This window comes from Cetorhinus maximus, chromosome 7 (genome assembly GCF_964194155.1).
Source record: "Cetorhinus maximus chromosome 7, sCetMax3.hap1.1, whole genome shotgun sequence".
Lineage (NCBI taxonomy): Eukaryota > Metazoa > Chordata > Chondrichthyes > Lamniformes > Cetorhinidae > Cetorhinus > Cetorhinus maximus.
In genome coordinates this window covers 9,702,447-9,990,804 of record NC_135885.1, presented here as the reverse complement: position 1 = coordinate 9,990,804, position 288,358 = coordinate 9,702,447, and the positions used below count along the sequence as shown (strand labels likewise).

The 288,358-nt window shown below is 46.3% G+C and overlaps 1 protein-coding gene across 1 annotated transcript; it reads right to left on the bottom strand.

Annotated features, from left to right (window-relative positions):
- Window positions 1-48,899: 48,899 nt before the first annotated feature.
- On the bottom strand, window positions 48,900-285,385 carry nlgn4xa (neuroligin 4 X-linked a). The gene is made up of 5 exons (XM_078545058.1): window positions 284,643-285,385; window positions 195,596-195,745; window positions 78,147-78,332; window positions 50,822-51,611; window positions 48,900-49,886 (listed from the first exon to the last, which is right to left on the bottom strand). Exons 1-5 carry the CDS (start codon window positions 285,100-285,102, stop codon window positions 49,034-49,036), a joined length of 2,439 nt encoding a protein of 812 aa, XP_078401184.1. The 5' UTR covers window positions 285,103-285,385; the 3' UTR covers window positions 48,900-49,033.
- Between the last annotated feature and the right edge of the window lie 2,973 nt (window positions 285,386-288,358).

Sequence of the window (288,358 nt, the reverse complement as noted above, 5' to 3'; positions counted from 1 at the left end):
GTGTGCGTGTGTGTGTGCGCGCGCGCTCTGCTCAAAGCAAAAATGAAACTATGACTGTAACGCATGACACATTTCCCTTCTAATGGTGTCTTGCTGCTATCCCTTAAAGGCACATTAGAATATTGAAAGCCAGTCTCAGTAATGGTGATCATGAAAAAATCATCGGTTTTTATAGAAACCCATCTGGTTCACTAATGTCCTTTAGGAACGGAAATCAGCCGTCCTTATCCGATCTGGCCTACATGTGACTCCAGATGCACAACAATGTGATTGACTCTTAACTGCCCTCTGAACTGGCCTAGCAAGCCACTCAGTTCAAGGGCAGTTAGGAATGGGCAACAAATGCTGGCCTTGGCAGTGACACCTGCATTCATTACACAAATTTTAAAAAGAAATATCCATTGATATCTAGCCATAGGTAAGCCAGATTATTCCAGCAATCATAACAGGCAAGAGTGAAGTAAACTCACTAGCTACAACACTGGCAACTACCCAGAAATGTGGAAAACTGCCCTGTCCACAATAAACAGAACAAAGGCAATCCCATCAATTCCCATTCCATCAGACTACCCTCGATCATCAGCAAAATGATGGAAAGTGTTGTTGACAGTGCTATCAAGCGGCACTTGCTCAGCAATAACCTGCTCACTGACGCTCAGTTTGGATTCTGCCCAGGCCACTCAGCTCCTGACCTCATTACAGCCTTGGTGCAAACACAGAGAATAGAGATGAACTCCTGAGGTGAGTGAGAGTGACTGCCCTTGACATCAAGGCAACATTTGACCGAGTGTGACATCAAGGAGCCCTAGCAAAGCTGGAGTCAATGGGAATCGGGGGAAAGCTTTACATTGGTTGGAGTCATATCTAACACAAAGGGAGATGGTTGTGGTTGTTGGAGGTCAGTCATCTCAGTCCCAGGACATCACTTCAGGAGTTCCTCAGGGTAGTGTCCTAGGCCCAACCATCTTCAGCTGCTTCATCAATGACCTTCCTTCCATCATAAGGTCAGAAGTGGGGATGTTCGCTGATGATTGCACAATGTTCAGCACCATTCATGATTTCTCAGGTACTGAAGAAATCTATGTCCAAATGCAGCAAGACCTGGACAATATTCAGGCTTCAGCGAATAAGTGGCAAGTAACATTCACGTCACAAAAGTGCCAGGCAATGACCATCTCCAACAAGAAAGAATCCAACTATCTTTCCTTGACATTCAATGGCATTACCATCGCTGAATCCATCACTATCAAGATCCTGGGGATTACCATTGAAGAGCAGTTCAGAGGCTGGGAATTCTGCGGCGAATAACTCACCTCCTGACTCCCCAGCACCTGTCCACAAGGCACAAGTCAGGAGTGTGATGGAATACTCTCCACTTGCCTGGATGAGTGCAGCTCCAACTGCACTCGACACCATGCAGGACAAAGCAACCCATTTAATTGGCACCCCATCCACCACTTTCAACATCCACTCCATCCACTACTGACGCACAGTAGCAGCAGTGTGTACCACCTACAAGGTGCACTGCAGCAACTCACCAAGGCTCCTTTGACAGCACCTTCCAAAGTGAGAGCCCTGTTGGTGTACCTGAGCCACATGGACTGCAGCGGCTCAGGAGGCAGCTCACCACCACCTTCTCCAGGGCAATTATCAATTGGCAATAAATGCTGACCTAGCCAGCAGTGCCCACATCCAGGAGCTCAGCATCTGAAGTCCTAAGTTCTAAATTTTTCAGCTAGCAGAAGTACTTTCTCTCTATCCACCATATCAGTTTGTCTTAATATCTTGAAAACTTTCATCAAAAGAACCCAACCCAATCAATTCCTTCGACAGCACCTTCCAAACTCGTGACCTTTACCACCTAAAGGGGCAAGGGCAACAGACACATGGGAACACCACAACCTGCAAATTTCCCTCCAAGCCATTCACCATCCTGATTTGGAAATATATCGGCCGTTCCTTCACTGTCGCTGGGTCAAAATCCTGGAACTCCCTTCCTAACAGCACTGTGGGTGTACCTACACCACATGGACTGCAGCGGTTCAAGAAGGCAGCTCACCACCACCTTCTCAAGGGCAACCAGGGATGGAGAATAAATGCTGGCCTAGCCAACAATACCCGTATCCCATGAACGAATTTTTAAAAAAATCAACTTGTAAATTCCAAGGAGGACAATCCTCGTTTATATAATCCCGGCTTGTAATTTAACCTTTGGAGCCCAGGTGCGATTCTATTAAATCTATGCTGCACTCTCTTAAAGGTGTTGTGCTCAAACCGAACACAGTGCTCCTCATCCCTAATTTAGAGTTGAGATTTCTCCCCGCTGTTGCTGATATACATCAGCTGACAACACAGACCAGGTGGGAATGTGAGGCGTGAGGAGGATGTCAAGAGGCTTCAAGACGATTTAGACAAGTTGAGTGAATGGGCAAATATATGGCAGATGCACTATAATGTGGATAAGTGTGAAGTTATCCAATTTGGTAGGAAAAACAGAATAGCAGAGTATTATTTAAATAGTGATAGATTGGGAAATGTTGAGATACAAAGGGACCTGGGTGTCATTGTACGCCAATCACAGGTAATTTTAAAGGTCCAACCATGTTTAAAGGTCTTTGACAAGAAAGGGAAAAGTTAAGTGTATAAGGTAAGTGGGCAGGAAATGCGGGGGGTGCAATGGGGGGTTGGGGGGGGGGGCTCAATTCAGATCGGGCCTTGGCGGGGTCGGGGGAAGGGGTTGGGTTGGGCCTCGGTGGCAGGAAGGGGGTGGGGGGGGCAGCAGACCCTGGAGCGGGGTAGGTTGGGCCTTGCTGGGGATTGGGCCTTGGCAGGTGGAGGGGGGAGCGGTGGGGGGCGGCGGGGGAGGAGGGGTCAGTTTGAGCCTTGTCAGGAACATGGGGATGGGAGTAAGAGTCGGGAGTCGGGCATGGCTGGGGTGTGGGGTGGGGGAGAGTCGGGCCTTGGGCATGCGGGGAGTCCCCATGCAGGGCCTCCCCACGGCAGAGGGGAAGAGTCCCAGTTGGGGGGGGGGAGATAGTCAAGGAGTGGGGGAAGTCCCATGGAGTGGGGTTAGTCCCATAAGGGTTGGTAGTTGGTGGAGTGGTGGGGGGGGGGTCCCATGGGGGTTTGGGGGTGGTGGGGGGGAGTTCCTGTGGGTGGGTGGGGGGGGGTGGGGGTTAGTCTTGGTTTGTACAATAGTTACCCAGAGGTTATAAGTGGTTTTATTTCTTCTAACCTTTTCTGGATAATTATTGATGTAACATAGTCAGAACCATCTGAAGTTTGCGATTTAAGACGCATTATCGGATGGTTCCCAGTGCAGGGCAATTGCCCACAGGAAGTTTGCACTTCCCAGACAATTGTCATGCTGACTTTGCCTGGGAATTTCCAGGAGGGGATCCCCGAACCCATCTTTGGCGTACCCACCACCCCCCGCCCCCCCACCCCACCCCCCACCATTACAGTGCCCTGGAACTCATAAGTTATGGCCTATTATGGTCTGAGTTGGTTAAGTACAATCAGTACTCCACCCATTGCAAACAGCCAAAGGCAGGTGATACAATACAAGACAATTGTTTCAATCTACCAGCCTTGGAGAGCTCTTTCAGGGGCGTGTTCTGATTTTCATGGGAGCACATGGGCTGCATGCTCTGTCTGGGGCAGGCCAGCAGAAAGGAGGTGGGCACACAGCAGGGAGCCTGTCAAAGCCGCTCCATAAAACAGTGAAATGTGCAGAGAGGGGCCTGACCATTGGGAGTCAAGTGTCGCCAGGCCAGTGCAGGGAGCAGGGAGAGTGGGCAGTAAGCCCTTGGGCAGTGCAGGAGGTCATCACCCCACTGGCATCATGGGGGCATGAGGAGGGGAGAAAGGCCACCAAACACAGTTGGTGGACTACCTGATCAGAAGGAAGGCTGCAGCTGGCAAAGGGGGAACGACTCTCAGATATTGGGTCCAGGGGAGATGAGGGGCAACGGCTGCCAGAGGAAGGCCTGAGCCCCAGGCATCAGGAGGGTAGGCAAGAGGGGCAAGGGGCAGGAAGAAGACAGAGGGCACACTTTCAACATAGGACCTACCAGCAAAGATGGAACTTTCTTGAAATGACCAAGAGCCAGTGCTACAAGAGACTGTGACTCTCCTGGGAGATGGTCACAGAGACCTTTACCCCTGTCACTGAAAATCTGACAGTGCTGTTCGCCATGCCCTGCCAGTCACTGTGACCTTGAACTTCTTTGCTTCTGGCTCCTTACAATCATCAGCTGCAGAGTTTGATGGTGCCATGCAAAACAGCTGCACAGCACTGCAACCTGCAGGTCACTGAGGCCCTATTTGCCCGAGCTGAACAGTGCATTCAGTTTCAGACAGGTACTGCTTCACAGGCACAGAGGGCAGTGGATATCGGCTCTATTGCTGGATTCTCCCAGATGGATGCCACCATTGATTGCGCCCATCAAGGAACCCAGTGACCAGTCAGTGAGGTCAATCAACAGAAGGGCTTCCACTTGCTCAACCTTCAGCTGATCTGTGACTTAAACAAGAGCTTCAATCATGTCTGCACTCACTTCGCTGGCAGCTGCTATGACTCCTTCATTTTCTGCTAGTCCAGACTGCTGCAGCTCCACTCACCCAAACTCTGCGAATAGATTCTAGGGAGCAGGATAGACCCCTTGAAGAGATGACTACTCGCTCTTCTAAGAGATCTTGAGACAGAGGCACAGAGGTGGTACAGTCAAAGCCATCTGCTCATCAGGACAACCGTTGAGCAGGCCACTGGGCTTCTGATGATGCAGCTCTGGTGTCTGGACAAGTCAGGTGCTGCCCTGCAGTACACTCCTGCAAGTGTCTCGCTCATTGTGGTGGCCCACTGCATTCTCCCCCATCGTGGCTGTCCCAAGAGGTGCGGACCTTGAAGAGTGTGAGGCCCCGGATGGACAGAGCTCAATGGAGGAAGAGGAGGAGAGAGACTTGGAAGAGGAAGATGAGGCGAAAGGTGAACAGGGGGAGATGGTGATGTAGTGGTAATGTCAATGAACTAGTAATCCAGAGGGCAACCTGGGACCTGGGTTCAAATCAAGAATAAAATTGGTTTAAATTTAATAATAAAAAACCTGGAATTGAAAGCTAGTGTCAGTAATTGGGACCATGGCAACTATCATCAACACTAATGCCCTTTAAGGAAGGAAATTTGCTGTCCTTACCCAGTCTGGCCTACATGTGACTCCAGACCCACAGCAATGTGGTTGACTCTTAGTCGCCCTCTGAAATGGCCCAGGAAATCATTCAGTTCAAGAGCAATTACGAATGGGTCACGAATGCTGACCTTGGCAGTGATGCCCACATCCAATGAAAGAATAAACAAAAAGGCAGAACACTGATGTGCCCCGGCTGCACAAGGAGCTGGTCAGTTCGGTGTAGGGCTCATGACAGGATTCCATTAACTCAAGGATCATCTCATCCAGTTTGAGTGAGCATGTGTGACCCAGGAGGAACGACGTGGTCAAGAACTCGCTCGGAGCTGCCTGTGCTAACACTTCCATTGCAGCTTTGAACATGTAAAGCCTTACCATCAATGATGGGTGCACATCTGCCCAGAGGCTTCAACATCACTGTAGACGGAGTCTTTCTCTCCTTTGCCGCTTCCCTCTTCTTTTCTTGTCCTGCAATTGATAAAAGGAGGCTCACATATTTGGCTTCATGTGTCATTATTTACATGGTGCTCTTAAAGGACAAGGGTGCAAATTTACAAGCAGAAGAAGCCCCAGTGACTCACTCAGTGACTCACTCTGCCCAATGTGTTAGCCTCTGCGCTCTGCCATTTCTACGTAGTGCTTCCCCTCTGGCCGCGGAGGAGGTGGAGGCCCATTGCTTGCTTGTCTCTGCCTATGACTGAGGTGCACCTGGTGCTTGTCCCCATCATGGAGGTGCCTGTGGGGGCATCTCCAGAGGCTGCTGCACCTGAATGAGCATAGAGATAACCTCTGCCACTGGGCCCTGCTTCACTGGTACTCCCTCAGGGGCCAAGAGAAGCCGAAAATGATGATGGCACCCCATGAGGGGGTGGTCCCCTCAACCTCCTTGATGGCACCCCCAGCTCTTGGCTGGTGCTCCGGATGGCTCGAGGGGAGCACCAGTTGGGTCGCAGCTGGCATCACTCCAGACATCGTTGCCAAATGAGGGCCACTGACCAGTTCATGTTAGACATCAGTGGGCATTTCTTGCACGCACTCCAAGTGCTGCTGAATATGGTTCTCCATTAGGGTTGGCCACTCTCTCAATGGAGGAGCTCATACACATGAGCCATTGTAGCGCATGTGAGTTGGAAGGACTCTGCCATTCTCTGCCCATGATCCCACACTGCCTCAAGGAACTCTGACCTGCAGGAGAACATCAGCTGCTGCTAATCTATGTCGAGCCTAAATTCCTGACACTCCTGGGATTCTGCATCTGTTCCCAATTGAGCAGGGATGTGCCTGTCCTGACCTCACCGAGGGGTAATTGCTCATGGCTGCCTCTACCTCTGGCACCTCCTCTTGTGCCCTGGTGCCTTGCTCCACACCAGCGCCACCTTACGTAAAGGCACACGTGGGCCCAATGCCATCTGCACTGATGGAGTGTGTGCTTGTAAGGTGTGACAGTGCTTCTTCTGAGCTCTGCTGCTTGGCCCAGGGATGCTGAGGGAGTTGGTCTCCATGCCTTGATACCTGTACCGGTGGGAGAAACAAGACATCATGAGAACTAGCCTCGAAGAGCAGAAGCCATTGCAGTGCTTTGAGGCTTCCTAATGTGATTAGAATGCTGTTGGACGGGGTGCAGTGCAATGTTAATAAACACATTCCACTCTCTAATCACCATAACGACCATATGACCCTTGCCCACCTTCCTCATGGTTGCTGACCCTGGTGATGTCCATGGCTGTGATCGCATAAAGACAGGGAACCGTTCCTCCTGCCTGGGTCCTCTCTCAGGCATAATGGGCCCATTTCTCTTGCAGGGGCAAAGGAGAGGAAGATAAAGCACTGCTTTCCTCTGCATCCAATGCCAACTGCACCCAAGCAGCACGTTCTCAGTAGCACCATGGCTCTGAGCATTGCTGAGGGCACACATGCCTCTCATGTTCAAGAGCAGCAAACGCCACAACACTCCTCAGCTGATGTGCCTGATGGAGGCTAAATAGCCAAAGACTTGTCCTTAGGTTTGGAGGTAACACTCGCCTTGCCAGACCATATCAGGTCACTGAACCTCTTCCGACACTGGATCCAAATTCTGCAGACCTCCTGCTGACCGTGTCAGCCATGTCCACCAAGGCCTGCTTGATCTGTGGGTGTGGGCGGGTGGGGGTGGTCTGCTCCTGGGAAGAAGACCTGCCTCCTCTCTCTCTATGGCCTCCAGGACTACCTCCAGATCTACATTAGAGAGCAGAGGTGCTTCCCCGCTATGGGTTCAATGTCCCTGGGTCTCCTTAGACATTCTAGGTTCCTTTGACTCTATGATCTTGCAAACGGATGGTAGAGCAGTAAAATGGCAGCCACAGTAATGGCTGCTATGATCATTCCTGCCTATTAGCCCATTAATTGGGCCGCCAACCCCCATCTCTGTGCCAATTAAGGGGGCAACTCCGTAAAACTCAGGGAAAATGACTATCCTCCTGGACGTCGGGGTGGGGGTGGGGTGGGGGTGGTAAGCTCGGGAGCCAGAAACAACCTTTCACTTATGTTGTAGGGTAGGTGAGTTGTGCTATTAATGATAGAGTTGATCTGCAGACTCTTCTTGGGTGGAAACATTAAGTTTATTTACAATATACTCAGCAGCAATTACACGTGTGCTTTCAACTCTGACTCTATCTCTACACTAACTGCTGAGGTAGCCCACACTATTGGTTACTGCAGATCATGTGATCTTCCTTAACAGGATCATTCTTAAAGGTACATAACACACTCATTAAAACCATAATTACTACAACTGACCTGAAAAGCTAACTCTGGACAGGGTTTAACAGATATGCCATGGGATCGATGGATTTCGGGGTTCAAGACCTAGCTGCTCACTACAGGGATGGACAGCCTAGATGTAGCAACGATGTGGCAAGAAGGCAATAATTGTACATTGTCTCGGAGCATAAGGCCAGTGAATATTCAAGCAGCTCACAGGCGACATGTTTACATTTGATACGATGGAACTCAAGTGATTATCCCAAAAGCGCTACAGCAGCATGCATTGCATCTTGCTCATGAAGGACATCCAGGTGTTGTTACGATGAAACAATGATCCCATGAAGCCGTCTGGAGTCCAGCAGCAGATCGCTGTGTAGAGGAGTTCATTAGAAACTGCGTAGCTTGTACTCTCAGTGAGAAATCAATTAAACCATATCCCACACCTCTACAGCCGACCTCATGGTCAACAAAACCATGGCAACAACTCAAAGTAGATATTTTTGGAGAAGTCCAAAGAGCCCCTGGGAATCGATGTTTTTCACTTGTTGTTCATGATTTACATAACAAATGGCCGGAAACGGTCCAAATTCCATAAGTACCATTTCGGTCATTGACATTCTCGACAAGTTGTTTACCAAATAGAGTTGGCTGGAAACCATCACAACAGACAATGGAGTGCAGTTTTTTTTCCTGTCAGTTCACAGAGTTCCCTAACAAGCCACAGAATTCACCACAATCTGACATTGCCATACAACTGCCATTTGAATGGTGCGCCAAACAATTCAACAGGAGGACCGAACGCTTAAGCAATCCATCCATATCCTACTGCACGCATATCAATCCACCCCACACTGAGCAGAAAGGCACTGGCCAAACTTATGATTGGTCAGAACTTTTGCATGCTGCTGGCCATCCCTAAGCCATCACCACCATTCAACGAGAAGGTCAGAATGAAAGCAGGAGAAATCACAAAGTGATAACGTAAAGCAAAAGCATATTTCGACAAGTGAGCACAAGGATAAACCATGATTTATAGTTGGTGATGGGTTCATATCAAACGGCCAAATCAGAACCACAAACTTGAATCATCTCTATCAGAGCCAAAACAGATCAAGGGTTGCTCAATGCCAGCGCTTATCTGTTGAATAACAACACTAAGTAGAACACAAGATAGTAACCAGACCATGATATTTCAAGGACAATAATTTTAAGGGTACATTTCCTTTTCCGATAAGCGCCTGTGATGTTGATCAGTCAACTGGGCTGATCAGTCAGAACCACAACCTCCAATTCAAAGATTTCACTGCTGTCATCAGAGACCTTTATATCTGAAGTGTTATTTTTGTACTTAGAGAAATCTGACAAGCTGAACTCTAAGAAATGACTCAATGCACATAGGTTTGTTGTTTAGAATGGTTTAATTTTATTTTTTAGTTCATGGGATGTGGGGGTCACTGGCTAGGCCAGCATTTATTGCCCATCCCTAATTACCCTTCTTCAGAAAAGGGTAAGTGTACAATCGTTCAATTATTTATTGTTTGATTATATGAGTTTGTTTACTATTGATGCTCAATGTGCTTGATTAGTTAAGACTGGGTATTGATTGACAGCAAAGTAAACAAAGCTGGAAAAAGCTGCTAGAAGCATGAGAGAGCAGACATTTTAAAGCATTGGGAATAAATTCCTGTTACACACGTAGAAGCTGGTGTGTCATCTCTGTAAAGTTCCATGATATAAAATATACAACACTTCTGCTAATTTCGCAGGCAACAGGGTGAGGTGGAGTTTTCCCCTCAGGTGGACTTTACACTCTACATTACAATACTTACAAGCAGTAATAGATGGTCTAAAAATATGCTTTGGCCTCAGCTGGAGCATTTTGTCCACCTTAGGAAGGATGTCAAGGTCTTGCAGAAGGATTTCAGCAATGTGGAGAGACTGTTCTCCTTATAGCAAAGAAGGTTAAGGGGAAATTGAATAGAGGTATTCAGAGTTACGAAACGGTTTTCATAGAATAATTAAGGAGAAGCTGTTTCCACTGACAGACAGTCAGTAACCAGATGTCACAGATTTAATATAATTGGCAAAAGAACCAGATGGGTGCTGAAGAGATTGTTTTTATGCAATGAGTTGTTATGATCTGGAATACACTGCTTGAAAGGGTGCTGGAAGCAGATCCAATTGTAAAAGGGAATTGAATAAATAATTGAAAAGGAAAAAAAATTACAGGGCTACAGAGAAAGAGCAGGGCTTGGAGAGGAAGGGGCAATGAGACTAATTGAATAGCCCTTGAGATGGCACAAGTGCAATGGGCCAAATGACCTCCTTTGGTGCTGCAACATTCTATGAATGGTAGGAACATGGTGCAATAAAAGCTCAGATACAACCCCTTTGTTTTCAATTTATATAATTAACATTATTCATTCATCAACACTGTTGATAACACTCAATTTCATGTCCATTAAAAAGTACAACTTAATTTAAAACAGAGCAACACTAGCCCTGTGAGGATGCAGATGAGTCAAGGATGTGAAATGTACTTCACAACTTGCCTTGCTATTAGTGACAGGCTGTAGGTGTTTGTGTTTATTGTGCTGCATAGTAATGAACACTCTTCAGCTTCTCAATCACAGTGTCAAGGGCAAAATGTAATCAATATATTTCTTAATAGCTCATATCAGGAGGAAACTATATTTTCAGCCATCTATATAGAGCAAGGACTGTTACCCACAGGGTCAACAATCAATGGCAAAGGGACTTATATTCATCTCACTAATTAAGAGAATAAACACACAGGCAGATGTCCCCTGTTTTCTTCATTAAAACAACAGGTTGACGAGTCTCCTCCAGCAGTTTAAATCTGCTTCAGTGGATCTCAGCTCTGTGGATGTTTCAATTCCTCATCCAGCCATGTTAGAAATGATCAAATATCTACCTATGGAAGTGACATTGGAGCTTCCTCAATGACCTGATTGTTATATAGCATGTTAAATATGCGCGGTAATGTTATGCAACTCGAACACAAAATCTCATCTGACAATCCCAACGCAACGCTGGGGGAGTGCTGCACTGTCAGGGCTACCATCTCTCAGATGAGGTGTTAAACCAAGACCCAGATGGCTCTGTTCACACTATTAACAATTGGAAAGGGCAGTCAGAAGCGGAGGTCTGGGACTGCTTCACTCAGGCAGTTTTAGCATCCACCCCATATAGCAGGAAAACCACATTAGCACGAATGTGCCCATTGTAAGGATTGGGGACTGTTTCTCAATCTCCATTGGCATTGCTCATCTAAGAACCAAGATCCAGTGGAATGAAGTGAAGTAGGTTTGGAGAGTGAACAAAAATTAAATCAGGCATTCAGCCCCACTAATAGTCCTTTATTTTTAATTCATCCTTTGGGTTAATGCAATTATGTAGAGCAAAACAGCAAAGCATAGGGCAAATTGAGAAGCAGAGGAGTGGAGTAGCTTGGAGCAAAGGAGTTTCTTTGTTGTACAGACTGGAAACTCCACTACTGGGATATTATAGTATCACCCCAAGTGGGAGGCTGAAATTACAGCATGATACACTCAGACAGGAAGGTATCATTATAAATGTAGATGAATAAAGAAAGAAGTTGCATTCATATCACGTTGTTCATAACCTCAGCAAATCCCAATGCACCTTGCAGCCAATGAAGTGCTTTTGAACTATAGTCGTGGTTGCGATGTAGAAACACGGCAGCCAATTCACACAGAGCAAGACCCCACAACAATAATGAGATAATGACCAGACGTTCTGTTTTAGCGCTACTGGTTGAGTGATGAATACTGGCCAGGGTAATGGGGAGAACTGCCCTGCTCTTCTTCAAAATGACACCACGGAATCTTACACATCCACCTGAGAGAGCAGGCAGGGCTGGATTTTAACGTGTCATTCAGAAAATGGCACTTCCGACGAAAGCAGCACTCCCTCAGTAACGCCCTGCACGGATCTGTCCAGTGGTTGTGCTCAAGTCTCTGGAGTTGGCCTGGAACTCCCAGCCATACTGACTCAAAGTGGGGGAAGAGCTTCCACTGAGACATGGTCGATACCTGAAGTTTGGTAAATAGGAAAAGTGAGAAAGATTTGAGCCGTGAAGCTTCTGTCATCAGGAAATGCAGATGTATAAGCTTTTCTTAAATATATTGGAGACATTTTTTTACAGGGCTGTGATACATTGCTCCCTCCTTGTATAAGAGTAAACAATAAGTACATTGACAACTTTTGTGCTGAACTAATTATAATCAGTCAGCTGATTCGCAATTATCTTCCCTCTCCCTTCAACAATAGGACATGGCGACAACCTTCAACTAAATCCCTCCAGGAGACTCCAGGTGAGACATTTTGTTTTGAAGGGGTCCAGGCTAATAAATAACCATGAGACAGTGTTCCAAGCTTCATCAAATTCAAACCACTGCCTGTTAATTTAAAAGGAGCAGCCCATTTGTGTTTGAGTTGTGTGCCCCTTAAGCAAATAATCTTGAGGCAACCGACACATCATTGAGACAGTGTATTGAATTAAACTGTGGCATGATTTCCATGAGCGAAGTTGGTTGCTAATTCCCTATGTAGCCTGACTGGATTAAACAAGTCAAATACCGAGTTACAAATTAGATCATTTTTGTTCCTTCATGGGACGTGGGTGTTGCTGACAAGGCCAGCATTTGTCGCCCGCCCCTAATTGCCCTCAAACTGAGTGACTTGCCAGGTCACAGCAAGTGGGCCTGGAGTCACATGTAGGCCCAACCAGAGTATTAGTGCACCAGATGGGTATTTACAACAATCAATAATAGCTTCATGGTCACCATTACCGGGATTGGCTTTATATTCCAGATTTATTAATTGAATTCAAATTCTATCATGGTGGGATTTGAACCCATGCCCCCAGAGTGTTAGCCAGACCTCTGGATTCCTAGGCCATTGACATTACCTCTGCATCGCTGTCTCCCTAGTGATACCAACACTGCGTTTTCACTTTAAAGCCTATGACTCCTGTCCCCAAATGGATAATGCACAAGGCATTCAGCACTCAGGATCCCCATTATCATCAAACCAGAGAGCAGCAGATACTGAATGGAAGACCCCAGGCAACTCTGTAGGGAAGGGGCCTTGAGGTATGTCCTGAAAGGGACCCTGAAAGGGGTCAGATCAGCAGAGGGTTGACCAGGAATGGGGGAACAACTGGGAGGGGAAGTGGATTTGTCGAGGAAAGAGGGTGATTGGGAAACAAATAGGAAGCAGGCATAAATCCAGCTGCAGGATAGCAAGTGTGGCAATCAGGAGAGTGAAGGGAGGTTGGATGCAAGGCCGGTAATGGCGAACGAGGGAGGGTCATCATCTCAATCCAAGAGACGGCGAGTGGTGGTTGACAGACGGCCTTTATTAGCCTCTCATTTCTCCCTGCTCTACATTCAGATAAGCAATGTCGTTTTGCTGATGATCCTTTAAGCTGTGAACTAGGCACATTTCTGAACCATCTCATAGCATGTTTGTCATTAAATTGAGTGGCTTGGCTTCTCCCTCATACAGGCTTCTCGGTTAAGTTTGAACACCATTTCTGTGAATGACTCTTCTTCTATCTTGGCAAAGTTAAAGGAACCAAAAAGCATCGAGCCAAAAGTGTTTGATTTTTGTAACACGGACATTCTTCTATCACAATCTCCCTTTTCAGAGGCAAGTCCATTGGAACAAAAAAACTTAAATGCTGGAAATGAATAGCAAATGAATGAGAAAGATAGATTTTTTATTTCAACTGAGATCTTTCACTGGAGCATGAGAACATGGTTAGTGGAGAAAGTTTGCCATATGTGCACCCAATGCAAATTAAAGAAGTAAATGCATTGATTTAAACAAAATGGTCAATACTGAGTAACATAACATTTGTTTTTAACATAATACAGTATTTTCAAAATGGCAGAGAAACATTTATCTTTAATTACTCTGCAGCTAAAAGAGAATTAATTAATGGGATTTGCAAAGCAGCGACCAATAATCTGAAATAATACACTTGTCTATGAAAATGTGAAAAAATAAGGTATTAAATAATCCATTAATAGGGCACGGAGAAACAGCGTAAAGCCTGGATAAGGAACCAATTACAGGATATCCTGGGTTTAATACCTTCTGGCTGTTAGGTTTAATGCACCCTTTAACACAAACTTATAAATTCCTGTCTCCAGACAATAACCCATTCGCTTCAACCAGTAGAAATGGGAGTTTAAGTGAATGGATGCGGTGGAGGGCTATATAAGGGGGATTAAACTCATTAATGTATGAAAACTGTGGGTGAAATAGTGGATGGAGTAAAGCAAACAAATATGGTGGCCCTGTTCTTAACCAGTTTGACTGGTTATGACATAGGCTGAAGCATATAATCTAAGTTGTATGATTACTGTAGTGGATGATGAACCATTTTCTCATTATTCTGGCTATTAGGTTTCTCTCTGCATGCATGGAATATATATTCCAACTGATGCTATTTGCATGATTACTCATTACTCTTGTTCTAAACTGTTTTGTTTGCTTTTTGTGACATGGGCATTATCCCATGTAAATTATGTGAGTTAACAATTGCACTGAAGAAACAAGCAGATTAGTTGACAACAATTCATGGAATCACACAGCACATCATGTTTGTGCCAACTCTTTGAAAAAGCCATCTAATTCATTTTTGTTCTTTCCCCATAGCCCTGCAAATATTTCCTTTTTGCGTGTATGTTTGATTCCCTTCTTAAAGTTATGTTTGAATCTGCTTCCACCATCCTTTCAGGCAGAGCATTTCAGATCGTAACAGTGCACTGCTCAAAACAAAAACTCTACTCACCTCTCCTTTCTTTTGCCAAATGTCTCAAATCTTTGTGTTCTCTGGTTACTGATCCTCCAGCCAGTAAAAACAATTTCTCTTGATTTACTGTATCAAGTGCCATCATAATCTTGAACACCTCTATGTAATCTCCCCTTGAAGCCTCTGCTCTAAGGAGGGCAACTCTATTTCTCTGGTCTCGCCATGTAACTGCAATCTCTTCCATGGCACTATTCTAGCGAATTTCCTCTGCCCTTACCTTCCACCCCTCCAAGGTCTTGAATCCTTCCTAAAGTTCCACTAATGCATTGGAATAGCAATTTGGTTTCGAATCGCATGACATGTATTCAAGAAAGCATTGGGAGTGGGGGTTACAAGTGGGTCGTATCCTACCTAGAATTCTTTTCGATGAGGTGAATATCCGCCTCCAACACTCTCTGAATCCCGATTACCAAAGAAAGTTTGCCCCCCCTCCAATGCTTTAAACATGGTTGGCCAATCTCTTTGTGAGAACAAATAGACCATTTGCTCCCAAGACAGACCTGAATTGGAGATTAAACCACGGCATTACAAGGCAGTGGTAAGCTTTGTAGCGCTGGTCAACGAGACTTAAAGCCGGATTAGTTCAGGATGTGAGCTATGTAGGGAAATTCGGGGGCAGTTATCAATCCCGCTAATACATCCATCTATATATTAGCATCTATATATTAGTCAAAGGGGAGGAAGTTATGCTTCAAATGTTTAGAACCTTGGCCAGACTTCCATGGAGGACTTGGCTGTGTTCCTGGCATCACATCTCAGGAAGGATATGTGGCCGTGGAGATGGTGCAGCACAGATCCACTAGAATTATAGAGGGGCTTAGATCTAGGATAAATTGCATAAACTTGGTTTGCATTCTGTTGAGTTTAGAAGATTGAGGGGTGATCTGTTCCAACTGCTTAAATTGTTAAAAGGTTTTGAGAGGGTATATATAGAAAATCTAAAGCCCCTGTTAAGGCAATCGGGGCAAAGGGACATAATCTTAAAACTAGAGCTAGGTCATTTAAGAGCATTATCGGGATATACTCTTTCACACAAAAAAGTAATCGATATCTGAACTCCCTCCCCCAAAAAGGCCGTCGGGGCTGGGACTAGTGGAGCTTTCGAAACTGGGAGAGTTAGAGTTTTTTTCGTCAAGGGTAGAAGTCACTTTGTCAAACCAAGTTCCCCTCAGATATTTTTTTCCCAGTTTTCAGGCAGTTCCTCTATTTCTTCCCTGTCCATTCACAGGATTATCCTCTTCAGCCTGTCAGTCAGTCGACACTCTCTTCATTCTGTGTCTTGTAGGAACAGGCGGAGCCCATTCAGCCCCTCGAGCCAGCTCCACCATTCAGTTGGATCAACTCCATAGATCCACTTGAGCCCCTTTCCCTTTGATTTCCTTACCCAACAACAATGTATTGATCGATCTTCAAAGCGCCAAACTGTGCCATATTTCAGGTGCGGCTGCTGCAAAAATTGAAGTATTTATCTGTTATTTTGAAGTGATGTAACTAAACTGGGATCTGTCCATTAATACATGATAACATCATTTGTAAACCTTGCAGGAACAACTTTTCCAGAAGCCTACTTTGGGTGCAAGCCTAGGGATTTGGTAGCTTTCTGCTAATTGGTGTTGTAACTATATATAGTATATTTGTCAGTCTCTGACTGTAACTATGATAGCAGAGGAAAGAGACTAACACCACATCGCGTGGCACGACACATGATGCATATTCATATTGGCACAATCTCTGTGTTCCTTGACATTAAGACAGGGGTGAAGTGGACTCCGGCTTCAAGATTCACGGAATAAGTTTGCAACTTGAAGCATTGAGGAAAGCGATTGGCTTCTCCACTCACTCGCTCGGTGGTGTTAACCACAGTTTGGCTCAAGCAAGAGGATATTCAGAGTCACACAAGTCAAAACTGCTTGTCACCCAGTGCTTGTTTCCCACACTCACCAGCAAATCTTACTGCCAATTTATGGTCGTCAGTGCTTTCTCCAAGCACAGACAGTTCCAATTAAGTACATCGATATTGTGGCATTTTTGTTTAAAGGGGAACCTGTTCTGATGAGGTGTATTTATTTCAGGTTTCAGACTTTGCAGAATTGTTTCCCCCCATTCCTTTGCACCCCTCCCCCTCCCACTCTATGAACTGTTCATCTGTATACTACAGACCAGCCAGTGTTAGCCACCCAGACATCTCTTTACACAGTATTGAAATGTCACGTTGCCAGTATGGGACTCAAATGCTCTGATTAGCTCATTAAAATCTCCAGAAATAGGAACGAGAAGGCAGGGGTTCAATGGCTATTATTCATAATTCACAGCCAGACTAAATGGATGCAATTTGCCCACAGGCAGATCCCAGGCTACCCACCTTCCCCTTTTCCTTCCTGGCTTTCTCTCCTTATCTGCTTCTCAGGCCTGTGTTACTTGCTGGGGATGCAGCAGCCTGAGCATCAGCAATTCTCCAGCGTGCCTCCAAGCGCCAGTTATTTGTGGACAGATAAGGAAAAGCCGAGAAAGATTTGCATTTATAGGGCACCTTTCGCAACCTCAGGTTGTCCCAAAGTGCTCGACAGCCAAAGAAGTGCTCCTGACGTGTAATCGCTGTTGCAATGTCATAAGTGTGGCAGCTAGCTTCCTCACTGTAAGCCTTCACAAACAGCAATGGTGGGCCATGGCTTCTGATGGGGTGGCAATTGAGTCGGGTTGCCACTCCGCTCAAAAGTTCTCACCTTGAAATCCAGACGGCCCTTCGTCGCCCGACTCAGGCCGGCCGAGATCGGGGGCAGTGCAGCGCATCCCTGGGCCCTAGCATGGAGAGCCACAGGGTCAAAGGTAAGTGAGCCACGCCCCCTTTTTTTTACAGCACTAGTTGCCATGAACCAGGTCCAGCGAGGTTTAAAGGCCTTTGGCAACATGAGCGTATGAGGTAAGTGGGTAGGATCTGTGGGGGTGGGGAGGTGGGGTGGGGTCGGGCCTTCGGGGCTGGGGAGGTTGGGTCGGACCTTGGGGCGTGGTGGGGGTTGGGGGGTGGAGCCTTGGAAGGTGGAGGGGAGTCGGGACAGGCATTGGGGTGGTCAGGTCCGATCGGGCCTTGGGTGGTGTGGGGTAGGATTGCGTTGGGCCTAGGAGGGCGGCTTGGATCAGGTTGGGCCATGGGGGTGGGGATCCAGTCGGGTTGAATCAGGCCATGGCAGGGTGATGGGGTGCCGGATTGTGCCTCGGCGAGCAGGGGGTTGGTAGTGGGGTTGGGTCGGGCCTTAGTTGGGATCAGGTTGGGCCGGGCCTTGTTGGGTAGATGCCATAGGTGGACTGGTCACACTGCTCCGTTTTCTTTAAAATCAACTGAAAGCATGATTTGGTGATGTGGTGATAAGTTGCATAGGCCAGGAGACTCTTTGTGCTGTTAACTGATCTTAGCTGGGCAGTCATTGAGATGCTCAGATTGGAACTAAAGGGAGGGATACATCAGTCAAGGTTTCCAATCATAATTGTCATCTAGTTGCCATTTGAATGTCACATTGATACTGAACTTGGATGAAATATCTCTCACAGCATTTAGCACTCAAGCTCTCTCGGATCAGTGTGCTCTGAGACACTAGGTCATTGGCTCAAGACCCACTTCAGGAACTTGAGTACAAATTCTGGAGCATCAACATAGAATTTGTGCTCAAGTAAATGGAGCAGTGTGACCAGTCCACCTATGGCAATCTTCCAGCCAGGCAGCAATTTGAAAGCATACAACTTATTTTTTATTCGTTTAAGGGATGTGGGTGTTGCTGGTTAGACCAGCATTTAATGCCTCGTTCAAAGGACAATTTTAGGAGTCAACCACGTTACCGGAGTCACATGTAGGTCAGGCCAGGTAAGGGCGGCAGATTTCCAACCCTAAAGGACATTAGTGAAACAGGTAGGTTTTAACAACAATCGGCAATGGTTTCACAGCTAGACCACACTTAGGTAAACAGTTCTGGTCTCCATTTTATAAAATGGATATAGAGCCATTGGAAAAGGTGCAAAAAAGATTTACTAGAACGACCCCACATTGTCACTAATAAATCCAATAGGGAGAAACTTTTAATTCCAGGCTTTAATTGAATTCAAATTTCACCATCCACCATGTTGGGATGTGACCCCAGGTCCCCAGAGCATTATGCTGAGTCTCTGGAATACTAATCCAGTGTTAATACCACTATACCACCATCTTAAATGGAAGAGCCTTTATTTTGAAAATTTTCCCCCTAGTTCTAGATTCCCTCCATGATGGGAAAAATCCTCTCAGCACCTACCCTATCAGGCCCCCTCAGAATCTCATTCTTCTAAACTCCAGTAAGTATAGGCCCCAAGAATCAGTCCAGTGAACCTTCTCTGAATTGCCTCCAATGCAAGTCTCCCCTGCTTAAATAATGAGATCAAACTGTACACAATACTATAAGTGTGGTCTCACCAATGCCCTGTACGGTTGTAGCAAGACTTCCCTACTTTTATACTCCATTCCTTTGCAATAAAGCCCAAATCCCATTTGGCTTCCACTTGTTGTACCTGCATGCTAACTTTTTGTGATTGATGTACGAGGACACCCAGATCCAAGACTGAATTTTCAACTCCTATTTGATGTGGTTTTTTTTATCGGAAACAAAATAAATTGTTCAAAACAAGCTGTTTAATCTCAAAATAATTCGGTGGCAACAAATTTTCCCATCTTGCTTTGCAGTTCATCTTAAATAAACCAACAACTCATCCTGGCCACGAGGGAGATGTCAACAGTCCAACACAGTGCCTAAGTAATCCTTCTTCACAGGGAATTTGAATAATGAGTGCTAGAAGGAGCAAGAGGGGGAGGCAATGGTGTAATGGTATTGTCACTGGACTAATAATCCAGAAACCCAGGGTAATGCTCTGGGGACCTGGGTTCAAATCCCACCACAGCAGATGGTGGAATTGAATTCAATAAAAAATCTGGAATTAAAAGTCTAATGAGAACCATGGAACCGTTGTTGTACAAGCCCATCTGGTTCACTAATGCCCTTTAGGGAAGGAAATCTGCTGTCCTACATGTGACTCTTAAATGCCCTCTGATCAGGGGCAGTTAGGGATGGGCAATAAATACTGGCCTAGCCAGTGATGAATTTTTCCTTAAAAAGAAGGGTTCTGCCAAGTCATCTACTCTGCTCAGGGACAAGTGTCAGCATCAAGTAAATAGGACGCAGAAGTTCAGTTGATTGTTCCATTGCTCAGACTAGAGAAACTCAAGTGACTGGTCTTCACATGTGAAAAGAGGAAGGCTGTGTCAGTATGCTGCGTGAGGAATCACAATTGATGCTATTCTTCTCCTTACCTGACTTCCACTTGTGTATTTGCCAGCAGAACTTGAGGATGGGTAAAGGGGAACCTGTAGGTGTGGTGCACTTGGATTGCCAGAAGGCATTTGACAAGGTACCACAGCAAAGATTACGACACAAAATAAGAACTCATGGTGTAGGGTAACATATTAGCATGGATAGAGGATTGGTTAGCTAACAGGAAACAGAGAATATTCATAAATAGGTCATTTTCGGGTTGGCAAGATGTAATGAGTGGAATGCCACAGGAATCAACGTTAGGGCCTCAACTATTTACAGCCTATATCAATGACTTGGATGAAAATACCAAATGTATTGTTGCTAAATTTGCTAACGATACAAATATTGGTAGGACAGCAATGTGTGAAGGAGTCTGCAAAGGGATATGGTTAGGTTAAGCAAGTGGGCAAAAATTTGGTAAATGGAGTATAATGTAGGAAAATGCAAACCTGTCCATTTTGGCAGGAAGAATAGAAAAGCAGAATGTTATTTAAAAGGAGCAAGATTGCAGAGCTCTGCGGTACTGAGGGATCTGGGTGTCCTAGTGCATGAATCACATGGAGTGTAGCGGTTCAAGAAGGCAGCACATCACCACCTTCTCAAGGGCAATTAGGGATGGGCAATAAATGCTGGGCTAGCCAGTGATGCCCACATCCCATGAATGTACAAAAAAAAGTTAGTATGCAGGTACAGCAAGTAATTAGGGAGGAAAATGGAATATTGTTCTTTGGTGCAAAGGAAATGGAACATAAAAGTAGGATTTTTGCCACAGTTATACAGGGCATTGGTGAAGCCACATCTGGAATACTGTGTACAGTTTTGGTCTCCTTATTTAAGAAAGGACACAACTGCATTAGAAGTAGTTCAGAGAAGGTTCACTTGACTGATTCCTGGGGTGAGGGGATTATCTTATGAGGAAAGGTCGGAAAGGTTGATCCATTGGGGTTTAGAAGGATGAGAGGTGATTTTATTGAAACCTTTATGATCCTGAGGGGACTGGACATGGTGGATGCTGAAACAATGTTTCCTCTTGTGGGAGGGTCTAGAACAAGAGGACACAGTTCAAAAATAAGGGCTCTCCCACTTAAGACTGAGATGAGAAGAATTTATTTCTCCCATAGGGTCATGAGCCTGTGGCATTCTCTTCCCCAGGGAGCAGTGGAGGCTAGGTCATTGAATATATTTAAGGCAGAGAGGCAGATAGGTTCATATTAACAAGGGAGTCAAAGGTATTGGGGGTTGGCGGGAAAGTGGAGTTGAGGTCACAGTCAGATCAGCCATGATCTTATCGAATGGCAGAGCAGGCTCAAGGAGATGAATGGTTCATTCCTGCTCCTAATTCATATGTTCATATGTTTGTGTGAAGGAAGATGGCAGGAACAGGGGAGGCGATGGCGTAGTGGTATTATTGTTGGACTAATAATTCAGAAACCCAGGGTAATGCTCTTGGGGCCTGTGTTTGAATCCCACCACGGCAGATGGTGGAATTTGAAATTAATAAAAATCTGGTGTTAAAAGTCTAATGATGACTATGAAACCATTGTTGATGTAAAAACCCATCTGGTTCACTAATGTCATTAGGGAAGAAAGGCTGGCCAACATGTGACTCCAGGCCCCACAGCGATGCGGTTGACTCTTAACTGCCCTCTGAGCAAGGGCAATAAATGCTGGCCTAGCCAGTGACGCCCACATCCCATGAATGAATAAAAAGAAAGTGAGTCTTAGCCTTTCCCTCCTTGCGAGCTCAGGAATTGAGAAGGCAATCATGCATTCCCAATTTCCAGCTTGTTAGAAACAAACTGACTGGGGATCTTGTATGTTGCTCAGTTTCACGCTCTGCTCTCATCGACTTAATGGAGGATTGAGCTTTGCTTTATTCAATGTAACGTGTTAGTTTTGCTGAAAAGAGAGACACGTTGCTGAAGCTTTTCAAAGTTTTGTAAGTTCGAAATTCCCCACTGCTTTTGGCAGCATGTATCTCTTTACAGCATTATTCACATTCTGCAATGCCAAGCAACTGTATGTTAGTTTTGCGAAGATTTGGTTAAGGTTTTCAGATTTCAATAATCCACGAACAGACTGATTGCGCACCGCGCCACGGTTTATTTAACAGAAAAACTCATCAATCACAGAACCAGATAAAATTAATTATCGGAGGGACACTGATGCAGATAGATGGGTCTACTGCAGTTTACACACATATTGAATGCCCGAACGTTAAATTAAGTTGGCAATGATAGAAATGGGATGTTTTCCTTTGCAGTCAATAGAAGGCTTGAGTGAAAGAAAACTGAGATTTGCAGGCCAGATCAGTTATAACTTCTAATAAGCTTCGTGTGAATCAATGGGACCAAGAGAATTAATTGTTAAGAATAATGACTGTGCATTTAACAATATTGCTTGAGTGTGCATTTACTTTAACTGAGTTGAGCATTTTCATCTACGATCAAAGGAGAAAAGAGCTGCAAATTTTGGAACTCAGAGGTGAAAACTAAAAAAAATTAGAAATACATACATCTTTGTACATCAACAACAACAACTTATATTTATACAGCACCTTTAACATAATAAAATGTCCCGAAGAGCTTCACAGATTTTGTTTCATAATGCTGTGGTATACTTGGGACCAAATACCCTCCCCTTTTAAAAATATTCATGCTCAGGGATCATTTGCAGGTCCTAAGCCAGCTCAGGGGCAGTCGCCAAGAGGGGGAATTTTCAGGGATGCATCCAATTAAAAGACTGTCTCTGGAGTCCAGTCCAGTTAATGTTGGTGGCCAGATCCCAGCATGAGGTCCCATCAGCTACGTAAGTTCAAAGCCTCCCATTCTTGAGCAACATTTGTCCATGAATTTTGACCTTCATCCTAAAGGTGGCCTCTTGAGATGTTAATTCCATTTTCTTCTTAATTTTGACACATCCATGTCAGGTTAAAACCACCCAGAATGTGACTTTTACATTCAGAGTTTGTCACATTATTCTCCCAGTGGGGGAAACTGAGCAACGCGGCCAAGGGGAAATGATCCTCAGTCAGTACATCTCAAACAAGCTGGAAATTGGGAATGCGTGATTGGCTTCTGTGTCCCTGAGCCGGGAAGAAGGAATGGTTGGGATTTGCTTTCCTGATTTCCCATTATGAATAGTATGAAAATTATACAAGGGTAAATTTTACAGTCTCTGAGCTTTGTACATAGCTAACGTCGGGTAATGCCCTGTCATCAGGATCCGAAACATTGGGGAGAATCTCACAAGTCTCATGGAGACAGATCTGGAGGCAGGAGTAGGAGCGAAATGAGAAAACAGTGGGTTGGATTGGCTCCACAGGAGCACAGGTCCAACAATCTTTCTGGGGGCAGGGTTAGACTAGCAGCAGCTACATACCTGGCGGTTAGGAGTGACCAATCAGGGTGATTAAGAGCCCACCTGAGAGTAGCCTGCACGAAGCCACCAGCATCTTCCTGTTGTTGGATGGGCCCCCACCCCTGCTGAGGCTAAAGCCTACAAGTGCCTGAAGACAGCCTCCCAACAGTAGGCCAGAGGTCCATCAATGCTCCTGTACATACCCCCATCACAAAGCAGCGGGAATCAGACCTCAGCCACAGGCTACTCAATGGAGGGATTCTAGTTCAGCTACAACACTGGCATCTACCCGCCAATGTGGAAAATTTCCCAGATACGTCTTATCCACAAGAAGCAGGACAAATCCAATCTGGCTAATCACCAGAAAAGTGATGGAAGGTGCTGCTATCAAGCAACACTTACTCAGCAAGAAGCTGCTCACTGACACTCAGTTTGGGTTCCGGCAGGGCCAAACAGCTCCAGGCCTCATTACAGCCTTGGTTCAAATATGGCAAAAAGAGCTAAATTCCAGAAGTGAAGTGGGAGTGACTGCCCCTGACATCAAGCGTGGCATCAAGGGGCCCTGGTAAAATTTAAGTTAATGGGAATCAGGGGTGAAAATTTCCACTAGTTGGAGTCATGCCCATCAGAAAGGAAAATGGCTATGGTTGTGGGAAGCCAGTCATCTCAACCCCAGGACATTGTTGTAGGAGCTACTCAGGGTCGTGTCCTCGGCCCAACCATCTTCAGCTGCTTCATCAATGACCTTCCTTCCATCATAAGGTCAGAAGCGGGGATGTTTGCTGATAGCTGCACATTGTTCAGTACCGTTCATAACTCCTTAGATACTGAAGCAGCCCTTGCCCATATGCAGCAAGACCTGGACTGGGCTGATAAATGCAAGTAGAACTTGTGCCACACAAGTGCCAGGCAATGACCATCCCCAACAAGAGAGAATCTATTTCTTGATTCTCTAAGAGAACAATAATCTGATTATCTCAGCCTTAAATATACTCAATGATGCAGCATCCACAACTATCTGAGGTAGAGTATTCCAAAGATTTGCAACCTTCTGAGTGAAGAAATTTCTCCTGATCTCAGTCCTAAATCATCGACCCCTTATCCTGAGACTGTGCCCCCAGGTGCTAGATTCCTCAGCCAGGGGAAACAGCCTCTCAATGTCTAAAATAAAAGCAAAATACTGCAGATGCTGGAAATCTGAAACCAAAACAAAAAATGCTGGGAAAATTCATCAAGTGTGACAGCGTCTGTGGAGAGGAAGACAGAGTTGATGTTTCGAGTCCGTGTGATTCTTCTTCAGATCTAAGGGGAGGTAGGAATGTGCTGAAATATATACTGATTAAGGGGTTGGAACAAGTGAAGCTGGATAGAAGACCAGCGATAGGTGGAGGCAAAGGAGAGATTACAAAAGATGTCATAAACAAAAGGGTTGTTCATAGTGGTAGTACTACTATGTAGCCAGTACCACCACTATTAACAATCCTTTGACCTTATGTTTATGACACCTTTTGCAATCTCTCCTTTGCCTCCACCTATCGCTGGTCTTCTATCCAGCTTCACTTGTCCCACCCCCTTAATCAGTATATATTTCACCACATTCCTACCTCCCTTTAGATCTGAAGAAGTGTCATAAGGACTCGAAACGTTAACTCTGTCTCTCTCTCCACAGATGCTGTCAGACCTGCTGAGTTTTTCCAGCATTTTTTGTTTTTCTCTCAATGTCTAACCCTGGCAAAGCCCTTCAGAATCTTGTATGTCTCAATGAGATCAACTCTCATTCTTCTAAACCGCAGGGAATATAGACCTAATTTACTCAGCCACTCATCACAGGACAGACCTTTCATCCCAGGGACTAAACTGGTGAAACTTCACTGTATCAAGGGAAGTATATCCGTTTTTTAGAGATGGAGGTCAAAACTGCACACAATATTCCAGGTGTGGGCTCACCAGAGCCCTGTACAATTGTAGCAAGACTTCCTTATACCTGCACTCTAATCCGCTTGCAATGATGGCCAACGTGCCCTTTGCCTTCCAAATTGTTTTATGTACCTGCAGGCTACCTTACTGTGTTTGTTGTACGAGTGCACCCAAATGTCTGTAAGCGTCAACATTTCAAATATTGAAGCGCTCCTCAAGGGTTTCAGCAAAAGGAGTTAGGCAGCCTAACCTGCCTGGCATTCCAACGTGTACGCCCTCTTCAAAACACCACAGCTCAGGGGCTTCCTTCTGGAAAAGCCATTGGCTGGCAAAGGGAGCTAGGAACAGGAAAAATAAATTGCAGGCTGAAAAATAGGTCAAGGTCCACTCACAGCTCTTTTTAACCTGGTACTGGGTTTCCACCTGCTTTTGGGCAGCTCGGGCTAGCCTGGAAACTTAGGCTGTTCCAAAAGTAGGCCGCAACCCATTTTCCCCTCCTTTGCATTTTTGGAAGCAACAAGTCATGCCAGATATTAAAATCCCGCTCATTGCATGTGACATCACTTCCACTGCATAGGTTGATCTCACAGGAAGGAGCAGAGAGCTTCTAGCTGAAAAAAAGGCAGAAATAGCTTCGCGAGATGGTCAGTCCAGGTCTGGATTGCTTGGCCATGTCAGTTATCGCCAGTCACTGATCCACAGATTTGACGGAATGAAGGGAGCTATTGCATGAGGAAGGACGAAAGACGTGTTGTTGTGCTGATGTCGAGAGAGGCAGCCAGGGCATGGAAAATGAAGGGGAAGCAATGTAGCAGTCGGTCAACAACACTATTGACATTGTCACATGTGACAGGCCAGTGGAGAGTGGAGTTCCAAACAGCCCTTGAGAAGGAGTTGAGGGCCGATATTTTGTTTTCCACGGGGCAGAAGGTAATAGCAGAGGGGTTTAAGCTGGGTGGGGATGGAGAGATCAGTAGGAGGAAAGGAGATGCAAAAAATAGATGAAGAGAACATTAACCTTGAAAGCTTTCACATTTAACAAAACTGGGAATATCTGATATGATTAAAGTAGCTATGGGCAGATATATATTTTTAAAATATGGGCAGGATTTTAACCATGAGAGTAAAATGGCAATATATAAATGACTGCACATTGTACAGTTCATCTGATTTCCAATTCCATTGAAAAAAGATTTGCATTTATATTCTTCCTTTCATGACTACCTGACATCTCAGAGTGTTTTGCAGCCAGTGACATACTTCTGAAGTTTAGTCACTGTTGTGATGTGGGAAACATGAAGGCCAATTTGTGCACAGCAAGCTCCCACAAACAGCAATGTGATAATGACCAGATAATCTGTTTTTGTGATTATGTTTGAGGGATAAATATTGGCTGGGACATCAGGGAGAAGCCTCCCTGCTCTTCTCCAAAAAGGTACCACAGGATCTTTCACATCCACCTGAGAGAGCAGAAGGGGCCTGGATTTAACATCTCGCCCAAAAGATAGCACCTTTTACAGCGCAGCACTGGCTCAGTATTACACTAGGAGTGACAGCATAGATTTTTGTGCTTAAGTGCCATAATGGGATTTGAACTCACAACCATCTGACTCCATGGTCCAGTGCTGCCAACTGAACCATAGGTGACACATTAAGTTCAATGCAAAGGGCATGGTGTACAAAAGTTTGCAATTACTTAGAAACCTTTAATGTAATCAGGCGGAGTCAACATAGTCAACATATGAGCTTGGATCAAGGATTAGTTAGCTAACAGGAAGCAGAGATTAGGAATAAATGGGTCTTTTTCGGTCAGCAAGTTGTAACTAGTGAAGTTCCACTGGGTTCGATGCAGGGGCCTCAACTATTTACAATCTATATTAACGACTTGGTTGCAGGGGCTAAATGTATGGTAACTAAATTCGCCAATGAAACCAAGATAAGTAGGAAACTGAGCTGTCAAGGGGATGTAGGGAGCCTGCAGAGCGATGTGGGCAGGTTCAGTGAGTGGGCAAAGTGGGTAAATGTGGGAAAATGTGAAGTTGTTCACATTGGCAGGAAGAATAGAAAAGCGAAATATTATTTAAATGAAGAGAGACTGCAGAACTCAGTGGTAGGGAGGGATCTAGGCGTCCTGCTATAGGAATCACAAAAAGTTAGTAAGTGATTAGGAAGGCAGATGGGATGTTGGGATTTATTGCAAGGGAAAAGGAGTAAAAAATAGGGAAGTTTTGGTGAGGTCATATCTGGAGTATTAGGAACAGCTTTGGCCTCATTTGAGAAAGGGTATAATTGCTTCAGGAGCAGTTCAAAGAAAGTTCACTTGACTAATTCCTGGGATCAAGTGTTTATGTTACAAAGAAAGGTTGAACAGGTTAGGCCTATACCCACTGGAATTTAGAAGAACGAGAGGTGATCTTACTGAAACATATAAGATTCCGGGGGGACTTGATAGGGTTAACACCAGGTGGATGTTTCCTCTTGTGGGACATTTTAAGAGTTAGAGATCTCCCTTTTAAGACAGAGATGAGGGGAATTTTTTCTCTCAGAGGGTCTTCCTCAGAGAAAAGTGGAGGCTGGGTCAATGAATTTATTCAAGGTAGTTAGACAGGTTTTTGATAGACAAGGGAGTCAAGGGTTTTGGGAGGTAGGCAGTAGCCATGATCTTATTGAATGACAGAGCAGGCTCAAAGAGCTGAAAGCTTACTCCTGCTCCTAGGTCCTATGTTCCTATGTGTAAAGGGTGAGGCCCACCAGGTCTTACTGTCCTCCAGACAGTGAAGTGCATCTAGAACATTTATTCCTGCAGGAGTCAAGATTACCAATATAATTCATATCATGAGCTCTGGTGTAAGGTCACAGGCCTGAAACGTTCCCTGTTAGTGTCTCTCCATAGATGGCGCTTGACCTGCTGAGTATTTCCAGCTTTTTCAGGTTTGATTTCAGATTTCCAGCATCCACAGTATAATCAATTGCATCGAGCCCATTTCAATGAGAAACACCCTGATCCTGTTTGAAAGTAACAAGCTTAAGGACATCGTTTCTGTCCCAGTTAATTTGGATTAATGTAGCAACAGCAAGCCGTAAGCATCTGCTTCTTCTGCAATTTACAGGCCAAAAAGCCTCCAGGCTTATCACACAGCACACAAGAATCTAATTATGGGATCAGCACAGAAGGAGGCTTCTAATCTGAATCAAAGCTTTGTGAATTTGTGAAGTTGAGTCAGTTGTCTACCTCTTGTTTAAGTTTTTCAAGCCAAGAATCTCATTCATCTTTGCCTGTCCAGAGCAATGGAAGTATTATTGTTACAGAAGAACTCCCATCACAGATAATGGTTTTGAGCTATGAGGAAAGATTGGACAGGCTGGGGTTGTTTTCCTTGGAGCAACAAAGGTTGAGAGGGGACCTGATTAGAGGTGTATAAGATTATGAGGGGCATAGGTAGGTTGGATAGGGAGGCACTTTTTCCATTAGTAGAGGGGTCAATAACCAGGGTGCATAGATTTAAGGTATGATGTAGAAGGCTAAGAGGGGAGCTAAGGAGAAATATTTTCATCCAGAGGGTGGTGGGAGTCACTCACTGCCTGAAAGGGTGGTTGAGTCAGAAACTCTCAAAACATTAAAGAAGTCTTTAGATATTCACTTGCATTGTCATAGCATCCAGGGCTATGGGCCAAGCGCTGGAAAATGGGATTAGAGTAGTCAGATCTTTGTTGGCTGGCATGGACACAATGGGCCGAATGGCCTCCTTCTGTGCTGGAGACATCTTTGAGTCTATGAAATCAAATTTAATGTCCAATATTTTATTCAATGATCAAAAAGTGTTCAACTGAGATCAGATGTAGAGTTTCCCAATAAAATGGGGTAAATGTGGAGAGAATTTTTCCACTTGTGATTCTGAAACTAGGGACAATGAATGCTAGATAGTTACTAATAAAGCCAGTAGGGGAATAAAGAGAAATCAGAGAGTGGTTAGAAAGTGGAACTTACTGCCAGAGGAAGTAATTAAGGTTTAGACACTTTCAACAGGAAATTAGACAAGTACACAAGAGGGAAGGGAGTAGAAAGGTGTGCTGAAAGGTGGAGATGAGGTGGATGGAATGTCCAATATAAATAATGGTACAGACCAGTTGGGCAGAATGACCTGTTTCTGTACTGTTTCTAAGTACGGACAGCACTGATCTAATTGAACAGGTGAGCAATTCCAGCAAAAATTGAATTCTCTGTCACTGGGGCATGCTGTGGTAGCACCATTGGATACTTTGTGGTCCATTTCTGGAGAATGGCCAACTGAACTTGAACATTTCCTCTACATTGGAGAGACCAGACGCAGACTGGGTGACCGCTTTGCGGAACACCTTCGGTCTGTCCGCAAGCATGACCCAGACCTCCCTGTCACTTGCCATTTCAACACACCACCCTGCTCTCATGTCTACATGTCCATCCTTGGCCTGCTGCAATGTTCCAGTGAAGCTCAACGCAAACTGGAGGAACAGCACCTCATCTTCCGATTAGGCACTTTACAGCCTTCCGGACTTAACACTGAGTTCAACAACTTCAGATCATGAACTCTCTCCCCCATCCCCACCCCCTTTCCAATCCCCCTTTTCTCTAATTTTTTTTTTATGTATATGTGAATTTTTATTATATATTTTTCTTTTCCCACCTATTTCTATTATTTTTAAATTTATTTCCATCCATTGTTTTATTTCCACCTTTTAACCTATTTTAATCCCTTCCCCCTACCCCCACTAGGGCTATCTGTCACTTGCTCGTCCTGCTTTCTACCCTTAATGTCACCATTAACACATTCCTTAGCTAATATCACCACCGTCAACACCCTTTTGTCCTTTTGTCTATGACATCTTTGGCAATCTCTTCTTTGCCTCCACGAATCGCTGGCCCTCTATCCAGCTCTACCTATCCCACCCCCCTCAACCAGCTTATATTGCACCTCATTTCTATTTTTCCTTAGTTCTGATGAAGAGTCATATGGACTCGAAACGTTAACTGTGTTCCTCTCCGCAGATGCTATCAGACCTGCTGAGTTTTCCCAGCTGTTTTTGTTTTTGTTTCAGGTTTCCAGCATCCGCAGTATTTTGCTTTTATGTGGTTGAAGGAAGAAGAACTGGTTTAAGTGGGCACATTTTGATAGACATCAGAATTAACCTTCATTAAGCATTTATCAGACTGCCGTGTTTTATACAAGTTTAACATAACTTTCTTGCTTTAGACATGGAAAGAGACATTAACAAGAAATCCTCATTGTGTGTAGCTTTAACCATGGGCACCAGGACGCAATAATGGCACAATTAAGTTGCCAACCCATTTGTTTAGAGGAGGAATGGGAAGGCATAACACATTGAATCACAAACATTGTGCTTTGATAACATGTATCTCCTGGGGATAGGTCAAATCAATATATTCTTTGAGGAGATTTTTTATTATCTGATTGGATGGTTCAGAGCTTTCATGCTGAGAGAGAAATTTTTGAGGGATGACAATGATAGGTAAAAGATTGATTGAGTTTTTCAAGCAGAGAAAGATCAGAGTGGAAAAAAAGGAAGAAAAGTCACAGGTGATAGATCATCCGAAATAGGTTGATGCAGAAGTATGTATTGCAGCGGATACTGAACAAGGAAGTCCATTATAACACTCAAGAAGTTCGACACCATCCAGGACAAAGCAGCCCCCTTGATTGACACCCCATCCACCGCCTTAAATATGCACTCCCTCCACCACCGATGCACAGTTGCAGCAGTGTGTACCATCTACAAGATGCACTGCAGCAACTCGCCAAAGCTCCTTCAACAACACCTTCCAAACCCACGACATATACCAGAAGGACAAGAGCAGCAGATGCACGGGAACACCACCACCTGTAAGTTCCCCTCCGAGCCACATGCCATCCTGGCTTGGAACTATATCGCCGTTCCTTCACTGTCGCTTGGTCAGAATCCTGGAGCTCCCTCTCTAGCAGCACTGTGGGTGTACCTACACCACATGGACTGCAGCGTTTCAAAAGGCAACTCAGCACCAGCTTCTCAAGGGCAGCTAGGGATTGGCAACAGATGCTGGCCTAGGCAGCGAAACCAACATCCTGGGAAAAAAAATTACTTCCACAGGACATTGGAAAAATATTCATTGAGACAACTTAAGTTGATTCAAAGGCATTTGAATACCACACATAATAGTTTATTTCTGGAGCCAAGCATTTGTTCCTACTCCTCGCAATCTCCCCGCTCTTTTCACACAACCCCCGTCTCACATTACTTCACACTGAGGACAGTCCAACATCCCAGAATATTCATCACACATGCATCATCAGCAAATGTTGCATAGATCTCCAGTTTCTTCTCTCTTCCCTCAAATTAATCCTTACATTACTAGGCCATATCTTTCCACTGTTCCGTCATTTCATCCCTGGGGGTGGTGTATATGTGGTCATTTTTCCTTTGGGCGCCAGTGCGAGAGAGACGATATTGGATCATAGGTCCCTTATACATCGCTCCCAATTTTCGTTTTCATTCCAGTTCTACATCGTCACTCGAAAGTATAATTACGCATCGAATTTGTAAAGGAGCAGAGTGGTTGGAGAGGGCAGGAGGTCCACTGGAATCAAGAAAAATCCCTCATGAAACACAAGAGAAAAAGAAGGGAAACAGTCCATCCCTTGGCCTTTTAACTGATTCACTGAAGTTAGAAAAGAGAGCAAAGGAAAAATTCCCTTGAGAAGAACTCTGGACCTCTGCTTCCCAAAGCTCTCCACCAATGGGATTTCCTCACTTCTGGCAGGATTTTTATTCCTACAGGAGTTCCTACAGTTCCCCGATCCTGACATTGGGATGGGTTGGGAACCCAGAAATGCTGCCGGCGGGACCCCGAGGAAGATTTTGGAGGAGGTGAGCAATTAAGTGGCTGCCTCCCGGAATCCTGTCCAATTGAAGATGCCGGCCGGGCTCTTGAATCTGGAGGGCCAATCGGAGACTCACCAGCACTGAAAGGTCGACAGCCCCATCCTCAGCGATGGGCAATGCTAAAGGTTGTAGGGAGGTGCGAGGGCCTCAAATGGATTGTCGGTCACGAATGGGGGATATAAGAAGGATCAAAGTGATAGGACCATCGGCAAAGCCCCCCCCACAGTAACAGGCGCTGCCACGGTTGCAGCTGTTTATTGGCCTGGCGCCTTTCCCATTGAATGTAGCCCCGGGCTCCAATGGCTGCCCGGCCTGTCTCGGGGAGGCCACCATTGATTCATGAGAACCCAGGCAGCATTGGGAGAGTGCCCTTAATAAAGCACTTAAGGGGCTTAATTGGCCAACTGTCATAGCCAGTCGGCTAAATCGTCCCACCAGTCACCCAGCCTCCCACGGCGGTGTGTACATGTCGTGGAGTCGGCACAACAGGATTTCCCTCCTGCTTTCGGCACCCCCCCCACCCACCCACCCCCCTCACTTCCCTGACTCCTGACCCTCTCCCATGGACCCTTGAAAATTCTGCCCCTTATGCCTGGCCTGTTGTAGATAGAGGTTGGCTACTGTCATTAGTCTACAAGTCTATATTTATTGCAACATGTGGGTACCAAGATGGTCGAGGCAAACTATATAGACCTCGGTTCTTTCTAACACCCAGCGATGTTCTTATGATTGGAATGAGGGAGGGGATTTCCCATTCCTGCACATGAGCGCAGAAAATACATCGAATTTCATGTTATGCTTTCTGAAAAATAACTTGATTGCAAGCTTATTGCAAAGGTTTCTCCCGCTTTATGAGGTGGCTTTTTTCTTCTCAAGTACAAAGCTGAGATTGCTGTGGAGCTGGGAAGACTAGATAATCACGTGTACAAGATGCCTCGCTGTACAATCTTGCACGTCTTACAGGCGGATGACTGTAGTTGGAATGCCTGAATATGTTGGGACAAAATGGACTGAACTATCGGGCGGGATTTCCCGGTCCCGCCTGGCGCCAGGATCGTCCGGTTTTTGGCTGGGCTGCCAAATCTCCCACAGCGGGTCCCGCCACAACGGGGCCGGAAAATCCTGGCCATCATCCCAATTGGCCTATGCTGTTCACGGAATAATCGCAGCACAGAAGGAGGCCATTCAGCCCATTGTGTCATAGGACATAGGGCCTGGGAGCAAGAGTAGACTACTCGGGCCTTTGAGCCAGCTCCATCATTCAGCATGATCATGGCTGACCTAATTGTGGTCTCAATTCCACTTTCCTGCCTGCTCCCACATAACCCTTGCCCCCCTGGTCTATCAAAATTCTATCCAACCCAGCCTTGAATAAGTCCAATGACCCAGCCCCCAGTAGGAAAGGGAATTCCAGACTAATGACCCTCTGAGAGAAAACGTTTCTCCTCATCTCCATCTTAAAAGGGAGACCTCTTATTTTTAAATTGTGTCCCTCGTTCTACTCTCACGCACAGGAGGGAACATCTGCCCGGTGTCCACCCTCTCAAGTCCCCTCAGAATCTTTTATGTTTCGTGTCACGATAAAGATCTACGGCTTCACCAACTACCTACAGGCATATTGAGGAAAACTTAAGGAAAACTGAGTTTTAAAAAATATAAGAAAAGGCACTGACGGCTGATACTGTAAAGCGACCACTATGAGGATTACACTGACAGACCTCTCCTGAGAATGTGGAATGTAGCACCTGAAGAGGTGTCAAGGCCCACTTCGTACAGAGACACTTGAAAGGAAGGCGTAGAAAATGCAATAGGCTGGGATTTAATCTCCTGTCTTTGTGAAGACAATGGAGACCGTTTCCTACATCTCACCAGACATCCAAGAACCTCATCCCCTGTTGATGTATATCTCAGAATACGTATAAGGGTTTCTGAAATGAAATGGACTGCGGATGCAAGACATGCCCACTCCCCCCTCCCGGGAATACATGGAGAAAATGGGTTAAAACTGGCTGAAGGCCAGTGATTGGCAGCGGCAGAAGCAGGAAGAGCAACAACAGGCCATCTGTCCCCCTCTCTCTTTCTTCACTCTTGCTGGAGGCAAGTTGCTTAGCAGAGACAGACACCAAAGCAAGAAACAGGGCAGCCTCTTCAGTCACTCCTGCAGAGACAAGCAGGTCATCTCTTCCAGTGGAAACAAGCCAGCAAGTGCCCCCAACAGACTGCAAAACTGCCAAAGTCAGCTCTGCCGAAATCACCCAACTAACGGCCACAGTGTACCACCATCTATGCCTCACGGACAAGCCAAAGACTTACTCGTGTATCATTTTTAACTTTTATTTGGGCTCTTACCTTTCTTATTTCTGATCTGTGGGTGTTTGTGTGTCATGTCTTTTGTTATTTTCTTCGGGTTTTAGTCATTACTGAACTTACTCTTTCTTCTTTGACTCAAGAAAGCCTGATCTGATTGACTCATTATTAAAAAGTAAACAGGTTGGGATTGGGTTAAGGCATCAAGGGGGAAAGAATTTTAAACAAACCTTTTGTTGTGACCAACCAAGTGGGATGATTAAAGAAGGGAGCCAACTCATTCCTCCCCATCTGGTTGTAACATTCAATATGATCGCCTTTCACTCATCTAAACTCCAATTGATGTCGGCATAACCTGTTCGACCTTTCTTCATAGGGTAAGCCCTTCATCACAGGAATGAGCCAAGTGAACCTTCTCTGCACTGCATCTAATGCAAGGGACCCTTCCAGGTTCTAAGGAATTTTTTGAAGATTATAACCAATGCACCCACCATCTCTGCAGCCACCTTTTTTTAAGACCCTATGGGCAGAATTTTTAGCTCGGCATGTGGGCATGCGCCTGATCCGCTCGCACGTAAAACAGCGCATGATGTCATCAGGCAAACGTCCCGACGTCATCCCACGCTCACGCGATATTTCGGTCGGCGGGGGCCCGCGAAAGTTGGAAATGCACCCTCCGACAATTAAGAGGGTGATTAAGCCCATTAAAGTTCCAATTGCCCCAATTTTTCATGGTCCATCCGGACGGGCAAATCCACCGGGCGGGCTTTGCATATTTGACGAAACCTCATCCAAGGGCAGGATGAGGTTTCCGTTATTAAATTTAAAAAAAACATTTGGATAGAGTTTTCATTATTTATATGTTCAGGTGACTGATTCTGAAGAGTGGACATTTCTTTCTGGATTTTAAAACCTTTATTAAATTCTTCAGCGCCCTGAGGCAGCTCTCTGCCTTCAGGGGGCTTTCATTCAGCGCTCGCCCATGCTTACATCAGCGTCCGCTCTCCTCCCGCCCCCACCCCGGCAGCGCTGAGCATCTCAGGGCGCATTTCACGCCGGCTGGCCGTTAATTGGGGGGGCCGGTCGTGATTGGTGATCCGCTCCCAGGCCCGCCAATCGTGCGCACCCGCCGAACTAAAAATCCTGCCCTATGATACAGGCCATCTGGCCCTGGGGACTTGTCAGCCTTTAGGTTTCCCAATAGTTTTCCCAGCACCATTTCCCTAATGCTGATGACTGCTTAAGCTCCTATCTCCCGTTCACCTCTTGATTTTCAAGCATTTTAGGAAGTTTTCTGAGTTCCCTACAGTGAAGACAGATGCAAAATAACTGTTCAACACCTCTGCCATTTCCTTGTTTTCCACTATCAAGTCCTCAGGCTCACCCTCCAGAGGACCAACACTGGCTTTAGTTATTCTTTTCCTATTTCATTACTTGTAGAAACTCTTATTACCTGTTTTTATTTTACTAGCGAGCTTTCTCTCATACTCAGCTTTCTCCCTCTTGATTTATTTTTAGTCATTCTTTGCTGATTCTTAAAAACTGACCAGACTGCTGACCTACAGTGTTTCTTTCAATTTGATACAATCTTTAACTCCTTTATTCAACCATGGATGATGCATCCTTCTCAAAGAGTCTTTCTTTCTGGGATAAATCTTTGCTGACAGTTATTAGATATCTCCTTAAAAGTCTGCTACTGCATCGCTGCTGTCTAACCTTTTAACCTAGTTTCCCAGTTCACTTTAGCTAGCTCTGCTTTCAGGCCCTTACCATTTCCTTTATTCAGGTTTAAAACACTAGTCTTAGACCCACATTTCACCCCTTCCAACTGAACATCAAATTCTATCATGTTATGATTGCTGTCACCCAAAAGCTCCTTTACCACGAGGTTATTGATTAATCCCGTCACATTGCTTATTTCCATGACTGGAATAGCCTGCTCTCTGGTTGGCTCTAGAACATGCTGCTCTAAGAAGTTGTCCCACATGCATTCCACGAACTCATTTTCCAGGCTGCCTTTGCCAATCTGATTCATCCAACCTACGTGTGAGTTAAAGTATTTGATTATTGCGAGACCTTTCCTACACATCCCATTTATTTCTTCCTGAATGCTCTGTCCTACAGTGTCAACTTATTAATAGGAATTGAACTATGAACAAGGAGGGGCATGCTAAAGAACCCTTGATATTGGTTATGTATTAGTTATTAGGGATTTCCTGAAGCAATTTAAGTCTATACTGTAGCCCACTTTATTCCCTTCTCTCCTCTTTGCTTGTGAGCCCTCTCCTCAGAAGTCAGCAAAAACCCATTGAATTGAACCTTCTACAGTTCATAGAGTTTACTTAAAGGTCTCTGCAAACTTCATGAGTGAGATGTTGCAGACGCACTGGAGATCCCATTGTCGGGGGGGTTTTTGGCTGGCTGGCAGTCCGAAGCTGCGGGTGGGACTTGGCCTGTGACACTGTCAGGAGGAGGTAATTAAGAAGTGGTCAGGCAGGGGAGACGGCCAGTTAAAGATGGCAGGCGGGCGGGCGTTGCAACAGAGGAGCCTCAACAGCACCACTGGGAGAGGCGGCCGTGAGGAGAATGTCAGCGCAGCCTGCGTTTTGAGGTGCCCTCGGGAGAGTGAGCATTAACTAAATTTTCACGTGGGTCAAGCAGGCAGGGCCTGGAGAATGGAGAGGGTCGGCTATGTCTGTACCCTGCCTATTAAAATTCACTGGAAGAACATGGGGCATGATGTGCGGGCTCAGTGGGGGCGGGTGGGGGTAGCTGGACAGCTGACCGCTGCCCGTGATGGGGCCCGGAAGGCAATTTCATGCTGGCAGGCCAATTAAAACGCAAGCAGCGGCCCTCAGCGCTGCCTGTGCGGGCGGGGGGGGGAGGGGAGTGCGAGCTGGGCAAGTGAGCGCTACATAATCTCCCTGAGGCACAGAGCTGCCTCGGGGGTGGGGGGTGAAGATATACAAAAAAAAAACTAAAAATAATAAAAATGTAATGAAACATGCCCCCTCGTGTGACTCTGTCACATGAGCGGGGACATGTTACTTATGAAAAATTAAAGTTTTGATTTTCTTTTAGAACCCTCATCCCGCCCGCGGATGAGGTTTCCAAAAAAATGCAAAGGCTGCTTGGCGTGCAGCGAAAAATTTATTTCAATTAACTTTTTGATGGATTTAATGACGGCTGCCAATTCTGGTGCGCCCCCGCCGATTGAAAAATCGGGCGAGGGCGCGGTGACAATGGGACGCTCGCCCGACATCATCCCGATTCATTTTACGTTCGGTTGCGTCCGGCACACGCCCACTCGTCGAGTGAGAAACTTTACCCATGTTGTTTGGTTCAATCAGCAAATCAATGGGGCATACATCCTACATACCTGGTATGACACTGGCACTGAAGTTCATACATGACACTGCTCAGTTGTGTGGTAGGCTGAACATCTTCCTGGATTGACGGCAGCATTCCGTTTGCGGGAAATACCACTTGCGTAGCCGCTGTACAGGAGAAGCCTGAAATGGCTTGCCTAACCTGTTGTTCAAGTTTTTTTTAAGATATTTTGCCTTTCAAGAGTAATTGGAGGGAAATGGGGCAATTTTCAGGTGCAAAAGTGGCAGCCTTTGGTATTTTTGTGAGTTTGCATCACACACAGTGAGCAATGGTCTGATTGGGATCGGGATAGCCATTCTCTAAATCTGCATTGAGCTTGCAAGATGAGCAAATGGCTAGGTCCCTATTTACAAGGTTGCTAATAAGGCCAATTGTATTATGCACGGAGCTTTATGAATCTCAACTTGTTTATTTATCAATTTTGGTCTTAAAATTAACAATTGTACTAGTACCAATTGCTGTTTGTGGCAGAGAGTTGCAAACTTCTACTGCCCTTTGAGTGAAGAAGTGTTTCCTAATTTCACTCGTGAAGGGTCTGGTTCCAATTTTCAAACTATTCCCCCTGATCCAGGAGCTCCAGGGGAGATGGTGGCATAGTGGTCATGTCACTGGGCCAATAATCCAGAGGTCTAGGCTAATGCTCTGGGGACAATGGTTCAAATCCCACCACGGCAGCTGGTGGTATTTAAATTCAGTTAATAAAATCCAGAATTGAAAGCTAATCTCAGTAATGGTGACTGTGAAACTATCATTGATTGTCATAAAAACACATCTGGTTCACTAATGCCCTCTAGGGAGTAAAATCTGCTGTCCTTACCTGGTCTGGCCTACTTGTGGCTCCAGACCCTCAGCAATGTGCTTCAGTCTTAAATGGCTTAGCAAGCTGCCAAGTTCAAGGGCAACAAATGCTAACCTTGCCAGCAACGTCCACATCCCGTGGAAGAACAAATTTTTAAAATCTAGGGGAAATGCCTTCTCCCAATTTAACCTATCATTCCCTTTAATATCTTTAAAGCTTCAGCTTCACCCTTTACTTTTCTAAATTCCATGGAAATCAACTCTAGTTTGTGTAATTTCTCCTTATAACTTAACCTTTGGAATCCAATTATCATTCTAGTAAATCGACAGTGCAACCCAAGGCCAATATATCCTTCTTAAGGTGTGGTACCCAGAATAGCTCACGGTACTCCATGTGTGGTCTATCCAAGATTTTGTATACCTGAAGCACGATTTCTGCCCCCTTTTGTTCCAGTCTTCCAGATATAAAGGCCGGCATTCCATCAGCCATTTTTGATCATTTTCTGTACCTGCTCATGCCCACAGCTTTTGGCAGCATTTGTATTGATCGTCAGCTAGAGTTTCCCCCTTGTCGTGATTGATGTTGGGGGTTCTCATGTCTCTTTTGACAAAATCCTTGAATCAGAGCTTTGGGTGGGTGCCCTGCTGGTCCATTGGCATGGGCTACCTCCCTGTGTGGCGTATCATTCAGAATGCGGCCATATTCCATCCTGTACATGTGCCCAAGCCAGTGAAGCCTTCATTGCTTGATCAGCACTAACAAGCTTGGCATGTTTGCCCTGGAAAAGACAGCTCCACTGGCGATTTTCCTTCCCAGTTGATGTCAAGGATGCACTGTAGACACCCATTGGATTCACTTGAATAAGATCCAAGTGTTGGAATGGGAAGACTATATGGTGCTCATTCCTCATGGACAAGATTGAGAAGATTCAGGGCCTTCTTCACTGGATCTTCTGAGGTGTTCCCATACAACAGTGAAATTTCTGTGTTGATGGCTCAGAAATAATGTCACCTCTGGATAGCAAGTGGCTAGTGTTGAATATGAAGATGAGCATTCAAAGGGAAACAGCAGTTTTCCTTGATTACATTTGGGCATCAGGGAACACATCTACAGAGGAAGATGAGGTCAATGTCTAGGATACCATGTCTCTACAAAAGACAAATGTTTTTCAGCTTGCATGCTTTTGTCCTTAAGAATGAAAAGCAGGGAATTATTTTATGACGAAGCCCAATTTCTCAACTTTGCTGGGGGAGGTGGGGTTTCAGCATGTAACTGGGTGGCCTCTGTAGCTATGTAATAAAAAGAATTTGCATTCATATTGTTTCGTTCACAGAAGACTTATTAACAAACCCTGCCTTTGATGTGTAGTCACCATTACTTTACAGGCTGCAGCCAGTTTGCTCACAGTAAGATCCCACAAACGGAATTGAGTTGAATGACGGATTAATCTTTTTTAGTGATATTTGTTGAGGGGCACATGTCTGATATATTACCCAAAAGTCATGTTGAGGTGATTGTGTATTGCTATGGTCACGCCAGGATAATTGTGCATATAATTGCTGTGCTAAGCCACAGATTATTAGCCACTAGTGGCTATACAGAAAAGGGCAGCAAAACTAACTTCAGGTATTATTCTGCAGCAAAAAACTCACCTCATGACTCAACAGAGGCTTACCACCATCTAAAGGCATAAGTCAGGAGTGTTTTTTTAATTCAAGGGATGTGGGCTTCGCTGGCTAAGCCAGCATTATTGCCCATTCCTAATTGCCCTTGATAAGGTGCTCATGAGCTGCCTTCTTGAATCGCTGCAGTCCATTGTGGTGCAGATACACCCACAGTACTGTTAGAGACGGAGTTCCAGGATTTTGACCCAGCGACAGTGAAGGAACGGCGATATATTTCCAAGTCAGGATGGTGAGTGGCTTGGAGGGGCACTTCCAGTTGGTGGTGTTCCCATGTGAATGCTGCCCTTGTCCTTCTAGATGGTAATGATCATGGATTTGGAAGGTGCTGTCTAAGGAGCCTTGGTGAATTCCTGCAGTGCATCTTGTAGATGGCACACACTGCTGCTACTCTGTGTTGGTGGTGGAGGGAATGAATGAGTGGGCTGCTTTGTCCTGGATAGTGTCAAGCTTCTTGAGTGTTGTTGGAGCTGCACTCATCCAGGCAAGTGGAGATTATTCCATCGCACTCCTGACTTGTGCGTTGTAGACTGCGGACAGGATGTGGTGAGTCAGGAGGTGAGTTACTCATCGAAGGATTCCTAGCCTCTGACCTGCCCTTGAAGCCACGGTATTTATATGGCTAGTCCAGTTCAGTTTCTGGTCAACGGTAACCCCCAGGATGTTGATAGTGGGGGATTCAGCGATGGTAATGCCATTGAACATCAAGGGGCTATGGTTAGATTCTCTCTTGTTGGAGATGGTCATTGCCTGGCACTTGTGTGGCACAAATGTCAGCCCAAGTCTGGATGTTGTCCAGGTCTTGCTGCGTTTGGAGATAGACTGCTTCAGTGTCTGAGGAGTTGTGAATGGTGCTGAACATTGTGCAATCATCAGTGAACATCCCCACTTCTGACTTTATGCTGGAAGGAAGGTCATTGATGAAGCAGCTGAAGATGGTTGGGCTGAGGACACTACCCTGATGAGCTCCTGCAGTGATGCCCTGGAGCTGAGATGACTGACCTCCAACAACCACAACCATCTTCCTTTGTGCTAGGTATGACTCCAGTTTTTCCCTGATTCCCATTGACTCCAGTTTTGCTAGGGCTCCTTGATGCCACACTCGGTCAAATGCAGCCATGATGGAATGCCCTTCACTTGCCTGGTTGAGTGCAGCTCCAACACTTAAGAAGTTCAAAACTATCAAAGGCAAAATCAGGCCCGCTTAATTGGCACCCCATCGACCACCTTAAACATTCACTCCCACCACCGGGTGCACACTGTGCCAGTAGTGTGTACCACCTACAAGATACACAGCAAAAACTCACCAAATCCTCTTCAACAGCACCTTTCAAACCTGTGACCTCAACCATTTAGAAGGACAAAGGTGCAAGCTCCCCTTCAAGTCGCACACCATCTTGATATGGACAGTTATCACCATTCCTTCATCGTTACTGAGTCAACATCTTGGGACTCCCTTCCGATCAGCACTGCAGGCGCACCTACAGACTGCAGCAGGGGCCTCACCACCACATTCTCAAGGGCAATTAGGTATGGATAAAAAATGTGATATTGCCCATGATGCCCACAATCCATGAATGAACAAAAGCTATGAGAAGAAAGGGCTCAGGGGTGATATTATTCAAGTATTCAAGATTATTAACAGAATAGACCAGTCAAATAGTGATCATATATTCAATATTAACACAAACTCAAGATTGAGAGGATATAGTCTCAAGCTTAGGGGATAGAAGGTGCAAAGAGAGTTTAAATTTAGATGCTTTCAAGGGAGGGTCGGAAAATCCCCAATGCTGCGAGTCCCAACCCCAACCAGGCATCCACCATTTTTGCTGGGGAGGGTGGGGAAATGGGGACAGGTTGTAGTTTGCACATCTGTGGATCACAGAGGCAGCTGCACAGGTGAAAGTGAAACTGCCTTCAAACAGATCCAATTTTCATTAATGGGATGTCCAAAGCATGACTTGTGGGCTTTACACTTTTCAAGAGGTCTAAACTTACCAGAGTTCCTTGGACAGTTAAGATGCTCTCTTGGATAAGCCCAAGAACAACTTTGGGAGAGAAAAAGTGCCCTTTAGGGGAGGTCAAATGCCATTTGGGAGAGGTCAAGTACACTTATGGATTATTAGAGGTAGACATGAGTATGCATAAAAAGTGGATAAACTCTTTGGAAATGTCAAGCTGTCAAGGCACTTAAATTCCATCTTTTAAATTTAAGGAAGAACAGTTAAAGAAAAAAAGTGCTTCCCATTTCATTCTGTTTGTTGATATAAATCTGAGGGCTCTCATTATTGGATCTGTGCCAACAAACTATACTTATCCCAGTGGGGTGCCTGTCAGTTCACAGTTGACTGATCGCTCCAAGCAGTTATAAAGTCTTTGATTTGGTGTAATGAATATAAATTCTTGTTTTACAAGGGATTAAGTACTTGAAGGAAATGTTTTTAAAAGGATTAAGTAGCTGAAGGAATTTCAGTGTGGTGAATTGGTTTTTAACAGAGAGGGTTTTGTTTGGTGAAGTCATCAATTAGACACTTAGAACTTTATTTTATTTCATCTCAGTATGGGTCCTGAGATCTGTTCATGGCAGATACTGGGTGAATTGGCATGAGGGGTTTAAAGGAAATGGGTGGTGGGTGGGGTGCATGGGTTTCTATGACACTAAGTCAGCATAGGGGCTAAATAGAGTGGGTAGAGTGGCATAGGTTGACATGGAATGTATGAGGGGCCATTGAGAGTGGGCGAGGGGCATGGTGTGACATGAGTTGGCTTTGGTAGTAAGAATACAAAAGCAGAATATTTATTAAAAGGTGTGAAAATTGTAAATGTTGATTTTCAGAGGTACGTGGGCACACTCTTACAAGGAACACAGAAAGTTAGCATGCAGGTACAACAAGCAATTAGGAAGGCATATGGAATTTTGACCTTTACTGCATGGGGATTGGAGTGCAAAAATTATTACGATTGTACAGGGCTCTGCTGAGACCACACCTGGAATACTATGTGCTGTTTTGGTCTCCTTATTTAAGGAAAGGTACACTTGCCTTAGAGGAGGTGTAGCGAAGGTTCACTCGATTGTTCCCTGGCATAAGAGAGTAGTCCTATGATGAGATGCTGAATAAATTGGGCCTATATTCTCTGGAGTTCAGAAAAATGAGAGGCAATCTCTTTGAAACATATAAGATTCTGAAAGGTTGTGGCAGGGCAGATACTGAGAGGTTGTTTCCACTTGGTTGGGGAATCTAGAACTCAATGGTATGGTGTCAGGATAAGGGACTGATCATTTAAGACTGGGATGAGGAGAAATTTCTTCACTCAAAACGTTGATAAGAATCTTTGGAATTCTCTAGGGTTATGAAAGGTCTAGTGTTGATCATATTTAAGGATCTTAGGGAATCAAGGGATATGATGAGAGGGTGGGCAAGTGGAGTTGAAGTCGAAGATCACCCATGATAACACTGAATGGCAGAGCAGGCTCAAAGGGCCATTAAGTCTACTCCTGCTCCTATCTCTGATGTTCTTATGTGAGATGAAAGGCTTATTGGCGGAGATCAGTGGTGCAAATTCTTACCAACCTGTTCAATGAAATGGGGCAGCAATTACCATTATCCTGTGAATAAAGTAAGAAAATTTCAGTGTACTGCATTGATCTAAATCAATGTTATTTATTGGCAATTACACAGAGCAAAGTCTCACAGTAGTGACTGCTGATTTGCTAAATTCCTGGCTAGGGAGGGAATTATCTCATACGATAGGCACTGTATAACACTCACCAGGGCCAGAGTTGGCCCATGCACTAGTTTCGATCGCATAAGGTGCTTTGAGAGACATTCTCTCCCCCCTGACTAACCTTGGATTTTATCTGAAGTAAAAAAAACAGAAAATGCCGGGAATACTCAGCAGATTTGGCAGCATCTGTGGAGAGGGACAGAGTTAACATTCCAGACTGAAGATCTTTCATCATACCTGTTCTAACTGTTCGGCCTGAAACACTGGGTGAGATTTTAGCTCACTCAAAACCCGTTAGCATTAAAATCGGGTCCATTAATCCTGCTCCTCTCACCACAGATGCTGCCCAGACCTGCTGGGTATTTCCAGCATTTTCCGCTTTCATTTCAGATTCCCAGCCTTGGCATGATTTTGTCCCTGTCCGGATTTTGTTAATCTGTCCTTTCACCTTTCCGAAGGGATTAACCGGTTCCAGGGTTGAATGGCGAGTGTCTGCTTTAGGCATCACAACTGTAGGTGACAAATCAAGCGGGCAGGTGGATATTTTCCTGCCCATCATTTTTCATCTATTCCATACGTATCAGTTCACGGGCAGAATGTTTCTCTCATCCTGCGGGAACACGCCCACCCCAAACGGGAGATAAATAGCACGCGATATTTCGTTCGGCGGGCATGCGTGGGAGCCGACAATTAACAGGCCTGTTGAGGCTATTGAAGTAATAATTAAATGCAAAATTGCAAATCGGCCAGGCAACTTCTGGATTTTTAATGAAACCTCATCCACGGGCGGGATGGGGTTCCCAACAGGCATTAAAAATTAAATTAAAATGTTTAAATCTCATTTATAACATGTCCCTGCGAGGGGGCACGCGCCTTTAACATTTTTAAATTCTTTATTTATGTTTTTTTTTAATTCTTCAGCTCCCCGGGGCAGCCCTGTGCCTTCAGGGAGCTTCTAGCCCACGCACCCGCGCGCAGGGGCAAACCTCCACCCTCGCCCTCGTCCTGCTCCCACCCCAGCTGTGCTGAAGCAGGGCAGAGCGTGATTTGCGCTGGCCGAGCGGCAACCGGCCGGCCAGCCTGAAATCACGGTCGGTTTCCTGACCGCTCCCGGGCCCGCCTGACGGGGTAAAAATCCTGCCCCGTGAAATCCTCTGCTGATTCCTGTTGGCAAAGGATCAAACGTGAATATGAAGCAGGTTTCCATTGCCACGAGAAAGAGGTTCTCCTGCCTCATTAAAGAAAGAAATATTTGCATTTTCTGTAACACTTTTTATCACCGTAGGATTGCCTAAAGCGCTTTACAGTCAATTTACCACATATTGGAACACCTTAATGCTTTACTGTCATGTGCAATGTGACAACCAATTTACCTGCAACAAATAAGTCAGGGACCAGGAGATGGTAAGAAGGTGAGATCTGACGTCAATGATATTATACTTTTATATGTGCACTTTATTTCAATGTAATTTTGATAAACCTCTAGTTCTGACTTTATGTTGTTTTGACTATCATAAAAGAAAGAAAAACTAAAAAAACGAAAGACTTTTTATAGCACTTTTCATGACCCCTGCATGTCTCAAAGCACTTTACATCCACTCAAATGCTTTTTAAAGTGTAGTCACTGTTGTAATGTGAGAAACATAGCAGCCAATTTGCACACAGCAAACTCCCACAAACAACAATGTGGTAATGGCAGGATAATATGTTTTTTTATGATGTCGATTGAGTGATAAATATCGGCCAGAACACCGGGGAGAACGCCCCTGCTCTTGTTCGAAATAGTGGCCATTCAATCCTTTACACCCACCCGAGCAGGCTGATGGGTCCTCGGTTTAACCTCTCATCTGGCAGACGGGACTTCCAACAATGCAGCACTCCCTCAGTCAAGGAGCTAGTTTTGATGGGCACAAATATAAATTATTACAGGTGTATGAATTGTAACAATAGCCCCAATTTGGTGTATTTTACTGAGCAGATTCACACAAGCCAATAGTGAAAATGGCAGAGAGGCATCAATCTGTTCTGGTCTTGGAATGGATTAGGAAGTCACTAAGTGACATGATCCTCTGATTTACGTTGTCATCTTGCACCACAGCACCCATGTAATAAGATCAAACCATTTCAGCTGGTGGCCTTTGACTCCTACATTGCATTGCCTCTGTTGGCAGTGACCCTGTTACTGGACATATTTTTGTGAGTTTTGTTAGAATTTTGTCTGTCCAAGATTTGCTCCCTCACACACAAATCTATAAAACTAGCAAAACACTAACACAGTATCACCTCGTCCTTCCCAAATAATAGCTGACAACTTAAAGATGCCATGAAGATAGAATTAATAAAATATGTGGCTTTTCCTTTATCCCACTCTCAAATTTTTCTTTATTATGTCCCGTGAAGCCCCTTGGGATGTTTTACTACATTAAAGGTGCCAAATAAACGCAAGTTGTTGCTGTTGTTTAACTCCCTTATTCTAAATGATACCATCCTTCAAGTAAGTTAAGGTTACTAGACGAATAATCCAGAGAACATACATTCAAACCCTACCATGGCTTGAATTCAGTTTTTTCCTTTAAATCTAGAAAATAGGAATCGGCAGAAATGATCCATGAAACTAGTGGATTGTCGCAAAAACACGATTAATTTGGTAACATCCTTTGGAAAAGGGAACCTGCCGTCCTTAGGCAGTCCTGTCTATATGTGGCTCAGTCCCAAGCCAACACGGTCGATATTGACTGGCCTCAGAAATGGTGTAAAAAGGCACTCCATTGGCCACGAGGAGAAGGTCTGCCACTTTCTCAGGGCAACTATGGACGGGCAACATATGTCGAACTTGCCAGCGATGCCCGTATCCCGAGAATGAATTTTTTAAAATTCCAATTTAAAACAGAGAGAGGGGGGTGGGGGGAATGTCGCACAAGCACATCCAAACTTTCAGGATGTTGAGGTAGCTGGGATGGCGTGGGGGCCATTCTGGGTTTGCGAGCGATTTAATCACACATAACAAAAGTACGATAAATTAGAAAATAGTGTGATCATTTTATTTAAAAAAGCTGCTGAAAATTTTATATATATATATATATGTCCAGCCAAAAGGTCATTGTCTATTATCACTTAAGGCAAACAAAAGTGGAACGAAAACATATACATCGATATACTACATTTAAAGACCCTTCGTGCTTTAAAATGTATAGGACATAATGAGGGAAAGAATGCACACATTTAACAAGATTCAAATGAAAGTCTATTACTTGTATTCTAGGTTTGTGTCCTTATGAGGCGTGTTACTTCCAATGGCGAATCCATTTCTCAATCTGTGTGTTATTCCCAAAAGTGGATGTCATCCCTTAACCTTTGTAGCACAGCTTGTGGTGCAAAGAAGTTTTACACAGACCTTCCAGGACTGCTACAAACCTCTCACAAATCCGACTAAGCCACTTGTCCCTCGTTATGCCTCCACATCGCCTGGACCTGTTATCCAAGTTGAGTCAGTGATCAGGTTGTCTCTCCCCCCACCCTCCCCCGAAGGCAAATAACAAAAAAGCATTGTACTGAAGAAGTGACATAAAATGGCTGATGAGAGAAAACTATTTTTGTCGGCTTTTAATATTAACATTATCGTTTACTTGTAAACCCTCCCCATCCCACCCAACCGTCTGCTAGTCCTCATGAATCCCACTTCGCCTCATGACCCATTTTTTTTTTCCTTTCTGAAAACGTACCAAAAGAAAATATAGATTCACAGTCGCTCGCTACGATACTTAAACATGCACCTAACATAATCTAAAACAGAGATAAGCTAAGTTACATAGAAGAAATGTTTCGGGCAGTAAGCATAAGCGAGCACCAATATCTTCTACAGAGGTTGATGTTACGAATTCCCAAGACTCAAAAGTACTCCAAGAACCATATTATCCATGTAAAGTAATTGGCGTAGAACGGAGATGGTTTATCTTATGTATATACAGAAAGAACATGATATAAAGCACAAGCTGTCTAAAAGCTGATCCTTTTAAACTTAAAAAGAACAATAAAAGCTTTTTTTTTTTAACCCACAGCTATTTACAAATGTTTACAAAGTTTCATAAATACAGTTCAGAAGGACAAGTCGGTCTTACTTCATACAGACGTGGGATCCGCACGACTGAAGTGTCCTTTCATTGATGAAATGCCATATTCATCGAGTGGAGTACATCACACATTTCAAAGCGAGAGGAAAAAAAAACCTTTGTTCAGTCATCAATCCTGGCAACAAGAGTGTAACACAACATGGCACATTGAAGATACTGTACAATCACTTACTTCGAAACTAGAGCTATCCTTTGTTGAATACACTGTCCTGTAGTTTATATTTCCCACTGTCTCTGCCAGATGATCATAAAGAGTCCATTCCCTGCACTGTTGGACTAAGCTGTCAGTTATTGAGAGATCCATCTGATACAGTGGAATAGTTAATTAATTTTCAAATGTTCATCACTTATAAAAGACTGACGCTGTCTGTACCGATTGTAGAATGCACCGTTTCTTTTGTCTTTTCCCTCGTCTATTTTCATTTCCCAGTATTGAAACAATTCAACTGTGAAGTGAATATATGAACTCCCATGCCGCCAAAACCCACCCACCCCCACCCCACCCCCCACCCCCACCCCAAACCCCAAAAAATAGTTACTCGATATTTGTCTTCTACTTATAGGATCCGAATGGTTTTCTGACAAGTTCTGCTTCAACTCTTGTTAAAATCATTTCAAAAATGAACTTTCTACCCAGCTAAGGAGCCACAAATGGGGGGAAACCCGCTCCTAAGGGAGCTATACTCTAGTCGTCGAATGTGCATGGGGCAAATTTGTACTGTTTTGGCCTCCGGTGAAAGTGTTGAAGGTGTGCAAAGGCTGCATTCCAGCCAACGTGTTTGGGATCATAGTGATGGTATTGGGCGTCATGAGCGGGATATCGTCGGGAGACCTCCTGAGGGTGAGCGCGTAGTCGGGCGGGCAGGTGAGCCTCAGGGTGTCATGGGTCTGCATTGACTCGCACTCGTGCTCGTGGTCCATCTGCTTCATCTGCAGCGACATGATCTCCTCGTTCTGCAGGTGGGCCAGGTCGTTGGTGGTGCCGCGCTGCGGGCTCTGCCGCCGATGCGTCTCGTGGCGCCGCTTGTCCTTCTTGTAGTACAGGGCGGCGAAGGCCAGGATGTTCAGGAAGAGCAAGGAGGCCCCCACCGCGATGGTGACGCTCAGCTCGGTGGAGTAGTCCCGCTTGTCCTCGATCAAGACCGTCGTCTCCTCGGGGCTCGACTTGCGGGTTTCTTTCGCTTGCTTGGGGTTGTGGGAGGGGGTCAAAGGCGGGCGTTTGGTAGTCGAGGACCATAACTTGCCTGGGGCCCGTCGGGTCACATACGGGAACGGAGTGGAGTCGGTTTGCGGGACTTTTGTGGTCGTTGACACGTACTGGAAGATCTCGTTCAGGTTATGCAAGTGGGGGACAAGTTCCAGCCAGAAGGCTACTTTGGTAGCTCGGTAGTGTTCCCGCACCCTTGGCTTCAGGCCAATGTGAAGGTATAGTTGATCCTTCGGGTTGTACTTTGACCAGGCGACCTCCTCAAACCGATTTGGTTTTGTGTGGATGAACTTGGTGTCTTGTGGAACTGGCTGATTTGGGTCACTGAAAGAAAAACGGAGAGAAATCAGAGAAGAGTTTTAACAGCACAAAAAATTCCAAATGGTCTCCACGAGCAGGTCTGTGGTAGGATCATTTTGTCGGAGGGGTGGGTGGGGTAGATTTCAGCTGGGTTTCAGTGGCTGAGGGTTGAGGTGCATGGCAAATGTCAGAATGCCAATCCCTCCCCTACTGCTCCTTCTTAGTAGCATGAATTTGAGGCCCAGCCTGTTCAAACTCCTGGACCTCAATTACAATCTCCCTTATTGAGACATGCACAAAAACAAGATTAAGCGGGGGCAGCTGCTTTGAGCCTGGAGGCCACAATGGAAACCAGTGGAATGAAAACTGAGTCAAGTTCTATTAAGCGGAGGTGATTCCACCCCATCACATTAACACCCAGGCCTTGGAGGTCAAAATTTACCCTACCATCTTTCAGACACCCGGACTCCCGAGGTTTGTGCAAATACTCGCAGGAAATACACTGCCCAATTTTGTATAACAAGCTCCCTCAAACAGCAGTGAGATAATGATCAGATAATCGATTTTAGTGAGGTTGGCCATGGCACAGTGAGAGCTCCTCTATCCTTCTTCAAACAGTACTCCAAATCTTTTACACATTGAGCCTAGATTTCATGTCTCACCTGAAAGACAGCACCTCCTCCAACAGTGCAGCATCCCTTCAGTGCTGCACTGGGAGCGTCAGCCTGGGTTTTGCACTCAAGTCTCTGGAGTGAAACTTGAACCCATGACCTTCCGATCGAGAGGCACGAGTGCTACCAACTGAGCCACAGCTGACACCATATCCCCTTGTGTGATCATACAACCCTTGTGCAGTGGTTTTAGACCTACAAGCCCTGTATCATTTGAAGTAAAACCATAGCGTTTTCAATCTGAAAACAAAATAAAAGTCTTGAAGCTTCTTTGTAGAGTCTGCTTACCCTGTTTTGGCAAAATTGGTCCAATAGGTCATGACCACGGCGCTGAGCATAACATCGTTCTTTGAGAAGTTGCAGGGGAAAAGCTCAGTGGGCCCAATCATGGGGACACCGAAGACGTAGGGGACCTCATCGCCATGGGCAGCATCAGACCAGCCTGGCTTCATATCGCTCTGGCAGTGGTGGTAGAAGGCGTAGAAATACGTAGGCGAGCCGTACTGCGCGTGCAGGTCTGCCGTGGCCACTGCCGGAGCCACCCACTGGTGGTCGGTGAACAGCGCCACCAGGGTTTTGCGACGCGTCTCGGGGTTCTCCTTGTCGGCCCAGTCGGTGTACATAAACTTGATGGTCTCCCTCAGGGTGTCCTTCCCTTCCGGGTAGCCGTAGAGATTGTCAACAAAGTTGGAGACTGCAAAGTCGAAGTCGCTGGCCGAGATGCCGTCCTCGTTGTCCACCATGTTCTCCACGAATTTCAGCCCCTCCCCCTGGTTGACACCCAGCATGATGTCGTAGTTGAGGAACTCGCCCTGCTCCATCAGGATCTGGGGGTCGTCGGGAATGACGTCACCATCGATCACCGGCCCGAAGGCGATGTGGTAACGGGCGGGCATGATGTCCTGCTCGATCAGCTCCTTGTAGGTCTTCATTCGCAGGCACTCCACCAGGTCAATGGTGTCCAGCATGCTGCAGCCAACCTTCTCAGCCAACAGCCGGGTATACTTGGCAGGCTGGTAGTTGACAGCCCAGCTGGATAAGGCTGTTCCACTCTGGATGATTGCCTTCTGGAACAGACCTGTTGGGTCAATAAGAGATTAAGGGAAACAAGTTAATCAGGACAAGAAACCGAGGAGCAGGAGAATATGCAGGTAGGTGAAATAGGAGTGGAAGAAGGTTCGTGTGGAGCATAAGAACATAAAAAAAAGGACCAGGAGTAGACAACATGGCCCATCAAGCCTGCTCCTACCATTCAATCTGATGATCTTGGGCTTCAACTCAATTTCCCACCCCATTCCCCATACCCCTTAATTTCCTGAGAGACCAAAAATCTGTCTATCTAGCCTTAAATGTATTCAGTGATGGAGCATCCACAATCCTCTGGGTTTAAGTGAAGGAGTTTCTCCTCATCTCAGTCCTAAGTGATCGGCCCCTTATCCTGGTACTGTACCCCCGTGTTTTAGATTCGTGGAACCAGTAGAAACAATCTCTCAGCATCTCTCCTATCCGGCCCTTTCAGGATCTAGTAGGTTTCAATGAGATTGCCTCTCATTCTTCTAAACTCCTGAGAGTATAAGCCCAATTCACTGAACAACAAAGACCAGATGGGCCGAATGGCCTATTTCTACACTGCAAAATTCCATGTAATTCTATTACAGTGTCCACGATTTAAAACTTCCCCATTCAAAACAGACACTTTTCAAACCATTTGCATTAATGCCAATTTCATAGCTGTGGGATGCAGCCTCTTGAAAGGGCTGCACTTATTCTGCCTGAAACCCTTACTCACGAATAAAGCACTTGTTTCACTTTACGTTGATGCTGCCTGATCTACTGTACATTTCCAGCATTTTCAGCCTTTGTTGCTGCCTCATTAGTTCACGAGTTAATAACTCCTTGTCAATCTTCAATGTGTACTTAATCCCCTTTAAGTGGTGTGGGCTTTACGGTTCACTCCAAACACTGACTGCAGTCTTGCAAATGACTAAGTGCTTACAGCACAGAAATGGGTCATTCACCCCAACTGACTCATGTCGGTATTCATGCTCCCACATGAGCCTCCTCTCACACTTCATCTTTCTCCATCAGCTGTCTTTTTATTTCCTTTTCCCCCTTGTGTTTTTCTAGCTTCCCCTTGAAGGTATCTATGCTGTTCACCTCACCTACTCCCTCTGGTACTAAGTTCCACTGTCTAACCATTCATGAAGTTCCTCCTGAGTTCCCGATTGGACCTATTATTGTTGTAGTAGTGATCTGCCTAAGGGTAGGCCCTCTTCTCATTTCTCCATGCCTCACGGCCTCACGCTTACCCCTTCAGTGGCTCTTAGGAGCCTCCCATTTTGAGTTTCAGTGAACAATATGATGAGGGAAATGTTTACATGAGGTGGTTTCCCATTGCCTTCCCCATGTGTACTTAAAGGAAACACAAATCCTCATCCCGAAGGATCCTCCGCTGTAAATAGTTGTGGTCCCTCAAGCTCCTCCAACATCACCACCAAAACCTTTCTGGTTCTGGCATTGGCCATGGCTCATAACCCTGAACATGGGAGGTGTACCTGGGTCTGGGGCAACACGCAAAAGGGCAGGGGCCACCAACCCCCTGAGGTCTCAAATGACCCTGCTACCCCTTGTGACTATCTGATCATTATGGTTAGTCTTGTCTGCAAGTGAAAACATCTTCTCTACAACTATATTAATAAACCCAAATGTAATTTAATGAATGGTGGTCCGCAACATACTGGCTAATCACAGCACACTAATAGCGTTCACACATTGTATAAGCCTTTGCACATCGCAGGTAAATTACAATCACACAAACAGAGCCAGTGTAAGCCACAGTTATTGTATTATTGTGAAGGTTTCATATTTGCAGTTTTTAGTTGACTTTCCCCTATTCATTGCCAGCCTACACAATGATCATTAGCAGGCCATTCACCAGCGTGCAGGATTAGACTGATTCCTGCGGAGAGAGGATTGTTCTGAGAGGAGATATTGGGCAGAGTTTTTAGCTCAATGGACAGGTGCGCGCCCAACCCGACCGAGCATGAAATGACGCATGATGATGTCAGCCAAGCGGGCCGACATCAACGCTCAGTCGCGCGATAGTTCGGTTGGCGGGTGTGCGCTGGAGCCAGCAGTGCGCCGGTCGACAATTTAAAGGCCATTAAGTTGTCAATTGTCAAATTTTTCATTGCCCGTTCAACCTAATGGTCGGCGGACAGGCGAAAAGGACAAGTGGCCTTAGCTTTTTTTTTGGAAGCCTCATCCACAGGTGGGATGAGGTTTCCAGAAGCAAATACAAACGATATAAAAACTTTATTTTTTTAATTAAAAACATGTCCTTGCTCACGTGGCTCTGTCATATGAGCGGGGAACATGTTTCATTGCATTTTTTCTGCGGTTTATTAATTTTTTTCAATATCTTCTTCATCTCCCTGAGGCAGCTCCGTGCCTCAGGGAGATTATTCAGCGCTTTCTCACGCTTGGCCTGCTCTCCCTCCTCCCCCCACCCGCACAGGCAATGCTCAGTGCTGCCGCTCGCGTATCACGCTGGGCGGGCCTTAATCGTCTCGCCAACGTGAAATTGCTGTTGATCGCAGGCTTCCCGACCACCGCCACCCACCCCCCACCCCGAGCGCGCACACCAAGGGTAAAATTCTGCCTATTGAGTAGAATGCACCAACATTCCTTTGAGTTTGGTAGAAGGAGAGGTGATCTCATTGAAGGGCAAAACATTCTGAGTGGCCTTGACAGGGTAGATGCAGTGGGAGGCAGATTCCCCTGACTGGGGAGCCCAGAATTAGAGGGCAGTGCCTCAGCGTAGGGGAATTGGCCGTCTCAGACTGATATGAGGAGAAATGTCTTCACTCAGAAGGTTATGAACATTTGGAGTTCTCCAGCCCAGAGAGCCTTTGATGCTCTGACGTTGAGGGATTCAAGCCCGTGTTGGATAGATTTTTTGGGTGCTAGGGGAATCAAGGGATATGGGAATCAGACAAGAAAGCGGAGGTGAAGGGCCAGGGGAGGGCGGCATGAGCAAAGTCACCTCCGCCGCTTGTAAATCGCAGTGGGGGGGATTTGCAGGCTGGCAGTAGGCACGGCACCTGATTTCCACCAGCCTGTTTCCCAACCCAAAAAGCGGTGAGAATGTGAAACTTGCTGCCAAGTGGAACGATTTGAGGTGAACATCATAGACGTGCTTAAGGGGAAGTTGCATAAGCCACACGAGTTAAGAAAGGGATAGAAGGATCCTGCTAATAGGGTTAGATGAACGGCGGGATTTTCCGCGCCCGCCCGCCGCTGCGATTTTCCGGTCCTGCCGCAAGTCAATGGGCTTCTGGCCGGGGCACCGCCTCTCCCGCAGCCGGTCCCACCCGCAACGGAACCGGAAAATCCCGGCCGAAGTAGTGTGAGCGATGGCTTATGTCGAGCATAAACACTGGCATTGTCCAGTTGGACCCCATGACCTGATTCTGTGCTGAACCTTCTATGTAAACAAATCAAAAAAAAGCTCTTCTAGTTTTCCCCTCTTGCAAAGTTTGTCTAACTTTTTCTAAATGGACAGTGCTTGTTTCACAATGTTTGTCTCTTCTGGCGAGCATAAATCAGCCACGTTATAAGCTCGACTGATTTATCTTAAACCGGTTGTTAGTGTAGATAATAGCACACTCAGGAGTGTTCAACAAGTGCTGTCCAATCATAGAATCACATCTAACAGTAGATTTTCATAGGTAGGGAATCAATCTCTGCAAACAAAATAATATGTTCAAGATTTGCAGCTTTTTTGAATTACCCGGGAGCTTGGGGAAACTATGGTTCTCTGTGCAACTCCTGAATTACACAGATTTTTAAACTTTACCTACTGTCATTTGGTATTATGGAACTCGAATATCGCTGAAAAGAGAGGCATGTTGCCAAAGCTTTTTGTCTTGCACTCATCAGGACAAATGCAAGAACGGCAAATTTCAAACGATCACTAGTTTATGCTACAAGAAAAAAGAGTGTTGATTGGTCAGCAAGTCAATTCTGATTGGCTGAGGCATTTCCATTGAGAAAGCAACAGAGAACTATAATTTCCTCATGCCCCAGGGTAATTGTGTGGCGACCAGAACTGCACACACTACTCTTACCTTCTTGACTAGTCTCCCATCCAAGACCTTGTCAAAAGCCTTAGTGAAGTCCATGTAGACTACATCAAAAGCACGACCCTCATCTACACACCTAGTTGCCTCCTCAAAAAATCAATCAAATTTGTTAGACATGGGTCAGCATTTTCTGTTCGGCGTGCAGGGGCGGGTTCCGCGCCCGCTCGCGCCCACTCCCGGCCGGCTGGCCCGACAGGGAGGAAATCTCCCCATGATCTCCCCCTTGACAAAGCCATGCTGACCATCCTTGATTAATCCCTGCCTCTCCAAGCAGGAGATTAATTCTGTCTCTCAGATTGTTTTCCAAAAGTTTCCCCTACTACTGATGTTAGACTCACTGGCCTAAAGTTCCCTGGTTTATCCCTACCAGCCTTCTTGAATAATGGTACCGTATTCGTTGTCCTCCAGTCCTCTGGCACCTCTCCTATGGCCAGAAAGGATTTAAAAATTAATGTCAGGGCCCCTGCAAACTCCTCCCTTGCCTCACACAGAAATCTGGGATACATCTCACCTGGGCCTGAGGATTTATCCACTTTTAAGGCCATTAAAACTGCTAATATCTCCTCCCTCTCAATACTAATTTGTTCAAATATATCACAGTCCCCCTCCCTGATTTTTATACCTACACCATCCTTCTCTGTAGTGAAAGTACTCATTTAAAACCTCAACTACATCTTCCGGCTCCTCACACAGATTGCCACTTTAATCCCTAATGGGTCCTTCTCTTTCTCTGGTTATCCTCTTGCCCCAAATATACTTATAAAATACCTTTGGATTTTCCTTTATTTTACCTGCCAGTGTTGTTTCATGCCCCCTCTTCGCTCTTGTAATTTATTTTTTAAGTAACCCCCTGCAGTTTCTATATTCTTCTAGGGCTTCTGCTGTTTTGGGCCCTCGGTATCTACCATACCCTTTTCTCCTTATCCAATCCTGTATATTCCTCAACATCCAGGGTTCTCTAGGATTGTTGGTCCTACCCTTCACCTTTACGGGAACATGTTGGCCCTGCACTCTCACTATTTCCTTTTTGAATGACTCCCACTGCTGTGATGTAGATTTTTCTACAAGTAGCTGCTCCCAGTCCACTTTGGCCAGATCCTGCCTTATCATATTGAAATTGGGCTTACCCCAATTCAGAACCTTTATTTCCGGTCTATCTTTGCCCTTTTCCATAACTATGATAAATCTTACTGAGTTATGGTCACTATCACTGAAATGCTCCCCCACTAACACTTCTAAACTTGCCCGGCTTTGTTCCCTAAAATTAGGTCCAGAACCGCCCCTTCTCTTATTGGACTTTCTACGTGTTGGCTTAAAAAGCTCTCCTGGACATATTTTAAGAATTCTGCCCCCTCTAAATCTTTCACACCTTGTCTATCCCAGTTAATATTGTGAAACTTGAAATCCCCTACTATTATTATCCTATGATTTTTGCACTTCTTTGAGATTTGCCTACATATCTGCCCTTCTATCTCCCCCTGGCTGTTTGGGGGTCTATAGTGCACTCCCAGCAATGTGATTGCCCCCTTTTTACTTTTAAGTTCTACCCACATGGCCTCATTTGAGGAACCTTCTAAGATATCATCCTTCCTTATTGCAGTAATTGACCCCTTGATCAATATTGCGACACCACCTTTACAACCGCACCCACCCCCCCTCCCATCTCACCTGAAGATTCTATACCCCGGAATATTGAGCTGTCAGTCCTGCCCCTCCTTCAACCATGTCTCCATGATCGCAATGTTAATGTGTTAATCAACACCCTCAACTCATCTGCCTTACTCACAAGGCTCCTGGCATTAAAATAAATGCCATCCAGCCTTGCCATGCTCGCTTGTGCTTTAACTTGACTATAAATATGCTCTGCCTTCCAGATTGACTTGGTTTTTCTTCTATACTTGTCTGTGCATCACCTCCTACTATACATCCACTCTGTATCCCATCCCCCTGCCAAATGTAATGTCCCAGTTCTAGAATATCTCAAATTTAAATGTTGCTTTCCTGCTACGAAATCCTCTTATGTTGTCATGTTTTTCTCCTTTATCTCAGGAGATCTCCTCCTCCTAGCAGTGGCACTCAAAATCTTGCCAGATGTTAAGACACAAGTCTGGTTCCTGTTACATATAACGCAATGCGCTGAAGCTCCCACATCTGCAAATGGACCGGAATAACTTCAAAATGCCTCAGAATGTAATACTAGTCTAGGCTTCAAAAGGTGAATATAAACTGATGTCAGTTTGCTTCAGCAGGAAAAAGTTGAGGGTTTTCTCCAGTGAAGTGTCTATCAGTTGTCAGTTCAGGTTATGTTTGAACTGTGGCAATACATGGCTTCATATTTTACAGATTAAACAGCAAATCACTTAAGATCAATTTACTCACACATATCAAATTGGAATGGTGAAAAGTGACATCCTGATAGCACAACTACTGTTGGAAGAAATGATTGCCAGTTTACAAGAGAAGCTGACCCAACATGACTGCTGTTCACTAACCAACACAACACTTACCAGTATAGAGTCGAGAATGAACCCACCATTACAGAGCCATAGAATAAGCCCATCATTATGGAGCCATAGGGCTGAATTTTGCCATCAGCGAGCAGGGGGCGGGGCCTACTCGCTGACACGTAAAATGACGCGGGGTCATGTCGGGGAGGAACCCCCGATGTCATCCCGCCCCATTAAAATTTTCAGGAAGGCGGGGGCGCAGCAAAATCAGCTGCGGGCCCGCCGACCTGTCAATGGCCAATTGAGGCCATTGACAGGATCATTGAAACAATAAAAGGACCTGCCCGTCCAACCTTAAGGTTGGCGGACAGGCAAGGAGCCCCGGCGGGGAATAGAAAAAACATGAAACCTCATCCACCAGCGGAATGAGGTTTCATGTAGGGATTTTAAAAGTTTAATAAAGTTTCAGTGTAATTTATGAACATGTCCCATCTCATGAGGGGGACATGTTAAGGATTTTTTTTTTCTATTTTTAACGTTTTTAAAACTGTCAGCGATCTCCCTGAGGCAGCACTTAGCCTCAGGAAGATGTGCGCTCTTTTGTGTGCATGCGTGAAAGAGCGCACTCTCGCTTTTGGGGAATCCCCCCCTGCCCGCACAGGGAGCGCACAGCGCTTCCCGCTGGACGTCACGCTGGGTGGGCTTTAATTGGCCCCCCCACGTAAAATGGCAGCAGGGCCCGTTTCTCCGGCGGGGATCGGCTCCTAGCCTACTCTCTAGTTGACTTCAGAACGTGCTATTCTAAGAAACTATCCTGAAAACATTCTATGCACTCTTCGTTTAGGCTACCTTTGCCCATCTGACTTTTCCAGTCAATGTGTAATTAAAACACCCCATGATTATTGCCATACATTTCTGACAAGTTCCATGATTTCTTCCCTTATACTCGGCCTACTAAGTGGGTACAGTTAGGGGGCCAGCACACCACTCCCACAAGTGACTTCTTGTCTTTAAAATTTCTCATCTCTACCCAAACTGCTTCTACATCCTGGTTTCTTGAGCTTAGGTCATCCCTCTCTACTGTGCTAATACCATCATTAATTAACAGGGTCACCCCTCCACCTTTTCCTAGTTTCCTGTCCTTCCTAAATGTCATGTATGCACCATTCAATATTCAGGTCTCTATAGTGACTATCAGATCACACTGTTATAATTCTATTTGAGCTATCAGTTCATCTGTTTTATTTGAATGCTATGTGCATTCAGATACAGAGCCTTTAGCTTTATCCTTTTATTAATTTTGTAAGCTCTAGCTTTATTTGCTGATTTACTCTTCGATTTGTAATCTCTATCCCTCCCTGTCACGGTCTATTTATCATTTCCTATATTAGTACCTTTCTCGCTTGCCTTGTCTCTACTCTTTGATTTACTGCATCTTCCCAAATTTGAGCTCTTACCCTGACTATTTTGTTTAAAATCCTCTCCGCTTCCTCTAAAACCGGGGTCATAATCTCAGTATAAGCAGTAGGCCATTTAAGACTGAGATGAGGAGGCATTTCTTCGCTCAGACGGTGGGTGAATCTTTGGAATTCTCTAGCTCGGCAGGCTGTGGAAGCTCAATCATTGGGCATGTTCCAGGCAGAAATCGATACATTTCTGGAGACCAATGACATAAAGGGATATGGAGATAGTGTGGGAAAGTGGCATTGGGGTGGATGATCAGCCATGATCTAATTGAATGGCAGAGCAGGTTTGACAGGCCGAATGGCCTACTCCTGTTCCTATGTCCTTACATTCCTAGTTGTGCGGCTCGCTAGAACACAGGTCCCAGCCTGGTTCAGGTGGAGACCATCCCAGCAGTACAGGTCCCACTTTCCGCAGAACTGGCGACAGTGCCTCACAAACTGGAAGCCACTTCTACCACACCAGTCTTTGAGCCACAAAATCATTTCTCTAATCTTATCTGCCCTATGCCAATCTTCATGTGGCTCAGGTAATAATCCAGAGTTTATTACCTTTGATATTGTGCTTCTTAATTTGGTGCCTAGCTCCTCATACTGACTACGCAGAGCTTCTTTCCTTGTCCTGCCTATGTCGTTGGTCCCTACATGGACCATGATGACTGGATCTTCCCCCTCCTGCGCAAGTTCCTCTCTAGCCCTGAGCAGGTGTCCCGAACCCTGGCACCAGGCAGGCAACACAGCTGTCTGGACTCTCGCTCTTTGCTGCAGGGAACAGAGTCAATCCCCTTCACTATACTGTCCCCTGCTACCACTTAATTCCTTTCTGCTCCCTGCACTTGAATGACTTCCTGTAGCAAGGTACCATGGCTCATCCACCCTGCAACCTCCACTCTCATCCAAACAAGCTGAAAGAACTTAAAACCCGCTGGACAATTGCAAAGTTTGGGGCTCCTGCACTCCTGCCCCCTGGGTCCCCTTACCTGCCCCACTCGCAGTCACACCATCCTGTCCCTGACCACTGACAAAACCTGAATACCCTATCTTAAGGGGTGTGACCGCCTCTCGGTACAAAGTGTCCAGGTAACTCTCCCCCTCCATGGTGCATCGCAGTGTCTGCAGCTCAGCCTCCAGCTGACTCTGAGCCAAAGCTCCTCGAGCCACAAACACTTATTGCAGACGTGTTTGCCCTGGATCACAATGGCACTCAGGAGATCCCACATGCTGCAACCATGACACACTGCCTGTTCTGTGATCCTTAATTAATTAACTACTTAATTATTTTATTCAATTAATTATTTTTCTTTATTACACATTTTATTAACCTTACCACAAATTTGTGCACCATTTTGTACTTTTCTATTTGAAGATTTTCTATTGTTCTTCTGTTGACCTGCTTCCTAACTAGTTTGCATAGAACCTCCATTAGCTCACTGAACATAGCTAATTCTCCCTCATTTATATCATATTATATTATATTGTGATTGCTATTTCTCAATTGTTCCCCAACTGAAACAGAGGTTGTTTGGCCTATTTCTATTTCCAGACTGAAGTTAAGTAGTGCATTCTTCAATGCAAAGTCAAGATAGAGTAACACAGCTTTCTGCTATACTCTTTACAGCTTTCCAACCTCAACAATGAGTTCAACAACTTGAGATCATAACCACTGCTCTGATTCGCTGATACCTAAGAATCAGAAAAGTCCTGCCAATAAAATGTTGATGGCTATTGATGTGGATAGATGTGACATGAATAAGCACGTACCAAGGTTTTCTGAAATTCAGCAGGGGTTTACCATATAATGCAATGCCAGGGTCTGACAAGAATAATGGTGTGTCAGGATAGGCATTTTTCCTGAGTTTGACAGACACAAGAAGGTATACGTGTCTATGTTCAAGTGTGTCCTACCTGAAAATACTCTGCTTGTAAATTGCTTTTCCTGCTGAAGTTAAATAATAAAATGATTGTAATCACTGTCGGACATTATTATAGCTCAAGTCAACAACGCAAAATTTACTGTTTTAATGACACCGTTTTCTCAATGAGCAGGTGCTGGCAATGGTTCTGCTGTAACTATTTGCATCTCCTTTGGATCCATCTTTTGTTGCGTTACTTGTTACCATCTGCTTTTGCCTTGCACTATTATCCTTTTAGTCATTCAATCACTCCTGATCTCAACCCTATTACAGACCTTCCCTTTGGTTCTTCCTCCCCATCCCTATTTTTCCCTCTCACTGCACTTGCTTAAGAGCTGTTAAATCTCTAAGCTCTTCCAATTCTGATGGCCGTCCATTGACCTGAAATGATAACTCTCCGCTTATGCAGCCTGACCTGCTGAGTGTTTTCTGTGTTTGCTTCCAAGACATCTTTCCTTGTTGGATTAAAGCATGCGGCTACATGAGTCAACCCTGGATGCATCCTAAAAAGCCTTCCTTGCATTAACTGTACGTATTGCATGTAGTGCCTTGACTGCGGTCTCTGAGTCCAAGAATTGGCTTTCCAGTGGGCGGGAGCTTCAATTATCAATATCTAAATGAGGTCAGGGTCTTGTTATCGCAATTCCTGGAGATAAGGATGAAATGCAAAACAATTTTGTATTATTTTGTTATAGGCTGAATTTTGGTAAGGTGGTTATCATCCCGATGGTGGGCTGAAAAACTAGAGGAAGAGGTGGGGCAACCCCGCCTCAGCCATTTCTGGGACCTCCGCCCGGATTCTGCGGCCATCAGGCAGCTGATAAGCTGCTGTCGGAGCTCCCACCCTTTAAGGGACAAGATTCCCCCTGAGTCAGAGGGTTGGCAGCTCCTAAGTCCCAGCAGCGCCACCGGAAGCAATGGTTATTGCTGGGACTGCACCCAGCACAGAGCATCGCCATGGAGGCCACCCTCAGGCCAAAGTAAGTGGAATTGGGGCTGCAGGGGCCAGTCAGGCAATTCCCCGCAGAGGTGGGCGGGGGTAGTTGGTGAGGGCGGGGTGATGTTTCTGCGAGGGTGGCCTTTGGCGCTTGGAGGGGCCTCCGTGGCTAACAGGTTGCCCGATCAGGAGGGGCCCCTCCCAATCCGAGCCCACAGGGAGGCCCGCAGGTTTTACTAGGGCAGTTTCCCCAGGCGGCACCAGCCAGGAAGCTGGCAAAATGCCAGTGGTAGCAGGAAGAAGCTGTGGGGGAAACAATGGCATCGCGTCAATGTCACTGGGCTAATAATCCAAAGGCCAAGGCTATTGCCCTGCACACATGGATTTACATCCCACCATGGGGGCTGGGTGGAATTTAGATTCAATGAATAATCCTGGAGGCCAGCAATCACTCATTTCTGCAATTTTTATATTTTTGTATTTTATTTCTACTTTGCTCCTGATTTTAAGGGAACTTGTATTAAGCCCGTATTGAATTTTTGTAAGTTACTTTGTAGACTTTGATTTAAAACTAAGTGTGATTGTACTTTCATTAAGTCAAGCAATTAATCAATTATGTAGTCAATAGTAATCAGTAGTGAGATTATTAACTGTGGATTTGCTTTTTCCACTCTTTCACCTTGTTTTCATACTGGTCAGATCATATTCGCAGCTGTTATTTCAACTAAACTACTGTTTTTCTCTCTTCTGGCTAGATAAACATTGTTTTCTATTGTTTAACAGGAGTCAGTCCTTAGCATTCAACGACCCTTGGGCTACAAGCCAGGACAATGTATAACCTTGCACCTGACCATGGTGTGGAATCAGGAGATGGGAGTTTGATTGATGGACAATGTAACCTGATTGATGGGAGGTGGGAAACACCATCAAAGAGATGTGTAAACAGCTTGAATATTACGAAGCCTGAAAGCCTTGCAGTGCCTTTGAGAAGAATTTGATAAGGGCTAATAGCTGCCAGGCTCTTTGAGAAAGTCTGGATGGTGGCCTCAGAAGGCTGGAATGGAGCCAGAAATTGGGCTTACAGGGACCCAGCATCCGACGCTCGAGGCTGCAGCCAGATTAGTCAACCATTGAAACCTACGGAGGAAGGGATGTCAATGGAGTGACTGACCAGAGAGTCCAGCCCCATGCAAGGCTATTCGGAGATGTGGTGATGTATGAACCAAGGGGAAGTTTACCATTTTAGAGAACTGTCTTGAACAGACTTATTTGGGGTTGTCTAACCATTTTGGGGAGCTGTTGTGAACAGACCAACTTGGGTATTTTTTTTACCATTTTGGGGAGCTGTTTTTACCAAGTTGGGGTGACCATTTGTGCCATTATAAAGATGTCTTTCTTCCTTTCTTTTAGTATACGTCTATGATGTACCTACAGTGTTTTTTTCTTCCTTCCTTTCTTCTTAATAAAGTCATCTTTTTTGCCTTTTTTAATCATTCATAATTGTTTAAAAAAGTTGTTGTTTTCACACTTTATTTGGTATTTAGTCACTCATCCCTGTTATGTCTAGATTACGGCTCCGAGCTAAGTGAGACTCTGCAAGGGACTCTCATGCCCCTGCAGATTTGGAATTGGAAGCTGGTCTCAGTAAAGATGACCATGAAACTACCATCAATTGTTGTAAAAACCCATCTGGTTCACTAATGTCCTTTAGGGAAGGAAATCTGCCATCCTTACCTGGTTTGGCTTGCATGTGACTCCAGATCCATAGTAATGTGGTTGTCTCTTTAACTGCCCTCTGAAATGGCCTCGCAAGCTACTCAGCTCAAGGGCAATTAGGGATGGGCAACAAACGCTGGACTTGCCTACATGCCATGAAAGAATAAAGAAAATAAAAGGGGCCCTTAATTGGCTTCTTAGCAGCCTTAATTGGGGGCTTCTGAGCAGGGGTGCCATCTCAGAGGGTTGTGGGTTCATGTCCCACTCCCGGAAACCAAGAACTGTGATTGTACTTGAAAAGAGTTGCAATCTGTGACTGTTGATAACTCGAAAGAGTATCCTCCACCTTTCCCACTGCTGATATAATTCCATGGCGTCAGGAAGGTGATGGACACTTCACCTTCAGTCTTCCTTCCCGACTGTCCGGGCCCCCTACCTCCCAACCAGCCCCTGAGGCTCCACTTAAATTCTCAAGACAGCTGTGCCCATTTTTATCCAATACGCTGTGGTAATCTGGTGTGTAATATACCTTTAAGAAGAATGTTATAATGGAAGATCACATGATCTTAGTATCCAATAGAGGAGTAGCGCCGGCTACTTCAGTAGTCAGTAATCTATAGTTAGAGTCAGTAGTGTAGAGACAGCGTTTGAGTTGAAAGCACACAAGTGTAACTGCTGAATACCTTTGTAAATAAACTGAATGTGTTCCACCTAAGAACTGTCTGCTGACTTACTCTGTCTCCTGTGCCAACTCGGCCATTCCAAAACAAACATGAAACCCGGATCCATTAGTCCCAACAAACTAGTGACCAGGATCCAACATACGCTTATCCCCAAAATAAGTCTGCTGCTAAGTTTCCAGAATTAATTCATCATTTCCACATTCCGGAGTGAACCAACTATCACCAGGCTTTAGAATATATCAACCATTACAGAGCCCCATTAAAGAATCCTAGAGTGAATCCACCATTACAAAAACCTAGCACAAATCTATCATTACTGGGTCATAGAATAAATTGACCATAGAATCATTGAATGATACATAGCACAGAAGGCTATTCACCCCATCATTCCTATGCTAGCCCTTTTAAAGTGTAACGTGATTAATCCCACTCCACTGTCCTTTCCCCATAGCTCTGTGAGTTTTTTCCCTTTTCAATTATTTATCTAATTCCCTTTTGAAAGCCACCATTGAACCTGCTTCTATCCTTACAGGCAATTCCAGATCAAAACAACTCTCCGCCCGGGAATAAACGTTCTCATATCTCTTCTGTTTCTTTTGCCAATTAAATCTGATATTAAAACCATGCACAACATCCCAGGTCCTCTCCTTTACACAGCAATGAAACCAGCCAGCCATGAGTTGGCTGATCTGCTGCACTAATGATCAAACTAGTCAGCTGGACAATCTGTTGTTTCACAATACCAACGTATTAGTGAAGGATTGACAGGTGACTACGCTTACAAAGATTGCTGTACGTGAGTGAAATGAATACTGAGAAGCTGGTAAGTGTTCATGGAAGTTTGTCCAATTAGCACTGCGCATGGCAGCAACACTGTGAAAGCAGAACACTCACATCCATAAGATACCTTCCATGAACTCAGGACATCCCAAAGCACTTTGCAGCCAATATAGAACCCTGGAATAAGTCTACCATTACAGGGTCCTAAAATGAGCGGAACATTCATGCTATATATTGTATGCTTTATAAACCAACCATTGCCAGAGACCACGGCCTGGGCTTTACCGGTCCACTAAGGATGGGCCAGTAAATAGCAAAGGAAGGCGGGTTAGAATGTCCATCACCATGGCATTTTACCAGGGGAAAGTGGAAGATGGCCCACCCACTCAGAGGCCAACTGATCCATGCCAGTGGCAAATTAAGGGCCTCTTCCCGCAACTGCTGGCATTTGCCCAGTGAAATGTGGGCTCTCTGCCACATGGGGAGACCACCTGGTGGCCTCCCTGCGGTCTGGAAGGGGAGGGCTACTAATTGGGCACTCTGTGGCCCATGGAGGTATGCCATGGAAACCACACCATACCCTCCAACCTCACCATCGCTGCTGCCCACCCCTCACCTGGACCTGCCTGACTTACCAGGTGCAAATGCAGACTCTTTTGACATGTGTTTCGATAAGCTGGTGTTATGTTTTTCTTCGTAGCCTATAACTCATGCCTCACAACCCTGCCCCCACCCCTCACCCAATTGCAGCAGTTTTCCCCACCACACCACCCCCCCAATCTGGAGCAGGTTTCTCTACCACCAATTGCGCCCCCCCCAACCCAGAACAGCTTTCTGCCCCATTAACACCCCCCCAAGCAATTTTCTTCCAGCCTCCCCATCGCCCCCCCCACAAATCGCAGCAGTTCTCGTGCCCTCCCTCTTCCCCCTCCTCCCTCTCCCCCTCCTCCATCTCTTCCCCATCTCCATCACTTCCCCATCTCTTACACCCTCCCCCTCTCTCCCCCTACCCTTTTACTCACCCCTCTCCCATCAATTACCCCCCATCTCTTACCCCGCCATCAGCACTCTCTCCCCATTGTCCTCCCCTCCCTCATCACTTAACCCCTCCCCTCACTCTCTCCCACCCCCCCACTCTCACCCCTCCCTCCCTCGCCTCTTACCCCCACTCCCCACTCTCTCCCTCTCCCCCACCTAACTCACCCTCTCTTTCTCCCTCATTCCCTCTGTCTCTCTTGCTTTCTCTCTCTCTCTCTCTCTCTCTCTCATTATTACCCACTCCCGTCTCTCTCCCTCCCCCACCACTTCTCTGCCTTCAGTCCCCTCCCCACCCCCTCAGCTCAGTTTGAGTGGCAGTAGGAAATCGGAACTGGGAGCAGCAATGGGCCAGCATCATGGTGAGTATTCAGGGAGTTGGCCGGGGGACAGGGAGGGGGGGTGGCAGAGGAGGGTTGGAGGGAGTCACATGGCGAAGGTGGAAAGAGTCAAGAGTCATGGTTGGGGCCCGGGGTTCGGGAAAGCCCGGAGACTGGAGGGGGTGGGGGTGGGGGTGGGGGTGGGGGCGAGAGAGTTTGAAGACTGGAGGGGGCGAGGGGTGGAGGAAAGAGTTTGGATACTGGAGGGGGCAAAGGGTGGGGGAAAGAGTTTGGAGACTGGAGTGGGTGAAGGGTGGGGGAAAGAGTTTGGACAGTGGAGTGCGGGGAAGAATTTTGACCCTGAGACTGGAGGGAAGGATTCGGAGGGGGGGTCAGCATTTAGACCCTGATCTTGGCTATGGAGGGAGGGAGAGAGAGAGATAGAGAGAGGGAGAAAGAGAGAGTTATGACCTTTAGACCCTGAGGCTTTTGGGTGGCGGAGGAGGGGGTGGTGGCAAAAGAGGTTAGAGCCTGAGGCTGCAGGGAAAGAGAGAGAGAGCGAGAGAGTTTAGACCTGAGGCTGGATTGATGGTGGGGAGGTGGTGAGAGAGTTCAGACCCTGAGACTGGGGGAGGTGGGAGATTTTAGACCATGAGACTGGAAGGGGAGGGATATCAGGGGGAGAGAAATTTGACCCTGAGACTTGGGGGGGTTAGGTGGGTGGAAAGTATAGACCTTGAGACTAAAATAAATTAAGAACTGCTGGGGACCTGGTGGGTGCTCTCATGTACTGTATAGTGGAAAGATTTTTTGGTCTAAAGGAAAAAGAACTGAATAAATACAGATATTAGTTAAGTAATTAATTTCCCTGTATTTTTCAATGCAGGTTGCTGGGCACATTAGATAGCTTTGAGGGTGTCAGCCAGCTTTGAGCGTCCTTGATGTCTTCGAGCGTCTTTTGCCATTTAATTGCGTTTGATGTCAAAGACGTCAAAATGCTGCTGATCTGTGACCAAACTCATTCGAAATTAGAACATTTTATATCAAATAATCGCTGATAGTTTTTGAGCACACTGAACGCAAAAATGATGTCAAATTTTCCGGTAGGGAAAGCACCATAAATGGCAGTGATTTGCAGACTAACACACGAACTGATGGCTGGAGAGGAAGCTAATCATGATGTTAGTTTGTGGCACGACACAATTATTTTGAGGCACTTCCAATCTGTTTCCCTGGAGTTTATTCTCCACAAAATTAGCAATTAGGTCAGTGATGGCTCGTGTGAAAAATGGGAAAAATTCTGGGAATGAGATAACGAAGTGAGGACATAGGGTTAGGAACAGGAATAGGCAACATGGTTCCTGAAACCTACTCCGCCATTCAATACAATCATCGCTGATCTTCTACCTCAACTTTACCTTCCCTGCCTGATCTGCACATTCCCTCTATTTCCTTAGTGCCCAAAAATCTATTGATCTCGGCCATAAATATGCTCAACAACGGAGCTTCCCCAGCCCTCTGTGGCAGAGAATGCCAAAGATTCACAACCCTCTGAGTGAAGACGTTTCTCAGTCCTGATTGCCTGACCCCTTATGCTGAGCCTGTGACCCCCCCCCGAGCTCCAGTCAATGAAACAACCTATCGGCACAGATAACAAATAACTGGATACAGAGCAGAGACATTCACGCGCCAAGTGGCTAAGATCTAGAATGCGCTGCCTGAGTGTTGGCGGAGGCAGGTACAATCAAGGCATTCAAAAGGGAATTGGATTATTATCTGAAAATGACGGATGTGCAACGTTACAGGGGGAAGGTGGGGTAATAGCACTCGGTGCATTGCTCATTCAGACAGCTGGTGCAGACATGATGGGCCAAAAGGCCTCCCTCTGTGCCGTAACAATTCTGTGATTCTTAGCATCTGGCCATACCTGACCTGGAAGTACTTGATCCTCACCCTCCATGCCCCAAACTGAAAGATCTTCCATTCTTCACATTGATGAGAATCCAAAACACATATACATTTTTAATTAAGTTACTTCATATTTTAGCACAGTTAATACATTTTCTGACTGGACTATTAAAAGTTTAATATTTGCATCTTCATAATGTACATTAATTAAAGTGTTATAAAATGTATCTCGTTTGTACCTGTCTCCAATGACCTCCCTGACCAGTATTCAAAGCTGAACCTGACTGTTTGCGAACCCGATGTCCGATTTGACCTTTGGCTGAGCATCCTCTCTATATCTTATCACTATAGATACCATATCCTCTCTGTTGCCAAGACTGCTCATTTGCACATCCTTCGTATCCAGTCTCATCCTTAATATCCACTACCTTTGCTCCTGTCTCAGCCCATCTACTGCTGAAACCCTCATCTATGCTTTTGTTACCTCTAGTCTTGACTATGACAATACTCTCCTTGCCAGCTTCTCACCTTACTCTTTCCATAAATTTCAGCTGATCCCATAACAACTTGTAATTTTTTAGCATCTTTAATGTAGTAAAATGTCCCAAGGGTCTGCACAGAAGTGTTATCAAACACAAATTGACACCATTCAACATGATTATGGCTAATCTTCTAACTCAACATAAGGAAAAATTGGGGCAGGTGGTCAAATATTTGGTGATGGAGGTAGTTTTTAAGGAGACTCTTAACGGTGGAGAGAAAGAGGCAGAGGGGTCTAAGGAGGGAATTTCAGAGTTTAGGACTCAGTCAGCTGAAGGCACAGCCGCCAATGTTGGAGTGGTTACAATCTGGGATATGCAAGAGGCCAGGATTAGAGGATGGTAGGTATCTCGGAGGGTTGTGTGACTGGAGGAGGTCACAGAGATGGGGAAGGGCGAGACCATGGAGGGAATTAAAAACTGGGCTGAGAATTTTAAAATGGAGGCTTTGCTGGACCGGGAGCGTATACACAAACACATTGTTTGCAGTTAGATTAAAAAATGTTCTTAATCACCATGTGAACCATTAGTCTGGGCTTCCTGCTGTGTTAATTAGCAAAGCTGAGGAACTGAGTCATTACTAGTCCTACTGATAGGATTAAACATTAGGGCCAAACTGAAGGATTTAACTGAAGCCATTAACTTGGTGTATGTTTTATTTGCTCTTAAGTGTTATCTGTTGCACAGGAGACACATTTATTATGTATCCTAACCCTGTGCAGTTCAGAAAACAAATAAAATGAAGTCTCCTTTTGAATGGTGGCCCTTTTTTAAAAACTCTCCTTCATCCATCCGCTCTGTCTCAGCCCCTTCATTATTCTCTTGAACCCCACCCCCCACCCTGTACTCTTTATGTCTTTGACACCACAGAGCTTGGCATCAGAGAATTACCAGGTCCTGATTTACCTCAGCGTCCCCCTTAAGCCTTGCTGCCTTGGTGGCATTCCAAACATTGACCCTCGACCCTTCACCTAGATTTCTCCACTTCTAAAAAAAAAGGATAGATAATAATTTGAACAGACAAAGCGATTTGGCCTTTCAAGGAGGAGAAATGATAGGCACTGCTTAGATCATTACATAAGGCCCCACAGATTTCATAATTCAGGGCATTATTTGGGAAATTCGGCACAAAAGCATCTATGTACTGCTCAGTGTGATAGGCCACATTACTAAGTCATGAATAGATGACTGAACAGTCTTTGTTCACTCTACTCAAGCCATGTCACTTGCGAAGAAAGGAATTCAAACTGAGAACAGACTTCATTCTTAGAGCACAGCACTGCCAGAGAAAACACTGGGGGAGTATACAGTGGGAATGAAGTATTGGATTTAAAAAAAAAAATCTTCAAACAAGCGCTCGGAGCCAACAAGGAGGGTTCGGTCCGTCAAGCTGGCATTCAGTGCTGTTCCGTCCATTCAATCGCAGTCCAAGGGGAACAGTGAGATGCCTATGCAGCATAATTTGTTGCTGAATTGAAAAAGAGAGAGGGGCACTGTGTTCTCCGAGGCGCTCTTGCTGCCAGAAGTGAGTGCTGGGCACTGTGCGCGGCCGCAGGTTTACTCCCCGGTCCCGGGTCACGGGGGCTGAGGAAGTCAGCGAAATGAAATGGGAGGAATGCACATTGTGGTCTTAATGGAGTCGGAGTGGGTGAGGTGGGGGGGGTTGGAGGGAGAGGGGTGGCGGGAGGGGGTGGGGGGAAGGAGCTTGCAGGGATAGCCTACATCCTAAGCCTAATAATCAAGGGGCTTCCATCGTCACAAAATGTCCATCAAGGATTAGATGACTTTTAAGATAAACTACAGAATTATTGATGAAGTGTGCAGCCACCTGAAAATAAAGGGATATAGGATCATAAGATGATACATGTAGAAGAAGGCCATTCAGCCCATTGTGCCTGTGCCAACTCTCTGGTAGAGTTATTTAATGAGTCCCACTCCCTTGCTCTTTTCTAATATCCCTGTATGTTTATACAATTCCCTTTGAACATTCCTGTTGAATCAGTTTTCACCATTCTTTCAGGCAGTGCAATTTACAGTGGGGGGAGAGAGAAATGGAGTTACTATTTCATCAGAACTGGAAGTTGTTAGAGATAGCCTGCTTTTAGGTCAGGTGTAGTGTTCAACTGTTCTGTATTTGATTATGTGCATCTGTTTACTATTGATGCTGACTGGGCTTGATTGGTTAAGCCTGGGTGTGGACTCAGGGAAAGAAACAAACTGTAGAAAGAGCTGGAAGCCAGAGCTGAAACATGGAGCAGACATTTTAAAGCATTGTAAATAAAAGCCCTGTTACACACATAGAAACTAGTGCCATCCCTGCATCGATCTAAAATTTAAATATACAACACAAAGTACAAAGAAAGGGGAAAAAGAAGGGAGCAGAACGAAAAGGGTCAAGCATCTCTTTTTATTCTTTCACTGACCACCTTTCCATGGCTCCTGACTTGTTAATAAGTTGTGCTGCTCTAACATCTCCCAGTTCCGACGAAAGTTCATCGAACCAAAATGCTAACTTGGTTTTTTTCTCTCTGAGGGTGCTGCCTGACCAGCAATTTCTGTTTCTGTTTCACTTTTCCAGCAGTCTGCTTTCATCACAGCCATTTCACTGTTGTTTAAAATGGCATTACTGCTCAACGACTGATGCCAGCAGTGACCATACAAAGTCATGGCTCTAGGGAGTTGGGGGAAACCACCTGCTTGTGGAGGTATCGCCATCACCCAGTGATACAGGTGAATTCTGCCCCACGTACCAATTTGAGATGAATACACTTCTCCAGTGCCAAGGGGTGCATGATCTTGGTGGACACAGGACCTCATCATCACGAAATTGGACATCGGCTGCTCCCAGCCCTGGCCTGTCAAATAAATGAATCATGAGCAGCTGACAGTTGACCTTACGGTGAAGATGACTGCCCTGGCAGCACCTTGCGCCCTGGCACTGAAAAGGAATTTCTAATCCTAAACTACGTCAGGGCTCAACTATTCCAAGTCTCTCCTGGCTGGCTTCCCACTTTTCACCCTCCATACATTTCGCCCAGAACTTTGCTGCCTGCATCCTATCTCAAACAAAGTCCCATTCACCTATCATCCCTACACTGGATCCCAGATGGGCACCGCTTCAATTTTAAAATGTTCATCTTGTTTTCAAACCTCTCCAAGGCCTCGCCCCCTCCCTATCTCTATAATCTCCTCCAGCCTGAACGCCCTCTGAGATCTCTAATCTCCTCCGAGTCTGGCCTCCTATGCATCTCCAATTTTAATCACTTTGCCATTGGCTGTCTTGGCCTTAAGCTCTGGAATTCCCTCTCTAAACTCTCCGCCTCTCTCCTTTCCTATAAAACACTCCTTCAAACTACCTCTTGGTCTAAGCTTTTGGTCATCTGTGCTCGTATCTCACTCTGTGGCTCGGTGTCAGGTTTTTATTGATGACACAACTCGTGAAGTGCCTTGACATGATTTGCTACATCAAAGGTGTTAAATAACTACAGGCGGTGGGTGTTGGATTCTAGCAAGCCACTCAGCTCAGCATTAATGTCCTATGAAGCCCTTCAGTACATGGGCTGTTGGTGGATCGAGAAGGAGATTGAGCACCACCTCCTCGAGGCACATTTGGGCGGGCAACAAATGCCAGCCTTGCCAACAACGCCCAGCAACACTGAGAATGAATAAAATGAAAGGGTATGGAATAAAACAGTACATAACGCAGGGACAGGAGTTAGCCCTGCAAGCCTGCTCCGCCAGTCGATGAGACCATGCCTGACCTGTATCCTAACTGCAGCCACCTGCCATGCCTCCATACCCTTGTGTACCCTTAGAACCAGGCACTGATTAGCATCACAGTTGGCAGGATGATTGGCGTAGGAGCCATAAGGCGTTGTTCCGAGGTTATGGACATGGAGGGTTAGTGAATCTCTGGCCAAGACTGAAAAAAAAACCTGGCAGCCTCTGGTGCTGTTACTGACAGCAAGAATAAGATGGGAAAAGAAATCGCATTACTCAGCACTGAAGTCTGTCAACTCAAAGCACAAAAATACATTGCTGGAAATTATAAATCATTAAAAAAAAAATTGTTGAACTTGGCAAGCCGCGTCTGAGGCATCTATTGCTTTATTCCACAAAAGATTCGCAATCAATCGCTGAGTGAAGCTTGCTGAGTTCGACAATTGATGTCACACTCGTTCCTGTGCTTTTTCCCTGGAGCAGCAATGGATATTTCTTTTATCTCCTTCGCTCATTGGGCTTGCTGACTGTGCCAATGATGGGATCAAAAATCCACTGTTGACATCCATCAACCTAATTGAGAAACCCATGCAATCTCATCAGCCGCAGGCACCACTCAGCTACTCATATAGAAATGGCCCAGGCTGCACATGCAATGATTTGTCATAACCTACCGTGCTGTCTAAGGTGTCAGCTTTGGTTCGTCGGGTAGCAGTCTTTACTCCGAGCCAGAAGGGTGCGGGTCCAAGTCTCAGCCAAGGCACTTGAGCACAATCTAAGCTGAACAGTGAAGGAAGTGCTACACTGTTGAAGGCACACTTGTGCAAGTGAGATGGCAAACCTAAGGGCATTCGTGACATCCCAACGCACCTTACAGCCAGTGAAGTGCAGTCACTTTTGTCATCCAGGAAATGCTACATCCAATTTGTGCACAGCAAGATCCCACAAACAACAATGAGACAGGCGACTGGGTAATCTGTTTTTTTTTTAATGTTGATTGAGGGATAAATATCGGCAGAGGAGAACTAGTGTGCTGTTCATCCACATAGTGCCATGGGACATTTTTACATCACCAGGGAGGGCAGACAGGGCCTCGGGGTTTAACATCTCACATGAAATATAGCATTTGCAGCAGTGCAGCACTCCCTCAGTATTGCACAGGAGTGTCAATCTAGATTTGTGTTCGAATCTTTGGAATGGTACTTGAACTCATAACCCAACTGACTGAGAAACAAGACTGCTACCCACTGAGTCATTGCTGAATTGCATTTGATTGGAGCTTTCTCAGGAGAACAGGTTCCATACTTGGGTTCCCAGGGCTGGGTACAAAGGCGTAGGCTGAGAGTCCATTCCTCCACACCCCGTTCCCCCCCCCTCCTCTCCAATGCTCCCCTACACCTAGGATCACATGAGTGCTGAAAAGGAACATCTACCCCACTCGTTTTATAGATTTTAAGGCATGGGCATGGCCTTCAGCTGTGGGGCAATGAAAATCAGAAACGCACATGAGGGCAGAATTGGAGGGGCACAGGGATCATTGGAGGGTTGTAGGGCTGGAATAGTTTACAAAGCGGTTCAAGGAGACAGCTCACCACCGCCTTCTCAAGGGCAACCAGTGATGGGCAATAAATGCTGGCCCAGCCAGTAAAGCCCACATCCTGTGAAAGGATTTAAAAAAATTCTCACCCCAACTTCTTGGGAATCATCCAGACATTGGAGGCAGCAGCATAAGTAATTGGAAAATTCTGTCCAGTGATCTTTAGGATTGAGTTAAGTATCTCTGCTTGAGTGTTTCAAAGGTCCTTTGGTGAGTTCCAATATTCACAAATGGCACCTGGCAAAAGGACATTTTGACCAAATGGATATCCCCTAAAGGACGATGAAAATAAGTGGACCAAAGTTTAAAAGGGCTGACACTATCCATCAAGCTGACAGGAAACGCTCACATAACAATGAGGCATATTACATTGGGAATTATATTTAAGGAGAATTGGATAAATATGTAAGGGAGTGGGTGATTGAAGATTAATTCTCAGGATAGGCTGTGGATTGTTTTCTGATCGTATGTTTTCCTATGTTCCTATGTCCCCACAGGATAGACAGCTTCACCTTCTCAAGCAAATGACAGCCCTGATTATGTAACCCACATTGGACCATAATGGGTTTCTTTCCTCCAACTTTGTTAACTGTGAACTTGACTGTTCCAACACATTCCTGGCTGACCTCCCACATTCTACCCACCATAACATGAGGACATTCAGAATTCCGCTGCCCGTATCTGAACATGCACTAAGGTCCAAGTCACCCAAACCCCTCCGTGCTCGCTGACCTACAGTGCCTTCTGGTCAAGCAACACCTTGGAGTTTAAAATTCTTACCCAGGTTTTCGAATCTCTCCTCAACCCCACCCCTCCCTATCTCTGCATTCTGCCAGTTCCGGCCTCCTCATTCCACGACTGCCTTCAGCTGCCAAGGCCCTTAGTTCTCCATCTCTTTCTTCCTTTGAGACACACCTTAAAATCTCTTTCTTTAAGCAAGATTCTGGTTGCCTGGCTTAGTGTCTTCTTAGGTGGCTTGGTATCAAATTATGTTGGCTGACGTTCCTGTAGAGCACCTTGGGATATTTTATTATGTTATAGGTGCTATATAAGTGCAAGTTGTGGCTTTTTAAAAAAAAAATTGGATCCAATTCTGCAGATTTCAGGATTGATCTCAAAGACACATCATTTGCTTTTCCCCAAGAGCCAGAGCATCCAATTTTTAAAGGAGAATTTGATCTTTTCATCTTTCACATTGGAAGCCTTACGAGACCCTTGGATGACCCATTACTTGTGGGGTGGAATGGAATAGAGGATTATTGAACCACGTGAAATTTACCTTCTTATGTTTAATTTGATCTTCATTGAAGCCTTAACTCCAACCGTGATGGATGCTAACGGCGGACTGAGGAGGTGGCATGTACTGGGTGGGTGATAGTTCATAATTCCTTGTGCCTTCAATGCTGGTTAGGCAATTCAATCCTGTTGCATCTCAAAGAGGCACGGCCAGTGTCACCTCAGCCACGAGGGCTGGGCCATCAATGTTGGCTTTGTCAGCGACCCCACATCCCAAGACTAAATTTTTTTAAAAGCTGCATAAACATTCTATAGTGTAGAAGTCAAAGCGGTTTTCTGCTTTTTTGTGACCTACATTTTCGCAGAGTCTTGCAAAATCTGTGGTGTACCCAAAATGGTGCTGGGAATCCAGATCGGGAAATGCCGCCCCCATTTCCGACAAACCCTATTTTCACCAGCAGGGGAACAGGGTGGGGGCATGAATCACACAGGGGGAAAAGCCCAACTCTGTAGGGACAGTTGAACTCAGTGCTGAGCTCAAACAGACCCCATTTTCACTGGAGAAAGGGCCTTATCCTGCAGTGTGTGTTATATGATTTTTAGGGTGGACGGAAATGCACATCAATGGTGGGTAAAGTCTGTGTAATTGTCAAGCTGTCTCGCTATTTTAATCCCCTGCTCTTTAATTTAAAAAAAACAGGCTGCTTGTATCTGTGCAGAAAATCTGTTCATGGGATGTGAGCAATGCTGGCTAGGCCAGCATTTATTGCCCATCCTTAATTGCCCTTGAGAAGGTGGTAGTGAGCTGCCTTCTTGAACCGCTGCAGTCCCTGTGGTGTAGGTACACCCACAGTGCTGTTAGGGAGGGAGCTCCAGGATTTTTGACCCAGCGACAGTGAAGGAACGGCGATATATTCCCAAGTCAGGATGGTGAGTGGCTTGGAGGGGAACTTCCACGTGGTGGTGTTCCCAACTGTCTGCTGCCCTTGTCCTTCTAGATAGTAGTGGTTGTGGGTTTGGAAGGTGCTATCTAAGGAGACTTGGTGAGTCCCTGCAGTGCATCTTGTAGATGGTACACACTGCTGCCAATGTGCGTCAGTGGTGGAGGGGGTGAATGTTTGTGGATGGAGTGCCTGCATTGTCCTGGATGGTGTCAAGCTTCTTGAGTATTGCTAGAGCTGCACTTATTTAGGTAAGTGGAGAGTATTCCATCACACTCCTGACTTGTGCCTTGTTGATGATAGTTTCAATAGTTGTTTGTTGATATAACCTTAAATGTTATCATTACAGTATTATTACTGCTTGACTTTACAACCTATCATTATCACAGTGAGGGGGTGCTGTGGGTTCAGTTTGATTGACAGCTCTAAGAGGTTATTAGAGGATTGGCTGCCTTTGATGTACTGTTATGAATACAAATGTTTATTTTTATAAAGGAATAAGTACTTGAGGAGATTTAAATGCATTGAAGGGGCTTTCATGAATGAGAGAGACGTTTTACAAAGTGAAGTGTGTAACAGATATTTGGAACTTTATTTCATTTCTTTTCAGCATGGCTCCTAAGGTCATCCTATAGTGGATACTGGGTGAGTTGGCATAGAAGGTGTAAAGGCAAAGTGTGATGAGTGGGGATCGTGGGTTGGCATGAGTTGGCACTAAGTTGACATAGGAGCTATAAGGGGACATGTGGGTGATTGGGATTTCATAGGTTGGCATGAGTTGGCAGGTATGGGATTAGGGAGTGGGTCAGAGGTGAGGGGGATGAGGGGCGAGGCCTAGAGGGCCCAATATTTAACAAAACAACCGGGATGAACTCCCAGAGGTCCAAAGCAGGCCTTTTAACCAGCCCATCTCGGCACTTGGCGGCCTCAGATCTACATTCGGGGTGGGAGGGACAAGCAGAGGGTGGGACAAGCGGAGGGTGGGCCCAACTCTATCCTGCACCCGTTCCCCTGGATCGAAGATCCTGCCATTTGGGGCACATTTACCCAAAGTGGATGTGGTGAGCCAGGAGATTTTCTGACTCTGCGCACTGGTCTCAGGAGCAAAAATCCTGGCCGGTAGTTCCTTTTGCAATCGTCTAAAATCAATCATACTGGCCATCCGGTTCCTTGAATAAATGGGCGGGAAGCTGTGGCCAGTTTGCTTTCTTCCTATCCTTCCTCCCGTTCTTACCTTCTGAATAGTGGGAGAGTGTTAGCAAGCTGACACAGGATGCTCCAGCGCCAGACCCAAAGACCGTAATCCGCATAGAGTCTCCTCCAAACGCTCCGATGTTTTCGCTAATCCACCTTAAGGCTTGGATTTGGTCAAGCAATCCATAATTCCCTTTGGCAGCTTGGTCACCTGTGCTTAGGAAGCCTGCGGATAGGAAAAAAAAGGAATGGATTTAGTGTGGGACACCAGCCAGTGACCACAAAGCATGCCATTGTATGACAGTGGAGCTTTAGCTTTTTATCTGGAAGGTTTGACATGATCAGATGGTTGTATGTTTTACGTCTCGGATCTATGCAGAGATGACACACCAGCTTAGACGCGGGTAGGAATTTTGTTTGCAGTGATTTAAAATGTCTACCACGTCCAGCTCTTTCTACAGCTTTGTTTACTTTTTTCCGAGCCCACACCCAGGTTTAACTAAGCAAGCACAGTGAGCATCAATCGCAAACAGACTCACATAATCAAACACAAAACAGCTGGACCACTGAGCACAACATAGACCCCCTTGTGTCTTCGGAGCTATCCCCTTTACCTCTGAGAATTGGACTCGCATGCCACCAAGATAAAAAGACTAAAGTCCCTTTAATTGCTGCTTGTTTGGACGTGACCAACATCAGCATAACTCCCTCAGCACTAAAGCAGCCATAGCTCATAGAATCATAGAAATATACGGCATAGAAGGAGGTAATTCAACCCATTGTGTCAGTGCTGGCTACTCTAATCTTCATCTGTAGCCCTGTACATGAGGGCACTTCGAATGCATGTTCAAGTATCTTTTAAATGTGCCTCTGCCAACTTTTCAGGCAGTGAATTCCAGACCCCCACCACACTCAGGGTGAAAAAAAATTCTCCTCATCTCCCCTGTAATCTTTCTGGCAATTACTTTAATCTACACCCTTGATTATTAAACCTTTTACTAAGAGGAAAATGTCCTTCCTACCCACTCTATCTCGGCCCCTCGTCATTTTACACGCCTCAATTAAATCTCCCCTCGGCCTCTGCTGTTCCAAAGGAAACAGCCCCAGCCTATCTAAGCTTTTCTGCTAGCTAAAATTTTCTAGTCCTGTCAAATTCTGATAAATCTCCTTTGTACGCTCTCTAGTGCAATCCCAGGAATATGATGACCAGGGCTGTGTGCAGCACTCTAGCTGTGGTCAAAGTAATGTTTCATGCAGTTGTAGCATGACCTCCCTAGTCTTTAAATTCAATGCCTTGGCTAATAGAGAAAAGTATGCCTTCTTAACCACCTCATCTACCTGTCAGCACTCTCACATCTGAGTCAGGAGGTTGGAGGTTCAAGTCCCACTCCAGACACTTGAACACAAAAATCTAGTTTGTTACTCAAGTGCAGTACTGAGGGAGCGCTACCCTATTGTGTCATCTTTCGGATGATTGGATAGGTTGGGGTTATTTTCCTTAGAACAACGAAGGCTGAGAGGTGACTTGATTGAGGTGTACAAAATTATGAGGGGAATAGATAGAGTGGACAGGATAAAATTGTTTCCCTTGGTGGAGAATTCTAGAACCAAGGGAGATAGATTCAAGATAAGTGGCAGAAGGTGTAGGGGGGACATGAGGAAGAACTTTTTTACACAGAGGGTAGTGGGTGTCTGGAATTCGCTGCCCAAGTTGGTGGTAGAGGCAGGAACTTAAAACTCTTTTAAAAAGTATCTGGATCTGCACCTAAAGTGCTGTAAGCTGCAGGGTTATGGGCTGGGTGTAGGAAGTTGGGATTAGAAAGGGCACCAGGGTGTCCTCGTGCTGGCATGGACAAGATGGGTCGAATGGCCTCCTTCTGTGCTGTAACTTTTCTATGGTTCTATGGATGAGAAATTTAGACTACTTCTGTCCTCTTAGTGGATGTAAAAGATCCCATGGCACTAATTCAAATAAAAGCAGGGGAGTTCTCTCTGATGCCAGGATAATATTTATAACTTAAATGATACATTCACCTGATTATCTGGTTGCGTAGTATTAGGGTGTTCGGGACTGTAAGGGTTAATGTGGGAAAGAGTACCACCCACATTATGATGTAGAGGGTCACATGGGAGCAGTAGAGCGTAATGGGGAGTTTGGTAGAAGTTGGCAGGAAGATATCACCTAGTCAGGACTGTATCCTATATATATGTATATAGTTATCAGCTACTAATAACCAGTTATTGTTCAAACATACAAGCCTCTAGACCTCTTCATGAGACAACATACAACCTTACAACAATTATCACCCTGTTGTTTGTGAGTGCTTGCTATACAAAAGTTGGCTGCCGTGTTCCCTACAATACAACAGTCTCTACACTTCAAAAATACTTCACTGCATATAAAGCGTTATCAGGATACCTTCAGGGATTGAAAGGCACTATATAAATGCAAGTTCCATCTCCATCTAAATTGCCCTCACTTGAAAAATCACTCTAAAGAGCCATGCCAGGTTGGTCCTGTTGGAACTAAAGGAAGTGAGACGGGTTCAGTAGAGGCAGCCCTTCTGAAGGTAATGTCGAGTTACACGACCAGGGGAGTCCTGAAGTTGCAGAATAGAGACTTTCCTGCAGCCTGCACAATGTTCCCCACTCCGGAATCGCGGCTAGGCACTTGGTTCAAAGAGGAAACGGAAGAAGTTCTCTCGCGCTTCCCATTAACCAAAAACAAATTAAATAGTGAGGGCTTATTTTGATTAGTAGAGTCTTGGATGAGCTCAAGGTTATCAAGGTGAACACATATAAACGTGCACAAGTGAAAAACACACTGGAAACAATTTGCCATAACAGGAACAGGAACAAATGCTGGCCTTGCCAGTGATGCCCACGTCCCAAGAACAAATAAAGGGGGAAAAAAAGACCATTCAGCCCATTCAGTCTGTGCCAGCTCTTTCAAAGAACAATCCAGTTAGTCCCACTCGCCTGTGCTTTCTATATATTCCGAATCTTTTTTCTCCTTCAAATACTTTCTAATTGCTTTTTGAAGTTTACTATTGAACCTGTTTCTGCCACTTTGTCAGACAGTACATTCTAAATCTTAATCACTTGTTGTGTAGATAAAATTTTTCTTATATTATGGTTCCTTTGCCTTAATTTTGTGCTCTCTGGTTATTGACCCTTCAACCATCGGAAACAGTTTCTTCTTTGTTAGACGTGACTCCAAGATGGTATGTTGCCTCCCTGGTGCCAGGGTCGAGGATATCACTGAGCGGCTGCAGGATATTATTTGGGGGAGGGTGAACAGCCAGAGGTCATGGTCCACATTGGGACCGATGATATAGGTAGGAAAAGGCATGAGGTCCTGAAATCAGAGTTTAGGGATTTAGGAAGGGAATTAAAAAGCAGGACCTCAAGAGCGGTAATCTCGGGATTACTCCCAGCGCCACATGCTAGCGAACATAAGAATAGGAAGATTGAACAGTCAAACACATGGCTGGAGAATTGGAGTAACAGGGAGGGCTTTAGATTCCTGAGACATTGGGATTGGTCCACGTGTAGGTAGGGTTTGTACAAGAAGGACGGGTTACACATTAACAGGCCTGGGGTTAGTGTCCTCGCGGGGAGATTTGCTAGTGCTATTGGGGAGGGATTAGACTAGATTGGCAGGGGGATGGGCACCTGGGGGGAAATTCAGAGAGTGCAGAGGAGAAAAACTGGCAGTGGGAAGTAGAGAAGTATCAGCTGATAATGGATATATCAGAGAGTGGTATCAAGGTAGATAGAATACTTGGAGAGTTTGATAGAATTAGATTAGGTAATAGTAAACCACTAGATGGGGTCAGAATAAGCGGGGAAGTGAAAAAGCCTAAATCAGGCTAATGTGCATGTATGTGAATGCACACAGTGTGGTTAATAAGATTGGTGAACTGCAGGCACAGGTTGACAAGTGGAATTATGATATTATTGCCATAACAGAGACCTGGCTCAATGTAGGGCAGGACTGGGCATTAAATATTCCTGGGAACAAGGTGTTTAGGAGAGACAGGAAAGGAAGAAAAAAGTGTGTGTGGTTGGTGGGGGCTGCTGGAGTGGCAATATTGTTTAAAGGTGGCATTACAGTGCTGGAGAGAGAGGATGTTCCAGAGGCGTCAAGGTTGGAATCTCTCTGGCTAGAGGTAAGGAATGGGAAAGTTGCAATAACATTGATTGGTGTAGTATATAGACCACCAACTATTGGAAGAGATGTGGAGAAACAAATTTGCAAAGAAATTGAGGAGAGGTGCAAGAGTTATAGAGTAATCATAATGGGGGACTTCAATTATCCAAATATAGACTGGGATGGGAGTAATACAAATGGAAGTGCAGGCAGTGATTCCTAAAGTCCAATGTTAGTGATGTGGGAGTAACCACACTCCTGAATCTTGTCGATTTAAGGAGGCTGAGTGCCAATATTGTGGAAAAAAGGATACCTGAGGAGACAGTGCAGAGCTCGGTCCAGGCAGCCAAATAGCCAATCCAACAAGATGTTACAAGTACACAATGTAGAAGACCCGGGTACCAGTAAGTCTGATATTTACTCACTTTTCAACCTCAAGGATGTTAAGGTTGACCCAATCACTGTAACACTCTGTGTAAATGGGAAGCTGCTAAATATGGAACTAGATACAGGTACATCAGTCACTGTGATGGGTGAGCAGACATTCCTGTATTTGAGAGGGGGGTGCCCAGCCTTTAAATTTACAGAGCACTTCAGCTCAGCTGAAAACATACACCAGAGAAGAAGTAAAGGTGAGGAGTATCGCCATTGTACCAGTAAGCTATGGACAGCAGTCTGCCCAGCTGCCTAACATAGTAGCAATGGGTGAAGGACCGAGCCTTCTGGGCTGCGATTGACTCAAGAAAATAAAGCTAAATTGGGCTGACATTTTCCAGATGAGGACAGGGGGATTGTCAGAATTGTTAAGAAGATATGACAGTGTCTTCCTGGACAAGCTAGGCAACATTAAGGGCTGACAAGCCAAAATCTACGTGGATCCGGAAGGCACTCCCCGATTTTTCAGTGCTGGACTGGTACCACATGCCCTGCATCAGAAAATGGATGCTGAACTAAAGAGGTTAGAGGAACTAGGAATTATCCAGCCGGTTCAGTTTTCGGAATGGACTGTATCCATCATCCCCATCTTGAAGCCCGACGAGATTTGCGGTGATCACAAACAAACCGTCAATCAGGCCGTAAAGCTGGACAAGTACCCTCTTCACGAATCGAAGATCTTTATGCAAAACTGGCCAGGAACCAGTCATATACGATGCTGGACAAGAGTCACGCCTACCAACAGCTTGAGTTGGATGACAGTTCCTGAGGATAAACACCCACAAAGGGCTTTTTCAGTACCCACACCTGCCTTTTGGAGCCTGGACAGCACGCGCAATATTCCAACGCACCGTGGATAGCTTACTACAGGAGCTGCCACGGGCTGTGGTGCACCTTGACGATATAATCATCACGGGGGCCACGGAGGCCGAACATCTGGCAAATTTAGAAAAGGTGTTAAAAAAGTTTCAGGAGGCTGGAGATCGCCTCAAAAAAGAAAAGTGCACTTTTCAATCCCGGGGAGTGATTTACCTGGGACACAGGGTCAATGCTCAAGGACTACACCCTGTTGAGGAGAAAGGTGGGGCCATAAAAGAAATGCCTTCCCCCACGAATGTGTCTGAACTTAAGTCGTTGCTAGGAATAGTCAATTATTATGGGTGGTTTTTTGCCAAATCTATCCACTGTGTTGACCCCCTTACACACCCTACTAAAGAAACACCACCGCTGGTCTTGGGGAACTCCTCAGGAAACGGCTTTCAACAAGGTGACGCAATTTCTGTAGTCTTCAAGCCTACTTGTACACTTAGACCCATCAAAGGAACTAATATTGACATGTGACGCCTCTCCATAAGGCGTTGGGGCAGTGTTGTTCCATGAGATGGCTGACGGCTCAGAAAGACCGGTAAGATGTGTGTCAAGAGCACTATCAGTAGCTATTCACAAATCGAGAAAGAGGGCCTATCGACAGTTTTCAGTGTCAAAAGGTTCCATCAATATCTACATGGGAGACACTTCGCCATCGTTTCAAACCACAAGCTACTGTTGGGCCTTTTTAAGGAGAACAAGGCTATTCCACCAATATCCTCGGTGAGGATTCAGAGGTGGGCATTGACCCTCGCCGCATGTGAATATACCTTCAAACACTGACCAGGGGGTACATATTGCGAATGCGGATGCCCTGAGCCGCCTGCCCATGAGAGAAAGTGTTACATGTACGCCTACTCCTCAAGAAATTGTCTTGGCCTTAATTTTTTTTTGGATACGCTACCAGGCTGCGTGAAACAAATCAAAACCTGGACTAGTTGGAATCTACTGTTATCCGGAGTGCCAGATAAAATCCTTGCGGGATGGGGAAATGAGGCCGCTTCAAAGGATAAGAAACCCTACTCCGTCGGTAAACGTGAAGTTAGTTGTCAAGATGGTATTGTGCGATGGGGAGCACGAGTGGTCACTCCTGTGCCAGACAGGGAGCTACTTTTGATGGAGCTATACAGTGCCCACCTGGTATCTCGAAAATGAAAATGTTAGCCAGGAGCTATATACGGTGGCCTGGAATTGACACTGATACTGAAAACCTGGTAAGGCATTGCCAACAGTGCCAGGTGCAGCAAAACCTGCCAGTCACAGACCCACTGCACCCTTGGGAATGGCCTGGCCAACCCATGTCGATTATGTGGGGCCATTTAAGGGTGCGATGTTTCTCCTTGTGATTGACGCGCATTCTGAGTGGATAAAAATTTTTGAGGCGAAGACACTGACATCAATGGCGACCATCGAAAAGCTGCGACATTGTTTTGCACCTCATGGTTTGCCTGAAGTGATCATGTCCGATAACGGAGCAGCATTCACGAGTACGGAGCTTCCAATCTTCACCACTCTGAATGGTATAAAACACATAAAGACAATGCCCTACCGCCCAGCATCAAACGGCTTAGTCACGAGAGCTGTCTAAACTTTTAAATCTGGCCTGAAAAAAGACTATCAGGTGGATCTTAAAGTGACAGCCACCACAGCCTTAACAAAGGAAGAACTTGCTACCCAGGTCGAGGTGAGAGATGGGGTAACTGGTACACTAGAAGGTTTTACACTCGAGAAGGAGGAGGTGTTGTAAAGGCTATCTTTACTTAAAATAGATAAGGTACCAGGGCCAGATGAGATGCATCCAAGGGTACTATGGGAAGTGAGAGTGGAAATTGCAGTGATAAATCTAGTGATACTCTTCTAATCTTCCATAGGCACAGGGAAGGTGCCAGAGGACTAGAGAACTGTGAATGTTACACCTTTGTTCAAAAAGGGGTGTAAGGATAAAGCTGGCAGCTATGGGCAAGTCAGTTTGACCTCAGTCGCAGGGAAACTTCTGGAAACTATAATACGGGATAAAATCAATAATCACTTAGACAAGTGCAGGGTAATTAAGGAAAGCCAGCAAGGATTCATTAAGGGAAAATGATGTATAACTAACTTGCTGAAATTTTTTGAGGAGGTAACAAAAAGCTTGATAAGGGAAACACTGTTGATGTGATGTATATGGATTTCCGAAAGGCATTTGATACAGTGCCACACAACAGACTTGTGAGCGAAATTCTAGCTCATGGAATAGAAAGGGAAAGTAGACACTTGGATAAAAAATTGGCTGAGTGACAGGAAACAGAGAGTAGTGATAAATGGTTATTTTTCAGATTGGAAGAAGGTTTGTAGTGGAGTTCCTCAGGGGTCAATGTTGGGACCCTTGCTCTTCCTGATTATATATTAATGGCCGAGACTGTGGTGTGCAGGGCAAGATTTCAAAATTTGCAGATGATACAAAGATTAGAAATGTTGTCAACTGTGATGGGGATAGCCTTGAACTTCAAAAGGACATGGACATGTTGGTGGATTAGGCAGACAAGTGGCAGATGAAGTTCAATGCAGAGAAGTGTGGGGTGATTCGTTTTGGCAGGAAAGATATGGTGAGACAGTATAAAATAAAGGGAGAGCCTCTAAAGGAGGTGCAGGAACAGAGGGACCACAGTGTATATGTACATAGGTCATTGAAGATGACAGGGCATGTTGAGAGAGCAGTTAATAAAGCATATAGTATCTTAGGCTTTATTAATAGGGGCATTGCATACAAGAGTACGGAGATCATGTTGAACTTGTGTAAGACACTAGTTAGGCCTCATCTGGAGCGCTGCATCCAGTTCTGGGTGCCGTACTTGAGGAATGATGTGAAGGCATTGGAGAGAGTACGGAGGAGATTCACAAGAATCATTCCCGGGATGAAGAACTGTAGCTATGCGAATAGATTGGAGAGATTGGGATTGTTTTCCTTGGAGAAAAGAAGGCTGAGAGGAGACTTGATAGAGGTATTCAAGATTCCAAGGGGTATGGACAAGGTAAATAGTGAGAAACAGTTCCAACTCAAGACAACATCAAGAACTAGAGGGTACAGATTCAAAGTAAATGGCAAAAGGAGTAAATCTGACGAGAGGGAAATTTTTTCCATGCGGAGGGTGGTTGGAGTCTGGAACAAGCTTCCTGGACTGGTAGTGGAAGCAGGTTTCATCGAGGTATTCAACAGGAAATTGGATTGCTACCTGAAAAGAGAGAAATGTGCAAGGTTATGGGGATAAGGCGGGGGGGGGGGGGGGGGTGGGGGTGGTGGTGGGGCTAGATGGGATGCTCTTTCAGAGAGCCAGTGCAGACTAAGTGGGCAGAATGGCCTCCTTCTGCACTGTAAAGATACTGCGATACTATTCACTCTATCTAAACACTTCATGTTTCAGTTCCACACTGGAGTGTGGAGTTTACAACAAACAACTAAAGTTATCGAAACAAAAGCTGTGACTTTCGAAAAATGACTAAGGTTAATGGAAAATAAAAAAAATAGACTATTAAAAAAACACAATTGGGATGATTAGAAAACATTGAGGCTTTTAAAAAGAACAACTGGAGATATTTAAAAAAAACCTGGGTTATTTAAATTAAAAAGAAAACAACTGGGACTATTATAAACCATGTGGCTTTTAAAAAAGTGCTTAAAATAATAAATGGGCTATTAAAACAATTGGAGCTATTGAAAAAACAATGGGGTTATAAAACCAGTTAGGTTCACATTTTATTAAAAGAAGGACTGGAGCTAGTTAATGAGAAAACTGGGGCTAGTTAATAAAAGGTGGTGTTTTAAAGGAGATAAAGGGATACTCAACTTAGGCTACTTAAGTATTGCTGAGAAAAGAGGCATGTCTAAGCTTTTTGTAGCAACACGAATGGAATTCGCCACTAACACGAAGCTGCCCTCAAGCCAAAAAAAAGTTCTGCCAATCACACGAATGAGAAATGTGGTATATGAATTTCAGTGCCAGTGTGATGCTAGGTGTGTAGGCCGTATGTCCCAAAGGCTGGTGGATCATATCAAACAGCATGTCCCAGCCGCTATTTACAAAGGGCAGGGTACAAACCGTACCCAACCAGCCCATTCTCGCAAAACTCAAAACACAGTGTCGAACATTTGTTCGATTCCGCGATTGGACCAACACTTGCTAAATAATCCTCGGTGTGCTAAGAATTACGCTGACAACCAATTTAAGATTGTCAGTCGGGCTCACAGTGAGGCACATTTACGTGTCCTGGCAGCTGCATCTATTAATACACAGGGCCCTGTTCTTTGCAGACCCCAAAGATCATCTACACATATCGCGCCTGTTTCAGCTAAACAAAATAAGTGACAGCCATTCGCTGCCTCATTCCCTAGGGCAATGCCTTGACCAATCAGAGTCAAGCTGCCTGGTTTAAATTGCTTGGCAGTTAACTGTCAGTCACCAATAAGTGGTGCATTCTCCATAGCAATGCCAATTGCCAACCATTCGGCACTCTCTTCACATACAGTATAAATTGTTGTTTTCCCCTTATATTGGTATTCTTGCGTGTGTCCTTGATGAGTGCAAGATGAAAATCTTAGACATGTCTCTTTTTTCAGCTTAAGCATGCCTCTTTTCTGTACTATCAAACGACTATTAGGTTACTTAACAAAAAAAAGCAAAACAGTGGTATATAGAAAAATGAGGAGAACATGGTCTTGCTGTACAATGTTAACTTGCTGCTGCTGTTGGGGTGTGTGTGTGTGTGTGTGTGTGGGTGTATGTGCGTATGTGTGTCTGTGTGTGTGTGTGTGTGTCTGTGTGTGTGTGTGTGTGAGAACTTGCTGCTGAATGGTTCCAGGAATTACTGTACGCGGTTAGACTGGAAAAGCTGGAGTTGTTCTTATCGGCGCAGGCAGGGTGAAGATAAGATTTGACAGAAGTGTTTAAGATCATGAAGTGTTTACATTGAGTGAACAAAGAGAAACCTTTTCCGATGGATGAAGGGTCAATATCCAGAGGGCACAAAATTAAGGCAAAGGAACGAGGGGGGCAATATAAAACGAATCTTATCTACACAACGAGTGATTAGGATTTGGAATGCACTGCCTGACAGGGCAGGTGACACGTATTCAATAGTAACCTCCAAAAATTGAGAAGTATTTAAGGAGAAAAAGATTAGTAATGTATGGAAAGCACAGCTGAGTTAGACTAACTGGATTGTTCTTTGAAGTAGCTGGCACAGACACAATGGGCTGAATGGTCTTCTTTTCTTCCTTTATTTGTTCTTGGGATGTGCGCATCACTGGCAAGGCCAGCATTTGTTGCCCATCCCTAATAGTTCTTGAACTGATTGGCTTGCAGGCAGTGGAGAGTCAACCACATTAATGCAGGTCTGGCGTCACAAGTAGGCCAGGCAAGGAAGGAAGATCTCCTTCCATGAAGTGCATTAATGAACTAGATGAGTTTTTACAACAGTTAATAATATCTTCATGGTCACCAGTGGTTTTATTGATTAAATTTAGATTCCACCAGCTGCTGTGGTGGGATTTGAACCTATATCCCGATGGCAATAGCCTTGGCCTCTCGATTACTAATCCAGTGACAATACTAGTACTCCACCATCTCCCCTTATGCTGTGCTGTGCTAACATTTTTTTCAAAATCCGTTTCTTTGTAGGCTTCTTAAGTAGGATTATTAATTCATTTGGGATGATGTTAATCGTATTGTACCGTTGCAATGCTGCAATGTCCTGAGTTGGGGAGGCGGGGGAGGATAAAAAAGAAGAAAGATTTGCATTTATATAGAACCTTTCAACACCTCAGGGCATCCCAAAGAGCTTAACAACAAATTAAGAACTTGTGAAGTGTAGTCACTGTTGTAATGTGGGCAAGCTGAGCAATTTGCACAGCAAGCTCCCACAAACAACAATGTTACAGTGAATAGATCATCTGCCTTGAATGGTGTTGGCTAAGGGCACCCTGCTGTCCTTCGAAAATAGTGCCTTGGAATCTTCTACATCCACCTGAGGGGGCAGACGCTTTAATGGCTCATCCGAAAGACGGCATCCCTGACAGCGCAGCACTCCCCCAGTACTGCACTGGAGTGCCAGACATGATACTGTCTCTGGAGTGAGGCTCGAGCCCTCAAACGTATGACTCAGAGGCGAATGGGTTACACGCTGACGCAAGGCTGACCCAGTGGGGAAAGATAATGGCATTTCCGCAGCGACGGTGCCCCTTTAAGGCCAAAGAAAGAAATGAAGACCAATGCAAAACAAGTGCAGGATTTGACACAAGGAACATGGCTGCTGATTCCTGGGTCTTGAACTCCACATGTGCTTTAAACTGTGTAGCGCGGTCAAATTAATTGCCACGCATTGTAGTATTAATGGAGGCACACAGTGTTAATCTTCCCCCAGCAGGTGTACCAATAACCTCAACACCGAACTAGCAACAGAAACCAGGCTGACTGTCAGTCCCGCAGATATCTTCATTTTGACAGATGCAGACTTCTAAGCTCGGAGTTATTGATTAAAGTTGTCAGATTATCATGGCAGGGAAAGGCTCAGGGCTATCTGAGTGCTGTTGGTGGCTGCGCTGTCGTAGACTCAGGCAGCTTTTGCTGAAACAAGTCTCGCTCTCTGAAAGGCAGTGCAAGAACTTAGCAGCTGGATCAGACAGCCTCGAATGCTTGGAAGCATTCACCAAGTGTCCAATCCCTGAACCACGCCACAGGACCCCAACTGAGAGGAGACGCTCGCTTGCTGACAGCTTCAGCTGGTGACAGGTTTATAGCAAGGCGCAAGCGACTTGTCAGATGTGCCTCTTGTGGATTTCATGGTCCGTTGGGCGCATTGGATGAATAATCCAGAAAACATGGGTTCAAATCCCACAACAGCTTGAAAAGTTGAATTCAATTTCTTTTCATGTAAATAAAAAGCTGCTTTTGGTACAAGTGATGGTGAAGCTGTGGGGTTGTCATAAAAACCCCAACTGGTTTCACTGAGTGTCCTGTGGGGAAGGAAACCTGCTGTCCTTCATCCACTCTGAGCCTATATTTGACTCCAGTCCTACACCTCAAATGTTAACCGCGCTGTAACGTGAGCCACTTGGTGTAGCAAACCTCCACAAAGGTTCAATGCTTCAAGAAGAAGGCTCACCAACGCTAAGGGCAGGATCGTTCCAGATTCGCACAAAGTGCGGTAGCGGGTGGGAAAATGTCTTTTTACCTGCCGGCCATAATGGCGGGTTTTTGCACCGTATCATCCCATCCCTGCCTCATTAATTATACAGCCACAGGGGCACGCCGTCTCGCTGGCGGGCAGCCTGCTACTTGCCCACCACGCGGTTACCTCACCACTTCCTTACACAGGGCGCCGAATTTAAACTGCAGTTTAACACTTCTCGATGCCTGCAGCCCAGGTCTGCTCCGGTGAAGACATGGCCCCAAAAGCCAAGAGGCGTGCAGCCCCCTGATTCAGTGACGCATCCCTGGGACGCCTTCTGGACGCCGTGGAGGCCCACCGCGATGCCCTCTAACCCCGCTCTGGCCACAGGAGGCCCAACTGTCTCACTACTCTGGCTTGGGAGGCGGTGGCAGTCAGTGTATATGCTGAACACAAGAAGTCGATCATCCAGTGTAGAAAATGGATGAACAATCTCATCCGTGCTGCCAGGGTAAGGCAACCATCTCATCATTCCAAACTCACACACTCACAAGGGCGTCACACATTCACTGGCATCTCACTCACTGCCAGCTCAAGGGACATCACCACTCACTCTCTCACACACACCCTCACATCTCCATCTGGCCTCATCTCCTCTGGAGGCTGCCTCCTCAGCCCTCACCATCTTGAGGCCACTTGCACTGATCAACATGTGTCCCCCCACACACACAGCCTGGGATACCCACCTTCCCCAGTACAGCCCTCGGCCTGCAGCCTCTTCCCTTGCCTGAGGCCACTCCTCCCCCTTCCCCAAGCAAGCCCTCGCCCTGCAGCTGTTGAAAAGCCGCCCCCACCCTTGTAGGTAGGTAGAGACCTGCCCGTGAGACTCCCTAAAAGTGATGTGGTGCTGCCTGTGAAGCCTGGCGCTGATGACTGCGAGTGCTGCCCGAAGCAAGGCGGGCAAACAAACCTCGAAGTCCCGAGTGACGGGCAGCTCAGCAGGTACACGTCACCTATGTTCAGTTGTGAAACACGTGGGTATGCAATCACGCCAACGTGTCTGGATGGTCCAGTGTGGGGGGCATGATTCTGCCGAGCAGAGCTTACAGTTAGATGCAGGTGTATTAAAACGGCATTCCCGAGGTGCGGAGGTGGGAAAGGTAGCCCGCCCTCCGTGGATGGGTAGAGCGGACAATCGCAAACTAGTTTCCCGAAACACCTTTTGGACCTCCGCCATATTGCCCGCTCATGCCCGCCACGATGGCCCACGCCAACAGGGATGGAAAATTCTGCCCTAAGTCCTCATGGAATCTCAGGATGGGCAGTAAATGCCAGCCTTTGCCAACAATGTCTCAGGAATGAATTGAGGGAAACAAAAAAAAATTAGAATTGCCCCCGCACAAGGATCACCAGGAAATAGGGCAAGGCATTCGTCTCATCTTTGTTCAAAATATCATGTAGATGAGAGAGTTGGAGCCGTGTGAACAGCCCTGTCTTCCTGTGAGTGAAAGGCCCTGCCCAGCCTGCTGGTGATCGCGAGGCTTGTCTGAGCCAATTCACCTTGTCCAGGATGAAGATTGAGCAGCTACGAACGGCCTCAGTGGGCTGAATTCCCCTGCAGGCATTGGGAAGCTTGACATCGGGACTCGTTCTGGGTCCAAGGCTCGGTCGGTGTCTGACGTCCTCCCTTGGCGAAATCTTATGGGTGGCGGTAGCCAATGAAGAGGCCATCTCTGTGTTTGCCACTCCATTAAGGATGGCAGGCGGTACGGAGACACAGAAGGTCTAATCGGATGGTCCACAGCACTGGACAGCCAGCAGAAAGCTAAGGGCAGGACACTTCCCAATGGAGCTCCCCTCAGAGGCCTGGAGAGAATTTAAAAATAAAAAAAGGCTCACAGCAATTGGGGGCAGCGGCCCCTGTTATATATTTTATATCTCAGAGCTATGCAGAAATGATACGAGTTTCTACGTGTAACAGGTTATATTCGCAGTGCTTTAAAATGTCTGCTCCATGCTTTAACTCTAGCTTCCAAGCCTTGGTACAGCTTTGTTCCTCTTTTTTATGAGTCCACACACAGGTTTAACCAATCAAGCACAGTGAGTATCAGACGTAAACAGCCTCGCATAATCAAACACAGAACTGAACGCCACAGTCTCCCCATCTTTATGGCTCCTTCACTGAGTCAATGAGGGGAGACTTTGATGGTCCTCCCCTACTTTCCGTTGGGAGGCCGCCTCCAAGCTGCTGCTGGGCTCAAGACTGAACTGGAGGATGGTCGGATGCCAGGAAAATGCCATTGGCATCTGGAAAACTCACCGGGGATGGGACAGCGCCGTGGAGGGGCCTAGGCAATGCCACGCTGTGAATCTCCAGGCTCCTCCATCGCCAAACCCCACCTTTGTGGGGCTGGGAAGATTCTGCCAACTAGTTTTGGGTTAGAGGGGGCAACCATGAAAGACTCTGTACAGAGGCATATAGGTGTAGGTTTTCCTTTCTTTCGATCACTCTGAGATTTTTATTTCAATAGCAATGTGCTCTATACACCAGGCACTGTGGTCAAGCCTTATAAAGTAGGAATAATTGAAACTGATTGTTCTTTCTCGTTTGATTGACACTTTTTGTTATATTTAAATAACAAGGAGTCGTTTGGTAGTACAGAACTTAAGTATTGCTGAAAAAAGAGGCATGTTGAAGCTTTTCGTCTTACACTAATCAGGACACTTGGCAAGAATACCAATATAAGGGACCCGGGGGATGAATATGCACAATTCATTGAATGTGGCAGGACAGGTTAAGAAATTGGCTATTTTTTTTTCTTTCATGGGACATGAGCGTCCCATCCTTGATTGCCCTTAAGTGGCTTATTCAGCCATTTCAGGAGGCAGTTAAGAGTCAACCACTTGCTGTAGATCTGGTGTTCTTATGTTCAAAGGGAGAAAATCTAGGTACCTAACAGTAATTAGACATGAAGAAATATAGAGGTCAGTATCCTTTACTAAGGAAGGAGTAATTAGTAAGAACATAGGGGTTTGAGGAGGCCTCTCAGCACCTTGAGCCTGTTCTCACCATTAAATTCGATCATGGCTGATCTAGGAACATAGGAACAGGAGTGGGCCATTTAGCCTGTTGAACCTGTTCCACCATTCAAACAGATCATGACTGATTATCTACCTCTATGCCATTTTCCCCGCACTATCTCCATAACCCTTGGTGTCGTTAGTCCCCAGAAATCTATCGATTTCTGTCTTGAACGTGCTCAATAATTGAACTTCCTCTGGGGTAGAGAATTCCAAAGATTCATCACCGTCTGAGTGAAGAAATTCCTCCTCATCTCAGTCTTAGATGACCAATCCCTTATCCTGAGGTCATGTCCCCTGGTTTTAGACTCACCAACTAGGGGAAACAGCTTATCTACATCCAGTCTGTAAGGATTTTTGGAGGTTTCAATGAGATCATCCCTATTCTTCAAAGTTCCAGGGAATACAGACCCAGTCTCCCCAATCTCTCCTCATACGACAATCCCCCCATCCCAGGGATTAATCTGGTGAACCTTGGTTGCACTCCCTCTGTGGCAAGTATATCCCTCCTTAGATAAGGAGACCAAAGCTGTACACAATACTCCAGGTGAGATCTCACCAAGGCTCTAAATAATTACAGCAAGACATTACTCTAAATCCCCCCGCAATGATGGCCAACATTCATTTTGCCTTCCTAATTGCTTGCTACACCTGCATGCTAGCTTTTAGTGATTCATGGACAGGGACATCCAGGTCCCTTTGTACACCTGCAGTTCCCAACCTCTCAACGTTTAATAAATACTCTGCCTTTCTGTTTTTTCTACAAAAGTGAATAGCGTCACACTTATTTTCCACCTGCCATTTTCTAGCCCATTCACTTAGCTTGTCTAAGTCCTCTTGAAGCCTCCTTGCATCATCCTCACAACTCATATTCACACCCAGTTTGGTGTCATCAGCAAATTTGAAAATATTACAATTGGTCCCCACATCCAAATTATTTATATAGACTGTGAACAGCTGTGGACCCAACACTGATCGTCGTGGTACCCCACTAGTAACAGCCTGCCATCCTGAGAATGACCCGTCTATTCCGCTTTGTGGAACACCTTCGCTCAGTCCGCAAGCATGACCCTGACCTTCCTGTCACTTGCCATTTCAATTCACCATCTTGCTCTCATGCCCACATTTCTATCCTTGGTCTACTACTTTGTTATAGTGAAGCCCAACACAAACTGGAGGAACAGCACCTTGTCTTCCATTTAGGCACTTTACAGCCTTCTGGACTTAACATTGAGTTCAACAACTTCAGACCATGAACTCTTTCCTCCATTATGATATTTTTTTTCCCAACCCCATCTCTCAACAAGGCCAGTCTGTAACTTGTTCTTATGTTTCTCTTTCAGAGAGTGCTGACTCTTGTTCTGCTATTATCACATTCTATTATCTGACCTTAATGCCATTATTAGCACCTGACTCAGTCTTTAACACTATCCTTATCACTCCCTTTGTCTTGTGTCCATCTTTCTTAAATCTCTCCTGAGCTCCTACCTATTTCTGACCACCTATTTTGCTCCACCCCCTCTCTTCAACAGTTTAAAAGCCATCACATTTCTACCTCTCTTCAATTCTGAAGAAGAGTCATACGGACTCGAAATGTTAACTCTACTTCTCTGTCCACAGATGCAGCCAGACCTGCTGAGTTTTTCCAGCATTTTCTGTTTTTATTCAGTTTATTCCTACTCTCTGCTTTCTGTCTGTTAACCAATTCTCAATCCATATTAGTATATTTTCCCCAATCTCATGCACTCTAATTTTACCTTATCAAAAGCCTTCTAAAATCCAAATACACAGCATCCGCTGGTTATGCTTTATCTATGCTACAAATAATATCCTCAAGAAACTCCAACAAATTTTTCAAACATGATTTCCCTTTTATAAATCCATGTTGACTCCACCCAATTTTACCATTATTTTCTAAATGTCCAGTTATCACAACCTTCATAATAGATTCTAACATTTCCCTACTATTGACATCAAACTAACAGGTCTGCAATTCTCCATTCTCCCTCTTCCTCCCTTCTTAAACAGTGGGGTTACATTTGCTACTTTTCAGTCCACAGGAACATTTTCAGAATCTATATGATCTTGAAAGGTAACCATCCATTATCTCTATAGCCACCTCCTTCAACACTCCAGGATGAAGCTCATCTGGTCCAGGGGATTTATCAACCTTCAATCCAGTTAACTTTTTAAGTACCACCTCTTTACAAATGTTATCTTCTTTTAGTTCCTCAGTTTCACAAGTCCCCCTTGGTCACCTAGTGTTTCTGGGAGATTTTCTGTATCTTCTTCCGTGAAGACAGACACAAGGTAATTGTTCAGTTTCTCCGCCATTTCCCGGTTTTCCACTATAAATTCTCTTGTCTCCACCTGTAATGGACCCACATTGGTCCTGTCTAATTTTTACCTTTTCACATACCTAAAGAAGCTTTTACAGTCCGCCTCTATGTTCCTCACTAGTTCACATTCATATTCTCTTTTCCCTTTATTCATCAGTTTCTTGGTCCTCCTTTTTTGGGTTCTTAATTGACCACAATCCTCAGGCTTACTACTTTTTCTGGCATCCTTATAAGCCACTTCCTTCGATCTAATGCAATCTTTAAGTTCTTTCTTTAACCATGCTTGATTTACCTTTTCCTTTGGGTATTTGTACCTTGGAGGAATGTATATCTGTTGCAGACCATGTAGTATTTCTTTAAATATTAGCCATCGCCTGTCTGCCATCAAATCTTTTAGTGTATTTTCCCATTCCCCTATAGCCAACTTGCCCCTCGTACTTTCATAATTTCCTTTCTTCAGATTTATGACCCCAGTTTCAAAATGAACTATGTCGCATTCAAACTTAACGCAAAATTCTATCATATTATGGTCACTTTTTCCCACAGGCTCCTTTACAGCAAGATTATTAATAAGCTCTTTCTCATTACACAATACTAAAGCCAAAACAACCCTATCCCCAGTTGGCTCCAGAAACCCATCTCGTACACACTCCAGGAATTCATCCTCCACAGTATTAGTGCTGATTTGGTTGACCCAGTCTATGTGTAAATTGAAGTTGCCCATTATTACTGTATTATCCATGTTACATGCATCTCTAATTTCCTGATTTACACTGTACCCAACGTTAACACAACAATTTGGTGGCCTATCAACAACACCAACCAACGCTTGCTGCTCCTTGCTTTTGCTTAGCTCTACCCAAACTGATTCTACATCTTTGAGTCTGTATGACCTTTCTTCAGAGCTGGTCATATAGACTTGAAACATTAACTCTGTTTCTCTCTCCACAGATGCTGTCAGACCTGTTCAGTTCTTCCAGCATTTTCTGTTTTTATTTCAGATTTCCAGCATCCGCAGCATTTTGCTTTTATCTTATATAACTCTACATCTTGATCCTTCGATCTAAGATCCCCTCTTACTAATGTACTAACCTCGTCCCTGATTAAGAGTGCTACCCCAACTCCTTTTCCTATTTACGTATCCTTCCTAAATACCGAATGTCCTTGGATATTCTGTTCCCCATCTTGGTCACCCTGTAGCCATGTCTCCGTAATAGCAATTAAGTCATACCCATTTACATCAATTTGTCCATTCAAAGCATCAACCTTTTTATGAATGCTACATGGATTCAGGTAGAGTGCCCTTAATTCAGTAAATCAGGAAGTGGAAGGGAGGGAGGAACTTGAGGAAAAGTACAATCACCAGGGAAGTGGTATTGAGCAAATTGTTGGGGCTGCGGGCTGACAAATCCCCACGTCCAGATGGGCATCACCCTAAGATCTTGAAAGAAGTGGCTAGTGAGATAGTTGATGCATTGGTTTTAATTTTACAAAATTCCCTCGATTCAGGGAAGTTTCCATTAGATTGGAAAATAGCAAATGTAACTCCTTTATTCAAGAAAGGGAGGGAGACAGAAAGCAGGAAACTAGAGACCAGCCTAACATCTGTCATTGGGAAAATGTTAGAAGCTATTATTAAAAATGTTATAGCAGGGCACTTAGAAAAATTCAAGGCAATCAGGCAGAGTCAACGTGGTTTTGGGAAAGGGAAATCATGTTTAATCAATTTATTGGAGTTCTTTGAAGGAGTCACGTGTGCTGTAGATAAAGGGGAACCAGTGGATGTACTGTACTTAGATTTCCAGAAGGCATCTGATAAAGTGCCATGTCGAAGGTTATCGCGGAATATAAAAGCACATGGTGTAGGGGGTAGCATATTGGCATGGATAGAAGGTTGGCTAGCTAACAGGAAACGGAGAGTTGTCATAAATGGGTCTTTTTCTGTTTGGCAGGATGTGATGGTCAGTGCTGGGGCCTCAACTTTTTACAATTTGTATAAATGATTTGGATGAAGGGACTGAAGAAATGGTGGCTAAATTTGCTGACGACACAAAAATAGGAAGGGTAGTAAATTGTGAAGAGGACATAAGGAGGCTACAGAATGACATAGATAGGTTAAGTGAGGGGCAAAGATCTGTCAAATGGACTATGATGTGGGCAAATGTGAAATTGTCCATTTTGGCAGGAAGAATAAAAAAGAAGCTTATTATCTAAATGGTGAGAGATTGCAGAGCTCTGAGATTCAGAGGGATCTACCTGTCCTACTGCATGAATCATAAAAGGTTAGTATGCAGGTACAGCAGGTAATTAGGAAAGCTAATAGAATGTTATCATTTATTGTGACGCGAATTGATTACAAAAGTAGGGATCTTATGCTTCAGTTGTGCAGAACACTGGTGAGACCACATTTCTAACTGTCCATTCCTAACTTATCTTGAGAAGGTGGTGGTGAGCCGCCTTCTTGAACCACTGCAGTCCGAGTGGTGTAGGTACACCCACAGTGTTGTTAGAAAGGGAGTTCCATTGTTTTGACCCAGCGACAGTGAAGGTATAGCAATGTAGTTCCAAGTCAGGGTGGTGTGTGCCTTGGAATTAAGGAACTAGCAGATACTGGGGTTTTAACCCTTTTAGCCCTGGCATTTATAGTAATTATCTCTAAAGTTGTTTTAAGGGGTACATTTTCAACCGCAGGATGTAAGTGTGCTCCCTTCATGATTTACCTTACGTTAATTTTGATGCATAGACAGTGGTGGAGAGGATACACACTCCCTAATCCAGTCTGGTAAGTCCTGCTTCAGGAGGGTTAACAGTGAAAATTCTCCTAAGCGACTGGTGGTGGGGCACAAGTGCTGATTATCGGCCAAAGTTACGGAGAGGATTTTCATCGGCCGGAGGGACACGAATGGGAGTCGGCAGGCAGAGAATTCCGCACCGCTGGCTGGGGCCCCCCAGGTTTCCAGGGCCATCCTGCCATTTTCCCAGAGGCCGTATCAGCGGCTGAACTGCTGCCCACCGCAAGCAGCAGGTAACCCAACTGAGGTAAGCTAAAGGCCGATTATTAGTGGCCAGATTGCCTATGGCCCTCCCCTCTCCGTACCATCAGGAGCACAGCAGCTGACTGTGGAGTCGGCTATCCAATGGCAGACCGGTGGGCCAGTGAGGCCAGGCTGCCCTGTGGAAGGGTCCCTCATAGTCACTCTGGCCCCCCCTGGCAGTGGTGGCCATTTTTCAAGTTTTAAGAGTGCTGAGAAGGTGCCTCTGGGTGGAGGCGCCTTCCCTCTTCCTCACCTGCAACTGCCGGCTCCAGCACTTTCCGTGCTTCTATTAGCCCTCAAGCTTCAAGAGTCCTCCTGCCTTCCCTAGTTGGGCGGTGAGCATGCCCTCTAGCCACTAATTGGCCAGTTCGGGTGCAACCACTGCCGGGTAATTCTTCCTGACACAGCGCGGGGTCAGAACCCGCATTTGACCCCGACAGCGGGGTCCTGACCCAAAACGCAAAACCCTATCCATTCCGTCTTCAGCCTTCAGCGAAAGCACGTCTCGGGATTAAGAGGAAGCACAGTGATGCTGCAGCAGCAACTTGCGGTAGAGTGAAAAACGAGCTTTCATTAAAAGATTTAGGTCATTTGACCCTATGAAAGAAAGGCTGTTGCTAATCCTTTTAGCCGCCTTTGAAAAACATGTTTCACACAATATTTGGCAGATATGAAGGGGAGTAGTTGGAACAGGGCAAACCTTAGCCTTTTTATTAAATTGTATCATGGTCACAGTCAGATAAGGGAGTAATCTATTCTGTCTGCTCAGCAGAGCAATGAGGGACGAACACTGTAGTTTTTTGGGCTTGGTCCAAACAAATGCTATCAGATTGTGACATCGCCTTCCTGTTTGTAGATCTATATAAAGAATTGCTTCCAAATGACAGGAGGAATTTGAAAGATGAACAACATAAACAACCATAATTTGTATTTGTATAGTGCCTTCAACATATTAAAGCATCCCAAGGTGTTTCACAGGAGCATTATCAAACAAAGTTTGACATTGCACCTCCTTGGGTGGATGTGAAAGCCTGGCCAAGCCCTAGCAACATCCTAGGGGTTACCATTGACCAGAAACTGAACTGGACTAGCCATATAAATACTGTGGCTACAAGAGCAGGTCAGAGGCTAGGAATCCTGCGGCGAGTAGCTCACCTCCTGACTCCCCAAAGCCTGTCCACCATCCACCAGACACAAGTCAGGAGTGTGATGGTGTACTCCCCACTTGCCTTAATGAGTGCAGCTCCAATAACACTCAAGAATCTTGACACCACACAGGACAAAGCAGCCCGCTTGATTGGCACCACACCCACAAACATTCACTCCCTCCACCACCGACGCACAGTGGCAGCAGTGTGTACCATCTACAAGATGCACTGCAGCAACTCACCAAGTCTCCTTAGGCAGCACCTTCTAAACCCATGGCCACTATCATCTAGAAGGCCAAGGGCAGCAGGCACATGGGAATACCACGTTCCCCTCCAAGTCACTCACCACCCTGACTTGGAAATATATCTCTGTTCCTTCACTGTCGCTGGGTCAAAATCCTGGAACTCCCTCCCTAACAGCACTGTGGGTGTACCTGCACCACATGGACTGCAGCGGTTCAAGAAGGCAGCTTGCCACCACCTTCTCAAGGACAATTAGGATGGGCAATAAATGCTGGTCTAGCCAGGGACCTAGCCCACATCCCATAAATGAATAACAAAAATGTAAAAGAGATGACCAAAAGCCTGGCCGACTAAGTCAATTTTAAAGCGCGTCTTAAAGGGAGTGAGAGCAGTAGAGAGGCAGAGAGGTTCAGGCAGAGTATTGCAGAGTTCAAGGACTGGGCAACTAAAGGTGCAGCCGTCAATAATGCAACGCCGAAAATCAGGGGTGCATCAGAGGCCAATCTTGGGAGGAGCACAAAAAGCTCGGAGTGTTGTGGGGCTGGAAAGGGAAGGGAAAAAAATCATTGTGGTTTTTGAAAACATGGATTATAATTTTATATTTGAGGCTTTGCCAAACCGGGAGCCAATGTAGATCGAAGGGCACAGATGTGATGGGCGGATGGAACTTGGTGCATGTTAGAAACATAGGAACATAGAAAATAGGAACAGGAGTAGGTCATCCTGCCCCCTGGGGCAGCAGAGCTTAAGTTCATGAATAAATGGGTGGAGGTAGGTTTTTAACTTGTCCACTTGATGTAAAACTGGTGGTTGCAGAATTGGCATCCAGAATAGAAACCACTCGATTTTCCTTCCCCATTCTCAACTCAACAGCAATGAAAATTCAACACTTCTTTTCTTTGGTAACAGGACAGCCATTTTACACACAGCCAGGTTCCACAAACGGCAAGGCGACGATGACCAGGTAAACTCTTTTTGTGACCTTGGTTGAGGGATGAACATTCCCCAGGACAGTGGGGAGAAGCCCCCCCCTTTGCTCTTTTCCCAAGTAGTGACATGAACCTTTTTACATCCACCTGAGAGGGCAGACGGGGCCTCAGGTAACATCGCATCCCGAGAGACCACCCCCCTGACGGTGCAGTTCTCCTTTAGTACCGCACTGGGGGGTCCGCCTAGATGATGTGGAGTGGAACTATGAGCCCATAACCTTCTGACTCAGAGGTAAGAGCAACTTAGACACAGCCAACGCCTGACTTTGTATTGAACCAATATTAAGAGATCACTTGACTATATTTCCCTTCCTGGTTGAAACATTGGCAACAGGTCTTTTCTCATAATTTGTGACGCTGTAATAAAATGGCAGGACTGCAGCTATTTTCAAATGTGTAGCTTGTCAGAATATGATTTCATAAGCAGTAATAAAAACAAGCAAGCAATTAGGATGCAGCTGTAACAAGGAAACTTTAATGTTTCTGAAGCAGCTGTGAAACATTTAACTGATTTAATTGCTGACAAATCCATTAATCCAGCTATGAACCGCACAACTTCTGTAAATGGCCCAAGGAAAATTGACATAATCCCAATTTACAAAGTATTTTTACAGCCCAGAAACAGGTCATTCAGCACAACTGGCCTATCCTGGAGTTGATGCTCCACACCAGCTTTCGCCCGCCCCTTTTCATCTCCCCCAGCAACGTATCCTTCTCTGCTTTTCTCCCTCATGCATTTACCTGGCTTCTCCTTAAATGTCTGAATGCTAGGCATCTGAACCACCTGCGACAGCAAGTTTCACATTCCAGCCAGTCTCTGGGTAAAGAAATATCTCCTGAATTCCCTATTGGATTTACTAGTTTCTTGGTCGTCCAGGACTTGAACGTTGCTGAAAAGAGGGAGACATTACAGAAGCGTTTCATCTTGCACTCATCAGGACAAATGCAAGAATGCCAAATTTCAAAACCATCACAACAATTTATACTGCAGGAGAAAAAGGGCGCTGATCGGTTGGCAAGTCAACTCTGATTGGCCGAGGTGTTGCCATGGAGAAAGCAACAGGGAATTATAGGCTCCCCAAGCTTCTGGGTAACTCAAATAAAGGTGCAAGGCTTGAACATATTCCTTTTGTTTGCAGGGAACGAGTCCCAGCAGGTGAATATATGTCACTTCCAGCAACTGTAAATGAGCCATATTATGAGCTGGAATGATTATCTTAAATTGAGTTAGTGCCTTGATCAGTGCAAGGTGATAAACTTCGGCAATGTGTTTCTCTTTTCAGCAAAATTTCTTCGTTTATTATTTAAAAATGTATCATGACATGGCAGGTGAGTAAAGCTTTCAAAGGGAACTTGGAAGTTGATCAGAAGTAAGCCTCAGCTGTGCAGCCCTCTGTGTTCAGTCACTCAGATCTGTATTTGCTAGGATTTTGACATTTACGTTAACATTTGTGCTGCTTGTCCAGTATTTGTTAGTATTATGTGCTCAGCTCCTTAGTGAGCGCTGAAAAGCTGCTGGCTTTTCCGCTCTTTAGATGGGGATAAGAGTGAAAAAGTTTCAGGGATACGAAACAATAGTCAAATCCGCATCCTTAGCTCTGTGCAAAGCAGAAGTAGAGATGCTTCGGTGCGATGTGGAACACGCTAGTTGCTGAGCTAATGGGTCCATCGGAAAGTCAGGTCAGAAAAAAAAAAGGGCCATTGATGAAGGACGTAAGGTTAGTTACATTTTATGGCGATTTCTTGCTTTCCCTTTGGGATGCAGCGTTTAAACTTTGTATACCAGCTAAGTCTCCATTTAGGAATATAGGGCAGAATTTTCTGGATGGCGGAGGGAGGCGGAGAGGGAGCGGGTGCAGGTGGGCGCGGACACGATCGCCGCTCGCGATCGGGTCCACGCCGCCATTTTACGTGGGTGGGCCAATTAAGGCCCCCCCCCCGCCAGGGTACTTCATGACTCTTGTGCAAAGCAGGAGTGGGCGGGCGGCAGTGGGTGCAATAATCCCGCTGGGTCCAATGGCGGCCCGGCGACCTGTTTAAAGGAAGACCCTGGCAGCCTAGGAAAGGCTGCTCACAATGGCTGGGCGAAGGGTTCTGCAGAGGGGCAGTGGAGGTTATGCAAGTCCGGAGGGTAGGACATCGGGGCAGGCCAGGCTGGAGGGTAGGCCATCGGGGCAGGCCAGGCTGGAGGGTAGGCCATTGGGGCAGGCCAGGCCGGAGGCCAGTGTGCCCCTCGTTTTTCTGATGAGTGCTTTGCAGCCCTCCTTGAGGAGGTGGCAGCACAACGGGAGGTGCTGGTTTCCCAGGATGAGAGGAGGAGGCCCCAACACATGATGAAACGTGCCTGGGAGGAGGTGGCGGAGGTGGTGAGCTCCCGTGGTGCACCTGGATCCGGTATCGCAATTGCTTCGACGACTTGTTGCGCTCTGGAAGGGTGAGGACAATGTTGGCATTGGTCACTTAACCCAGCCGGTCAGCTTACCCTCCTGCTGCCCCTCCCCACCCCCCCCAAGTCTGAGTGTAGTGACTGCATTGAACCATTGACCACATGTGTCCTTTGCTGGGTGGGCCAGCAGATATTGCCCATGCCGAGGTCACCCTGAGAGGGTGGTGAAGAGATGTGTTCTGCACCCGCAGCATGTGTTACACTGAGACACACATGACTGGTTTGGGGGCAACCTGGAGGAGCTGCACCTAGACGCTGTGTTTGAACTGCAGGACATGTCCAAGTCAGGGTGATGAGATGCTGGGAGGGAAGCTTCAAGGTGGCGTGGCAATGAACCATCTGCTGTCCTCTGCGCTCCACGTGCTTGTGCCTCCTTGTTATGGAAGGATATACCGTGTGGGGCCTAATGTGATGTAGGCAGCATGTGTCCAAGTGGGGGGGTGGGAATGTGGGGAACAGGCCTAGCATCTTTGTGTGAGTGTTCGGCAGCAGCGGGGTGAGGAGGCTCTGGAGCCCTGATATGTCCCACTCTGGTTGGGGTGGGCCGTGTGCGAAGAGAGTCCATGTACAATTTACACTAATCAACGCTTATCTCTCATTTTCAGGAGAAGAATGTTCATAACGCGGCAGAGCGTGTGAGGACTGGCGGCGGCCAGGCGCAGATCGCCATTCTTAGCCACTTCGAGCAGGAGGCCCTGGATCTGGAGAGGTGCCATGTGCCAAGGTCCACTGGTGTCGGTGAGGCTGGAGTGCCACGGGCAGGTATTTATGCCCAACAGTGAGGTCAGCATTGTTCTCCCAACAGCCACAGCGCTGCTGAATGTTCAGTGATTTAATTTTGCAACGTGGCTTGACCATTGCTTATGGAAGGATGAGTGCATAATGATCCGGGGGACAGGGATGCACATTGTCATTGTCTCCACGTTAACTGACCCACTGTCCTTGTTCTTCCTTTCAGCATCAGCGGAGCAGGGCCGGGAGGAGGAGCAGCAGAGGCCCCCTGAAGTCTCACCAGCGTCGCACCATCTCTGCCGGGCAGGCACCAGCACAGATACTAGCACCTCGGTGGGAGTTAGAGCATCAGCTAGTGTCCTGGGGCACAGCGGTGAGGGCACTTCACAGTTGCTGGAGGAGCTGGCAGAGACAGAGAGTGCCCATGGTGCCAGGAGTCAGAGGACTGCAGGGAACCAGGCACATGCTCAGTCGGTGCCTGATGATGAGCCTCTGGAGTCATCTGCAACGCAGCAGATGCAAGAAATGCGGCCGTGTGTGTGGGAGCATCTGGGGGAGATACATGAGGCTATGCTTGGCTTGATCTCCGTGGTGGAGGAGTCTACACAGGCGATTGCTGAAGCAATGAGCCACATGTGCGAGCACCAAGCATCCTCCATGGAGAGAGTGGCGACTCTCGTGGAGAGACTCTTCCAGGAGACCCATCAGGGCTTCCTGGGGATGCGCTGTGACCAGCAAACCCTCACATCGGCATTGACCTCAGCTGGTCAGTGTCAGTGTGGGAGATGGTCTGGGCACCAACTTTCCCAGCTCAGTGCCCATCCATCCATGTTGAGCAGAGAGGTCCGAAGCGACCTCACATTGGCGCAGCAGCTGCTTGGCTCCTCTGCCCCCCTCTCAGTGACTGTAGCATCCGGTGAGGCTGCGGTGACTGGGGAGATGGCAGCTGTGGAACTGGCAGCTCCCTCCCAGGCGGGGCCAGCACAGGCTCCACAGGCCAGAGGACGATCACCAAGGTCATCGAGGCCAACAGGACAGCAGAGTCAGCAGGCTGTCTCAGATGCCAGTCCCAGCGATGGGGCAGCACCAAGACGTAGCACCCGGAAACAGAAACATTAGGCACCTTAGGCACACCACGGGATTTTCACTGGTGCTTTTGTGTTGGCCCGAGATGCAGTCCATGTGGTGTGGGTACACCCACAGTGCCATTAGGGAGGGAGTTGCAGGATTTTGACTCAGGAACAGCGAAGGAACGGTGATATATTCCCAAGCCAGGATGGTGCGTGGATTGGGAGGGAACTTCCAGGTGGTGGTGTTCCCAACTATCTGCTGCCCTTGTCCTTCTAGATGGTAGAGATCATGGGTTTGGAAGGTACTTGGAAGGTAAATGTTAACAAGCTCAATTGACCTTTAATTCTTAATTTACTGACGATTTTGGCGCCCGCTGACCCCGGCTGTATTATGGGGGACAGCTCGGGGACGGGCGAGAAGGTGTTGGGCTTGCCCTCCTAATATTTTACCTGCCCTCCCACTGAAATCACATCCAGCATGGTGGGTGGGTGGGGGGGGCAGGTGAGGGCAGTGGGGGGGTGTGGGAGTCCGTAAACTCCAGCCCAGTGTCTCAAAACCAGCAACCTCGGGTCTGAGTCCGTGCCAGGCTTCGGACCTTGCCTGGTTTTCGGGTCGAGAGGTTCGGGTGGGGTCGGGCAGGTAGAGTGTCGGGGGCGTGTTTTCCAAGTAAGGGTTGCAAACGGCTATTTCGAAAGGAATAGAGACCGAGCTGCAGGATGAGCCAGGAAATTCTTCGGAACTGCTTCAGATCTGTCAATCGGGAGTGTGTCAGAAGCTCTGTGTATGGACACGGAGTTCCCGCTGCACTTCAGTGAAGTGTTGGTGCTGGAGCAGGACCAGTTCCAAGTCATTCCCCAGCCCTATAGGTGGACCAAAGATGTTGGTGAGGAGGGAAAGTCAGCTGCCCACAGCTTAAAAAAAATGTTTGTGGGCCTAACACTGAGATCTGGCCCTGCCAGGATGACAATATCCTGAGGTAACTTGACAGAGTGGATGGGTGAAAGGATGCTTCCCCTTATGGGAGAGACTAAAACTAGGGGACACCGTTCAAAAATAAGGGGTCTCCCATTTAAGATGGAAATGAGAAAAAAATGGCACCCGTCCGCAAACATTCACTCCCTCCATCACCGGCGAGTTCCCACCGCACCTCAGTGAAGTTTTGGTGCTGGAATGGGAGCAGTTCCGAGGAATTCCCCAGCCCCCACGTAGCTGGACCAAAGGTGTCGGTGAGGAGGGGAAAGTCAGGTGAGGGCAGCTTAAGAAAATGTTCGGTTTTCGGGTATCCGGATTTGAGACACTGCACCTGTGAGATACGTAACTCTCGTCTGGGCGACCTTGTTTGGCACGTGGCTCTTTCCCATTTGTTGCTTTTCTTATGTTCTTAAGGGATTTGTATAACGTCTCAGACTGTTTGTGACGTACTTGTTAAATTAATAAACCTAGCATTAGGCCAAAGGCCATTGGGTTGGACATGATCAAGGTTGAAAAGGGAGTCATAAATTGTTGACTAGGTGACCACGGTGCATACGTTGTAGGTGGTGCTGAGGGTTGAGAGACATGAGGTTTCACAAATATCAGTCCCTGGAAAAAAAATGAAGGGATATATTTTTGTCTGTTTGCTAATTTTAGAGATGTTACCTGAGTGTGACACTAATGAGGTTATTAAATGTGACATAAAGCCAGTCCAGGTAAGCATGGCTGGTTTCCTTTTCTAAGTGACATTAATGAACTGGTAGTGGTTTTTTTGATAACCTGACAGCTTCAAAGTCATTTTTACTGAAGGCAGCTCTTTGAACCAAAAAAAAATTAGCTTTTGTTTTGAAACAGAATTCAAATCCTCTGAGAAGTATCATGGGATGTGAACTTGCCTCCCGTGGACTGATGAGTCGAGGGGCTGTATTTTCAAATCCGGGGTTGGGAACCCGACACCTGGACCACTTCCGGGTCAGCATCGCTCATGTGACACGATGTTAATACACGAGGCCCCATCCCCCCACCATGGGGCTGGAGGCAGGGAATACAAGAGGAGAGGAGCAGCACTAGGCCCATTGAGCTTGCTCCGCCCGCCATTCCGCCGATCTTGGGTTTCAACTCCACTTTCCTGCCCTTGTCCCTTGATGCCATGAGAGACCAAAAGTCTGCCCAGAAGGAAAAAAACAAACAGTTCAGACCAGTAATCCCATTTCCCAGTTTTTCCCGGTGTTCCATTTTAAGGTATACAAGACCAGTTCGACAGTATTCTTATTTCCCATCTTTTACTGTTTTTCCGTTCTGCGTGTCTATCCCAGGCTTAAATTATTCAACAATGGAGCATCCACAACCCTCTGGGGCACAAAATTCCAAAGATTCACAACCCTTTGGGTGAAGTAATTCTCCTCACCTCAGTCCTAAATGATTGGCCCCCCCCTTATCCTGAGACTGTGCCCCTGTGTTTTAGATTCCCCGACCAGCGGAAACAATCTCTCAGCATCTACCTTGTCAAGCACCTTCATGATACTTGTAGGTTTCAATGAGATCGCCTCTCTTGCTTCTAACTTCCAGAGAATATAAGCCCAATTTACTTAGCCTCTCACCATAGGAAGACCACTCGAGGCGCTGGGCCCTGCCTGGAGGCAGGAGCTAGCTCCAGAGTACAATCATCAAAGACAGATGGCAGCCATGACAGATCTTGCAAAATAGAGGAGGGGGGAATCAGAGGGCAAGCAGCGCCACGGTGCAGGCAAGTGGCCAATGTTTAGTCAGAAGGTACTTCAAACAATGGCAACTTTGCACTGCCGCTTGAGCACCTCAGTTTCAACAACCCTTTCCTGTCAACACTTTAATTCATCACATTGTGGCTCCCCGCAGCACTCCCAATGCTAATATACCTCAGACAATTCACTCTTCCTGTTCGCTGCTCCTTCTGGCCCCTCTCCAGCCATTAACAAACTCTTCAACGAGCTTAGCGTGCAGTTAATTAGAGGTGTGTGTCTTGTGCATTGCCACCTCTAGCCATTAACAAACTCTGCTAAAGCCTGAGTCTATGTGCAGTGTCAAATTTTCCTCCTTCTTACCAAGTACAAGGAATTGACTCCAAAGTACTGGGCAAAATGAGGACCTGAAATAAACTGAGGTGGATTTCTTGTTCAATCCCTGGGAATACTCCAAATCGATTTAGGCTTCTGAGCAAGGGAAAGCACTTATCCTGGACATAGGGAGCAAGGGACCACCTGCAAGAGTTGCTCGCAACATGGAAAGCTAAGATTACCCGAGTGAAACGGAGTAAAACGAGAACAAAAATATCACAAAAGGATTTATCTGTTTTGGGCTCACATTGCATTTTTCTTCAGGAACATATTGAGGGGCTGAACTTCCCTGGACAGTTCCACCAGAAAAAAGGTTGGAAACTAGGATACGCTGGGAAATCCCGGTCAACCTTGTGAGGGCTGGAGTTTGTGTTTTTACAAGGTGAGAACGGTGAGAGAGGGAGTTGGGTCCAGGACAAAACTGGGGGCAGTGGATAGGGCAGAGGAAGCAGTGGAGCCCGGAGAGGATGGTACGATAGGAATTTGGGTCAGGATTTGGGCTGCAGTGTTCTGGTTCAATTGCGCATTGTAGAAGGTTAAGGCCCGAGGTCAACTGGAAGAGAGTTGGAGACTTTGAGCCTTGAGGTTTCAAATTAAGGCACGGTCTAAGGTTTTGGCAGCAAGGGAGGGAGGTGGCGGGGAAGGAATGTGTGGAATCATCGCAGAGGTGGAAGAAAGTGGTGGAGGGTGATGGAGATGATGAGCTCGTCATTGAGTAATGCATCTAACGTTCTGCACTTGGCGTGGCAGTCAGAGATAACAGACTGGCAAAGTCAAAGCTGGAGGTGTGTAAATGCTGGTTGAAATCGTGATGGATAGTTTCAACATGGTCAGTATTAAGCTGGACGAACGCTTGGCTCACCCAGGTTTGGAGCTTGGACACTTGACCAAAATATGGGGCAGAACTTTATGTCCCATGGGCGGGCGGGCGCGCGCATGACCCGATCAGGTGCAAAATGGCGCGAGATGACGTCAGGCAAGCGTCCAGACATTGTCGGGCACTCGCGCGATATTTCGCTCGGCGGGCGCACGCAAAAGCCGGAAGCGCGCCGGCCGACAACTGAGAAGCGATTAGACCAATTAACGGCACAATTGTCTGCGATTTATCGTGGCCCGTCCTACCTTACGGTTGGCGGATGGGCGAGTCGGCCAGGCGGCCTTTACATTTTTCATCAAACCTCATCCCTAAGGGCAGGACGAAGACGCCGTTGTGAAATAAAATAAAAATATCTGTGGACAGGTGATCGATTGTGATGCGTGGACATTTCTCTGCAGCTTTTTAAACGTTTGTTCCATCATTGGCAGGTCTGCAGCTCCCTGAGGCAGCCGTCCGCCTCCGGGGATGCTCTCTCGCGGCGCTCACCCTTGCCCGTGGTGACATCATCGCCCGCCCTCTTCCCGCCCTCCCACCCCAGCAGCGCCGAGCTTTTCAGCGCGCGCACTTCACGCTGGCTGGCCATTAATTGTCTAGCCAGTGTGAAACCGCGTTCGGTGGAGGGGGAGTGCCGATCGCGGTCGGGGGTCTGTTTCCTGTCTGCTCCCGCGCCCGCCAATCGCACGTGCCCTCCAAAGGTAAAATTCAGACCATGTACTTTATATACCCCCCCCTCCCCAACAGGTAAATAACAAGATGGGAAGAAAGATAGAAAGGCTTGCACTGAAATTTTTTGTTTAGTCTTCCACGGAATGTGGGTGTCACTGGTGAGGCCAGCATTTATTGCCCATCCCTAGTTGCCCTTGAGAAGGTGGTGGTGAGCCGCCTTCTTGAACCGCTGCAGTCCATGATGTAGGTATACCCACAGTGCTGTTAGGAAGGGAGTTCCAGGATTTTCCTGGGACAGCGACAGAGAAGGAACAGTAATATATTTCCAAGTCAGGATGGTGAGCCCCTTGGAGAGGAACTTCCAGGTGGTGGTGTTCCCATCTGTCTGCTGCCCTTGTCCTTCTAGATGGAAGTGGCTGTGGGTTTGGAAGATGCTGTGAAAGGAGCCTTGGTGAGTTGCTGCAGTGCATCTTGTACACGCTGCTGGTACTGTGTGGAGGAGGGAGTGAATGTTTGTGGGTGGGGTGCTAATCATGCAGGCTGCCTTGTCCTGGATGGTGTCAAGCTTCTTGAGTGTTGTTGGAGCTGCACTCACCCAGGCAAGTGGATCGTATTCCATCACACTCCTGACTTGTTCCTCGTAGCTGGTGGACAAGCTCTAGGGAATCAGGAGGTGAGTGACTTGCCACATAATTCTGAGCCTGTTCTTGTAACCAGAGTGTGTATATGGTAAGTCCAGTTCAGTTTCTGGAGAATGGCAACCCCCAGGGCGTTGATAGTGGGGGATTCAGTGATGGTAATGCCACTGAATGCCAAGGTGCGATGGTTGGATTCTGTCTTGTTGGAGATGGTCATTGCCTGATACTTGAGTGGCGTGAATGTTACTTGCCACTTGTCAGCCCAATTCTGGATATTAACCAGGTCTTGCTGCATTTGGACATGGACTTACTCAGTATCTGAGGAGCCATGAATGGTGCTGAACATTGTGCAATCATCAGCGAACATCCCCACTTCTGACCTTATGATGGAGGGAAGGTCATTGATGAAGCAGCTGAAGGTGGTTGGGTCTAGGACAATACCCTGGGGGACTCCTGCAATAATGTCCTGGGACTGAGATAATTGGCCTCCAACAACCACAACCATCTTCCTTTGTACAAGGTATGACTACAATCAATGGAGAGTTTTCCCCTGATTCCCATCCCACTGGCTCCAGTTTTGCTAGGGCTTCTTGATGCCACACTCGGTCAAATGCAGCCTTGATGTCAAGGGCAGTCACTCTCACCTCACCTCGGGAGTTCAGCTCTTTTGTTCATGTTTCAACCAAGGCTGGAATGAGGTCATGAGCCGAATGGCCCTGGCAGAACCCAAATTGGGCATCAGTCAGCAGGTTATTGCTAAGCAAGTGCTGCTTGATAGCACTGTTGATGACCTCTTCCATTACTTTACTGATGATTGAGAGTAGACTGATGGGGCGGTAATTGGCCTGGTTGGACTTGTCCTGCATTTTGTGTACAAGACATACCTGGGCAATTGTCCACATTCCCAGATAGATGCAAGTGTTGTAGCTGTACTGGAGCAGCTTGTCTAGGGGCGCGGCAAGTTCTGGAGCATAAGTTTTCAATACTACTGATGGAATATTGTCAGGACCCATCGCCTTTGCAGTATCTAGTGCCTTCAGCTGTTTGCTTATTACGTGGAGTGAATCGAATTGCCTGAAGATTGGCATCTGTGATGCTGGGGACATCAGGAGGAGGCCAAGATGGATTATCCACTCGGTACTTCTGGCTGAAGATTGTTGCAAATGCTTCAGCCTTATCTTTTGCACTGATGTGCTCAGCTCCCCAATCATCGAGGATGGGATTATTTGTGGAGTCTCCTACTCCAGTTAGTTGTATAATTGTCTACCACTAATCACGACTGAATGTGGCAGGACTGCAGAGCTTAGATCTGATCCATTGGTTGTTGAATCGCTTAGCTCTTTCTATCACTTACTGCTTATGCTGTTTGGCACGCAAGTAGTCCTATGTTATAGCTTCACCAGGTTGACACCTCATTTTTAGGTGTGCCTGGTGCTGCACCTGGCATGCCCTCCTGCACTCTTCATTGAACCAGCATTGATCCCCTGGCTTGATGGTAATGGTGGAGTGGAGGATATACCGGGCCATGAGGTTACAGGTTGTGTTTGAGTACAATTCTGCTGCTGCTGATGGCCCACAGCGCCCCATGGATTCCCAGTCTTGAGTTGCTAGATCTGTTCGAAATCTATCCCATTTAGCATGGTGGTAGTGCCACACAACACGATGGAGGGTATCCTCAATGTGAAGGCGGAACTTCATCTCCACAAGGACTGTGCAGTGGTCATGCCTACAACTACTGTCATGGACAGATGCATCTGTGGCAGGCAGGTTGGTGAGGATGAGGTCAAGTATGTTTTTCCCTCTTGTTGATTCCCTCACCACCTGCCGCAGACCCAGTCTAGCAGCTATGTCATTTGGGACTTGACCAGCTCGGTCAGTAGTGGTACTACCGAGCCACTCTTGGTGATGGACATTGAAGTCCCCCACCCATAGTACATTCTGCGCCCTTGCCACCCTCAGTGCTTCCTCCAAGTGGTGTTCAACGTGGAGAAGTATAATGAGGTCAGGAGCTGAGTGGTCCTGGTGGAACCCACACTGAGCGTGGCATTACCTCACTCAGCCCGCTGCCAGGATTGTCCAGTCCCACCAATGGGCTTTTGGCTGTGCCACTGCATTGGCCCGCAGCAGCTCCTGCCTTGGCTGGGCCGGAAAGTCCGGGCCTGTGTGTCAGTGAGCAGGTTATTGCTGAGTAGGTGCCGTTTGATAGCACCGCTGATGAACACTTTCCATCACTTTGCTGATAAAAATGACGAAAGTGCCTTTAATGACGGCTCAAAACTCTTTCGTCGGTGAGGCATTTTTTGAAGTGCAGTCATTTCTGTGACGTAGGAAACGCGGCAGCCAATTTGTGCACAGCAAGCTCCCACAAACAGAAATGTGGTAATGGCCAAGTCATCTGTTGGGTCGAGGGATAAATATTGGCCAGGACGCTGCCCTGCTCTTCTTCGAAATAGTGCCACAGGATTATTTGCATCTACCCAAGGGGGCAGACGTGACCTCAGTCTAACACCTCATCCAAAAGACAGCTCCTGCAGGAGTGCAGCACTCCCATGGTACTGCACTGGAGTGTCAGCCTTGATTTTTGTGCTCGGGTCCTGAGATGGAACTTGAACCCAGAACTTTCTGAGTCAGAGGTGAGTGTGCCATCGCTTGAGTGATGGCTAATGCACAATGTAGGATTGTGGACAAATGGGAACCCCTGTTTTCAGTTGAAAACATCATTGCTCAGGGCTGAGATTGGTATCGGGTCTTCTGGCAACAAAAACGTTTAGATGGCAAAGACTCCAAAATCAACTGTTCAGTTTACTCTACTGGAAGAAACAACCCTCGTTCTCTCCACAGTCCAGCTAAGAACTTGCTATTTTGCTGGAATCCTGTTGACCTTTTCACTATATAAGCAGCCATTAAGGGATTCAAGGGCTGGGGATTGGAATATGCTACTTAAGGCAACCTTATTAGCACAAAGCGCTGCCAGGCAAGCCCCAGAACAGCCTGCTGCAAAGGAAACATCTCTCTCATCTTCCTGTGTGCGCCTTAACCCTGAACTCAGATGAGTACTAGTGTAGCGTCTCTTTTTCCCATACCAGCCTCTTTGAGTGATGTTGCTAATGTGCTGCTCTAATAGGGTCAGTTTCTCGCTGTGCGTGCTTAGGACAGCACGGCAACTCTACATTTCAAGGCCGGATTCATGCAGCTGACAGAGACTTCCATCCTACTAATCTGATTGCCTTCAAATAGGAGTCCCAGCGGAAAGCTAACCTGCTGCAAATCCCGATCCCCTCACTCTGTCCTTGGCATGCATTTCTGTACAGTTATTATCCGCCCACCTCACCTTCCCCTCAGGAAATCGGCTTTAGCATGAAGTTCTGCTGTTTATAAGTCCTCACAATCAGATACAGAGGTGACCTGCACTTCAAAGCTACGCTTATCTATACTTCTGTTGCCTCCAGGCTTAACTATAATGCTCTCCTGCCTGGCCTCCCATCTTCCGCCCTCTGTAAACTTAAGCTCATCCAAACACCAATCCCCTGTTCCTCGCACCACCCCGCCCCCATCTCTGTAACTGTACAATCCTCCAAGAGCTCTGTATGCCTCCAATTCTTGCTTATCTCTGATTCCCTTTGCCCCAGCCAATGGCAGGTGTACGTTCAGCTTTCTCAGGCCCAAACCCTAGAATTCCACCCCTCCCCCTACCCCCCCAAAAACCTCTCCCTCTCTCATCCTCCTGCTTTGTCTTTGAAACACTTCTCATCTGTCCAAATATTGGCATTGATCACTCAGTGTCATACTTCTGCCTGATAACGCCCCTCCAAAACACGCCGGGACACTTGGATGTTCTACGAATGTAGGGTCATTGTTGTTTTAATGATCTAAACACAAAATAACAGCCAGTTGAAGGTCATGTGGAACACAATGCCCTCTAGGAGTGCTCCGGCTAACTCTCCATTGCCTAGGTGGAGAAAGAGGAGGGAAATTGGGAAGGAGAAGAAATAAGATTGGAAGATAAAATGAGGCAACAATTAAGCAGACTGCACAGCAGTAAATAGCCACAGGAGACTTTCTCAGAGGCAAGATGAACAGCTTTTATTTGCTCTCATTGGGTTGTTGCCACAATAGAAAGTGACGCTTTTGCATTGTGTGATTTGCTATTTGCCTCCCAAGCTCGAAGACAAGCGACTCATTCATGTCCATATTGCACATCACTGGCTACTTTGTTAGTGTGCAGTGAATTAGCCCACACAGCATTTCTGTTTGGCGTACTGTAACATGGCATGTCGGTTTACGAGGCTGTATAGCTGCAGTTAGCCATCTGTCTGTGTGTCACTGTATCTGACACACATTTTCAATGTTAAGCCTACAAGTTGGAAGTATTCTTGAATGAAGGTATCTCTAGTTCATTTACCAAAATGGCTGCAAGAGTTGAAATATAATGTGTCAGAGAGATATAGATACATAAAACATTACAGTGCGGCAGGGTAATGGTCTGGGGACCAGGGTTCGAATCCCACCACGGCAGATGGCAAAATTTGAATTCAGTAAAAACCTGGAATTAAAAATGCCTGGTGATGACTATGAAACCATTGCCGATTGTTGTAAAAACTCACCTGGTTCACTCACCTTTCAGGAAGGGAAATCTGTTGTCCTTACCCAAACTGGCCTACACGTGACTCCAGACCCACAGCAATGCAGTTGACTCTTAACTGCAATAAGGATGGGCAATAAATGTTGGCCTACCAGCGATGCCCACATCCCATAAAAACAAATCTTTAAAAAGAGTCATTGGTCCCATCCTGATTGTGCTGGCTCTTGAAAGAGCAATCTCATTAGTTCCATTCCTCCGCTCTTTCCCCATAGATGTGAACGTTTTCTCTATCCTGTTTTCAGTTATTATGTCTTTTCTGTTGGCTCGGAGTTGCCAGTTTTCAATTAGTTTCTGTTAACTCCTGCCTACATTGGGCATTTGCGTATGTGTTTTGACGAAGTATTCATAACTCTGTTTGGAAACACCACAGATCAACGTCAAATTTAATGTCATTTCTATTGACTGTTTTCTGAAGGGAATTTTCATCATCATTAGGTATGTTTATATGAGGAAGGCCAAATACACAGACCTGTCTGGAATATGATGATGGATTCTCCTGTCACTTCAACAGATGAGTGTTCAGGAAGGAAAAAAAAGATTTACAGTCTACTCTAATGTCGTCTCATGCGCGACGTTAGGAGAAGCCTCGATTTGCATGGCCGATTGCAAACGCTGCCTACGGGACGGGATTTTGACCTCGTCGGGCGGGCCCCGGGCGGGGGTGGTCACGAAGCTGACTGCCGCCCGCGATCGGGCCCCGACGTCACTGGCCAATTAGTGGCCAGTCGGCGTGGAAACCCGAGCCGTGACGCTGAGCGTTGCTGGGGTGGGGGGAGGGGGTGGCGGGACGAGGGCGGTCGTGGACGTTTGCACGTGTGTGCGCGGGAGCGCCGCACTGAAAGCTCCCCTGAGGCACACAGCCCCCTCAGGCGGCTGAAGGGTTTTAAAATCAGAAATAGAGAATTGACAAATGTTAAAAATATGTCCCCCCCGTGACTCTGTCACATAAGCAGGGACATGTTTATAAACGACATTTCAAAATGGTTATTTTATTTTGAATTCCTGTTGGAAACCTCATCCCGCCCGCAGATGAGGTTTCATTAAAAATTCCAGACGTCGCTTGGCCTTTTCGCCTGTCCCAAGAGCAGCTTAAAATCGCATTCCATTAACACTTTAATGGCCTTAACAGGCCTGTTCATTGTCGGTGGGCGTGCTGACGACTCCCGCGTGCGCCCACCCACCAAAATATTGAGCGAGTGCGCTATGACGTTGGGATGCTCGCCCGCCCGCCCGCCCGCTCAGCCAAAAATTCAGCCCATGAAGCCAGTATTGAAAGGGTGGATGGAGGCATTGGCTTTGCACCACTCTCGCCTGTCCTGAAGGCTCTTGACTCTGTCCTCCTCAAATATCGAAACCTCTGGGTGACAGAGACTCCTCCGTTTGGGTCCGTCCAAGGTTGTTTTGCCCGTGTATCGGGATCCAGCTTACAAGCCCGGAGGTTGGCTTTCAGATTGTCTTTATCTCTAAGTTTGGGGCGTACTGCGGTGCGGGTTCCTGGTCTCAGCTGCTTGTAGCATTCCGCCTTTGGATGCCGGAAGCCTCCGGGTGAACCTCATGGACTGATCCAGTGAAGCTGAGCTCTCTGATGAGCCTGCTCTCGACGCCAGGTACGCAGCGCTTTACAGGAACCTCGAAGTTGGGGATTGTGTCCTGCTGCCTGATGTCGAAAATAGACCTCAGACAGCGAAGCCGGAACGCTCCTAGTCACTTTCTGCGATGCTGGAAGGGTTGTCGGAAGAAATGAGGTCAGAACCTGCCTGGTAGACTTTGATCTTTGTTCTGAGACAAACTCCATGCTCTTTCCAAGTCTGTGGATCAGCCTGCCGAACACTGAGCTTGTTTTTTGCCAGGCAACCAGTTGATTTTGTCATTCAGCATAGTGATATTGGGCAGGATATTCCCAAGATAGCAAAACTGTGATTGTGAGGGTTTCGGAGCACCACAGGCGGGTTGACACAAGATCTCCGGCTTCCTCAGACTTGCTGTCAGGCCAAAGTGCTCTTGAGGCTTAGGCAAAGCCATCAACAAAAGAGCCAAATGTCCTACAGAGTATGTGCTATAAGAGTGCATCTGTAAACAAGAGTTCACTCAGTAGCTGTTCAGTAACCTTTGTGCAAGCCATGAACCTTTGCAAGTTGAAGACTGAGGTTGTCGTACATGCTGAATTGAATGTATACAGCTGTGTTCAGATGTCTGAGTGCCCACTGGACCAAGAGGTATATGGCAAACAAAGCTGGAGCCTTGCTTGGTGCCATTGGTGACAGGAAAGGCACCCGATGATGTACCTTTTTGTTTCATGCTGGCCATCATGTCATTGTGACATGAACAAATGACACTGATCATGACTGATCAATGACACTGAATATACCAATGTAGGAACAGGAGGAGGCCATTCAGACCCCTGTTCTGCTGTTCCGTTAGATCATGGCTGTATCTTCACTCCATCTTTGTTCTGCAACCCTTAATATCCAGGCCTAACAAATCTCAGCGATTGAAATTTTCAACTGACCCCCAACATTGACAAGTTCTTCCAGAATTCCACTGCACTTTGTGGGAGGACGTGCTTCCTGACATCACCCCTGAACAGCCCAGCTCCCATTTTAAGGTTGTGCCCTCCTGTTCTGGACTCTACCCAACACAGGAAATAATTTCTCTCTAATTCTTTATTCAGCTTTCATGAACAGTCTTGTCACTAGTGGAAACGTTGCAACCACTGAGCTCAAGAGCGATCCTGAAAATGCCGGGGGAACTTTGACGAAAATAAGGCTTGCAGGATGGTGGAAATGAAAATTCATCGCTGCCTCTTTGATTTTATTACTGGATTATTCCACTCATTTCCCATTGATTCCTCATTCATACTGGAGCTCTGCCTAACTTAGTCTTTTTAATGCAGATAGGCCACCCTTTTATTAGGGCTCTGCCAACACCTCCAAACTGATGGAAAGTGTAGTAGTCACTTACTAGTGTAGTAAATCACTATTTATTTAGCGTGTAATGTACCTTTAAGAATAATACTTGTTAGGAAAGATCGCATGATCTGCACTAACCAATAGGAGAGTAGTGCGGGCTACCTCAGCAGCCAGTGTAGAGATAGAGTTGGAGTTGAAAGCCCACGTGTGGTTGCTGCTGAGTATATTGTAAATAAACTTAATGTTTCCACCCAAGAAGTGTCTGCAGATCAACTCTATCATTAATAGTACAACTCGGCCACCCTACAACAGAGGACAAGTGTGATTTCCTAACTCTAGAACCTAATCTCACACCCATTTTGATTGCACTGATATTTCGCAAATCTCTTTTGTTTTCTATCACTGATAAACAAGACAACATAAGAACATAAGAAATGGGAGCAGGAGTAGGCCATCCAACCCTTCAGGCCCGCTCCACCATTCAACAAGATCACAGTTGATCTTCTACCTCAACACCAGTTTTCTGCACTATCCCCGAATCCCTCGATGTGTTTAATATGTAGAAACCTATCAGCCTCTGCTTTAAACATACTCAAAGGCTGAGCTTCCCCAGCCCTCCGGGGTAATGAGTTCCAAAGATTCGCCACCCTCTGAGTGAAGAAGTTCCTCCTCATCTCATTCCTAAATGGTCTGCCCCTAATTCTGAGGCTGCGTCCCCTGGTTCTAGGCCTCCCAGCCAGGAGAAACATCCTTCCGGCATCTAACCTGTCGAGCCCTGCAAGAATTTTGTATGTGCGAATGAGATCACCTCCCATTCTTCTCTGGGCCATAAAGAATAAGAAAGAATTTGTTTTTACACTGCACCTTCTGACAAGTTCAGGACATTCCAAAGTAGTCAGTAGCCAATGAAATACTTTTTGAGGTCTAGTCAGTGTCGTAATGTTCGGTAAACATGATGAAATTAGCACACAGCAGCATGCTCCCTAAACGGCTATGAGGTAATAGCCATATATTCAGCGATGCTGCTTGAGGGATAAAGATTTGACAGGACATCAGAGGAAGCTCCCCTGCTCTTCTGTAAAATAGTGCCATAGGAACACTTACATAAGAAGGCAGACAGGCATTCTGCTTATCATCTCACTTGAGAAACAGAATCTCCAACAGTGATTCCTTCACAACTGCGTTGAAATAGCAATCTGCATTTTATGGTCATGTCCCTAGTGTGGGATTTGAACCACTAGTCATCTAGCTCAGCAGACAAGAGTGCCCAGGGCCCACGCCAATTTATGGGCTTCTAAATTGCACTGTGGACTCTTATCATCCTCTGATGTAGCCCTGTGTGCGAGGTAGTTATGTAACAATCACTTCAAGGCAAAGACCCAACACTGTCTTCTCAAGGCAACTGTTGAGATGCACAACATTTACCAGTGGTACCAACCTCTCTAAACAAATAAAACAATTTATTCCACAGGGTTAGTGAACACCTTTTATTAAACCTGTAAAAAACCTTAAGATTTAGTGCAGCATGATGAATGTTGAGATAGATTAGCAAGTACCACCATGAGTAAGGCACCCACGAGACAACTTCAGAAAAAGGATGAGAAAAAAGAGAAAGAAGGAGTACAAGGTGATGAACAATGGGGAAATAAAGAACGAAAGAGATTAGAAGCAGAATCCATTTAAGCTACTTGGCTGCCCTTGCCATATTTAGCTGTGATTTTGTTCTATGGTTTTTAGCACCTCAGGTACAAAAGTCACAAAGAGTTCACACCCTGGATTTGTCCAGTCTTGACAGCTTCTATCTTTATATGCCAGCTACCATTTTACACCTTCCCAGAAAGGTTGTTCCAACCCGTTAAATACGCTTTCACCACATCTTTAGGGAAGTAATCAGCATATAGCTGAACTCTTGGAGGTTGAGTTTCCCGTGGCAGCCCTCCCAATCATCCACCATAACTTCAGCAACAGCTTCTTAGAATATTCGGGGGTTTCCCCATACATTCCAGAAAAGTTACGATGCACCATCGGGGATTCGACCCTTTGATCAGTAAGGGAAGAATTTTCCCGTCGGCCAGCGGGGGCGGGGCCCGCCCGCTGACACGTAAAATGACCCGGGATGACATCAGGTGGAATTCCCGACGTCACCACGCGTCAGTTCCATTTTCAGGTGGGCGGGGGCGCAGCCGAGTCAGCTGTGCGCCCGCCGACCTGTCAACGGCCTATTGAGGCCATTGAGAAACTAATTAAAATCATTAATGGACCTGCCCGTCTAACCTTAAGGTTGGCGGGCAGGCCGGGAGCCCTTGCGGGCTCCAGAAAAAGTATGAAACCTCATCCACGGGCGGGATGAGGTTTCATGAGGGTATTTAAATTTTTAATAAAGGTTTCAAAAAACGTTATGAACACGTCCCAACTCATGTGACAGTGTCACATGAGGGCACATGTCAGGGAAATTTTTCTATCATTCATATTAAAATTTTTAATTCGGAGCCGATCTCCCTGAGGCAGCACTTAGCCTCAGGGAGAGGAATGCGCTTTTTCGCACGCATGCGCGAAAGAGTACACTCTCGGCTGAGGGAATCCCTCCCCCCACCATAGCACTTCCTGGCAGATGTCACGCTGGGTGGGTCTTACTTGGCCCGTCCACGTAAAATGGCGGCGCACCCCCAATCGGTGGCGCCGATCGGAAGCACGCCCGCCCACAACCGCCATTCCCCCCGCAATGGGGGAAAATTTTTTCCCTAAGCCTTTACTCCCATTTTGTATCAGCCAGTTTTCTGTACTCCATCCTTTGACCACATCACTTCTGTTAGAAGGTCCCTGTGGAAACATCAGCATGCCTCTCGCTGTTATAAATGTTGATTTAATTGCTCTATCTTTCCAGCATTTTCAACTTTGTTCTATCTACATATCCAGGCCTTAAATGGTGCATTAGTCATAGATTGTCCAGGAGTCTTGCAGAATTGGTGACTGATCCCCTAGATACTGCTATGTGCAGGGCACAAGTAAGAGCTCCTGGTCTGTGGTTTGCCCCTATGTGCTTTTATCCCCTCCCTTCCGTGTTGGAGCTCTGTTCCACTTGGTCAGTTTAATACCAATTGACATAACCTTTTCACAGTCACGCCAACTCTCCCACACTGAGGGGAGATGAGTGTCAGGAATGCAATAGGAGGCCTGCTTTGGCGGCGCTGCTAATTCTCAACATCTCTCTTGTTGTCTCTTACTTCAAAGCAAGGGAACATTGTGGAGTTCCAAACTCCTTTCAAACCTTTCTGAAAGGTGTTACGGACTGGGGAGGGAGGCAAAACTGAACTCTATTTTTCTCACCGTCTGTCCCTAGGGAGAGATTTTAAAAAATTTTTGAAATAGGCTCTGGAATGTTTCCCCAAGTCCTCTGTTTGTGAGGTCAGTGTTTAAAGTGACTCAGCACACTCTCTTTAGGATTAAATCAGAATTAGAATTTATTCACACATTCAAACCCGGGGAATGGTCGCAACTTCATACATGCACACAAGCACACAATAAGAAAATAGGGAGGAGGAGTTTTTACAACTATGAATAACTTAAAAGAAAAAGCACCACAGGTGTGGATATCAGTTCATGTGATTGCCTGAGTCTAGAAAGTCAGAGTCCAGTGAGAGTTCCTTCACAGAGGAGCTACAGTTCAGCTAGCCGAAGCAGGATTTTGCAGAATTCTTTTGAAATTGATGATGACGCAGTGAGATGAGGTCGGTATCCCGAGACTTGGTCTGCTCGGTGGGCGATGGCAGGAATCTTCCCAAGAAACAGGGTTCAAGGAGGCTTAGCCTTGATGCAGACTGTTGATCAGCCAGGAGCCAGTTTGCAGGCTGGAGTTTAAACAGCAGACTGAGTTGTGAGTCTGGAAATGTAACATTTAAACTTTCCAAAGGCCAGAAGTTTAGGTCATGTGATGTCGCCACCCATCAATGAGTCAGTTGCAGGCTAGCAAGTAGTTTCTATGTCTATGGTCAAAATCCATTGTTCACCTTGGGAGACAAATGGTGGTTTTTAGTGCCTCTGCAGGCATAATGAGTTTCTATGGCTACCCCTTTGTTATTATTGGATCAGGCGGGGGAGACGGATTGTCTGCCGGCCCCTGGTTTCATTGATTGTAATGTGTCCTCACAATGAGAGGTGTGAGATCCCACAAGGGTGAGGGTAGAGCTCCTGTCCTGTAACTTCTGTTGGAAATTTCCAGAAACTGTAGCCAACTTATGAATCATGTGACCTGTAGCAGCCATCTTTTGATTCAGCAAAATCCATTTTTTTAAATAAGCAAAAAGATAAGGTTTGATTTAACAGTTTATGATCTCCTTCATGTCTTAGGGACATGAGAAATGGATTAGCAAGCTGTTTAGTTGTGAACTTATCACTTCAAGGAGAAGGTCCACAATAATCTTCTCAAGGCAGTTAGGGATAGACGAGTTAATTTGGCCTCACTAGTGGCAGCTACAAGCCAAAGTAAATAAATCAGGTAAGACCACTGCATGGGGGCTAGAGAATAGCCTTTGTTAAAGTCCAAAAGCCTCAATACTTAGTGCAACATATTTGGTACTATGATGAGCACTTGGATAGCTATTCCTTCACTTCTGAGTGAGAGAAAGCAAGAGGAAACAAAAGCAAATATCACCACAAGGCTGGCATCAAAAAGAAAGATGTAGAGAAAGAAAAGGAAGAGGGGATAAAATGTGTAAAAGCTAAAGAACGAAAAGGGAACAAAAGGGGTTAGAAGCAGAATCCATTTAAGTAACATTGAGCTATTTTGCAGTATTTGTGTCTCTGCAAGGGTTACAATGTGTTCACATCGTGGATTTCACCAATCTTGACAACTCCTGTCTTTGTATGCCATTTAGCTTTTTACACCTTTTCCAGCTTTTTTTAACAACTGTTTCCAAGCTGTTAAATCCATTCAACTCTCAGGTGAACACGACTCTATTCTGAACGAGAGTGGGGGCGTTCTCCCTGTCATCGTGACCAACATTCACCCCTCAATCAACATCACTAAAACAGATTATCTGTCCGTGGGAGATTGCTGTCCGCACAAATTGGCTGCCAGGTTTCCTACATTACAGCAATGACTGAACATTGAAAGTGCTTCTTTGGCTGTAAAGCACATTGCAGCACGATGAGGTCATGAAAGGTGCTATAGCAATGAAAGGTCATTCTTTCTCGACCGAGTTTAACTGTTGCAATTGCGTTGGAAGGAGGGCGGAGGTTACATTGTGGAGCCTCAGAACTCCCTGCTTCAGGGCTGTAGAAGGCCAGCTCACGTAGGGATCGTGTCAGCAATTCCCTTCAGCTTGCACACGCACGAAGGAGTTAAGAGTCATCTGGTCGCTGCGTGTTAACACAGCAAGAAAAAAAGATTGCATCTGGTTGCTACTTCTGATAATGGAACCACGTACTTTTGCAATTCTTACACGATCTTAGAACGCGTCGAGGTGTTTGCTGATATGTCACTTCAAACGTTTTTGACATTTTGACTCGGTTGTATGGAGCTTCAAAGAGCTTCCACAAGACCAGCCTGAAATGTATCCACATCTGAGACCTCCTTTGATATCAAGCAGTTAATTGAAATTCTGACCAAATCAATCACTTCTAACTACCTGAAGCCGAGTCTCCAGAGAATTCTTTCCTTCTTACCCAGGCTGATAAAAAATTATCACTAGTTTTGTTCAACCACACAGATTAAAATCCACAAAGGCCCCATTACCTGTCAGACGTCTGCCTGCAAATGTGTTGTCAACTCGACTTACACAAAGGGAAGATTAAATTAGTCAATTAAGCAAGAAACTCATTTACAACCTAAGGCTTGCATTTTAAATAGCACCTTTCATGACCTTAGGATATCCTAAAGCTCCTTGCAGCCAATGAATGATTTTTGAATTGTAGTCACTGTTGCAATGAAGGGAACAAGGCAGCCAATTTGCTCACAGCAAGCTCCCATAAACAACAAGATAATCTGTTCTACTGATTTTTTTAAAAAATTCGTTCATGGGATGTGGGCGTCGCTGCCTTTAGACCATAAGATGTAGGAGCAGAAGTAGGCCATTTGGCCCATCGAGTCTGCTCTGCCTTTCAATGAGATCATGGCTGACCTGATAATCCTCAACTCCACTTTCCTGCCTTTTCCCCATAACCCTTGATTCCCTTACAGATTAAAAATCTGTCTATCTCACCCTTGAATATACTTAATGACCCAGCCTCTACAGCCCTCTGTGATAAAGAATTCCACAGATTAACTACCCTCTGAGAGAAGAAATTCCTCCTCATCTCTGTCTTAAATGGACGTCCGCTTACTCTGAGATTATGCCCGCTGGTCCTAGACTCTCCCACAAGGGGAAACAACCTCTCAGCATCTACCCTGTCAAGCCCCCTAAGAATCTTATATGTTTCAATAAGGTTGCCTCTAAGTCTTCTAAATTCCATTAAGTACAGGCCCAACTGATTCAACTTTTCCTCATAAGAAAATCCCTCCATCCCCGGGATCAACCTAGTGAACCTTCTTCTCAGGACTGCCTCCAATGCCAGTATATCTTTCCTTAGATTTACTGCCCATCCTCAACTGCCCTTGTTCAGAGGGCATTTAAGAGTCAACCACATTGCTGTGCGTCTGGAGTCACATGTGGGCTAGACCAGGTAAGGGCGGCAGATTTCCTTCCCTATCTGGTCTGGCCTACATGTGACTCCATAGGTGAAAGCGCTAACACTGAGCCACAGCTGACATTAAATACATGAATTTTGCTCGGCCTTTTATTTTCCTTACTCTTTCATGGGACGTGGGCATCTCTGGCAAGGCCAGCATTTGTTGCCCATCCCTGATTGCCCTTGAACTGAGGGCAGTTAAGAGTCAACCACATTGCTGTGGGTCGGGAGTTACATGTAGGCCAGACCAGGTAAGGACGGCAGATTTCCTTCTCTAAAGGACATTAGCGAACCAGATGGGTTTTTACAACAATCGATGCTAGTTGTCATGGTCACCATTACTGAGACGAGCTATCGATTCCAAATTTATTAACTGAATTCAAATTCCACCAGCTGCAGTGGTGGGATTTGAACCCTTGTTCCCAGAGTCCCCAGGATCTCTGTATTTACTAGTCCAGTGATACTAGGCCTTGATTATTAGGCCTGTATTGGATCCTTCCATAAAACAGAAAAAAGGTGCTTGTTTAATCAGTTTGATCTGGATTAAAAGATGGTGAAAAATGGTGCGTTAGCTCATTGTGCCACCAGGTCTCCAATTGGCTTTGCCTCAACTCAAGATTCATCCAAGAAGCTATTGACCGAGCAAAGATGATAAGGGGCCTATAATGCCTGTTTTAGGGTTTCTCTCCCAAAAACTGAATATTGCAGAGCAGGCACCGGAATGCTATGCTCCAGAACCTTCAGCAACCAATGCAGCCTGGGTAGTGCCTGACGACAATAGCTAATTTAAAAATATATATATTTGAAAAGGCTGCTACGGAGCCAGTAGAAGCAGGAGCAGCCGCTGCCTCCACAATGTCCCAGCTAACTTTGAACGATAACTGTAAGATGAGCTCATATAAAATTGGCGATCTATAATACACTCTCTTCATTTCACTTCAGTTATAAAGGAAAATCAGTCATGGTGTACAGTGGGCGGTTAATTCGACAATGGCCAATTATACACCAACGGCCAGAGTTAAAACTACCTCTTTGTAATGGATTGTGGACCTGTAACAGGGGCTGATATAATCCACTTGCAGAGAGGCTGAGAAGAATGATTATGAAACCCTGAGAGCAGAGTGGATACATGGGGGTGGGAGTGGGTAGCAGAGTGAGAGAGAGAGAGAGAGATTGCTTCGTTTTTGTAACCGGCTGGCAAACAGGTTGGGTTTGGATTTTCAACCCCCCCACCCCTGCCAGGATCGGAGGTGAACGGGAGCCAGCAGCAGGCCCCACCGGCCGGCATACCCGTTCTCCAATACCATCCTCGTCTCCGGGCTATTTTTGCAGGGGCAGGATCGGGAGGCCCTGTAGTGCAACGTGGCCACATGTGGTAGGGTAGCCAATCAGGTTCATTGAGGCCCAATGAAGGAAGCCAACTTGAAACATTGGATGGAAGGAGGGGCAGTGCTCCAGGCAGGTCTGGAGGCTCTTCCTGCCCACCCCCCACCACCCCTTGGGTGCAGAAGCAACCACAGGTTGCCCTGTAGAAGGTTTCCCCTTCCCCGCAACCCCCAAGAGTAGGGGCTGCAGAATGCAAATTTTTATTAAAGGTTTTAAAAAGTGGGCGGTAGGGGCCTCCATCTTGAAGCCCCCCTCTCTTTATTGCCCATCCCTAGCTGCCCCCTGAGAAGGGGGTGGTGATCTGCCTTCTTGAACCGCTACAGTCCATGCGGTGTAGGTACACCCATGGTGCTGTTAGGGAGGGAGTTCCAGGATTTTGACCTAAGGGTCTCTGAATTTTGACCTGGAGGGTCTCCGATTGGCCCTCAGGGTTCCGGCAGTTAATTGGCCACCCTGGGGAAAATGCAGGTGAGTGACTGTTTCACCCACCCCCCCACAAGGGTGTGCTTGGGACCTGGAAACAGTCCTAACCTTTGTTTTGCATCCCCCAGGGAACATCCAGCCTATTCCATCATCTGAACTCACTCTTTATTGCCAACCGTTGTGTACTTAACCCGCTTGCGGGTTTTTCCCCATTGTTTTTGCTTGTGACCCGTTCGTCGCGGCGCACGTTAATTCCTGATGTGCCCCCACGTACGAGTTTGTTCCGTCTGTACACGTTTCGACCTCCGAGTCCGTCGAAGGGTGTGGCCATTCAGGGTGAGCCTCTCCTCACTTCAACATTCCGCCACTCGGAACTGGGAGCTTGGCAACCCCGCGTGAATCGTCACATCGGCGGGCCTTCGATTGGCCTGGAAAACAGGCCTTCGACGCTGGGCGTCAGCTGGTGGGAGCCCGACGTATTTTTTGACAGCGGGAGGCTTGGAGGCGGGGGAGGGCGACGATGGCAGGCAACCGGCTTTGAAGCGGCTTTTCAAGTTAGGAGAGGGTCAGGGTGGGTAGGTCAGTCTGAAGGAAAGTAAAACTTAAAAGTGGAAAACCGTAAAGCTTCCACCTCGGATCTCCCAGAGGATGACAGAGGCTCACAGCGAAACTGTCACAAAAAATGCCATGATTTTCCACCTCTTTTTAACGGCAAAGTATGAAAGAAGGTACCAGAAGGAAAGGCATTATAAGTTAAAAACCACAAAGAGACTGCAGGATGAGCAGAACTGAAATATTTACTTTGTTTTTTTTTAGGTTGTGCTGTTTAGTTTGACGTTTGGGGTTAATATTACAACAACAACAACTTGCATTTAGATAACACCTTTAACATAAGTTTCAAAAAAATATCCCAAAGCCCCTCACAGGGGGCACAATTGGCCAATGTGACCGAGAACCATTTACAGAGACACCATGTAAAGAGATATTGGGACCCATAGCCAAAAGCTTCTTCAAAGAGATAGGTTTTAAGGAGCATCTTAAAGGAGGAAAGAGGGGTGGAGAGGCAGAGAGGCACAGGGAGGGTATTCCACAGCTTAGGGCCTAGGCAGCTGAAGGCACGCCACAAAATTGGGATGATAAGTTCATTGTGACATTCGAGTAGTTTCATTAGCACAATATTAGCGTGTGCTCCAATGTGACATAGTGAGTCAGCTGGAAAAGACGGGTCGGGCCTGGTTAACCAGGTCCTCCCCTGCCCTGAGGACAAACTGGCTGAAAATAATTGGATGTGACAGAAAACTTCCAGTGGCTCTTAGGCATAAGTTGACGTCAGTGTGACACATAACATGTGACCCATTCCCCGGGTTATTCCTTTAAGTGATTACAACTGTTTTCATTTTTCTTGCAGATTGAAATAATTGGAACACCCTTCTCGGGAGAGGCTTTTAACATGATTTTAATGGAACTGAAATGCAGACACTTTCTATATAACAGGCAGTCAATTCACAATCAAAGTTTTAAGCCTGAGTGACAATGTTTAAACCCTCATCTGCCATGTCCTTTAGGTATCTACCATACATAGAAACATAGGGACATAGAAACTAGGAGCAGGAGTAGGCCATTCGGCCCTTCGAGCCTGCTCCGCCATTCATTATGATCATGGCTGATCATCCAACTCAATAGCCTGCTCCCGCTTTCTCCCCATATCCTTTGATCCCTTTTGTCCCAAGAGCTATTTCTAACTTCTTCTTGAAAACATACAATCTTTTGGTCTCAAATACTTTCTGTGGTAGCGAATTCCACAGGCTCATCACTCTCTGGATGAAGAAATTTCTCCTCGTCTCAGTCCTAAATGGTCTACCCCGTATCCTCAGACTGTGACCCCTGGTTCTAGGCTCCCCCACCATCGGGAACATCCTTCTTGCATCTACCCTGTCTAGATCTGTTAGAATTTTATAGGTTTCTATGAGATCCCCCCTCATTCTTCTGAACTCCAGTGAATATAATCCTAACTGACTCAATCTCTCCTCATACGTCAGTCCCGCCATCCCAGGAATCAGCCTGGTAAACCTTCGCTGCACTCCCTCTATAGCAAGAACATCCTTCCTCAGATAAGGAGACCAAAACTGCACACAATATTCCAGGTGTGGTCTCACCAAGGCCCTGTATAATTGCAGCAAGGCATCCCTGTTTCTGTACTCGAATCCTCTGGCTATGAAGGCCAACATACCATTTGCCTTCTTTACCGCCTGCTGCACCTGCATGCTTACCTTCAGCGACTGGTGTACGAGGACACCTAGGTCTCGTTGCACATTTCCCTCTCTCAATTTATAGCCATTCAGTTAATAATCTGCCTTCCTGTTTTTGCTACCAAAGTGGATAACCCCACATTTATCCACATTATATTGCATCTGCCATGCATTTGCCCCCTCACTCAGCTTGTCCAAATCACACTGAAGCATCTCTGCATCCTCCTCACAGCTTATCCTCCCACCCAGCTTTGTGTCATCTGCAAATTTGGAGATATTACATTTAGTTCCCTCATCTAAATCATTAATATATGTTGTGAATAACTGGGGTCCCAGCACCGATCCCTGCGGTACCCCACCAGTCACTGTCTGCCATTCAGAAAAAGACCCATTTGTTTATTCCTTCTCTTTGTTTCCTGTCTGCCAACCAGTTTTCTATCCATCTTAATACATTACCCCCAATCTGATGTGCTTTAATTTTACACATTAATCTCTTATGTGGGACTTTGTCGAAAGCCTTCTGAAAGTCCAAATAAATCACATCCACTGGCTCCCCCTCATCAACTCTACTAGTTACAGCCTCAAAAAATTCCAGTAGATTTGTCAAGCATGATTTCCCTTTCATAAATCAATGCTGACTCTGTCCGGTTCTGCCACTGTTTTCCAAGTGCTCAGCTATTAAATCTTTTATAATGGACTCTAGAATTTTCCCCACTACCGACGTCAGGCTGACAATGTCTATAATTCCTTGTTTTCTCTCTACCTCCCTTTTTAAATAGTGGAGTTACATTAGCTCCCTCCAATCTGCAGGAACTGTTCCAGGGTCTATAGAATCTCGGAAGATGACCACCAATACAGCTCAAACTCAGGAATATTAATTATATTGTTATGATCACGGACGAGACTAGTAACTTTTTTCAAAAGAAAATCCGAAATCCCAGCTACTTACTAAAAGAATGAAGCCACAAGATTACATGGCTTAAAACAAAAGAAATTTTATTATACAAGAGTCAAACAAAGCAAATAAAATATTATCTTGGGTAACCACCTAGACTCTAAAACCCAGAATCAGCATAAATTAAACATGAATTAATTGGCAAATTAACATTGAATGGCAGATAAAACTAAGCTTAGACAAATCTTACAAATTGGTTCACCAGTCCACTCAGCCGTTATGTCATCAGTCTCAGTCACAACATCCATCAAAACAACATCCTCGCAAAGAATTTCAGCTCCTCTTCTAGGATTTAGCCTGATCCCCAGCTGACAGCAGAGCACACCAACCCGTGTTCCACAGGCCCATCATGAAGATACTAATGTATATAATGTTACTGGAAATTATTTTACATTGGGTTTGTAGTGGGGTCTGTGTCTGTGGGTGTGAGTGTGTGTGTCTTAATTGGATTAACCCAGCTGGCCCAGGTGCTTTGATGTATAGTAGTTTTGAGATGTAAACAGTAAGGTAGAGAGTACATTTGCATTTTGTTGAATAAACCATTCAAAGACTGGGAGTGAAATCTTGAAAGGGGTTTTATTGTTAGAAGAGGTGGAGTTCAAAGGGCCTGGTGATGCAATGAGAATTTACATTCAAAGGGAAGGCTAGGTATATACAGAAAAAGAGTTTTGTGTGTGATTCATAGGCATGTAATATCTAAGCAACCTGTAAGCCCGACCACTGTCTGCGAAGGAACAAGTTGAAAGGAACCTCATTTTGAAGTCGTAAGGTAAAATGTGCTTTGCCTAGTTTCTGTTTAAGTCAATGGGTTGTTTTTGCCTTGTTGAAGATTTTGGGAGTGATTAATTTGGGGATTTGTTTAATAGTTATTATAGTAGTAATTTGTAGACATGTGTAGGTGTTTAATACCTCGTTAGATTAATAAATGTTTAATTTATATAAAAAACCTCTCGAGGCCTGTTGGATTTATTCTTGAATTCCGAGCTGCATCTCAAACATACCAATTGAAAATATAGGTTATGACAGTTGTTTAAAGTTTCCTTCTGGGATTTTAAATAGCTCAGTCATTACCAACTGCTGTGTCATAACACTGGCCTTCACCAGAAATGACACACGTCTGCATAACCTCCTCCACTCTGCTTATGATGGTCTGGATGGTGTAGATCCACCAACATTACTTTCAAGTAACAGGCACAGCTGCAGCAACTGTATATTTGCCTATTCTCAGCTCCTGGATTGAGCCACCATATTCTTCAGCCTGCCTGTACTGCACCACTGGAATCATCATTATGTTCTTGCACATTTAATAATTGAGGTGCAACCATGTTTCACATCAATAAAAACTTATAGCGCCTTTCATGTAAAAAATTCACAGGAGCATGATAAAACAAAGTGAGGCACATAAAAAGATCTAAGGGTCAGATGACAAAGACTTGATCAAGGAGGTTGGTTTTAAGGAGGTTCTTAAAGGAAGAAAGCGAAGTAGAGAGGTGTATGGAGGGAATTCCAGAGCTTGGGTCCCAGGCAACTGAAGGCACAACCACCAATGGTGGAGCAATTGAAATTGAGGATTGCCATTCATGCATTAGATATGGAAAATAGTTCATCTTCAAGGGCTAAGAACATTCTGGAAGAATTTGTGTTTTAAAAGACACTGTCCCTCAAAGGGTTAGTGCAAGGATTCTGGTTGCTGCTGTTCCTGGAAAAGACAGCATTTTACAAGAAAAGGTAATTAAGCAGTTTTAAGGAAGCTGGAAACCTCTTGGCTCTGGTGGACTGTTTACAAGAGGGTCACATGGTGGTTTATGGCATTGGGGGAAAAAAACCCGATTCTTTGAAAAACTACGTTTTAAAAGTTGGGAGGCTGGTTTTGCTTTGGAGGGAAACAAGAAGGATCAACTGCTTGGGTAAAGAAGGCAACAGCTCTTGAAGCTCCAGACCCAGTCAAAAGCAAAATGTGAATGGAAATTACTCTGAAGTCGCTCTACTTTCTGAAATTGACCGACTGCAAGTTTTCCCTGAATCCCGCCTGAAAAGTAGTGCAAGAGTCATCGATTGTTTCACAGGATAGTGCCTGAGAGACCAATCACATGACAGGGACATCATTTCAAGGACCCCACCATCTATCCTTTTCCCTTGAACCATTGACTTTGAATCTTTTGGCAGAATTGCTCTATTTTATCTTATTACTTTTTTGTGTGTGAGTTAGGGTGTTTAGGAAGCGTCATCATTATAATTTCATATTTCATACTGCAATTTAATAATCTTTGCTTTTCTACTTGGCAAGTCTGGTTTTATCATAAACTAATAATTTTGTTGTTTATTGAAAAAGCCTGGGCATCTGTGATTCATAGGTAAAGCCTACACTTGACCATATAGCTAGCTGGAGAAATCATTTAAATGTAGGTTTTGGCCCGTAGAGTAGTGGAAATAGAGACAGACAATGCACTCCTTCCATCCCGGTTGTAACAGGGTGCACAAGAAGCCAGATTTACAGGAATGCAAATATCTTGGAGGGTTGTGGAGCCGGGGGGGCAGGTGGGGTGCAGATGACAGAGATAGGGACATGGGACATGGTCACAGTGTGTGAACTGAAAACTGAAGCGAGCATCAAATCTGGGCCAACATTCATTGCCGAGGTATTTCAGTAGCGACGAAGCCCACTGTGCACCATGTTGATGCCAACTCTGCATCAGGTTTATCTATTTTAACCCCATTGCCTTGTTCTTCCTCGTACTCAAGTGCTTATCTAACTTTCTCTTAAACATAATGATTGAAACAGTTTCAAAAACCACTTGTGATGATGTATTCCCTCATGCTAATGACTTTTTCCGGATTTGTTCCACAATGGGTGATTAGAATGAGGGAATACATAATCAGTTTTTAATAAAAAACATCAATGATAGAGGGCACAAAACAAGAACATTCCAGAAGCATTCAACCCATGGTTTGGGGTGCTCATATCTTCACCCGCCTCTCTGGAGGCCTGTTCCCAAGCCTGACTCATTGTTCTCCTGACAGTCGCTAGAAGGAGGCCTACCTGTTTGGGCAACTTCACCTGTTTATAAGAAATCAGCAAGATCCCATTGTCCGATCTTACCAAGTTCCTCTAAGGCTTGGACACGAGAGTTATGAGCAATAGCGAGACAACACTCAAAACTACCAACAAAACGCTAATGTCTGTGCTCGGTTGGTCAGACAGCCAAAGTAGCAACGCTCTGCCCAAACTATGCAATACAATTCCTTGATTAATTATGAACTCGTTTGCCCTGCATTGCAATGCACTGCAACACAATGACCAATATGTTATGACCACCCAGGAGCAGTCACTTCATGTCGATTGTCATTTCTTCACTGAGTGACCAGGTCACCCTTCCTTCTGACTGCAGCTACAATGTTCCTTCAACAACAACTTTTATATCGGTCTTTCAACAGTGGATGGGATGTTACACTGACAGGACCTCAGTGCTCTATCAAAATGCATCTTAGGCTACAGTGCCGAAGGTGAGTCGAGTTCTTTGTTTAAACCATGGAGTAAAAATGCATCTTTGTGTTATTCGTCCACTACCGCCTTTTAGAGCTCTCTCACTTGCCTTTTGCCTTTGACCAACCAAGCTTTTGCATTTTCTTCTCTTAATTCATCCTAAGCTGTATTCCGCAACTCTCTCTAAACATCTCATCTCCAATTTGTAAATTAACTTTCAGAGCTTCTCATTCTTACTGAGATCCTGTGCACTGATTAACTTTGCATTCCAGCAAGCATAGAGACTTAACACAGCTTCAAAATAAGGTTGCCTGTTGTTTTCTTTAGTTTGTTATTTTTTGACAGTGGACCTCACAGCCACACGTTCCATGGACAATCTTGGTTTCCCTTATCTGTGAAAAGGCAGAGTCTTTTGGTCTTGCAAAGCATGTTGGTAAAATTTGCTCAATTTTTGACTTATACCACACTTGTATTCTTATATGCTCTGTCTCCAAACTTCAGTTGCCAAATCGACACATTCTTGCCTGAGATGCATTGAAGCCCCAAGAATGGGATTATCCAGCCCCAGCCACCGCTGGGAACATTTGGTCCCACCGAAAGTCAGTGGACTTTTGGCTGGGCCGTCGGATCTCCCGCGGCAGGTCCCACCACGATGGGGCCGGAAAATCTTGGCCCAAGTCTCCCAACAGCAGCTAAAATATCTGAGATCTGAAGGACAACTTGCCTAAGGAGAGGCCTTAAGACTTTTAAATGGGCATTGGGAAGCCCAGCATCTTGTTGGGTGGCTGCTCACTGCTGCTGGAATCTTATGAATTACCTGCCAATCAAACTTAAAATAAGCATCGAGACAAGTCTGGGCCTCTTGCTCATGAAGTTAGGTGGTGGATTGGCCTTAAGACTCTATCCACCGTCTGCCCATTAAGCACCTCCGGAGAAAAATCAATTTTCATGTGTCAAGCTCCAACATTTCACTGAAATCTAAGAGACAGCAGTGTAAAAGCCAACTTGGCCAACTTGGGTTCAATCAGGAGGTTCTACTTAAAGGGGCTGCGCCATAACGACTTCCCTGATCACCGGACACCAGAGTCCAATTCAGATGTAGATTATACAGAATCATCAGATGGTGCAGTACAAAACGAGGCCATTCGTTGCATCGTGCTTGTACTGGCTCTCTAAAAAAGCTATCCAAGTAGTTCCCCTACCCTGCCATTTCCTCATAGCCCTGCAAATATTTTCCCCTTCAAATATTTATCCAGTTACCTTATGAAAGCCATTATCATCTTGGACTGGCATTGCGATTTGTTCGTTGGCCATGTGGCCATAACTTCTGGTCTTAAACAAAATCCGGTGGTGGTTTCCACCTTTGGAGCTCAACAGCTCAATCGATAGAATTGAAAAACGCACTTTTGATCTCCTAAACCCACCTCTACACCACAATGAGCTGAGAGATGAAACATGAAGTTTCCACCAATTCCCTAAATAGGGATAAGGAAAATCGAACTGGGCCACCCTACCTGGTTAATTGGAGGCCTTGTGGCACAGTGACTGCATCCCTACTTCTGAGCCAGAAGTTTCGGGTTCAAGTCCCACCCCAAGACTTGAAGGTGAAGGAAGGTGCATTCACACCGCGCCCAAACAGGTTGAGTATCAACCTGTAAGTCCTTCCAAGACACGCTAATGGCAGGTGGGTAAGAGCGGGAGAAATTCCCGGTCAGCCACATGTGATGGAAAGAAAGTTGGACCCTGTACCATCACCATCCACAGCTCCAGACCGCAACTTGCATGGAAAAGCGCATGTTGCCACAGCAACTCGGACTCCCTGAGTGCTCTGGAACACACCACCGTTACCTGGTTAAACACCCTTGGAGGATAATGCGCGGTGTGGTAGGCCTTGCAGGCAAAGAAAACCCAAGGCGCCACACTTGGCCTACACTGAGCTAAGTGAGCTCGGGTCCGGTTAGGGACCGACCTGAGGCTTGATTTTTCAATCCGGCTTTGAGAAGACGATGCCCTGATAAACTTACGGGACCCGATCCCGCTCACGTGATGCAGTCTTCCAATACGGATGCCCCGGATGGGTAGGCGGTGAGCTCCGCGAGGAGGTGGGAGCCGGGTGCCAGAGCAAGATCGTCAAAGGTAGGTGGCAGCCTTGACGGGGGCCTGCCGCGAAACAGAGAGGAGACTGGAACACAGGGCGCCAGGAGCCACAGTGCGCCGAGAGTTGGCCAAACTGTACCGCGGCTGATATTGCAGCGAAACCCTGATGGCAAAATGTTTTCCCAGTTTTTTTTTTAAAAAAAGCACCTCGCAGCTCCCCGCATTGAATCCGACAGCTTTTATCTTGATTGGTAAGGGGATGAAAGGTTACGGGGAGAAGGCGGGAGAATGGGGTTGAGAAACTTATCAGCCATGATTGAATGGCGGAGCAGACTCGATGGGCCGAATGGCCTAACTTCTGCTCCTATGTCCTATGGTCTTATGATCTGTGCACTAAAACGCACCTGACTTTTTTGGGTTTGGCGACTTCTGATTTGAAAATTGCCTCCTGGCCCTCCCCAGGCCCATTAACAAACTCCTCAAAGAAATTGCTGACCGTCAATTGGAGAAAAGTGCGTTCTAGCTCCCCTCTTCACCCCCCCCCCAACCCCACCACCCCCAATGCCCTCCATCTGAAAATTCCACCCTGTTCCGGAGGCACTGGGGTCCAGTGACACTCTCTGGGAACACAATGTTCATCGCTCACCCCGCCTTGGCAATTGAACATTCAGCCCTGGGATTTTAAAAAAATGAGGAAAATAAGAGGGTAAATTAGCCAGTTGGAATAAAAATAGCGCTTAAAAGATAACATTTGTTCAATTTGCTATTTTTTCCTCTCTTTATTTATCTTTTCCTGGTCCAGTTAAAAAGTCTTTTTAAAACACAGGAGACATTGGAACATCAAATGGAGGCAAAAAAATGGAACAAGAGATAAATACAATACAACAGACGTGATATCCTAAATAAAGTCCCTCCCCAAAGAGTTTCTGGTTCTCTGCCAGCATATTAAAGCTTACATATTTGTTTTAGTGCAGGATGGCATTCATTTATCAATGCCTCTCTTAATCCTGTAGCACCGTGTATCCCTCTAGATAAGAAGTCATTGCTTCAGAATGTTCAAAACTGTCCTCATTTATAATTGGCAAGGGAATGCTATCATTACATAATGTTGCATAGTATTTATCGCACAGAAACTGACCATTCAGCCCGTCATGTCCGTGCTGGTTTTTATGAGCCTCCTTCTACCCTTCTTCAACATCATCTTATTAGCAGGTTCTTTTATTCCTTTCTCCCTCATGTGTTTATCTAGCTTCTGCTTAAATGTGTCTGTGCCATTTGACTCCACATTCTCACCACTTTCTGGGTAAAGAGGTTTCTCCTGAATGCCCTATTTGAATTCATTAGACATTATCTTAAATGTATTGCCCCCTGGTCTATCCTGCAAGTAAAAACATGGGACAAAATCTTTTGGAGGTGACAGGGCCTAGCCTCCGCCCTTGCCAGACCACCACCCCTTCCCCCTCACTGCTGAGCCTCGCGTCAAGTCTATTCAGGGAGGCCTGACTCATTGTGTGTCACTCAGGCACTTGGCAGGCCAGCAGTGGGCCTTCCCCCGGGATCAAGGACCCCACAGGGCAGAGGTCCGGCCTGCCGAGAGCTGCCAGCCAATCAAAGGCTGGCAGCTCTTCTGTACTCAGCAGCACCATCGGAGAGGCGGTGACTTCTGCCAGTAGGACACCCCGCCTGAGGCCTTGGATTGAGGCGGGACCTCGGCACAGTCGAGTGATGGCGAAAAGAGGTTCATGGGGTGGGGTGGGGGGGGTGGAGATGTGTCGGCAACAGTGACAGGGGATGGCCCCCCTTTACCAATGGCCAGGTTCTTCGACCAAGCACTGAGTGCCTTTGAATCCTCCGCCCACCGATGGGTTGATACCAGCGGCAGTGGGATGAGGCCCTTAACTGGGCATTAATTGCCCAACTTAAGAGCCTCAATTGGTGGAGGGATGGGACATCCGTCCATGGGCCTTCCTGACCCGGGCTTAATCAGGGTGAAGGCTGAAAGGCGGTGGCACCATTCCACCCAATTAAATGCACCCCCCCAACCCACCCCCCCACCAAACTCACCACGGAGGAGGGCACAAGATTCCAGCCATTATCCCTACATCTTCCCTATCAAACACTTTCATTATTTTACAGATATCTATTAGCTTATCCCTCAGTCTTCACTTTTCTAGAGAAATGAGCCGCCAGTCAGTTCAGCCTCTCCATACAGGTATGACCTCTCAGTTCTGGTAGCCTTCTGATGAATCCTTTTTGCATCTTCTCCAGTGCCTCTACATCCTTTTAATAACCAACGAGCATTTCCTTTTTTTTGATTTCTGATTTTCAGCATCTGCAATTTGTTTTTTGTCTCCTTGCAAGGCAAGAACGCTTTTCTTCCAAGGTGCCGTTCACTAAACAAACCACAACAAGGCCAGAAAACTACCAAGGACAATTAAACTTTGATTGAGAGATAGAGAATTTGTACTTCTACAGGGCCTTTCATGACCTCAGGAGCATCCCGAAGCGTTTGCAGCCAATTAAGTGCTCTTGACGTGTACCTACTGTTGCAACGCTGAAGAGATATCAAAACCTACCCTCTGTGCTGCCACTCAGAATTATTTGAAAGAAACCAAGAAAAAAGCATTTAGAACTGAAGCTGTTTCAGCATTCTTGCTATTTGCCTCTCTTCAACAGCTCACTTCATTAGATTGTCTGTATGTACATACTCGTGTTCGTAGATTCTGTGCTACAATGGAATAAACTACACACAAACAAAATTCTTCCCCCGCCTTTGTTGGGGGGGAAGTGTGGGGGCAGGCATGGGCGGGCAGCCCTCTGATCGGGGGTGCTGCCATTTTTAGTGGGCGGGCCTTTATTGGAGCAGCCCTATATGCTTCCTGTGCGGGTGGGGGTGGGGGGAATTCCTAAAATCAGAGGTACGCTCCGATCTCCCTGAGACTAAGTGCTACCTCGGGGAGATCGGTCCCCAAAGTAAAAAAGTTACTTCAGTGAAAATTTCATTCGCCATCCACGTCCCCTCATGTGACAATGTCACGTGAGCTGGGACATGGACACTACGTTAATTAAAAGTGTCTCTTAACTTTTTGATTCAGCGATGAAACCTCATCCCGCCCGACCTGCCAACCTTAAGGTTGGACGGACGGGTCCACTAATGAGCTTGATTGTTTTTGGAATGGCCTAAATAGGCTGTTGACAAGTCAGCGGGTGCACAGGTGACTCGGCTGCCACCTCCCCCCCCCCGCTTACCTGAGAATGCAAGTGACGCGGGATGACATCGGGAGTTCCGCCCGAAGTCATTTTACGCGTCGACGAGCAGGCCCTGCACCCGCTCGCCGATGGGAAATTTCAGATTTTTTTTTTTCTATTTTGCCTTCAGTTTATTTTCATTCCCTTTGTTAACTAATTCTACAACAACAACTTGCATTTATATACGACTATACGAATTAGGAGCAGGAGTAGGCCACTCAGCCCTTCGAGTCTGCTCCACCCTTCAATAGGATCAGGGCTGATCTGATTGTAACCTCAACCCCACATTCCTGCCTACCCCCCGATAACCTTTCACCCCCTTGCTTATCAAGAATCTATTTAGCTCTGACTTAAAAATATTCAAAGGCTCTGCTTCCAATGCCTTTTGAGGAAGGGATTCCAAAGACTCACAACCCTCTGAGAGAATTTTTTTTTCTCCTCATCTCTGTCTTAAATGGCCAAGCCCTTATTTTTAAACAGTAACCCTTAGGTCTAGATTCTCCCACAAGTGGAAACATCCTCTCCACATTCACCCTGTTAAGTGCCCTCAGGATCTGATATGTTTCAATCGAGTCACCTCTTACGCTCCTAAACTCCAGCGGATACCAGCCCAGCCTGTCTAACCCTTCCTCATATCGCACCATTAATGTCATAAAACATCCCATGATGCTTCTCAGAAGCATTATCAAACAAAATTTGACACTGAGCCACATTGGGAGATATTAGGGCAGATAAGACCATAAGACCATAAGACATAGGAGCAGAAATTAGGCCATTCGGCCCATCGAGTCTGCTCCGCCATTCAATCGTGGCTGATAAGTTTCTCAACCCCATTCTCCCGCCTTCTCCCCATAACCTTTGATCCCCTTACCAATCAAGAACCTATCTATCTCGGTCTTGAATACACTCAATGACCTGGCCTCCACAGCCTTCTGTGGCAATGAATTCCATAGATTCACCGCTCTCTGGCTAAAGAGGTTTCTCCTCATCTCTGTTCTAAAAGGTCTTCCCTTTACTCTGAGGCTGTGCCCTCGGGTCCTAGTCTCTCCTACTAATGGAAACATCTTCCCCACGTCCACTCTATCCAGGCCTTTCAGTATTCTGTAAGTTTCAATCAGATCCCCCCTCATCCTTCTAAACTCCATCGAGTATAGACCCAGAGTCCTCAAACAGATGGCCAAACGTTTGGTCAAAGAGGTACATTTTGAGAAGCGTCATAAAAGAGGCAAGTGAGGAAGAAAGGTGGAAAGGTGTAAGGAGTGGATTCCAGAGTTTAGGGCCTAGGCAACTAAAGGCACTGCCGTCAATGAAAGGGCAAAGGGATACAGAGGCCTAGAGATAGGGCGGCATTTAAATTGAGCAGGGACGGTGCCCGGTGGGGCCTCGCTGCCCTCCCACCGCCAACTGATTAAACCCAGGGCGGAAGACTGGTAGGCGGCCTTCCTGGACAGATGTTAACTGAGGCACTCAATTGTGCATTCAAACAGCGGTGGGCAGGGGAGTTGTCAAGCAGGAAGCCTGAAAAACAAACATTTATCGGGTTTGCCTGCAGGCTCCCAAGGGGGTTACTCGTTCAAAGGCACTCATTGCCTGACTGAGGGACCCAATAGTGGGAAGGGTTGGCCACTGAAAGCCACCCTCCTCATCTTGCCTCCGACCCTCCTTCAACCCACCTTGGCAACCCCCAACCTGTGACCCCCATCCCACCCTCACTCACCTCTGACCTGGGGCCCCTCGACGATCCTGGGCCTTTGGTGGGTGCATTACTGGGAGCAACCACCACTCCCAGTGGCGCTGCCTGCAATGGAGAGCTGCCATCTTCTGACTGGGGCTCCCACCCCTGGGGTCCTTAATCCTGGGGAAGGCCCAAAGGTAGCCACTCAAGTGTCTGATAGGCATTTAACGTGGTGAGCCTTCCCTAATGATGGACAAGACCCCCGTCGCCCGGATTAAATAATGGCCATTGTCTCTGTTTAACTATAATCAAAAGTTAAATAGAAGCCTCGAAGGATTAAGTTATTCTGAATCAGGAAAATGTTTGAGATGTATGTAAATCAGGCTGGAGTGAGTGCTTTCTTTAAAGAGACTTAAATGAGAAGGCAAGGCACAAAATATGTAGATAGGGTTGACTCTTCACTTCCCTGTGAAGTAGCCTAGCAAGCCACTCAGCTGTGTCCAGGGTAACTAGATATGGACAATAAATGGCATCCTAGCCAGCAGTGCCCATGTAGTGCACAAAGCAACCTCCCACAGAATAACATGAGGACCCACCTGCCGATTCAATGTGGCCAACTTAATTTTTCACTCTGAATTCATTACCCATTCTTGACATTTCGGCCTGCGCCTGATTAACTCAGCTTGCTGTAAGCCAACGTTTTATTTACCGTCTTAATGGACGAGCACTTTTCATTTATTTTTATTTTATTCTGCTATTTCTTTATTTATTCTTTAATTGCTTTACTTCTTTTATGTTGATTAATGTAGACTGGTTGTGGTGTAACCCTGTGTGTGGAGTCTGTCTCATGGAACATCGAGGTAAAAGAAGGACACAGACTGAAGATATTTAAAGGACTGCACTGTGGGCTCAAAACACAAAGCATGATGGTAAATTTAGTCAAGTGGAAGCCTTGCTGGAGTCAGCAAGTTCTGCAAAATGATTGGAACTGTAGGAGGGCTCGTACCAGGAAGATAAACAGACTGACCTTCGTTAAGGGGCAATAAATGTACCGACTTCCCCCAGATGTGGAGATTGATAACGATGTTTGAGAGATAACAAAGCGGGGTCATGCTGGCTATGGCACCTCAAGTGTGACCTTCAAAGGGAACATCTGGAGAAGTCTTGGAGATGTCCAGTGATGTAATTAAAAACCAATTAAAAGGACTAAAAGCAAACTTTACCTCCTATGGCAGAGGGTCTCAGCAAAGAAAAGTATCAAGAAAGACTCCACAGAACCATCTCTACTGCAGTGTTTAGAGCAGTTTGGTCAGTGGTTCGGAAGATGCACACGGGTTGACCACCAAGATGGACTGAGGCTCGGAGGGAAGCTAAGCAATCAGTATTATCGTGAGTATGTACTATTGCTTAGTGGTTTAATAAAGGTGTATCACCAAGTTGCTGTGTGCTGTAAAGACAAGAACCTTTAGACCAGGTAGAGGGTCTTAGGCCATGTGCTACATTTCCCGCTTGCAGAGTCTTCATTAAAGTCTGCCCCATAACTCTTCAACCCAATCAGATCTTGACTGTTGACACAATTTTTACCTCAATTATCAAGTGAATTCAAGAATCTCACAACTCATTCTGATTTTTTTTTTTCTGCCTTTAGCTTGCTTGTACCTTTTTTTATTCATTCCTGGGTTACAAGCCTCACTGCCAAGGCCAGCATTTGTTGCCCATCCCTAATTGCCCTCAAAATGAATGCCTTGCTAGGCTGTTTCTGGGGGCAGTTATGAATTACCACATTGCTGTGGGTCCAGAGTCACACGTAGGCCAGGCCAGGTGAGGATGGCATATTTCCTTTCCTAAAGGGCATCAGTGAAGCAAATGGGATTTTACGACCATCAATGATAGCTTCTTAGGAGAGAATTTCCCCCCCCCCTCCCCGTTGGAGGGGATTGTGCGGGGGCAGGCAGGAGCGAGCACGAACCTGATCGGCGCCCCCGATTTTAAAACACTTCATGAAACCCCACCCCGCCCGTGGATGAGGTTTCATGAAAAATGCGAAGGCCGCCTTGGCTCTTCGCCTGCCCACCGCCCATCTTAAGGTTGGACGGGCAGCATTCGTAACAGCTTTAATGACTTTCTTAAGGGCCTTACTAGGCCTTTGACGGTTCGGCGGGGGTGCAGCTGATGTGGCCCCTGCGTCGGCGAGCGGGCCCCACCCCCCGTTCACCGACGGGAAAATTCTTCCCATAGTCACCATTACTGAGACTGGCTTTCAATTCCAGAATTATTAATTGAATTTTAAATTCCACCAGCTGCTGTGGTGAGATTTGAACCCCTGTCCCCAGAGCAATAGCCTGGGCTATCAATAGTCCAGTGACATTACCACTAAGCCGCCATAGCTCCCTTAGTAAGGTATGGGTGGAGGGGGTATTTTAACCTTATGCCCAATAGAAATAAGAAGAAAGCAGCTGGGACCTGGAGTAGTCTCCGGGAGATAGTTTCCGCTGGTTGGGGCTCTGGAACATGGGGGCACAGTCCCCGGATGGGGGGGGGAGCTAATCCGGAGGAGATATTGCTTCGATTGGGGAGCTGTGGATCTTTGGAATTCTCTACCCCAGAGGGTTGTGGATGCTCCACCATTGAATATATTTAATGATGAGATAGACAGATTTTTGGTCTCTCAGGGAATCAAGGGATATGGGGAGCTGGCAGGAAAATGGAGTTGAAGCCTAAGATCAACCATGATCGCATTGAATGGCAGAGCAGCTGTATGATCTACTCCCGCTCCTATTTCTTGTGTTAATATGTTCATTCAAGCCTGCAAGCCTACACTGCCATTAAATAATTAGGCTAGATCTGTTACCTCAGCTCTGCCTTTCCACACTATCCCCAATTCCCTTGATTTCCTTAGTATCCAAAAATTTATTGATTTCGGTTTTGGAAACTGGAAACTGGATAAAGAGGGGGGGGGAGCTAAAGTCCCCTGAGCCACTAAGTCACTAGAGAGCCACCAAGAACTCATCTGCCGGGATTTCAATCATATTGAGCGGTGAAATAAGGAAGCAATTTTTCGGACAAAGGGTCGTAGAAATTTGGCATTGCCTGCCCAAAGGACTGCTCATGTTTTTGGGACAATTGGAGCTTTCAAGACTGAGATTGATAGATTTTTGTTGGCTAAGAGTATCAGGGCATTTGGAGATAAGGAGGGTAAATGGAATCGAGGTGCTAATCAGCCGTGATTGAATTGACTGGTGGAGCAGGTCGGAAGAGTTAAATGGGCCTCTTTTTTTTTTATTCATTCATGGGACATGGGTGTCACTGGCTAGGCCAGAATTCTTTGCCCACCCCTAATTGCCCTTGAGAAGGTGCTGATGGTGAGCTGCCTTCTTGAACTGCTAGAGTCCATGTGCTGTAGGTACACTCACCGTGCTGTTAGGGATGGAGTTCGAGGATTTTGACCCAGTGACAGTGAAGGAACGGCGATATATTTCCAAGTCAGGATGGTGAGTGACTTGGAGGGTAACTTCCCATGCATCTGCTGCCCTTGCCCTTCCAGGTGGTAGAGGTTGCGCGTTTGGAAGGCGCTGTCTAAGGAGTCTTTGTGACTGCTGCAGTGCATCTTGTGGATGGTGCACACTGTGCGTCGCTGGTGGAGGGAGTCAATATTTGTTCTTGAATGTTCCTTTTTTTATTAATTCACAGGATGTGGGCTTCGCTGGCTGGGCCAGCATTTATTGCCCATCCCTAGTTGCCCTTGAGAAGGTGGTGGTGAGCTGCCTTCTTGAACCGCTGCAGTCCATGTGGTGTAGGTACACCCACAGTGCTGTTAGGAAGGGAGTTCCAGGATTTTGACCCAGCGACAGTGAAGGAACGGCCGATATATTTCCAAGTCAGGATGGTGAGTTGCTTGGAGGGGAACCTCCAGGTGGTGGCATTCCCATTTACCTGCTGCCCTTGTCCTTCGTCCTGGTTGATGCACGAGTTAAATGCTTGAAGATGGCGGAGGTATGACAAGAGACTCGTTGAGCCAACTGCCCTGAATGTCAGGGAGTCATGTAAGAAGACGCATCTCAGGAGAGAAAGAAATGTCAGAGAAGAATCTCCATTATTTTGCCTTCAGGTTGAAAAATTCCCAGAGCAGCATATGGGATTGACTCATTTAGCAGCGCAGGCTTCTGTTTAATTTCCCTAACCCACCATTTACTAAGATTTGAAAGTGTCTCCTCGGTAGAGTAGGCAATAGTTAGGATTTTTCTTAACATTGCCCCAGTAAAGAAACATGAAGCAGCTACAACCGTGTTTTACAACCCCACGAGATGCAAAACACAGCATATTGGAGCAATTTGCTGCTGGCCTTGGGGGTAGCTTCCTGTTACATTTAGAGGGAGCCTTAAAGCTGAGCCCCTGAGAAAATGAAACTGGTTTAAAAAGTGTTCATGCTTAGCTTCAGGCCTGCAGACAACTTCAGGGAAACTCTTTCCTGGGATGCCTGTTTTTTTTTTTGTTTTCCGCTAACGCACTGTTGACATTGAATAAGAACGCTCACGTTACAGTGGAAGAAATAAAGAGAGGCTTACAACAAAGGTTGCCAACTCTCCAGGATTGGCCTGGAGTCTTCAGGAATTTAAGATCAACCTCCTGGACGTTGTCACAAGCCAGCCCAAAGGAAAACCATAAGGTTATATAAAAAGAAAAGCGTTTTTTTCTAATTTTCTTTGAATACTTTTATTTATGCGTGATAAAAATATTGGAGGTGGGGAAGAAGGCTGACAGCCAATTGGATAACGACGAGTCCTGGTCATTCCCCTATTGGCATGGGAAGGCCAGGCTACACGAGGATGGACATTTCGAATGATCAATGCAGACCGTATGGGGGGCAGGGCAATTGAAGGCAGGATGCTATGTGGTGGGGAAATTCATTCAACCAGAGTTGGGAACCATACCACAAGTATAAAAATAGAAATTTTCAAGCTCTTCACTTCAATTGAGTTTGAATCCCAAGGGAGAGCCCATTAATATGTCAACACACTATGCCACCTAGTCACTGGAAGTAATTTTAACTTAGGGATGGTGCAAAATGGGGCCTTATCGAATCGCTCACTCGCCATAGGCAAGTGAATGAAAAGAGAATTTGGGTTGGATGGAAAATGGGTGCCCAATGTGATTTATGCTACACCATTGCCCAGTGTTAAAATTACCCCCATTGTCTCAAAGAATCCAAATAGAACCAGAAGCATGGGGGTCAATTTTGGCTTTTGGGTGATGCGACAGAATGCGACAGCTTTCAACTTTTCCAATCTCAACCCTCTTGTGTCGTATATACGTAAGCTACATTTACAATGCCAACAGGTACATAGAATTACATAGTATTTTCAGCGCAATAACAGACCATTCAGCCCAAATGGACTATCCCTCCTCCCACCATGCTTCACGTCACCCTATCAGCAGATCTTTTTTGATCCCTTACTCCCTCGTGTGTTTCAGTTAAAAGTGTCTAGGCTAATTGGGATGTCCTGAGGTTGCGGAAAGGGGTAAAAATGCAAGTCTTTTCCTTTAAACTAATGCAGCGACTTAAATAATGAGTTGTTTTAGCTCTTCATAAATTACACTGCAGACCAATGTATAAGTGTAGGCACCAGAGTAATGGTAATTGCCTACTTCGCCCCCTTCCGAATAGCAATTAGATCTCACAGCTCCTAGAGTGAGTGGTTGCAGCATTAGAGTTGCACAGACAATATGTGCAGTGCTAACCAAGCAGCAGACGTGACAAGCTCCAAATAAAACTCCTTTCTAAGGAGCTCTGGTCTCGGTGCCAGTTTGCTGCGTTTGACATGTTTGTTTTAGCAAACTATGGCTATCATTTATCAACGCCACTTGTAATCCTTTAGCGCTGTATTGCTTCAGACGGGATGATTACTTCTGGTTGAGTGACCTGACACATCAGAATCTCTGCAATAGTACTGGTTATGATAGGCACTCATACCATTAATGTGCGATGGTTACGCAAGCTGGAAATATGTAAATCAAATCTGCATCGTGCTAAAGCCGTGTAAGATGGAAGGTAGCACACAGAGACACGGTCCAGTGATCATCTTGATGGCCAGATGGCAGTATCGATTAAAGCTGCCATTGGTTGGGCCATCTTGAAGCAAGTTACTAGGTGTCTCCAGCTAGCTTTCTTTCTGATCCTAAGAAAAGATTTAATTGCAATAGAAGCAGTCCAAAGAACGTTCACTCAACTGACTCCTAGGATGAGGGGCTTGTCTTATGAGGAAACGTTGAGCAGGTTGGGCCGATACCGATTGGAATTTAGAAGAAGGAGAGGTGATCTCAGTGAAACATGTGAGATCCGGGCGGGACTTGACAGGATGGATGTCAAGAGGATGTTTCATCTCGTGGGAGAGACTAGAACTAGGGGACACGGTTTAAAAATTATAATTCTGAGATGAGGGGGAGTTTTTTTTCTCTCAGAGGGGTCATTAGCCTTTGGAATTCCCTTCCACAGAAAGCAGTGGAGGCTGGGTCATTGAATTAATTCAAGTCAGAGAGTTAGGCAGATGTTTGATAGACAAGGAAGTCAAGGGTTATGGAGGGCAGGCAGGAAAATGGAGTTGAGGCCACAGCCAGATCAGCCATGATCTTATTGAATGGTGAAGCAGGTTCGAGGGGCTGAATGGCCTACTCCTGCTCCTAATCCTTGTGTTCTTCTGTTCATGCAAGCAGTTAACTCATCTCTCTGTTACTTTAATGGGGGCGTCTACTCGTCTATTTTAGTTAGCAGGCCTCCCTACAGACTTGAGCTAGACTGACACTTCAATGCTGTACTAACTGAGTGCTTCATTGGCAGAGGCATTGTCACAGAGATCTAACGTTGAACAGAGTTAGGCAGACAGAATGGGGGTGATATTCAGCTTAAGGCGACAGTGCAAAATGTACTATAGCAAATTGGCAGCCCGCTTTACACTAAGCCTCAGGATGATATGAGATATGCGCGGGTGTACATAACAGGAAAGGTTTGATGAGCTGGGTCTCTTCTCTGTGGGAAAAAGGCTGAGGGGTGACCCAGTAGAGGTCTCTAAGATTGTGAAAGGTTTTGGTAGTGGATACAGAGAGAATGTTTCCCCTTGTGGAAAGAGCGCAACTAGAGGCCATCAATACAAGATAGTCGCCAAGAAATCCAATACGGAATTCAGAAGAAACTTCTTTACCCAAAGAATGGTGAGAATGTGGAACTCGCTACCACAGGGAGTGGTTGAAGTGAATAGTATAGATGCATTTAAGGGGAAGCAAGACAAGCATGTGAGGGAGCAGGAAGTAGAGGTTTAGGACGATAGGCTTCGATGAGGAGAGATGGGAGGAGGCTTGAGTGGAGCATAAACACTCGCATGGACTGATATGGTTGAATGGCCTGTTTCTGTGCCTTATGTCCTGTGTAATCCTATCTCCTTTTCATTGGGCTCCAGTAGATGGCATGGCAGTATTCAAAAGTATTTGTCCTTGGAAACTTTTCTCTCTCAACCAACACCACAGGACCAGATCATCTGCTTATCATACTCATGGGTATCGGTGGGACCTTTGCTGTGTGCCGATTAATTGCCGCGTTTGCCCACAGGACAACAGCGAATGTCTCTCAAGGTATTATGGGAAGGAAAATGGCTGGGTTTTCTTCCGCTCTGCAGGCCAACATTAGGCAGTAAAGCAATCAGAAACAAGGAGGAAAATGAGTTAAGGAGTCCTAACCCTGCCAGTGCCTCTGCTAAATTCCTTTGTTTTAATCCCCAGGTCAGAATTACTCAATCATGGATAATATGGGAATGGGAGAGCGACCAAAACAAAACAGCCAACTTATCTGCTTCTCGCCTGTGGTGCTAACTAGCTAAATGTGCTCAGTTTTAGGGAACACAGCTCAGAAAGGATATCTTTCCCTTTTCTCCATTGCTTCAACTATCCAATTTCCCTTTAAAGAGCGAATGGGATGTTGGCCTCTATCTCAAGGAACCAGGGTTTCAAAGGAGAGAAAGTGATCCTTCAGCGATACAGAGTCTTCCTTGGATCCCATCTGGAGTAACTGTTTAGTTTTAGGCACCACGCCTCAGGGAAAATGGAACAGATGCTGTACAGCTTCATCAGAATAATACAGGGATAATTATGAGGACACTGTGCCTAGGCCAGGCTTGGATTCGCTTGAGTATAGAAGACTCACGAGTGAATCAATAAGCTAGGGCGCAGATTGTTAAAATCATTCAGGGGTGAAGTCAAAATGATAATAATAGGAATTTTGAATTTTCTCCCAAAAAAGGTTGTGGATGTTGGGGGACACAACTGGAGATTTCAAGACGGAGACAGAGTTTTGTTTGGTAAGGGTTTCGAAGAGCAAATGCATGCAATAAATGAAGAGAGGAGCAGCTTATGGGCCTACTCTTTTTCCTAAGCCACCATGATAAGAGGGGTAATAGCACAGCCTTCAGTAATATCTGAAAGATGTATCTTTGACAGTGCAGCACTCCCTCAGCACTGCCCTGAAGCGTCAGCCTACATTACCTGCTCAAGTCAATGGAGTGTGACTTGAACTCGTGAACTATCGCGACTCTGCGGGGGGTTGTGGGGGGGTTGGAGCGCTACCCACTGAGCCTTCCCTGGCATTGAACAAGACTCAAATAACAAAGTTATAAGTGGTATGTAGCAACGTCAACATTCAACGTTTACGATGTGAAACGCAATTGGAGCCAGCCTTCCCTCAATTTCCCGGAACACTTGTAACTGCTTCTGGAGATTGCATAGAGACACAGATCAGCAAACCAACCAAGTGCTTCAACAATTGCCTTCTTTCAGATTGCATTCCAAACAGCCATCAGCCCTGAGGCACTCAATGCCTAGTTCCAGCAACAGAGAAAGATTGTAATGAGGCCCTCTAGGCCACTAATGACCATGATGTCTGAGTGAAACGATGTTAATGTTACGCTATTATCAATCTGAGGCCTATTTCTGTGCTACCCTGCGCTGTGATGTGTGAGTGCTTTGTCATGCTGAGCACGGTGCAGAGTCTGAAGTGCGAGAGCACTGTAGATTTATAAATTTTACAGCCCAGATCACCAATCTCAGGCTTTGCTCATCTGCAGACAGCTGCTATGTTTGCGAGTACATTTATACGGGCAGGGTGACATTGCAGTAAATGTCTTTGATTGCCTGTTGGCTTTGGGTCGAGCAGGCGATTAAAGGGACCGATTTCTGCTCTCCCTGTGCTTGGCTGCATCAAACCTGCATGGCACAGAGGCAAGCAGGGCAAATCTTCCAAATTTAAATAGGCAGAAAATCGGGAACACTATTAACTGCTACATATGCCGCCTAATTCTCCTCAGTGAACTAGTCCTTGACAATCCGGTACAGGAAAGTCTTACATTTCCATCTGAAAAATAAAAACTGTTTCAGGCTTTTCCTCAGCAGCTTAGCTTATTGAGGCAGGGACTAGTTGAGCTGTAGCAATCAGAGAGGTTTTAGGTTCGATCCCCTGTCGGTTCGATCCCCAGTCTCCGTTCAGTTACACAGTTGAAGTCTGGACATTGCAGGACACTACGAATGGACTTAGTAACACTGGGTTAGGTGGGAGAAAGTCTGCTTCTGATGGGTTTTTTTTGCCTTCATGGGATATGTGCGTCACTGGGAAGGTCAACATTTATTGCCCATCCCTACTTGCCCGGAGCATCATGATTGGGAATTACCCATGCCCAGCTGCCATATAACCTTCTGGGAGAAGCAAACAAAATCACAAAAAGAAACCTCTAGGACAAAACAGGGGGGAAACATTCAGAGAATTCCCCTTTGACCCATCACACGGAATAAAAGCCAACACAGGAGATTATATTGACCAAACCATGCCTTACGTTAACTGTCAAACCGCTCACCCCCTATTCAATGTGACCTCTGTCTGAGCTAATTCTGGTCCACCTCCCTTCTGAAGACATGCAGAGAGTCAGCACCCACTGCACAAGCTGGCAAAACACACCAAAAATCCACGACTCACTGGGGACAGAAGAAACGCCTAACATTGCTATGAACTGTCCAACACCAGCATGATCTCATGGAATGGCAAAACAGTCTCAAGGAGCTAGGGAACTCCTCCTGTTTCTCTGTTCCGAGCACCAAGCCTATTCCTACTCATGTGAGGTTCAAATGCATGAACACTGGTACTCGCCAATCTGTCAACATGATATAACCTATCAGTCCTCACATTATCAGGACACCTGTAAGCCTGCGCTGTTCTAAAGTAAATAGTACCATCTCTTCAAGCCCATCTGACCAACTTAAGCTGAGAATCAATTTTGTACCCCTTCACTGAAACCTTTTCCAGGCCACCATGTGAGTGGACCACAGTTGGATGCAGTACTCTTCCTGCCTCAGAAGTAATGGTGCTGGCCAACTGTATTTATTCTGGAATTTTTCAGGAGATGAGGAGAGTTTCTTTTACAGAGCGTGTTGTTGTGATCCGGAACACGCTGTCTTAAAAGGTAGCACTAACATACTCCATTGTAAGTTTCAGAAGGGAATTGACTATATTATTGACAAGGTTTGTAGGGTTATGATGAACAAACCTGGGAAGTGGGTCATGGGTGGCACAGTCAAGTGGGTACACTTGGATAGCTCTTTCAAAGTGCCAGAATAGGCAAGATGGGCCAAATGATCTCCTTCTGTGTTGTAAAATTCTATGACTCAGCCAAGAAGTATGTCGTAGAATTGGGACACAGCAGGAGGGGGTGAGTAAGAGGCCAGCTCGTGGACAGCCTTGCGGTAAGCACATTATCCCTCCGTTACCCGGCAAGCCAGCCTTACATCAGGCTTGGATTTTTTCTCATCACTGGATTTAGCTTCCGTTAAACACATCGGTGGGAAAAGAAAATTTTTCGCAGAGTTATTAATGTAACTCATCACATTGGCCGATCGAGTGAACGTTATTCTTGGTGAAACATTGAGCATTTTGGTGATTGAAAAGAGCAGGTTAAAGTGATGCCATGGGAGTACACTGGGGGCTTGTAGAACTTTAAGAATTAATTTGACATTCGCCCTCATGGTTCAACTGAAGATTCCAAAAGTGTTTTTATACTGTGATACTCAGCTCCGATTCGAGCCTGATTCACATTGGAAATGTTCATTCAAACCATAATGACAGGCAGATCAAGTCATTGCAGGAAAGAATCATTTTTAATCATAAGCCGCCAATAATATCATTTCTTAATCGATTACTGTTCCTGTCTTCCAATGACTCAGATCCATTAAGTCACAATTAAACTTTCACTTCAATTATCAGTTTGACATGTTGCCACTGACAGGAACACATGACTGCAGAGGCATAAATGGTTAATAAGAGACCCTGGCTCACTGTCATTAAGCCTTGCCCTCAGTTTGCAATCGTTTAAACAGTAAAATCTTTACTATCCGGCATGCGCGGAGAATGGGTGGTGCCGGGTAATCAAAAATGCCAGTTACCTAAGAGTTCTGTTTTCAACCAATCCTGGGTGATCTCGGGGCATGCAATGCTGCAGAACATCCATCCTTGTAGGCAGAGCGGGGAAACAGCTGTTCTGTCGTTGGAATTGAACGTCCCAGGGCATGTGAGGAATGAACATCAACATCCTGGGGGTTACCATTGAGCATAAACTGAACTGGACCACCCATATAAATACTATGTCTACAAGAGCAGGTCAGAGGCTAGGAATCGTGTGGTGAGTAACTCACCTCCTGACTCCCCAAGGCCTGTCCACCATCTACAAGGTACAAGTCAGGAGTGTGATGGAATACTCTCCACTTGCCTGGGTGAGTGCAGCTCCCACAATGCTCAAGAAGCTGGACATCATTCAGGACAAAGCAGCCCACTTGATTGGCACCACATCCACAAACATTCACTCCCTCCACCACCGACGCACAGTAGCATCAGTGTGTACCATCTACAAGATGCACTGCAGGAATTTATCAAGGCTCCTTTGACAGCACCTTCCAACCCCACAACCAATACTAACTAGAAGGACAAGGGCAGCAGATAGATGGGAACACCACCACCTGGAAGTTCCTCTCCAAGTCACTCGCCATCCTGACATGGAAATATATCGCCATTTCTTCACTGTCGCTGGGACAAAAATCCTGGAACTCCCTTCCTAACAGCACTGTAGGTGTACCTATAACACAAGGACTACAGTGGTTCAAGAAGACAGCTCACCACCACCTTCTCAAGGGCAACTAGGGATGGGCAATAAATGCTGGCCCAGCCAGCGAAGCCCACATCCCGTGAATGAATAAAGTAAATAAATAAATAAAAACCAGGGGTGGTCAGCATTTCCGTGGCTACATTAGCCTGTGGCTAAGCCTCTCACTATATCCGTAGATATGTTAACTTTTGACCTGGCTTGCTGTCATCCCCAGGGACGCCAACCCTCAAGGGACTGATGGCGCGAGAAACAAATGGCCGGGATTTTCCGGCCCCGCCATTGACTTTGGGCGGGAGCGGAAGATCCCGGCAGCAGGCTGGCCTGGAAAATCCTAGCCGAAACTTCGCAGCCGAGCCCAGTTTCACTCACGCTCTCGCTGTGGGGGGGGGGAGGGGGGGTGGGTGGGGGGGCTGTGATTTTCCTGATCAGGCTGCTGACTGGAGTCGGGAATGCCGACGCTGCCTCTTTTTTCTCTCAGCCCCGGTGTCACAGAAGCCCCGGGAGAGCTTTGGCCTAATTTTCGAATTCCTGGCTGCTGGCTTTCAACTTCCTAGTTTATTCCTGTCTCCTTTGCCATGAGTTTTGCGGTGTGTTTGCCCATGAGCTTAGCGGCTGAGCTGAAATAAATTGAGCTGTCAGAAATTCCACCTACCAGGGATTCCCAGTTGGCAGAGTGCCGGGATAACACAAACATAGAAAATCGAGGTGCAATCTGATTGAGGTTTCTGATACGTTGAGAAGCCGATCGGACAGACACAGAGAAACTACTTCCTCTGATGGGGAAATTGAAAACAAGGCGGCAGTACATTTAAATTAAAGACGGGTCACTTAGGGAGGGAATCAGTTCCCATTTTTCACACAAAAGTTAGGCAAAAACCTAGAATTCCTGCCCTTAAAAGGCTGTGGCTGCTGGAGATCAGTTAGATAAGAAAATCGAAAGATTTTTGTTGAGTGAGGGATATCAAGGGATATGGAGCAAAGGCAAGTGAAGGGAGCTGAGGTACAGATTAACCATGATTTGACTGAATGGCAGAGCAGGGCTGAGGGGCTGAATGGCCTGCTTCTGTCCCGATGTTCCTACAACATCAACTTTAGCTTCTGGTCCAATGCAAGAAAGAAAAAGCTTTTACGGAAGCAAAATTACTACAGATGCTGGAAATCTGAAATTAAAGCTCAACAGATCACACAGCATCTGTGGAGAGAGAGAAACAGTGAATGGGCTGGCTCTAGTGTTCCCCACACGGGTCCCACCCACCAGTTGGACAATCCTGGTGATAGGATTTTTAAAAAAATTCTTTCACAGGACATGGACTTCACTGGCTAGGCCAGCATTTATTGTCTGACCCTATTGTCCTCGAGAAGGTGGTGGTGAGCCGCCTTCTTGAACCATGCAGTCCATGTGGTGTAGGTACACCCACAGTGCTGTTAGGGAGGGAGTTCCAGGATTTTGACCCAGCAGTAGTGAAGGAACGGCCGATATATTTCCAAGTCAGAATGGTGTGTGGCTTGGAGGGAAACTTATAGGTGGTGATGTTCCGATGTGTCTGCTGCCCTTGTCCTTCTAGGTGGTAGAGGTCAGGGGTTTGGAAGGTGCTGTTAAGGAGCCTTGGTGAGTTGCAGCAGGGAATCTTGAACATGGTGCACACTGCTGCCACTGTGCATCAGTGATGGAAGGAACGAAAGTTGAAGGTGGTGGATGTGGTGCCAATCAAGCAGGCTGCTTTGTCCTGGATGATGTCGAGCTTCTTGAGTGTTGTTGGAGCTGTGCTCATTCAGTCAAACGGGGAGTATTCCATCGTAGATGCCTTGTAGATGGTGGCCAGGCTTTGAGGAGCCTGGAGGTGAGTTACTCTCCACAGAATCCCCAGCCTCTGACCTGCTCTTGTAGCCACAGTATTTATCTGGCAGGTCCAGTTCAGTTTTTGGTCAATGGTAACCCCCAGGATGTTGATAGCCAGTCCCTGTCTGCCCTCTCAAGTCAGTAGGAAAGTTCCTATCGCACTATTTCAAAGAATGGCAGCGGCGATTCTAGTCTAAGGGTCTGGCATGTATTGGGTTAATGTGGAACTGAGTACAGTGCACACAGTGATGTAACAGAGGATATGACCCGCACCTAGGGATCAGTCTAGTGTTGGGAAGAGCCATGGAGATAGCTCTTAGCTTGAAACATTGACTGTATATAAAAGGGAGGAATTGTAGTTAATAAATACCCACAGTTAACCTACTTAAGACTATGAAGACTTCACTAAGACCTACCGAACAGCATCCAAACCCTAACAACAGAGCTCTCCCAGGCGCACTGCTAATATTAATAGTCATTCCTTACCCAACACTTGAAAACGGATTATCTAGTGGTTATCGTATTGCTGCTTCTGGGAGCTTGCTGTGCATAAATTGGCTGCTGCTTTTCCTACATTAAGTCAGCAACTACACTGCAACAAAAGATTGGCTGTAACGTGGTGAGTTCATGATAGGTGTTATAACAAGTGCAAGTCTTTCTTTCCACACATTTCACAATAGAAGAGACCCCCGATCACTTCGTTGCTTTAACCCGAAATCTTTTTCAGGACCCTCTTCTCGGGTGAAAAAAAAAAAATCCCTCGTGAACGTTCAATGATATAACTTGTTTGTGTTCAGGAGAAAGAAAATGCCATGGCAACGTAGGAAGTTCATGTAAGTAAGCGTGGAGTGCTGTGTGCATAAGCATAAGAGAGAGGGACAAAGATCAGGCTAACTAAATAGGAAGTGATGAATGTATTGAAAGGAATGGTTTCACCCTGGAGCTCACCATCTCTTTACAAGACCAGCTGTATTCTACAAAAACTAAACCTTCTCCCTGTTATTCTAGTTTGTTTTCGGAAATCTCCTGTTTTGATTCAGCTGTCTCCTTTTAATGGATTTTGCTTGTTAGAGTCAGTGTACCCTGATGTAACTGCCCCCTGTACTTCTTTAACTCTATCTCATTTAATCCTGTTAACCAACATGCAGGAAGGTTTAATACCCTGCTCTTGTCAGATCCCATGTCTGCATTATTGAGCTCCCTGTTTGTGTGGTTTAAACCTAATACTATCTTATTCTCATTAAGCAATTCATTTTTGTGACAATGTGGCGGGGTTGGATGTTGTCAAGCAGTTCCGAGGTAGCTATTTTTTGTGTGCCCCGTCATTCGTGTGTCTCGTTGGACTGACACCGTCTGCAGCTTTGCCAACATGTAATAAACGGTCGGCCGCAGGTGGGTGGGAAACTCCGGACGGAATTTTCCAGCCTCTCGCGCCGGCAGGATCTTCCGGTCCTGACGGCATGAACGGGAATTTCAATGGCTCGCCGGTCCTGCCGCGGGGGTCCCCGCCGCAGTGGGGATGGGAAGTCCCGGCCTCTGAGTCGAGAGGTCACGGCTTCAAGTTCAACTCCAAAGGCTTGAGTCCAAAACCCAGGCCATCACTCCAGTGGCCAAGAATTCACTGAGGGAGCACCGCACTGTCGGAGGAGCCATCTTTCGGGTGAGATGGCAAACCAAGGACCTGTCTGCCATCTCCAGGTGCACGTAAAAGGTCCCGTGGCACTATTTCAACGAAGAGCAGGGCAGTTCTTCCCGGTGTCCTGGCCAATATTTATCCATCAACCAACCACCTATAGCAGGTGAGCTGACCATTCACCTCATAGTTGTTTATTGCTGCAACAAGATACATGCTGTCAGAGTTTTTTGTCCAGCACTCATCAGGACAGATGCAAGAATGTCAAATTTCAAAGGGAACAACAATTTATACTGCATAAGGAAAGAGTGATAATTGGTTGGCAAGTCGCCTCTGATTGGTCGAGGCATTGCCATGGAGAATGCACCAGGGAGCTATTGTCCCACACTGTTTATTGTCCCCAAAGCTAATGGTTCCCTGGTACATTCTCCATGACGACACTTTAACCAATGAGAGTCAACTTGCTAACCAATCAGCACCCTTATCTCATGAAGTATAAATTGTTGGAAATTTGGTACTCTTGCACCTGTCCTGATGAGTACAAGATGCAAAGCTTTGACAGCATGTCTCTTTTTTCAGCATACGAACGTACGAATTAGGAGGAGTAGACCACTCAGCCTCTCGAGTCTGCCTCGCCATTCAATAAAATCATGGCTGATCTGACTGCATCCTCAGCTCCACATTCCTCCTACCCGCAATAACCTTTCACCCCCTCAGTATACAACGAGTCACTTGGTAATAAAGAACTTGAACAATACTGTCACAATTGTTGCCTGCGGAACCTTGTTCTGCATAAATTGCCTGCCCGTTTCCTGTGCTACAACAGTGGCTGCACCTCAACAAAAAAAAATATTTAATTGGCTGTAAATCACTTTGTAACACCTTCAGGTCGTGAAAAGCGCAAGTCTTTATTTTAAGTTGGACTCTTGTAATTTTGCAGATAAAATGCACCAGAAGCTGATGATTTATTCGAAATATAGGCGTACACCCCCACAGCCTTTGTCAGTGCCTGGCAGCCCTCTGTAGCTATGCAGCCAGTGTAACCCAGTGATTCATTTTACGTAAGTCACTGAATTTACAGATGTCAAGGCACAGTTTCTCAACAAAGCATCGTCATGAAATGTTCTATCTTAAGTTTTCTGGAGGCTGCTCTTGAGAATATAGAGCTCACTCTCTGGTGTGCCCTACGTCCTGACTTTGCAAATGCCTCCCTTTCTTTCAGAGGAAGCCTTAGCTGAAGAGCTTGCCCAGGCAGCACAGAAGAAGGACATGTCAATCAAAGGGAACTGATGCAGGGAGAGCTCTAGGGACGTCATTCAGGTGAATCCTCGCAATTGAGTATTTTCCAGTTCTCCTCAGTCACAATGTCACTCTCCTGAGACGCGTCGGAGACATCCTTCAACTCAGCATTGCTCAAAAAGAAGGAGCTTGTTTGAAAAAATGAGAGCTTGGAATGCTTGAGGGAGCAAGTGTTTTAGGTTGAAAGAAAAAGGTTTGCAATACAGGGAAGTATTTTGAAATGCAGTGACTAACATTATGTAGGCAAAACGTGGCAGCTCATGTGCAGACTGATGCGAGATAAAGCTTTTTCACACGATGAGTGGTTCGGGTCTGGAACGCGCTGCCTGGGAGTGTGGTGGAGGCAGGTTCGATCGAGGCGTTCAAGGGGGCGTTAGATGATTATTTGAATGGAAACAATGAGCAGAGGTATGGGGGAAAGGCAGGGCAATGGCACTAGGTAAATGCTCATTTGGAGGGCCGGAGCAGACACGATGGGCCAAATGGCCTCCTTTTGTGCCGTTAAACTCCTGTGATATTGTGACCTGGGTCGCACAAACTCAATGGGACAAATGACTAATTAACCTATTTTTGAGGAAGAAATGTCTCAGGACACTACTCTGCTCTACATCCAGAGGAACAGGAGTAGGTCATTTAGGCCCACGAGCTTCTTTCACAGTTCGATGAGATCAGGGCTGACCTGCAACATAATTCGACATACAGCAGGGTTGCAAGAGATTTTAAAATCCACTTGAACAGGCAGATAGGAGTTTAATGTCACGCTTTCTTAACTAACACCAGGAGTGCGTGTTTAAGCAGGAATCTTTGGTACTCTTTTGTGTTTTCTTTATTTTTATTTCACTTGTTTTGGGTAGGCATGGAGTTTAACCCCCACCCCCTCCAAAAATGGAACCTCCTCCCCTTATATGGGACTTATACTGGATGCATAGCTCCATGCCGAATATGATCCTAGGAAAACTGTCTGTCCAATGTGGTTCTTGCCATCCGCCTGCCACATATACGCACAGACTTTCCAGCAGGATTCAGAGATCCCTCACTAGCTCACGGACATGAAGCTTACATAGTTCATACAGCACAGAAACAGGCCATTCGGCCCAGCCAGTCCATGCCGGCCCAGTCAGTCCATGCCGGTGTTTATGCTCCACTTGAGCCTCCTCCCGTCTTTTCTCATCTAAATCAGCCATCTGTTCCCTTCTCCCTCAAATCCTTGCCTAGTTTCCCCTTAAATGCCTCTATACTGTTCACTTCAACCACTCCGTGTGCTAAGTAAATTCCACATTCTGGCTGCTCTTTGGTTGAAGAGTTCCTGATTGGATTTCTTGGTGATTTGATGACCTCTGGTTATGCTCTTGCCCATAAGAGGAAATGTTCTCAGTTTACGCAGCAGGTGGTAATGACCTGGAACTCGCTGCCTAGGTGGGGAGTGGAGGGTGGTAGAAGAGGAGACAATCAATGATTTCAAAAGAAAACTGGATAGGCACTTGAGGGAAATAAAGTTGCAGGGTTACAGGTAAAGAGCAGGGTTATGGGACTGTTTGGATTACTCTACAAAGAGCTGGCTTGGAGGGTCCAAATGACCTTATTCTGTGTCGTAAGGACACAACTTCCAGGTCAGATCCGTCATTGCTTGATCAATTGCTCTCAGCACTGCCCCCTAGTGTTCTCTGTGGAGTGTTGAAGGAACAAGAGAAAAGCCGAATACCGCAGATGCCGGAAACCTGAAATAAAATAAAAACTGAAAATGCTCAGCAGGTCAGGCAGCATCTGTGGATGCAAAGTTCTGATGAAAGGCCACAGACCTTTCCAACGCCTTTTTTTTTATGGACGCGAAAAGACAATGGCCATGTTTAAAAACGAATAGCGAAACGAGGAGATGGGCCCAAAGCAAAGGCTGGAGAAAAGCCGCGAGCGAAGAAACGCTAAACTGGAGTTTTTAAAAGCTTTGAGGCTTGTAAGAGGAAGGTCGGTGTGAGGGGAGAGGTGTTCCACAGTTTAAAAATCCTGTGCAATACTGAGTTCAAGTAGGAAACAGCGATCGACGGTGAGAATTGGAAAGTTAAGAAGAGAAAGCAGGGGCAGTAATGGCAAGCAGGCGTCCATTCTCTGAGGAGAATGGGCAATAACTTGAAGGTACTTACGTTTACATAGCACTTTTCAGACCCTCAAGATGTCCCCAAAGTGCTTCACAGATAATGTGGGGTACATCTGAAGTGTAGCCGTAGCACAGGGAAATACAGCAGCTAACTTGTATACAACTAGCCCCACAAAAACCAATGAAATAAATGACTTGATGACCTCTGGTTATGCTCTTGCCCATAAGAGGAAACATTCTCAGTTTACGCAGCAGGTGGTAATGACCTGGAACTCGCTGCCTAGGTGGGGAGTGGAGGGTGGTAGAAGTGGAGACGATCAATGATTTCAAAAGAAAATTGGATAGGCACTTGAGGGAAATAAAGTTGCAGGGTTACAGGTAAAGAGCAGGGTTATGGGACTGTTTGGATTACTCTACAAAGAGTTAGCGTTGACTTAATGGGCCCAAATGACCTCCTTCTGTGTCGTAATGACACGACTTCCCCAGATCAGGTCTGTTTTTAATCATGTTGATTTTGTTCATGACCGGTGAGCAACAAAAATATTTAAATAAAGACTTTATTGTCATTAATTATACAAATAAGACCATAAGACCATAAGACGTAGGAGTAGAAGTAGGCCATTCGGTCCATCGAGTCTGCTCCGCCATTCAATGAGATCATGGCTGATCTGATAATCCTCAACTCCACTTTCCTGCCTTTTCCCCATAACTCTTGATTCTCTTACTGATTAAAAATCTATCTATCTCAACCTTGAATATACTTAATAATCCACCCTCTACAGCCCTCTGTGGTAAAGAATTCCACAGATTCACTAACCTCTGAGAGAAGAAATGCCTCCTCATCTCTGTTTTAAACGGGCGACCCCTTACTCTGAGATTATGCCCTCTGGTCCTAGACTCTCCCACAAGGGGAAACAACCTCTCAACATCTACCCTGTCAATCAAGGCCCCTACCAATCTTATATGTTGGTTGCCTAGGCCCTAAGATCTGGGATACCCTCCCGTCTGCCTCTCTACCTTGCTTTCCTCTTTTAAGACACTACTTAAAGCCTACCTCTTTTTCAAAGCTTTTGGTTATCTGCCCTAATATCCCCTGATATGGCTCAGTGTTAAATTTGCTTTATGATGTTCCTGTGAAGCACTTGGGGATGTTTTAAAATATCAAAGGTGCGATATAAATGCAAGCTATAGTTGTTGTTATTGTGTATGTCTGTAGGTAGCAAGGTCTGAAGTGTTACCCAAAAATAGGCCTGTGGTATTCATAAGTGCCATCAATTAAACCTAGGCTAACCCTCCAGTGCAGTACAGAGCGAGTGCTGCACTGTCAGAGTCTTTGAGATTGGACGTTAAACTGAGGGTCTGTGAGACCTCTCAAGTGGATCTAAATTTCCCATGGCACGATTTCAAAGGAGAGCAGGGGAGTTATCCCTGGTGTCCCAGCCAATATCTATCCCTCAATCAACATCACAAAAACAGGTTATCTGGTCATTATCGCACTGATGTTTTGTGGGAGCTTGTAGCACACTGGCTACCCTGCTTCCTACAATATAACAGTGGCTACACCTCAAAACATGCCTCAAAGTCTCCTGAGGTCATGAAAGGCACTAAATAAATCTCTCTTTCTTCTTTCATGAGTAGAAAACAGCACTTAGAGTAAAAGAGCTGGTTTAGTAAAAAGATAAGTTTAATTAAACAGAAAAATAACATATCCCCCTCTGAGCTGTGTCTTTTCTCATGGCTGATAATGCGATGTCAGCTTGCCGACAGTTTAATGAGTTCTTGAATTGTTCACAATTATATTTTTTTTAATCTACATTTGACTAAAAAGTAGGAACGTATAAGTGACCCGGATCATGAGTAGCACATTCCTGATTAATTGTGCAATGTCGGGATTGCAGCTTCTGATGCAATTTGCATTGAAATGAATGGATAATCAGATTCACACTGTCATTCCTTCAACAAAAGCGTTTACGTTATAGTATTTGTGCTCTGTTAATTCTGAAGATTTTCGGTGGAGGGGGGGTGGCAGCATCCAGCGATCAGGAAATGATGAATCCCTTTCATTTTTTTTTTATTCCTTTATCGTAGAAATTTAGCGATCCACAGATATGCTGATTATGACTTTGACTGCTGTTGCCAGATCCATCAGCAGCAAAGGAGAAAGCGAGTCCAATGGGCCAGGGAGTTCCATGTTTGTCTTTGTAAAGACTGACTAATGCATTTGCAGGAAAGGGTTTGTCGTTCTGGCCTCTTGCACACCTTGAGAGATTGAGGAAACTGGGCCTGTCCACTATAAAGGAGGCTGGAGCAACCTGTGGCCCATGCTGCAGGGCCCAGGGAGACAAGGTGCTTCAGAGCCCGGGGAGACAGCGCGGTTGTGGGGCCCAGGGAGAGGGAGAGAGGGAGAGAGAGAGAGACAGGGAGAAAGAGAGAGAGAGACGGAGAGAGAGAGAGAAAGAGAGAGAAACTGGGAGGCCCGGGTTAGAGAAGGCGCTGTGGAACTCTGGGAGAGAGAGAGAGGCTGCGGGGCCCGGGGTGTGGAGAAGGTGCTGCAAAGCCTGGGGAGAGAAGAGGCTGCGGGGCCCAGTGGAGAGAGGTAAGAGGCTGCAGGGCCTGGGGGGAGAGAGAGAGAGAGAGAGGCTGTGGGGCCTGCGAGGAGGGGCTGTGGGGACCAGGGAGAGAGAGTTGGAGGCTACAGGGCCTGGTGAGAGGGAGAGAGGCTGCAAGGTCCGGGGAGAGAATGTGCTGATGGACCTGGGTAGCGAAGGTGCTACAGGGCCTGGGGGACAGCAAGTATTGCGGGGCCCGGGAGAGAGATAAAGTGAGGCTGCGGGGCCTAGGGTGAGAGAGCGAGGCTGCGGGGCCCAGGGTAGAGAGAACGTACTGCAGGGCTTGCGGGGGAGAAGAGGCTGTGGGGCACGAGGGAGAGAGAGAGAGGCTTTGTGGCCTAGGGAGACAAGGTGCTGTGGGGCCTGGGGAAAGGGAAGGGGTTGCAGGGCCCAACGGAGAGAGAGAGGACTGTGGGGCCTGGGGAGGGAGAGACAGAGGCTGCAGGGACCAGGGTCCCTGGAGAGAATGTGCTGCTTGACCTGGGGGAAGAGAAGGTACCGTAGGGCTTGGGGAGAGAGAGAGAGGCCACAGGGCCCAGTTAGGAGGGGCTGAAGAGATTCTCTACCAGGGGTGGTGTGAGAGTCAGGAAGAGTATGTGTGTGTGAGAGAGAGAGAACCCGAGTGCGTGTGTTTTTTACAAATATATTCATATAAGGGATGTGGGCATCACTGGCTAGGCCAGCATTTATTGCCCTTGTTCAGAGGGCAATGAAGAGTCAGCCATATTGCTGTGGGTCTGGAGTCACATGTAGGCCAGGCCAGGATGGCAGATTTCCTTCCATTAATGGGCCAGATGGGTTTTTACAACAATCGGCTATGGCTTTAATTCCAGATTTTTATTAAACCTAGACTTCACCATCTGCTGTGGCAGGGTTTGAACTTGGGTCTCCAGTGTATTACCCTGGGTCTCTGGATTACTAGTCCACTGACAATACCACTATGCCACTGCCTCCCCAACATGTCTGTTAAAGGGAGAGGGAGAGGGAGTGTGAGCGAGTGTGCGTGTGTGAGCGAGAGGGAGAGAGTGAGGGAGTGAGTGAGTGTTTGTCTGGTTCACTCCCAGTCTCAGGATTCTCAGTCACCCTCACTGCCACACACCAACACAAACTCACACCCACTCTCACCGTGGGTGAGGGTGAGTGAGTAAACACCCTGAGACTGGAAGCAAGCTGGACGCACACACTCACCCTCCTGGAAATTTTTATTAGCTCCCCCTTTCTCAAATTATCAATTTATTGCTTTGACATTGCTTTGCTTTTGCTCAGCGAGTTGTTTATTTTCTTCATACTCAACTTTTTTTAAATTCATGTATCTTTCTGAAATCTGCTCATCAGCCCCTTGAGTGAGAGAAAATGGAAAAGTCGCCCCCATGCCAAAAGGTTGTAGAAGCCTGGTCTAGAGTTTTGAAGAATGAGAGGTGACCTCATTGAAACTCACACAATTCTTACAGAGTGTGACAGAGTAGATGTGGATAGGATGTTTCCCCTAGCTGGTGAGCCTCGAAACAGAGGACGCAGCCTCAGAATCAAGGGGTAGGCCATTTAAGACTGAGATGAGGAGGAATTTCTTCACTCAGAGGGTGTTGAATCTTTGGAATTCTCTACCTCAGAGGGCTGTGGAAGCTCAATCATCGAGCATGTTCAAGACTGCGATCGCTAGATTCCTGGAGACTAATGAGGTCAAGGGATATGGGGGTAGTGGCAAAAATGGCATAGCGGTAATGATGAGCCATTATCTGTTTGAATGGCGGAGCAGGCTTAATGGGCCGAATGGCCTACTCCTGTTCCTACATTCCTAAAATCCCGAATTTTCATCCCTTCTCCATATCCTGAGCCCTCCTGATCGTTGTAGTCTCCTCCAGCCCTACAGCCTTCCACGTTCTTTGTGCTCTTCCAATCCTGGCCTCCTGTGCATTCCCAATTTCCATCACTCCACAATTGGTGCCAATACCTTCACCTACCGAGGCCCTAGCCTCTGGAATTCCCTCACTAAAGCTTTTCATCTCTCTACCTCTTTCTCCTCCTTTAAGACAAGCCTTAAAACCTACCTCTTTGATTAAGCTTTTGGTCATCTGTCTCAATATCTCCTCAGGCAGCTCAGTGTCATGTTTTAAAAACAAAAAGCTAAAAGCTACTGCGGATGCTGGAAATCCAAAACAAAAACAGAATTACCTGGAAAAACTCAGCAGGTCTGGCAGCATCGGTGGAGAAGAAATCAGTTAACGTTTCGAGTCTTCATGATCCTTCGGCAGAACTGAGTATAGTTAGGAGAAAGGTGAAATATAAGCTGGTCTAAGGTTGGGGGGCGGGGGGAGAGAAGTTGAGGGTGTGGTGATTGTGGAGATAAGCAAGCAGTGATAGGAGCAGATAATCAAAAGATGTCACAGACAAAAGGATCAAAGAGGTGTTGAAGGTGGTGATATTGTCTAAGAAAAGTGCTAATTAAGAATGGAAGACAGGATACTCAAGGTACAGCTCTAGTGGGGATGGGGTGGAAAGACTAACAAAGTTTTAGTTTTAGATTTAAAAATAATGGAAATAGGTGGGAAAAGAAGAATCTATATAAATTATTGAAAAAAAAAGGGAGGGGGGAGGAACGGGGTGGGGATGGGAGGAGGGGGAGGTTAAGATCTAACGTTGTTGAATTCAATATTCAGCCCGGAAGGCTGTAAAGTGCCTAGTCGGAAGATGAGGTGCTGTTCCTCCAGTTTGCGTTGGGCTTCACTGGAACAATGCAGCAAGCCAAGGACAGACATGTGGGCAAAAGAACAGGGTGGAGTGTTAAAATGGCAAGCGACAGGGAGGTTTGGGTCTTTCTTGCGGACAGACCGCAGGTGTTCTGCAAAGCGGTCGCCCAGTTTGCGTTTGGTCTCTCCAATGTAGAGGAGACCGCATTGGGAGCAACGAATGCAGTAGACTAAGTTAGGGGAAATGCAAGTGAAATGCTGCTTCACTTGAAAGGAGTGTTTGGGCCCTTGGATGGTGAGGAGAGAGGAAGTGAAGGGGCAGGTGTTGCATCTTCTGCGTGGGTATGGGGAGGTGCCATAGGTGGGGGTTGAGGAGTAGGGGGTGATGGAGGAGTGGACCAGGGTGTCCCGGAGGGAACGATCCCTACGGAATGCCGTCAGTGGGGGTGAAGGGAAGATGTGTTTGGTGGTGACATCATGCTGGAGTTGGCGGAAATGGCGGAGGATGATCCTTTGAATGCGGAGGCTGGTGGGGTGATAAGTGAGGACAAGGGGGACCCTATCATGTTTCTGGGAAGGAGGAGAAGGCGATAGGGAGGATGTGCGGGATATGGGCCGGACACGGTTGAGGGCCCTGTCAACCACCGTGGGTGGAAAACCTCAGTTAAGGAAGAAGGAGGACATGTCAGAGGAGCTGTTTTTGAAGGTAGCGTCATCAGAACAGATGCATTGGAGGCGAAGGAACTGAGAGAATGGGATGGAGTCCTTACAGGAAGCGGGGTGTGAGGAGCTGTAGTTGAGGTAGCTGTGGGAGTCAGTAGGCTTGTAATGGATATTGGTGGACAGTCTATCATCAGAAATTGAGACAGAGAGGTCAAGGAAGGGAAGAGAAGTGTCAGAGATGGACCATGTGAAAATGATGGAGGGGTGGAGATTGGAAGCAAAATTAATAAATTTTTCCAGGTCCCGACGAGAGTATGAAGCAGCACCGAAGTAATCATCGATGTACCGGAGAAAGAGTTGTGGGAGGGGGCCGGAGTAGGACTGGAACAAGGAATGTTCCACATACCCCATAAAGAGACAGGCATAGCTGGGGCCCATGCGGGTACCCATAGCAACACCTTTTATTTGGAGGAAGTGAGAGGAGTTAAAGGAGAAATTGTTCAGTGTGAGAACAAGTTCAGCCAGACGGAGGAGAGTAGTGGTGGATGGGGATTGTTCGGGCCTCTGTTCAAGGAAGAAGCTAAGGGCCCTCAGACCATCCTGGTGGGGGATGGAGGTGTAGAGGGATTGGACATCCATGGTGAAGAGGAAGCGGTTGGGGCCAGGGAACTGGAAATTGTTGATGTGACGTAAGGTGTCAGAGGAATCACGGATGTAGGTGGGAAGGGACTGGACAAGGGGAGAGAGAAGGGAGTCAAGGTAACGATAAATGAGTTCCGTGGGGCAGGAACAGGCTGACACGATCGGTCTGCCAGGACAGTTCTGTTTGTGGATTTTGGGTAGGAGGTAGAAGCGGGCCGTCCAAGGTTGGGCGACTATCAGGTTGGAAGCTGTGGGAGGAAGATCTCCAGAGGAGATGTGGTCAGTGACAGTCCTGGAAACAATGGCTTGATGTTCTGTGGTGGGGTCATGGTCCAGGGAGAGGTAGGAGGAAGTGTCTGCGAGTTGACGCTCAGCCTCCGCGAGGTAGAGGTCAATGTGCCAGACAACAACAGTACCACCCTTGTCAGCGGGTTTGATGACAATGTTGGGGTTGGACCTGAGAGAACGGAGTGCAGTGAGTTCAGAGAGAGACAGATTAGAATGGGTGAGAGGAGCAGAGAAATTGAGACGGCTAATGTCACGCCAACAGTTCTCAATGAAAAGATCAAGAGAAGGTAAGAATCCAGAGGGAGGGGTCCAGGTGGAGGGAGAATATTGTAGGTGGGTAAAAGGATCCGTTGAACGGGGAGAGGACTCCTGCCCAAAGAAGTGAGCACGGAGATGAAGACGGTGGAAGAAGAGTTCAGCATCGTGCCGAGCCCGAAATTCATTGAGATGAGGGCGTAAGGATATGAAACTAAGTCCTTTGCTGAGCACTGAACGTTCAGCATCGGAAAGGGGAAGGTCAGGGGGTATAGTGAATACGCGGCTGGGGCTGGGATTGGAAGATGGGGTGGGGACGGAGGGACAAGCAGGGGTGGAGGGTCCCAGATGGTTGTTGGTGTCGATGAGTTGTTAGAGCTTGCGTTCCTTAGCACTTGAGAGAAAGAGAAAAAGTTTCTTGTTGAGGCGACGGATGAGGCGAAGAATAAAATGAAACTGGGGGCACGCGCAGCTTTGAAAAAGGGTGCGGCGGTGCTGCTGGAGGGAGAGGTCGAGTGTGTTCATATGGCGGCACATGGCACTGAGTGTGGATCTCAGAATGCGACGGGAACAGCAGTCCGAGAAACATTTTATGTCCCGGAGATACCTGTAATCCTGGGTGGGTTCGAAACAAGAGGGATGGAATTTCAGTTTGGATGGAATGGCACTTTACAGCCTTCCGAACTGAATATTGAATTCAACAACGTTAGATCTTAAACTCCCCCTCCCCCCATCCCCACCCCGTTCCTCCCCCCTCCCTTTTTTTTCAATAATTTACATAGATTCTTCTTTTCCCACCTATTTCCATTATTTTTAAATCTAAAACTAAAACTTTGTTAGTCTTTCCACCCCATCCCCACTAGAGCTGTACCTTGAGTATCCTGTCTTCCATTCTTAATTAGCACTTTTCTTAGACAAATATCACCACCTTCAACACCTCTTTGATCCTTTTGTCTGTGACATCTTTTGAATATCTGCTCCTATCACTGCTTGCTTATCTCCACAATCACCCCACCCTCAACTTCTCTCTCCCCCACCTCCCCACCTTAGACCAGCTTATATTTCACCTTTCTCCTAACTATACTCAGTTCTGCCGAAGGGTCATGAAGACTCGAAACGTTAACTGATTTCTTCTCCACCGATGCTGCCAGACCTGCTGAGTTTTTCCAGGTAATTCTGTTTTTGTTTCAGTGTCATGTTTTGTTTGCTAATGCTCCTACGAAGCAACTTAGGATGATTTACTGTTTTGAAGTTGCTATGTAAATGCAAGTTTGCTGTTGTTGTTGCAAGTGATAAAATCACTACATGATTGCGGTTCCAAAAGTAAATTTCCCTAAGTTCTCTTTCTGGATGAATGCATTACATCCCTCATCGGAACAGGGGTATTGTTGGACAAAAAAACACCAAGGTCCATCTCGTTTGCCTTCCATCATCCTGGTAGTCGATGATACAATGATCATGGAGTTGTTGACTAATCATAGCGATTAATCTCTGCTCCATTTGTCTACAGCAAACCCGGATGTGAGGCGAAGAAACCGCACCCCCACTGGTAGACAGCTTTGGCAACCATTAGTCCAAAGACCAGCCCTTCCTCCCAAGCTATGCCACAGGTACCACACGTCAGGCTGGATTTTCGCAGAGTCGGGGCAACTCCGCAGGCCTTTAAGAGAAAGCGGGCGGGACCCGATTCCCGGTCCCATTCCCGGTTCCCCCAAATTTCACCAACATAGGACAAGGGTGCGGGCTGCTGCAGGTTGTGAGCCCGCACCCTGTACTCCCAACCTAGCTGGCTCCATTGCAGGGATAGACATCTCCTAACCCCCTGCAATTTTCATGGAGTTAGGCCAGCCTTTCAAGGACTCATGGTTCACGGCCCCTCAGAGGTGTCCTGGACCATAGTCTGGATGGGGAACCCTTTTGAAAGGTAATTTCAAATGCTCTTATCCATATCCCCATGCCAACCTATGCCACCCCATGCACCCCCAATGGCACCTCATACCCTCCATGCCAACCTATACCCCTCCACATACCCTAATGGCCCCTCATATTTGATATGCCAATCTATACCTCTCCACCCACCCCCAATACCTCCTCATACTCTGCTTGCCAACTTATGCCCCTCCACCCATCTCCACAGACCCCTCATATCCCCCATACCAACCTATACCCCTCCACCCACCCCAATAGCCCTTCATACTCCCCATGCCTGCCTACGCCATTCCACCCACAGCAATAGCCGCTCATACTCTTCATGCTACCCTATGACCCTCCACCCAGTCCCAATGGCCCCTCATACCCTCCATGCCAACCTGTGTCACTTCTCAGGATGTACTCTGTACAGAATCAATGAACCTTATAATAATGGCATGTGTGAAAAAGCCTTTAAAGCCAGTCATTCATTCACAAATTTATTTTTAAAAACTGCTTTTACTACATCCCCATAAAAGTGTCAATCAGCCAGACCCTTAAAGTATCAATAAGAGAAACTAGAAGCACTTGACACCTCTTTACATTGTGCAAATAAACATTGTGCAATTGACAAAATAGATCTAAGAGAAAGAGCTGTCACTCAAGTAATGTCTTCCCTTGGGTATAACTGCTTCAACAGACTAATGGAGGTCAGGGCTCTCAGCCATGATGACTCAAGTTAGCTCCCGCCTACCCACCCCCGACGAAAATCCCGCCTTTGAAGGCAATTCCTCCCGAGGTGGGCGTGCCGAACTGAGATATTTCCTGATTCTGGCTACCCGCCTCTAGGGTGAAAATCCAGCCCATCAGGTCTCAAATTATGCATATACTGTATCCCAAAAAATGTTATTCTTTAAGAGTAGTCTGTATAATTTGCCTCTGAGTGAATCAACAAAGTCTAATTCCATTGTATCCCTAGGGAACCTGTTCATACGTTGACCACTCAAACACTCACTCCTTGAAAATGTCTCCTCAGATCGGTCTTGTATTTCCCCCCTTAAAGTACAGGCCATGTCTTCTGGCTCTACCATTCTAGGGACTTTGAAAAAGGTGCTCAGGTTCGACATTATGTCCTGACTCTCTTTTTTAAATTCATTCATGGGATAAGGGCATCGCTGGCTAGGCCACCATTTATTGCCCATCCCTAATTACCCTTGAGAAGATGGTGGTGATCTGCCTTCTTGAACCGCTACAGTCCACGTGGTGTGGGTACACCCAAAGTGCTGTTAGGGAGGGAGTTCCAGGATTTTGACCCAATGACAGTGAAGGAACAGCGATATATTTCCAAGTCAGGATGGTGAATGACTTGGAAGGGAACTTCCAGGTGGTGGTGTTCCCATGTGTCTGCTGCCCTTGTCCTTCTAGATGGTAGTGGTCGTGGGTTTGGAAGGTGCTGCCTGAGGAGATTTGGTGAATTCCTACAGTGCATCTTGTAGATGGTACACACTGCTGCCACTGTGCGTCGGCGGTGGAGGGAGTGAATGTTTCTGGATGGGCTGGTTAATTTAAACTAACAACCTGACTTGCTATAGCTATAGCTTAGCAAGCCTACTTTTAAACAACATCATCCTTCAGGGACAATGATGCATTGACAACTCCCTCATTGTTCACTCCCTCTAAAGCAGCATATCTACCTACTGCCTTATAATGCAGCATTAATTGCTGAGTGCCCACCAGCATCGTGTTCAGGAGTCATTCCCAACAATAACCCTTCCTCCTCCGTGTATTATCCTTACCATATCTTCCTAAAGATCAGGATCTCTCTCTCCCCGATTCAGCTGTGGAGGGTGGGGATCAACTGAAAATTTCAATACTGAGATTGACAGATTTTTATTAGGTAAGGGTAAAAAGGGTTACAGGACAAAGGTGAGTAGTTGAAGTTAATATTGCGACAAACCATTATCTAATGAAATGGTGGCGGAACAGGCTCGAGGGATTGAATAGCCTTTTTTTTCCCCGATGTTCTTGTGCAAGTTGGAAGATAAAGCAGGAGGAACATTATTCAAAGATAGCTTCCCGCGGATGGGTGGGCCGTGAATGGCCCTCGGGGGGTGTATTATTAGTAATAGCTGTGTGATGTGCAGAGAGTTGCAGCAATGATAGAAGCTTTGTGCCATTTCATTTGTTTCATTCCACTCTAAGGGGAGATGGAGGTGTAGTGGTAATGCCTCTAGACTACTAATCCCAACACCCTGGCTAATTGTTGAGCATGGGTTCCAATCTCACCATGGTAGCTGGTGCAATTTAAATTCAATTAATAAAATCTGGAATTAAAAGCTAGTCTCAGTAACAGTGACCATAAAGCTGTTGTTGGTTGCTGTAAAAGTCCTTTAGGTCTGGCTACATGCGACTCCAGATGCAGGCTAATGCTCATAGGGATATGGGTTCAAATCCCAACATGGCTTCTGATAGAATTAAAATTTAATTAATAAATCTGGAATGTAAAGCTGTTGTCAGTAATGGTGACCATGAGGCTACCATTGATTGTTGTCAGAACTCATCTGTTTCTCTCATGCCCTTTAGGGAAGGAAATCTGCCATCCTTACCTGGTCTGGCCCACATGTGACTCCAGACCCACAGCAATGTGGTTGATTCTTAACTGCCCTCTGAAATGACCTAGCAAGCCACTCAGTTCAAGGGCAATTAGGGATAGGCAACAAACAAATGCCGGCCTTGTCAGTGACGCCCACATCCCATGACAAAATAAGTTTAAAAGCAAACTATTTGTGGAAGCCTTTCAAAAAACTGTATGTAGTTGAGCCTTCTAAAAATAGAACTGGCCTTAATGAATTGGATCAAAGCTCAATGTGAGGAGGAGCTGGAAAGAGAGTTTAGATTGCAAAGTTTCAAACTATCGGACAGCTATGGAAGCAGTTGTTATGCAGTAGCAGGCAAGAGAGTCTGAAACCAAGAGGTCACAGTCTCAGGATAAGGGGTCGACCACTTAGGACTTAGTGATGAGGAGAAATCTCTTCACTCAGGTATTTTTGATTCTCTATCGCAAAGAGCCGTGGAGTCATTGAGTACATTCAAGACTGAGGCTGATAGACTTTTGGGCACTTAGTGAATCATGGGATATGGGGATTGGGTGGGAAAGTGGATTTGATGTATAAGATCAACCGTGATCTTACTGAATGACAGAGCTGTTCAAGGAGACGTATGGCCTACCTCTTCCCCGATTCTTTCAAATAACAGACTCAGGCATGATGGCCTCCTTCTATGCTATAGGATGATTGTAGGGCTGAAATTATGACTAGTCTTGGTCTTTAATAATTACTGGCAGATAGTTAGCTGCGGGTCCGGCTACAATTGTCACGATAAACAACTTAATTTATTTAGAAGTTCCAGAACAGCAGCATCGCAGATTTAAAGGGAAGGTTAGCCTAGATATTGGAGGGTTTGTCTTGATAAGACCAGTTATTGATTTCTGCCAAGAGTCTGTCAATAGACTAGTAATCAGATCGCGCCTGAACTGAGTCTCAGTCCGGGAGCAGCGGATGGGCTACCCGCCTAAAGAAGCCGACATAATGGTCTGCCACCCTCACTTGTTCATTGCCAGTGAGACGTTGGCATCAGCCGAGGCCCCAGAAGCGGCTCGTCAGGCCCTGTGGACCCCAAGATTGGCCAGCCCGAGCGTTAGCCTGGTTCTCAAGGAAAGTGAGGAGGCAATGGAGTTGTTGGGGGTGGTGGGGCGGTTGGGGGGGGAGGGGGAGGAGGACCAAGCATCTTCAGCAGCCTGCAGCCTGCAGGTTTAGTGTGAAGCCAGGTCTGAGTACTCCATCCCAATAATAAAGCAAGTGAATATTCATCAGTTTGGCCTGTTCAAAGTCAAAATTTGTGTGATTGATTTAGAGAAGCTGCTCCCAACCCCTTACTGCTATCCTGCCCCCTCCCCCCTCTTCACCACCACCCACCACCCCCATCACTGCTCCCACCCTCCCTCACTAATGGTCTCGTCTACCCTCCCAACTCAAGGACCTGATCCAATCACTGTGCTCAGAGGAGGGGAGATGGTGGCGTAGTGGTAATGCCATTGGCCTGGTAGTCCAGAGGTCCAGGGTAATGCTCAAGGGGCACAGGTTCAAATCCCAAAACAGTTAGTAAAATCTAGAATTGAAAGCACATCTCAGTAATTTTGGCCATGAAACTACCTTCAATTGTTGTGAAAACCCATCTAGTTCACTAATGTCCTTCAGGGAAGGGAATCTATCAACCTTACCCGGTCTGGCCTACACATGATTCCAGACCCACAGAAATGTGGTGGACTCTTAACTGCCCTCTGAAATGGTCCTGCAAACTGCTCAGATTAAGGGCAACATGGCCTATCTCCTTTGCTCTAAAGGGTACTAATCTAGCCCAGGTCCCATGGAAGAATGAATAATTTAATAAAAAAAGATCTCTAGGCTCACGACACTAACTTAAACCCCAAAACCTTACTTTGTGCCCCCACCACTGCCAGTTTTGGACTCGGCAACCCTCAGGCGGAAGCAAAAACAAAACGGTTTCTTAATGATCGCCAGCAAAGGGAGAGATGCTTGCTGGAAGATTCCCGTCATGCGTACACGCTTGAGGAAGCGAAGTCTTAAATACCCTGGGGATATCCAACTAAAAGACATGTGGATAAATACAGACAGCAGCAATCAAACCAGTGTTTGTCCACAAACATCTCCCTGAGGGCCGTGAAACAAATGTCTTATTGCTGTTGCATTTCTTGGCTTGTCAAGAACACGAATCTTTCGGCAGAATTGAGTTTCTTCACATGGAAAAATATTGCTATCAATGTCTAGTGAACCACTCAAATGTACATGAAGGCTCGAAACGTTAACTGATTTCTTCTCCGCCGATGCTGCCAGACCTGCTGAGTTTTTCCAGGTAATTCTGTTTTTGACTCAAATGTACTTCTTTTCGCAGAATTATACAAAAGGGGAAAAAAAAAACAGTAAAACATGGAAATGAAGGGTGCAATAGAACTTGTCTGAACTGGTCTTGTATACCTTAAAATGGAACTCCGGTACTACTGGTGATTTTTACTGGGATTTAACAATTTGGAGCTGGTTTTTTCCCTGGAGTGCGATCATGCCTGTGCTGGTTTTGTAGAAGAGCTATCCAATTAGTCCCACTCCCCTGCCCTTTTCTCATTGCTCTGCAACTTTCTACAATTCTAATCAATTCCCTTTTGAAAGTTATGATTGAATCTGCCTCCACCACCCTTTCAGACACTGCATTCCAGGTTGCAAAATCTCGCCGTGTGCAAAAAAAAAAATCTCCTCTCGTCCCTTTGGTTCTTTGGCCTCCGGTTAACCACCCTCCTGCCAGGGGCAAGAGTTTTCTCTCCGTCTATTCTATCAAAACCCTTCAGGGATTGTGAACATCGTCTCCCACTACTCTTCATTGCTCTAAGGGGAACAATCCCTGCTTCCCTAGCCGCCAAACGGTTTGAGTTACTTTTTCGAGGATGCCCTGCATTCTGGAAATTCACGGTTGGGGGGGTTTCTGGAGTTGCGGAACACTTCAGTCCAATCCTGATGAAGCCATCCACCAGAATACTCGTGAACCTCCAACATCTTCTTGTTTCATGTGTTTTTTTTCCCCTGTTTGCCAGAGAATTACCTGCAATGGCCTCTCTTCTTGCCTTTACCTCTGGTGTCCCCTCAGGATCTATTCTTGCCCCCCGCTCCTATTTCTCCTCTACATGCTGCCCCTTGGTGCCATCATCTGAAAACACAGCACTGGTTTCCACATGTGCACTGCCAACACGCAGCTTTACCTCAGCACCCACCTCCTTTCGACTTCTCTCTCCGTTGTCCCTAAATTATTAGACTGTTTGTCAGCCAGCTGATGAGAAATGTCCTCCAATTAAATATTGAGATGACATAAACCAGTTGTCTTCAGTCACCGTCATGACGTCCTCTCCCTGGCCACTGACTCCACCCTGCTCTTTGGGGAAAGCTTGAGGCTGAGCCAGACTGTTCTCCAGCTTGGTGTCTTTGACCCCCAAAATGAACTTCCCACCACATACCTACCTACACCGTCAATCTGTCTTCTTAACATTGTCCGACCCAGCCTCCACTGACCTGCAGCTGAAACCCTCATTCAAATTTTGTCAGCTCTAGATTTGAATATTCCAATGCACTCCTGGCCAACTTGCCAGATTCTACCCTCTATAAACTTGAGGTCATCCAAAACTTTACTGCCCTTTTCCTTACTTGCACCAAGTCCCGTTGACTATCACCCCCCGTGCTCGCTGACCTACATTGCTTCCCGGTCAAGCAAAGCCTTGATTTTGAAATTCTCTTCCTTGTTTTCAAATCCCTCCACGGTCTCACCCCTCCCCAGCATAAAAACGGTCAGAGGTATCTGCACTCCTCTAAAACTGGCCTTTTGAGCATCCCCAATTTTAAACACACCATTGACGGTCACGCTGTCAAAGCCATAGACTCTGGAAATCCCTCCCTAAACTTCTCTGTCTGTTGACCTCCTTTAAGACGCTCCTTCAAACCTACCTCGTTGACCAAGCTTTTGGTTATCTGCCCTAATACGTCTGAACATGGCTCAGTGTCAAACTTTGTTTTAATGCCCCTGAGAAGCACTTCTGACCTTATGATGGAAGGAAGGTCATTGACGAAGCAGTTGAAGATGATTGGTCCTATGACACTACCCTGAGGAACTCCTGCAGTGATGTCCTGGAGCTGAGATGATTAAATTCCAACAACTACAGCCATCTCCCTATGTGCTGTGTATACCTCCAGCCAGCGGAGAGTTTTCTCCCTGATTCCCACTGGCTCAAGTTTTGCCAGGGCTTCTTGGTGCCACACTCGGTCAAATGCTGCCTTGATGTCAAGGGCAGTCACTCTTACCTCACCTCTGGAGTTCAGCTTTTTTGTCCATGTTTCAACCAAGGGCTATAATGAGGTCAGGAGTGGAGTGACTCTGGCGGAACCCAAACTGGGCATCAGTGAGCAGGTCATTGCTAAGCAAATGCCACTTGATAGCATTGTTGATGACCCCTTCCAATACTTTACTGATCATCGAGAGCAGACTGCTGTGCTGGTAATTGGCCAGGTTGGATTTGTCCTGCTTTTGGTGTACAGGACATACCTGGGCAATTTTCCACATTGCCTGGTAGATGCCAGTGTTGTAGCTGTACTGGAACAGGTTGGCTAAGGGTGCGGCATATTCTGGAGCACAAGTCTTCAGTACTATTGCCAAAATATTGCAGTATCAGTGCCTTCAACTAATTCTTGATATCATGTAGAGTGAATCAAATTGGAGACCTCCGGAGGAAGCCGAGATGAATCATCCATTGGGCACCTCTGGCTGAAGATTGTTGCAAGTGCTGCAGCCTTATCTTTTGCATTGATGTGCTGGGCTCCTCCATCACTGAGGATGGGGATATTTGTGGAGCCTCCTCCTCCAGTGAGTTGTTTAATTGTCCACCACCATTCATGACTAGATGTTGTAGGACTGCAGAGCTTAGATCTGATCCACTGGTTGTTGAATCGCTTAGCTCTGTCTATCACTTTGCTGCTTATGCTGTTTAAATAGTCCTGAGTTGTAGTTTCACCAGATTGACACCTCATTTTTAGGTATGCCTGGCGCTGCTCCTGGCATGCCCGCCTGCACTCTTCATTGAACCAGGGTTGACCCCCTGGCTTGATGGTAATGGTAGAGTGTGGGATATGCCGGGCCATGAGGTTACAGATTGTGATTGAGTACAATACTGCTGCTGATGGCCCACAGTGCCTCATGGTTGCCCAATCTTGAGTTGCTAGGTCTGTTCGAAATCTATCCCATTTATCACGGTGGTAGTGCCACACAACGCGATCGGGGGTGTGCTCAATGTGAAGGTGGGACTTCGTCTCCACAGAGACTGTGTGGTGGTCACTCCTATTGATACTGTCATGGACAGTACTATTGTATTCAATACAATTGTATTCAAGGAGATTGGTCACCGCCACCATCTCAAGGGCAGTTAGGGATGGACAACAAATGCTGGCCTTGCCAGCAATGCCTATATCCTGTGAATGAATTTTTTAAAAACTTTCAGAAGAGAAAGGACGGGGGGGTTTGGAAAATAGGAACATTGGGAACAGGAGTAGGCCATTCAGCCCCTCAAGCCATCAATGGCTTACTTGTATCTTACCTCACAAAAATCTAAATCTCCACTGTGATATTTTCAAAATAAACTTGTTTTATGTTAGCCGGCAAAGAGGTTATTATGGGTTAAATCCTCTGCTAAAATAGCAGGCAGAGACTTGGCACATAAGCACATTAGCCATTTATCTGCCAATATTGCTAAAAGTAATTTCCAGATGCATAACTCTACCAAATTCATCACAGAGTGTCCCATCCTGAAAGCGGTGTTGATTACTCCACTGACAATTCTTCTCATTATGATTTACCTTATTTGTTTTAATTTATCACTCACCTTGGGTTGCAGAATAATGCATATCGGGTGATGAGTAGAACTGCAGTGAGCCCCACTGTGTAAGGAACAGTCTATAATTAACACAGTCTACCAAGTCTCTCTTCTGAGTGTAAAAGTGATTAATATTCAGCAGGAGCCAATTACGATCTGAAATCTTAACGTATAAAATCATAATGAGCAGTGCTAATAAACCGTGGCTACAAGTGGCTAGTTATTGGAACACTCACGTTGATTGTCCATTTAATTATTTAACAGCCACATTTTAATGAAAGGTGTTCTGAGTTTGGAAGCTTCTGTGAGCGAAATTATCAGCTGAATGTCAAATCCATTGGTGTGACATTCCTCTGGCCAACATTTTCGTGGAAGAATTAAATGACTTGTCAAAATGGACACACCCACATTTCTTGACTCTCCCATTTTCTAAGTGTTGAAATGGAGTATGAATGTTAGACGCTGGGAGAAAGAGATTCTAATCCACCTGCATTGGGTATCGATAGAGTGAATAAGGAGCAATTGGGTCCATTAGCAGGAGGATCAGAAAGCAAAGATCACAGATTTACGGTGATTGGCAAAAGAGGAGGTGAGGAGAATTTTTTCTAATGCATCAAGCAGGCTGTTGTGATCTGGAACATAAGACCATAATACATAGGAGCAGAAATTAGGCCATTCGGCCCATCGAGTCTGCTCCACCATTCAATCATGGCTGATAAGTTTCTCAACCCCATTCTCCCACCTTCTCCCCTTACCAATCAAGAACCTATCTATCTCGGTCTTAAATACCCTCAATGACCTGGCCTCCACAGCCTTCTGTGGCAATGAATTCCATAGATTCACCACTCTCTGACTAAAGAAGTTTCTCCTCTACTCCTCTCCTTTACTCTGAGGCTGTGCCCTCAGGTCCTAGTCTCTCCTACTAATGGAAACATCTTCCCCACATCCACTCTATCCAGGCCTTTCAGTATTCTGTAAGTTTCAATCAGATCCCCCCTCATCCTTCTAAACTCCATCGAGTATAGACACAGAGTCCTCAAACGTTCCTCATATCTTAAGCCTTTCATTCCTGGGATCATTCTCGTGAACCTCCTCTGGACTCTCTCCAGGGCCAGCACATCCTTCCTGAGATACGGGGCCCAAAATTGCTCACAATATTCTAAATGTGGTCTGACCAGAGCCTTATAAAGCCTCAGAAGCACATCCCTGCTTTTATATTCTAGTCCTCTCGAAATAAATGCCAACATTGCATTTGTTTTCCTAACTACCGACTCAACCAGCAAGTTAACCTTAAGAGAATCCTGGACTAGGACTCCCAAGTCCCTTTGCACTCCAGATTTCTGAATTCTCTCCCCATTTAGAAAATAGTCTATGCCTCTATTCTTCCTACCAAAGTGCATGACCTCACACTTCCCCATGTTGTATTCCATCTGCCACTTCTTTGCCCATTCTCCTAACCTGTCCAAATCCTTCTGCAGCCTCCCCGCCTCCTCCATACTACCTGTCCCTCCACCTATCTTTGTATCATCTGCAAACTTAGCCAGGATGCCCTCAGTTCCTTCATCTAGATCATTAATGTATAAAGTGAAAAGTTGTGGTCCCAACACTGACCCCTGCGGAACTCCACTAGTTACCGGCCGGCATCCTGAGAAGGACTCCCTTATCCCCACTTTCTGCCTCCTGCCAGACAGCCAATCTTCTATCCATACTAGTACCTTGCCTCTAACACCATGGGCTCTTATCTTACTGAGCAGCCTGCTGTGCGGCACCTTGTCAAAGGCCTTCTGGAAGTCCAAGTAGATAACGTCCATTGGCTCTCCTTTGTCTAACCTATTCGTTACCTCCTCAAAGAATTATAACAGATTTGTCAGGCATGACCTCCCCTTGATGAAACCATGCTGACTTTGCCCGATTTTACCGTGCACTTCCAAGTATTCTGAAATCTCATCCTTAATAATGGACTCTAAAATCTTACCAACGACCGAGGTCAGGCTAATCGGCCTGTAATTTCCCGTCTTTTGCCTCACTCCCTTCTTAAACAGGGGGGTTACATTAGAGATTTTCCAGTCCTCTGGGACCCTCCCTGACTCCAGTGATTCCTGAAAGATCACCAGATCATCTAGCACCTTCTCCTTGGTAATGGCCACCATACTCACCTCTGCCCCCCGACTCTCTTGAACTTTGGGGATGTCACTCATGTTTTCCACTGTGAAGACTGACGCAAAGTACCTATTCAGTTCCTCCGCCATTTCTTTGTTCCCCACTACTACTTCTCCAGCATCATTTTCCAGCAGCCCAATGTCCACTTTTGCCTCTCTCTTACCCTTTATATATCAAAAGAAAACTCTTGCAATCTTCTTTTATATTACTGGCTAGTTTACCCTCATATTTAATCTTCTCCCTCCTTATTTCTTTTTTAGTTGTCCTCTGTTGGTCTTTGTAGGCTTCCCAATCCCCTGGTTTCCCACTGCTCTTCGCCGCATTGTATGCTTTCTCTTTAGCTTTTATGCTGTCCCTGACTTCCCTTGTCAGCCATGGTTGCCTCGTCCTCCCTTTAGTATGCTTCTTCTTCCTAGGGATGAATTTTTGCTGCGTCTCCCAAATTACTCCCAAAAACTCCTGCCATTGCTGTTCCACTGTCTTTCCTGCTAGGCTCATCTCCCAGTCAATTCTGGCCAGCTCCTCCCTCATGCCTCTGTAGTTGCCTTTATTCAACTGTAATACCGTTACATCTGATTCCAGCTTTTTCCTCTCAAATTGCAGGGTAAATTCTATCATATTATGGTCACTTCCTCCTAAGGGTTCCTTCACCTTAAGCTCCCTTATCAAATCTGCCTCATTACACATCACTAAATCTAGAATTGCCTGATCCCTAGTGGGCTCCACCACAAGCTGCTCCAAAAAGCCATCTCGTAGACATTCCACAAATTCCTTTTCTTGGGATCCACTACCAACCTGATTTTCCCAGTCTACCTGCATATTGAAATCCCCCATGATCACTGTAACCTTGCCTTTCTTACACGCCTTTTCTATCTCCTGGTGTATCTTGTGCCCCACATCCTGACTACTGTTCGGAGGCCTGTACAGTGGAGAAAGCAGATTGAATAGTAACTTTCTGAAGGGAATTGGGTAATGAAAGTATAATAATTCTCATAATATTATTGTGATTTATTGTAAAATTAGGTTAATAGTGGGGTTTGGATAGTTTCTCTGTGTGTGTGAATTGAAGACAGCTGGTCTGGAGGTTTTGACTCATCAAAAGAAGCTCGGTTTGAAATGTTAAATATGTAAACATGGCTGAAGTCTTAGAATGTGAGGTGAGGAGAATTTGCATTTTTAGGTAAATCAGCAGTTTGAGTTTCAAAAAGGTGGCAGGATGTTTACACCTAGCCAGGGAAGCTAGCTCAAGCAGTGTGTTGATTTTTCCCAAAGGCTACTGACAATTTTAGCACCATGAAAAGATTTATATTATGAGAAAGGTGAAGTTCCAAAGACATATGGGAACAATGGAATTTACATTAAAAGGGAGAAACATATATAAAGGAGAATGAGGCTATGTGTCAGGGAAGGTATTGTAAAATCTAACAGGAGTGTGAGAAGCCTCCTGTATTTGTGCATTAAGCCTGCTGTCTACAGAAACCGAAGCTGGGGAAAGCCACTTTGAATTCTACTGTCCAGGGTTACCTTGCTGGATCTGTTTAAAATCCATTTTTTTTTAACCTTTGCCTTAACGGGGGTGTGACTGGAAGCCAGATTAATTAGGGCTTTTAGGAGTTATTATAGTAGTAACTTGTAGACCTATGCATGCACTTGAAATCTTTCCTTTCATTAATAAATTTATTATTTAGTTATTTTTAAAAATCTCTGAAGTCTTGATGGACTTATTACTTCTGAATTTATGGGTCACACCTCAAAATAAATACAAATTGCAAAATCATTGTGATAGCGTGGTCAAGTTTCCCTTGTGGATTTGATCTGCCTGGCACACATCGTCTGCCACATCATAACAGATAAATACTTGAAAAGGAAATATTTTCAGGCCATGGGAAAACAGTAATGGAGTGGATAGCTCCTTCAAAGAGCCAGTACAGACACGGTGGGTTGAATGGACTTCTTCTGTGTTGTGATTATGTGGTAAGTGGTTTTGCGTAGATAATGTCTAGTCTGGACACCAAGGAGAACTCCCCTGCAACGGTGACTTTTTTTCTGTCTGAGAAGTCAGTTTAAAATTCCATTCAAAGTATGGTACCTCTGACAATGCAGCACTCCCTCAGCACTGCTCTGGAGTGTCAGCCTGGATTTTGTGAGTTTGAACCAGGAGTGTCAGGCACTGATCTGTGGCTGACACACTCGTTATCTCTCTCTCCATCAGAGCATCAAAACTAAAAAGCGAAACTTTGCTTGACCAACAGTTCAATCCTTGCGGTTACTATCATTCATCATTAAAGATAAAACAGCATTTTAAACATTTTCTGGGATTAATAATACATGCAAACCTCATCAAGCCATGATCTATGTGCGCAGACAAAATCCTCAATAACGAGCTGTGCCCCAGTATTGGCAGCCATGCCTTCAGCTACCAGGGCTCTAAACTCTGGCGCCTAAATTTTCCAGTCGTAATGGGTGGGACAGATAATTGATGGACCATCAAAAGGTTTGTTGACTTCAGTCAGGAATTCCCCCCCCCCACCCTTAAATGCCTTGTCTTTCCATCTCTCTCTTCCAGCTCCTACATCCTGGAGTCATTCAATGATCTATCCCTGAGTCTCCTTCTATTTATCAACTCTATGCTGCCTCTCATCAACACCCTTCAAAAATGCAGTGTTTTTATGGGGAACCTGTGAATGTGATGTCCTATAAAAGAGAACCTGTGAATGTGGTGCACTTAGATTTCCAGAAGGCATTTGACAAGATGCCACATCAAAGGTTACTAGTGCCCGTGGTGTAAGGGGTAACGTATTGGCATTGGTTAGCTAACAGGAACCAGAGAGTCGGCATAAATGGCTCATTTTTGAGATTGAAAGATATAACGAGTGGAGTGCCACAGGGATCACTGCCAGGGCCTCAACTATTTACAATTTATATCAATGATTTGGATGAAGGGGCTGAAAGTATGGTTGGTAACTTTGCTGATGACACAAAGATAGATAGGAAAGTAACTGTGAAGAGGAGATAAGGAGTCTGCAAAGGGATATAGGTAGATTATATGAGAGGGAAAAAAATGGCAGATAGAGTATAATGAGGGAAAGTACAAACTTTTCCATTTTGGCAGGAAGAATAAAAAAGCTAAATGGAGAGGGGTGTTTTCAGAACTCTGAGGTACAGAAAGATCTGGATGTCCTGGTGCCTGCATCACAACAAGTTAGTATGTAGGTTCAGCAAGTGGTTAGGAATGCTAATGGAATGTTGCAGTTTATTACAAAGAGAATGGAATATAAAAGCAGGGATATTTGGAAACAGTTGTTGGTGAGGCCACATCCGGAGTTTGGTCTCTTTAGCTCAGAAAGGACATACTTGCATTAGAAGCAGGTCAGAAAAGGTTCACTCGACTGATTCCTGGGATAAGGGGGTTATCCTTTGAAGAAAGGTTGGACATGTTGGGCCTGTTTCCATAGAAGAATGAGAGGTGATCTTATTGAAACACATAAGATCCAAAGGGGGACTTGACAAGGTGGATGCTGAAAGGGTGTTTCCCCTTTTGGAGAGACTAGAACACAGTTTAAAAATAAGGAGTCTCCATTTTTAAGATGGAGATGAGGAGATTTTTTTTATTCTTTCAGAGGGTTGTGGGCCTCTGGAACTCCCTGCCCCAGAGAGCGGTGGAGGCAGGGTCATTGAATATTTTTAAGACAGAAACAGTTTGATTCTTGACTAACAAGGGAGTCAAAGGGTATCAGGGATAGGCAGGAAAGTGAAGTTAAGGCAAAAATCAGGTCAGCCATGATCTTAGTGAATGGTGGAGCTGGCTTGAGGGGCCGAATGGCCTACTTCTGCTCCTAATTTGTATACTTGTATGTCCATTTCCACATGTACTCCACATGACTCCTCAGATACTGAAGCAGTCCATGTCCATATGCAGTAAGATGTGGACAACATTCAGGCTTGGGCTGACAAGTGGCAAATAACATTCATGCCACACAAGTGCCAGGTAATGACTACCTCTAACAAGAGAGGATCTAATCATTCCCTCTTGACATTCAATGGTATTACCATCGCTGACTCCCCCACCATCAATTCTGAAGGTTACCATTGACCAGAAACTGAACTGGATCAGCCATATAAATACCATGGATACAGGGGCAGGTCAGAGGCTGGGAAGTCTGAGGTGCATAATTCACCTCCTGACTCCCCGAAGCCTGTCCACCATCCACAAGGCACAAGTCAGGAGTGTGATGGAAAACACTCCTCTTGCCTGGCTCCAATTAGACTAAAGAAGCTCAACATCATCAATACATGTACATTGACCATACTTAGTTCGACCTCAGCACCACCTTTCGACTGCTTCATTGGCTCTAATTTGTCAAACAGCATGTCTAACATCCAGTCCTGGATAGGCGGAAATTTCCTCCCACCAAATATTGCTCAGACTAAAACCATTTTCTTCAGTCCCCACTAAATAAATATTCAATTTCCTAGCCATTGACTCCAAGCTGGGAGCCGACTGAGGAGCGGCCAGACATTTCCAATCGTCTTTGCGTATTTGACCCAAAATTGAGCATCCAGTCAAACTGCTGACTTCCACCTCTGTAACACTGCCCTATCCCATCTCTGCCTCAGCTCTTCTGCTGAAACCCTCATCTATGTCCTTACTTTCTCTAAACTTGACTATTACAATGCATTCCAGGCCAGCCATCCCCACCCTTGCATGAGCTTAAGATCATCCAAAACTCTGCCGTGCATATTCCTAACCCACACCAAGTCCTGTTGACTCCTGTGCTCGCTGATCCACATTGGCTTCTGGTACAGCAACACCTCGATTTTGAAATTCTCATCCTTCCATAGACTAAGCCCTCCCTATCCCTGTGCCCTCCTCCAGCCAGCCCTACAGCCCTCCAAGATCTTTGTGCTCCTGCAATCCTGGTATCTTGCAGAACCCTGATTTTAATCGCTCCAACATTGACGGCCATACCTGTAGTTGCACTTGCAATTCCATTCCTAAATCCCTCCTTCTTTCTATCTATTGTCTCTCCTTTTGAAGTTCCTTAAAACTTACCTCTTTGACCAAGATTTTGGACATCTGACCTAACATCTTCTTGTTTTGTTTGGTGTCAAATTTTGTTTGATTAAAGCTCTGTGACCTTCCCTCCATCGTAAAGTCAGAAGTGGGAATGTTCGCTGATGATTGCACAATGTTCAACACCATTTGCAACTCCTCAGATACTGAAGCAGCCCATGTCCACATGCAGTAAGATGTGAACAACATTCAGGCTTGGGCTGACAAGTGGCAAGTAACATTCATGCCACACAAGTGCCAGGTAATGACTACCTCTAACAAGAGAGGATCTAATCATTCTCTCTTGACATTCAATGGCATTACCATCGCTAACTCCCCCACCATCAATTCTGATGGTTACCATTGACCAGGAACTGAGCTGGATCAGCCACATAAATACCAAGGCTACAGGAGCAGGTCAGAGGCTGGGAAGTCTGAGGTGCATAATTCACCTCCTGACTCCCCGAAGCCTGTCCACCATCCACAAGGCACAAGTCAGGGTTGTGATGGAAAACACTCCACTTACCTGAATGGGTGTGGCTCCAATAAGACCAAAGAAGGTCAACATCATCCAGGACAAAGCATTCTGCTTGTCTGGCACCCCAACCACCAAAGCAATTCACTCCCTCCACCAGCGATGCACTTTGGCAGCAGTGTGCACAAGATACAAGATGCACTGCAGCGACTCACCAGGACTCCTTCGACAATACTTTTCAGTCCCTCAACCTCTGCCACCAAGAAGGGCAAGGGCAGCAGATGCATCGGAACACCACAACCGTCAAGTTCCCCTTGATTTTGAAATATATCACTGTTCTTTCAGTGTCACTGGCTCGAAATCCTGGAATTCCCTCCCTGACAGCACTGTGGGTGTTCCTATAACACATGGACTGCAGCGGTTCAAGAAGGCAGCTTACCACCACCTTCTCAAGGGCAATCAGGGATGGGCAACCAATGCTGGCCTTGCCAGTGATGCCCACATCCCATGAAAGAATAAAATAAGTGTTTACACTGTTTTATGATGCGACTCAGCACGCCATTCAATCAGCGTCATTCACAAATTCATTAAGAACTCCACAATCCATTTCTGATCCCACATAAATTCACTTATCACAGAATCATGCAGCATAGAGGGAGGCCATTTGGCCTATCGTACTTCTACTGGCTCTTTGAAAGAGCTATCCTTTTAGGCCCACTCTCCTGCTCTCTCCTCCTCATAGCCCTGAAATATTTCCTTTCCAAGTTTGGACAATTCTCTTTTCAAAGGTGCTACTGAATCTACTCCCATCGTCTTTTCAGGCAGAGCACAACAACTCACTGCGTTAAAATAAAAAAATCCCTCATCTCCCCTTTGGTTCTTTTGCCAATGATCATAAACCTGGGTCCCTCTGGATACCAACCATTCTGCTACTGGAAACAGTTTCTCCTTATTTGAGTACTGCAGAAAAAAAGAGAGATGTCGAAGCTTTTCATCTTGCACTCATCAGGACACTTCGCAAGAGTAACAACATAATGGGAAAACAACAATTTATATTGTATGTGAAGAGGGTGCTGATTGGTTGGCAAATGGATTCCCATTGGTAGAGGTGTTACCATGGCGAATGCATCAGTAATGGTGACTAACAGTTAACTGCCAAGCATTGTTGTTTTCCACTCATACTGGTATTCTTATAAAATGTCCTGATGAGTGCAAGACAAAAAGCTTTGACATGTCTCTTTTTTCCGGCAATACTCAATTTCTGTACTACCAAACCATTATTCTCCTTATTCATTCTCTCAAATCCCTTCATGATTTAGAACACTTTGATTAAATCTCCCCCCGGACCTTCTCTAATCTAAGGAAAATAGCTCCAGATTCTCCAGTCTCTCTGCTTAACTGAAGTTTCACCTCCCTAGCAGCAGTCTAGTCAATCTCCACTGCGCCCTCTCTCAGAACTTGTCCTAAAGTGTGGTGCTCAGCAACGAACAAATACTCCAACCGAAGCCCAACCAGTGTTATATAAAGGAGTAGATTAATTCTCCTGCTTTTGAATGCTATGCCTCTCTTTCTCTTTGGCAATGTTCTCTACTCTGGGCTTTTACCCTTCCCCTGAGTTTCTCATCTTAGAAAACTCTCCATGTGTCCACTCATTTTAAAATGACCCAATTAAAATAATTTTTTTCAATAAAATGAACCGAGATGGGATACAGACAAAGGTTGACATGAGATCAGTCCCGTGTACTGTTACTGAACTCCTCCAGTGGAAACCGTGTCCCTGTCATTAACTGAAGACGACTTGTACAGTGCAGTGAACTGAAACATTCCCTCTTATCCTCGGGGATCTGAGTTCCATTCAAGCACAAACAGATGGAAAAAATGTCATCCCGCTGTGATGGGTACAATATGTGATGTGAATTGAATAAGGGATGTGCTGATCCAGTCTTAGAGCCCTCATCTGCCCTCTCACTCAACGTAATCATTGTTATGGACCAGGACTTACAGTTAAGCGATATGAGGGACTGCACTTTCTCCGCATTCGCATAAATATTCTCTTTCTGCTATTTTAACCGTATAGTTTAAATGGAATAACGCCTCCTCTAAAACAGTGAAGTGCCAACACACTAAACACGCATGCTCTGTTATTACCAACAATAATTTCTGGACATTTGGCTACTACTTTTGAAAAAAGTGAAATCATAGAATGGTTACAGCCCAGAAGGAGGTCATTTGACCTCCTGTCCACCAGTCGGAGAACCAGCGGGGAACCCCTTCCAGTTCTGTTGGAGAAAGGTCGACAGAATCAAGTGCCCTTCAGGCACTTAAGTGGCCACTGGTGGACCTTCCCTGCGATTGAGGTGCCGGCGGGGTAGAAGACCTGCCCACCGGGGGCAGAAGCCAGCTGCTCGTCATTGCCGCCTGCATCGGTGGGAGTGGCGGGCGGTGGTGGTGCTGCTCCTGCTTCAGAGGCCCAGGATCATGGTGGGAACAGCAGACCAATGGTGAGCGATGGGGGATGGGGATTGCAGGGTGGGGTGCGTGCTGGTGGGGAGCTGGGGCAGGGTGGGTGGGGAGGTCAGAGGCAAGGGCAGGGGGTGGCTTTCAGTAGCCAACCCCCTGCCCGATGTCAGGTCCCTTGATCGGGCACAGAGGGCCTGACAATGAGGGGTCCTCCTGGAAGGCCCTTGGCAAACCATTGCTGGGCAGCTTTCTGAGGTCACAGAAGCAAATACCAAATTGTCGTGGACCCAGGGGTAATGGGTGTCAACTGGCTCATTAATGAGGCTAACTGATATCTTGCCACCGCTGATGGCTGGGAGTCACACGTCTTCCCCTTCCCAGCTCCACTTAATCAGGGGAGGTGGAGATCTTGTGGGGCAGTGGGTAGTGTCCCTGCCTCTGAGCCAGAAGCTCTGGGTTCAAGTTCCACCCCAGGACCTGATGGTCATAGAAGGAGTGCTTGTGGCATGGGGAAACTGGTTGAATGTCAATCTGCAAATCCTTCCGATATGCCTATGGCAGCGGGAGAGCTTCCTGGTCAGCTAGAACCGTATGGTAGCTGCAGTGCAACAGTCTCCCCACATTAAACAACTCCACGCACAAGCGTTTGCCATTGGCTCTGTGGCAAGGGTCCTCCTCACTTCGAGGGACTGCTAGAGAGAGAGAGAGAGCGAATCTCTGCGTTAAATCCAGCCCAGTCCCACTCTCCAGCATTTTCCCGGCAGTAGCTCTGCAAATTCTTAAATCCAACTTCACCATATTCTGAGGCACTGCTTTCCAGATCCTGACCACTCGCTGTGTAAAAAAAGATTCTCCTCATACCGCTTTTTGTTCTTTTGACAATCACCTTAAATCCTCTGGTTCTTGACCCTTCAGCCAATGGGAAAAGTTTCTCCCTAATCTTTCCAGACCTCCCACGGTTTTGAACACCTCCATTAAATCCCCACTCAACCTTCTCTTCGTGAAGGACAACAGCTGCAGCCTCTCTAACCTACCCATGTAAGCTGAAGTCATTCATCCTTGGAACCATTCTCATAAATCTTTTCTGCGCCCTCTCCAAATCTTCGGAAAGTACAATGCCCAGAACTGGACACAATACTCCAAATGAGGCTGAACCAGTGTTTTATAAAGATTCACCATGATGTCCTTGCTTTTGTACTCTTTGCCTCTATTGATAAAGCCCAGGATCCTATATACCTTATTGACCGCTTTCTCAACCTCCCCTGCCACCTTCAACAATTTATCAGCAAACTTCAGTTTGCCAACTAATCATTTAATATACTCGTCAGTAGTGCTCAATATGGTTACATACCAGCTGTGAAAATTATTCTGTTTTATGCTCACTTTAAAACATGCAAACTTCCCTGGCTGCACTGCCTGAGGTGCCACACTGCAATTTGTTCCTCAGGCCTTCTTTCTCAAGTAGTTAAATAATTCCCTTTCAAACAGTTGCTTTTCATCAGGACAAATGCAAGAATGCCAAATTTCAAACAGTCACAACAATTTATACTACAGGAGAAAAGGGTGCTGATTGGTTGGCAAATCAACTCTGATTGGCCAAGGCATTCCCATGGAGAAAGCAATAGGGAACTATAGGCTCCCCAAGCTCACGAGGAATTCAAAATATGTGCAAGGCTTGAACATGTTCCATTTGCTTGCATTCCCTTTTAAAAAGAATTTACAGACTCTGCTCCAGCAAATGTTTGTGCCCCAGGATTCCACATCCTATGTATTGCTTGCGTGAAGTGATCTTTTTGGAGACTATATGTTTTGCCCCCATTTGCCACATGGGTTGCTCCTTCCAATTATTGTTCAGTTATCAGTTGAAAGCACAGGCACGTTGTATGAAAGGTGCATTTGTATGGGATTACAAATTCCTCTGCAGCACACAGATGTATCAGGTGAACAAAACCCTGGTTAGACCTCACCTGGAATAGTCCTGGGCACCACACCCTAGGAAGGACTTATCAGCCTTGGAGGGAGTGCAGCACAGGTTTACCAGAATGACACCTGGGCATAGATTTTCATGGATTCATGGAGACTCTGGGGACATTTAAAAATGGTGAGCAGGACCCAGGACCGCAAGTCCTGCCCCATTTCGGACCAATCCTATTTTCGCTGCTAGGGGAACGGAGGCAGGACCTGAGTACATGAGAGGAACCTATACTCAACAGGGCTATTTGAACTCACTGCTGAGTTCAAGCAAACTCAGTTTTCACTGGAGCAAAGGCCTTATCCAAGATTGTGGGAGTTACAAATATTTTAGAGTGGATGTAAATGCTCATAAAGGGTGGATAAGGTCTGTGGAACTGTCAGGCTGTCAAGTTATTTAAATAGCCTGCCCTTTAAAAAAAATGAAAAAAAAAAACTGCCTGCCTGTGTCTGTAAGTTGAAAACAGACCTGTGCTAGCAGTTTCAATAGCTGTTTGTTGACATAACTCTAAGCGCTATCATTATAGAATTATTTATGCTTGACTGATTTCCCCAACGTATCATTATTACAATGGGGAACTGTAGGTTCACAGTTTTATTGATAGCTCAGAGGTTATTTAAGGATTAGCTGTCTTTGATTTGGGGTTATAAGGACAAATGTTTGTTTTTATAAGAGGTTTAGTATTTGAGGAGATTTAAATGTATTGAACGAGCTTTCATGAATGAGAATGTTTTTATACATAGTGAAGTCTGTAATAGATATTTAGAACTTTACTTTATTTCATCTCAACATGGCTCCTGAGGTCTGTGCATGCACTAGGCAGCCCTTATGGCTATTTTGATCTGCATCCAGGGATGGCAGGCCCAACTCCATCCCATTCCTCCCGCCCCTGGAGCAAAGGTCCCACCATTCAGGGCACTTTTTCCTAAGGCAGGTGCGGAAAACCAGGAGATTTACCGGCCCTGCACACCCACCTTGAAACCACAAATCCAAGCCTAAATATTTTGCCTCCATTTTGCCAAATGGCCTGCCCCTTCAAATTACTATTCAGACATCAGTTGGATTACATAGATTTATCAGAATGATACCTGTTCCCCAAGTGTCAAGCTGAGAGGAGAGATTACACAAACCAGCATTGTATTTCCTGAAGGTGAGTGGTTAAGGGGTGAATCAATGTTTTCAAGATATTAAGGCAAACAGACAGGTGTTATGATCCCAGCTGATGTTACCACAGGACAAATCAGATCCCACACTGAAACCTGCCTTGACAGGTCCTAACTTCTATTTTTTTTTTAGAAACCACGATGGTAAGTTACCGAACAGACTCACAAGAGTCTGCTGATGAAGTTTTAACAAAAAGAATAACACCATTTATTAAACAAGAAAAATGAACTATATTTATACCAGACCAAAAAGGTTGGAAAGATCTCAATACAAACACAAGGATATGATTCAAATATTCACTATTCCTTCAGCCCAGCTATACCAGCTATATCTTTGCAGACACATACCAATTCGGAAGCATAAAACAATTTACCATACCTATTTCATACTCTAATATTTAGGGTAAGAACCACCTGGCAAACTGTGGTCAGACATTACACACTCCAAAGTAAATGACAGGTGTGACCAAAGCAGATTCTATGGATTTCTCCACAATCCATCCAGACGCTTATCATGCTGTGAGCCAACCGGTCTCACTGAAACCTTGCCTTTCTCACGGGGGTTTCCAATCTCCACATTTGAAGATTTCGCCTTGGAATTCTCTCCAGGCATTGCTCCTACTCAGACGGTTTCAACATGGATCCATCTCCAGTGTTTCAATCTCACCTTCTGAGATTCCTTCCCTTTAAATCTACATGTGCACTAAAGCTTCACCTTCTAAACACTCTTTCAGATCGTTGGCCGTACCAAGCAGAACACACTGCTCCAAAAGGGTACCTTTGCCCTTATGACCCGCAGCAAGTGCTTCACCAACATTCAGCTGCCTTCTCAGGTCTTCAGGCTTATTTCAAGCCCACTTTGCTTCAAGTATGCTCCCCAAAGCACTCTCTGTTTAATTCAGAGCCTATTGTTCTGCTCCTTTCTCTCAACTTTATTTAACAGGATCAGTTTCTGATCTCTGCCCTTGTCTCTTAACTGGGACCTTCTCCTGGGACTTGTTCCTGCCCCGCTCCCTGGTTGGGGATCTTCTTCTTTGTTTGGGACATTCTCCCTGCCCCATCCCCATGTCCTGCTCCCTGAGACACCTTCTCTGGCAAAAGAGCTCCTCCTCAGATCACCTGACCTAGGGATTCATGTCGTTTTCACCTTACTTCTTTTTTTCCTTCTTTTTCTCCTGTGCAGGGACTGGGCATAAAGAGCTGAAGAAACGAACTGCACATCTGCATACGGCCGGTTCCTGAGCTGAAGACAAGAAAAACCACTAACTGTGCATGTGCGGCCATTCTCCGGCTGGCAAATGTGCTAAGGCTCTGAGGCCTGCCAGGAACTGTAGTTCCTGGCCTCTGAACTCCTGATCTCTGACTACTGATTAAGGTAAATATCGGAGTTCATCGCACAGGGTAGATTGGGATAAGCTGTTTCCATTAGTCATGGAGTTTAGGACAGGGGGCATTGTCTCAATATCAGAGGCAGACCTTTCAGGAGTGGAATTAGGAAACACGGCTACACACAATGGGTGGTAGAAGTTTGGAACTTTCTTCTACAAACAGCAACTGATGCTGGGTCTATTGTTAATTTTACATCTGAGATTAATAGACTTTTGTTAGCCAAAGGTATTAAGGGATATGGGGAAAAGGCAGGTGTGTGGATTTAGGTCATTGTTCAGCTATGATCTTATGGAATGGTGGAACAGGGCAGAGGGGTGAAATGTCCTCTGCCTGTTCCTCTCTTTGTGCTCCTACATTTACTGCACGTCCACATGGAGATGTGAGGTTTTCAGATGTCTAATTGCTAATCATAAATGCTTGTCAAAGAGACTCGGGCAGGGATTTAGCGCAGAGGCAGAGACCCCACCCACCAGCTAGAAAGTCAGGTTTGGGCCTGCCCCACCAGACCTGGAAGCCAGGGCGCGATTTTACATGGTGCAGGCAATTGTTGCCTGAGGTCCTGGTTTCTGTTCTCCCGAGGCAGGACGTCCCGCCTCCAAGACCTGCCAACCAATCAGAGGACTGGCAGCTTTTCAGTCCCAGCAGCGCCATCGGAAGCGGTGGCCACTGCTGGGACCGCAGTAGTCCATGGACCAAGCCAGTGATGGGAGCTGGGGAAGAAGGTAAGTAGGGCGGGATCACCGAGTCAGTTAGGCAGGTCCTGGAAGGGTGGTTGGGTGTGCCGATGGCGAGGCCTGATGGGGAGTGGTGTTCTTCAACCAGTCTGCTGTGGTTGGGGGGGGGGGGTGCCTCCACGCAGCACAGGTTGTCTGATCAAGTGGAAAGTACCAACCCCACAAGCGCACAGGCAGCCTCGCCACATGGTGTGGCCACCCCCTGTCATTGGCTGCTCTCATCAGGTTCCCACTGTCTTAACATGTGCCGAGCCAATCTATATGAAGACACCAGAATTTCACATCTTGACCTCAAACAACTCTTAATGTTCCAGGTGTTGCTTTCGATGAAGTCAAAACCATCAAAAGAAGGATAGCCACACTTCAATGGCAACACAGAGAGTATAGGGCAATAAACTTCTTTCTTCCACATTATGAGTGGTGTGCAACCTATCCATCAAAAGTGGAAAATAACACATGAGTATAAATTAAACTATGATTCACATAAGAGCAAGCATAAATCATCCAACATCAGCTCCATAATGCACCAAGACTCTGGTAATCAGGTTTGTGACAACACTCTTTGATCCTTCTACCTGGAGGTAGTTACGAAGGCCTATTATGGATGACAATCTAAGTTAGGTACTCATCAAATGGAATCAAGGCTCAAACCAAGCATGAGCTGGCTCTGAGATCTAAAATCAGAGCGGACTGAGTCCATCAGGATTCCCCGTTATGCAGCCAAGTACTTTCCATGTCATAGTGGACCTTTTCCCTGCAGAAACTGGGATCCACCATTTGTAGCATGCAACATTCCCATATCCCTGCTAAAAGGGAAAGCATCAGAGAAATCGTTATAACCGAGGCGACTTATTTCGACTTTGTTCCTGGTTGGGGGGATGCTTGACCATAAAGATGTCATCGCGAAAGACCATATACCTGATGAGGAGCCTTGCTGGTAGCGAGCACATTAATGGTGATGGAGCAACAACCTTACAGCCAGAAGTGCACAACTAACCACAAAAAGATCTCCGTTGATGGGGCCACAGCCAACATTAATCTGACGGGTAGGCCTCAAAAGGCCCCGGACCTCTCTTCACTTCAAACATTTTTCCTTTGACCCAATAATTCAACTGCAGGACTGTGCACAGAAGACATACTGGGGTACACTAGGCTAAGAATTTCTCTGAACACTATATGTGCATAAATGTCTCAGCATCTCTGGTAAACTATAGCCATGATCTAAAAAAAAATGAATTCTTATGATTTTACAGGAGCTAAGGCTTTATTAAATTATTTTGGTTGTCAGTGCACACAGTGATCAGAGGGAGTCTTATTCTCTTGTGGTGCTGCTGCAGGTTTTAAAGTTTGCAATGGGTTTAATTGGAGATGAACAGATCACAGTCAAACTTCCTTCTACATCATATGCCAATTCAATAATCGGCTTCAACTCAAGCCACAGTTGATTAAACTCCAACCAGGTTGTCTCAGAAGGTAAGAATATCTTCTCCGGGTTTAATAATGATTAAAAGAGTGTGGTGGGTTGGGTGGGGTTGCAATGGTTGTTTTGTACAGTGACATGCTAAACATATATAAGACATCTCAGGGTGTAAATTAGCCTTGGGCGCTAGGTATAAGCAGGAGCTCGTGAACTGGCAGACAGTATTAACAACCACTAGAAGTCAATGGAACAGAAAATTGGGGGGAAGGGGGTAAAGGGCTGATTCGCTATCATCAATTTTGCAACTGCAGCCAAGGTGAAGTAGTACCAATGCTTCCATTCATTTTTTCACAAGAAATGTTATCCCAGGATCTATAATTTGAATAATGCTAAAAAGAGAGGCATGAAGTTTTCTGTCTTGCACTCAACAGGACAAATGCAAGAATACCAAATTTCAAACGATCACAACAATTTATACTACAGGAGAAAAAGGGTGCTGATTGGTTTGCAGGTTAAGCTCATAACATGTCCCATTTATGCTTGCCAGAAGTGACATACGTTCATACCCAGGGGCCTGTTCTCTGCAAACAAAAGTAATATGTTCAAGCCTTGCACCTTTTTTTGAATTAACCAAAAGCTTAGGGAGTCTATGGTTGCCTAGTGCTTTCAACAATGGCAATGCCTCAGCCAATCAGAGTCAACTTGCCAGCCAATCAGCACCCTTTTCTCCTGTAGTATAAATTGTTGTAATCATTTGAAACTTGGCACTCTTGCATTTGCCCTGACAAGCGTAAGATGAAAAGCTTCGGCAACATGTCCCTCTTTTCAGCAACCTAGAACTGTCAAACAGAGGAAACCTTAACAAACACAATCACACTGCTTCGTGTGCGCTGCAACTGGAGAAACCTTTCCCCTGGATGATTTGTTTACACTGATATAATATTCCGTCACAATGCGTTGGCATGTTCAGCAATTGAAACACCGGTGGTGTGGAAGGATATAGATACAGATACTCTTGCTCCAGTGCATTTCTCCCCATCCCACCTGCATTGCTCCATGGGACCACCAATGTGCTTTGAGAAGAAGGGAACAATGCGCCATTCCTCAGCAGATGACTGCCGAATGGTGCTGGCAGGTGCCCAGGAGTTGGTTGCCCACCACCCTACTGCCGCGAGCACCCCTTACACTTACAGCCACAGGCTTAACAGTGGAACCATGTTAGACTGGGTAATTGATTCACCTTGAGAGGGGAGCCTAAAGCTTGGATGAGAGGCTGGAGAGGCAAGTCGTTGAAGAGCGAACCCGTGACACCCCAAAAGCAGTGAGAGGCGGATAATGTCCTTTGAAATAACAAACAGTCATCCAAAGTCAATGTGAGTCCCATCAATCAGAAAATATTGAAACTGATCCAGTTACTCACCTAAAACCCCGAGCCTGTAGTTGAGCGTTACGACAATGACATTTCCATAACTTGCCAGAATGCTACCGTCGATCAGGTTGCCAGTGCTTTCCATGTAGGAGCCTCCGTGAATATACACCATAACTGGCTTAGGGCCATTGTCATGAATATCTGTAAGAAAATCAAAGGTTTGACCTCAGATACATATAACCATTAAAAGACAGGCACTGATATAAATATAAATGCCTGCACTCACACACACACAAAACACACATGCACATGTGCACACACACACAACAAACACACACGCACACACATGTGCACACACATGCACACACACATGTACACACACACGTGCACACACACGCACACACACATCTCTTGTAATGATATATGGTGGGTTTAACAGGAGGAGGATCAAACTGCTAATGTTCAATGGATTCACAGCATTCTTTATGGCCTAATATGGTCAGGGCTCCATACATGCCGCTAAATTCCAGATGGAACATGAAACTATCCCTGTTATTCTTCCAGTGAGACGGAATGTTGTGCTTTCTAACATATGGAAGATTGAAATGGGGTTCATGCATTAAGCACCATTCCTCCCGAGATTTAATCAGTGTCTCTTTGTTATGATGAATGGAGCAACCGGAAAAGTGATCCTCAATGTCGTTGATGCCATGGTCTTCACTTCAGGATGCCGAGGACATGGAAACTCTTTCAACTCATCCCGCAGAGCTCTTCCCCACATGGCTCGGCCGGTGACTGCTGCTCAATGTGGATGAAACCAAAAAAATGGACCAGGATAATCCCAGGTCCGATCCCCAACCCCATACCACCATCATCTCCACCCAATATAAACTGGGAAAGCTGTTTTCAGTTGGGGTGCCAGTAGGGGTGTATCTGGTATCGACACCTCAAATTAAGGAGGGGGAACTTCTCCCACAGCCCAGGGTTTCCCCACTTGGGTATCTCTTTCTAGAGGATAATGCTTGTCGAACAACACAGGAAGGCCTGAACTGTGATCCCCGTGTGGTCAAATAGCCCATTGACACCTCTCGTGTAGGCTCAGAGAGGTGAGCTACCAGCGAGAGTGGGCGCGGGGTGTGCACAGGAGGTCCACAGAGACCTACCACAGAGCAAAGCTGAGAATCTGAAGGGGAAGAGAGCCGCCAGGGAGGAAAAGCATACCATCTGACATAAAGAAATCCCATTCACTTATCACACCCCACCCACCACTCCCCCACCTTCCCCACCTCAATGGAAGTTCATTCTGTGAAGCAAGTCAGCCTTTGGGATGAAGAAAAAGAGAGAAAAAAAAACCTCAGGATGCACACGGAATGTGCATGGCTTAAGTAAAGAAAGAAAAAAAATGGGTTGGAAAAACGTCGGAAGGTTGGTTCTCATGCATCAGGGGGTGTGTGTGTGGGGGGAGGGTCGAGCACAAAAAAAGATACCTTCATCTTCACCACCATCATTACTGGTTATATCATCAGCGGGTTTCTTTGTGTTGGCTCCTAGGTTCAAGAAAAAAGATGAGGACAACAGAGGGAAAAAGAGAATTCAAAAAAAAACAGCAATGGTTTGCCAAAAAAGAAGCGAACATTTATTTTTAAAAGAGAGAGGAAAAAAAATCTTCTGTGGAAAAAAAAAAGAGATCTCAGCATGTTAAGTTAACGTAGTAAAAGCTTCGACTTCTACGAGGCTTTGTCATCGTGCAAAACAATCGTTTAATCTGAAAAAATAAAAAAGAGGTAACAAAATGGACCTCTCTGCCAAAAGGTCAAGAAGTTCAACAGCAAGAATTGGTCTTTTTTAAGCACAAGATTCCCCCAAAAAAAAAAGAACAATCAAGCAATTAAAAAAAAGTCAAGGATTCTTTCAACCTCCACGTTTATCAAGCAATGGTCATTCTCCTTAGAATAATCAACCACAACAGAAACAGAAGTCTTGAGTTGGAAACTCCGCTCGTCACAGGGTAACGCTATCAATGACAGTGTAAAGCAATATAACAGTACCCGGTTAAGAATGAGAAGGCCAGTAGGGCCTGTTTAAAATAACTAGTGATAAACACTCGGATTTGCCAACATTCACCTACGGTTCAGACTAGTCTGGTTTTTGAACAGGCTAACTGGAATTTTCTTAAAAAAAGAACGCACAGGATTTGAATCCCCGACTCAACACTTTCCAAAACTGCGGAGGGATGAGAGGTCAAGGTTTGCAGGCGACTTGTCAACGTTCAAGCAATGTTGTCACCCTACCCTAGCTTAGCCCATGCCATCCACCTTGACGAAATAGCGGCAAGCTGAAATATTTCAAATGCCTCCATCAAGTTCACCAGCCAAGACCATTTATATTTATATATATATATATTTGATAAAATGTTCAGAAATCTAGGACAAGAACAGTGTGAGACATCACTAAAACTGGGAAAAATAGGAGATTAGACTATGTGAATCAAGAAATGGTGGTCAAGTGATACCATGCTTGAGTTTTAAAGACCCAGGGGTTGAGAGAAAGCAAGGAAGGTAGAAAGATTTGCATTTATATAGCACCTTTTATAACCTCAGAATGCCCCAAAACACTTTACAGTACTTATTTTGAACTGTGGTCACTGTTGTAATGTGGGAAATGCAGCTGTCAATATTGTACACAGCAAGATCCCACAAACAGCAACTGACCAGATAACCTCTTTTTTCGATAGCGCTGGTTGAGGGATAAATATTGGCCCAGGACACCAGAGATAACTCCACTGCTTATCTTCAAATTAGTGCTGTGGGATCTTTTAAATCTACCTGAGATGGAAGACAGAGGCCTGATTTAACATCTCATCTCAAAGACAGCCCTCAGCACTGATCCAAAATGTCAGCTTCGATTACATTCTCAAGACTCCTGGGGGGGGCTTGAACCCACAATCTTCTAACACAGAAGTCCAAGTGTTACCAACTGAGCCACGGCTGATATGAGACAGGTGCCTTGAGAAAGAATGCTTTGGTTAAAAAGCATTTTAGGTTCAGTGCAATGAAGATGGAGGGAGAATGCAGTGAATACTCGACAGTTGATGTTTTCTTTATTCTTTCATGAGATGTGGCTGCGCATCACTGGCAAGGCCAACATTTGTTGCCCATCCCTAATTGCCCTTGAACTTGAGTGGCTTGCTCGGCCATATCAGGGGGCAGTTAAGGGTCAACCACATTGCTGCGGGTCTGGAGTCACACGTAGACCAGACCGGGTAGGATTGGCAGATTTCCTTCCCTGAAGGACATTAGTGAACCAGATGGGTTTCTACAACAATCGATGATGGTTTCATGGTCACCATTACTGAGACTAGCTTTAGATTCACGATTTATTAACTGAATTCAAATTCCACCAGCTACCGTTTGGTTGGGATTTGAACACACGTCCCCAGAGCATTAGTCTGGGCCCCTGGATTAATCCGGTGGCGCTTGGAGCTTGGGAGAAATTGGAAAGGATGGATCAAAGCAGTAATGGCCACTGTGGCAAAACAGAGACAATCAAGAAAGTTTGGAATAGAGACAGTGAAGATCCGGGGTGAAGTTACAAGAATTCAATTGTGAATGGACAGGCAACAGATACCTAACAGCCTGAATGGAAATCTTTTTCAAGCAAGATTGGATATAGACTCTAATAAAATGGAAATCCTTCATTCCCCCTCAGGGTTACAGTCTGAAAGAAAAAGAGCATTAAAGCAGTGCTCAGTATCAGAGGTGCCCTTACAAAATCTTATGGACATAACATAAATATGACAAGCAAAGAAGTAATCCCAAAAGACAAGAGCTGAGAGCCCAATGTTGCTGAAAAATCACAATCCAATTAAACTGAACAATCAGATAATAAGGATGGAGATCCTGAAACACCGGACTGGAGTAGTGAGAAGCCTCCGAATTCTCTTTACACTGCTCTGTCAATCCATGAAAACACAAACCTGTAGTAAAATTCTTTCAAGTTATCAACAGTCACAGATTGCAACTCTTTCGAGTACAATCACAGTTCTTGGTTTCCGGGAGTGGGACATGAACCCACAACCTTCTGATTCAAAGGCGAGGGTGCTATGGACTGAGCCACAGCTGACACCTCAAACCTGTAGTAAAATGCACTAATCATCAGGGTTGTAGAATTGATCACCGCATTAGCATTAAAGCAAACTGTGCTCAATGCTGAAAGTAAACTGCTTATTTATAAGTAACTCCTAGTGGGTGGGCCCCCTTCCCCTATGGGTGAATGGGTCACTCCATCCCCCACTGACAGCAGTTACATGCAGCTGGAAAACACCAGTGCAATGGGAATGCCAAACATGCCCTTCCCACTGTGCCGAAAGCAATTGTCCATCATGTGGTTGGCAGGGAAACTGAGGTATGAGAACCAGTGGAAGGTGTTACCTAAAGATCATGTGTAAGAACACAGGCTCAAATATCCAGGGCTCAGTATGAAACAATGACTTGCATTTGAATGGTGCCTTGAAAAACATCCCGAGTGTGTCAGCTGGCAACATTCAACAAGGCCTAGATAAAAAGGCATTATCACAGATGACCAAAGGCTAGGTCAAAGACCGCCTTTAAGGAGAGAGATCGAGGTAGAGAACAGGGAGGCTTAGGGAGGGAATTCCAGAGGTTAAGGCCTAGGCAGCTGGGGATGCACAAGAGGTCAGATTTGGAGAAGCGCAGAGCCCTGAGTGGGCTGCAGGAGGTTACAGAGAGGTAGAGGAGGTGAGGTCATGGAGGGATTTGAACATAAGGATCAGAGTTTTAAAATCAAAATTGTTGCTGCACCAGGAGCCAATGCAGTTCAGTGAGAATAGGACTTTGTGAAAGTTAGGATACAGGCAGCAGACTTTCTGGTGAACGCATGTTTATGCAGGGTGGGTGGTGGGAGTCAATGCAATGCAATTGTCAAGTCTAGAGGCAGCTAAAGGCTTGGATGTGACGACGTGACAAGCAGGGTTGCAGCAGTTGGTCTTGGTGAGGGAGAGGATATGAGTTCGGGAGCTCAGCTCAGGGTTAAACAGGATGCCAATGAACACACAGACACTGCTGAAGTTCCTCCTTACCCCCATTGTCTTGTAACCTGTTGAAACGTGCTGATAAAAACAAAAAGCTACTGCGGATGCTGGAAATCCAAAACAAAAACAGAATTACCTGGAAAAACTCAGCAGGTCTGGCAGCATCGGTGGAGAAGAAAAGAGTTGACGTTTCGAGTCCAACATGACCCTTCAAACGTGCTGATTCCTGTCCTACCTGCACGTTCCATCGAGAATCAACCTCAAAAGCTGTTACCGTGCCTAAAAATTTGGAATACAGGCTCTTTTCTTCTTCCAGCCTCCACAACTCCTCTCCCAACCAAACGGTAGCTGGTGGAATTTGAATTCAGTTAATAAATCGTGAATCTAAAACTAGTCTCAGTAATGGTGACCATGAAACCATCATCGATTGTTGTAGAAACCCATCTGGTTCACTAATGTCCTTCAGGGAAGGAAATCTGCCATTCCTACCCTGTCTGGACTACGTGTGACTTCCACCTGAAGTAACATCTGGGACACTCCTAGCGGGACAAGCAGCAGGGTTTTATTGGTAATTTGTGCTGTTGTGCTGTACAGGTTTTTTAATATGTTAATTCTTGTGATGTGGACATCACTGGCAAGGCCAGCATTTATTGCCTATCACCTTGAAAAGCTGGTAGGAAACTTTCTTCTCAAACTGCCACAGCCTAATGTGGTGAAGGTACTCCCACAGTGCTGTGAGGGAGAGTGTTGACCTGGCAACCATGGAGATCCAGCTGGTTAAATTCCAAGAATAACCTTATGCACACTTGGCAATTGTCAATGTGTGGCTAAATTGGAGGTGTTCCTACAAGGAGAGAGCGTGCAGACAAATAGAAATGCTTAAGAATCTTGACAGGTTTGGAGGTATATGAGATAAGTCACTGATTGCATAGAATATACAGCACAGAATTAGGACATTCAGCCCAACCAGTCCAATACTGCGTTTATGCTGCATTTGAGTCTCTTCCCATCATTTGCATCTAATTCTATCAAGCGTACCCTTTATTCCCTTCCCTCCCATGTGCTCATCAAGTTTCCCTCTAAATGTATCGATACTATTCGCCTCAACCACCCCCTGTAGTAGCAAGTTCCACATTCTCATCACTCTCTGGACAAAGAAGTTTCTTCTGAATTCCCGACTGGATTTATTGGTGACTGCCTTTTATTGATGGCCTCCCATTTTGCTCTTCCCCACAGGAGGAAGCATTCCCTGTGTATCCTCTCAAAGCCTTTCAGAATTTTAAAGACTTCTACATCATCCGTCTCCTTTCTTGAGAAAAGAGATGCAGCCTGCTTGTCCTTTCTTGGTTGGTATGGCAAGAAAACATTGAGAAGGAAAACCAGCCAACGCAGCGATTGGAGAACTGCGATTATACTCAGTGGCCCTGGTCGGAGCGGGACAAAACTCGCAAAGTTTTCCCGGCTCCGACTGCTGTCCAGTAACCCAACACCACCACCCCAGACCACTGGAAAATTAATTATGAGTGTCTCAGGAGAATGGGAACAGGTTCTATCCACATGATTGGATAGCCTGCCAAGATTTTCTATCTAAACTGGCACGTGCGAAATAGTTGCTTGGGCAGATGGCCCAGAGGGATACCAATGCCAGTAAAATCACTGCAACCTGAGTCAGGACTGGTTGGGAGAGGAGTTGTGGAGGCTGGAAGAAGAAAAGAGCCTGTATTCCAAATTTTTAGGCTCGGTAACAGCTTTTGAAGTTGATTCTCGATGAAACGTGAAGGTAGGACAGGAATCACGTTTCAACGGGTTACAAGACAATGGGGAGGGGGGGGGTAAAATTCTTTGTCTCCCAGCGCTGCCCCCATAACCCTGCTGTTACATGGTAGAGCTGGAGGCCTCACAAGGAATTTCCCGCTGAATATCCGGATGGGGATCAATCATTTTTCCTTGCTGCCCCATCTTGAGCAAGTTGCCTATCTTTGGGGTGCCTATCTGACCTTGCAATCTACAATACATAGCTGCCATCTATACAGCCCATTTTGATAGCCAGGATGTGGCAGTCTTGTCACATCCAATTGTGAATGGTGGTGGACAACTAAACAACTCACTGGAGGAGGAGGTTCCACAAATATCCCCATCCTCAATGATGGGGCAGCCCAGCACATCAGTGCAAAAGATAAGGCTGCAGCATTTGCAACAATCTTCAGCCAGAAATGCCAAGCGGATGATCCATCTCAACCTCCTCCGGAGGTCCCCAGCATCAAAGATGCCAGTCTTCAGCCAATTCGATTCACTCCACGTGATTTCAGGAAACAGCTGAAGACACTGGATACTGCAAAGGCTATGGGGCTTGAGAATATTCTTGCAATAGTATGGAAGACTTGTGCTCCAAAACTTGCTGCATCTCTAACTAAGCTGTTCCAGTACAACTACAACATTGGCATCTACTGGGCAATGTGGAAAATTGCCAAGGCACGTCCTCTACACAAAAATCAGGACAATTCCAATCCAGCCACTTACTGGCACATCAATCTACTCTCCATCATCAGTAAAGTGATGGAAGAGGTCATCAACAGTGCTATCCAGTAGCACTTGCTTAGCAATAACCTGCTCACTGATGCTCAGTTTTCGTTCTGCCAGGGTCACTCAGCTCCTGACCTCATTACAGCCTTGGTTCAAACATGGACAAACAAGCTGAAGTCTAGAGGTGAGTTGAGAGTGACTTCCCTTGACATCAAGGCCAAATTTGTCTGAGTTGGCATCAAGGAGCCCTAGTAAAATTGGAGTCAATGGGAATCAGGGGGAAAATCTCTACTGGTTAGAGTCATACTTAGCACAAAGGAAGATGGCTGAGGTTCTTGGAGGTTAATCGTCTCAGTTCCAGGACATCACTGCAGGAGTTCCTCAGGGTACTGTCCTTGGACCAACCATCTTCAGCTGCTTCATCAATGCCCTTCCTTCCATCAGAAGGTCAGAAGTGGGGATGTTCACTGATGATTGCACCATGTTCAACATCATTTGCAACTGCTCAGATACTGAAGCAGTCCATGTCCAAATGCAGCAAGACCTGGACAATATCCAGGCTTTGGCTGACAAGTGGCAAGTAATATTCGCACCACACAAATGCCAGGCAATGACCATCTCCAACAAGAGAGAATCTATCCACCTCTCCTTGACACTCAATGGCATTCCTATCACTGAATCCCCGACTATCAACATTCAGGGGGTTACCATGGAGCAGAAACTGAACTGGACTAGCCATATAAATACTGTAGTTACAAGACCAGGTCAAAGGCTCGGAATCCCGTGGCAAATAACTCACCTCCAGATTCCCCAAAACCCGTCCAATATCTACCAGGTACAAGTCAGGAGTGTGATGGAATAATCTCCACTTGCCTGGATGAGTGCAGCTCCCACAACACGCGAGAAACTTGACACCATCCAGGACAAACCAACCCACTTGATTGGTACCCCATCCGCAAACATGCACTCCCCCCATCACCAGCACACAGTGATAGCAGTGAGCACCATCTACAAGGTGCACTACAGGAACTCACCAAGCCTCCTTAGACAGCACCTTCCAAACCTACGACCACTACCATCTGGAAGGACAAGGGCAGCAGACACATGGGAACAAGGTCACCTGGGAGTTCCCCTCCAAGTCACTCATCATCCTGACTTGGAAATATATCGCTGTTCCTTCACTGTTGCTGGGTCAAAGTCCTGGAACTCCTCCCTAACAGCACCATGGGTGTACCTATACCACATGGGCTGCAGCGGTTCAAGAAGGCAGCTCACCAGCACCTTCTCAAGGGCAATTAGGGAGGGGCAATAAATGCCAGAGCCTAGCCAGAGACACACACATCCCATGAACGAATAAAAAAATGCCCCACATTGAAATCAATAATCTGCATTGGTACTGATCCTTATAACCCTAAGTGTTTTTCTCAACACTAGAATGTTCAATAGTCTAGACCAGAAATTTGATTCCTTGCAGCTTCATTTGACCTGCCTCGTAAGATAGAATTTGCATTTACACAACACCTTTCATGACCTCAGGACCTCCCAGGTCACTTTACAGCCAATGAGCTTATTCTTGGGGTGCAGTCACTGTCGTAATGCAGAAAACACGACAGCTAATTCATGCACAGCAAGGTCCCACAACCAGCAATGGCCTCATTGACCAGATAATCTGTTCCTTCATGATGCTATTGTACAATAACCATGTGAGCATTTATTTTCTTCGCATTTAAGATAGCCTCTCATTATAACGCCACCGGGCTACATCAATCCTTAGCAATTGACCACAGCAGCTGTCTGTTAGGCGAATTGAGTGGAGATGGGTATCTACATTTTACATGCCAATTGGGAACATAGAGAAGCTAATTAACGTGATGTGCCAGCAAGTCTCTCCTTTTCTTGGTCAAATAGGTGTCTAATGCTTATGAAAAATGATCACTTTGCTTAATAGCCGCCTATTGAGGCATCCACACAGTTGGGGCAGGATTTTAGGGTCATCGGTCAGGCTCGGTGGGTGGGACCGGGGGTGGCCGGGAAGCAGTCCGCCGCCCGCGATCAGCCCCCCCGACCGCGATTTCACGCTGGTTGGCCAATTAACGAGAAGCTCAGCGCGGACAGGATGGGGGCGGGAGGAAGGCGAGCGCTGAAGTCTGCGCGGGCGTGGGGGAGCGCGCAGTGAAAGCTCCCCTGAAGGCAGTGAGCTACCTCAGGCAGCTGAAGAATTTTAGATCCAAAAATAAAGAGTTTGGAATTCTGAAAGAAATGTCCCCACATTAGATTCCCTCACACGAACACGTAGGGTATAAAAATTCTGTCAAAACGTTTTTTTGTTTTAATTGCTAATCGGGAACCTCATCCTGCCCGTGGATGAGGTTCCCTCAAAAATGCAAAGGCCGCCTGGCCGATTCGCCCACCCGCCAACCGGAACGTTGGAAGGGCAGTGAAAAATCTCTCTTAATTGATAAATTAATGGCCTTAATAGGCCTCTTAATTGCCAGCGGGCGCACTGCCGACTTTTGCGCGCCACTGCTGACCACAATATCGTGCGAGTGTGCAATCGCGTCAGGACGCTCGCCCGGCGTTGTCGCGCGCAATTTTATGCCCGGCCAGTTCGGGCACGTGGCGGGCACCTGCCCGCGGGGCACAAACTTCTCACCCCTGGGCCTTAATAGGCCCCTTAATTGTCAGCGGGCGCACTGCTGACTCTAGCGTGTGCCCGCTGACCGAAATACCGTGCGAGTGCGCGATGATGTCGGGACCCTCGCCCGACGCCAAAGAATGCTATTTTATGCCCGATGGGGTCAGGTGGGCGCTCACCCACAGGACGTAAATTTCTGCCCCTGGTTTTTGTTTGGCAGGGTGCTGAGGAGCATGTTGTCAAGAGTAAAGGCTTTGGGATCCAAAAGTATGTACGTGAGTGCTGCTGAGCATTAACCACATAAAGCCTTGCAGGCTATGAACGTAGAGCATTATTAAGGTTCCCATGTTTGTTCAGCCAGTACCACCCAGGCTGGGAGGGCATTCGTTTGCCGAGCACTTTGCTGCCAAGCTAAATTTGGCACATCACTCTAATTCCCACTAATGTGCGTGCCTGGTTGATCAATCTCCATCATACAGAATAGTTCAGACTTGCCTGAACTATACTCCAAATGGGATTGAGTTGATTCCAGTCTTCCTTTGCCAAGTCTGCCATCTTTTGCCACTTAGATCTCCAAGCGGCCATGTGAATTTATTTGATGGATTTCTATCCTTAGGAAGGTAAGTGGTATTAGTGCATAATATCACTGGGAAGAGAAGAGTTTCCTGCTGTTTATAACCAGTGTCAGCAGTAAGTGAGGCTAAATGAGGCACTTGTAAAATAAAGTTCAACCTCTACACTGTATCTTCATCCAAATATTTCGACTTCCATTGTCTTGAAATTGGTTTTTACAAGTGTTGTATTTTATGCCTCGGAGATATACAGAGATGATACACCAGATTCTATGTGTGCGGGCATCTTTTTTTAATTCAAATCTTTAAAATGTCTACTCTCATGCTCCCAGCTACTTGTCTACAGTTCAGTTTCTTTTTCACTGTAACCACACACATGCAGATAACACACATAAACAAACACCAAACAACTGAACAATTGAATACTACAAGTATTAATTTACAAATGCTTAACGCAGTGGATGAGATCAAGTATAGAAGTTCAGGAATCAAAAGGGTTGCTAAGTAGAATTGGAGAGAGAAAGGTAGCCAAATACGGACATTGGAAACAAAGATCCAACAGCCTTGCCCTGGCAACAACTGAAGGAGAAATTGAAGGTAAAAACAGGAGAGAATGAAGAAAAGTCGGATGACCATAAGACCATAAGACATAGGAGCAGAAATTAGGCCATTCGGCCCATCGAGTCTGCTCCGCCATTCAATCGTGGCTGATAAGTTTCTCAACCCCATTCTCCCGCCTTGTCCCCGTAACCTTTGATCCCCTTACCAATCAAGAACCTATCTATCTCGCTCTTAAATACACTTAATGACCTGGCCTCCACAGCCTTCTGTGGCAATGAATTCCATAGATTCACCACTCTCTGGCTAAAGAAGTTTCTCCTCATCTCTGTTCTAAAAGGTCTTCCCTTTACTCTGAGGCTGTGCCCTCGGGTCCTGGTCTCTCCTACTAATGGAAACATCTTCCCCACGTCCACTCTATCCAGGATGGGTGGATACCATTGAGATGTGGACTGAGGGAGGCTTGAAAAAAGCCAGAGAAGAAGTAAGAAGGGTAAAGCTAGATAAGCATTAGGGAGAAAATAGAAGGATATTCTGTTAGGGTTAGAGGAAGAGGGATGGGAAAGGGCTCATGTGATGTATAAGCGCTGGCATGGGCCAAATGGCCTGTTTCTGAGCTGTAGAATCTGAGGGCAGGATTTTGCCATTGAAAGCGGGAAGCGGATTCGACCCTGGGTCGCAAACCTGCCTCCGTCTCTTGTGTGCCGGGAGGTAGGGGCTTCCACGGAATCAGGGTCTTAACGGCCCTAGAGAAGGGTCTGCTGCCCAATTAGTGGCCAGGGGAGGGGGGGCGCAGGGTACCTGGGGAGTGGGCCTGATTGTGACCCGAATCAGCAGCCTTCGCTGTGCAAGGCCTGAAAAAGAAAAGAGAGGATACTCACCTTCAAAGTTGCCAGGACAAATGGAGAGTAAGACCCGGGGAGGGGGAGGGGGATAGGGCAAGGAAAGGTTGGTTAGCAGCAAAAAAAATATATATAGTCGCTCAATCGTCTTTTTATCCAAAGTTCCACTTTTTGCGTATTAAAGAAAATTGTTTAGGCTCTTCCAAGCCTGTTTCCCGCCAGGATACAGCCGGTCAGCTCCACAGGGCACCGGACAGTGACCCGCCTCCAAGAAAATCCTGGGCGGTCAGAAGGCGAGCTCTTAGCAAGTCCCCTCATGACCTCGAGCTGCCCAAGCAACATGGCTTTTCTCACCTGAAGCCCCAACCCCCAGCGCCCTCGCACCCTGCGGGGAAAATCGTCAGCGCCGGAAAGAAGGAAGCAGGCAGGCGCCCAGGCCGCCGGCACCCTTTTTTTATTTTTTTGCCATCCCCACCGCCTCTGCTCTGTCCTGACTCAGGGCGGCAAAATCCAGCCCTGTTTAATCCTGTCAAACATTGTCTTTTTTTTAATTAAAATGGCAGCGCCGAGTCCATTCCGGGTTTTGAGATTCCCCGGACGTCATTCACTTAGGGCTCTTCCAGCTCGCAGAGAGAGAGAGAGAGATTTTCATTTCATTAGTCTGATGCATTTGAACTCTTGCTTCCTGAAGTTAAAGGACAATATGTGGAGCCACTAGACTCCGCGCTGCCTCAAGGGAGTAAATCGCTTTAATACATTGAAAAGGTTGACATTTACCCAGTAGATTCAATTTGGAAATAGAGCCATTGCGACAAGCCATGTCACATTCATTGAGAGCACCCTGGGGGTGGCGGGGCGGTGGAGGGGGGTGAAGGGGAGAAAATGCAATCAACTTCCCAGTCCATACAGTGTACAATCAACGTGCCTGTCTAAAAAATGGTGCCATGCGTGAACCATGAAGGAAGGAGATACTGTAAATGTACAGCAGGTCCAGGCACATCTGAGAACGTGAAGGCTGGAGATGGTTCAAGGTGGAACATTAAATCATTTCCTTTCACGTGCTCAAAAGCTGGCTTACATTTTGCACTGCGCATCACGCCTCACAGGAACATCTCTAAGCTTGCTCATGTACAATGACATTACTGTGCAGTGTGCTGACTGTTATGTAGGCAAATGAAGAACCGCAGAACCCAACAAACATTGTAATCTCCTCTGTGTTAGGGAAGAAACATTAGCCAAGAGACCAGAAGAGGCTCATCTCCACATAGTGCCCCGGGACAGGAGGATAAGGCCGCCATTTTGTTTTTAGTTCATTCTCAGGATGTGGCCATCGCTGGCAAGGCCGATATGTATTACCCCTCCCTCGTTGCCCTTGAGGAGGAGGCGTTGGGCCTTCTTTCTGAGCCACTGCAGTCCGTGTGGTGTGGGGATACGCTCATGGTGCAGTTAGGTAGCGAACCCCAGGATTTTGACCCGTGCCACGTAAGGAATAGCAATTTATTCCCAGGTCAGGGTGGTGTGTGACTTGAAAGGGAATTTGGAAGTGGGTGGTCTTCCCGTGTGCCCTTGACCTCCTCAGTGGTGGAAAGTCACCAGGTTTGGGAGGCGTTTAACATCACATCCAAAGGACAGGACTTCTAATGATGCAGGACTCCCTTAGCACTGTAGGAGAGTCACAGCCAAGATTATGGGGCAGGATTGTCCCAGATTTGCACCAAGTGCGGTAGCGGGTGGGTAAAACGATATTTTACCCGCCGGCCGCAATGGCGGCTTTTCACGCCGTATCATCCCAAACCCGCCGCATTCATTATGCACTCCTGGGAAACGCGCCGTTACCATGGCGAGCGAGGTCTCATTCACCCGCCACGCCATCACCTCGCCCCTTCATCACGCCGGGAGCCACGTTTAAAACCCAGCCGCGCACATTAGCTTCCAGCCCACGGCTGCTGCGCGTGGCTCTGAAAGGCAAAAAGACTGCAGCCCCCGGGTTCAATGACGTGTCCCTCGAGCGCCTTTTGGACGCAGTGGAGGCCCCGCCATGATGTCCTCTACCCCCCTCCCTGGCCGCAGGATGGGCATCAACATCACTAACCCGGCTTGGGAGGCAGTGGCAGCGATGGTCAGCGCTAATGCCCTGCAAGAGGACAGCCACCCAGTGTCACTGCAGGACAAATAGTCTCATCCATTCCGCCAGGGTAAGTAACTCTTCTCATCACTCTCAACTCTCACACTCACAAACCCCATCCCACATCCACAGGGATCTCACACCTCAAGGGACAACACCACTAACTCTGACACACACCCTCACATCACCATCAGGCTCATATCCTCTGGAGCTCGCGTCCTCATCCCGTCCATGGCTCCGCTCACCACACAAACATTCCACACAGTGCCATGTGTCCTGCTCACACTCCCTCCATCTGCTTTCATGCAGGAGAAGCTGGCTCACATCAGCAGGGAGAGCTCCCAGGCAGGAGGTGGAGTGGCCCACATTAGGCCCCTCACTCGCTTTGAGGAGCCTGCCACCATTCTGACTGGTGAGGACTTGGACCTGCGGTGATGGTGAGGTCAGCAGCAAACACCCTTGTAAGGATCTTGCACCACACCATCCCTCTCTCAACCCAAATGTGAGTGCTCTCTCTCCTGCTTTTGACTCTGCTGCCCTGCACTAGTTATCTCTACTTTGGTTCACAGGGAGCTCTGCCAAGTGACTGACACCCTCAGGCAACCAGTCCCTCAGCTCCATCCACATCCTCACCTCCAGCCAAGAGGACACCTCCCCCATCGAAGAGCTGGAAATAAGCAGCCTGGAACACCCATCACAGCGCTTACCCACACCCTCCACCAGCGCAGAGACACACACCTCAGTGGGACCTAGAGCAGGCTCGGGTTCACAATCTGGTGGTCACTGCACGGACAGGAGGCAGGTTTGTGCGAGTTCCCAGCACTCAGAGAACTGCCGGGGATCAGGCATCTGTGAGGTCCGAGTCAGATGACAAGCCTCTAGGTTTGGCCTTCCAACTCATCCTAGAGAGTCGGCAGAGGATGTGGGAACATCACGCAGAGCTGTTGGGAGCCCTCAACAAAGTGCTCGTGAGTCGGAGGAGTGTGTCCGCCTGTTCGCTGATGAAGTGGTGCCCACATGTACACGTATGGAGGTCTCCATGGAAACGATAGTGGTTGCCATGGAGATCCTGGTCCAGCAGAATGTGGAGATGTGTGCGGACCTGTGCTCCATTGCAGGAGCCGTGGGTGAGTTCCTGCAGTGGCAACGCGAGAGGGAAACGGGGCACCTCAGCGTCCCTCCAGGTGTTCCTTCCCCTCAAGGAGTCAGGCCGTGGCCCTCGGGTACCCAGAGGGGGGAGGAGCGGCAGATGGACACCCCTGGGTCATCCACTCAGGAATCTCAGAGGCTGTCCTCTCCCTCCGAGTCGCCTTTGCCTGTGACCCCCTCAGCATTGCCCCCTGTCCCCGCAGGGGGAGCAGCTGCCCAACGTGGGATTCTGGAGGGAGGAGTGTGTGTGTAACAGGGCCTCGCGGAGTCTCGTGCAAGCCTCTCGCACACACACGGATCCTTCACGTTTCACACGCACCTCATTGTCCCGAGCATTTTCAATGCTGCCCGCTGGGGTTCACTTTCAGTTGCCCATCTGAGCCTGACCGGCATCTCCGCCCACCCAACGATCACACTCCCATGTAGCACCTGGTCTCGCCCAGCACGACTCTCATTTCACTTTCCATTTGGACAGCATGGTCTGGATTCAGTTTTTCCAACGCTCCCCCATTTCTTCCGCTCCCCCAGTCAGCCATTTCCTTCCCCCCTTCAAAGTTGACCCCACCTGGCATCACCTAATACCTCCCTCTGTGACCTGCCAGCCACAAGCCTTTTCCTTTGGGGATGTCCAGGTGAACATGCACGCTCTCTTCCTTCCTGAAAATCCCACCCCCATCCACATCCACAGCCCTAACCCCCGCCTTCCCACCCCCAGGGTCCGTGCCTGAGTCCCCTCCAACCTCCGTCGCCGTTCCTTCTACCGCTACCGTCGAACCCTCACCCTCCAACCCTACCACCTCACTCTGCCCTCGGCCATTCTCACCATTCCCTCATACCACCCCCACCCTCAGTTCGCTCCCCAGGAGGCTGAGCGGACGATCGCAAACCGGTTCCATGACGTCGTGAAACCAGTCTTTGGCCTTCTCGCTATATTGTCCGCTCACACCATAAGACCATAAGACACAGGAGCAGAAATTAGGCCATTCAGCCCATCGAGTCTGCTCCGCCATTCAATCATGGCTGATAAGTTTCTCAAACCCATTCTCCTGCCTTCTCTCATTGCACCACCAAACGCGTCCAATGCCAGCGGGTACCGAAAATCCCCACCCACGTCTTAAAACCCTTAAGTGGGGTTCAAATCGACACCTTTGATTCTGGGACCGAGGTGCTGAACCAAACTGACTTAGTATTGAACTGCTTGAGAACTCTTATTTTAATCTTTGACTGCACCGAGTTTTATTCCTTTCACACCCAAAATGTCCAGTATCACATTTCTTCCTAAATAAGAATTAGTACCTTCACTTCTTTAATCCTACATTTTTCTATAAACTTGATACAGTGGCACAGCCAAGGTTCTAATGCATTAGCTGAAAATTAGTATACGATAATTAAAGAGCTTCTTTATGGCGCATTTCCAATGAGGTCTTTCATTAAATTAGTCCAGAAACATAAACCAAAGGATGTCAAGACTGTGGCTTGTGCTGCCTTCAGTAATTAATGCTGGCTGAACAAGAGCGACTATTTTCACAATGCAGTATACCCTTGCTTGAAAAATTTTAAAGGGAAAGTCTATTTGAAACTGATAATTGATGTGCGTTAAACAGTGATTGTCCACATATTGACTTTGTATATATTTCACTGGCGTACTACAACTCTGCAAAGCAAAGCTAGTGATTATCAATGTCTAACCATCAACATGAACACTTTGGCCCATGACTTGTGCAGGATTTGCCCTGATCACCTCAGTGCGACATCACTCTGCCCCCCCTGACAACACTCCCCCCGACAACACTCCCCATATCCACCCCCGACAACACTCCCCCCACCCACCCCCGACAACACTCCCCCCACCCCGACAACACTCCCTCCCTTGACAATACTCACCCCCAACAACACCCTCCGACAACGCTCCCTCCACCGACAACACTCCCCCCACCCACCCCGACAACACTCCCTCCCTTGACAATACTCACCCCCAACAACACCCTCCGACAACGCTCCCTCCACCGACAACACTCCCCCCACCCAACCCCGACAACACTCCCTCCCCCAACAACAGTCACTCCCAACAACACCACCCCGACAATGCTCCCTCCACCGACAACACTCCCCCCACCACCACCCGACAGCGCTCCCTCTCCCAACAACAGTCACCCCCAACAACACCCCCCCGATAACGCTCCCCCCCACGACAACACTTCCATCTGACAAAATTCCCCTCCAACAACACTCCCCCTCGACAACACTCCCCCCCCCCGGCAAAACTCCCCCCCCGACAAAACTCCCCTCCAACAATACTCCCCCCACCGACAACACCCTCCCCCCATGACAACACTCCCCCCAACAACACTTCCGCCCATGACAACTCTCCCATCCGACAAAACTCCCCTCCAACACACCTCAATCGACAACACTACCCCCCCGACAACACTCCCCCCGAAAAACACTCCCCCCGATAACACTCTCACCCAACAGCACTCCCCCTGACAGCACTCCCCCTGACAGCACTCCCCCCTGACAGCACTCCCCCCTGACAGCACTCCCCCTGACAGCACTCCCCCTGACAGCACTCCCCCCTGACAGCACTCCCCCTGACAGCACTCCCCCTGACAGCACTCCCCCACAACAACATTCCCCCCAACAACACACCCCCCCGACAACACTCCCCCCGACACACTCCCCTCCGACACACTCCCCCCGACAACACTCCCCCCGACAATGTACCCCTCGACAACACTCCCCCCGACACACTCCCCTCTGACACACACCCTCCGACAACACTCCCCCTGACAACGCTCCCCCCTGACAACACTCCCTCCGACAACACTCCCCCAATGTGACAACACTCTCACCCTGACAGCACACCCCCTGACAGCACTCCCCATGACAACGCTCCCCCCTGACAACGCTCCCCCAGACAATGATACCCCAACACACTCCCCCCGACAACACTCCCCCCGATAAAGATCCCCCTCCAACAACACTCCCTACAGACAATACTCCTCCCCGGACAACACTCCCCCTCCGACCACACTCCCCTGCCCTGACAACACTCCCACCCTGACAACACTCCCCCCCACACCCAAAACAGGGCTATCAACCATTTTACTATTTTCCCAGGCATTCTGCTGATCTGCTAAATATACAGCAGGTGACTGGGAGAACACTGTATCCATTCAGAGTCGCTGGGGGCGAAACTGGTCTTTGCCAGTATTGAGTTGGATTGTATTATAACATGCCGCACCCTCTTTTTCAGTGACGTCTGCTGTAATATGCCTTTAAGGCATTGCAGCATGACATCACTAGGAAGGAAGTGTGTCATGCGATCCAGTTTAATTTCACTTTTGCTTTTAAGCAGAGCACAGTACAGACAGTCTGCTGATCTGCCTTCAAGCTTTGTGCCTTTGTACAGCTGTTCTCATGTGCCTAGTCTTAATAAATGAACCCACAACATGTTTACACCATCCCTTAGGATTGATTGTTGCCTTTATATCACTATCACAACACAACAACATGGACAAAAAAAAACTGGGTGTAAATTGAGCCATTGATTTGCCATGTGCCTGTTTTACGCAACTGGGTGAAGATCAAGCTCACCCCCCCACTCCTCTCAATTGTCTCTAGCGTGCTTCTCATTATCACACTTGCTCCATCACAGCTCTGCATCGCGCTGTGTAACTGGTACAGATCTCCGTGTCCTGCCTTCACTCGATCAGCCGAAGTGCCAAATTCATAAAAACACAAGCAGGGTGTAGAACCAGCCTTCAACTTCCAACGAGAAAAACCATGAAGGTGACATGAAAACCACCAATCAACAATAAGCATTCAGCAAAATGAAAGCCTCGCATTGACATAGCGCATACGATGTTCCAAATTGCTTTGCGGCCAATGAAATATAATCTTGAAATATAATCACTGTTGTAATGTCGGGAACATTTGCACACAGCACGCTTCAGCAAACAGAAATGTGATAATGACAAGATAATCTGTTTTAGTGACGTTGATTGAGGGATAAATATTGGCTGCTTCACTGGGGAAAAGCTTCCTGTCCTCTCTCAATGTAGTGCCGCCTGAGAGGGCAGACGGGGTCTCAGTTTAATATTTCAACTGAGAGACGGCACCTGCAATACTGCACTGGAGAGTCACCCTTTTTTTTTTGTTCCCAAGGGCAGAGTTTATGGGGTTTCCACCCCACCACCCGAAGAGTTGGTGGGGAACGTTCCCCCACTGATGTTAGCTGCCCCACAGCCGCTTAAAGTTAATTGGCTAGAGGTGAGGTTTCCACCCCTCTCTCAGGAGGAAGGCCTGCCTCAGAGGATGAGGAATGGTGGCCACTATTGGAGCTACAAGCAGTCCCCAAGGCTCTAAGTCCCAGAACCAGGATGGAGGTGAAAGTGGCAGGGATGGGAAGGGAAACCCAGGAGAGGGTGAGCAAGAGGAGGCAGGGCTCCTGAAGTCAAGGCCAGGAGGGAATGGAGCACATGGGGTGGAGGGACCCACCTTGAGGAGTGCACTCAACGTGGAAAGGGGGCCAGTGAGGGAGGCATTTTCCCGCCCTGTCCCGCCCATGGCCCCAGCACTGGGGGCTTCCCCCTAGTTCCTGACCTCCTCCTACCGGCCTCAAGTATGAGGGCCTCAATTTGGGCGAGGCAGCCTCACATCACCCCTCCTCCACCGCTGCAAACTAAAGGACAGGTCAGGGGCAGGCAGGAGGGCAGCAGGAAGGCCACCCAGGCAATTTTATGCCCTCCCCCACCCGCCCCCCACTCCCGCCTGCAAAGCCGCCAATAGGAAACCATAAAATTCTGGCCCAAGTCTCTGGAGTGGGACTTGAACGCATAACCTTCAGATTCAGAGGCAGGAGTGTTGTCCAGGACCAGTGCCACCAATAACAACAGAATGAGAAAACACATATTGCTCCACATATTGAATGTTCTACTCTTTCACAGGATGTGGGCGTTGCCGGCTAGACCAACATTTATTGCCCATCCCAAACTGCCCTTGAGAAGGTAGTGGTGAGCCAACTTCTCGAACCGCTGCAGTCCATGTGGTGCAGGTACACCCATATTTGCTGTTAGGGAGGGAGTTCCAGGATTTTGACCCAGCGACAGTGAAGGAAGGTCGATATATTTCCAAGTCAGGATGGCGAGTGACTTGGAGGGGAACTTGCAGGTGGTGGTGTTCCCATACACCTGCCACCCTTGTCCTTCTCGGTGGTAGTGGTTGTGGGTTTGGAAGGAGCCTTGGTGAGTTGCTGCAGTGCATCTCGTAGATGGTACACACACTGCTGCTACTGTGCATCGGTGGAGGAGGGAGTGAATGTTTCTGGATGAGCTGCCAATCAAGGAGGCTGCTTTGTCCTGGAGGGTGTCGAGCTTCTTGAGTGTTGTTGGAGCTGCACTCATCCAGGTAAGTGGAGAGTATTCCAATGCATTCCTGACTTGTGCCTTACAGGTGGTGACCAAGCTTTGGTGATTTAGGAGATTGATACTCGCCATACAATTCCAAGCCTCTGACCTGCTGCCATGGCTACAGTAATTTATATGGGTGGTCGTATTCAGTTTCTACACAATGGTAATGCCCAGGGTGTTGATAGTGGGGGATTCAGCAATAGAAATGCCTTGAATGTCAAGGGGAGATATCTGGCTTCTATCTCGCCGCTTGATAGCACTGTCGACGAGCCCTTCCATCATTTTGCTGATGATCGAGAGAAGATTGATAGGGCAGTAATTAGCCAGGTTGGACGTGCCTTACGTTTCCTGGACAGGACATTCCTGGGCCATTTTCCATATTGCGGTAGATACCAGTGTTGTTGCAATACTGGAATAGTTTGACTAGGGTTGTGGTTGGTTCTGGAGCATAATGTCCTTTAGGGAAGGAAATCTGCCGTCCTTACCTGGTCTGGCCCACAGGTGGTTCCAGACCCACAGAAATGTGGTTGACTCTTAACTGCCCTCTGAAATGGCCAAACAAGTCACTCAGTTCAAGGGCAATTGGGGATGGGCAACAAATGTTGGCCTTGCCAGCGACACCCACATCCCATGAAAGAATAAATTTTTTTAAAGTCTTCAGTACTATTGCCAGCATATTGTCAGGGCCCAGAGCCTTCAGCCATTTTTTGGTATCATGTGGAGTGAATCGAATTGGCTGAAAACTGGCATCTGTGATGCTGGGGACCTCAGGAGGAGGCGGAGATGTATCATCCACTCGGCACTTCTGGCTGAAGATTGTTGCAAATGCTCCAGCCTTATCTTTTGCACTGATCTGCTGGGCTCCCCCATCATTGAGAATGGGGATACCTGTGGAGCCTCCTCCTCCAGTGAGTTGTTTAATCGTCCACCACCATTCACCACTGGATGTGGCAGGACTGCAGAGCTTAGGTCTGGTCCATTGGTTGTGGGATCGCTTAGCTCTATCTATCACTTGCTGCTTCTGCTGTTTGGCATGCAAGTGGTCCTGTCTTGTAGGTTCACCAGGTTGACGCCCATTTTTAGGTGTGCCTGCTGCTGCTCCTGGCATGTCCTCCTGTACTCTTCATTGAATCAGGGTTGACCCCCTGGCTTGATGGTAATGGTAGAGTGGGGGATATGCCAGGCCATGAGGTTACAGATTGTGGTTGTTTACAATTCTGCTGCTGCTGATGGCCCATAGTGCCTGATGGATGCCCAGTCTTGAGTTGTTAGATCTGTACAAAATCAATTCCACTTAGCAAGGTGGTAATGCCACACAACACGATGGAGGGTATCCTCAATGTGAAGATAGACTTCATCTCCACAAGGACTGTGCGGTGGTCACGCCTACCGATACTGTCATGGACAGATGCATCTGCAACCGGTAGATTGGTGAGGACAAGGTCAAGTAGGTTTTTCCCTCTTGTTGGTTCCCTCACCACCCACTACAGACCCAACCGAGCAGCTGTGCCCTTCAGGACTCAACCAGCTCGGACAGTAGTGGAGATACCGAGCCACTCTTGGTGATAGAAATTGAAAACCCCACCCAGAGTACATTCAGTGCCCTAGCCATTCTCAGTGCTTCCTTCAACTTGATGGAAGGAATGTGGAGGAGCACTGATTCATCAGCAGAGGGAGGGTGGTACGTGGTGATCAGCAGGAGGTTTCCTTGTCCATGCTTGACCTGATGCCATGAGAATTAATGGGGTCCAGAGTCAATGTTGAGGACTCCCTGGGCAACTCCCTCCCGACTGTACACCACTGTGCCACCACCTCTGGTGGATCTGCCCTGTCGGTGGGACTGGAGATACCCAAGTGTGGTGATGGTGGTGTGTGGGACATTGGGCAGTAGCGGGGGGAGGGGAAAAGAACATTTTACCCACCGGCTGCAATGGCAGCTTTTCACACTGTATCGCCCCAATCCTGCCTCATTAGTCAGGTATTCCCTGTTTTGATGGTGGGCGGGCTCTGATTCGCCCGCCATGCCATCACCTCGCTGCTTCCTCACGCCGGGCGGCATATGTAAAGTGCAGCCGCGCGCACATCTCTCAGTGCTTCTAGCCCAGGGCCGCTGCACAAAAGACATGGCCCCAAAAGGCAAGAAGACTGCAGCCCCCTGATTCAGTGACGCGCTCCTGGGACCCCTGTGCAGCCCATACGCACCCTGGGATACCCTCGTTCCCCAGTGCAGCCCTCACCCTGCAGCCTCTTCCCTCGCCTGAGGCCACTTCTCCCCCTTCCCCAAGCAAGCCCTAGCCCTGCAGCTGTTGAAAAGCCACCCTCGCCTTATGACTGGTCTGGTAGGTAGAGACCTGCCCGTGTGCCCCCCTAAAAAGAATGTGGTGCTGTTGACTGTGAGTGCCGCCCGAAGCAAGGTAAGAACATAAGGATATGTCCTAATAACTAGGAGCAGGAGTAGGCAATTCAGCCCCTCGAGCCTGCCCCGCCATTCAATACGATCATGGCTGATCTCATTTCGGCCTCAACTCCAATTTCCCGCCCTCTCCCCATAACCTTTCAACCCGTTACTAATTAAAAATCTGTCTATCTCCTCCTTAAATTTATTCAGCGTCCCGGCATCCACTGCACTCTGAGGTAGTGACTTCCACAGATTCACGACCCTTTGAGAAAAGTAATTCCTCCTCATCTCTGATTTAAATCTACCACCCCTTAGCCTAAAACTATGGCCTCTCATTCGGGGAAAGATCCGCTCCACGTCTACTTTGCCGGCCCAGGCAACAATGCCCAGGTCCCGTAAATGAATAAAATATATATTCTATATTGATGGTTTAAAAGAACCAGCTTTTCAAAGGGAATTAGGGATGGGCAATAAATGCCAGCCTTGCTTGCGACATCCCATAAACAAATAACAAAGTAAGTACAGAGCTGCATACTTGGATACTGTCCAGGTCCTGAAGCAGTCCATGTCCAAATGCAGCAAGATCTGGACAATATTCAGGCTTGGGCTGACAAATGGCAAGTAACATTCGTGCCACACAAGTGTCAGGCACTAACCATTTCCAACAAGAGAGAATCTAACCATCGCACCTTGATGTTCAATGGCATTACCATCACTGAATCCCCCCATTATCAACATCCTGGGGGTTACCATTGACCAGAAACTGAGCTGGACTAGCCATGTGAATACTGTGGCTACAAGAGCAGGGCAGAGGCTAGGAATCCTGCGATGAGCAACTCACCTCCTGACTCTCCTTGTACCATCTACAAGGTACAAGTCAGGAGTGTGATGGAATACTCTCCACTTGCCTGGATGAGTGCAGCTCCAACAATACTCAAGAAGCTGGACACCATCCAGGATAAAGCAGCCCACTTGATTGGCACCACATCCACAAACATTAACTCCCTCCACCACTGATGCACAGCAGCAGCAGTGTGTACCATTTACAAGATGCACTGCAGCAACTCACCAAGGCTCCTTTCACAGCATCTTCCAAACCCACGACCACTTCCATCTAGAAGGACAAGAGCAGCAGACACATGGGAACACCACCACCTGCAAGTTCCTCTCCAAGTCACTCACCATCCTGACTTGGAAATATATCGCTGTTCCTTCACTGTCGCTGGGTCAAAATCCTGGAACTCCCTCCCTAACAGCACTGTGGGTGGACCTACACCACAGGGACTGCAACAGTTCGAGAAGACAGCTCACCACCATCTTCTCAAGGGCAATTAGGCATCTTATAGGTTTTCAAAGGTCTAATCCCCTTTAGCTAAGACATCCTTAACCTCCTAGAGATTTTATTCAATAGCACTACAACAAAAACTTACATTTATATGACACCTATAACGCAACAAAACTTTCCAAGGTCCTTCAAGGGAGCATTATGACTCAAAGTAGGACATCAAGCTACATCAGGAGACTTGGGTCAGATGACCAAAACCTTGTCTTAAAGGAGGAAAGCAAGGTCAACACATGGAGGGACATAGGGAGGCAATTCCAGTGCATGGGGCCTAGCAATGGAAGGCATGGCTGGAGCAGTTATGATTGGGAACTGATCAGAGGCCAGAATTCGAGGAGCACAGATATCACGGAGGCTTGTGGGATTGGAGGAGATTACAAAGACGGCAGGGGCGGGGCCATAAGGGAATTTGAAAACAAGCATGAGAATTTTAAAATCAAGATGTTGCTCAACTGGGAGCCAATGTAGGCCAGCGAACGCAGGCGTCATAAGGCAACAGGACTTGCTATGGGTTAAAACCCTGGCAGGAGAGTTTTGGATGACCTCAAGTTTACAGAGGGTAGAATGGCATTAATATGGATAAAGTATATTTTTAGTTATGAAGATGGGAATAAATGGTCTCCTGAATTCAATTGGAAAATATTCTAGAAATAGGTCGGAGTCCAGCCAGTTTTCTGTTGAACATCAACCACCTGCTGGAGGATTTGTATAACTCACTCAGGTGAGAGAAACTTAGCGGCAGTTCAAGCCCCATTGGGTTTCTTTCAATTGCCAGAGCAAACTTGGCAGGGTCTACAACTCGGTCCATTGGGAGTTTGAATGCTCCTAAGCCAAGCTCCCATGGCAAACGGCACAGCATTCCCTTCCCTCCCTCGGTTGTGACATTTTAGTTGGCATTTATAAATGGAACTTTGCAGCTCCATCTAGTTATACTATTACACACCAGATGGTCAGATTGTGCTCTGCCTGGAATGGTTTCAACAAAGATTTTCATTGAGTAATTTGCAGATTCTCCATAAAGCAGCATTGATATTGGCTGCTGATCTCCAGTTCTTCACTGCACGGGCTCATCTATAAGATAAGCAGCATTACCACTTCTCATATACCATTGGCTGGGTGCCATTGTCTCTGGCAAGGATCCCCCAGTAATCAAAAAGGAACTTTCATTGATATAGCCACTTTCATTGCTCCAAATTCAATCAGATACTTCTGAAGTGTACCCACTGTTGGAAGAAGCACTCAATTTACACACAGCAAGCTCCCACAAATAGCAGTAAGATAAATGAACAGATCATCTGTTTTTCAGTTTCAGGGATAAGGGGTGGTGAGTCTAGCTTCCCTGCACTTCTTCCAGTAGTGCCACGGGATCTCTTCCATCTACTTGGGAGAGCATTGGTTCAATGCCTCTTCCTAAAGCTGGTGCCTCTAAATGTGCAGCAACCCCTCAGTACTGGCACCAAGGGGCCACTCTCGATCCAATCTAGATTTTGATGCCCGCATCCTTGAAGTAGGACGTCAACCCTCGGATTCATCAGCCGGAATTTTCCAGCAACCCCTCTCCCCCCCAGTTCTACCCCCACTCCCCTCCCACTCCCCACCACCGCAGTGGGTTCCCCTGCAGCAGGGCCTGCGAGTCATTGAAACGTCCGTTCACAGCGACGGGACCGGAAGATCCCACCAGCAGGAGTGTCTGGAAAATTCCGGCCATCAGTCAGTGAGAGGACTGCACGCTGGGCCACAGCTGACACATGAATCAAAAGCCGGCCTGAGGAGTGGTCAGTCTAAGAGATAATGAAGGCTTTTGTGTTTATTTTATAACAGTGCATCTTTCATTAATGCTAATTCAAAGTTATGGTTACTATAGTGTAAAGGGAACTGGGGCTGGCTAGAAGCCCAGTGTGAATTTGAAGACAAATATGTAACTAATTCACATCTTAGGCTGCAGATAAATAGCCCAACTGTAAATAAAATTATGTTTTTCATGCTATCTTTCTGTGTCCAATGGAATCTGTGGAGAGTGGCATATCTAAGCTAACGCTCATGAAAACCTTTATCCTCTACAATAGAATCTGACTGAAGTTTAGGAGATATCTCAACGATTATGCAAAGTTGACAACAGGAGAATAGTTTACAGGGAACATAATCTCATTCTCTTAACACTGTTAAGATGTTGGTGTGAAGAAGGTAGTGATTTGCATTTATATAGCGCCATTTATGACCTCAGGGCATCCCAAAGCACATAACAGCCCGCGAAGTACTTTTGAAGTGTAGTCTCTGTTGTAAAGTAGGGAACGCAGCAGTCAGTCTGTGCACAGCAAGCTCCCACAAACAGCAATGTTTCAGTGGCGTCAAAGCAAAGTACTGCGGATGCTGGGAACCTGAAAGAGTGCTCAGCAGGTCCAGCAGCATCTGTGGAGGGAGAGACAGAGGACGCAATTCTCCCCGATCCCCGCCCCCACGGCGGGTTTAATGGCGGGCGAGGAGGAGAATGCAGCCGGAGGTCAAGAAATTGGCTTCACGCCAGCGTAACATGAGAGCGGAACCTTCCGCTACAGCCCACCATGGCGGGTCACAACTCCCACCAGAGGCCGCCATGATACCAATTTGCAGCCCGCTCATGGCGTGCAGGTGAAGGCCGGGCCGTATTCGACCCTTCGCACACGATCGTCTATGTCGCCGGGGGGGTAAATCACACCGGTCCAGGACTCCCAGTGTGGCATGTGCATATTGAGATTTACCTGAAGAAGCCCGGGGCTGCCTCCAGAGTTCAGCGTGGAGGCCTCCAGCCACTGTGGACCCTGGAAGAGGCAGCAGTGGGTGGGGTAGGAGTGTCTATCAGGGGGATCTTCCAGCTTCAGAGTGTTCCTGAAGGTCCATCTTCCAGCTTCAGAGTGTTCCTGAAGGTCCATCTTCCAGCTTCAGAGTGTTCCTGGAGGTCCATCTTCCAGCTTCAGAGTGTTCCTGGAGGTCCATCTTCCAGCTTCAGAGTGTTCCTGGAGGTCCATCTTCTTTCTTCAGTGTGTTCCTGGAGGTCCATCTTCGTTCTTCAATGGTGGGTCAGTGATGTCTGGAGACCTTTTAAAAATGGCATCCATGTATGATGGCTGGGCGCAAGCAATCCAGCCCACCCCACCGCGCAAAATGTCAGGAAACCCCCCCCGCCCGCATAACTAATGAGGACAGTGTCTACAGTGCGACTTGCTGCGGACCTCCACAGCGAGAGACACTCCCCGTCCCCTCCCCCGCCACGGGACTTAGTCCCGGATGGGAGAACTCAATCCTGTTGAATTCCGTTGAAGAAAGAAGATGGAGCACCCTGAAGCTAGAAGATGGACCTCCTGGAAGATACTGAAGCTGGAAGATCCACCTGATAGATTTCCATTCCCCCCCCACCGCCACCCCCAACTGACCATCCACTGCTGCGTCTTCCAGGGTCCACAGTCACTGGAGGCCTCCGCCCTGAACTCCAGAGGCAGCCCCAGGCCCTATTCAGGTAAGGCTCAGTATGTGCCGCGCCCCTTTGTCCAGACATGTCCTGGACTGGCGTGACTTCCCAATGGCGGCGTGGAGCATCGGGTGGGTGGGTGGGGGTGGGGGGAGGGGAGGAGGAGGGTTGAAAATCCTGGAAATCCCTCCCCAGCTGCGCCATGGGTGTGCCAGCACGACAGGAGCTGCAGCGGTTCAAGAAGACGGGCTCAACACCGCCTCCGCTAGGGCAATTAGGGATGGGCAATGAAAGCTGGCCCAGCCAGCGACGCCCACGCCCCGTAAACATAAGGACGTAAGAACTAGGAGCAGGAGTAGGCCATTCAGCCCCTCGAGCCTGCCCCGCCATTCAATACGACCGTGGCTGATCTCATTTCGGCCTCCACTCCAATTTCCCGCCCTCTCCCCGCAACCTCTCAACCCGTTACTCATTAAAAATCTGTCCACCTCCTCCTTAAATTTATTCAGCATCCCGGCATCCACTGCGCTCGGAGGTAGGGAATTCGGGCAGTCAATGAAATTTTAAAAAATATTCCGGTCAGGCCTTCTGTTAGCGGGATGCACGTTGGTTCCATGCCAACCCCTGGCAGGATTTGTGACTTGTCATGGCAGCTGCTGGCGGAAGACCCCACCGTAATTTCACACTAGCTTGACTGTTCTGACCTCCCGCCGTATTCTCTCCCCTCCACCATTAAACAGGGGGAGGTGGGTGGTGGGGGGAGGAGGGGGGAGAATTCTGCCCAACATTCGGAGTAAAATATGACTCGAGTTCGGAGCTCGGCAGCGCCACCAGGGCGGCGGTGGCTGCTGTTGGTACTACACCCGCCCGAGGCCCGAGGATGGTTGCTGGACCCCAGGCCACAGGTGAGGGTTGGCGGAGGGAGGGTCGCGGGATGGGGGTCCTGGGGAGGGGCGGTGGGGGGTGGGGGGTGAGGGGGGAGCGGTCAGCAGCAAAGCCAAAGGAAGTGGCTCTCACCCAGGCCCCCCTTCCCAATCCCTCGCCCCTCGATGAGTGCCTTTGAATGAGGGAACCCCCTCCCCTTCCCAAACTCCCACCCAGGAGCCCGCAAGCAACCCCAAAAGGGTTTGCCTTTTGGGCTCCCCAAAAGGGCAACCCACCTCCCCATCATCGCTGGGTCAATACAACCGGTGGCAGGATGAGGCCAATAAGTTGCCCCAAATGGCGGCAGGGCAGGAAGTCTGTCCGTGGGCCTTCCCGCCATGGTCTTAATCAGGGGCGGAGGCAGGAAGGTGGCGGGGTCCCCATCCCCCACCCTCCCGCCTGACTGAGCGGCTCCACCCCACCCCCACCCCCACCACCCCACCACCAAACCCGAGCACTAAGTTCCACCCATCGGGGGCTGTTTATCCCCAACTGTGACGGCTGAGGAAAATATTCGTCTTTTATTCATCAAACGGAGACCTGCAGCCACTGTATTTCCTGGCGGAGCTCGACTTCCATCTCATGATTGGTATAACCCTTATTAGCCGAGTCAAAATTACAGTCACACGGCCAGAAGCCCTTTAGAGAGAAAAAAAAATCCCTGCTACCGCAAATTATGATTAACTCCGCTGCATTTTCATTCTATCAATTTGTTGATTACTTTGCTAACAGTGAGCACTGGTGACATCAGCTGAATTAGCAAACCAAACAGTTGAGGTAACAATATTAACATACATAAATGATGCCGGAGCATTGTTAGGTTAATTGCCAGCTCCCGCTGCTGTTTAATTCACATGCCCGGCACTCTTGGCCTCCCTAACTTGTTAAAACTTAGCCCTCTCAATCAGCACTACTTCCGACAGACCATGTAAAATTCAATGAAAATAGACTAAACAAAACCAAAAAAAAACAGGTGGCGATTTTAATCAAGGCCGTTTTGTTAACTTTTTTTTTAATAAAACGAAAAGGCTCAATCTTCATTGTTACCCCTTCACAGTTTTCTTTCCCCGTTTTGCCTCAATACCCTGGGTCTTGGTCATGTACACGCGCCAATCCACTCTGGAACTTTACCCAAGTGGCCAATGTACGCACGAAAGTCTGGGCAGCGTTAGGCAGTTACTTCGCAACCAACGCCGGTCCTCACCGTCCTGGTGAAAGGTCGGCTCGAACTGAAACCTCAACTCTATTCCTCTCCGCCGATGCTGACGGGCCTGCTGAGCATTTCCGGCATTCATTTTGTTTTTTAATGCCGGTTCTCACTCGGTGTCGACACACAATCCGTTTTCCCACCGGGGACCTAATCTTCTCCCGTTCTGATGATGGGTCGCCAGCCTCAAAAGTTTGCTTTGTTCCACAGACGAAGAAGTCTGAGTGTGTCCAGCGTTTACATAGGAAAACACGCTTGTCCCCGTTGACCCTCCCGGAGCCCGGAAACACTGAGGCCGCTTGTACCATCCTTGCGAGACTAGGACCCGAGGGCACAGCCTCAGAGTAAAGGGAAGACCTTTTAGAACAGAGGTGAGGAGAAACTTCTTTAGCCAGAGAGTGGTGAATCTATGGAATTCATTGCCACAGAAGGCTGTGGAGGCCAGGTCATTGAGTGTATTTAAGAGCGAGATAGATAGGTTCTTGATTGGTAAGGGGATCAAAGGTTACGGGGAGAAGGCGGGAGAATGAGGTTGAGAAACTTATCAGCCATGATTGAATGGTGGAGCAGACTCGATGGGCCGAATGGCCTAATTTCTGCTCCTATGTCTTATGGTCTTATGGGTTTCTGAGCCAGTTTGTAGCCGGGCAACCAAACTGGCTTCGCCGAACAGCTCCATTCGATCCACGACGTAACCCTGCGCTTCCACTCGCCGGCCATTTTAATTCTCCGGGCCACTCCCACACTGACCTCTCTATCCTGGAACACAACAGAAGCTCAAGGAACAGTACAAGACTCCAGACTCGACAGCAAGTACAGCCGTTTCCGACTATAACCACTGCTCCCGTATTTTTGTTTGGACAACAGGGTTTTGACAATAATCTTTGTTTAGTCACATTTGCCTTCCCATCATAGAACAGACCTTACCTTTATTTCTCTCCTCCTCCCTCCCACTTTTCTCCGAGCCCGTGCTTGTTTAACGCCTGTCACACCGGTAAACGGTGCTCCAATTCTGATGAAAGGTAACTGGGCTGAACGTTGGGCTGAAATGTCGGGCCTTGATGGCATTGGGGGCAGGGATGGACGGGGCCTGAAAACTATGAGGCTGGCCAGCAGGCCGGCTTCCCAACCCCTGTACCTGATGCCGCCATTATGGCCGAGGCGAGTCCAGGGGTTCGGGAACACTGCCGGCCCCTCTGCTGGACTGGCAGGATGTTAGGCTTGTTAAGAGCTTTGTTAAGCAGAGGCCCACTGGGAATTTGCACTCGGTCTCCAGTTTCCTGACACGACGTGGGCCAGGTTTACCAGCTGGACAGAGCGGCAGTGCCAGTATGTCATCAATCCAGGCAGGCCTCAGGCCTAGGTGGGGGCACAGCAAAAGACCACACGGTAGAGGGGTTCCCTCCTCCCCTTCACCACAGTGGTCACCACAAAAGCCTGGCTGCCTTTTGTGTTATTTTAATTAAAGGTTTTTTAAAAGTTGGTGATGAAGCAGTCCTGTGTTAGAGTTCCTTACCCTCTACTGCAGCTGCAGGCTCCTCTGAAGCCCCAAGGCCTCTCATTGACCCTCCAGCTTTGAGAGCCCGTCCATTGCCTTTAATTGGACAGGGGGCCTGTCTCCATGCCGTGGGTGTGGGGGGTAGGGGTGGCTGGTGGTGGTAGTGGTGGGTTGGGACCCAGGAACAGACCCTGCTCCCGTTTGCCACCTCCAGGGTGAAACGTCAGTCCATTAACTCTGTTTCTCTCTCCACGGATACTGCCGGGCCTACTGAGTATTTCCAGCATTTTCTGTTTATGTAGCCCAATTTGGTTAGTAGGTCACGGCACCATCGGACATTAGAAAGAACGTCTTGTTTGCTACGCTCACTATTAACTGCAATGTTGGAAGCTCAGTCAGAAAACAGAGTTAACAGGCTCGATTTTCAAGCTGGGGGTCAGGAACCCAATGCCCGGATCATTTCTAGGTCCCAAGCCCATGCTGTGTCGCTGGCACAGCGCCACCTTTAAATGCAGATCTGCTAATTGGGTCGGAGGCAAGCTTGTCACCCAATCAGTGGCACCACGTGCTTCCACAAGCCGGGGACTGACCATAGCAGCCATGACTGCGTTCGCTGTTGCCTTGCCGAAGAGAGTTGACTGGGGAGATCAGACGGCCAGCAGCCTCATGGTACAGAGAAGAGGCTAAACGGCCAACAAATAGACAGTAGACCTGCTCTGTGAGAATGACCCCTTTCTCCAAAAACTTTTGTTCAACAGAAACATGAGGCAATAGCTTGCTTCCAGCTCCACTATGCACTTGTGCACCAGACCGTTCGGTTTTAGCAATCTGCGATTTGAAGATCATTTTCCGGCCCCCCTCAACTCAAGGAGCTTAATGAGGAGTTAAATTGGAGGCAAGTAGATTTCCCACTCCCTCACCTCGTAGGCCTTGCTTTGGAAGTTCCAGCCTGTCCCTGAGGCATTGGGGCACTGACTTGTCATTTGGGAGCAGTATTTTCAAAGCACATCCACTCTGGACCTCGTTCCTAAAGCTTTGACTGAAACTCAAGCCCTACGAATAAGTTTGTGACTGGTACTTGAATAAGTGTCCCGGTTTCCACACTGCATGTTGCACATTTTATATATCTCAGAGCAATGCAGAGGTCTGCAATAGAGTTTTAAAACATCTCTACAATCACAAAATGTCTACACCACACTTAACCCATCTCAACTTCTAGTAGCTACTGTGGTATCTGCTTACTTTGTCTGAGACCACACCCAGGCTTAACCAATCAAGCACAGTGAGCATAGACAGTTACCAGATTCACATAATCAAACACAGAACAAATGAACCATTGAACACTGCACATTATTGTATTAACAGTCCATTCAGACATGCTGATGATTAAACACCAAGGTAGAATTTTCGTGGACTGAACTGAGTCAGAACAGAGGAGGAGGCCCAAAAAATAGGGCCAGGCAGTCGGCGTGCTGCCTCCATTCCCAGGCCAGGAGGCTTTTGTGAGGACAGGAGAAGATGGCAGGTGGAGGTGAGCTAGTGAACTTTCCCACAGCAACGATCAGGTCAATAAAAACACTTAAAGAGCTCATTAGTAGCTTGCCTTTTGATTCTTTTCATGGAGTCAGGCAGCCTCTGGGAACTAATGCAGACCAGCTCAAGGGTAGTGAGGTCAAGATCAGCTGTGATTCAGAATGTGGCCTCCATTTCCAGTGACCCACCTCTCTTTCCGCTCCCTCTCCCCTACGCCTCACCAGCCGCCAATTAGCTGGAAAACACATCCCCGACCTAACCAATAGCTTGCCTCCACCAAAATACCAGAAGGCTTCTACGTCTTGTCAAGGGAGGCGTTTGCGGCCTGAGAACGGAGCTGTCTCCCAATTCCCACCTCCGCCACGAAAATCCTGGCCCACATTCAAGCTGTGTAAAAGCAGGAATAGACTGGATGTCAGACATTTCTTCTTTTCCCAAAGAGAAGCAGGGAGCCTCTGACGCCTGTAAACGATGGATGCTGACTTTCTGCACACCTTCAAGATGGAGCTGGAATGGTTCTCAGCCAGGACAGTAAATAGAAAACAAGTGTCTTTATGGATAGCACTTGGTTCATGTGATCTCCTGGACTAGTTTTGCTCACCTAAGGAGCTGGTGAGGACTTTTCCAGGATACTCCTTCCCTTATTGGCCCCGTCTTTATTCTCTGACCTTTTCCCTGTCTAAGGAGATTACATAGCTATCGGAGAGTTGCGTGTACATCGTTGGAAACTAATGTATGAATGTTACTTCTGTTACGTACAATATTTTTCACTCTTAAAAAAAACCTATAACCTACGATTATTTACTGACATGAATAAAGTGTTGAGTTTTCCATTAAGTTGAAACCTAGTTGTTATCATAAACACGTTCACAATGACCCTGAACATATGGGTTATGAAGACTTAATACATTCACTTGAATTTCCTTTCTCCTCTATCCTTCTGGAAGCATAAGCTATTTATCAGGAATATTCAACTCATTTGTAAGAAGAGGGAGGGATTTCAGATGAAGATGTCAAGCATTCGTGCCCTAGTTGGTCGTAACAATTACAGAACCAATGCAAAAAGAAGAACTTGAATTTAGATAGCACCTCTCACGTCCATGTAATGTTCCAATGCAGATCAACACCAATCCAGGATATGATGGAAGTTGGATCATGGTTGTAATGTAGGCGTATGCAGCAACCAAGCTGTACACATCCTGGTTCTTCAAATAGCAAAGAGACGAATACCAGGTTGTCCATTTTGGTGGTACTGCTTGAGGGATTAATACTGGCCAGAGCACCAGGAGAACTCCCCTGCTCTTCCTCAACTGTTTCATGGAATCCTTTAGACTCATTGTCAGGATGAGGGGATTGTTCTTTGAGGAGAGATTGAGTAGACTCGGCCCATACTCCTGGGCTTTTAGCAAAATGAGAGGTGAGATCATTGCATAAAATAAAATTCTCAAGGTAGATTCTGAGAAAATGTTTCGCCAGGCTGAGGAGTCTGGAACACGGGGCACAGTTTCAAAATATATAGTCGCCCATTTAGGACTGAGATGAGGATTATTTTCTTCACTCACAAGGTTGTGATCTTTGGAATTCTCTACTCCAGAGGGCTGTGAATGCTTAATCATTCAGCATATCCAAGACAGAGAGTGATAGATTTTTGGATACTACGGGAATTAAGGGATATGGGCATAGTGCAGGAAAGATGGAGTTGAGGTAGAGGATCAGCCTTGATCTTGTTCAATGTTGGGGCAGGCTCAGAGTGCCAAATGGCCTACTCCAGCTCCTATGTTGTCATGTTTTAATGTCTCCTTAACAAGGCCTCAGATAACCACCTCGTCTAAAGATAGCACATCTGACCGTAGAGCAGCTCTGCAGGGTAGTATTATACTGAATTGTAAGGTTATATATTCATAACCTCCAGCAGCACCTGAAGCTACAACCTTGTGGCTCGAGGTAAGAGTTCTACCGCTGAACCCAGGTGGACAATTGCAAGTTAACTTGGCATGACTTTCATACTGTTGAGGGACTAAGGTCTTTTACAGTTATATAATGGTAAATAAATGTTGCCAAGTTTCAGACTCAGGCTGATAAGTGGCAAGTAACATTCACTGCACACAAGTGCCAGATAATGATCGCCTCCAATAAAGGAGAATCTAACCGTCTCTACTTGACATTCAATGGCATTACCATTACTGAATCCTCCACCAGTAATAACTCGGGGGTTATCATTGATTGGAAACTTAACTGAACCAGCCTTATAAATACTGTGGCTATATGAGCAGGTCAGAGGCTAGGACTTCTGAGGCTACCATCTACAAGGCACACATCAGGAGTGTGATGAAATACTTTTCACTTACCTGGATGAGTGCAGCTCTAACAACACTAAAGAAGCTCGACACAATCCAGGAGAAAGCAGCCCACTTGATAAGCATACCAGCCACCACCTTCAACATTCACTCCCTCTACCACCAAAACAGAGTGACAGCAGTGTGTACATACAAGATGTACAGCACCAACTCACCAAGACTCCTTCAACAGCACCTTCCAAACCCACAACCTCCACCACCTAGAAGGATAAGGGTGGCATTTACATGGGAACACCACCACCGACAAGTTCCCCTTCAAGCCACATACCACCCCGACTTGGCTAGGTCAAAATCCTGGAGCTCCCTCGTTAACAGAACTGTGGGTGTCCCTACACCACATAGACTGCAGTAGTCCAAGAAAGCAGTTCACCCCTTCAAGGGGAATTAGGGATGGGCAATAAATGCTGGCCTAGCCAGTGACTCACATCACATGAAAAGCTTTTTAAAAATCAACAAGATGTGCATCTTTTCCAATTATTGCCTAAGGAAAATTACATCATTCAATCAGAGGTTTGTTGAATGGTTCAAACTGACCTTCTCAACAAGAGAAAATGAGGGATTTAACCTATGTTGATGAATACAATGTCACACATTGGTGTTGATAAAGGATGGAAAATGGAATGAAACCAGGTCCAAGACAACCATACTTGTCAATAGTTAAATTGGTTAGTCTGATTAAACGGTTCCTCAAATATCAACTCCGCCATATGGATTATTATCTAGTGTGTGGCTCAATCACTAACAACTGTTTTACATTATCACCCAAAGTCAATATTACCCTGCATTGGCATGACAACACATAGGGGAGTGCATTTTACCTGCGTCCGCCGGATGTGCTTTCGGTACATATAATATGGTAAGTGCCAACTCACCACCCACCCACCCGAGCACACACCCATAATACAGAGTGGGGGAGGGGGGGGGGGGTGGGGGGGGGCAGCAAGCACTGAAATCAGCGGCCCACCCACCATATTTAAATAAATAATCAAGGGTCAATTGGGCTTATTAACAAGTCAACTGACCCCGATAATACACTGTCCACACCATAAAACAATTGGCGTTGGGCAAGAGTGGGCAGGCTGCTTTTTAAAAAATCTTTGCAAATGGAGGCAAGGAAGGGGGGGCATCACTATCTTCGGAAGGGTGCCCTTTGTGGATCGAGGGGCAGGCCTCATAAGATAATAACCCCCACCTTATTCTTACATTGCCACCACCCCCCACCCCACCCCCTCCCTAAACTGCCCAAACCCTCCCAGGTTGACCTGGCTTGAGGATCCATGGGCCTTCTACTTGTTCTTGGTTGCAGTCCCAGCAGTGGCCACTACTGAGCTCTTGGCGCTGCCGGGACTGATTGAGCTGCCAGCCAATCCCAATAGGCCAGCAGCTCCTGAGGCGAGGACTTCCTCCGCAGTGAGGGGTGGGAGTCCCACTGCCCCAATTCAGCACCCCCCTCTAAGTATCATGGCTGTGGTGCGGGCTGGTGTGGAGCGGGTTGGCTCCATGCTGACTTTACTTCTGAGGGTGATATATCTGAACCCCGCACTCCCCCCCACCCCCCGCCCCCCACCACCTTAATATGTTGCCCTGGTTTTGGGTGACTTGCATAAATGGGCTTTAAAATAACAAAAGCACTTGAACTATCTTGCTCTAAATCTTCAACTGGTCACAATATTCTACCACAGATCTGGTACTGGAACACTTAGCAGGCCAACAATGGGGTTGATCATATTCAAGTTATAACTGAATGAAGAACTTTTGATTTCTCCTGTGCCACACTATGTTGGGATGCTCTCCCTAAAGGTATGACCAGCCTGTCTAAGCTAACATTGTCAAGATATTTCACCACTTCTGAAGGGTATTCCGAAGATATAAAGCGCAGTGAAGGCCAGAGCAAGGGATGTCTTCATCAAACTATAGAACCATAGAACAATAGAACACTACAGCACAGAAAACAGGCCATTCGGCCCTTCTAGTCTGTGCCGAAATATTATTCCGCTAGTCCCATTGACCTGCACCTAGTCCATAACCCTCCAGACCTCTCCCATCCATGTATCTATCTAATTTATTCTTAAAACTTAAGAGTGAGCCCGCATTTACCACGTCAGATGGTAGCTCGTTCCACACTCTCACCACTCTCTGAGTGAAGAAGTTCTCCCTAATGCTCCCCCTAAACCTTTTCCCTTTCACCCTAAAGCCATGTCCTCTCATGTTTATTTCTCCTAATCTAAGTGGAAAGAGCCTACTCGCATTTACTCTGTCTATACCCCTCACAATTTTTAAACTTCTATCAAATCTCCCCTCATTCTTCTACGCTCCAAAGAATAAAGTCCTAACCTGTTTAATCTTTCCCTGTAACTCAACTCCTTATAGAAATAGCATGGAAGAGGACAATTCACACCATCGTGTCTTTGCCAGCCTGATGCTTGGGAAATTCAAAATTAACCTCACTGCCCTCCCTTTGCTTAATCCTCCCCTTCGAAGATGCATCCAGTTTTTCCTTACCGTTGTAACAGTCTCTGTTTCAACCACACTCAGCTACCTTCTCCACAATAAAATTTCTCGTAAACTCTCTCCAGAATCACTTGGTGATCTTTTAAATTATAACAAGATTTCCTGCTGGCTCCCCAACCAGAGAAAATAATCTTTCCCTATTTGTTCGATCAAAATGATTCTTGATTAAAAAAATCTCTATTAAATTTCCTTGTTTTTTTTCAGGTAAAAATAGTGTCAGTATCTCAAATCTCTCCTCATAGCTCCTATTTTCCATCCCTGGTATTTATTGTGGTGAATCACACCATAGGATCCGTATGACTTTAATGCTTTTAAAATTGTTCCCTCCCTGGCCTCACCTCTGCCTATTCCTCTAACCTCCCCTCCTGCCCCACAACCACCTGAGAGCTCTGCACTCCCCCAGTCCTGCCCTCCCACGCATCCTGAATTTTAATCCCCTGCTTTCAGCTATCTAGGCTTAAGCAGCTGGAATTCACTTCACTAACCTCTCCACCTCACTTTCCTCCTTTAAAGTGTTCCTTAAAACTCATAGAAACATAGAAACTAGGAGCAGGAGTAGGCCATTCGGCCCTTCGAGCCTGCTCCGCCATTCATCATGATCAAGGCTGTTCATCCAACTCAATAGCCTGCTCCCGCTTTCTCCCCATATCCTTTGATCACTTTTGCCCCAAGAGCTATATCTAACTCCTTCTTGAAAACATACAATGTTTTGGCCTCATCTCCTTGGCCAAGCATTTGGTCTCCTAATGTCTCCTTTGTGGCTCAGTGTCAAATTTTGTGTGAAGAGCCCTGGGATGTTTTACTACATTAAAGGTGCTACATAAATGCAGGATGTTGTCTTTGTTTTATAAAGAAGTACATAAAACCGTGGCTCAGCCAGTTTGGTAGAAATTTGTCACGACTTCTTTATTCTTGTATTTTATCTCCGTGTTTGCCAGACCCAAAATATTGTTGGACCCTTTTTTTCCCCAAATGTTGCACTTGCAGTGTCGGAGTATTATACATTCCAGTTCGTAGAGGTCCGAACCACGAGAAATTCCCAAAACTGAATGTTTTGTCGCTGAAGAAAAGAAGCTGCTCCTGCTCCGGTCTTAAAAAAACTGTAAGGCCATACAAAGATTTTAAAGGGCTTTGATGATGCTAATGTGGACACTCTATTGCATTTACTTTTGTAATCAGGGTGTAAGTGATGTTGGCAAAGCCACACTTTGAAGGTGGTGGGGGGCGGGGGTGTGAGCATTCTTGAACCATCACGCTCTTTATGGTGACGGTGTTCCCAAATGGTGTGAGGTTGGAAATTCTGTGATATTGACCCAATGGCGATCAAGGAACAGTAATATAGGTCTAATTCAGGAGGATATGTGGCTTTGAAGAGAACTTTGAGGAAGTGGCATTCCCACCACTTCTGGCTACGAGAAAACTATTTGACTTCAAAATGGACAAACCCTGAGGGAAACAACTTAGAACTCTGTCAAAACACAATTGGTGAGACTTAATTGTGCATTGTAGCTCTTAGAGCATTATTTCACATTCATCCATCATCATACATGCTGCCTTAAACCACATGCCAGAAACGTAAACACATGATCCGGCTTAGCACTTTTGTGCAGTACTGAGGCAGTGCTGCACTGTCACAAGTGCCATCTTTTGAATGAGGTGTTAAGCCCATCTGATCCCATGAGATTTAGGGAAGAGCTGGGAAGGTCTCCCATTGTGTCCTGGCCAACATTCATCCCTTACCCAACAGCTACAACAGAGGACCTGGTTCTTTATTTCATTGCTGATTGTGTGTGCAAATTAGCTGCCATGTTTCCTAGGTTACAAGAGTGGCTGCACTTCAAATGTAATTCATTGGCGGTAAAACACTTTAGAATTTTCCAAGGCTATGAAAGGCTCTATATAAATGCAAAATCTTTCCATCCTTTTTCTTCCTGGTTACCCGGACTTCACAGTAGAGGGCAATTCTCATTACTTCCATATTTCACAAAAAACAAATTCCTGTGCAAAGTCAGTAATTAAAGGTCATAAATTTGCATGCAAATTAGGTTACATCTCATCATCGGCTCTAATGTGGCTTGATCTCAAAAATCCTCTGACAGGCAGAAAGACAGAAATTATGCTGTGCAATTATTACAGTTCTAAGGCTTAACATATTTCTCTGTAACTCCCTTGTCCATTATTTTAACAAACGCATCAGCCCACTGAAAATAAATCTGTGAATACTTCTGTTAAATAGCGCACAAAGGACTGGCGTAAACAATGATCTTAACATTGGCGTAGCAATATCCACACAATATAATTTCCGGGAAAGAGTGAGACAAACGGAAAAGTAAGGCCTTCCATTTATATAGCCCCTCTCACAACGTCAGGACATTCCAATTAATCATCTTACAACACACGATGTACTTTTTTTAAACTGCAGTTGCTATTGTAATGTACGAAGCAAGCAGCCAATTTGCACACACCAAACCCACAAACAATAACGTGATGATGGGCAAATAATCTATCATTGATATGTTGCTTGAGGGAAAAAGCAATGGCCAGTGTAGATAACTCCCCTGCTCTCCTGAAAAATAGAATGCTGCAATGATTAAGTAGAATATTACAGTGCTGGAGGGAGAGAGGATGTCCGGGAGGGGTCAAGGATAGAATCTATTTGTTTAGAGTTAAGAAACAACAAAGTACCATATATGGTTGGGCGTATTCTAAAGGTCATTAACTACTGTAGTGGGAAAAACATGTAGGAGCAAACTCTCAGGGAAATTACAGAGAGGTACAAAAACTATAGATTAGCTCAAATGGGCAAGAGTATCCTTGTGGTGCAAGGATACTATCTGAGCCAGTAACTCTGGGTTCAACTCCCACCCTTTTGAAGCATATGAAGTCCTGAGGCGACTTGACAGGGTGGATGCTGAAAGGATGTTTCCCCTTGTGGGTGAGACTAGAACGAGGGGGCACAGTTTAAAAATAAGGGGTCTCCCATTTAAGGCAGAGGTGGGGAGATTTTATTTCTCAGAGGGCCATGAGCCTGAGGAACTCTCTTCCCCAGAGAGCTTTGGAGGAATATCTTTTGAGACCGAATTAAGTAGATTCTTAATTGACAAGGGAGTCAAAGGGTATGGGGGATAGGAAGGAAAGTGGAGTTAAGGCCACAGTCCAGACCAGCCACAATCTTATTGAATGGCAGCGCAAGCTTGAGTGGCCGAATGGCCTACTCCTGCTCCTAATTCGGGTGTTCGTATGTAAATGTGGCAGGACTGTAAACTCCAGAGGCAACCAAGGAACGTCTCAGGGGCTTGTTTAAAATTAAAGCTCGTGGAATTGAAGGCAAGTTATTGACCTGCTTAGCAGGTTGGTTAGGCGGCTGAAGACAAAGTATAGGGATAATGAGAATGTACTCGAATTGGAAGGGAGTCCCACGAGGATCTGTGCTGAACCTCAACTATTTACTATGTTTATGAATGACTTAAATAGCTCAGTAGAGTGACATGTATCCAAGTCTGATGATGACACAAAGTTTGGATGATGACTATGTAGGCAGGCGCATAACATTGCAAAGAAAAGCGAGTGGGTAATACTGAAGCCAAAGGATTTAACGCAGCTAAGTGTGAGGTCATCCACTCTGGACCAAAAAAAGGATAAATCCAGGTTTTTTTTTAAATGATGAAAGGTTACTAAATGTGGGGGTTCTCGAAGAGTTAATGATCTATGTACACATATGTAGTGTAAAATGTAGTGCACAGAACAAAAAAATAATCAAAAAGGCTAACGGAAAGTTGAAACATTGGAATAATGAATCTAGGGAGTTGAAAGGTTAAGGGGAGGAGGTTTTGCCCCAGCCATACCATGCCCTGGTTAACCCACACCCTAACAGCACTGCCTTTCTGGTCACCTCATTACAGAAAGGATGTAACTGGGTTAGAGAGGGTACAGAGGAGATTAACGAGGACGTTGACAGAAATGGAAAATTGCAGCTATGAGGAAAGATTGGATAGGCTGAGGTTGTTCTCCTTGGGACAGAGGAAGACGAGGGGGGGATTTTGATTGAGATGCGCAAAATTGTGAGTGGCCTGAATAGAGCGGATGGGAAGGGCCAATTTGCTTTAGCAGAGAGGTCAGTGCCAAGGGGGCATAGATTTAAAGGGACTGGTAGAAGGATTAGAAGGGGAATGAGGTAAGATTTTCTCACCCAGAGGGTTGTTGGGGGGGTCTGGGTCTCACTGCCTGAAGGGGCAGTAGAGGCAGAAATCCCTCAACTCATTTAAAAGTTGCCTGGATATGCACTCAAGTTCCATAACCTGCAGGACTTCGGACCAAATGCTGGAAAGTGGGATTAGGCTGGGTGACTCGTTTTTGGCCAGCACAGACTCAATGGGCCAAGTGGCTTCTTTCTGTGCCATAAGATTTCTATAATTCTACGATTCTAGCACTGTGGGTGCACCTACAGCGGTTTAAGAAGGCGGCTCACCACCACCTGCAATTTTTAAAAATTCATTTACAGGATGTGGGCATCGCTGGCTGGGCCAGCATTTATTGCCCTTCCCTAATTGCCCCTTGAGAAGGTGGTGGTGAGCTGCCTTCTTGAACCGCTGCAGTCCATGTGGTGTAGGGTGCATCCACAGTGCTGTTAGGGAGGGAGTTCCAGGATTTTGACCCAGCGACAGTAAAGGAACGGCGATATATTTCCAAGTCAGGATGGTGAGTGGCTTGGAGGGGAACTTCCAGGTGGTGGTGTTCCCAGGTAGGGATGGGCAATAAATGCTAGCCTAGCCAATGATGCCCACATCCCATATAAATTTTTTTTTAAAAACATCTGGAGTACTGCAGACAGTTCTGGCACTGCACTTATGAAAGGATATAAGGCTCTCCAGAATGTTGCTAGGACACCAGGGATTAAATTATGTGAAGGGAATACCTAAACTAGGCCAGTATTCCCTGAGTTTTTCGGAACTTCAAAGGAATTGACCCGGTAGATCGAGAGAAGCACTTTCTGATGCTGGGGACTCTATGACGAGGTGACGTAAAGCTTAGAATCAGAAACAGGCCATTGAGGAGAAAAGTTCAAAAAGATTCCTACATGTAAAGGACAGATAGTGAGGAACTATCTCCTGTAAAAAGCTCAATTAAGGTTATAAATCTGTGATTTTTTTGCTAGCCAAAGATACTAAGGGATATGGAGCCAAGACAGCTGATTGGAATTAGGATGCAGATCAGTCATGGTCTCATTGAATTGCAGATGAGGCTTGAGGGACTGAATGGCTTATTCCCATTCCTGTGAGCTTACATTTCAGTCTTTGGAAATGGGTGGAAAAGATCCTTCAATATTGTAACAGGGCTAAGACCTCGCACTATATTTTTATAAAATACACACATGTATATATATATATATATTATATATATATATCCTCATGGCTAATTCCTAAAATTTTAAAACTGGACAATGACCTTTTAAAATGACTGAAGCTATGTCTGGCTATGAGCCTAAACAAAAGAGCAAGTATCACAGAGACTTGCGCTTCATTATCTCTGAAGAGACACTGATGATCCCAGTGGATTGCAGAGACCAAATTCAAAGGGAATTATACAAAGGCTATCTCCATTTCATAAGCCAAGCCTGGCCAACCAGAGCTGAGTCATCTGCTAAGACAAAGGACCCTGCACTCTTTCTTTCAAATTCTTAATAGTTGGAACATTAACAATCGCAGGAACCTAGGCAAAGGAATATACACCCTTTGTCAAAGCCAGTTATACTGTCTTGCTGTACTGCAAATCAGTGTGCCATCTCCCATCTACCAAGCAGCAGCATAAAAAAGGGCTCTGTCCAGGTTTGAATGCTTGACCCCACCTCTACACTGTTCCTACTGGAACTTTTGAACTTCTATACCAACGCCTACAAGACTAATTCATCTCTGCATGCCTATCTCATCATGGAAGTCGTCCCTACTGGAAAAGTGAATTATCTAGCATCAGTTTTCAACCTGCTGACCTCTGTGAAGGAATATACCATTGGACTTTGATTCTGGGCTCTGGACTCAGGTGAAACAATAAATCTTTTCTCTGTGGTCTTTGCCCTGTAAATCTTTCTTTCTCTATCCCCTCCTCTATCTTATGAGTTAAAAGGAGGCTACATTGCAACCCTCCTCTCACGTTTGAGTGTGTGCGAATAAACTAACCCTCTGAGTTCATCCTAACAAGAGTTTGCTGTGGGGTTTTCGATCGAGATTGTATCACACCAAAACCGAAGGGTTGGGAAATATGACATTGCTTATAAAGGGGAAAGCAAATCAAAACACCTTTCTGTTTATAGACCGGTGGTGACAGGAAAAACCAGGGCTGCTTAAATTAAACCCCCTCCGATCCGAAACAACATTTTTTGAAGAAGTACAATGAAGTTCTCCTGATATCCCAGCCAACATTGATCCCTCAACCAACTCTATGGCAAACAGATTACCTGGTCATTTATCTCACAGCTCTTTGTGATACTTTGCTGGACCTTGCGAAGGGGCTGCCAATGTGCTTACATTACAATGGTGACTGTACTTCAAATGTACACTACTTTGGGCAGACCTGAGGTTGTGAAAGGTGACATATAAATGCAAGGGCTTTTTTTAGGACCAGTGTATCACCCCTTAATTGAATTTGAGGGCTGAGACATTAGGAACAAATGAACATATGAATTGGGAGCAGGAGGAGGCCATTCAGCCCCTTCGAGCCTGCTTCGAGTCCAACTTCTTTTCCTCTTACACTTGAAATGCTGGCTTTAGCTGGGATACAGTTCCATCAGTAACAGCAACCCTCATTTAAAAAGTGAGACAGCATTTGCCTGCTATCTTAACCAACGGAATTTACCTGGCGCCTCAACCTCAAACAACTCCACCAGAAAGGATTTAACTGAACATCCTTCGCAATATCCATTCATCAACGTTTCCAGGACTGGAAAATTGCAGCTATGAGGAAAGACTGGATAGGCTGGGGTTGTTTCTCCTTGGGACAGAGGAGGCTGAGGGGAGATTTGATTGAGATGTACAAAGTTGTGAGGGGCCTGGATAGAGTGGGTGGGAAGGGCCATTTTGACTTTAGCAGAGAGGTTAGAGATTAGGGGCCACAGATTGAAAGCGATTGGTAGAGAGATTGGAGGGGGGGATGAGGGAATGATTTTTCACCCAAGGGGTTGTGGGGGGTCTGGAACTCACTGCCTGAAAAGGTAGTGGAGGCAGAAACCCTCAACCCATTTAAAAGGTGTCTGGACATGCACCTCAAGTGCTGTAACCTGCAGGGCTACGGACCGAATGCTGGAAAGTGGGATTAGGCTGGGGTGGCTCGTTTTTTGGCCGGCGCAGAGACAATGAACCAAATGGCCTCTTTCTGTGCCATAAACCTTTCGATGATTCTAATACTGCTCGAGGTGCCTTGCTGTGTTCATTTTGCCTGCTGAGTTTCACTATATAACCAGAGTGAGCGGGGTGACTGCACTACAAATTAATTAATTGCTTTCGAAGTGTTTTGAAATGTTCCGGAGAGGTGTAGTCGGGCTCTTTTGCAAATCTACAATCGTCTGATGAGCAATCGCCATTTGGAACCTCATATCAAAACTTTTCAGCACAAGCATTCTGTCCCAACCCAAAACATGAACCTGCCATTTAACTCCCCTCTCGGGTGTTTAGTACGGCACATTTCCAATGTTTGTTTGTCGCTCAGGTTGCAGGAAGATCCCATAAGCAGCCATAGGGTGAATGATTTTTTTCCCCTCTGGTGATCTGAACAAGGTCGCACGCTAACCAGGTTTTCTCCACATTTTGCGTGGGAGCTTCAGTTTTAGTCTAGCACCTTATTAAAAGGACGGCAATTCTGTGGTGCATTGCCAATCTACCTTAAATGATTAAATCTTCCAGTAAAGGCTTTGAACTCGGAGGATGGATTGGAACCACACGAACTGGCATTTTATAGTCATGCCTTTTCATGTGCCTTTACTTTGACAGTTCAGAAACTTTGGAAACAAGAAGTAGATGCAGGAGTAGGCCAAACCATAGAATAACAGGAGTAGGCCATACCATCGAGGTACAGGAGTAGGCCAAACCATAGAATAACAGGAGTAGGCCATAGCATCGAGGTACAGGAGTAGGCCATAGCAACGAGGTGCAGGAAGGCCATACCATCGAGGTACAATAGTAGGCCATGGCATTGAGGTACAGGAGTAGGCCATAGCAACGAGGTGCAGGAAGGCCATACCATCGAGGTACAAGAGTAGGCCATAGCATCAAGGTACAAGAGTAGGCCATAGCAACGAGGTGCAGGAAGGCCATACCATCGAGGTACAAGAGTAGGCCATAGCATCGAGGTACAGGAGTAGGCCATAGCAGTGGGGTGCAGGAAGGCCATACCATCGAGGTACAGGAGTAGGCCATAGCATCGAGGTACAGGAGTAGGCCATACCATCAAGATGCAGGAGTGGGCCATATCGTTGAGATGCAGGAAGGCTATACCATCAAGGTACAGGAAGGCCATATCGTTGAGGTGCAGGAAGGCCATATCATCGAGCCTGCTCTGTCTTTCAATAACGTTATAGCTCAGCAGCTACATCAACTCTACATTACTACCTTATCCCCATATCCCTCGATTCCGTCTTAGTGCCCAAATATCTATCCATCTAACTACTGAATGTTCTCATTGACAGGCCTCTGGGGTAGAGGATTCCAAACATGGGAACATTTGGAACAGGAAAAGGCCATTCATCCCCTCAAACCTGCTCCACCATGCAGTTAGATCATGGCTGATCTGTATCTTAAGTCCATTTACCACGGATCCATGACCCTTGCTCAACAACATTTCATCAATCTCAGTTTTGAAATTTTTGATTGGCCTTCAGCCTTGGCAGCTTTCAGGGGGCTGAAAGGTCCAGATTCCTGCTACCCTTTGGGTGAAGCAGTGCTTGCTGACATCGCCCCTGAACAGCCTAGCTCTAACTTTAATGGTAAACCTCCTTGTTCTGGACTTTACTTCTCTCTATCTACTCTACTAACCCCTTCAATGATGTTAAACACCTTGGATCACCTCTTAATCTTCTATACTCAAGGGAATGCATGCCTGGTGTATGCTACCTGTCTTTATGATTTAACTATGTAAATGCTAACTGAGCTGCTACTTCTTGTGGCTTTTCAGTCAGCTGCACACCAACAGAAAGCGCTTTCTTTCTTGGCTGGCTTCAGTCCAGCAGCGTACTTTATTAGACCCTTGCAAAACAACACATGCTGATGCAGTATTTGTCAAACCCCGATGTGATTAATACAGAGAATAACAGATCTTTGGGACTGATCACAGCCTTCACATCATTCTGGGGAACCGTCATCTTATACACACACAGACACCACAGCATATATTAAAACATCTGCAAGGTGCTTTTATTTTAATCAATTTTCTACTGCATTGATTCCCACGGGGCTATAGAAAATGGAGCATTGCAAAAACAGTAGCTCAGTGGGTACTATTCTCACTTCGGCGTCAGGAGCTTGTGGGTTTTTAGTCTCAATTCAAAGGTATAAGCACTTGATCTAGTTTTGACTCGCCCAGTCAAGCAATGAGGGGATGCTGCACAGTCAAAGGTGCCGTATTTTGGATAAAACATTAAGCCAAAGCCCTGTCTGCCCCCTCAGCAGGACATAAAAGATCCCATGGCACTGTCTTGAAGGAGAATTTTTCTACCCCAGAGGGCTGTGAGGGCTCCATGGCTAAACTTATTTAAGGCTGAGTTAGGAAGATTTTTGATTTCTCAGGAAATCAAGGGATATCGGGAATGGGCAGAAAAGCGAAGTTGTACCTAAAGATCAGCCATGAATGTGTTGAATGGTGGAGCAGGCTCAATGGGTTATATGGAGTCGCTGGGTCAAAATCCTGGAACTCCCTCCCTAACAGCGCTGTGGGTGTAGCTAGAGGATCAGGGGCGATGTCAGCAAGCACTGCTTCACGCAAAGGGTAGCAGGAATCTGGACCTTTCAGCCCCCTGAAAGCTGCCAAGGCTGAAGATCAATCAAAAATTTCAAAACTGAGATTGATGAAATGTTGTTGAGCAAGGGTCATGGATCCATGGTAAATGGGCTTAAGATACAGATCAGCCATGATCTAACTGCATGGTGGAGCAGGTTTGAGGGGATGAATGGCCTTTTCCTGTTCCAAATGTTCCCATGTTTGGAATCCTCTACCCCAGAGGCCTGTCAATGAGAACATTCAGGAGTTAGATGGATAGATATTTGGGCACTAAGACGGAATCGAGGGATATGGGGATAAGGTAGTAATGTAGAGTTGATGTAGCTGCTGAGCCATAACGTTATTGAAAGACAGAACAGGCTCGATAATATGGCCTTCCTGCACCTCAATGATATGGCCTTCCTGCATCTTGATGGTATGGCCTACTCCTGTACCTCGATGGTGTGGCCTTCCTGCACCTCGATGCTGTGGCCTACTCCTGTACCTCGATGGTGCGGCCTTCCTGCACCTCGATGCTGTGGCCTACTCCTGTACCTCGATGGTGTGGCCTTCCTGCACCTCGATGCTGTGGCCTACTCCTGTACCTCGATGGTGTGGCCTTCCTGCACCTCGTTGCTATGGCCTACTCCTGTACCTCGATGGTGCGGCCTTCCTGCACCTCGATGCTGTGGCCTACTCCTGTACCTCGATGGTGTGGCCTTCCTGCACCTCGTTGCTATGGCCTACTCCTGTACCTCGATACTATGGCCTACTCTTGTACCTCGATGGTATGGCCTTCCTGCACCTCATTGCTATGGCCTACTCCTGTACCTCGATGCTATGGCCTACTCTTGTACCTCGATGGTATGGCCTTCCTGCACCTCGTTGCTATGGCATACTCAAGAAGGCTGCTCACCATGATCTTCTCAAGGGCAATTAGTGATGGACAATAAATGCTGGTCTAGCCAACAATGCCTACATCTTGTGATAGAATAGTACACATGTACTGGAAGCTACATATATTAATACACAGAGCCCTGTTCTTTGCAGACAGAAAGAACACGTACACACATTGTGCCTGTTTCAGCTAAACAAAAAAGTGACAGCCATTCACTGGTTCATTCCTCAGGGCAATGCCTTGACCAATCAGAGTCAAGCTGCCTGGTTTAAAATTTCCAAACAATGCTTGGCAGTTAACTGTCAGTCACCATAAACTGGTGCATTCTCCATGGAACACTCTACCAATCAGAGTCTGCTTCCCAACCAATCAATGCTCTCTTCTCATACAGTATAAAGTTATTGCTTCCCCTGCCATTGGTATTCTTGCGATTGTCCTGATGAGTTCAAGATGAAAAGCTTCGACAAAATGTATTTTTCAGCAACACTCAAGTTCTGCACTACCAACGGCTATTTATAAATAAAATTGGTTTCAGTGGCAGATGTCCGACAGAGATACTCACGGTAAGTTGGGACAATTTGTTGTTTCCTAAAGCCGGGAGCATTATGCCAGTAATGCCCTGTGTATTATTCTACTGAAATTCTGTGATGCAAGAAATAAAGAGAAAGGGAGGGATTGCATTCACCTGACCCCACTCATGGCCTCAGAACGTCCCGAAGCGCTTTAGAACTAATGAAATACTTTTGAAGTGTGGTCATCGTAGAAATGTAGGAAATTATTTATTGAAACAACAGCTGATTTTCCCCAATTTTCTGTGCTCAAAATTCAGGAGAGATTAAAACCTAAAAACCATAATGAGTTAATGCTGTCTTAGTGCATCTATCGGCAGGCAGTCAAAAGAGAAATCTAAGATAATCGGCCGACTCCCTGGCACCCATCACAAAGCCAGAAGGCCGGATCACACACAGTTGTACAAGTAAGTAAAGTGACCACAGTCTGGCTGCAAGCTTGGTATCGTAGCATTTTTTTTAAGCAACATGTGGTTAAATCACAGGCATTGCAGTGCTCCCAAGGCAAAGCATCTCAAATGCTGCAGCAAATCGCTGGCCCTAGCAGGAAAGTATTGCACCATCAGTTACAAGATGCAGCCTCAGCACCACACAGCTCTAAGATAGATGTGCAGTGCAGTCCCCCTACGCCAGGCCCAGCTTGCCTGTGATGCAGTAAATCACCCCGGCGGCGTACACAGCGGGCGGGGGCGCGGCGCTTAAAGCTTAACAAGCCAGCCTCCTCTGCAGGCAGAGAGAGCCAGCTCCTTGGGAGTAAATGGATAACGCCCCAAAGGGGGAGGGAAAAGTCCCTGTTTCAGCAGGGACAGTGTGATCTGCTGAGAAAAAAAAATAGGTCAGAAAATCCGAGGAACATTAGTGGGAGGAGGCGGCATGTCGGTTACATCAATGGACTTTCAAAAGTGAACTTGAAAAGGAAAAAAGTTGGGGAAAGAGCAAGGAAGGGAGGCTAATTGGAAAGCTCTTTCAATGACTTGGCACAGCCATGTCGAGCCAAATGGCATCTTTCTGGGGTGTATCGTTCAATGATCCTATGACCCTTGGGTAAAAAGCCAAACCCCATAGTACAGGGCAGCACCAACACTGAAAAGGTTAGGGACTCAGTAAAGCCAAACTCAGATTTTAAAAGCCTCAAGGTTGTAGCAGGATGGGAAACTTCAGGGAGGAGTGTATACAGCTCCACAGTTTTAAGGTTTCTGGCTGTGAACGAGTTAGAGGTTCTGGCTGGTGACGAGAGGGGCTTTTCACCCCATCTGCCGTGATTTGATTGATACCCTCACACAAGAGGCATGCAAGGCTAGTAGGGTCACCTTCTTCATCATCCATTCCTTCTTTGTGTACCAACATTTTTTTTTTGAAATAGCAGGAACATTTTTGCTGAATTCTTTGACTGTGTCAGCATTCTGTAGAGTTACATACAATATACAGCACAGGAATGGGTCATTCAGCTTAACTAGACTGCACTGGTGTTTATGATTCACGTGAGTCTTCTCCCATCCTTTCCACCTTGTTTGAGCTTTTCACATGTCAGCTGTACTACAGTAGGTAGTATTCTTAATCCTGAGCCCAAAGGTTGTGAGTTCAAGTCTCACTCCAGTCAGTTAATTGCAAAAGTCTAGGTTGGTACTCCAGTGTAATAGTGCTACACTGTCATAGGTGTGCCTGTCAGATGAGACATTAAATTGAGTGCATGTCATATACTCTTTCAGCATATCTTTCCATCACCTCATATACTCATCTAGTTGCCTTCTGGAAATATTCTAAAACGTTTGGCTCAACCACTTTGTTGTGGTAGTGAGTTCCACATTCTAACTATTCTCTGAAATGTTTTAATTCTTCTTTTACAGGATGTGGGCGTCGCTGCCCAGGTCAATGTTTTTATTGCCCATCCCTAATTACCCTTGAGAAGGTGGTGGTGGGGCATTCTTCTCGAACCACTGCAGTCCATGTGGTGTAGGTACACCCACAGTGCTGTTAGGAAGGGAGTTTCAGGATTTTGACCCAATGACGGTGAAGGAACGGCGATATATTTCCAAGTCAGGATGGTGAGTGGTTTGGTGGGGAACTTCCAGGTGGTGGTGTTCCCATGTTTTTGCTGCCCTTGTCCCTCTAGGTGGTAGAGGTCGCAGATTTGAAACGTACTGTCAAAGGATTAAAGAAATTCCACCTTATTTCCCTATTTGAGTTCATGGAATCATAAAATCATTGATACCTTCAGCACAGGAGGCCATTCAGCCCATCATGGCTGTGTTAACTCTTTGAAAGAGCAGTCATGCTATTCCTATACACTCAGTTTTGCCATAATCCTGTAAGTTTCTCATGCTTGAGTGATAACCATCTATTAGCAACTATCTTGCACTTACTGGCCCAACGTCTTGGTAATAATCAAAAGGTTTTACAGCCAACAGAGTCACCCTCCAAATAAAGGGTGTACAATTAAAAAGATGGAAAATTAGACCATAAGACATAGGAGCAGAAATTAGGCCATTCAGCCCATCGAGTCTGCTCCGCCATTCAATCATGGCTGATAAGTTTCTCAACCCCATTCTCCCGCCTTCTTCCCGTAACCTTTGATCCCCTTACCAATCAAGAACCTATCTATCTCGCTCTTAAATACACTCAATGACCTGGCCTCCACAGCCTTCTGTGGCAATGAATTCCATAGATTCACCACTCTCTGGCTAAAGAAGTTTCTCCTCATCTCTGTTCTAAAAGGTCTTCCCTTTACTCTGAGGCTGTGCCCTCGGGTCCTAGTCTCTCCTACTAATGGAAACATCTTCCCCACGTCCGCTCTTTGTGTGAACGATAATTGAAGGTAGTCTGAAGTTGCTGCCAAATGTTCCAAGTGAAATCAAGAGGTGGGAAAATTGCAAACTAACAATGTGATGGGTAAGTGCACTGCCCAAATAATTCAATTGAACAGTGCTTAATCGCTCAGCCCAAACAGCTCTCTCAAGCAGTTTTCCAGTGGCCATATCGCCCATCAAAAGTAAACCTCTATTGAGTAATAAATTGTCCCACCCCAGCTTTCCTGTTTACTTACAAAGAGGATGGAAACGAGGAGCAATTACTTGACTCAAAGGGCTGTGAATCTTTGGAATTCTGTACCCCAGAGGGTTGTGGATGCTCCATCGTTGAATACATTTTAAGGCTGGGGTAGACAGATTTTCGGCCTCACAGGGAATCAAGGGAAATGGGGACTGGACAGGGAAATGGAGTTGAAGCCCAAGATCAGCCATGATCGTATTGAATGACGGAGCAGGCTCAATGGGCCGTATGGTCTACTCCTGCTCCTATTTCTTGTGTTCTTAAACACCCGTGTCCATTCAGCTGTCAAACACCCCAGTAGATTCGATATCGATGACCATCTATGGTTCCTGCATATTACGTGTCTGCAGAATTTCATTCCAGATTCATTTTGCACCTTCTTAGTTTAAATTTAGAATTAGATGATACAGCAACTATTCCTGCAGGATTTGATGGCACAATTGTTCTAAAAATGCCTTTAGATACAAACAGTCAAAGTGTTTGCGCAGGAGGATTGCCTTCTGGTGTTGCATTCCATGAAGTTTCTCCTGTCCTGCCACCATACCTTGTCACCACATTATTCTGAATGAATGCATAGCATACGCGTGTTTTTTTAAGCACACTTAGAATAATTGAACAAATGGGTAGACGAGGGACGCTCGGGTTGATCTCTTTACAGCAAAGAAGGTTAAGGGCAGATTTAACAGAGGCGTTCAAAATGATGAGGAATTTTGATAGGGTAAATAAAGAGGAACTTTTTCCTCTGGCATGTGGGCCATTAACTTGAGGGGACACAGTAGTGTAGTGGTAACATTGCTGGGCCAGTAATTAAGAGGCTCAGGCTGATGCTTAGGAGAATGTGGGTTCAAACCCTAGCACAGCAGCTGGGGGTATTTAAATTCAATTAATAAATCTACAGTTAAAAGCTGATCTCGGTGCTGGTAGCTATAAAACTATCATTGACTGTTGTAAAAACCCATCTGGTTCACTAATGGCCTTTTAGGGAAGGAAATCTGCTGGTCTGGCCTACATGTGATATGACTTCAGACCTCACAATAATGAGGTTGACTCTGCAAGTGACCTAACAATTTATGCAACCCAAGTGTGATGAAGGATGGGCAACAAATACTGGCCTTGCCAGTGATGCCCACATCGCATGAAAAAATAAATTAAAAAAAAAACCAAAGGACACAGAAAGGAACCAGAGGAGGTGATGGGGAAAAGGCTTTTTTCACACAGTAGGATCTGGAATGCATTGCCTGATAGAGCAGTGGAAAGCAGATGTATCAGTAACTTTTAAAAGGAAAAAGGATATATACTTGAAAAAGAAAGATTTTCAGGACTTGAAGAAACAGTGAGGGAGTGAGACTAATTAGAGAACCCTTTCAAAGAGTGGGCACAGACACAAGGGACTGAATGGCCTCCTTCTGTGCTGTACATTTCTGTTTTGAGGTAGCATGGCATCGTTACTGTGATGCTCCAATTTTTAATTTTAAAAGAAACTGAACGATATAATTTTGGTCGCATTTTCCCAAGGCAGCTGTAAACAGCGACTCCACTGGGAGAGTCACTGCAGCGCAGAGTTAGTCTGATTACTGAGGCTCACCCATGCACACACTGCCTTATATAACGTACTTTACTGGAGCAGTGCAGGATAACATTCTGAAGCCATGGAAAAATTATTCCTCAAACCAAAAAAAAAAAGCTCACAGTTACAGTTGAGCATCTATTAATTTGTTCTCAGCATATGGGCAAGGGCTGCATTTAATGCCCATCGTCATGCCATGAGCATGTTGTAATTGTTGTGGGGGTCAGAGGGCTTCTTGGGGGGGAGGCCGGGCGCTGGGGTTGGGTTGGTGGGGGGGTGGGGGGGGGGTGGTGATCAATGGGGTCAGGAACGGGGTAGGATGTCCGATCTCTCGGGCTTGGTCAGGCAGTTGCCTCCAGGGTCCAACAGTTCTCACCTCAGCTCAGCTGCTGGCTTCCCAGAGGCTCAGGAGTCCCAGGCAGCCAGCGTTAAAGTTCAAGTGCTGACTAAAAATGAGGCACGGTTCCTCGATGCTCACTATAGTGTTTATGCTCCAGTGAGCAGCTCAGTTGCCCACTTCCCGCCTAAGGTCTGCCCCGGCCACGACGATCCCTGCCACAGGCGGGACTGGAAAATCCCGGCCATTGCTTTTGCCCTGTGGGCATGAGTTCACTGGCAGGACGGGCACCTGGTTTCAGAAGCTCCAAAGCAGACGCCGGCCCAGCAAGTGAGGCGTCAGCAGCGGTCGCCCCGCGCCACCGGCAAGAAGCAACTTGGTGTATGTCGCTTGTGGCGAACTCCGCCTTTCCAGATTCGGCTTGCTCAGCCGCCGTGAAGGAACGCAGCGGACGATCTCATCCGACCTCACCAAATTCTGAGGCCGCATTCCCATCGTCACCGGTTGTGGGTGGCCAGACCTATACGCAGCAATCTAAGTGTGGTCGAACCGATGGTTTCGAAAATAGCGGGAATAGCTCACTTTCGATGGCCTGCCCATCCCTCCTTTTTCTGTTCCTCTTAACGTCACTAAAAATACGTCCTTATTGCTATCTGCCGCTCCTCTCACGATCTTCAATTTCTCTTTGCTGTTCCGATGCACCTTTTCACATTCCTAGCATGGCATTTGGCGTTGAATCCACTTTAATCCTGTGCCGTTTTTCTCAAAGTCCGTAAATGCTATTTTTTTCTCTTCATTATTAGTTGCTTGGCAGTCCTGCTCACTCAAGCAGGAGTGTCTCAAAGCTTGGCATCTTTGCTTTGCATGGGTACACACTCAGGATCGCCTCCTTGAAGGAACATCATCATTTCCCCCATTCTCCCAGCCAAATCCAAACCTCCCAAGGCCACTCTGACAAGATCAATCAAGGGCACAAAGTTGGTCCTCTTAAAAGTAGGTAACTTGGACTTTGAATGGCATAGAGATATTGTCACGGGACTAGGGGTAGGCAATAAATGCTGGCCTGGCCAGCGATACTCACAGCCCATGAATAAGAGAAGCAATTATGACAACTGCTGCTCAAAGCCTCATCAAGCTTTGCTTCAATCTGATCATCCCCATGATATAATCAATTCTGAGGTGCTTTTGTCCTTTGAGATCTGGCCACAGCCCAAAGGCAGGACGCCATCACATTTGGGAAGAGGGGGAGAGGAGAACGACCAATCAAGAAAGGCCTAAAGCCCTGACCAAATATGATGAAGAAAGGTTATTTTCCCTGGCCTTAGAAAGACATTAACAAGCACTAAAGTTTAAATACTTAGCTGCGATCAAAAAATTCCTAAACTATTGGAAGGATCGCTTCACACGGTAATGATCTGAAGGCATACGCTGTTGTATATTGGTTTTGACTGGTGCTGGAAGGTTGCAGAAACATAGATATATCTGAACAATAGCTGTTTTATTGGATGAACTTTACTATTTATAGATGTGCAAGACCAGTGGCAGAATTCTCCCATCCGGGACTAAGCTCTGTGGCAGCGGCAGGGTGAGGGGGAGTGTCTCCTGCTGCAAAGGCTGATGGGAAACCATGTCATATCTTCCGGCCCTGGCATAATTAATTAAGCATCTGGGCATCTCGCGCCGTCTTCTGTTGCAGGGCGGGCTCGATGGTGCTTGTCCAGTTGTCATATCTGGGTGCCAGGTTTAAAAAGGTGCCTAGGCATCCACAATGTCAGACCAAAAACAGAGAGAGACGTCTGCAAGGCCATTCGCCGGCCTAGCTCCGAAATTTAGTCATGCCTCCCTGCGCATCCTCCTGGGCCATGTCGAGGTGCTTAGGGATGTGGTGTGCTCGTCTGATAGGAGGAGGAGTCCAAGCAGGGATACCAACGTTGCATGGACAAAGGTTGCCAATGCTGTCAGTGCCTAGAGGTTGGTAACACATTGTCGGAAGAGGATGAACGCCTTTACTCACACTGCCAGGGTAAATCTCATCAGATGGTTGCATAGATTGGAGCAGGACAGAGCCATTGGCGACGGGGAGCTGAGCTTTGGGCATCACTTGGTAAGGATTCATCCATTCAATGCAAACCTGAAGGTCAAACGTGCCTCGATGTTGGAGGTAGCTGATGGTGTCACTCGCACTCTACTATCTCACTTACAGGTGCCTCCAGGAAGATGCCAAGGCCGGAGGAGGAGGAAGAGGAGGACTCCCTATCAGGTGTCAGCCCCAGCGCCAGACCCAGCCCAGGGATATGCCAGGAGGGAGCAGAAGGCAAGAGCCACACCTGTCGCGGCGTCACAGTGATCACTTGCACCCTTTACCAGCTCAGAAACAGACCCCTCGGTGGGCACTAGCGCTGGGTTAGGAAGGGTCTCACAATCCGGTCCACAGCAGGATGAGGCAGGTTCAGCCCAGCTCCCCAGATCTCGGAGAGCTGCTGGGGAAGAGCATCAGTGAGGTCTCAGTCAGATGACGAGCCTCTGGATTCGGCCAACTCATGGTGGAGAGTCAGCAAGAGGCAGGGGCACATCACGCAGAGTGGCACCTGAGTCCGAGGAGTCCATCTGCCTTACAGATGGACTCCTCGGGCTCAGGTGGGGCTGGGGCTGGGGCTGACGCCTCATACACAGCTCTCTCGGACGTAGTTGTGCCCACATGTGCGCACATGGAGGTCTCCATGGGGAGGATGGGAGACGCCATGGAGACCCTAATCCAGCAGAATGCCCAGTTCCTGCCGGAGATGCGTGCAGACCTGCACTCCATCACCTTTGCCATGGGTGAGTTCATGCAGTACGTAAGAGTGGAACAGGGTACCTTAACGTCCCTGCAGGTGTCCCTTCCCCTCAAGGAGTCAGGCCGAGGCCTCTGGGCACCCAAATGGAGGAGGAACAGCAGCTGGACAGCCCTGGGTCATCCAATCAGTACTCTCAGAGGTTCTCTGCTCCCCCCAAATCCCCTTTGCCTGTGACCCCTTCAGCCTCGTCGTCTGTCATTGCAGAGGGAGCAGCTGGACCAAAGGGGGCCAGTCAAAGAAAGCCTGGGGCCCCCCAGGTCTCGACTCTCCAGAGGACAATTGCCAGAGTCAACAGGGCAAACAACTCCACAGGCTACCTCCACCCCTGCTGCGAGTGTCAGGGCAGCACCTAGAAGCAGTGGTAGGCAACGTAAGATCAAGAAAGTTTGATCACCAGTGCTTTGACGGTTACTGTCACTGTATTAGCTCAAAATATATTCCCTCTCACTAAACAATGCTGTCATTCAGCATCATTATATAGGGCTCATGAGACCTATCAAGCCCCCGACTCGAACAAAACCCCACCCGACCCCCGACACTGCACACAGCCGGACTGTGAGTCATTCTGGAGGGAGAAGTGTGTGTGTGTCAGGGCCTTTCGGAGCCTCGTGCAAGCACTTTCCCACACATGCGGAGCCTTCATCCATCATCTTACTGTCCTGAGCATTTTCAATGCTGCCGGTTGAGGTTCTCTTTCAGTTGTCCATCTGAGCCTGACCTGCATCTCCGCCCACCCCCTGATCACCCTCCCATGCAGCGCCCGTGCCCGTCCAACACGAGGCTCTGCTCACTTTCCATTTCAAAAAGATGGTAATGGTCAAATTCCTCATGAGCTCCCCAGTCCTTTCCCCTCCCCCAGTCACTCATGTCCTATCCCCCACAACAACAGACAACCCGGGCATAACCTTCGACCTCCCAAGTGTAACCTTCCAGCCTGCACCCTTGTCATTCCAGGATGTTCAGGGGAACCTGCACATTCCCTTCCTTCCTGAAAATCCCACCCCCATCCACGTTAAATTCCCCAAACCCATCCTTCCCACCCCGAGGGTCTGTGTTTGCCTCTGTGTCCCCACCAACCACCCTCGCTGCCCCTTCTACCAGTAACGGCACACCCTCACCCTCTCAACCTACCAACTCCCTCTTCCCCCTGTCACTCTAACCATCCCCTCCTACCACGTCCACCCTCGGTTCGCTCCTCAGGAGGCAAACATTGACTCCACAGACCCTTCCCTTGCACGTTCACCTGAACCTTCCACCGCTCGCCCAACAACTTCCTCCCCCCTTACTCCTTCCTCCCCCCGTACGCCATCCTCCCTCCTTAATCTTTCCCTCCTCTGAACTCTTTCCTCCCCCCTGCACTCCCTCCTCCTCCCCCACACATCTACCCCCACTGAAATCCCTCCCTTACACCTTCCACCCTTTTACACTTAACTCCCCGCTTGCACCATTCTCCCCACCGTTACACCTTCCCCCCTCAGAACTCCCTCCCCCCGACACCTCCTACCCCACATCTTCATCCTCCCGACACTTTCTCCTCACACCCCCTCCGCCCGTCTTCACCGCCCCTCTCTCTAAGACCTCCCTCTCCCACTCGCACCTAAACATTCCTCATCTCCCCCCCCTCCTTTGCTGCATCCTTACCCGCCCATGGTGAGGCCCATAAAGCTCCTTGGCAGGGCCGAAGCATCAGTGAGGCCTGTGAAGATCCGAAGCCTCAGCGAAGTCAAAGCTGCTGCGCGGAGACCTCTCCCACCTCCCGAGAGCTGCTTCGCGGCGCAGCCACGTCCATGAGGATCGACACAGCAGGCGATGCGCGTGTTCCTCCAGGGTCACCGTAGCTGTCGGCCTCCAGCGTCTTCTTCTCCTCGGGTGTCTATGATCTGAGCAAGGCCCGACCTCACGTCATGTTTTCCCGCTGCGGTATGGGAGAATTGGGCGTGGGGGTGGAGAAAGGGTTTGCGATTCCAGTCAGGCCTTCTTTTCATCCCATTTTTGGGATGCAAATCAGTTTCACGCCGGCCTCCATGGGGATTCCCGATCTGCTAAGGCGAGCAGGATCGGGAGATGCCGCTGGTAATTCATACCCGCGTGGAACTGATCTCTGGGCATCCTGCCGAATCCTACCCCCTCCCCTACCATTAATCCCAACTGAGGGGGCAGGGGAGTACTTTGGCCTGGGCGTTACTCAGTCTAAGCCACGGGCTTTATCCTCCTAGCCTCTCCGTCAACTGATTCCCTCTAACATCATCGCGTGGGTGATACTGTTTCTCCAGTACGTTACCTCTTTCACCCCTGACCAGCCTAATACGACCTGTACTCGTCTCACTACGTTTATCAACAAAAGCGTTGCATCGCCCAAGCCATTATGGTGAATCTCAAACATTATTCTCTGTTTTTATCCTTTCCAGAAAACAGTATAAATTCCCATTTAATACTTAACTCAGATGACAGATACACAGCAGGAGCCACCTGTTTGGACGAGACATTGGATATTGATGCATGGTAAAAGCTTCTATTCCATCTGGAGCATACGGACAGTGAGCTGAATAAGCTGCAATATACTCGTAACCCTTTAAAGCACAGAGCAGGAGTGACAGGGAACATTTAGAGAAGTGCAAGACTGTGACTTACCTTCGAGAACTTAGACGTCAGCAGGGACCAAGGGATTCAAACCATAATCTCATCGAGATAAAGATGTTAAAAGGGAGACATTACGAACATACGTATGAGCATACGAATTAGGAGCAGGAATAGGCCACTTGAGCCTGCTCTGCCATTCAGTAAGATCAGGGCTGATCTAATTGGAAGCTCAACTCCACATCCCCACCTCCCCCGGATGACCCCAGTGCTTTTAAATTCAGAAGTACAAATGAGTACAAAAGGGCCAAATTATTAAGAACTAAGAGCGGAGGAGAAACAACTGGATTATAAGTAGAGGAAACCATGGGCTATCTATAACTTGGACACTAGACCTGAGTTTCCAAATTGCCTGATAACTCCATTCCACCCTGGGGTAGTGGTTAAACTGAGGAAGACCACTATCTAATTTCCACCCACTCCGCCCCCCTCCCCCCCCCACTCCTTCTCCTCCTCACCCCCCACACTCCTTCTCCTCCTCACCCCCCACCCACAGTGAAAGGTTCAGTTATTACAGTTATTGGGGTATTGGTTAAGGACAGGATCAGCTTTGGTTAGGAACTCCATCCCAGACCAAGTAGCTTTGTGGACCAGACAGAAACACATACACTACAGGGGAGCTGGTGGCAGAGTGGTATTGTCACTGGACTACTGCTCTAGAAGGCCCAGGGTAATGCTTGGGGGAACCTAGATTCAAATCGCACCACTGCAGGTTTACATCCAATAAAAACCTGGAACTAAGCACCTAATGATAATCATGAAACCATTACTGATGGTTGTAAAAACCCATCTGGTTCACTAATGCCCTTTAAGGAAGAAAATCTGCTGTCCTTAACTAGTCTGGCATACATTTTTTTTTAATTCATTCACGGGATGTTGGCTTCGCCGGCTAGGCCAGCATTTATTGCCCATCCCTAATTGCCCTTGAAAAAGTGATAGTGAACCCCTTTCTTGAACCGCTGCAGTCCATGTGGTGTAGGTACGCCCACAGCGCTATTAGGAAGGGAGTTCCAGGGTTTTGACCCAGCGACAGTGAAGGAATGGCAATATATTTCCAAGTCAGAATGGTGAGTGGCTTGGAGGGGAAATATCAGGTGGTGGTGTTCCCATCTATCTGCTACCCTTGTCCTTCTAGATGGTAGTGGTCGTGGGTTTGGAAGGTGCTGTCGAAGGAGCCTTGGTGAATTCCTACAGTTTATCTTGTAGAAGGTGCACACTGCTGCTACTGTGCATCGGTGGTGGAGGGAGTTAATGTTTGTGGATGTGGTGTCAATCAAGCAGGCTGCTTTGTCCAAGATGGTGTCAAGCTTCTTGAGTGTTATGGGAGCTGCACTCATCCAGGCAAGTAGGGAGTATTTCATCACACTCCTGACTTGTGCCTTGTAGATGGTGAACAGACTTTGGGGAGTCAGGAGGTGAGTTACTCCTCACACGATTCCTCGCCTCTGACCTGCTCTTGTAGCCATAGTATTTGTATGGCTAGTCCAGTTCAGTTTCTGGTCAATGGTAACCCACAGGATGTTGATGGTGGTAATGCCATTGAAAGTCAAGGGACGATGGTTGGATTCTCTCTTGTTGGAGATGGCCATTGCCTGACACTTGTGTGGCACGAATGTTACTTGCCACTTGCCAACCCAAGCCTGCATATTGTCCAGGTCTTGCTGAATTTGGACTTGAATTTCGATACTGCTTCAGTATCTGAGGAATCGCAAATGGTACAAACATCAGTGAACATCCCCACTTCTGACCTTATGATGGAAGGAAGGTCATTGATGAAGCAGCTGAAGATGGTTGGGCCTGAGGACACTACCCTGAGGAACTCCTGCAGTGATGTCCTGGAGCTGAGATGACTGACCTCCAACAGCCACAACCACCTTCCTTTGTACTAGGTATGACTCTGGACACACAGCAATGTGGTTGACTCTTAAAATGCCCTCTGAACAAGGGCAATTAGGAGTGGGCACTAAATGCTGGCCTAGCCAGGGGTGCCCACATTCCATGAACGAATAGATTTTAAAAAGTACTGGAGACCAATAACCGTACTTCAGCAGAAGCCAGCACCTTCAGGAGAAGACAGGGGGAAATTAAGGTATGGGTGGTAAGCACAATAGAACACAAAGCCCGGTAAGGGTTTCTTCTTTGGAAAACAATAAACAATTATTAATTATAAAAAGCAACACGTGTGGTCATTTTACCAAGGCCTGAGTCAAGATATCCTTTGAACCATAGACTGATGAAAGAGTTAAACACCTGTCTGTTCCTTTCTGAATTCTAACTAGGCCCCTTGTCAAGCGATGAAGATGAAGCGACTGAGCAAGTTCTAACCCAATACCGGCTGACAGCTGGCTCCACACCACCAGCTTTAACACCTTTGCACCTTTAACACAGTAATATGTCCCAAAGCATTTCACAGGAGCGTTAACAAACTTTGACGCAGGTTCACAAAAGGAGAGATTAGGGCAGGCGGCCTAAAGTTTGATCAAAGAGCTAAGTTAAAGGAAGAGAAAGAGGTGGAAAGGTTTGGAAAGGGAATTCCCGAGCTTAAGGACCTTGGCAGCTGAAGGCATGGCTGCTACTGGTGGAGGGATTAAAATCAGGGATGCTCAAGAGGCAAGAATTAGAAACCTGCAGAGGCCTTAGGAGCTGTGGAGCTGGGGGAGGTTACGGGTGATATAGGGAGGGTTGGGCCATGGAGGTATTTGAAAACAAGGATGCGAATTCTAAAGTCAAGGTGTTGCTCAACTATTTAGCCTTAACAATGTAAGTCAGTGAGCACAGGGCTGATGGGTGAACGGGTTAAGGGGACTTGGTGCAAGATAGGATACGGGCAGCAGAGTTTTGGGCAGCCTCAAGTTCACAGGGGGAAGAACATGGGAGGCCAGTCAGCAGTGCATTGTTTTAGTCACGTCTAGAGCTAACGGGCAGAATTTTGCCCTCGGATGGCGGGCGGGCCCCACCGGCTTGGCGGTGGGCGGACAGCCGACCCCCGCCACCGAAACGGGGCCTGCCGCCATTTTGAGTGGCCCAATTAAGGCCCGCCCAGCGGCCTGCCCGACAGGAAGCGCTATGCGCTTCCTCTGTGGGGGGGGGCGGGCGGGGGGGAGGGAATCCCCATCTGTCAAAGTGCGCTCTGAGCGCGTGCACACGACAGAGCGAACTGCTCCCTGAGACAAAGTCCTGTCTCAGGGAGATTAGTGACAATGCACAAAAGTTGAAAAATAGAAAAATAAAAATATTATTAACTTGTCCTCCTCATGTGACAATGTCACGCGAGATGGGACATGTTAATAAAAATGATATAAACTTTATTAAACTTTTTAAAAATGAACATGAAACTTCATCCCGCCAGTGGATGAGGTTTCATGAATAATCTGGAGCCCGCTGGGGCTCCTGGCCTGCCCGCCAGCCTTAAGGTTGGACGGACAGGTCTTTAATGATCTTAATGACCCTGTCAATGGCCTCAATTGGCCATTGACAGGTTGGCGGGCGGACAGCTGATTTCGCTGTCCACCCGCCTTCCTAAAAATTTAAAGGGACCGGGATGACATCGGGGATTCCTCCTGACATCATCCCGCGTCATTTTCCCATCGGCGAGCAGGCCCCGCCCCCAAATCGCCGAGGGGAAAATTCTGGCCAACAAGTCTAGAACCCGGAAGGAGGGTCATACGGACTCGAATCATTAACTCTTGTTTCTCTCGCCACAGATGCTGTCAGGCCTGCTGAGTTTCTCCAGCATTTTCTGTTTTCGTTTCAGATTTCCAGCATCCTCCATATTTTGCTTTTATCTCGAGCTAGCAAGGGCGCTGGGTGAGGGTTTCAACTGCAGACGAGCTGAGGCAGGGGCTGAGTCCGACAATGCGACAGAGGTGGAAATAGGGGGGTCTCAGGGATGATGTGGATAAGTGGTCGGAAGCTCATCTCGAGGTCAAACCTGACTGCATCTTTGAAAAACGGCCTGGTTCAGCCAGGGGGAGAGGGACGGGGTCCGTGGCCTAGAGAACGGAGTTGGCGATGAGGACAGGAGAAACGATTCAGATCTCTTACTTACTGCTCTGGGTAAATTTCTAAATTAAAAAATATCCAATCAAAGCCAACTCTGACAAACCTGCACAGTCTGAGGTCCGAGATTATAAAAATGAGACGAAATCACTTGGTTTAAAGAAATACTTGGCTTTCCCAGAACACGGTGGCAAAGATAGATGTAAAAAAAAAAAAAAAATTTTCCCCTTCGGATACTCTCTGAGCAATTCCTTCTAAACCCAGAGAAAAAATTACCAATGAGGATTTAAATGGGAAGGTGATAAAAAAAAAAGTAACAGATGATCATAGTCCTGTTTTTATCTCATGCTCAAACTGCATTTAAATCCACCGGGAGCAACGAGTGGAAAGCACAGCATGTTCTTGTGATCACAACCTGTTACCCTTTCTCACCCGAATCCTCTGATTAATTGCACTCGGCTCATCTGGAAGATGTTTCACAGAAATATTTATCCTTTGTTCTTTCAGTCTGTCTGCTCTTAAATCTGTCTGTTCTTCTGCTTTTTTTTTTAATTGTGTAGGATGATCAAAACCCAAAAAATCAGGACACCACGAGCCTGCGGGGAAGAGGTGCCAGCTGCAGCTCCGTCGGTCAACTCTAGATTCGCAAAACAGAGGGTCATGGGTTCAAGTCTGACTCCTACCTGACTCAAGCACAAAATGGAGGCTGATACTCCAGGTGCAGCACTGAGGGACTCATAAACCAAGGTGTGCTTTCTCAGGTGGACATGTAGGAGACTGTTTTGAAGAGTGAGGGAGCCCTGGCCAAAATTTCTCTCTTGAGCATCACAGGAATAGATTATCTGGTCGTCAGCACATTGCTGTTTGTGGGGGTTTGCTGCCAGCCTTGATGCTACATTACAGCAATGACTAGATCTCAAACGGTACTTCATTGACTGCCATTTGAAGTAGCGAAAGGTGTTACATTAATGCAGGACTTTCTTTAACTAAAGTAGCCAGGAAGAAAGAGCTGGGTCGGTGCATATCGAAAGTGGGTTTCAAAAGACTGGAGATGAAAGGCAAGGTTGAAGTTCCTTGCTGTTGAGATGCCAGGAAGGAACATAGAGCAAATAAGTAGCATCTTATCATGTGCACCAGGGTGTCACAAAGCACATAGCACCAATATTTTGTGTTTGAAAGGTAGCGACACAACCAACTTGCACACGGCAAATCCCAGAAATAGCCAGATGATCTATTTTGATTTTCTAAGCGCGCACACAGCAGTATTTTACTCACTTTCCCGTTAATAAAAACTTATTTAAAATCGAGTGTTCCTATTTTTGTCTGAACTTCAAGCAACCCTCCATTTATAGGAATATTTTTTGTTGAAAAGAGAGACACGTTGTTGAAGTTTTTCATCTTGCACTCATCAGGACAAACGCAAGAGTGCCAAATTTCAAACGATCGCAACAACTTATACGACAGAAAGAAAGGCTGCTTCATGATTGTTTGGCACGTCGACTCACATTGGGCGAAGCGTTGCCATGGAGAAATATAATTGGTACACTTGTGGAAGTCCGTGAGAATTACTGATGGTTCCTCAATCAGCAGAACCAGATGAAAAACAGAGAAGAGCCTCTGTTGAACAATTTGCTTGTTGTTGAAGTGGAAATGTTTGTGTTCGTTTTATTTTTCATTTTTTCACTCCTTTAACCCATCAGGAGCTGACTCATATGGGTGAGGGCCAGGGGTGCAGCTCCAGAGCCTTCATTAGTCCCACGAGGGAAAATGTTAGAAGCTATTATTAAAGATGTTATAGCAGGGCACTTAGAAAAATTCAAGGCAATCAGGCAGAGTCAATATGGTTTTGTGAAAGGGAAATCATGTTTAACCAATTTATTGGAGTTCTTTGAAGGAGTCACATGTGCTGTGGATAAAGGGGAATCAGTGGATGTACTGCACTTAGATTTTCAGAAGGCATTTGATAAGATGCCACATCAAAGGTTATTGGAGTGTAGGGGATAACATATTGGCACAGAAAGAAGATTATCTAGCTAACAGCAAACAGAGATTAGGCATAAATGTTTTTTTTCTGATTGGCAGGATGTAATGAGTGGGTGCCGCAGGGATCAGTGCTGGGGCCTCAACTTTTTATGATTTATATAAATGGCTTGGATGAAGGGACAGAAAGTATGGTTGCTAAATTTTCTTGTGATACCATAAGACCATAAGACTTAAGAGCAAACGTATGCCATTCGGCCCATCGAGTCTGCTCCGCCATTCAATGAGATCATGGCTGATCTAATAATCCTCAACTCCACTTTCCTGCCTTTTCCCCATAACCCTTGATTCCCTTACTGATTAAAAATCTGTCTATCGAACAAAGGTACAAAGATAATTAGGAAAGTAAGTTGTGAGGAGCATGTAAGGAGGTTAAGTGAGTGGGCAAAGACCTGGCAAATGGAGTATAATGTGAGCGAATGTGAAATTATCCATTCTGGAAGGAAGAATAAAAAAGAAGCTTATTATCTAAATGGTGAGAGATTGCAGAGCTCTGAAATTCAGAGGGATCTGAGTGTCCTAGTGCATGAATCACAAAAGGCTAGCATGCAGGTACAGCAAATAATTAGGAAAACTAATAAAATATTATCATTTATAGCGAGGCGAATTGGATATAAAAGTAGGGAGGTTATGCTTCAGTTGTACAGGACACTGGAGAGACCACATCTGGAGTACTGTGTACCAGTATTGATCTCCTTATTTAAGGAAGGATGTAAATGCATTACAAGCAGTTCAAAGAAAGCTTACTAGACTATTAGCAGGAATGGGTGGATTGTCTTATGAGGAAAGGACAGGCTTGGCTTGTATCCATTGGAGTTTAGAAGAGTAAGAGATAACTTGATTGAAACTTTTAAGATTCTGAAAGGTCTTGACGGGATGGATGTGGAGAGGATGTTACCTCTTGTGGGAGAATCTAGAACTAGGGATCGCTGTTTAAAACTAAGTGGGCGCCTATTTAAGACAGAGATGAGGTGAGATCTTTTCTCTCAGAGGATAGTGAGTCTTTGGAACTCTCTTCCTCAAAAGGCAGTAGAAGCAGAGTCTTTGAATACTTTTAAAGCAGAGGTAAATATTCTTCTTAAACAAGGGGGTGAAAGGTTATCGGGGTAGGCGGGAGGTTACAAACAGATCAACCATGATTTTAATGGATGGTGGAGCAGGCTCGAGGGACCAAGTGGCCTACTCCTGCTTCTAGTTCGTATGTACATATGACCCTTCGCTTCACGAAAACAGCTGCTCTTCACGTGAAATTGTGCAGGGAGGACCATCTATTGGATTTGGCTGCGGAACAGGGGGGGTGACAACCTGATTCCAAACCCGTCTGCACCCCAAGTTGCAACAACAACTTATATTGACATAGCACCTTTAAAATAACAAAACGTCTAAGGTGCTTCACCGGAGCATTAGAAAACAAAGCATGACACCGAGCCATAGATGGAGATATTGGCCCAAATCTTCCAAGGAGCAGCAAGCACCATCGGATTACAGCTCTCCTCCGACTTCTCTGCTCCACCTTGGAGCTCCTCATTTCCAGCTAGGACTCCCAATCCCGGCTTCTCCAGAAATGTGGAGCGTACCTGAAATGGAACTGTTTCTTCGTAGCACTGACCGTCGGGGGCAGACAAACCATGCCCTCTTTTTATGGCACCAGCTCCATATTTTGGTAAGTGTCCACTTTTACACTGAAAATCTGGGACTTTTAAACAGCTTTTCAATGTGTTAGTGTATGAGTGAATGGCTGAGTGAATGGGTGAGTGAATGGGTGAGTGAATGGGCGAATGGGTGAATGTGTAGGTGGGTTAGACATTAGAATGGGTAAGGTAAATGGATAAGGCGGTAGGGTGATGGGTGAGGTGGTGGGTGGGTAGGGTGGCAAGTGAGTAGGGTTGTTGGGTGGTAGTTGGGTAGGGTGGTAGGGTAGCAGGTGAGTAGGGTGGTAGGTGGGTAGGGTGGTAGGGTAGCAGGTGGGTAGAGTGGTAGGTGGGTAGAGTTGTAGGTGGGTAGGGTGGTAGGTGGGTAGGGTGGTAGGGTAGCAGGTGGGTAGAGTGGTAGGTGGGTAGAGTGGTAGGTGGGTAGCGTTGTTGAATGGGAGATGGGTAGGGTGGTAGGTGGGTAGGGTTGTTGGGTGATAGGTGGATAGGGTGGTAGGGTAGCAGGTGGGTAGAGAGGTAGGTGGGTAGAGTGGTAGGTGGGTAGGGTGGTAGGTGAGTAGGGTGGCAAGTGGGTAGGGTGGCAGGTCAGGGAAAGGACCAGGCCTTAGGTTAGTACGACAATAGACTAAGGTGCACTGAAATATTCAGGGGCACTCCTTTTTAACTCACATTCCCTCCTTGGGAAGGAAGATCCTGAGGGAACATCATGAACCTCAAGCCCAAATTCCCAATCTGATTTTCCAGCTCTGGGCTGGGATGATTGAAGAAAAAAGATGTGCCCCAATGATCTTGTTTCTTTGGAGGGAATGATACCCTTTCAGGTACTTCCATCCCACCTATAACTCTCACTGTATCCTGAGCCCGGAAACTTCCTGCAGGCATCAATAAGCTCCGCCTCCTGAGATATGACAGGATGAAGTATGGCCTCTCGCCTCTCTCTACCCCTCCTCCAATCCTACAAATCTCCAAGGTCTTAGCAATCCTCCAATTCTGGCCTCTTGCGCATGAGCGATTTCTTTCGTCCTGTCATTGGTGGCCATGCCTTCAGCTGCCGCGTCTCTAAGCTCTGGAATTCCCTCCCTAAACTGTTGGTCGTTTTTCCTAATATCTCATTGTGTGGCTCAGTGTCAGAGCTTGTCTGACGCCACCGCTGTGAAGCATCCTGGGAAGTTTTACTATTTTATGGGCACTATATAAATGCAAGTTGTTGCTATACAAGGGAAAGGTTTCCCCTTTCTGCTCCTCCCTGCTGAAAACGCAAATGGCATTCAGAAATAAAAACACAAAAGTACTGGAAAGGCTCGATAAGTCTGGCAGCATCTGTGGAGAAGGAAACAGAGTTAATGGGCTGGAGTTGATGGGGTAGTTGTGGTCCTGTTCCCCCTTCCCCTGCTGCACCCAGCTAAAAAGTCATTGGGGAGCTGGCCTGGGGAAGGACGGCTGCTCCTCAACGGTCAACTGGCCGTTAATAGGCTGGAGGCGGGATTTCCACCCCTCAGGGTCAAGAGGCCGCACCTCAGAGAGCTGCTGGCCAGCATCACCTTCTCAAGGGCACTTCAGGATGAGCAATGGTTGCTGGCCTTGCTCATGAGGATGAATTTCACTCAAGCGGCTGCGTCTGATGTCAACGCCGTGTGTGCACACGCAGCACGGCCGCCATCTTCCCGCTCCGGAGCCTCTTCCTGGTAATCCGGGTCTGTCGCCCCGGGAACAAGCCCCAGAGTTGCAAACAGGACTGCGGCCGGCACCGCGCGGATCAGAACCTTCCCCGTCCTGACCCCCGGGAACTGTTGGGGAGGCCTGGCCCCGAGGCTCAGGAACTGGGTGAACGGCTTCGGGACCCGAATGAGATCCAACTGGTGCTGTGTCTCCTACAAGTGATGACACTGGGTCCTGTGCACGCGTGGACAAGGGGGGCACACGTGCGGACAGGTATCGGCGGCCATCTTCTGTGGGCAGGAGGAGGCCCTGTAATAATCTTAATAAACACAGTCTAATCATGACAAATACACAGAGAACAACAGTGCCCACCCACGACGGCCAATCAGAAGTGTGATCACGCTTTGCAGAAGAAGTCTACCATTTCTTTAAGCCAACCGGAAGTTGACAGGTTGGCGGAACTCTCCTCTCATTTAGTAGAAGCCTTCATCTTACTAAGACCAAGGAATGCGAACAAAGAAATGTGTTAGTATAAGGGGGAAGCACAATGCCATTCCCAACCAAAGCTCAAGGGAGAATCTATGCAGAATTTCCATCAATGCTTTCAGGAGTGCTTCATCCAAAGGCCGAGAATTTACACTCTAATCCTGATAAACACACAACTCGTCTGCCAAAAAAAATTGCTTGGATGAGGATTAAAGAGGGATTATGATTTCTATAAACAGATAAAAGCAGCCAATTTTTTTGCGAAATCCCTGTGCTGTGCTGTACTGGCGGAATAAAACCAAGTCAGGTGCTTGGATACTGAATGGGTAAAAGTACCCGTGCGCACAGCACTAAGGCCAGAGGGTGCCAACTTCAATTCCTGCTGCGTGCGAGGTTAACTGTTCCCAGCTCGGGTGGTGGGAGGGTCCCTTGAATTGACTTCAACCCTCCTGAGGCCAGGAACAAGCAATTTGAGGCTAGGGTTCTGATTAGTGTTAAATTCTAATTACAGCTTGCTGAGTCCAAAACAATTAATGCTAAGGTAGTTATTAATAAATAATTGATCATTATTTATTATTAACCATTGGCTAATTAGAGAGCATGTTCAAAGGTCTGACATAAGCGTGATGGGTGGGCTTCCTCTGTGCTGCATGGATCTGCGATTTAATGATTCTATACATTCAATAAGGAATGTAGAACACAGGACAGGAACAGGCCATTTAGTCCTTCCATTCTGTTCCACCGTTCAATGAGTTCATGGCTGATCTACGACCCCATGTACCATTCCAAGAAACCTCTTTACCCGCAGAGTGGTTAGAATGTGGATTCGTTAGCAGAGGGAGTATTTGAGGAGGATAGTATAGAGGCCTTTAACAGGGAACTAGGCAGGTATGTGAGGGAGAAAGGAATAGAAACATAGGCCGATAGGGTGAGGTGAAGTAGGGTTGGAGAAGGCTTGCATTGGGTCTAAACCCTGGCACAGGCCAGTGGACTGTCTCTGTGCTGTAAATTCTGTGCAATCCATGCCGCTGGCCATTATTCAGTAACAATCCGCAAGAAAGTTGTGTGGATAGGCAACCGGCGGGATTTTCCGCACCCACCCGCCGCCCTCCGATCCCGCTGCAAGTCAATGGACTTCTGGCTGGGGCGCCGCCTCGCTCACAGTGGGTCCCACCCACAACGGGGCCAGAAAATCAATGCCAACATATGAGGACAGGTCCGGGATTTCAACGTAATGCTGTCCACGATCGTTTAACCTCTGACTTTCACTGCCAAAGGTCACCCATGGAGTGCCGGAAAGAAGCGGAGGTCAAATAAAGAAGCATTCAAGATTTGGAAAATTTGGAGCCCACTCAACCACTCTTAACAACACGGAATTTATGCCCCTCCTGGGGTTGATTTTATACATTCCTAAGTTCCTACATTCCCGCCTAGTAAATGTCATTTTCCTGCTTTCTATCTATACTTTTTGACATTTTTCTTTAAGTAACTATCCAATATCTTCTTATTCTTAAAATGTTGATAAATTAGCACTAGTCACTACTCACATGAAAATACTTTGTCCTATCTCCCTTTTATATAATTGGTGCTTGCCTTATGATAATGAGCCTTGTCATCAATTTACCTGACAACGGAAATTATTTCCCCTCCCCATGATAACCATGTCAAATATGTATAGTCCCCATGGGCAGCAGAGCCCGCTTGCCAATGGGTAAAATGACGGGCGGTGACGCTGGCGGGTATCAGAATTTTGGGATTGTTGTTTTAGAACTGTGCTATTTGCTTTAATCAAACTGATTCTTCTTGCCTTTACAGATTAAAAGCTCTGAAGTAAATTCAACTCAATGAATTACTGAGAACAGCATATTTAGCCAAACTTGATCAAATGGAAGGTTTTTATTGATGCAAACATACCAGAGAACAAATGATTACACTGCAGCTCCCACCAGGTCAGTTTATTTACTGATATACATTCATAACATGCACCAAGTCAAGAGATGTTAGCGCTTGGAGATCGCCAGTTCAGCATGGGCGATCGAACCCGTATTGGAAAATGGATGCAGAAGTGGCCTAAAGAAAATGTCATAAGAACACAAGAAATAGGAGCTGGAGTAAGCTGTTTGGCCCTTCCAGCCTCCTCCATCGCTTGAGGCTGATTTTCCACCTCAACTCCACCTTCCTGCACCATTCCCATATCCCTCAATTCACTTAGTATCCAAAAATCTATCAATCTCTATTTTGAATATACTCAATGGTTAAGCACCCATAGCTCTCTGGGGCAGAGGGTTCCAAAAATCCACAACCCTTTGGGTGAAGAAATTTATCCTCATCTCAGTCCTAAATGGCTGACTCCTTATTCTAAGACTGTGAACCATAGTTCTGGACTCCCTGGCCAAGAAATAATCCATCCAGCATCTGCGCTGTCAAGCCACTTATGTTTTGATGAGATCACCTCTCATTCTTCTAAACTCTGTAGAATATGGGCCTAGTCTACTCAATCTCATAGGACAGTCCCTTCATTTCAGGAATCAGTCTGGTGAATCTTCCTTGCACTCCGTATAATGCAAGTGTATCCTTCCTGAGGTAAGGAGGCCAAGACTCCACACAATACTTCATCTGTCCTGTTCTAACGTATAGGAAGAGATTACGGCCAACATTCTTCAAAAGTCAAAGCACAATCTAGCAGAAATTCTTCACCTTGTGTCAGAAGCTGTAATATTTTTCACTGACTTAATTATACTTCTAACTGAAATGTGTGGTTGAGGTTTGCAGAAGCTATTCAATCCAAGGTGGAGGAGGGAGGATGTTGTGGGTATTGTGAGAAATGGATGTTTTTTAAAAATATTTTTAGGGAATATTGTGTTAATCTGTGGGATAAGTCTCTGTGTATGTGGTGTGTGTGTCTGTGTGTGTGTGTATGCATGTGTGTGCGTGTGTGTGCGCGCACTCGTGTGTGTGCGTGTGTGTGTGTGTGTGTGTGTTTTAATTAAACTTGGCAGAAATTAATAGGAGACTAATTGCCTGGGGAGGTTAAAACATGAAAAGGATAGAGGTGTTAGATTTAAGGTACAAGTAAATAGGTTAGATCTAACATATGCATTTTTAGATAAGTTGAGAATTTGTTTGAATATCAAAGGGGAGTCAGAGGTACAAAGAGACATGCTTCATCTTGCAAGCATTCCATAGGTAAATTGAATGGAGAATAGTATATTTTATTGACCCAAAAAACAAAGTCAAAATAGAGACATGAAAGATTTAGTAGATGGAAGGATTTGAGTTTCAAAGAAGTGTGAGAACAATGGAACCTGAGATGAAAGGGGAAAAAAAGATACTTTAGAGTTTCTGTTTGAACTGTTGGGCTAGCAGCTGGAGTTGTTTGAGCTGTTGTGTTGGGAGCTGTTAGCTCTGGGCTGGGAGGAAGTGCTTTTTGAACCAGCCATCCAATCAAGCCAGAAAGGTCTTGGGCTGCAACAAGCAGTTTTATTCTGAAGTCTAGATTCCACAGAAGAGTGGGAGAGAGTTGAGAGGTCATGTGGTATGCCTCTTTTAAAGCTACAGCAGTTTGCATTGGGTAATATTACTGGAGTTTTATAGTTAAACATCTATAAAGGAGTGTTGCCTGGAAGGTGTTTAATTGTGGGCCTGATCAAGTAGAGAGTCTTTATGGGGGAATGTAAGTAAGACTAACCTTAATTGTGCAACTGTGATTGTATGTGCTTAAGTTTTCTTTTATTCTTGTTAATAAAACTTCTACTTTTAATTTTTAAAATCCCAAAAGTGTTACTGTACATTTTACTGCTGAGATCAATACATCTTTTCCTCATTTTCAGGATACAAAAAAAAGAAGGGTATAAGCCAAGTCTACCCCTGGGATTTGGTTTGCGCAACAATTAACATAGGCTGTGGTCATAACAGCATCGGTAATTTAAATGAAATACAGAATGTTATTGGCTGGATACATTTACAGGAGGTTTTTGTTTCATTGCATATAAACAGAGGCATTGGTCTGTAACACTTTGAAAATTGGAACGTTTTACTAAAGAGGCACAAACGTAAGGGGTTGACACCAGGTCCCAGGAGAGGGCTGTGCAGACGCTGCCAAACACTTGGGTTCAGATGCTGGGGAGTGCCCGGGCTCAGTGTTATAAACCGAGTTTCTCACCGTCCAGCCTGAGCAGCCCAGAGTCAGGGCTTCAGATGTGAAAGACCTGAAGCCCCTAACTCAATTCCTTATGTTTCTATAAAGGCACTTTCTGGTAAAAGCCCTTTATGTTGTTTCTCTGGGACTTCAAATGGATTTTTTTTTGCTGAAGTTACAATGGATGATCAAGAATCTTCCCCCTAGATTAATTTTAGTCCCACAGTGTGACCACCTCCTGCTAGATTGTAAGCTGATGTTGCTGGCTGGGGTGACCCTAGGATGGAGTAGAGATTTGGAAAACTATTTTTTCATTCATTCACAGGGTGTGGGCGTCGCTGGCTAGGCCAGCATTTATTGCCCATCCCTAATTGCCCTTGAGAAGGTGGTGGTGAGCTGCCTTCTTCAACCGCTGCAGTCCATGTGGTGTAGGTGCATCCACAGTGCTGTTAGGAACGGAATTGTCAGGCTGTTTTTTTTTAAAAGCCGGACTTTCAGGTCAGTTTCATAGGCAGTTGTTGCACGGCTGCTTCCCACCTTCAGGCAGCTTCGTGGTTCCAATGTTTTTTTTTAAATCCCGCCAGAAAACCCACAAGGCTGCCTGAGGGTGAAATAGTAGTTCCTAATCGTAGAAGCTGCCATGAGAGTGCCCTTGGGTTAAAAGTCTGGTTGGAAAGATGATAAGTCAAATCCCTGTAATCATTTTAGAACCAACTGGATGCATGTGAGGGAGGTGGGGATGGTTGGGGGGGGTAGGATGGGGGGTGGAATGGGGCTGGGGTAGGGGTGTGGGTCAGGGGTTTGGGTGGATTGGGGTGCCATATTTAAGGTTTAGAACCACAAAATTAAATACTGCACACTTCCCAAAATTCTCTTCTGAATTTGAACCAGCATATAAATAGCAGCCGATATTTTCATTATGCCCTTAAGTAGGCGCAATTCTGATGACATGCTGTGTTGTTGTACCAGGAGTTTGAGGATCTTGGTCCTCAACAAAATAAATGCAAGAAACTAAAAGCTGGGAGTGATGCTAAACAGGGTTTTGACTCACTATCACCCGTTTTATCACTCTTGCAAAATACGGGAATGAAATCCCTATTTGTCACTAGGAGATTGCTTCCTAGACAGCACCTTCCAAACCCACAACCACGACCACCTAGAAGTACACGGACAGCAAGCACATGGGAACACCGCCACCTGGAAGTTCCCCTCTAAGCCACTCACCATCCTGACTTGGAAATATATCACCGTTCCTTCACTGTCGTCGGGTCAACATCCTGGAACTCCGTTCCTAACAGCACTGTGGATGCACCTACACCACATGGACTGCAGCAGTTGAAGAAGGCAGCTCACCACCACCTTCTCAAGGGCAATTAGGGATGGGCAATAAATGCTGGCCTAGCCAGCGACGCCCACACCCTGTGAATGAATGAAAAAATAGTTTTCCAAATCTCTACTCCATCCTAGGGTCACCCCAGCCAGCAACATCAGCTTACAATCTAGCAGGAGGTGGTCACACTGTGGGACTAAAATTAATCTAGGGGGAAGATTCTTGATCATCCATTGTAACTTCAGCAAAAAAAAATCCATTTGAAGTCCCAGAGAAACAACATAAAGGGCTTTTACCAGAAAGTGCCTTTATAGAAACATAAGGAATTGAGTTAGGGGCTGCTGGAAATGATTTCTCTCAGGATATTGCTGTCACACTTTTTTTTTGCTATTAGAGTTTCTTATTTATTAATTACATTTTTCTGCTTAATTTGCTTCTTTCTCTCACACTTCAAACAACAATTAGAATTTTTTTAAAAAATACTACTTGCACATTTATTTAGTACAAATATGACGCAACATCAGATGGAACCTGCAGGGATGGGCTGCGAATTAACAGTGTACAACACAATTTGTATGACAGCTTCTGGGGGAAGGGGAAACAATCCAGTTCTGGAGTTAAGGATGTACTGAATTTTTGTACCATGTATCACCCTTCTCTGAAACATTCAGATCAACAATTCAATCTACATTTTTTCTGATCTGCTGGTAGATGTCCGATTGGCAAATCCTGGAGGTAGTGTATTCTTAGCGTAAAAGGGGCGGATGCCATTTGCGGTAATATTGTGGGTTGGTGCCAGGGAAGTCAGAATGGTAAGGTTGTACTAGCTACAGAGTTGAATTGTTTTGTAAATGTAATGATTTCTTTGTAGCCACGTTCCTAACATCAGTTGATTGCTCTTTGGCAATTAGCCTTAGGGGATCAGCATTAGGCCTCCAATTTCACATTGCTACACTCTGCCTACTGCATGAAGATGTAATAAAAGAAAGACAAAACCTACATTTAAATAGCACACTTCATGATATCCAAATATAATATAAGCAATGTTATCAAATGGCAGAGTAGGCTCAAGGGGCCGAATGGCTTTCTTCTGCTCCAAATACATATGTCATTCTGGATGGATGAGATGAGCTGGGCTAAATATTTTGTCATCTATAATTATCTTGCAAACACAGGGTGGAATCATGGCTGGAGTTCTGTTTAGTTTGTTGCTAATGGAAGTTTACTGTGAGCAGGCTTTGTGGGGTGAAATTGCCAGGACAGGAGTGCGTAATGGGCTCATAATGAATCAGTAACCTGTTTTATCCTGCACATGATTCTCAAGAGTCTTTTCCACTGACTTCAATCCTGTCCTTTTGTCTACTTACCTATTATCCCACTCTATCTTGGTGCTTTTATGAGTTTTTTGAGCTATTGAAATATCATGATAAAGTTTGTTGCATAGTAGATATTGAAATTATATTGTAGTGGGAAGCAGCAATCAGCAGAGTATTCAAACGTGCTGATCAAGAAAACACAGATACTATTGTGAACCATTCAGTCTTTGTCCTCTGGCCTCTTAAAAGTTGTATCACACAGAGACACCTGAGGGCTCCAGTGCTTCTCATTGACAGTGAAGACCTACATTGTTCAATCATTCCACTTTGTTGCTTTTGATCTTTCTACCCTGTAAGATTTCTGATAAAATAGAATCCAATTACACACCTTGTATGAAATAATTATATTGAATAATATCATGCATGCAGGCAGGAGAAAGTCTTTTACTTCTACAAAATGGAAAAGATCTTGTGCAGCCTATCTGGGTTGTAAATATTAATCTTTCCCACAAATATGAATTTACTGTCACCATGCTCATATGGTGCAATGTGCAGAACATATTAATGAGGGCTGAGGCAGGCATTAAAATCAACGCTATCATCTGCATAGCGTTATAAATAACTAATGGGATATTTTCCTGTCAAATTAACAATATTACACAATGCTGATAAAGTAAAATTTGTACTCCCTGGTTTATTTAATAGTCGTGATGGGATCACTTATAGGGCATACACAAAGTAACACTGCATTATATCATTGCTGCTCTTAATGTTAATGACTCATGTTGCATTTATATCGGATGATATTTGTAACTAGGTGCCATCAATGAGCGTTATCATTTTACTCGGGCCTTTCTGTATTTGTTTGATGAATTGATTGGTGTATCATGAAAGGGGGAAAAAATATCATGCGCGATTGACGGGGAGGGTTAAAGAAGGGGTGAGGAATAAGGTGTCTGGAAACAGGAGCAGCGTCGGGGCCCATAATTTCTCTCCCTGGCCCTGGCTGACATGGCTGAATGAAGACGTTTTAAAAAATGCTAATTGAACGGGCCTAAATAGTCTAAAGTGTTTTGAGAGCTGAAAGCGAGTGACACAAACTGATGTCGATGGAGGATGTCGGAGCTTGGTTCCTTTTGAAATGCAGATAAACTAGAAATCACCATTTCATGGGCTGAATCTTCCTGTCGGCGTGTGGGGGCGGGACCGATATGCCAACACGTACAGTGACTCACGATGACGTCAGGCGTGCGTCCCAACGTCATCGCACGTCGTCTCGATATTTCATTCGGCGGGCGCCGAAATGTCAATGGCCTATTAAGGCCATTAATAAAGTAATTAAAGTATTTAAGAACGCTACCCGTCCAACCTTCAGGTTGGCGGGCAGGCTTAAAGCCCAAGCGGCCTTCGCGTTTTTCAGGAAACCTCAGCCACGGGTGGGATGAGGTTTCCTGAAGCTTTCATAAAACGATTAAATACATTTTCCCAACTTCGCAAACATGTCCCAACTCATACGACACTGTCACATGAGGGGACGTGCTCAAATAAATTTAAACATCATTTATTAAGGTTTTTTAATTGTCTATTCAATCTCCCTGAGGCAGTTCTGTGCCTCGGGGAGATTGCTGCGCTCTTTCACACACATGCGCAAAGGAGTGCAGGGCCCAACTCTCCCTCCTCTCCCCCCGCACCCGCACAGGTCCGGCCGCACGTTACACTGGGCGGGCCTTAATTGGCCCGCCCACGTAAAATGGCGTCGCGCAACTGATCGCGGGCGTCGATCAGCTCCGCGCCTGCCCCCTCCCGCTCCCACCCAGCCCGCCCGCCATAGGAAACATTCTCCCCCATATGTTTTATCAGATAAAGTCTGTTTTTAATTCTCTAATTCTTTGAAAGAAGTCAGTACGTTAAGAGATTTGGATTAATTAATTGTCCTGTGTTTACAAACATGTGCGAGTGTCTAGGAAAGAATGCTATTGTTATATTTACAGATAAGTCTGTAACCTTCACAAGGAATGAAAAATGAATGAAGTTTAAACAGATGGGCATTGTCACGAGAGTCTCTAGTATATTTGGAAAAAAAGAATTAAATGCTTCATTGGACACTTGGTGTTTAAGGTGCATTTTGATAGGGCAGTATGATCTTGTCAATTAAACATCCTGCGCAACTTGTGAGAAAAGGTTGAAGTTTTGTTGCGCAGAGCGATTTGGTGTGTAAGTCATGTCGGCAGCCTCAAAATTGAGGCCAGGTGGGAAATAGCTCTTAAATGGTCCTTAATTGCTCACTTAGGAGCCACATGGACAAGGTCTTGTTCATCCCATCCTAAAATTTTGTACAGGTTGGGGCTGGGGCAGGGGAGGGTAGTGGGAAGGCCATCTGGAGAATTTTACGAGCACCCCCTTTCTGCCAACCCCCCTGGGGATGGACCTTAAAATTCTGCCCAATGTTTCAATGATTGTGGCCACTCTATGGAATAGGTGACTTCGGGAGATCTATGGTTCCCAAAGCTCTCCAACGCCGGGGTTTTTCCCTGCCTCATTCTGGGACTGCTGTCGGCTAATCGATTAGAGATTGATCGATATGATTAATCAACATCCGTTTTCAATGCATCGAGGATGGTAGACAATGATCTAGGTCGCCCTTGGTCTCCTTTCAGAAAATGCTAGAACTGCTTTGAGGGCGATGGTGGCATAGTGGTAGTATCACCAGACCAATAATACAGAAGGCCTAGCCTAATGCTTTGGGGGCAAGGGTTCAAATCCAGCCATAGCAGGTAGAATCACATAATAAAACTAGAGTACAAAGTCAGCACCAATAAGAGTAACCATGAAGCTATCATTGGTTGTTGAAAGAAATCTGGTTCATAAATGCCTTTTTGAGAAGGAAACCTGCTATCCTCACCCAATCTGGCCTCCATGCAACTCCACGCCCACAGCAATGTGGCTGATTCTTTGGCCTAGTAAGAAGCTCAGTTCAAGGGCAATTAGGATGGACAACAAATGCTGGCTTTGCCAGCGATGCCCACATCCCAAGGGAGAACAAAAGAAATGCAGGTTCCATCAGTACCTGAAGGTGACAGCCCACTTACTCTCCTTCAGATTGTGCATCACCAGAATTCTCCAACTTTAACTCATTGACAATTCAAGCTCTCGTCCAACGCGCAAATTTGTTTAAATGAGAAAATCAGACGAGCTTTTTCTTGCCAACCAGTTGCTAAGCGACTTCTCTTTTCAAATATCTTATTCTCTGGCTCGTAGTCAGTGCTCGAATCACTGTCAGAATGTGTACCCCAGCAGAAAATGCATCAGCCCTTAAAAGCATTAATATGATTTAATGCCTCCTTTATCAATATTCTGTGGAGAATTGATCAAGCGGGTCTTAGCCCTGGCAGTAGTCTCAGCCCCAAGTCAAAAGGTTGTGGGTTCAAATCCCACACCAAAGGCTTGAATTGTAGGGAGGCGGTGGTGTGATTGTACTGATGTTGGGCTAACAATCCAGTAGCCCAGGCTAATGTTCTATGGATATGGGTTCAAATCCCGCCACAGCAGCTGATAGAATTAAAATTTAATTAATAAATCTGATGACCGTGAAGCTACCAGTGGTTGTTGTAAAAACCCATCTGGTTCACGAATGCTTTGCAGGGAAGGAAATCTGCCGACCTTACCCAGTCTGGCCGACGTGTGACTCTACCCACAGCAAAGTGGTTGACTCCTAACTGCCCTCTGAAATGACCCAGCATGACTCTCAGTTGAAGGGCAATTAGGGATGAGCAGCAAACTCTGGCCTTGCCAGCGATGCCCACATCCCATGAAAAAAATCCAAGCTGGCAGTCTGGAAGCAGTGCTGAAATGTTGGAGGTGCCATCTTCCTCCATGCTGCATTGGGAGTGCCTAGGTTTTGTGCCAACATTTTTGGAGTGAGACTTGAACCCTTTTGACTCAGAAATGAGAGTGTTACCCACAGTGCTATAGGTGACATTACGCCCAGTCAGGACTAGGAAGCTGAAGACTGGAGTGGAGAAATGTCTGTGCGTACACAGCAGGTCAGTCAGCAACTAGAACAGAAAGATTGCCTGAGGTTGTGAGTAGGACCTTATGTTCGAACACGCACCTACAGAACCCTTTCTAATGAAATATGCCACCATCTCTTTTTTTCTGTCAGGCCTACTACAGATTGCTCAATCCTCTAAATTACTTTCAGATTGTGCTGAGAAGGGAGGTATGTTGCCAAAGCTTTTCATCCTGCACTCATCAGGACAAATGCAAGAGTACCAAATTTCAAATAATCATAACAATTTGTACGACAGGAGGAAAGGGCGCTGATTGGCTGGCAAGTTGGCTCTGATTGGCTGAGGCATTGCCATAGGCTCCCCAAGCTCTCCAGCTAATTCAAAAAAAAGTTGCTCTGTCATTTCGTTGAGATGTTAAACCAAGACCCCATCCGATCTCTCAGGTGGGTGCAGTAGTTCCCATGGCAGTATTTAAATGAAGAGCTCAGGAGTTTTCCCCATGTCCTGGTCAACCTGGGAACTTGCTGTACACAAATTTGCCGCCGTGTGTCCAACATTACAATAGAGACTAGGCTTCATTGGCTGAAAAGTGCTTTGGGACATCCTGACATTGTGATGGGCGCTGATCTTTTTATTCCCTTTACTGGTATAATAGTAAAGACAGCCTATTCTTTTTGTCACCGAGTCAAAGGTCAGATATTGAGAAAGACAGGACTAGGGCAAAGGAGTGAGGTCATGGTTTCTCAGGTCTGATAAAAACTCACTGAAAGCCTCAGTTAACTTATTATTTCGTCACATTGCAAAATACAAATTTAGCCAGAAAAGAACATGCTTTTTTGCACAAAGTTAACTAGAAACCGGCAATTCAGTTTGCTCGTGTTTCTGCTGCACATGAACATCATCCCACCCTACCTCTTATAAGCCCATCACCACATCCTTCTTTCCTTTCTCCCTCATATGCTTATCCAGCTTCCTCTTAAACACACCTATGCTATTCACCGCAACTACCCCATGTGGTAGCATCTTGCACTTTCTCACCACTGTCTGGGTCCCTGAATTTCTTATTAGATTTGTTAGTGGCTATCTCATATTTATGACCACTGGGCTTGGACTCCCCCACAATTGAAAACATCTTCTCTATAAGGTTGCCAGATGTGATTAAATGTGTGCCTGGAGATTTCATCACATGACTCGCCCCCGCACACCGGCCATTAGTCGGCCAACACATCCATGCTTGTGACGTACTGCCCCCTCCTACAGCAACTGGGAAGCAAAAAGACTCATTGCCCAATTCGATGCTGCTTTACTGTCAGCCAAAGAGTCTTTGTCCCCCCATTTTCAATAATTTTATATCTGGTAAAGAGGAATGTTCAAATGACAAAAAACAAACAATCTTTTTTAATGCCCCAATGATTTTTCTCCAGGGTTGCACACAACAATGTCCTGGAGATTGATCTTCAATCCCTGGAGAGTCCAGGTCAATACCTCCATACCTTTAGCCTCTTGAATGGCTCCATAATGTTAATGAACTCCACGGGGGCCATTGACCCCATTGTCTTCTCTTGAGAAAAGATTCCCAGCCTGGTAAGTCTTTCCTGATAGTTGCAACATGTCAGACTAGGTACCACCCTTGTGAATCTTTACCTTTGCAATTTCTCCAGTGCCTCTGTTTTTTTTTGTATTTCAGGGGCAGTTCACTGTGCTCCAAGTAGAGTGTGGTCTAACCGAGATGCTGTACAAGTTCAACATCATTTCCTTGCATTTCAATACTATTCCTCTAGAAATGAATCCCAATGCTGTTCTGTACTTCTTAATGGCTTTAAGGACATTTTGGCCTCTTGTTTCGTATCTTAGAAATTCCTAGATATCACATCCAAAAATTGGACCATCTCTCAGAAGTTAGAGCTGCTACCAACTCCAAGACCCTGCACAGTTAGTGGGCCAACCATGTAATCATGTCACTCAGGAGTGGATTAATCTGCTCTGGTGTTCACCCCTTGTAAAAAAAAAACTGTTCAATTCATTTTAATTTCTCACTATTTCAAACATCTTGTTCACCCGCTACTTGAGTTTAAGTTGCATTAATAACTTTGAGCTGTCAGGGGGTTTCTTGCTACTTTAAAAACAATGCTGAAGCAATAATTTCTCTTGGCACCACAGAGTACTTAACAAGAACTGCATACTCCCTTATAAATGTATTTATGGAAAAATCCTTGCAAGCTGGTCATTTGAGCTTATGCACAGTTATATAATAATAATGATGACAACTTGATTAATATAGCATCTTTAACATAATAACATATTCCAAGCTACTTTACAGGAACAAGTACTAAACAAAATCTGACTCCTAGCCACAAAGGGAGGTATTGGAACAGATAACTTTCATCAAAGAGGTAGGCTTTAAGGAGCATCTTAAAGAAGGAGAGAAAGGTACAGAAGCAGAGAGGTTTCCTATCGGGAATTCCAGAGCTTAGAGCTGACAGCTGATGGCACGGCAGTAAAGAGTGGAACAATTAAAAACGGGAATTCTGAAGAGATCAGAGTTAGCCGAGCACAGAGGTCTCAGAGGGTTGTGGTCCTGGGCAGGGATGAGGCAATGGAGGGATTTGAAAGCTAGGGTGAGACTTTTAAAATTAAATCATTGCAAGACTAGGGCCCATATAAGTCAGTGAGCACAGGGGTGATGTGCAAACGAGGCTTGATGCGAGTTAAGATGCGGGCCACAGAGTTTTGATGAGCTGAAGTTCACGACCAGCGAAGGCCAGCCAGGAGAGCTTTGGCATAGACAGGTCTAGAGGTAACAAGGACGTGGACGAGGGCTTCAGCAACACATGAGCTGAGGCAGGGATGGAGCCAGGCGATGTTACAGAGGTGGCAATATACAGAACTGTTAAAAGAAAGGAGATGGTTTTGGAAGCTCATCTCAGAATCAAACAGGATCTCATAGCCTCTTTCAGCCTCAGAGAGTGGACAGCGAGAGGGATGGAGTCAGCGGCCAAGCAACAGAGTTTGTGAAGAGTCTTTGCTCTTCCCAATATCTAATCGGACGGAATTTCTGACCATCCTTGCCCAAATGTTGGGTATAACAAAGCAATGTTGAAGGAGGGTTTGGGAGAGAGGTGGTGGTGTGGTAGAGCTGAATGTCACCAGTGTACATGTGGAACCTCCTCAACCCCTTAGTGCAACATCTTGACTAGAATCTGTGACAGAGAGTCAGTGCAGTTTCAGATATAGTCAAGGTACCACTGATATGGTGCTTGTAGTTAGACAGCTCCAGAAGAAATGCCAAGAACAGAACATGGACCCCTAAAACTCCCCTTGACATCAAGGCCAAATTTGACTGAGTGTGGCGTCAAGGAGCCCTAGCAAAACTGGAGTCAATGGGAATCAGGGAGAAAACTCTCCGCTGGTTGGAATCATATCTAGCACAAAGGAAGATGGTTGTAGTTGTTGGAGGTCAGTCACCTCAGTTCCAGGACATCACTGCAGGAGTTCTTCAGGAGAGTGTTCTAGGCTCAACCATCTTCAGCTGCTTCATCAATGACCTTCCTTCCATCATAAGATCAGAAGTGGGGATGTTCACTGATGATTGCACAATGTTCAGCACCATTCACGACTCCTCAGATACTGAAGCTGTCCATGTCCAAATGCATCAAGACCTGGACAATATCCAGGCTTGGGCTAACAAGTGGCAAGTAACATTCGCACCACACAAGTGCCAGGCAGTGACCAAATCCAACAGGAGAAAATCTAACCTGGATGAGTGCAACTCCAACAACACTCAAGAAGCTTGACACCATCCAGGACAAAGCAGCCCACTGATTGGCACCCTATCCACAAACATTCACGCCCTCCACCACCGATGCACAGTGGCAGCAGTATGTACCATCTACAAGATGCACTGCAGGAACTCACCACGCCTCCTTTGACAGTACCTTCCAAACCCACGACCACTACCATCTAGAAGGACAAGGGCAGCAGACGCATGGGAACACAACCACCTGGAAGTTCCCCTCCAAGCCATTCACCATCTTGATTTGGAAATATATCGTCATTCCTTTGCTGTCGCTGGGTCAAAATTCTGGAACGACCAGCACTGCGTGTGCACCTACACCACATGGGCTGCTGCAGTTCAAGAAGGCAGCTCGCCACCGCCTTCTCAAGGGCAATTAGGGATGGGCAATAAATGCTGGCCCGGCCAGTGATGCCCACATCCCATGAATGTATAAAAAAGTTTATTGTCCTGAGCAAGGCCTTTGACACAGTCAACTATGAAGTTCTTTTGGAGGGTAATGGAGAAATTTGACTGCCCTAAGAAATTCGTCACAATGATTCGACAGTTCCGCAATGGCATCGTGCATGTCTAGGATAATGTTGACCCATTCCCAACCAATAATGGAGTAAAACAGGGCTGCGAGCTAGAATTAGCCCCCTTCATCATGTCTTCCTCTGCTATGCTCTCTGATGCCTTTCATGATGAGGACTCTGGTAGGGAAATCAGATATTGCTGCTCAACCTGAGACGACTCCAGGCAATGATTCAGATCTCCGACGATGTACTTCACGATTTCCTATTTGCAGATGACTGTGCACTAGCTGCCAATTCAGAGCCAGGCATACAAATTAGCATGGACTTGTTCTCCAATGCATGTGACAACTCCGGCCTTACAATCAGCACAAGGAAAACTGAAGTAATGCACCAGCCTAGTCCAGGAAAGCCCTATTTCAAGCCCAAGTTTTCAGTCCATCGCCAGAACCTGTCAGCAGTGTTTCCCACAGACAGAACATACAATATTTCTCCCTCTTATCCTCTTATCCCAGCAGCACACTCTCTCAAGCTGTCTATGTTGATAACGAGACACATGCAACACTTTAAACGTGAATCTGGGAATGAGGAGGTGGACGTTTGCCTATCAGACTCAACATCTATAGACTAACAGTCCTGCCCACTCTGATTTACACATCCTGGACTGTGTTTTTTTTATTATTCGTTCGTGGGATGTGGGCATCACTGGTTAGGCCAGCATTTATTACCCAACCCTAATTGCCCTTGTTCAGAGGGCATGTAAGAGTCAACCACATTGCTCTGTGTCTGGAGTCACATGTAGGCCAGGTCAGGTATGGACAGCAGATTTTCCTTTAGTGAACCAGATGGGTTTTTACAACAATCGACAATGGTTTCCTGGTCATCATTAAACTTTTAATTCTAAATTTTTTATTGAATTCAAATTCCGCCATCTGACGTGGTGGGATTCAAACCCAGGCCCCCAGAGCATTACCCTGGGTCTCTGGATCACCAGTCCAGTGATAATGCCACTATACCACCGCCTCCCAGCCTAGAGGAGCAACCACCTTCAGCTCAGCTGCCTTCAGAAGCTTCTGAAGGTCAGATGGCAGGACAAGATGGCAGACACTGAGGTGCTCACCCGAGCTGATAGGCCAAGCATCCTCAGACAGTCATAACTGAGTTGGGGCCGGTCATGTAGCCACTCGCTTACCAAAGTGAATCTTCCATGGAGAGCTCTGACTCTGGGGTCCACTCTCGTGGCAGTCAAAGGAAGCACTAAAAGCACACTCCGACCACTTCCCCTCGGACTTTTGGTATTGACCTTTGAGTCCCGGGAGAAGCTCGCCCAGGACCGCTGCACCTGGCGCAACCAAATGAAAAACAGTGCGGAAAACACATATCAGAGGCAGAGAGTATGCACAGGGAGAGGAAATCCTCGGCCAGAAACTCATCCAATTCTCAATCAGCTGTGCTATCCTGTCATATATTCAGCAGAACCTGCCAGGCAGAAACCAACATGCCCACCAGAACCCTATCAAACACCCCAGATGGTGAACATGGTCACCTTCACCTCAAAGAATGAATGAGGAGCCTGATGTCATGTTTTCAGATGATGTCACCGAGGGACAGCATGTAGTTGCTTAAGAGGAGGAGGCCAAGGCTAGATACAGCTAGTAATTTGAGGCTTTTACCTATTGCTGTGCTCTATGCCACTCTCTAGTCAGGGAGAAAGTAGACCCTCAGTGGCATTTAATTGTCTTGCCACTTGCTACTTGAGAGTAGCATTCTGCTGGCTCTTTGGCAGCATTAGGGTTGCCAACTCTAGTAAGAGGCAGGTCTGACCCACCATGCCACATTCTGCACCATGGGTAGGGCATGGAGAGTGGGCCCTGAATCCACCCCAGCAGAAATGGAGATCAAATCCTGTGCTAGCACCAATCTGGTCTGATCCAGCCAACTGGCCTGACCGAGGTGTCTAAGTTGCTGTGGCAACATGCATTATATTACATGCATGTTGTAGTCTGGAGCTATGAATACTGAGGCTCCAATTTTTTTTTCCATCACATGGCCGACCAGGAATTTCTCCTGCTCTTACTGCCTGCCATCGGCACGTGTTGGAAGGATTTACAAGTTGACCCTCAACCTGTTTGGCCGCTTTACAAACACACCTTCCTCGGCCATCATAGTCCAGGGGCGGGACTTGAACCCAGAGCTTCTGGCTCAGAAGGGAGGGACACTACCCACTGTGCCACAGGACCTCCCATTGTGCTCCACGCAACACATACAGTGGTGTAATGACCACAGAGTTACGAAAAGGAAGGCAAGCATATAAGGGCAGACAAAAGTGAAGGAAGCCACTGCGCTTTTTCATTTTTCTGGAAGAAAATCTACAGTAAACACAAAAGAATCAACTAACCGTCTTTCAATTGTCATCAGACATATTAAAAAGAGCTACACTCTCAATAAAAAAAGCAGCAGCTATTGTTCCAAACACTATTATAGTTATGATGAAAACAATTTGCAATAGCCTCAGCACCATTCCACCTCCCCATGCACCCCCGCCCCCCCCTACCAAACCTCAACAACTAGCAGGGATTCAATCGGGCCATTGTACTAATTTTCAGGAGCCTATTAGGTTAGCTGCAGTTAGTAATCGTGTTTGTATTCTAGATTCCTGAAACATTGAAGAACGGTAGCAATTATTAAAGATATTTTAGCTTGCTTGACATTTTTGTCTTTTTTTTTAAAAAAAACTGTATTTGGATTAAAAGGAGCTTGTTTCTGGTTTCCTCAGAGTTTGGCTAATCTTTAGCACCGGGGTGTGGGTTGGTGGGGCACGGACAGGAAAGTGGAGATAAAGCCGCAATCTGATCAGTCATGTTCTTATTAACTGGCAGAGCAGGCTCAAGGGGCCGAATGGCCTACTCCTGCTTCTATTTCTCATGTTCTTATTATAAATGAAAATAAAATGAAAGCTGATATTCCCTCAGGAGCCTTGGAGGGTAAAAAGACTTCTGTTCCATTCTAGGCCGCCACAGGGAGAAATTGTTTTGAGCATATTTACAGTATCGTTGCTTTTTTTTTGTCACAGAGACTTCAAAGTATCCCACTTGAAGTTAAATCGAGGCTACAGGTACAAGGTACTCGTGCCCAATTGATCTCTGCTCATATCTATGCTCCATAAGAGCCTTCATCTGGTCTCCCCTCTTTATCTCATCCTATCCGCAGACCCGTTTAAAGTAAGAGTCGCGTTATGAAGGGGGCTGACGAAATGGACGCAGGCAAACGTACAGACTTGGGCAGTGAGTTACCAAGGAAGGCCATTGAGGCCCACGGTCGAAAGTGACCCCAGCGGGCAATCAGAAGGGAAAGGAGGAAGAATGGAGGAGCCTGGAGAAAGGGAAGAGGAATGCAGCTCTGAATAGAAGTCACTCTCAACTCGAAAGGTTGAGTAGATGCTACTACACCCGCTTAACTCTGTTTTTATTGCAGATCGCCAGCACCTGCAGTATTTTGCTTTTATTAATCTTGTGGTGAAAATTAAGGTGAGTGGGTGGGGCTGTGGTGATCTCTCTAGAGATTTGGCTTTATAATCTGATTCAAGGCAGCTTGCCAAAAACTGTGCTTGCTGTGAAGTGCTGAAAAGAATCGGGGTGGGGGTGGGGGTGGGGGGGAGCTAAATGGAAGAGTGTCCATATGTGGGTAATCGAGGTTACAGTGCCATTGATTGGCCGAGGATAAGTCATGCCATCATCATGTAAATGCCTCAGGAGGTTGGAGGTCTGTAAAGGAACCCCCATAAGGGGTGGAGGGTGAAGAACAGCAGCTCACAGTCAGAATAAATAAAATCAGACAACTTATACAAGTGGGTCGCCTGTTTCCTGTGTATAACTAATCGTACCTGATTATTAAAACTGCGTATTGCTACCATATTGGTTCATTTGTTTAGCTCTGTGCAAAGGCTGCTTGAATTTGCTTATCTTTTCCCCTCTTTCTAAAAACCCTTACGCTCTAAATATAACCACCTCCTGGGGAATCTGTACTGGACAGAGATTTTCTAACATGAAAATTAACCTCGAGGACCGCCTGGGTTTGAAGGAGTACCTACCTAACGAAGGTAGACAAACACGGTCAGCATTGCTGGGGAAAGGAAAACCGGCTCAATCAATCAATCAACATTGACTTCTTTTTCCACCCTCCTCTTTGCTTCCCAATTTCCTGGTATTTTTTTTAAACGTGGCAACTTACCATCCTCAGTCGGGACATAGACGTTCAGGTAAAGGCAGTCTTCGCTTTGATCTTGAATGTAAGTGGCCACGATATCCAAATTGGAGGTAAACCATACAGGTAGCATGACATCAGGCAAAATCCCATGAATATTTTGAGGGCAGACTGGGGCGAAGTGGGTAGCATTCCGAACGCCAGTCCAGGAGGATGGGGACTCTGGGTGCTGGAAGCGCCTCTCGCCAGTCGGAGCCGAGGCGTACGGTATTCCAAGGTATTGGTCCACAGGTCCCAGGATCTCATTGGGAAGAGGTGTTCTGACCCCTCGGAGCTTCCCGTAGTTGGTGGTGACTATGGGGTAGTTTTCCTGGCAGGTGAGGAGGCCGATCTGCGTGGCAAGGCTTGTTATCCAGAGCAGGACGTTTAGATTCAAGGTAGGGGCAAGAACAAAAGAGATCCATGGTATTCCATTTGAGTTGGACATTGTTTATGATCCAAATCTGGCATGCAACCTTCCAGAAGTGAAAAAAGCAGTTCTGGTTTCAGGCTGGGAGATGGTGCCGTACTTTACCTATTGCAACTGGACTCAGATCCAGAGGGATCCATTTAAAACCGAGGAGAACCAATCAATTGCATTAAACCCTGGTTTTATCCATCTGAGTCTACGATTACCATCTTGTGATCAGGGTACCACCTCCAATTGGACTGAAATGAAGACAAGGTGCTCACCTTGAACAACGCGGTCTTTCTGCCAAGGCGATTTCGGAGGACTGGCCAACCTGAAGAGCAAGAAAAAGAAGATGATAATTCAAACTGATGCCTTGACAGAGAGATAAACAAAAGGAAGATACTATGCAGCCAATAAGACAGCATCTTTTTTAAGGCACATACATGATAGTACTGAATAAGACGGACTGGGCCGAATGAGTAATACTGAGGGCTAATTTTTGACTTGCATCCTGGTATTATTGCACCGAATGACACAGAATCTACAACACAGAAACAGGTCCAAATGGTTTAAGCTCCACATGAGCCTCCTCCCCCCTCTATTCATCTAACCAAGCAGCAGATACATCTAACCTGTTCTCCCTCATGAGTTTATTTGGCTTCCCCTACGACACACCTTTGGGACAAAATCCTGGAATTCCCCCCTTAACAGCACTGTGGGTGCACCTACACCACATGGACTGCAGCGGTTCAAGAAGATGGCACGCCACCGCCTTCTCAAGGGCAACTAGGGGTGGGCAACAAACTCTGGCCTAGCCAGCGATGCCCACATCCTGTGAAAGAATAAAGTAAACTATGCTATATGTCTCAACTGTGGTAGCCAGTTCCACACGTTCCAACAACTCTCTGGGTAAAGAAATTTCTCCTGCATTCTTGGTAGATTTATTAGTAACTGTCTTATCTTTATGGTCCCTAGCTTTTGTAATTTCCTACAAGTGGAAATATCTTTCCTCTGTCTTGTACATGGTATTAAACCTCATTATAATTTTTCAGACCTCTATCAGGTCAACTCTTTTTTCCCCAAAGAAAAGAGCCTAACCCTATCTAATCAATTACAATTAAAATAATTGATAATGTTAAATTAATTACATAAATGTAACTTGTTGTTGTTCAGTCTTTCCCAATAGTAATAGCCTCTTGGCTTTGGTACATCTTTTTTGCAAATCCTCCAGTGCCCCTAGATCCTTTTCATAATGTGAAGACCAGAACCGTGCACAATACTCTAAATGTGGTTTAACCAAAGCCCCACTTCATTTTTAAAATTCCCACTCTGATTTAAAATTGTTAAAATGTAAACATGTTAAACTTGGCTAAACCACATTTTATAAATGAAATGGGGCTTTACCAAGAGCCAATGTAGGTCAGAAGGTGCAGGGGTGATGGAACAGGACTTTGTGTGGGGGGAATAGAGCTTCGGATGAGTACAAGGTGATGTCGGGTGAAGATGGGAGGCCAGGCAGGAGATCATTGCAATGACCAAGCCTAGAGGTAACAAAGGCATGGGTGAGGGTTTCAGCAGCAGGTGAGCTGAGGCAGGGGCAGAGTCAGGCAATGTTACAGAGGTGAAAGTACACAGCCTGGGTGGTGGAGCAGGTATGTGATCAAAAACCCATCTATATTGCCACAAGGCCGGGCCCCTTTGTTTTTGAAAACATGACTTTTCAGCTTTTAACTGACTGGAAATTTTGCAATGAGCCAGAAAATGAGACAGGAAAGTACTTAAAAATGCAAGGCCACCTTTCAAGGTGAAGGTGAAAAACAAACAAACCTGCAGAGCCATCAAAACTCGTTATTGTCTATGGAAGTGACATTAAAATGCAAAGTGCTGGACGTTTAAACATATTATTTTAATGTTCTGCTTTCGTTTCTAACTTCCTTTATTTCTGATGGCTGCGTGTGTGTGTGTGTATATGTGTGTGTATGTGTGTATGTAGGTGTGTGTGTGTGTAAGTGGGTGTGTGTAGGTGGACGTGTGTAGGTGGGTGTGTGAGGGTGTGTGTGTGTGTGTAAGTGGGTGCGCGTAGGTGGATGTGTGAGGGTGTGTGTGTGCGTGTGTGTAGGTGTGTGTGTAGGTGTTGTGTGTGTGTAAGTGGGTGTATGTAGGCGGGTGTGCATAGGTGGGTGTGTGAGGGTGTGTGTGTGTGTGTGTAAGTGGGTGTGTGTAGGTCGATGTGTGAGGGTAGGTGGGTGTGTGTGTGTGAGGGTGTGTGTAGGTGTGCGTGTGTAGGTGTGGGTGTGTGTTGTGTGTGTGTAAGTGGGTGTGTGTAGGCGGGTGTGCGTAGGTGGGTGTGTGGGGGGTGTGTGTGTGTGTAAGTGGGTGTGTGTAGGTCGATGTGTGAGGGTAGGTGCGTGTGTGTGTGTGTGTGTGTGTGAGGGTGTGTGTAGGTGTGCGTGTGTAGGTGTGGGTGTGTGTTGTGTGTGTGTAAGTGGGTGTGTGTAGGCGGGTGTGCGTAGGTGGGTGTGTGAGGAGGTGTGTGTGTGTGTAAGTGGGTGTGTGTAGGTCGATGTGTGAGGGTAGGTGCGTGTGTGTGTGGGTGTGTGAGGGTGTGTGTAGGTGTGCGTGTGTAGGTGAGTGTGTGTGGGTGTGTGGGTGTGTGAGGGTGTGTGTGTGTAGGTGTGCGTGTGTAGGTGAGTGTGTGTGTGTGTGTGTGTGGGTGTGTGAGGGTGTGTGTAGATGTGCGTGTGTAGGTGAGTGTGTGTGTCTGTGTGTGTGTGTGAGGGTGTGTGTGGGACATTGTATTTTTATTCATTTTTTCTCGGTTTCGAGGTTAGTAAATTTACTCTTTTTTTAACTCAATAAAACCTTGTTTGATTGGCTCCTTGTTGTTCATCGCTTAAGTAGTTTAATGCATTCTGATTTGGAAAAGGCATATCTTCACAAAAAAGAAACCTAAACCTTTGTTTGAAAGAATAGCTGCCACAGACAGACCCACCCAAAACCCCCTGGAAATACACAATGGGTGAAATATAACAGGACAGGCTGCAGCCACTGAGGAGAGATTGCAAGTGACACAGGGAGCGTCAAGTAACCTTTCAGCAGAGGAAGCAGGCTGAAAAACTGCGCTCTCTCTCCTTCTCTCCCTTTCGGAACAAATATATTGACTGGTTCGGAAGACAACCTTACTAGAAATCTGCCAGCGAGTCAAGATCTTGTAACAATTGCAACATCTTCTACACCTGACTGCATCCACGTAACCTGTGAATCCAAATCATCAGCAACTCTTAAAAATCAA

Excerpts from the sequence above, each read along its gene's own strand:
- nlgn4xa (XM_078545058.1), bottom strand. The coding sequence starts at position 285,102 with ATGTCCAACTCAAATGGAATACCATGGATCTCTTTTGTTCTTGCCCCT. Across the intron at positions 78,333-195,595 it reads CTACAGGCTCGGGGTTTTAG|GCTTCCTAAGCACAGGTGAC; the intron begins GTGAGTAACTGG and ends TCCTATCCGCAG. Across the intron at positions 49,887-50,821 it reads ACCAATTTTGCCAAAACAGG|TGACCCAAATCAGCCAGTTC; the intron begins GTAAGCAGACTC and ends TTTTTCTTTCAG.